Source organism: Parus major, chromosome 3 (assembly GCF_001522545.3).
Source record: "Parus major isolate Abel chromosome 3, Parus_major1.1, whole genome shotgun sequence".
NCBI lineage: Eukaryota > Metazoa > Chordata > Aves > Passeriformes > Paridae > Parus > Parus major.
The window spans coordinates 42,502,076-42,790,433 of record NC_031770.1 but is presented as its reverse complement, the minus strand read 5'-3'; the positions used below and the strand labels follow the sequence as shown (position 1 = coordinate 42,790,433).

At 40.4% G+C, this 288,358-nt stretch overlaps 1 protein-coding gene across 6 annotated transcripts; it reads right to left on the bottom strand.

Moving 5' to 3' along the window:
- Positions 1 to 79,716: 79,716 nt before the first annotated feature.
- On the bottom strand, positions 79,717 to 270,626 carry DISC1 (DISC1 scaffold protein). 6 transcript variants are annotated; one of them, XM_015622557.2, is made up of 15 exons: positions 270,583 to 270,598; positions 269,584 to 269,716; positions 250,901 to 251,886; positions 247,380 to 247,449; positions 214,592 to 214,742; positions 211,175 to 211,304; positions 206,616 to 206,851; positions 191,887 to 191,941; positions 187,302 to 187,404; positions 176,130 to 176,318; positions 123,411 to 123,471; positions 103,734 to 103,977; positions 98,445 to 98,489; positions 90,273 to 90,390; positions 79,717 to 82,419 (listed from the first exon to the last, which is right to left on the bottom strand). In XM_015622557.2, the coding sequence occupies exons 2-15, from the start codon at positions 269,597 to 269,599 to the stop codon at positions 82,271 to 82,273; spliced, it is 2,553 nt and encodes an 850-aa protein (XP_015478043.1). In that variant the 5' UTR covers positions 269,600 to 269,716; positions 270,583 to 270,598; the 3' UTR covers positions 79,717 to 82,270. The 6 variants fall into 6 exon arrangements, 5 of the variants coding, with proteins under 5 accessions (XP_015478043.1, XP_015478047.1, XP_015478044.1 ...); XM_015622561.3 differs by lacking the exon at positions 270,583 to 270,598 and having other exon boundaries at positions 250,901 to 251,049; positions 251,134 to 251,886; positions 269,584 to 270,168; XM_015622558.3 differs by lacking the exon at positions 270,583 to 270,598 and adding an exon at positions 267,475 to 267,714 and having other exon boundaries at positions 269,584 to 270,167.
- Positions 270,627 to 288,358: the final 17,732 nt, after the last annotated feature.

The following is a 288,358-nucleotide window of genomic DNA, read 5'->3' as shown; positions in this document are numbered from 1 at the left end:
TCCTCAAAGCAGCTATATCAGAAACAATGCCAGTGACCTCAAAAAATTACCTGAGAATGAATCTGATGTCAATATAGAAAGGGTCTTCTGTCTCTTTTTTGGAGATCCACTTTTGCTGCCAGATTAAGGCTTCATCCTTCCTTTTTGGGAACTTAAAGTTATAATTTATTTGGTGGCCTAAGCCCTTTAAATCCTGTCTAGTTAAATCTGAGATATTAAGATATTTTAAAGAATATGAGAAGTACTAGAAGGTGATTTAAAAGGTAAATAGTGCAACTTGTTTGAAAGGAGTAGAGCCAGGATGATCTCAGGGATGACACAGCTGGAAGTTCAGCTACAGCAACAACCAGTCAGCTACTAGTTCTCTATGCCCTTGTAAGAAAGAAAAGAAAAAAAGAAAAGCACAGCAACAACAACAAAAGCCTCACAACAAAAAAATCCCCTGGACAAAAAACTCCACAAAACAACACCAAACAACCAACAAAAAAAAAAACCCAACAAAACAAAACAAACCCCCACCAAAGAAAACAAATCAAAACTAAAAACTAAATCAAAAGATAAAAAGGGGGAAAAATAGGTGTGTAATGAGTGTAGATTTGTCCAGGGGAAATTGTGTTAAACTCATTTAATTTCCTGCTGAAACAGAGTTTCAGGCTTTGCAGATAAAAGCAAGGCATTGTTGACTTACATCTCAGCTTAGAAAGGCTTTTGCCATATCTTACACAGATTTCCATAAGCAAATTAGGGGTAAATCATCTTGGAGGGGTGAAAAATAAGATTGAGAAACCTTCCATTGAGCCAGAAATGAATGAACAAACCAAAGAAGGTAGGGAAAGTTTATCACCAAACAAACTTTATGGGGCTCCCTCCTCCACCTTTCATTTTCTCTTTTTGTTTTATTTTTCTTTCTATTTCCTCGGTCCCATCTTGCAGAAGTTGATGGCAGCTGCAGTTCTCTCCCAGCTCAGTGACAGTGTTCCAGCCCAGAGGTGCTGAAGATAACTATTACATTCAAGAGCTGAAGGACGTGAGACAGATTTCAGTGCAAGTTATGGCTACATCTGTCAGGTATTGTCACCCTGAGGGGATTAGCAAAAGACATTTAATTTTCACTTTCCAGCATCAGCCTTACCCTACAGGGAAACATGTGAGCCCACCTCTAAACCCACTGTTTAATTGCTGTGAGTTATCCATCCAGTGCTCCTTTCACCTCCAGTCTCTGAGGGTGTTCCTGCCTCATACATGCATGGTCCCAGATGTTATGTACAGCAGCAAAGTACAATGCCAGGGTGACCTGTCTTCTGGTCAGAAGCCTTGGGATGCTCTGGCTTCCTTTTTCCCAGCTGCAGTGATCTCTACTGCTCTTGGCTGTGCTCAAAACACCCAGGCAGAGACACCCACCCAGCACATGGACAAGTTTGGAGGAGCACATCATTGTCACCCCTCTTGTACATTGTGGGTCACCCAAGAACCCCTGGCCACCTCCCCTCCACCACAGCATGGGAGCACGGGACCTGAGGGCATGCACTGCTCTTCTGCACATCAGGATGGAGGGGAGGTTTGGCCCATCTGGAAGTATTTTCTTTTTTACAAATGCTCTGCTTTTGAAACGGACTTTTTCTCCTTAGGGACAGTGACCTGAACCATAGCAGAGCAGGAATAAGCAGAAAAGCAGAGCAGAAAAGACAAACACAGCCCCCATGTGTTTCCAGCAATGCCTGCTGTGACTTGTTTCTACAGTACCCTAAGAAGCTGCAGTACCACTCTGACAGGAGCTGCATACATGTTACTCCATAGGATCCTGTTTGCACTTTTTCTGACAAAATATTTAGTATTCCCATTCCCCCAAGTCTCAGCACAGGAAACTTGGCATAAATTTGCTTCTTATTCTCTGGAGAAGGCATGAGCCATGTAACTAAAATACACCTTACACCACAATATTAAAACAATAAAAGCAAAACGCCAAACCAAAACAAAAACATGACACAAAACTTGCCAAAGCATATTTAAACCTGGCTTTATTTTTCATCTCTGCTATTTCCTAGGGATAAAAGAATGTTTTTAATGCTCTGGTTGCAGATGATTCTGGAATGTGTGAGTCCCAGAGATGCTCAGGGAACAAACTTTGTTGTATGAACATGTCAAGTCCAAGAACCCTCTAGAATAAGTGAGCCCAAGGACCCTCTAAAGTAACTGGCCAGGCCACAGGTTTTATTCATTGATTTGTTACAGGTCAAAGAGAAGCTAATTGTGTGACACTGTGCAGGATGTATCATCATTACCATTATTCATGTTTAGTGTGCCAGTGTCCAAAGACCAGCCATGGATGAATCCTTGTACAAGATTATCTGACAGCCCCTGCATCATGAAAGTTATGGTTCAATAGCCAGAGAAAGGGCTGGAAAAAACATCTAACACACACAACATTCATGCAGAGTGATCTCAGAGCGTTTTATTTTTATTTTATTTCTTTCTTTCTGTGTGTTCTGTTAAATAAGCATGAGTGTGATAAATAGAAAAGTGAATGCAGAATAGAAGAGAAAGAGCATATGAGATAAGAACAAAAAGTACAAAATACACATTTTAAAGAACTGACTTTCTCTTTACCTCGAGACCCTATGTTTTCACCAGGCCTAGAATCCAATCAACATGTTCCCACACACATTCTCCAGTCACAGCCCAATCCACCTGGGCAGGGCTTGAGGAAGTTGCTGTATGAGAAATGCAGGTTGTCCGCCAGTTTGCAGGTTTATAAATTGTTCTGCCTGTTTAAATCTTTCATCCAGACATGGGAACACAACTCCCAGTTTGATTTCTATTATTGGCAAGTATCCATCCTCCAGTCCCATCTGTTGTGCTTAGCCTGCCTGACACACACAGCAGACTCAGTCCTGAGGGCAGGCTGACAAGGGGCTGGTGCACGCTTGGATTTCCTATCAGTGACTGAAATGTATATACCAGCATTTTCTGTGGATGGGAAATGTGAGAGTGCCCAAATGTCAGGAAGAGGTTTGACGTCAGTACTTCTAAACGTCAATACTCCACAGACAAGATAATTTGGACCTTTTTTTGTAATTCTACTCTTAATCCTGCCTCCAAAACAGGTCTCCTCTCCTCATGTTTAGGAACTGTTGGGGTAATTCCAAATTCTCTTTTCCGCCATCTGGGAATGTTCAGTGAGTTTCCTCCTTTCTACTTTTGGGTACAAATGGCATGACAGAAATACACAGGGGTATCCATCAACTTTGAGTTTCATCAGTTTTCAGCTTCCACCTTCTTGGACAATTGAGTTTCTTATAATCCTTCTTTTGCATCAAATACCAGTGCCATTCACATGATAATTAGTTCATGTTGAAGATTTATTTCTGATCCTCAGATTGTCTGTGAAGAGGTCTCATGCTGTCTTTAACCAGTGCACAAGCAACTGTGTCTTGAAGTGCTGAAAGTGGTCTGGAGAAGACACCCCAGCTGGTGCAAGCACTTCTACTGAGACCTGAGAAATGAGACATTTAACTCATACAGTAGAATAAGGTCAGTATTAGAAAGCCTGAAAAACAACTGATAATAGACCAACAAGCAGAAAAATTACATTTTTCTTCAGCTGACTTCTGAACAAGATACTGAAAGTATAGGGTGGAGGAAACTGAATGGATAAGGCACTATTCAAATACAATATCCAGTGATATGACACTAACTGAATAATGGTATTGTTAGTGATTGTAACACTTTTACATACCAAATGTATGGATATTTGTCCAATTAAAACAATGTAAAGTAGGTGTGTGATAGAAGATTGTGACGTAGGAAAACACATTACTCAATGCAGAGAAGATGAAACGTATATTTACACATACACATAAAGGAAAGGCTGCTTTGAATATATGTTACTGAACAGCCAGCCCCCACTTTGTGCTGCTTGATAACTGGCACAAAGTACACCTGTAGCTTTTCCCCATTGTGCGCTGGTATGGAGACCTACCCAATGAACATGGTGTGCAGCTCAACTGTGCAGCTTTTGGTGGCCAAGTCCTAGGTTAAGATTAGGGTCTGAAATAACTGACTATGACAAGGATGGAACGTTTCCAGCACAGAGTGCTGACCAAGGGGAGCCCTGTGCTGCCAAACATGCTCTCAACCCTCACACTCTGGAAAAGGCTGCCCAGATCCCAAAGTTGTCAGACCTGTGAGCCAAGGCCTTTCAAGAACCCCCATCTTTTGTTTCCACCCTCCTTACTGAGGAGGGTGACTGCATGGTCAGTTCTGTAGATCTGCTGTATTGCTCACCCTCACAAGGAGACTCTGACCATCTTTCATTAAACCAGCTGAGAACTGATTAGCACACTGCACCAGCAGAGCAGAGCAGCAGACCTGCAGGCAGTTTTGCAAGGCTGCAACTAAATGTCACCGTATAGCCACGTAGCAAGTTTTGCCTCCCATACTCACTGTAATGCTGTTTATTTTAAAATACTGAGCTACCAGAAAGATACCAGTCTAGTTAAAGTAACATATAAAAATGAAGCAGTTTTTCTAGTAGGATTTAGTATCAGATAGCTTCAATGAACAGCACAGTTCCCCTCTGTGGTTAACTATCAGGGCAGTATCCCTGGGTTCCACACAAAATTTGCACCACTCATTGTATTAATCAGTTTTCTGCAGGTCATGGCTCCTTCCACACCTTCTCGTTTGTCACACAGGAAGACATATGGCTCTTTCTCATTACTGCTTTGTGTCTTCCAAATTCATGCATGGATCCTGTTGCCACACCACTTGCAAGCTGTTGTTTATTAAAGCAGTGGGACACAGGTGTTTCTTCTCCCTTTGTGCCTGCACAGGCAAGGAAACCATGCAGAGATGGAGCCCATCTCATGCTCCACTGTGTTTTTTCTCATAAGCTCTTTGGGTTTTGTGTGGCCTCCATGGACCCTTGCAAACAAGCTTGCTGATTAGAGGAAAAAAAAAATGCCCTTTTTTCTGAGTGAGTTCTGCCAGGTAATCAGGGCAGGACAGAGGAGCATTAAAAACGTTCTGTGGTTCTGCCTTTCTATAGAGAGTGGCTGGTGGACAATCACAGAGGAAGGAGTCAATGATTCCATGTCTTCTGAAGGTACTGTGCCTCCAGAAAAGTCTGTGAAATGAGAAATAACCCAAAAAGAACAATATATCCACAGGAAAACCAGGCAGAAGCAACCATGTGACTCTGCCACCACCACCCTTTGCAGGTCACTGGATTCAGTAAGTTTTCAAGGTTAGAGCTCTTATTTTCTTTGCTAAGGGGAAATCTCCTCTTTGCTGAGGGAAATTTGTGGCAGTGGCTCAGGATGACGTCTGTGGGATTTAATGTGCTTTGTCTTTCTCATGGGCTCCCTAAAGCCCAAAACAGTGATTGTCTTGAGAAAACAATCAGAAACTGCAGTGCTGCATCAAAAATGCCAATTAAACAGGATAGTGGGAAGGAAGAGAGAACATGATGGGGAAAAGGAATATTGAGGACACAAGATAAAATTGATTACCTTGCTGATGGACTTCAGCAGTTCCAGACCAAATGTTACATTTTATCCACTCTCAACAGGATATGCTACAGGGGAGGAAATCCAGCTCTAATGGCTGATAGATATTTTCTATGGTTTCACAAGGTATTTTGACTCTGTTGGTCTGGATTTCATACAACAGCCTGCCTAATGAAGTAGTTCTGCAGTCCTTTCCAACAGTTTTGAAGTACAGCATGTGTTGATTATCTCAGTTGAATGGATCTGAGTTCATTTATAAGTTGCTTTGTTTTGCCATTTTTTTCACTTCTTTGTTCCTCTCTTCGCTGTCTAAAGCACACAAATTGTTTGTAGAGGGAAAAACATATAAACAGTGTGATTCATTACAATAAAGAACAGCTTGTTAAAAATGTGCTTTTGGTGTATGTGGAACACAAGTTTTCCTTTTCTATCACGCTGTGGTACAGAATGCATTAGCTGAGGTTGCTCTGGGTGTTCCATTTTTAAACCCCCTTTTTTTCCTCTTTCCTGTAAAAGCCTGAAAAATCTTCTTTTCTGTTGAAATTTTGTGTGTTTTCCTTTAAGCCAAAGACAATGTTTAACAAAAGTTTGAATCAAACTCATACACCTTTTAGTTTTATGGAGCTTATGAAACTTATCAGAAGAAAATCTTTCTGAAATGATTAGCCATGGCACAGAAAATCTCTATTCTATTTTTCATTTCTTCTTTTTATCCAGCTCAAAGGAAGACAATGAGAGCTTTCCTATCTTTCCGCTGAAACACAAAATCCCATCCCTTCAGCCGAAAAATTGCATGTGACTCACTCTTATGAGCCAGGCCAACCTGTGATTGCCATTAAAATGGACTTTAACTCACGAAGAGCTGAAGCAATTGAACACCTGTTTAGTACACACAGAGTCATAAGCATTCACTGAGCATCAACCTTTATATCTGGAGCTGCACACTGACATAAATACACCCAATGAATGTTAATTATGAGGCAGGGTTTCATTCTGGAGATCTATCACTGCATAAGCTTCCTTAAAAGAGTACAACTCTCTTAGCATCAAGACTGATGTGCTTCAGCCTGCTCCTACGGCCTCACTTGCCCAGGCAAGCTGCAGAGGCAAGAATGCTTTGAATAAAAAATTCAAAGCTAACATGCTTTGAATAACAAATAAATAATGGCATGCAGGTAGGGATGCAGATCTGACTAGGAATCACCCAGCCACCAGGAATGGTTTGCATGAGGGGGAGAGGCACAGCACTGAGGCCGAGGGCAGATCTTGGAGCTAGGGAGGGGCCATGGGCCCTGGAGCCCCCTCCAGCCCTTGCACCTCCCATCTCCCTGTGCCCCAGGTGTTCTTGCTTCCCAGACAGCGGGATTTGCCTCGAGTCACAGGAACAGGGTGTGGAGAGTGAGGGTGGATGGACAGAGGTGGTGCTGGATGGAGTGGCCATAGGCCAGAGGCTGTGCTGTGGTGCCGACACCAGCTGCATGTGTGGGTGTTCGCCATGCCCATCCCCTCTCCCCTGCAGGGGCTGAATCTGTCACACAGGCAGGGCTGGGGACACGGGCCATGGGGAACTGTGCCTCAGTGAAGACAGGCATTTCACCTGGACCCCTGATGGCAGGAGCCAGCAGAGCTGGGGCTGCAGCTGGAGAGAGTGGGGCTGCGGTCGGGGTCTTGCCAGGCAGTTTGGGTTGGAGAGAAAGATGAGGGGGGCAAGGCTGCCTGTGCTGCAGAGAGGGGATTATAGGTTGTTTTGGTTTCTTTGAGTGGGGATCATGGGTTTTCTTTGAGGGGAGTAAGACAGGTTACATGTCAGGTCTGGAGGAGGTGGCTAGAGGCTGGGATTCAGAGCATCAGGGTAGGCCAGAGCAGGCAGCAGATGCCAGGAGCAGAGTAAGGGCTGAATGCATACAGATAAGAAAGGGGAACAGGAACTAAAAATATTACAAACCACTGGTAGTGAGAAAGTATTTTAGGGTCTTCTGTGCTTTCTTTTTATAGCAAAAAGGAAAAGGGGACAGACTCTGGAAATAACAGCCCACGTATTTTCTGACAAAGGAACCCATTTCTGGCCACAGCTAATGAAACGTGGAGCTCCCAAATAGTCAAGGATACCACAGGATGTGAACATGAACTATATTTCTGCATTTCTTCTGTAGTCAAGGTTGTTCTTGGAAAACTTCTGGCCTGATAAGGAGCACACTTTTCAGAGATTTCAGAGAAAAGCTTACTCTCACGAGATTGTCATCTAAATTTGCAGATGTAAGAGGCTGAGGTGGTTTATAGGTACATTTTGAAAGAACTTCTGATGTTTGGATGCTTATGTATATGCAGAATCATCCAGCTGGGTCTTCGCTCTTCTCCAGCAGAATTACTGGGATGAGGAACAGCTTTTACTGCTGTGTAGACTCGAGGAAAGCAAACGCGATCAGATTCATCAAACTGTTCTCTTAGCATGGCATGAACTTTAGTTCTAGAGTTTCTGAGTAGAGAATTGATCAGCCAAGTCTCTTGAAGATAGAAACCCGTAGGTAATTAGGAAGATGGCATTGTTCAGAAGCCTTTGCTTTTAGTACCCTCTGCTGAACAGTTGGGTCTGGGTAATTATAATCCCTGGGGGATAGGTTGCAGTGACTGACAGTCTCCAGTGATGCTTTGGCCTTCATCCTTCCAGCTGCACAGAGAAGTGAAACTGCACACAGAAGCAGTTTTTGTTTGAATTTGCAGCAGCAGGCATTTGTGTGTGTGTGCGCACATGTGTATGCCTGTGGGTTTATTCAGGTTTATCAGTTTTAAATACGAGACATAGGTTGTGTGTACATCATTTCCCTTATGTCAGCACCCATGTCATTTTTAGAGTCTATGAGTAATTAATATACTGTGATTTTTTAACTCCTTTCTTACTGATCAGCTGCTCTGAAATCTCACCAAGTGGAGTGAAAAATCCACTAACCTATATGTACCATAAGTACAAAATACAAACTAAAGAGCAGACTTTTATTTACCCGTTTAATGGCAAGAAAAATGTTTGCCTAAATTAATAGACGTATGAAATTATGCAAGACTCCTGTATATGAGAAAATCTTTAACAATTTAGTAATTATGTCTTTCTTAGCACATCATGTATAGTTAGAAATAAGTAGTAGTTGATGCTGCTGCTCTGCAGTTTACTACAAAGAAATTTCATTTTGGGCAGAACCAGCCACACTTCTTGTTTTGACTAGTCCAAGGTATTTCTGTATTTCTGGAATTTTCACCATTCTTTTTCTGTAAAAGGCCTTTGAGTTTTCACATATTTTCTGTTATTTGGTGTTCTTTCTCTTTTTAATTCAAAGAGAATTTTGAATTTCCTGGGTTACAAATATCTTTTTGATGTAAGATATCACCTGCTAGGTATCAGGTTACTGATATGAATATCTAACCTCAACAGCAAATTAAATGAGAGGATTGTTTGGATTAGAAGATGTTCATTGGACTTTCTTCTCTCATGTTAAACTAACATATGTGTGTTTTTTATTTAAGATTTTATAATATCGTAAACAGTGCAGGGTAATTTCTTACCAAGAAGAAGTTTTAGATGGATAGATTGCAATTAAATGTGAGCTACCTAAGGAGCCATTTTAAGATTCTATTTTAGGCTAAACTTCTGATTAAACAGTCATCAAAATGAGAAACAAGGATTTGGACTCATAAAGCAGAAGCCAAAAGTGCATCAGAAATTAAGTCTGTGGAAATTCGCTTCTGTAGGTGCATTGCAGACTTTTGTTATGTGTGGACTTGGCATAGGGGTGCATCAGGCAGAGGTTGCTCTGATCAAAGAAAAAAAATCAGAAGAATCCAGCCACATGAATAAATTGCATTACCTTAGCAAAGCAACTGACTGTGAGGGCAGTATTGCACCCCAGAGATGCACCCCATAACAGCATGGGACAGGGAAGGTGAGGCTTGGCATTTTAAGGGAATGGAAAATTTGATCTGAAGATGAATAGGTGAGGTGAAATACTCCTTCCTCAATTAGAGTAAATGGCAGCAGCCACACATCCAGGTATTTCACAGGTATCAGCATTTCAGTCCATACACAGCAATGTATTTATATTTCTCTCTCTCTGTGATCTCTGTACTTCATGGGGGTGGCCTTCCCTTCTCTGCTCTGTGGAACACAAACTCCTCATACCCAAAACTATTTTGTGAGACTAGCAGCCATCAATACTGCCCAGTCAAATACCTCATGACCCCCTGCAGCACCTTCTGATCATGCAGCACAGGAATGATGTATTATCCCAGGGACTTGCATATGTTGAGTGCTCAGCTTCCCACAATACCATTTTCTCTGCATCCATTTATCCCTTAATTGGTGTGATGCCACATGAAAGCCCATGCTCTCCCACATTCTCTCTCCTCATTGAAGATGTTCCCAGTGTATTTATGTCCTTCTTACAAGTACAGCACAGAAATTATTTTTTGCATTTGCTCTGCTGGGCTTGTATAATCATGAACAAGGGGTGCTGGTTTGAAGCCAGGGCAAGAGAGGAGCAGGAATGCATGCTGTAGACTTTGGACTCATAAACATGTCCTCAGTAGCCTTTAGGCTCACAAACATGGCAGTTGTTTGAACCTGATGTTTTCTGACTTTCTGAGGCTGTCAGACTCTAGGCTCATATTATGATGTAGGTCTTGCTAAAGACATTTTGTATGCATAGGAAAATTCTTCATTGTTGTGTGTGGTGATGCATATTGTGGTGCTCAAGGGACATGACTGTGGTCATTAGAACCACCAAAAAAGACAAATGACATCAGGAAAGGGGCAAGACAAGTTAACAAAAGGAACATAGAGGATAGAAATATGGAATCACTGATGTTGGAAAAGAGCTTCAAGATCAAGTCCAGCTGTTATTCAAGCACTGCCAAGACAGCTACTAAATCATGTCCCTAAGCCCCACATCTACACATCTTTTAAATACCACCAGGAATGGTGACTCCATCACTTCCCTGGGCATTCTCTCCCAATGCTTGACAGTCCTTTCAGTGAACAAAGCGTTCCTAATATCCAACTTAAATATTGTCTGGTACAGTTTAAGCCATTTCCTCTCATCTTGTCACTTGTTACCTGGGAGAAGACACTGACCTCCACTTTGCTTCTCTGGACTTGCTCCAGCACCTTATTGTCTGTCTTGTAGTGAGGGACACAAAACTGAACACAGAATCTCAGATGTTACCTCACCAGTGCCAGGAGAATGCTCACTTTCCTGGTCCTGCTGGCCTCACAATTGCTTATACAAGTCAGGATGCCATTAGCAGGAAAGATCAGAACCACCTCCATGCCAGAACTCTGTAGGTCAGGAGAAAAGAGGGATTATTTCTTCAGCTGCCAGACCCTGCCTGCGTTTGTTGTTGCTCTGATTGATGTGAGGCACAAAGGCAAGTCCTCAAACCCTTTCCTGTTCCAAGGAATCTTCCACTGCTGAGAAGACTCACACCTACACAATGCATAAGCTTTGAGGTAGCCCAGTAGGTCTCCCTGATGAGTCATATGGTTCATTTGCTTGTACAGAGGTGTACAAGAGGTTGTGTTGCTAGCTAACACCTTAAAACCTCACTGGGGGATTTCTTGTTGGCTCACTGTCTGGTTTAAGAGGCTTCCCACTTGCACATAAATTTGATTGTTTGTTTTTGGTTTTCTGTAACCATCCTTTCAGCTCATTACACATCTACAACCAACAACCAGCACTAGACCAGTGAAAGTTAACCGCTTAACTATTTTGTGAATCTTGTTGGGAATGTAACTCCCTGAAGGAATTTTGCATTCCATTTTAGAGCACTGGTGCTGAAATGTAGGAATTCTCCTCTGAGCAGTTCCAAGTCTCACCTGACTCCTATTGACAGCATCTTTGATCTAACCCACCAAAAAAAAAAGTTATTTATCCCAGTAAATCAACATGGTTTCTGTTGCCTCTGTGAAAAGACTTAGCAGTGCTGGCCAAAAATGAAGCAGCTGCCTTAGTTTTTCCTTGTGGCCCAGTCACCAGAGGTGAAACAAGAACATTCAGGTGCACCCTCAGGAGAAACAGCCTCACTGCACAAAAAACAGAGGTCCTTCATTTATACTGACATCCAGCAGAACAAGCAGGACCAAACGCTCTCCAGCCAAAGTGGGCAATCTTGCTTTACTTGCCAAAAGATGGACCAAATATTTATCCAATGAGACTGATTTTACTGTTGAATTGTGGTGACTACATGCACTAGTGAGAAGTGGATTAAAATGTAGAAGATCAATAATCAAGTGACCTGAAAACCTGGATAGTGTTCAAAGGATTTTAAAGGACAAAAACCTAGATATTGAAACAAATATATGGAAAAGAAAAGCTGAGTGATTTAGTGCTACTAAGTATTATAATACTCTAGGTGTTGCTGCTATCTTTGCAGTAAATGACAAGAACTATGAAATTAATTTAAGAGACAATATTTTCCCTATATGGATTAAAGCTGAACTATGTCAACTTCCCTCATCATCTTTTTGAGAAGCAGGGACATCCTTGCTAATCGAACCCTCGAGGAGTAAGTTTCCCAGAACTACATACACAATTATTTTAAACATGTTGTACTTCACATCCTAGCCCCCAGCCAACTCATCTGCATATCTAAATGCCATTTCCTGTCCATCCTGAATAAAAACAGTCCTGGCCAGACAGACACAAGAGAGGAAAGGTGCTGTTAAAGTGACTTCTCTTAGCCAACCCATAGGAGAACAGCTGCTGGTGTAGGTGCTGGTGGAGGGGAGTAAGCAGTGAGGCTGGCCTTCAAGCCACAGAAGGAATTTTATTTTGCAGATGCTGCTCTGGGCCATTCTGCCACTCTCTGCTCATGGTCCTGGAGCTCTTTGAGGACACATGCAGAGGAGCTGGAACTCCACAGTTTGTCTGAGATATATGCAGGCACCAGTGCAAGCTGGGGGCATGGGGAAGGAACAGAACTGTGGTCCAGCACTAGCAAAGTCTGGTAGTACTTCAGGGTACAGCAAGGAAGCAGACAAAAGCCTCTGGAGAGTCCCTGCAGGACCCAGTGGTTTTGAAACCCACAGTTTGAAGCTGTGGGTGATCCCAGTGCTAGGACAATTGCATTGTCACGCATTGGAATCAATTCCAGCAGCCAGGAGCAGCACCACAGTTCAAGCTGAGCTGTCCTAACCCCTCTTTTCTATAAACTCAGTGCTACAGGTGCTGTCCCATCTTGCTCCCTCTCACCTGGATGTTGCTTGCAGAGAACCCTGCATTTTGCTGGAGCATCCTGTCAGCTTATGCCCCCACCCTCCCCAATTGTGCTGCTGGCTCCCCTACAGCCAGCCTTGCTTTCACCTCCTCAAACCCATCTCCTGCCATCACCAGCCCCCAGGGGAGTCTGTTATGTCTTTGGAGGGTCCTCCTGTCCCATAATGGTGGACTTACTTATGGGTCCAGTGGCTTCCTTGTGTGCCTCATGCCTTACAAATGCTGTTCTTTTTCTCCTAAAAAAATAAAAAAATAAAAAAATAAAAAAAAGGAGAATTTATTTTCTCCTTCTTCATTCTTTTTGCTACTATTTATTCATTTACTCTGTGTTTGGAGGGGAACACAGCAGAGGAATACAACTGCATTTAAAAGGTTGTGCAGTGTTATGAACTAGACCCAAAACATGTGAGAAAGGCCCTCTTTCTATAATTTCATGAAACCTCCACCAATTCTCATTTAGATATTTTATTAGGTTATTAAATACTTCTCAGTCTTTTAGCCAGGTACAAAGATCTCTAATACCACTTATCTAGAAAAAGGGTGAATCAGTCTCTGTGAGAGCCATCTTCCTCTGCCTAGTTTCTCCTATCTCTTGGAGTTTGTATATGATAAAATAGCTTCCCTTGCTATGATTAATATACCACACACCAAACTCTCTCCATCACATTCTAGACAGAGAAAAGGACTCTGAACTGCCAGGTTTAAACTTAAATACTCCATGAAGCACAGGTAAAGCTGTCACTGTTTTTTAATGTATGGAACTGTAATTAAATGTGCTTGTACGTATATATTTTCAGTGTTGTTGCTATGCAAAGCTTCAGCTGAAAAGTTTTGCTCTTCTTTTCATCAATTTTCAAGTCTATTCTAGCATCTAAACTGATGAAAACCCTAATTTGATTCAAATGAGATGGATTTGACTTGGAATCAAAATTATTAACACCGTATACAGTTTCACCACTTCAGGGACCAAGTTTTCATTTACATTTGCATCAGTCCAGTCTAAGGAAGAAAGACTTTTTAAAATTTTATCTTGCTGCTTCTCTCTGGGTCTTATTATCATTCGTGTGGCCGAAACTTCAGGGAAGCACAAAGTCCCTTCACCTTTTCCAGTGCTGTCAGTCAATATTACTTTTCTACACAGGCTGCTACAGATTCTGGATGTTGCTGTAAAGTTATCTTATTAGGTGTTGTGCACTTAAGGCACTGTACACATCAGCAGTGAGTCCATCAGCAGACATATCTGACCACTAACTTGATAAAACCCTCAAAAAGAACAGTGAATAATTTTAAAATGAAACTGTGTTGCAATAGAGTAGTTCCAACAAGAAATGGCTGTCATTTGGCCTTGTGTCTGTATGAGCCTGTGTACTCCACCAGCTCTGGCTGCTGAAGTGAGTAGTGATAAAAGATTTATTTTGAGACAGTACATTACCTTGAATAGCATCACAGTCCTGGGTACCAGTGACAAATGAATAATGGAAGTGCTTTTTCTGCCAACAGCCTGTATATTTGTCTATTGCATCTCCTGCCAACAAGTTTCTGAACTAGTGTTTGTGAATCTAGGGCGTGAATTTACATAGAGTATGAATAGATGTTATTTACTATGGCTTGTTTTGCAGATGCAATACATTTTTATACTTTTATTTCTTAAGCCGTATTTCTCAGAAACCAAAAAGCAAGCAAGCAGTCTTTCATTTGATTTTTAAACTAAGGAATGCAAAGTGACAAAGCTGATCAGTCTTAAATTCCACAGTAAATCTGCTTTTGACTTTAGAACTTAATATCCTTACACAAGTGGTTTGTCCCTTTTGTATGCAAACTGTCAGCTAACTTGCACACAGGAATTACTGCTTCACAAAGGTGACATTTTCTGGTTTGTGCCAGAAAACTTTTGTTTTGATCCTTTATCACCCATCCTATGCACTGAAGAAAGATCAAAAGGTAAGTGATGGTTTAAGTGAAGCCCAGACAAAGTTACTCTGGGCTGCTGTAGGAGTGGAACCCCCACCACTGCTGTTTGTGCAGTATCTGCACCATCTGCCACACAGCCAGGATATAGCTGCATGGTGGAAACTGGGGCTACATCTCTTCTTGAGATCTGGACCATGAGGTGGAGGCAGAAGGGAAAAGATTAAGACCAACTGAACCTTGGCTTGTTTCCCATCTCTTTCTGAAGAGACTTAAGCCTTGGGGGAAAGAAGGGAAAAGCAGTTCTTACTTGAGGAGACAGACCCTGGCAAGGCCAAAAAAACAGGTTTGGGAAGCCACTGTGTGCCCATGCCCCATCCTGTGCAGTCTGCACAAGAGCTGCCTGTGCTTCAGGCCTCAATAATTGAGACAGACAGAGACAGGATTTTTAGAAATGAGTCTGACATATCACATTCCCTTGGCAATGGCCAGTGCCAAGTCACACTGACTTCTGATGTTTCCCTCCCAGTCTGGACCTTATCCCAAGGTCATCTCAAGGGAAAGGGACTATGCTCCTACCCTGAAGAGCTGATCTCTGTTTATGCTTGTTTGTGAAATTACTTCTTCCCTAATTATTGCTGTCCTCTTGGAAGGATGGTATATTTATTTAAATTGAAAATTACTGTTGTTGAAATCCCCATATTGTCAGAGTTCCTGCAGATATTGCTGGCTATCAGTTTGCATTACACATTTCTTGATGACTTCAACTCTGACTTCCAAACCTGCAACACTGTATTTCTGTTCCTTTCCCTTGTCCATCAGCATCTAGTTTCTGGTCTACTTCACTCACCCTCGTGCCTTTCCCAAACTCCACTCTGAGGGCCCATCATTTTCACTCTTCCGACCTAATCCCCAAACAGGCCAGAGGCAGATCCACAGGAGAGAGGCCACAGGGATGGAGTGAGGAACTGGCTGTCACTGAGTAAAAATCTTATCCTGCATGGTCAGGCAGTGGTATTGTCTTGTCTGATGAGGAGAAGCTGCATGATTTTTTTGTTTGTTTGTTTTAATCTTGTCCTAACCAAGGCTGCTTACAGCACACAAGTCTTGTCTGCCCTCAAAAGCTTTTATCACACATGGAGAGCTGCTAGGTCAGGGATCCTGAGATGTCTGATTTATTTGACTAAATCTGCATAGCTTTCAAGGCTTCTGTGAAGCTGTATTATGTCACTCATGTCCCCTGGGTTTTTTTTTTTCTGTATGAATTTTGATTACACATAAATCAGCACAGTATTTGAAGGAAAAATTGTGATGAAAAAACCCAACAAAACAGAGCATCAGTGAAGCTGACTGTACTGCCATTGATTTCAAAATCAAATTTTACAGGAGAGCAGATTTGTGCAAGTCTCTTACTCCAATTAGACTTCCAGTTTCAGTGAGCACTGTCAGCTGAAAAGAAATGTGTTAACACTTCAGCAAATACTGAACCACAGTGGACACCTTATAACTAGCCTGTGTCGTTCCAATGTACAGAAATTGGCTGCTGCTATTTTCCCTGTAGTGATGGGTGACACAGTACAGTAACATCAAGACACAACTGTAACAAAGTCTGAGAAGAATACAGATTTTAGTGTTAGGTTTGAGGAGGGATTTATAAAAGTGCTGCAGCAAACTCATGCACAGTCTTCATTCAATCACTGTGCACAGAGAAGAGGATGTTGCTGGGTACAGCAATGCCTCAGACTCCACTGCCGTGCCTGATGGCAGGGAATGACCCAGTCTGCAGTCCAGTGCTATGGACCTGTCTCCAGGTGCCTTCATATTGGGCCTATATATCTATGCTCCATATTGAAGAGCAAATGAGAGGAATAGGTCCTGTTCAGACCATCTTGCTTAAGTCTCTGATCTAAACTAACCCCACTCACTGGCAACAGAAGAAAGTTAATGTTTGATGTCTCTATTTGCCCTGTTTAAAAGATGAGACAAAGTGCTTTTCCTCCTGTGAAGACACTGTTTCTGCCAGAGGACCCCTGTTATCCTGTGGCAGCAAAACCTGGCCTGTCCCTGCTCCTGGAGGAGAATGAGATGCCTGCACCATCTGCCCTGGAGAAGCTGGCTCTCTCAGGCACAGGGGACCAAGGACTGCTGCAGACCAGCTCAGCCCAGTCATACTCTAAACTACACTTCAAATCAGCTCATCCTTTGGTCTTCCTGTTTATGAGAGTCCACCACAGAATTTAACTGCTCTGATTCCATAAAAACTTTCTTGTCTCCCAAATAAATATGTTCCTGACTGGGAAATACTTGATGTGATCTGTAGATGATGGCCAAGTTCCTGTGGTTCCCCTTCCCCTCACCCTGCCAGAAGCAGAGTTCTGGACTACAGGCACCTTGTGCAAAATGCCAGGGATTGCTGGGAGAGAGCTGATAACAAAGCTATGATGTCCTACAACAGGACTTCACCCCCTTTGGAGAAGGGATTTTTTTTTGCTAGGACTCAGCTGGTGATGTGGGAGCTCCCTGGGTCTCCCTGCCCAGCCCAGCGATGACACCCTGCAGGGCAGCAGGGAGGTAGCAGGAACACCCTGTGGGTTGGGACAGCCTATGACACATTCTGGAGAGGACAAGGGAAAGCTCTTTGCACCCTTATCATCTTTGCACGTTTGTTCAGGGATCTGACTATAAAGACAGATCTGTGTTATCTGTTAACACATCTGGAGAGAAGAAAAAGATACAGTAAATTCCCATTAAACTGACAAAACAGAAGATAGCCTGCTTCTGTACAGAGGATAGAGTAGCTCCAGGTTTTGTTTCAGACTCAGCAAACTGTAAAACCATGGGCAGGAACCTGATCCCCCCTTCCTGTTTTACCCAGGGCTGCCACTGGGAAGCTCAGTTGTGTTGCTGCTGCCACTGGTTTACTTAAAGGCATGAGATCCAGAGTATTTCTAAAGGCTTAAAATAGGCCACAGCTTGGCCAGAAATCTAAATTTAAAATCTGTTTCCAAGGCTTTGGCCAGCAGCTCCAGCCATCACAGTGGTGGGCTGGAAAGCCGGGCACACAGCTGTGCACAGCTTCCCATGCCCAGGGCTGGAACACTTTAACTGGGGAAATGTGGAGGAAACTACAGGGCCAAGAACCCATTAAGAAAGAGGAAGGCTTGAGAATTCTGGGAGAGTTTGGGGGTTTGCTTTAACAAAAGCAAAGCAGTGGGCTGCAGAGGCATTCTGGCCCTGTTATTAATCAAGGGAAGCATCCCAAGAAAACAACACCACAGAAACAGAACTCTGTAGAACTATTTTGTTTGCCACAGGGATGTCCCCTTCAAAACATATAAATAGAGTGAATGATGTGCAACGCCTGCCTAAGTTATACACTTTGGTTTTTGCGTCTCCTTCCCAGTGTTGTGCCCATAACCAAGCTCACTGTTGGCAGCAATAAGTTTTGCCCGCTTCCCAGAGCAGTGACTTTGGTCTGTTTATTGCTCTTGTCCTCTCCCAGATGCCTCCCTTAAGGTGTCTCCTTCAGGCAAATGTTTCAGGCTTCAGTATCATACTGGCTGACTTCAGCTTGAGGGAATGACTGAAAGCAAGGTTGTGATAAGGGAGCTCTGTGTGTGGAGGGACCCAGCTCTGAGTATCTGGGTTTGGTGTGCTGTTAGCTCAGGTTAGCTGCTGTGTTGCTGACCTAGCAAAGATGGTATGTGCTAGAAACCCAGTATAATCCTTCCCAGCCATGCCATTTAGTCTAATAAAGGATACTCTCTGGGGCAAAGTCTCAGAATTACAGACAGTTGCAAACCACCAAATTCTCACCACTCCTAGTTGTGTCTTTGCTGACACAAAACAGAGGTGCTTATTTGTGAAGGCAGCTCTAGGCAAATGCCCTGTCTTACCCACATACTACCATGGTTATAGCAAGACTCTTGTTGCTGTATTTCAGGCACCTCATCCATTTTCCATTATTTGGGTATAAATGGAGAGCACTCACGTTCCCACTGCATGGTTGCACCATATGCAATTAGAAACAGGTGCATGCATATCTGTGGAAATTTCCAAGGGCAATACACAAGGTGTTTCCTCTTCTTTTTCATAACAAACATATCTCTGGCAGCTCCCAGCCACAAGGATCAGTGTGGCTGATCAAACCAGTCAATTTTTAACTATTATATGTGCTTTTTTAAAATATCCTCAAAAAAAGCAAAAAATTATCATAAAAAATCTTCAGCAGGATGTAAGCAATCCTTATAGCATATAAGAAGACACATTTGAAAGTGCAGAACTGTTACAATTTATCTGCTTGGACAGAAAGAATCCCTGAAAAGCAATAAAAGTCTGTAAAGTGAGCTCTAGTGTTGAAAAGTAGATCAGTTCAAAACCTATGATTTATTTCCTGGAGAATTTCATGCATGTCAATCCAAATATTCAGAGGCATGCACATGCATACACACTCAAATATCTAAATGCTTTTGTTAATATAATATTTGTTATGACTGAGTGTTTTTCAACAGAAAGATTCTGAACTGCTCCACCAAAAAGCTCTTTTCTAATCAAAGGGAATTGCGGAGATCCCCAACAGTATGAAATGTGTTTGCAACAATCCTTTATTATTAACTCCTGATGGTGCATCTGTTTCATCCTATTCAGTAAAGTCTTTTATAGATTTTGATTATTCTCTCTTGCAGCAGGCTAATGCTTCCTGCATCTGAAGAATTAAGCTTCTTGCATTTGGCTTTGTGTGTGCACCCTTTTGTTTCCGTGTCCTTCTATGTGCTGTTGCTGCTTCTATCTAGTGATTGCTCTTGTTCCTAGCACTTTGGTAAAGATCAAACAACCTATTAATTTTTTCTTAACTCTGCTCTTGACTTTTCTTGTGCCCTTAGAAGTATCTTTAGTAGTTCACTTTACACAGCAACCCTTTTCCATAAAACCTGTGAAGACCAGTGGGGTTTACAGCAGTCACACTCGCACCTCAGGCATATACCTTATTGCCTTCCATCTTTTCTTTAATAATGACACTTCTTCTCAACCTTCCACTGCTTCACACCACCTATTTCCCATTCTGTTCTCACATTATTACCTTATAATTAGCTTTTAGAACTTCTCAGGAACCATTTAAATAATTCTTACCAGCTATGTAACACCTTTCAAGGCCTCTGTGTTACCATGTTTGAAAAGAACTTCAGCCCCATCACCGAAAAATCTGGAACATCTAAGGGCTCTGCAGTTACCAGTGGGTCTTCCTTCAGGAGGGCAAACTCCCTGCAGAAAATCCCATGCTTTCTGCTTCACTGTTGAAGTTGTTAACTTGTTACTTTGGGAGAAAAATGTGGCCATGCTAAATGTGTAAGGGCAGATCTTGCTGATACGGAACAGTTCCCACTCAATCCATCCATTTTTAATATTGTGAGACAGTCTTATGAACTGGGCAGAAGTGGCTAAGCCTCACACATATCTAAACGGGAGTATTTGTCCTGAACTACCTTGTTGTGCCATCTGGTTTGACACTAATTCTGGGGTCCTGACTGGGTCTCTTAGCCAGACCAAACGTAGTTTTCCTTTCCTCACCTGGGCTATGTTCAGGCATCCTACACAGGTTTTTGGCATAGACACAAGCACGCTGAGCTATCAGCTTTCAGCACAGTCATGAATCATAACTGTAATTGAAGGGGCCATTCTTACCATGAACTGAAGGAAAGGCTGTGGCCAGCAGAAAGATGAGCTTGTGTTTACCCGGTCCACAGACAGCTACATCACTTCAACAATGCACAGTATCTCCGCTGAAGAAGGTTATGTGCAAATCAAAGAAGCCATTTACAAAGCATTTATAAAACTGTTCCAAGAGATTGTTATAAATCTTATGTCTCTTGCCTAGACAGAGCTGTGCTGGAGATGATTCAGGCCAATTTGACAATAATGTCTGTCAAGATCACAGCCAAAGTGGTTGTTAAAAACCACTTTTGGCGAACTCCATCCCCTGCTACTGAACTCCAGTATCCTAGAGGCAGTGCTGCTATCCTTTGCCAGGAAAACTGCTTCTTCCTAGGTCAGCAGTAAATCTCTGGTCTGGAAGTCTCTAGGTCAACAGCATCAAGGGAGTGGGAGACTGTTTTGTCAGGTTGCTGTGCTGTGGCCCCTCTCCTGCTCCCACCCTAGTCCTGCCAGGTACCCTTGGTCCCAGAAAGGGCTGTCCATCTTCTACGAGTACCTTTTGCATCCTGGTGAGCAGTGAAATCACTTCTTCCAGCAATATGGAAAAAGTAGCCATGCCTGCACCTTATTAAAAGAAAACAACCAAAAATATATTTTCCAGTGCTAACTGTGCTGACATCCAGTTTTGTGCCAGCTTATAAGCTACTCTCTTTGGTCTTCTTTTTTGCCTTTGGTGATATGTTTTATTCCCAGAATAAATTCCCAGACTGCCTCAAGAAACTTTTTCTCAGTAAATCTTTTGAGAGTCCTCAATGTCATTCACAAGTGACCTTCCAGATGTCAGAAACAATCCTCAAATACAGTCACTGACTGTCTCATCATGAGTCCAGTAAGTCATGGTCTTAATTCTTCCTAAACTCCCTTAATTCTTTCCTCAGTGCTCCAGAGCAATGTTAAAATCCAATTGTGTTGCATGTGCAGTGCACAGACATGTTGCCAAAAACCCTCGACTTGGACCCCAGGGAAGATGGTGACCACAGGCCCACAGGATGCACCATGACCAGGGAGGCTTTCTTGGGGGCCAAGAAGTTCTGACAATGTAAGAAATGTCTGAGACTTTGTCAAACAATGTAATTATCTGTGCTGGGGAGCTGTATAGACATGGATGAAAAATGAACTGCATTATTTGTCTTCTGTGTATCTCTGGGAGCACTCCTCCTGTCTTTCTGCAGCACCAGAAGCCAACCCTCCAAGTTCAAACAGAAAGAACCAAGGGCAGCATGTTTCTGGGGGTGTAATCTCAGACCCTCATGTAGCCCACATTTTATATCTGTTGTGACTGCTCTCAAAATACTTTTTTATTACAAGTACATTCCATTCAAGCAGCTTTCTGAGAACTAAAATGTATACACAGAGGTTTCAGCTTACCTTAGCAACCTCCCCTTGCACAGAAAGGTCACAGCTCCATGCCTGTGCATGTCCATCTGTGCCTCTCCTGTGTAAAAGTGTCACTCCAGCCCTGACCCCCAGCAGCAGCACCAAGCAATCTTTTCGGGGCAGTTTCACAAAGAATCAGTGCTTAAATGTATCTGTGAGCAGCTGGTGAATCTGGTGGTATTGCATGGTAAAGATGTTTGAGTTTTATGAGAGCACAAAGCAGCCTTAAGGAATATGCTTGCAGGAATTTTTGCTGATGTAGTTTGTTTTATTGCTTCCTAATTGGAAGGAGGCCTTGTTATCAGCATTTATGTCCAGTTGCACAGATTGCTCACCTACTGTGATGGAGCTACAGCTCTTTATATTCAAAGTCAGACCTGCCAATACCATTATTTTCTGAGGACAAGCCAACAAAAATACCAAAGCTGGCTGAGGTTAATAGGATGGTACCTACCCTCAGCTTTGGCTTCCAGCTATAAGAAGCTTTGTGGTTACTCAGGGAAAATCTCCCAGTTCTTGGGAATTTAAACTCTAACTTAAGTGGACGTGAAAGAGAACAGATTTATGCCACTAAGAGATATTTCAAGAGCAATGATGGTTTCAAGAGCAAAGTCCTGTTTTCACTACCCAAACCCTTCTGAGAATCTCTGCTTAAACCCCAGGTGACTATCTGAGATGCAGTTCTGAAGGACTTTGGAGACACTAGCCAATACACACCAATATTGATAACTGAGACTGAGAAAAGCATTATTCTGTTTCCAGACACACTTCCTGCCTTTTCAGCAGGATACAATGAGACCAGGATCCCTTCAACCTGAGGTTGGGTGGGACACAGTCAAATGAACAAGTCCCTGCCCTGGAGGACGGGTGTAGCTCTGATCACAAGGCAACAAGGAATGAGGATCAGTGATTCATCACATTTCTTTGGAACTACTCAGCTTTATTGGGAATGGCCAATTATAAGGAATGAGAGAAGAAGCTATTTTTTTTTTAATATGGAAAGGCTAAGAGCAACGAAGCTGATACTCCTAACACTTGAAACTAAGAGAAGCTGGAAACTATTGTTTAAATGGTATCTTCTGAGAAACCTTTGTTTAATATAACACTAATGCATTAATCAGCCTCTTTTTTTAATGGATTGTCCTCGGAAAATTTATCATCTTTCTCCTGAAGCATCCAGGAACATGCTGTATTTACATATTCAATGTTTATACGTAAAATTATGCAAAAATACGTAACTGTTACATTCCACTTGCAGGGGGAGGATAATTTTTTTCCTAGTTCTCAGGTTGATTGCAGATTTTTTTTGGCTTAATTGAGTGCATTTCTGCTGTCTATATGTGTGATGGCAGAGCCCGCAAATGGAATGTGAAATAGGGAAGTGGCTGGAATTCACCGAAGATCACCTCCTATTTGCATACTTCTGTCTGAAACAGGTGTATCTGGAGGGAAGTATTTCGAGCTCAGGTTAATGCTGACCTCAGCTGAAATAATTTTCCCACTTGCTCTTCCTCTGATGCAGAGTCAAGAGGGAGTTGTCTGACTGCTGAGTGTGATTGTACACATCTGTCAACAGAATTGGAGATATGAATGCAAAATGTAGCACTCGGGAGTGCCGTGTGGGTTTCCAACACTCCCTGAAGGACACAGGCACCATAAACCAGTGAATGGATTACAATAAGGCATAAATAGAGCATTTTTATCTGTGACAGATGTAATCCTGCTCCAGCAGTGCTTATGCTATTTAAAGGAACATGGTCTCTATTTCAGACCAGCTCTCTGGACTCTGAGTGAGGAAAGAAGTCATAAGCTTCCTTCCTAAGTGAATAATTGTGAGGCTGCTTTGGAAGTGGTTTGGCAGCTTTGTTTTGAAGGGGGCTGGCCATTGCCTCTTGCAGGGCATGCCCTGTCCACGAGCACAATGTCACAGAAGGGACCACAGGCTTTCATGTGTGTTGCCACTCCAAGCAGGGGAAGAAGCCCTGCTTCACTGCCCTGCTTCTCCACTTGAAACCTGCAGCACCACAAGCCAGCCAGGCAGTAAGAGAGTTACAAGAAATAATATCCCAAAGCCAAGAAGCAGGTGTGAGACACACTTCTCACTTGCACAGACATATGCTACAAAATGTTGCAACCTTTCCCACATAATATCTTAATGTATAGTCATTAGGCAGGACAGAATGGAGAGCACGCATATGGAAAATGTCTCTTTTTTGGAGACAGGAGCAAGTACTTTTCCTTTAATGCTGGCATGTATACTGGCAAATACTGATATGCCAACTCCAAACTGCCAATCACAACCTAATAAAGAGACAATCTTAAATTTTCTTAAAGCAGAAAATTTAGCAGGTTTTAGGTTGAAAATTATTTTTAATTAATTTTTTCCAAATAGTGACACGGTTGGATTCTGCACAACTGCATCTGGATTTCAATGCACTTTTGGCTTTTCAATAGATTTTCCACGCACTGGTAAGTCTTACAGGGGAAATAAACTGAAAGAGGAAGACTGGAAGTTAGGGCTGTGCAACAGGTAACAAAAGCATTTGACATTGGGGTAGCTCACTCTTTTGGACAGCCTCCAAGGTACCCACAGCTTTTGAGTCAGGAGGAAAATGTGCATGTCAAATATCTGGGCAAGAGTATGTAGCTGAGTGGAATATTCATATGACTAAATGGCCATATTCTAACATCTTTGTAATGCTGGATTATTTAAATTTTCACTAAAAGTAGATCCTGATTAATTACAGTGAAATGTATGGTCTTCAAGACTCCTTAGCCAGCCAAGAGGCAGTCAAGCACTGACTTGCCATGGCAAACAAAATCAAAGAGCACCTGATGGCTGGGGTTTAAGGAACCTTGCATTGTATTACCAGGAAAATCTGGTAGAATTCAGGCAGGACAAAATAATTCTGTCACTGAAAAGACTAATTGAAAGAACCATATTGATAAAGGTCTGGTTATCTGTAGATTTTTGAGAGATTCAGACATTAAGTGAGAAAGTCAGAAAGATGCACCTATTATTATTGATAATTATATCAATTATTAATTGACATGAAATTAGTAAGTTTAAAATTTTGATTGAATTTATTTTAGTAAACAAACACCATGAGCATTTTCAATGTGGTTTGCGAAGTAACTTTTCATGGGAAGTTTCCTTTCTTGGGACATTGAAAAACTAGCCAGAAACTGTTGCAGAAAATGGACATACATCTTCATAGAGATAAATTAGATGATGTGTGGCACAACAGGCATTTTTCCACCCCTGTCTCCATTCATCTTTAGCTACAGAGACATATCATACTGGTGTAACAATCCAGTGATTTTGCAGACTTGATCTTTTGACACAGGCACATAAATATACCTCCACAGATTCCTCTCTTTCCCTCGGCCATTCTAGCTCAGACTTTTATACAGGTCACAGCATGTGTTGCTGTTCTCTTCCCAGCTGGGGAGATGATCGGTGACTTCCAGGTCAAATAAATTCAGCGGGGTCCAGTAGCAAAAATAATGTACTGACGCAAGTCCCAGCACATTTATTCAGCTGCCACTGAGCCCATGCTCAGGCTCAGTCCTGTTGTTTGTTCCACCCTTTTCAGATATGTGCCTGCCAGGACAAGACATGGGCACTGGAGCAACACAGCCTCCAGATGTCACATTTCTCCCCCTTTTCTTGGCCTTTCACTTCCACTGCTCAGACCCCAGACGTGGAGTCTTGGGCTTTCACTCATTGGTAGCCAGAGAAGAAGAGAAGATATTACCAAGGAACTACATAGCCCTTTCACTCTCCAAGGGAGCCAAAGGAGCCAGAGCTATATGGTTTCTTCCCTTTGCATGTTACAAAGTAAGGACAATTTGCAGAAGAGGAGGTTTTCTTCATGTTTATTTATTAAAGATTAGGTTTGTGCAGCATGAGCTATAATTTATGCATTTTCATGGTGGCATTGCTTCCACTGACTGTGAAGCTCTGACACAATGAAATTAGGTAAACCTTTGCCATACTCATCAACTTCATGAGCTGCTTCCCAGTGTATCTTTAGCAAATGACACCTAGTAGGACAAGGAATTAATGGATGGCTGTTACTTCAAGGCCAGTTCCCAGGTAGGCAGTAAAGGAAGGCATGACACATACTGCTTGCAAAGAGCAGTCTCCCAGTCCCCCGCCACCATCCAGAGCAAAGCACACTCATGCATCTGCTCATACAAGCCAGCCCATACCTTGTTTTCTCTGCTGTGAGTGTCAATGCACTGAAGTCATCCCTTAACTTTCTGTTGTTTATAGCACTGGTGCATCTTTCCAGCCCCTGCCAGGGAAGGAAGGCTCACTGGACTTGCCACAGATTGTTAATGGCACAAAGCATTTGATTAGTTCCAAGCACAAGGGCATATTCAGTACAGCCAAGACAAGCTGCAAAATTCTTCTGGTTTTTTCCATGACCTGTCATCACCTGCCCTCTAGCCAAGACGTGGTTTGGAAGAAACAGTGGGTAAACAGCATGTGGAACAAATTATATTGGTAGAGAGCAGAAATCTGAAGCAGTGCTGCACGCCATGCTGGCTCTTGTGCAGGGATCTTCTTGCTGGCCTCTGTGGGCAGTTGGGGAACAAGCAATGTTTATTTTCTTAACATTAACTTGTGCTCTTCTGTTTTATCTCTAAACTGTACCTGCTAGTAAGGAGTGATGATTTTAACACATATGGCATGAAATCAGGTTTTACAGGGGGAATAAAAATTCACCTCTTAGAAGGAAAACTCCAAGTCCATATCCAGCCTCCTTTAGTTTGTTTTCTGTTTGTTGCCATGTGCTTATATGCAACCTGTGTATGTAACACAATTGCACATAACACAGTAGGGATCAAACTGTCTTAGACAAGCTTTTAAAATCAAATCTTTTTTCTTCTGGATGATTCAATTTCTTTATTTTATTTGATGAGTGTTGAGAGTGCTTTTTTTAGCTTGGACAGTTAAGACAGAGTTGTTTTCTTGCCTTCTTTTCTAGTTTCTTTATGCCAGAGAAAAGAGCTGAGTTTGCTTTCAAACAATGTAGAACACTTTGGTTCAGGACTAGAGCAACATAATTTAAATGAAAAGTTTCATTAAATGCTATACATTAAGATCATAACATAGTGTGTAAAATCCACTTCAAAACTCACTTAAGCTAGTTGAGCTGCTCATCAGTGTGAGTACAACAGGAAAGAGGAAAAGAATAAAATCACCTGTGCCTGATTTCCCTTGCCCTTGTGTAAAAAAGTGTGACCCAAAGCCATGAAGTTTCCCATCACTGCCTCACCTATCAGGTAGCATTTCCTTCTCCCTGCCAGACACTTCACAGCAGGGAAAGGGTCCCAGCACTCCCCCTGTGACCCACGCCACAGCAGGGAGGGAACACTGCTGAGGTAGGTTGTCAGGGATCAAGTTGATGCCAGGGTGAGTGGGAGAGATGGGATGGAGAGCTGGTGTAGGCCAGGATGGGGGTCTTGGAGAGAGGCACCCAGCTCCATGCAGCATGTGTCACTCAGGAGAGCAGGGCTGGTGGGCAGAAGGTGTAACCACACATCCAAAGGACTGCATGTGGGGATCAAGGGAGGAACACCTGGTGCAAAAGGAAGGAAAGGGAATGGAAAGCTCCTCCTCACCATTCCTGAGGTGCTGTGCTTTCTGATTCTTATTTTCTGCATGACTGTTGGGGCCAAATCCTGAATGTTTTTCTGCAGACAGCAGATGGGGGCTCCCTGCCCTTGGCTGTCATTTCCCTCCACCATGAGCTTGCACGGCCCTCAACAAGTGCTCATTTACACAGGAAGTCAATGAAGTTGCTCAGAAAGGGTGAATATGCCCAGCTAGGATGAAGTGTTGGTCTTTCTCGAGATTCAGCTTCTTCCTCACCTGGTTAGAATCACAGTGGGAGAGTGACTTTCTCAGCCTTGTTCGGTGGTATGTCTGCAATTGTTTCTTAACCTCTCTCTGCCTCCAGGACCATGAGACCAACTAATATTGGATCCCTGGGGAGGGCTTGCTCTGTGCAGCTGTCCTTTTAACCTTTTAATGCTCTTCCAGTTTAAGCAGTTTGTGGCAAGACCCAGACTTAAATTGCACAACGCAGATGTCACAAATTGCTTTTCAATATGCTCTGGTGATGCCTGGAGCTGCTGACAAGACCTGGAAGGGTGAGTTTTAAAAGAAGGTTTTAGTTTGGACAAGCTTTAAACTGCTTTCCCCTAGTTCAGCATCTGGTCTCACATGAGTGATGAACTGAGGAGTAGAAAGAAAAAAGGAAAGTGCATTCCCAAAGAATAGGTTCATGGCCTGTGAAACCCTTTGCCAAAAGATAAAAGTAAATGTTATAAAGACACAACAAATCTGAAGAAGACAGGAAGCCTCCTTCTTTGGCAATTTTCAAAGAGAAGTAAAGAGAATATGTGAAGCAGGGCAGTTGGCAGATGCAGATTAGTGTTGTATCCCTCCTAAGCAGTCCATGGAGGCGTCTGCCAGATATGGGTATCTGGGTAAGACAAATGTTCCCTCCAGTTGGTTGTGACAATTCCTGTCTCCTGAGGGACCTTTGATGGCTCAGCCAGGAGAGAAGGAGCCTTCAGAATGCCATCTGGAAAAGGCACTGCTCCTGCAGCACTACCACCACCAAAACCAACAAACCAAGAACACATTTACGAAGAAATGTGCCTTTGTGGTGCTCAAAAGAAAAGCAGCAGAGAATGCAATGGAAAAATCCTCCCTCCTGTACTATGACACATGCCTTGCAAGCATTGCCACAAAAATTCTCAATCAAATCCTTTGGGCTTTAATGCAAGGAAGAAATGTGCCAAAATTGCTTGGAGGCAATTACATCTTTTTTGCTTATTATTTTCTTTATAAATGTGTTCATCTCGGTGTTAATGTCTGTGATTTGTTATTCAGGTTGTATTCTTCTTTTAATTATGGGAATGCCTGTATTTTATTTTACAAAGAATTCTTTTCTTTCTTCCTCCCCCTATTCTCCTCTTTCCACCCAAATTTCGAGAGATGCATGGGGTTACTGGTCTGTAGTTAGTGGAAGGTTCTACTGTGCTTATTAAATTTGACATTTGATTTTTATATCAATATTGATATTTTATATAAATTTGGTAGGCATAATCCTAGGGTAGATGTCTAGTTATTTGCCTTTTTTTTTTCCTGAAATGCACAAATCTCATTGATTTCCACACCATCAGTTGCAGACCAGCCCAGACTAGAAACACCTTGCTACTAGATCTGTATGTGAAGGGGTAAGTTTTGCCCTGCCAGCTGCTGCTGGTTCACTGAACTTGTGCTTGTGCCACCAGACCCCAGTTTGTCTAAACACAATGGAAAAGTGAGGGTGGGGGACACTGCTACCAGCCTGCCCTGTCCTGCTGCTGGTAAGGCCTCTGCCACTTTGGGAGAAACAGCACCACAGCATGTGTGACTCAAGAATTTGGGGCCTGCTGAAGGGATTATACTTAACAATTTTGGATCATGCAGATCTAGGACTCAGAGAAGGACACAAAGTTATATGTCTGTCTATGACCAGCAGAAACAGGCAAACCCTCTCCACAGACACATTCCCCCAGTCTCCAGAGGGAAGACTTGGCTGCCTATCTTCTCATTTTTTGTAAGGGGCCCCAGCTCACATTGTACTTTCCCACATCAGCCCCTAAGGCAGGAGGAGGATGCCCCAACACCTGCACAGCAGCTCACAACTGTGCCCAGGCCACCACCTCGGCCCAGAAAGCACTGCAAACTTGAAAGCATACAGCTCAGACATGGGGTTAGGAGCAGAGGGAAAGATGGGGATTAAAGGAGATGAACTGGGAATACCTCCACATTTGGGTAGGCTACCAAGCAGGGGAAGGGAACTGCAGGCTAGCAAAGGGATATGGGTGACAAGGTGCATAAAAGTATCAGGAAAAGCAAGGCAGGTCTCCTTATCCCTGACAAAACCAGACCTCTATCCTGGTGGGACACAGCTCTGTACCTTCCTCCTGACTGATGCTCAGAGGCTGTGTGTTTATTTGTCTTTTAAATTCAAAATCTATAGGATAAGCACCAGGCAGCACACAACACTGTGTTTATCATCTGTGAGCAGATTTCTTAATTGTCTCGAGTGATGTCTGTATATTGAACGAACGCTCCTAGTCCCCACGAGACCTTACGCTTGCCTGGCTTTCCTGCAGGGGTTTGCTCAGAGCAGATGGTTTTGGTCCCAAAGGTGGCATGTTTTTCCAGCAGAGGGAATGGTTATGGCCCAGAAACTGAGCAGTCCCCAAGGCAGGTGTGGGACTGTCTCTGGAAGGAGCCTTCTGGCAGAAGTGGGAATGGAGCATAGCTGAGGCTGCTGCCTAGCAAGAGAGCAGAGACCCACAAGACAGGAACAAAGCACAGCAGGCTGAGTACAACCCATCCCCACAATAGCACATCTGAACCTTCAGCTTATTTTAAGTAATATTTTGCGATAACAAAAAAACCTTGATGAGTTCTCACTCCATCCAAGCACTTCACCTTCCCATCCTTCACAGCAGCACTAGCTAATCAGGCAATTTTTATGTATAACAATGAACAACCCTTTCCCAGAATGATTTTCTGTGCTTCTTGTGCACTTTGCTTTGTTATATTGGACAGCACTAGAGAGACAATTATACCCACTCTGCAAATGAGGAAGATGATACCAAAAAGTTATGTGACTAGGTTAAGACACAGTCACATCCACAGAAATATGTAAGAAAATCCTGACAGCTTGTTCTTTTTTCATGACACCAACAGTAGCTCATTCCCTAGCACACTGAACAAGTTAGGGGCATTTATTAGTGGTATAGTTTGTTTTCTGTACTTATTTCTTATGAAATGGGCACTAACAGAGATCCGCCAGTCCTGAGAAGGCACTGTGTAAATGATTATTTAGCCTGCTATCAATGGTTATGGTCATGTGGGCACATACATATTCATATATCTGCATATGGAAACCACTCTGTGAACACACAAAGCAGCTGCTTTTGAAGTGTCATATTTTAAGTCAATTTTTTTCCAAAAGCAAATGTCAAAGGAATGCCTCCTCAAGCCCCTAAAAAATTAAAGTGTATATATTTTGACTAATCTCTTGCCAAAGTTTTTTTTTTAATTGGCTTTTTTTACATTCAATTACCATATATAAGTACAGAAATACAAGTCAAACCACAAAAATCCCTCTATTTTACTTTACACTCATAATAAGTTACAATAAAATTGTCAAATGCGTAGATTTTTTTAACAAATTTGGAAGCTCTCTGTTTTGAGCAAGGATAGTTGTATTTTTGCATTGAGACCACTCTGCAATAAAGCTATTTCCCCCAAAACTTCCTATTCTTAGACTAGGGGAAAATCTTTGTGAGACTATCTTTCTTAAAAATAGTAACAATAAGCTCAGTAAAGCAGCAGGGGTTGAAACAATGGTTTCCAGCAAAAATATCTGAGTTGTATGTGGCAAAGCATTTCCACCAACATTTTGGAGACAATGTTTTGGGAATGAGTTTTCCCTCTGAATTACACAAACTCCAAGCCTGAAGTGTCTTTGGGTGCTTACCGTTGTGATGTTCCTGAGATTCATTTCAGGAACACCAAACACACCTCATCCTTGCTGGCACCCTGGGAATTAGGGATGCTTTCTGAAGGCTGGGCTAGGTTGGGCTGGCAACATCTCAGAAATCGGTTGCCTGCTAATGGTTTGCCACATCTGATCAATTGATCCTGAATTTTTAAGTCCTTTCAATAATGAAGCTGTTGCCCACCTGATCCTGCCTACAGCATGCCCTACCACTAACTATAATGGCCTTTGGAGTGACCCAGGGGAGGGGGTTCTGGACCTTAATACCAGTCTGTCCTCACAGATGGAAAGGATGGAAAGGCACAGCCTGTCTGTGAGCACATTAGATGTTTAACACTTTGAGGGCCTGAAGGCAAAACTTGCTGCGGAGAACTCCAACCCACGGCTCTGCTGTAAAGGATATATGGAGTGGAGGGCAGTAGGATGCCTAGGAGGGTTAAGCCAACATCCTGAGAAACAAAAAAGTATAAAATTGTGAGCAAGGGGCTTTAAAGAGGAATGATACATGGCAACCTAAATCTGCCCAAGTGAAGAGCCACCAAAGACGCTGTGAAGTGCCTCATCTCTCACCATAGCCCCGCATTCCCTCTGTTTCATGGTCACAGTGAAAGCCTCACACAAATGTGGGCTTTGAGCTGGTTGTGACGAGCAGCTCTCAGCAGCCACACAGAGTTGTCCTGGCAGGAAGAGGGAAGCCCCACAGTTCAGAGCAGTCAGCACCATGGCTGTAAGTGGGTGGAGTGTGCCACATGCAGATGGCAAGGGAGTGGCCTTGGTGGCATGCTTGCCTTGGAGTGGCAGCTTAGACCCCTGCCTGAGACATGGGTATAAAAATAGGCAGCCTTTCCTCAGGGCCTTGTTAGCAGTGGATTAAAACCTGCTCCAAGCACCAGTGCATTAATTTTTTTTCCCCAAGGCTTTAAAGGTTTGTTAGCTGTCATGTTATGCTGCATAAGAGTAGTCCTCTAGCAGCAGGACAAAAACATCCTGGGTGACAGATAAGCAAGCTTGCCTGCTGCATGCTCCCCATCCTTTCTGGATAGATGAGTTTGTCTCTTAACCTCTCTAACTCTTACCATGCATGCAGCAGTCCATGGGAAGAGAAAGTTTATCTTCTTGCTCTGCAGTGTCCTCGCTGAAATTAGTGGAAATTAGTTTGAGCCATGTGGTCTGACAAAGGTTGAAGCAGTTCCTTTCCATTACTTCTGAGGTGAAGACTCCCAGAGTGTAACACAGCTCTGTGAATAGTGAGCAGAACCTCCCTGGGGTGGGGGTCCTGGAGGAATTACTAGCAGCCATGCTGTCCAGCTGTTCTCTGCCAACTGTGAATTAATGTGACATCTCACCATTTGCAGCTCTTTCATCCACAGTCTTGTGATAGCTGATAATTTAATGAGAGAATAGCTGTGGAAACAAAAGGTTACCAGTTGAGGGCTACTTTCTAGTTGCTTCTCTTTTTTTTCCCCAACAAACACATTTCTGATTTTCACAAGAAAACAAACAAACAAACCCCAATCAAAAATGACATTTGAAAGGAATGCAACCTTTTGTGTGGTTTTCTGGATTTCGAAGCCTGTTTGATTGTTTGGGGGAGAGAATGGCAGTTGCAGGATCAGGAGGAATGCAGCTAGGCAGAAAAACAACTCAGACTTCCTGGGAGAACTTCAAGGATTTTGAGAAATGAGTACATTACACATTAACTGGTTTTGTTTAATGCTACAGCTATGTCTGTTGATTCAGGGCTATCTTGTCTGGCTAACTGCTTAATGTCAACCTAGCAAATGTGGGGTTTTGGAGTCTTAGCAGCCAATGGATACTGTTGTTTCCATAAATCTTTCTTATGGTGTTTGCTTATAGTGTGAAGCAAGGGATGCTGAAGGAATCCAGAAAACCAGAGATTTCAAGGACTTTACTCGTGGAATAGATACACCAGAAATATGACTGAAGCTGGTGGGTTACTCACCATAGCCACAGCAGTGGCCTGTCTGCAGAGGTGCCTCACAGGCAGATGTTTGTGCTGCTGGACATCTGTGTTGCATCAGGAGGCATGAAGAAGAAGCAGTGCAGAGCAGACAGGTTGCCCAAACTATCAGCCCTGTTTAATTGAGACCTTTGACATTAGATCAAAGCTCCGTTTAAACCATGTTTACTTGGATGTAATTTTTTCAATGAGAGTCTGGCTGGAGGTATTTCTTCATTGGCCTGCATCCACCATACATTTCTTCAAGAACTATGCAAAAAAAGAATCAGTGAATAGATAAAGATATATAGATAGACAATTGAGAACTGATTATAATTGCTTTTGTATACTTTTTCATTCTTCTGACTTTTTAAAAAAAAGGATTTTGAAAAAACAAGAGAAATAAATCAAGCTGTGAAAGGGGAATTGAAATCTCATAGTGGAAGCTAACATCATCAGCCTCAGTTCAAACAAAATGCACCATAACAGCAGCCAGAGAGTCAGAGAAGACAAGAGCTGGAATGCTTCCCCCTTTGCACCCAAGTTCATTCTGGATCCAAGACTCCAGCTCCTTGGTAACTGGTGCAGTACACCCTTAGGACCATCAGTAGAGGAGATGGCACCATTTCATACAAAAATAAAAGTCTTGTGGCTTGGAAACCTCAATTCCAGAAAGATAAGGACAATTTCTGGGTGGGGTTTGTATGATCCTAATTCCAATTAAGAGATGTATGGGATGTGAATTTTCACTTTCAACAGAAAAGCTGAAGTAATCATGGCTAAGGCTAAAGCACTGATTCCCTCACTACGAGGCAGTCATGGTCTACAGACACACTGGGGTATCTCCAGCTAAACCCATGTGGATTGGAACATCCACGAAGCAGACTGCTACAAGGTTGGATCCCAAAAGCAGGATAAGCTGTTGGAGCTCCCGTGGTCAACAGAGCCATGAGCACCTTTGTGGCACATGAGTCCCCACTCTGAGCGTGTGACAGTCCAGCATGTCCATCACAGGGAAAAGCAAAAAGCTCCCTGAGGCTGCACAGGTGGCACCTGCTATGTGTGATGGACTGGTGGAAGGTGATTTCAAAACAACAGAAGTTGTTCAGAGGCCAAACACTGCTCCTAAGTCAGTTTGCTGCTTATAAACAGGTCACACAGATTCTGCCTCAGCAGGCCCTCCCTCTAAGAACCTGGGAGGCTCATTTCAGAGAGACTGATGATGGCTCTTACAAGTGGCTGAACTTGCCTTACAATGTCCTCGAGCTGGTCACAACCCCTTGTTTTGTTGGAACTGAGAGAGGTTCCTTGCTCCACCGATCCTTGCTGAGGACAACCTCGAGGTGTCCAACAGTACCACAGTCGGGCTGTGTTTGTCATTCCCTAGTGCAGCTGACACTGTGATACATTTTCTGTCAGGTGAAATTTAGAGGCACATTAACCTGCTTGACAGGAACAGTGAGTCACAAACAGCTCCTGAGGAGAAATGTCCTCACTGCAGAAATTGTTTCAGGATTTTTTAGGCTGCAGTTTGATACACCTACTGATTATATGCACAGTCTCACAGATATTCCCACCTCACCCCCAAGAAAACCATAAAAATACAGAGCCTTCCTAGAAACACAAATGATTTTGTTGCCTGAATTTTCTAGACATTTCTGTCTTCTTCAAACAACCAAAAGCAAAACCAGCTTCGAGACACTTTCTTCATGCCCACTATTCAGCTAGTAATTTCAGAATTGTTTGGTCCACATCATGAGGACTGGTAGTGGCCAGTGCATCTGCTCTAGAGTCAAATCAAGGCTTAAGAAGAAATTGCTTTTATCTGGCTGTTCTTGCACATGCCTGTGTGTCCTGCAGAGTCTCCAGTGCTGCTGGCACAGGACTTGGATATGCTGCCACCTGTAGCTGTGGGAGGGCCTGGCTTGGCAGCTTTGGTCTTTGCAGCTTGGCAGGGTGAGGGGGCAGAGGACAGGGTGCCCTGGGGTCCTGGCTGTGGCACAGTGCAGGGACTCCTGACAAGGACTGGCTCTTTCCCAGCTGGTGCACCACTGAGACATCACCACTCAGCTGATTTCTGACAGGCTTCCCTGGAGACAGGACACTTCCATCAAGCCCTGAGTGGAGCCTGGGAGTGATTTGGGCATACTAAGCAACATGGGAGGAGAAATTGGTACTGGTGTATATGATGGGAAAGTTACATCAAACAACAGTTGAAGGTAAAGAGAATAGGGAAAAATCCTTGGACCTGGGTCTGGTCCTAGACACAGAACAGGAATGTGATCTCAGTTATGTTTGTGTAATCTTTAATTACACCACAAATTATGCTTAGGAAATAAATATTTACCTGCAGCAGAGCACCTATTTAATTCAAGTGCAGGATGTTTTGGAATGCATTAGTTAATTCTGTAGGCCACTATGAAGATGTAAAATGCTATGCCTTTGCTAAATAGTAGTAATAGTAGTGTAGTATTAAAGCTGAGTTGAATAATGTAGTAAAGATGCTGCAGAGCAATTAAAAATAAACAATTTATTCTAGTCGTTTAGGGGAACAAGCTTAGAATGATTAATGTCTCCTATAAAGAATTAGCAAACCGTTAGCTGCTGTAGGGAAATAAGTATTTATTTCTTGGCAAAAAAAACCCTTTTATAGATAGCCCCTTCCATTAGATACTTCCAATTAAATTGAACAACATGTTTCTTTTGACAGATTCTTTGCTGCCTGTTACTGATGCTAACAATTTCTATGAAAAGAATTGTCAGTCATAAGTACTTCAAAGTAGTGGCACTCTAAAGAAAGGTATTTGTCTATAAAGCCTGGTAAGATCTTGAACAGAAAGATCATGAGAGATTTGCAATTACATTTCCAATGTAAGGAAGTGCACTTTGATCAATTTATACCACCACTTTTCTATCTTTACAGGCAGTTCTGCCTTGTCACCCTGGCTTCTTGGGAAGTAATGCAGGACTTGGTGATGATCCTGTGTATGATCCCACGTATCCCAAATGAAAAGCTTCCATTGGCACCAGAAGCATTTACAGGGTGGGGATGGGGTGGAGGGGGTGAACACAAGACACAATGGAAGTTTAGTCTGGGTAGTCAGTTTGTGTAACTTTGTACTAGCAATGACACATTCTTCAGGGCAAGGTGCAAAGTACAGCGGGTGTTTAAAACAGAGTGGTTGAAGAGACAGGCCTCTAGCTTGGATTTTTAGATGATCCTACATGCATAACTCTAATGAAAACACAAGTGATGAGAACTTAACAGTTTTGATCACCCATGTATAAAAAGAACCAAAAAACCTTAGAGTACTTGTTTAGAGTAAAACATGGGTGGACACACTATTTTATCTATAATGGAAATCCTAGTTAGAAAAATGTGCTTTTGTGTATATGCCCATTTGCTAAGACAAAGAATACAGCATATGGAAGAAGAATTTTCCTTAGGTTTCTCTGATATGTAGATGCCTGCTTAGCAGCAACACACAGTGTTTCTAAGGTGGCTAAATCCCCAGGTGATTCAAATTTGAAGGACACAACTGAGCTGACTGATGTTTGTAAGAGTGCATCTGAAATTAAAGAGCTCATCTTGAAGAGCTTTGCCATGTATTCCTTTCAGGGAAGGCAGGGAGGAACCTGCATTATTCTCTGGGAGTGCACAGCAAGCTCACCAAAATTGAATTAAACCTCTGAAAGCAATCTTTAGCCTGTTATATCTAAGTGGCTGAACCCTGTGTGAGGTTACATTCAGAAAGAAGTTATTTTGCATTAGCAAAGCAGATCAGATTTTCATATTTTACTTTCTGTTGTGACCTCATCTATGCATAAAATCACAGCAGGTGACAACTCATTGGGGCTTGCTCCTTAGAGAGAAATGAATGGAAGTGTGTGATAAAACTCTTGATTCTGCCATTATCTGGGAGAATACCCTCACAACCTGCACTCCTCAATTCCTGCACGTTGTGGCTGTGGGCCAAAGCTCTTTTAACCCCTTCCCTTGCTTAGATCACTTTTAAAATCAAAATAGCACAAGATATTTTCAGAGTGAGCTTGAGCCTTAGTTAATGTTGGTTCGGGGTCCTTGATAAAATAAGGTTTTGTGATTTGCTACTGAACTGGCTTGATGCAATAAATAACAGGACTTTATCCTAGAATAAGGTATAGTCCTGAAACTAGGACTTGTCTGCATAAGAATGTTAGCATTTCAGCCCCAGGACATGGACCCACAGACATTCATGGAGCTGTTGATCTGAAGAAGTCAGGATAAAGCAGAGCAGGCCCAAAGTACAAGGACAACTAGAGTGGTATGCAATTATTAGTATCCCATGTATCTGATCCTGTACCAGCAATTAAGCCAAACTTGTCACTGAGAGCAGAAATAGTTGTGCTTCAGCATGAATACATTTAGTATTTCTATATATAAATATTCCTTAAGTGCATTCTTACTTGGCACCATACAATTAAGCTTGCTTGTTAATAAAAACTGACTCCCCAAACTTTATACTTCCTTAATTTAGGAATCGTTCAGTGTCTTTAAGCAATGGGGGGCTTGGCTGACATCCAGAATCTCTCCTTTGGGTGGACTCTTATAAAACACACCATATAAACTGAAGTTGACTGAATTGCAAAAGAAAAAAAAGAAGGGAAAAAAAAAAGACATCACAAAAAAGCCCCACTTTCTTTCCTCCAAATAAATAAATTCACACCAGGAATTATTCCAGCAAAACTAAATCAGTTTGAATTCATACCTTTGTTTATGCCACTGTAAGTTTTCCATGTAGACAACCCCATATAGGGAAGTTACATTTTACATTATAATGAGGTTGCAATGTGCTAATCCCCTTGGACTGAAGCAATTATCACCTGACTGCTAGGTGTTAAATGCTGCATTACAAGGGGATTATTTTCTCTTTTGTTCTGACTGAGGCCTGGTCTACCCACAAATTCACACTGGTTAAACTGATTCAGGAGGGAGTTTGCATTTTGCTGCCTCTGAATCAGTTATGTATTACATTAATAAAACTGGACTCAATGACAATTCCCTTGATATGCTGTAATTCAGTGTGGTAAAAGGATTATTTCTCTGTTACCTGGCCACTTACCATTATTCTCTAGTTTCTGTTATTTGATTTTATTCACAGCATCTTTCGTTTCATAGTTGGGCATTTACTCCTCCACAGCTTAGTTTTGAACCATGCGTTGTAACACAGCTAAATAGTATAACTAAGGCAAGTTTGGGAATTTTCAGTCCCTGAAATGACACACAGCAAGTGTTGGTGCCACAAAAAGTAGGTCAACAATTGGCCTTTTCTTTCCCTTTATCACTCAGTGCAATCAAATATTGCCAGGGGACAGCTGGCTGTCAAAGGTGCAGTCTTTTGAACAAGATACAAAAGTCTAGGTCCCATGTCAATCTTCACAGCAGTAATGAAAGGCTGTTACCTTGAGTGTCCTGGGTGAGTTCCAGTTATATTATTACAGTTTACATCTCCGAGATTCCTTGTAACTTGTAGGAAGCACTGATCACAATCTTTCTGTGCAGACATGCATCCAGTTTAGAGGCATCCCTCTACCACTTCAGAGCAGGTTGTGGTTTAGCGATGGTGAGTGCGCTGTACCTGTGCACACACCGCACACCAGCACCCATCCCTGCTCACCTGCAGTCTCACTGAGCACAGAGGAGGAGAGAAACACCCACTCCAGCCTGTGCTTCAGATCATGTGTCCTGAGCTGGCCCTTTGCTGCTCACTTCAAAGCTGAAAGATGTGTCTTGGCATGAGCCTTTGCTCCCCATTCTGCTGGGTGTGTTCACAGTGCTGCTGGGCCCAGCCCAGACCCACTGCTCTTGAATGCATCTCCTCCTACCTTTCTCTCCACACTTCCTCAAGGCTGCATGACACATTTCTTCTGTAGCCAGGTAATTCCTGACTGTACACATTTGTATTGGACTTGCCCAACATTTTGAGAACATAGTCTTATTTGGATGAAAGACACCATATACCACCAATGTTCCCATCATTTGTTAGTTGTAACATATCCAAAGACTCCTTGAAGGCCAATTATACTGTGCCTATTGTTCCAAGGACTTGGAAAAATTTTTGTGAAGTATCTCAAATAAAAATAGAATTTTTGTGGCTGTGCAAGTGCTCTTCATGTGTCTCAGTCCTACAGACACTGTCAAGAAGAAAGTTAATGCCAGAAATTGTGGTAAAACCATCTTGAAACCCACTTCTTTTTCTTACTGGTAAGCTTAGATGCACGCTTAGAGCAATCAGTGTAAGACCAGCACTTTTAAAAACAATGCATTACTCCAAACAAGTCAGTAATAATAAGTAATAAGTCAGTGTTTACCTCACAAATTCCTACTGGCTTCATGGTGTTTACAACCCATAGATGCCAGAAGTGCTGTTTTTTTCCTACTGGATAACCAAAATAGCACAATTCACCAAGATGTCCTCATAGTGCTGTTTGATGTGGTGACACAAATCAAAGCCCAGCCCAGTTCAGGCAGCAGAGTAAGATGCATTTGCAGTTGTTTAGTACCATAGGAGTACGGCAAGCTTCTGGTACATGGCACTGCAAAATCAATGTGATCCCTGAACAAGTCACAGTAAGGGTTTCTCTGAGGTAGGTGCAGCAGCAAGGTGGGGAGGGAGGGAGGGAGTTCTCCACTGAAAAGAGAAAGGTTGCTCAGTTATCTTCGTAAGCTCCCCCTTCAATTTTTGTGATGGAAGTCCTTCAGTCTCTCCCTCTTTGGAGGACACTAGTAGTCCATCCTCTGTCTCTAGGGAGAAATCTGAGCCACCTCTGGCACAGGGAGAAGAGCAAAGGGAAGCAGCCAATCTAAAATAGTTGAAGCCAGTGAAGGTTCATGGCAACATAAAACCAAAATACAGCAATCCATCTGGATATTTCCTTCACCTGCACATTTCACTACTACTATTATTTAATTAGAAGCTGACCCTCTGCAGGTTTCTCACTTACAAGATAAGAAGGAATGATTACTATTTTTTTCACAAATGTCTTGCTACTTGAGTCTCATCTGGTGTAAATCTAGCAGGAAACCAAAACTGGAAGTGTCAGCACTGCTGAAAGATTTTCTCTTATGCTGATTAATGAGGGTAAAGAAACCTTGGATGAGGTCCCTGTCTTTCATCTCACAATAAAGCCCAAAGTCCCCTATATCACGTGTAGATTACCTGAATTGCTACCCACTGTTCCACTTTAATGATTCCACTTTAATTTGTGGTGGTCATCTTTGGCAACCAAGCACTTACCAAAATTCTTAACTACAACAGATGGGAAAGAAGGAAGGTGACGGGTTAGGAAAGTCATTGAACCAGCTGTGATGGAGGCAGGAGGGAACAGCATCTCTAAGTGATTCAGACCCCACTAGTTCAGGTCTTTCCTGGCTTCCCTTCTGGCTGCTCTCTGCCTGTGGCACTAACACTGGGAGGCCAGGCTGCTGCTGGTGCTCCTGCCAGGCGGACAGAGTAAGAGTACATGAGGCAGTGACTATTGTTGGAGCAGGACTTTTAACAAGGGCAGTCACTGTCATCATCCTGCCTATTTCTCCAGAGGCAGAAGGAGTAATAAGACCGGTTTTGTACATCCCTACTTGCCTGGGAAACCTTTGGCCAGACTTTGCTCCCTCCCCATGTTCTGTACTTCCCTCATACCTTAAAGCTACTCCTCAGCTGACTGGTGAACATTTCCAGAACCATTTCTGCTGACTGTGGGCTATAACTAAGTGCTTTTTCCTCTGGTTAAGAGCCAGGCAGATCATTAGCAAACTCCTTTGCTAACAGTCCTTTCAGATGGCTGGAATTCCTGGTCAGACATTGATAAATTCATGGCAGTTTGTATGTGACATGATCTCCCCAAAAGTCATTCCTTTCAAAATGGTTTTGTATGTCTGGAATGTGGCACTCATACTCTGATTGGCAAGGGCAGTCTTTTAACTTCAGTCCTTGTAAACTTCATGCAGACTTGTGAGCCTCTGACACCACCCAGAGACAGGCCATCAGGCCTGAAACTGGGACTGAACAGCTGAAAACACACCAAAGGAAGGAGTAGGTATTCGTGGAAATGTGCCTGTAGGTGTGCAATGACCCTTGCCTCAGGCATGTGAGAGCATTGCTGCAGAAATCTTTGAATTCACAGGTTCTGTCTCTGCAATGGAGCCTCAGAAACTGAGGAGCAGGAGTAGGAGCCAATGATCAGCTCATACTGAAAAGTATTTGAACCCCCTGAGTTTATTTATTGCTCAGGGAAACCTTTCCCTTCAGAACTTGTAACTATTAAGTGTTCTGTGACTGTAAACATTTATGTTTTCAGGGTCATAAACTCCCTGTGCTGTTGCAACATTACTGAAAGAAGTAGTTTTCCTCGGTCATGTCACCTCTTTTGCACTTAGGTCTGGGTGAGGCGGCTTGTAGTTGGACAGCAAGGTAAATGATACAGCACTAAAACAAGATCACATTTAGCCATTGAGGTAGAAAGTGATCTGTTTTCAGACTGACAGTGCTTTTTTCTCTTCAGTATTGACAGTTACAAAACAAGACATGCTGTGGGAGATATCATAATTGCAATTCATATAAATGTCTCATCATAGTGATGACATTTCCTTCAGTTAGACAGCAAAGAAGGAAGAAATCCTTGGCTGCAGATGTCCAAAATATAAATTGAATGAACAACTGGTTTGCATTAAATTTCAAAGCCTATCCCACTGCAGGTGGCCTGAATTCAGATTTTTTTTCTCATTATTATTCCTCCTGAAGCATCACCCAGATGCCTACATCTAGAACCCCTTTGCGTAAGACAGCTGCCGGTCAGAAGGATGTAAGTATTCTCTAAGGATCCCATTTCTCAGGGATGTCAACTTTTCTACAGTTCTCACAGGAGCCAAAGACTTCCCAATTTTTTGCCAGAGGAACCAGGAGCTCTGTTGTGCTAACCAGTCCTTATCTCAGGCTCTGGTTCAACAGTGCCTGTTCTGCACCACTGGACAGGAGGATCTGCTCTAGGATTAAAAACAGAGAAGCCCAGAGAATGAATGGAAAAATGACAAGTGTTATGGCACTGTTATCACTCCTCTGGAACTCGCAGGGCTCATCTGTGCTCTCCTTCTCTTAACACCTGTAAATTTTCTTTTGTGCCTGTTCTCCATGAGGTCTTTCTTTCCTGGTAAGCCCTGAGAAAGCAGTTCCTGGAGGGGGTCAGTTTCTGTGATCCTGATCTGCCTTGTCTTCCAGAAAAGACTGTGTTGGGAAGCAGGATACCCATTCCAGGACCCTTGCTCTTTAGGTCATAAAACTTTGGTTGAGGAACATGTGTTGCATGTCACTTGATTCTGGATAAATTCAACTATCATATGAGAGTTAAGGGAAAAATATTTGCAACAATGCAATAGAAAACAAACAGAGAAAGTAATAAAAATCATGCTGTTTTAATAATATTTACGGCTAAAAATCCTTTGTGGATCTCAGCCGTTTTTCATTTTTATTTTTTATTACGTTTGGTGCCAGAATCAACTTTTACTGACATAAGGTGGAGTTTCTTTGTCAGACATAGCTGTCACCACCACTGTCTCCCCTGTCACTCCCTATTCACCCAAGGGATGGAAGGGAAGAGGGCAAAAGCTAAAACTGTTTTGCTATCCCACCCCAAGCTCAGATACCCCACTTATGAAAACTGTCTTCTAAACATCTGTGATTAGTTTCTGGATTCTACATGGAAGCCAATAGAATGAGTTATCTGACACCTGTCTTCCCTCTTTCTCAAGATACTTCCATTAATATTTTTGATCTACACCTTAACTCACAAAATCCTAGTTCTGGAATACTTATTTTTGTCACTGTCTTCTGCAGAGAAACAAACCACTCTGCCTGTGTAATTCTTCTCACTAGACTTATAACCCTTGTTTATTTTGGTGACTGTCTTATAAAAAAAAAATGCAGGTCATGTTGACCAACACCAAACACTATTCTCTACATTTTTCAGAGATACTTTTGATAGATGCTATCACAGATACTGTGTGAAAGCTGTCTCAACTTACACCACATGCTGGAAAAAAGCAGCCATCTCATTGTCCGCAAATGGATTTTTAAACAAGATGTTACATCTGACATCACATTAATGCAAGAACTGATTAGTATATGAATAAGAGCTACCAACAAAATGGCAGAAATTAAAATCTATTCATACTTTTGAAAGAGTGAGATACGTAGGCACTGCACTCCTCCATTCTATGCTCTGACACCTTCTCTCTTTCTCTTGAATAATCTAATAATAGCTGAAATTTCCACTCCAAAAAACCCTCTGCATTAATCATTTGGTCTGTCAAGATCTCAGCTCAATTATTGTCAGTCTGCATCTCTGCAACTAGGAAATTACATTAAAAGTTACTTTGAAGTGATGTCAGAGTGCAAGAGTGGAATGGAGAAGGGGAAGCTGGGCTTCAGTCTGTATCAGCAAAGCCTCCTCTCCAGGACAGTGCTGAGCTGGGATGCAGTACTGTTTCCAAGGGGGAAAAAAAAATAATGCAATCAATTTGCTTCACGTTTTGCCTTGTCTCAAAAATTATTGAGTCATTAATCTTAGCAATGTCATGGTGTTGTCATTCACTAAATTCAATTAACTAGGAGCACACCATTAGAAATCTGTGCATTCTTCACATGAAGTAATGGCCTTCTTGACCGTAATGAACGGAGCTCCCGGTGTTGAATTAGGGGGAATTTAAAGGAAAGGAGCTAATGAAGATGAATAGGGCAAACTGCTTCAGAATACTGCATCTTGTACACACCTAACTCTGACAGTACTGGGGAAAATTATTCTTATATAGGCAGAGGCATTAAATGGAAATGCAAGTTCCCAAGCTTCTTTTCAGGGCCCCTAGCTCTTGTGCTCTTCTGTTCCCTAATTCCTTTTTTCATTGAGCTAGTGCAGTTTCTGGACCAAGAGTTGAGGGGCTTTCATGCTCCAGGGTATCCTGCTCCCTTCCTCAGAAAGCTGTGCTGTGACACGACTTTGTGCCCTCGTGTCACAACAACCACTGCTGAAACAGCAAGAATTGCAATGCAGAGAAGTGTTCACCAAAGGAGCTGAGCACTGATGTTCTGAAGGAAAACTATCAAGTCTGAGGAGAAATTGGAAAAAGCAACATATGTCAAGAGGTTAATTGAGCTGAAGCTAATTTACACTGCATGAGCAAGCAGAAGTTTCTGTGATGCCAGACAAGAGTAGGATTAACATGGGAATATCAATGAAACTGCAGTACATTAGATCAATAGATCATCAGAGAAAAAATTCTGATCGTGTCTAAGGGAACTTCGAGAACACAAAGAAGGAATAGGAAACTTGGTTTTGTCCAGCATCTTGAAATTATGTCACTGGGAATACTACAAAAGGTGGCATGCAAACTCTGATGAAGGGAAAGCACTGTTGCTGACCATTAGGGAATGCTTGGGGGGATGTTGGTGTTACCTCTACTTCACACAAGAGCCTGGTGCCAGGAATCCCAGGCTACCATTGACAGATCCTGGGCCACCTTGTGACACGGGCTGCAGGTTATTAGCGATAACAAATGTTAGTTTGACTCCCTAAGGACAGGCAGGTGGAAGATAACAGGGTTGTATGTGAGGTAATTAGTCTTGCCTGTCAGCAGAACTAATCAGCTACAGCAATGGTGATAGCATAATGACAACAGGGCTTTGGTGCTGGCGGCGATAGGTGTCTGTGATTTCCCTGCCTCTCTGCAGCACTTGTGCTATCTCACACACCAAACTCGGCCTGAAATTCACCCCTTAGGCTTGGATGTGCTACATGCAAAATGTGTGCTGGCTACCACACCAGGCGCTTTCTCAGCTGTTTCCTGAAGTTACCAGCATGAATCAGGGTCAGCACATGTATTGGCTGTACTTCTGCAGGGTGATGGGGCTGTGTAGAGTCACTGGTAGGCAGTGCAGATGCACATCCTGAAAGAGGGTTCTGACACCCAAGACTTTCCTTCAAAAGAAACAGAAGTGGAGGAAGGGACAGAGCACATAGGTGCACACACAGAGCATACCACGAGCATGTATACATGGGACACAGTCGATTTACCTAGCCATTCAACTCAAGCTGTGATGTTAATGCACCCAAACTACAGGATACAGAGTGTGTTAAATCCTCAGGTAAGTAGATTCTTCCAGATGTGGGTTATGTTTTCAGTGCAGCATCCTATTTAGAGAACAGCTTTATTCCCAGAGGAGGGCATCTGCATAGGAGCTGAATGCACATGAACTTCTGTCTATTAACTTTGTACCATTAGCTGACTTCTTTTCACTCTCTGAATGCACCTGTGAAGGACTAAAGGTTGTATCACAGCACCTCTAATCTTCACAGATAGGACCCACCTGTCTTTGATGTTATGGTGATGCCTTAAGTTTTTGGCTTTTATATTTTTCAGATCCTGTGCTGCATTAATGTATAAGTCTGAACTCCATACAGAGTGTTAGTAAGGTCTCTTCACATTTTGATAGACGATACAATCCTTCCAGGCCTGAGAACCAAGGTCACCCTCACAGCCTCAGGGCCAAAAAGTATAAACAAAAGTGAATTGGGGAGGAGCAAACTGGGGAAATATGATTTAATTACCTGAAGCTGTAATTGGACAATTAACTCCTGATATGCAAGCAGATCAAACTTTGTCTGGGAAACTTGTGACTATCATCCATCTTGGGTGTAGCTTCTGCAAGGCTTTGCACTGCCCAAGGTGTGTCTGTTGAAAGCCTTTACTAAACACCTACTTTATTCTCTAACTCTGTCTAGCCTCTGTTCTAGGTAGCCAATCCAAGGCATTAATGGTCCAAAGAGATGAGGGCAAGTTACTGTTCACACTTGTGCTGCTGTGAGCAAGAGATACGACTGCAGAGTTGCAAAGGTGATGTTGTCACTGAAACTGCCCCGGTTCTGTGTTGGAAGAGGAATACTGAGACTTGTGGAGCTTGGCTGTATCCCTGATCAGGCGTAGTCACTGGAGGAGTACTCAGCAATCAAGGTAAACATCTTCTTCTCAGGTCATTTCCTGGTCTCCTAGACCAGACACAGCCTCTTTCAGAGAGCAGCTTAGGTTCTGGTCTAGCCCAGTACAGTAACTCAGTGCTTGCTTTACATATTCAAAGTGTTTTAACAGGGTTTTAGTGAATTTGGGCACTGATTATTGTTCATGCAGTAAACAGTTGAAGTGGGTTAACACCTTGAAATTTCCCATCATTTGAGTAATGACCCTTTTTTTAGAGATAATTCCTTCATCAGAAGATAATAACTGACAATAGAAGAGAATAATTCACAATACAGAATGTAGAGCTATTAAAAGAATAGGTGGTGACAATCTGGTGAGGATAAAAATGGTCTTAATTCACATAGTTTTGTCATAATTTTGAGTAGATTTTTCAAGTATTTAGAAATACTAAGTCCTGTGTATTGGTGGTTTTACCATCTTGCATAGTTTTTCTGCATTCTGTTCTTGTTCTATCATTGATAAAATGAGTCTGACCAGAACAACTAGAAGAAAAAAAGCAACAAATGGATATATCTTAAAAATGAACATTTTTAGTTTACATATTTACACCTTCCTTTGTGCTCTGATAGGTTCTCATTTTGCAGCATTTTTACTATTTTGTAAAATTTCTGAACAGTGTCTGCTATTATTGAAGTAGCCTTTGAGTTCTCACAGTGTAGAGCAGGAAACAGCTTTTATCTGTGTGTGTGCAACCATTTTGGTTTGTTAGCTAGTTTAATTTGACTATTCAGGTGTTTATTTTGACTATTAAGGTGTCAACAGCAGTGAGGAGCTGCTTCTGTACACCCTGGGCCCCCTCTGCTCTTTCAGATGATGAAGCCATCAGGCTGTGTTAAGCAGAGGGTGTGATCCCAGGCCAGTGTGCCACAACCAGGCTCATCCCACGCTGCCTTTGTCACAGGAGGTGGCTGGAGTGGCACCTGCTGCCACCATGTCCCTGCAGGGTCCCATCTGAGGCGAGGAGAAGGGCGATGGAGCAGACGAGCTGGGGTGGGGAGGAGGTGGGAGGGAAAGCTAGCACCAAGCAGAGAGGGGGCTGGCAAGGAGAACTGGAGCACAGCTGGAAAGGGGGGGCATGGTCCTGCAGATGAGGTGGGGGCACTGGGGAGGATGGAGATTTGTCAGGAGCTGGGGGGAGGCGGGACTGGGACTGTAGAAACGGAGCAGCCTGGGGAAAGGCACCAGCACAGGAGAAACCCAGGGAGAAGGAATTTGTATGAATGGGATGAGATAAGATGGAAGGGAAAGCAGATTTGGTAGAGGTGGCAAGACTGGGGAAGAGAAAGCAGCCCCATTTGCTGCAGGAATCTGATATTGCAGGATGAACTGGGTGTTGAACTACTAAATTAAAAGCTTATCACAAGGTTAAAGCAACTGATCATTGTTCTAAAAGATCAAATTCTGTCCTTACAATGATCAAGGAGATCCTGTGACACATTTGACATGCTACTTAAACCAAACCTCATATTAGTGATCACTGATCCTGTATTTCTTTTCCTACTTTTTGCTGCCTGACTTGAGATGCTGTAGCTTTCCCAGCCGCAGGAGCTGACAATGCACAATGCTAGTGGGTGTGTTTCATGCTCTGAATTGTCAAATATGCCCAAATCATCACACCCTTGTCGCTTCTGCGAGGTGCTGAAATCACTGCTACCTTTTGACCTTGTCCTTTCTATGCCTGAGCTGGGAAACAGGATCAGACAGCTTCCACCCCTGGTAGCAGTGCTGTGGTGCAGAGTCACGCACAAATTCAGGTGTGAATGAGCCTGCAGGGAGGCCAGAGGCCCGTGGGACACACCACAGGGCCGGCTGGAAGCAGAGTCAGAGGATGCTGCATTGTCTCAACCATGGAGCAAAGGAAGAGGGATGTTACAGAGCTCACCGGGAAGGCTGTAATGGGAAAAGCAGCTTGAGATTGTTGGACCAACATTCAAGAAGGGTTCAAAGACTGAAGTGCTTATCTGGCAGACAGTCAGACCAGAAAGACACAGCTCCCTGAGAAGGTTTTGTATCTTGAGCAGAAAAGTAGATTTCATTTGCAGAATGTGCACTGGAAACAGAAAGTATTGAATATCTGCCCATCAAGGGAGCACAATCCACCACGAGCAGCCACTGCAACAGGCTCTAAGATAAGAGATGTGGGCAAGGTGATCTTAGACATGATGCATTCCCAATTACTCAAATTTTAAGCATAAAATTTGGTAACCTTAATAACACTTTTCAGCACTGCTTTTCCCTGTAATAACTGGCATCCGGAAATTTTTAGCACCTGACTAAGACAAAAGCAGAGTATATTCAGCCTGACTCTTCAGGACTCTTGAAAATACAGAGACTTCAAACAAACAATGCCTGTATTGAACTCAATTAGTCATTTATCACCTTTGGGATGGAATGAGATTAAAACTACCACTATAGCTGAATTCCACGTTAAGTGATCTAATCTCCTAAAGAAATTCTTCTTATTAATGATGTTGGAGAAGGCTTTAAGGTGAGAAGAGTGCTGATGGAAAATGAAGTCTAAAGCTGACATCTTGGGGACAAAGTAACAACCAATCTGAAGTACTGTCTTACAGAAAAGCAGACATTTCTCTCCAGATCCTTTTCTCCTGTGGCCTTTGGTATCTGGTTTTAGAGATGAAATTTCTTCAGAAAATTGCAACTGTCTCACAGTAGAAAGGAAGGGATGGGTAGGTGGGAAACTGCTGTAACTATGCAACTAAGGTAACACTGTAAATCAGGATAATTTCAGAGAAAAAAAGAAAGTGATTAGGTCAAAGAATTTGGAATCTGTCTCTGTATGACAGGGTGGCCAGCTAACATGTCTTTGTAGCATCTGCATGTATGGTTCCTACTAAGTGCAGAAAAAGGACAACATATTTATTATTGGCAATAAAACCTGTAAACCCACCATAAAAAAAAAAAAGTCAAATTGAAGAAAAAATTGTCCTGTGTGCTCAGGCTGCATACTAAAGTGATGATATTACAATCAGAACAAAACAAAGCCCAGCAGTGAGGTAAAGAAGCCAGATGCCTCACCCTGGTACGTGGACAAGGAGAGAAAAACTGTACATCCTGCAACAGAGGTGCCACCCCTCTATCAAGCAGCTTCCCAGGAGCCAGGGGGGAACCTGGCAAGGGATGAATAAACCTCCCCCAGATTTGTGGGTACATGGAGTTATTTCTGATGGCCTTTCTGGAACACATGGCTGTTGTGGCTGGGCATTTGCCACCAAATTTCCCCCCCATTCTACAGGCTTCAGGTTCAGCTGAGATAATTTTCTTCCTAGCAGCTGGTACAGAGCTGTATTTTGTATTCAGTATGAGAATAAGGTTGATAACACACGGGTGATTTAGTTGTAGCTCAGCAGTGTTTGCCCTGAGTTAAGGAGTTTTCAGTTTCCCGTGCTCAGCCAGCCAGCAGGTGCACAAGGAGCTGAGAGGAAGCACAGCCAGGACAGCTGACCCAAACTGGCCTAAGGGATATTCCATAACCCATAGGGTGTCATGCCCAGTAAATGAACTGAGGGGAGCTGGCCAGGAGGAGCCCATCACTGCTTTGGGGTCAGGCAGGGCATCTGCCTGTGGGTAGTGAGCAATTGTATTGTACATCACTTTCCTGTTTTGGGTTTTAGTCCTCTCTTTTTCTTTTCTTTTCTTTTTTTTTTTTTTTTTAACCTATCTTTACATTTCAATTATTGTTATTAATCTAAATAAATTTCATTTGATTTCCATTGATTTAAATTATCAAACTGTTCTTATCTCATTGATCCTTTTCTTTCTGATTCTTCCTCTCATCCCAAGAGGGTGGGTGTAGGGGAGTGAGCAGATAGCTCACTCTTGGTACTTGGTTGCCAGCTGGGGTTAAACCACATAATCATTTATACCTATAGTTTGTGAATAACAGGGAACACCAGGGGTGCCACCATGTAAAACAAAGCAGTCAAAACACTCTGCTCATCCTTCCACCTTCAGAAAAAAGACAAATATCATGGCATTTAGTGAAGAGGCAACACAGTCATAAATAATGAGGTACTTCCTCTTAAGGTGGTCATTGAAAATAACCTGTTGACAAGTGAAATAGGTGGGACCAAACACATTAGGCACACAAAACTAGTAACACTAATTAAGCTTATGTTCCTAGGAGGACAAATGTGACTAGAATGTGACAAGAAATTTTTTTCAAACATTAGCAAATTGTTAAAAGACCTTTAAGTGGATTTGTAAAACATGAGTGATCCCCCATCTCTTACTTATTTCCTGGCAAACTAAGTTTAATAGAAACAAAAGGCTGCAAGCAGATACATGATCTTCCTGTTGTTATGTAAGCAGATTATGACTTTACAGTAACCTGTTCACTTCAGCAGGGAGTAAGCAAAACTCAGCTCTGATTCCAGTTGCAAAAAAAGGGGAAAAAAAATGCAAATTTGATGAGGAACTATAGAATGGTTTGGAAAAGACTTAAAGGTCTCTAGTTCCAACTCCCCTGCAATGGGCAAGGACACCTTCCACTAGACTGGAGAACTATCCAGCCTGGTCTTGAACATTCCAGGGATGGGGTATCCACAGCTTCTCTAGGAAAGCCAGTTCCTGTGCCTCATCAGCCTCACAGTAAAGGATTTCTTCCTAATATCCAGTCTAAACCTAGTGTCTTTCAGTTTAAAGCCATTTCTCTTGTCCTGTTACTACATGTCCTTGTAAAAAGTCGCTCTCCATCCTTCTTGTAAGCCCAGTTGAGGCACTGTGTGGCCACAAGAAGGTCACTCCAGACACTTCTCTTCTTCTGCTTGAATAGCCCCAAACCCACAACTGGAACAGAGGTGTTCCAGCCCTCTGATCCTCTTCCTGACCCTCCTCTGGAGTGACTCCAATGGGTCAACATCCTTCTTTTTGAGGGTATCAGAGCTGGACACAGTACTCCAAGTGGGGTCCCACAAGAGCAGAGTAAAGAGGGAGAATCCCTCCTTTGAGCTGTGATCATGCTGCTTTTGATGCAGCTCAGTCTTCCGGGCCACAAGTGTGATTTTGTTGTGTTGTGTTGAGCTTCTCATCTATCAGCATCCCCAAGCTGTTCTCACAAGAGCTGCTCTCAATCCATTCTCCATCCAGCCTGTATTTGTGCTTGGGTTTGCCCTGGCCCAGGCACAGAACCTTGTACTTGGCCTTGTTAAACTTCCATGAAGTTTTCACAGACCCACATCTCAAGCCTGTCGTGGTCCCTCTGGATGGATCCCTTCCCTCCACCATGTCAAGCCCAGCACACAGCCTGGTGTCACCAGCAAACTGCTGAGGGAGAACTCAATCCCATCTGCTCCATGATCTTGCCAGGCACCGAGGTTAGACTGACCTGCCTAGAGGTACCTGGTTCCTCCTTGTCTCCCTTTTTAAATGGGTTATCTTTCTCCTTTTCCAGGTGAAATGTTTTCCTTATTAACTCCCTCTGAAACACAGAAGCCTGGGGCCAGATTCTGCACTGTTACCAAAGATGGCTCCAGCTGAACTCTTGGTTTTCTAAAGGTTGCAGATCTAGCTGGGAGTTTTGCAGGCCATGTATTCCTTCCAAACTGTCCTTGAAGCTCCAAATAAAAGCAAAAGAATAAGCTATACATCTCTTCCCCTGCCTTTGTATGTGCAAAGTACAAATAGTGGAAATCAAAGAAATAATCATTGAGTTTTTCAAAAGTCGGTGGAAATCTGCTGGTGGCCCAAGTGAGGTCTCATGTCAGGAATTTTCACCATCTCCAAAGCTGTGGTGCAGGGGATTATTTTCTTTTTGAGAAGAATATTTTAGGGAGGCTAAATCAAAATGTGAGCTGTTCTAGAAAAAAAAAAAGAGAAGGGAAAACGGAACGATGCTCCTGTATTAGTTGCTAACACATTTGGTTCCCCTGTAAAAGACATATGACTGCCCAGACTGGCATATGAACAGTACCTGCAAGGTCCATCCTGGAGCAGAAGTTGGCCTTCTGGAGATCTGGTCATCATCAGTGCCCCAGTCTCTCACCACCTCTCAATAAACTGCCAGAAAAGCTCTGTGTGTCCTGAGGGTAAATTTTCCCTCTGCACCTTCTTCAGGAAAACTTCTCCTGTTTATGCTGTCATTCAAAAGCAACAAGCTAGAAAGACCGAGGCTTCCTCCATAAATCATCAACACAATTTAATTTTTTTTCTTAGGAAGACAAAAACAAGCGTCTATTTCAATCTTAAGTGCTTCTGACTCTCACATCTGTATTCAGTGCACTGGCTCTGAACTTGTAAACAGCTATTCCACAGTTGTATCAGAGAGATTTGAATGTTTCCTTTCTTTTTTTTTTTTTCTCTCAGCTAACTTCTAATAAAATGTCCTAAAGTCACGGGCCATAGAATTTCTAATTAATGTGTACAGAATAGGTTGCCTCAGTGCCATAAAGAAACCAAAATCAATTACTGAGCAACTAAATTAACACTTTAGCTCTTAGATAAATATGTAAATGCAACTCTTAATTAAAGCAGGAACTTCAGCATCTTTCCCCAATGGCCACTACAGCCCCCAACACCTGCAATGCTGCCGTGCCTCACTTCTGTAGTGACCATCTGTGAGCTGGCTGGGGCAAGATTCACAGCAGAAAAGAAGTCACAACTGGCAAATAAACAAAGGCTTTCTCCCTCCTTAACAGCCTTGGAGAGGAGAAGGGAAGCTGGTGATAGGCTTGCTGCTGTCATGAGTGAGCATAATGCAAATACCTTGACAGGCAGAATCTGAGATTTTGACAGATGTAATACAGCTGCAAAGCCAGTAATAACTGAGTGTTAAACCCCTGTAGAGAGGGCACAGCCCATCTCTGCTGGCGTTCTCCTTATCCTCTCTCCCCCACCCTGCCTTTGTAAGATCTTCTTTGTGGATTTTAGCTTTTTCTTCCACCTCCTTTCCCCTTTTTCCCCTTTTGTGCTTTCCCTCCATCCCCCTCCCCTCTTGGGAGCCGGCAGTTTGGGCCCTGTGATTCTTCACGGTTCATTGGGTTTGCTTTGCAAGGCTTCATTCCTCCACATCAAACAAAGATTGCGAGGAGGAGAGCAGAGGCGATAGAAAGGAGGTTACATCAGGCATGTTGTAGACAGCACCAAAATGTGTTTGTAACCTTGCCAGATGGATGGACAGCCCCTGCACAGCAGGGACTCTCAAAAGCAGATTCAAAGTCATACATACCAGAGGGTGGGGAGGGGGACAGAGAGGCAGGATGTCAAATTTCCATATATTTCCATGAGCTTGCTGTCATTTCTGCCTAGCGTGTCACTAGCAGCATGTTACAAGGCTTTCCTGCAATAGTCCTGCCTATTAAAAGAGTATCCTGACCTAGCTGATTCATTTCTCCCACCCCCCTCCAAATCAAACACAGTAGTAGTAGTAGTTTATCTTGCTGTAGGAAGATCGTAGATGCTTCCTGGAGCTGGTGAGAAGCATTCCCTGTCATGGTTTGCTTGTTTGTGCTTGTGGCAGTGGCTATTCTAAGCCATGCAAAACAATTGAACAACCACAGGCAGGGATATCCCCGTCACTCTTTGAGCTTATCGAGGGTTTGATTCAACACCATCCAGATATAAAAGGAATATATTGCAAACAGGCAGCTGCTCATCACACTGGCAAGACGTATGGGTACTCAAGTCCAGATAGCTCCAGTGCCTGTGGCCACAGCCCTGGCTGGATACCCACAGGGCCAAATGTCATTGAGAGGTCCGTGAGGAAGAGCATGGCCCAGGGAGCTTTTACCCTTTCTGTTCTCTCCCTTATCTCACTGGTGGAGGAGTGAACAAGAGGCTGTGTGGGGTTTGATGGAGTTAAACCACAACAAAAAGCTAACCTACTTTTGAGATAACTTCTCCTGCATTTCTTATGCCAGTGACAACTATGAGTGCATGCAAGTGTTTGAGCTTAGCCAAAGTCAGCCAATTCTTTAGCTGGAAAAAAAAATAATCGTATTTCTTCTTATTCCACTGTCTACCCTCCTGCTCCTACTGCCACTTCCTGCTCCAGCAGCTGAAGGCCATAAAATTCTCACAGAATTCACAGAATCCTCAAAAATTTACAAGATGGGCCTGAAGACAACAGGTCTTGTGGCTTGAGAGGGGTCAGCTGGGCCTCTGCCCATTTTTCCACACCACAGACTCCCACACGCTCCAGCACGTAGCAAGCTGCTTCAAGGAGCTGAAAATAGTACCTTCCCTCAGAAGCAAAGGCAGCGGCTGGGAATGAGCAAGAGCATCAGAATGAGCCTGGTTTTGTTTTTACACACAGTGGCTTTCCATTGCTTTTCTAAAGGCATTTCTTGTCTCCGTGGCACTCTTTAAAACAAGGACTATCGAGCCCCTCAAATGACTTCAGATGCTGCTGAAACATTTGTCACCGAATGTTAAAGCTGTTGTTTAATCACTTTACTCACAGCCAGATTCCTCCTTTTGCTTACAGAAATTTCTGCAGTCTGGTATGTGTTTTCAGGCAAGATCAAGCTGTTTTCCAGCAAAAAGGTCTTTTCAAATCTGCAGTCATGTCTTATTTGAACTCCAGCTGGGCTCTTTTCTGAGTGCAACTTGTCATGGTCTACAACACATCTCTTTCTGTAGCTGTTGTTTCACCATTCTCATTTGAAGCTGCCTCTGAACTCCTCCCATTCTGTGCCCACATCCCCTCCTGGCTGGAAGTGCTGGGAAATGGGGGCCACCACCATGCCATGCTTGGTTTTTCGCAATGCAAAGAATACATCAGGGTGCCATGTTACATTACATTGTGCTATGTTATGCTCTGCTATGCTGTGTTATGTTAGGTTGTGTTACAAGCAGAACGCTGCAGCCATCTGTGCAGAGCTACAGCCAGAAATTGTATGATGCCATGCACGATAGACAGCTGCTTTGCCCAAATATCTGGTGAATACTTGACAATCTGCTATGACTAGTTACTCTCTAACCACTGTTTCCTACCCTCGTTCACTGCTTAAATGCCAGTAATAAATCAAGTTAACATTTCTGGGAATTACAATTTTTGAGACTTTTTTACTTCACAGCTCCACATCATCTGATTTTGCAAATGACCAGTCCAGGATCTCTCTTAGCCCACTGTTATGCGTGTGACACACCTAGTATTTTTTTTCTGGATTGTATGTAGGTTTAATTTTTGTTGAAGTTTTGATGTTCCTTTTTTTTTTTTCTCTTGTCACTTAAAACAAGAAAATTCAATGAAAAAATCTGCCTAGTAAAGGTTAAGAATCTTACAGTGATAGTTTAAATTATCTTTTTTCTTCTTCCTAACTCCTAAATAATTTTAAAAACCCCTTCCCCTTATCCCAGTGGGTATGAAGTGTAGAAATAAATTTTTATCGATGCTTACAATAACTGCCCTCTAGGAAATGACAGTGCTTCCCAGGATGTCTTTAGAGTGTTCAGAGTAAGCAAAAGTAGGCAGGAAAGCCCAGGTACATCCCAAAATTTAATGCAGCAGTGCCAACAGACAATCTAGTGTATGGGGGCTGTGCACAGCCCATTTTCACTGCATGCAGACATAGTTTGCAGAAAGCTATTTGGTCATTTATCTACTATTGCCCTTTTTGGCTGTATTCAAAACGGGGAATAAAACAGAAAAAAATAAATCCACAGACAAACGAGTTAGACACTGGTGAAGTAAAAGGACGTGTAAAATGACTGCTAGCAGTAGGTAATGTCAGAGCTCACAGATAGAACAATCTGCTCATTTACTTATGGCTACTACCCAGCAGTAGTGGTGAGTTTGGATGGATAGAAAAAAAGTATGAAAGGAAAAAAAAATAAAAATCTTCCAAGCTGGCATTAAGTTTGGCTGTGTCAGCCGACCAAAGGGACTCAGCAGAGGAGGTCACAGTCAGGTCAGGCAGCAGAAAGGGCTTCCCAGCACCCAGCCACTGCTGTCCACCCCTGCCTGCCCTGGTCTCCTCAGCCAAGAGGTGACCAAGCAGGGAACAGCATTTCTTTCCATCCACTAGCAGATCCACACCTCATAGAAGAAGACTTTTCCCCCCAGTTTTCAGTTAATCCTGCTTGAAAAAATCATGGAGTCCTCCAGCTTATTCTGATTAGTTATGTATACAGACAAACCAGTTATGGGAGAGGGAAACTAGATGGGCTCCAAAGCCCTAGATTTGGAAGATCTCAGCTCCTACTGAAATCACTGGGGTTTAGGCACCTATTTCTTCTTGGAGGTGATGAATTAAAGTATGCCATGCATTTCCCACAGTTAAAAGAATTCCAAAACAGGAACAGGGCTGTAAAGCTTAATTTCTAAAAGCAGCAGTGTACCCTGACAAAAAGCTTGTCTTATATTTCATTTGGTGGCTGCTCCAGAAATACTCTCAGCAGCTGTTGCAGCATCTTGGTTGGGATTCCTCTCACCTAACTTTAGTCATCCCAAGTGAGGCCTCCAATCTGAATTTGATCCCTTGGCCTCCCCACAGCCAGGCAGCTCTTCCAGATGGTGATTCAGAACTCAAAAAATTTGGTAAAGGGAATTTCTGTGGCTTTGTAGTTGAATCTATTTCAAACAACTGGTTTATAAAATCCTGCTCTGAGAAAATACCCTTTACCCATTAAATATCCCTGCATTTTTTTTTTTACATGGAGCATGACACACACAGCAACCTTGATATAAAATAAAACAATTGTGTTTACTATTTGAGATTTCACCTGTTCAGGAGCTGTGAACCAGCAGGGAGCTGGCTTGGGATGACTCCTAAGAGCAGGGTGCTGAGCTCCTGGGGATTCCCAGGGACCCAAGAACAGAAAACAGCTAATGCTGCAGCCTCATTTCTGTCTCCAAGAATTAGGAGGAGCAGGGCAGGATGCTTTCATTTCAGCAGAATCACTATTTTTGAATTGAGGGTGACAAAACCTGTAGTATCACACGAGCTGGAGATGGAGTCTTTGGCATTACAGTAAAATGCCTTTCCTGGGCACAGGGGAGAAAAGGAGGAGGGAGGGAATTGCTGCCTGGAGCCCATGGCATTCCCCCAGCACTGCAGAAGGCCATCAAAGCTGAGACAGCTCCCAGGGAGACCAAAGAAATGCAGCCACTTCCTCAAGGAGCACTGGTGAAGTCCTCCATGCCACAGCTTTGTCATGTTAGCAAACGCTGCTTAAAAGCAGCTTATCCCTCCAGATAAAATATAGACCTCCCAAAAACTTGAGCTCCTTTGACTCTGGGTAAAAAGCAGTGTCTAGAATATTAAAAACTGAATTCTTTATCATGCAGAGGCGCTGAAAAAAAAAAAGAAAAAAGAGATTAGGACAAGCACCAAGGCTTTTAGTAGTGTGGTAGACTGAGCTATTAACCTGGGCTGCTACTGCTGTAACTGTGTATGAGCATGGGATATTTCTGCTCCTTCAGGCCACCTAAAGGAGGTAATTTAATTTACCACTGTGGTAGTCAAAGCTGTAATTAATCCTCTGACTTGCAACTGTGGTGAATGCTCGTCAGCTGTGTCTAGTGATAAGGTGCTTCTGCACAGCTAAGGAATAAGGTCAGTCCTGCTGGGAAGTGAGATGGGTCCTGATTGACTGTGGGTGCTTGCTGTAGATGCTGAGAGGTGCAAATGCAGTTTTCTGGATTGAGCTTCATAGACCTCTACAAAAAATTACCGGTGAGTGTTTATTTCTACCTTCTAAACTCTTGTGCAGGAGCTTGGCTACAACAGAGCATGGTAAAAGCTGGCTGCTGTAAGTGTTTTAGTCCTTTCTAATTGTATCTAAGCATTCCTTTAGCTGACTGATTGGTAAGGTCCTTTGAAAAGTGTTATTTTCAGATGGAACAGTTGTAATTTTGCATGTTGAAGCTCTGGTGCTCTGATATTTAATTTGCAGTAGAGTTAAATTTGAGAGTCAGACTTTTCTTGAATAGTGAGGTCTGGGCACCTATCCCTTTTGCTTGGAGGGACTGGTCCTAGCTATGCTGAAATAAGTCTGCTGGAAGAGCTGTTCTTGCTTTGGCCTGGGGTGACTTCTCATTTCCCCTCTGAAAAATGAATTGCTCCTTTTGAACTGTTTTTTAATTTCAGCTTTTAGATCTCTTTCATGTGAAGAGGCTGTGTCCTCCTGGGATGTGGTATTTCCCTTTCCTCAAACCCCAGCTCCTACAACCTCTCCAGCTTGTGCTGCTTCCAGAAACCAGCTTTTTCTCTGTGGGAAAAGAGGGGTCTCAATCTGTTTCTCAGTGAAAATGCCCCCTCATTCTTGGGGGTCCGACTGCGTAAATCGTGTGAGCCCCTGTGTATTGGCCCAGGGCAGAGGGGCACTTCCAAAGAACTTTAAACTGTGGGGAAGGGGAGGCAGAGAGCTGCTGGGGTGTGACCACTATCACAGCTGTGCTGTGCATATCTCAGCTTTGTGCTGTGGCTTCTACTCTGTTGGCAATTGAATTGAAATCCAAACATAACTGTGTTGCTCTGATGCTCTGGCTGCTAAATAGCAGCATTGTGAATAAATCAGTGTTACTTCACAGAATCGCTTTAATGTGGCAGAATTGCAGCAATCAGGGTTTAAAGTTAGATTTAAGAGTATCTGGTTAAGAACCTGATTGACATTCAAAGGAAAACTGCTTTTGTTCACCTCTTCTGCAAGTGGGGGTAAGCACCATCCAGAGGAATTAGCAGTGCTTGATGGCCAGGCTAACTCCTCATTCCTGCTCTGCCCCTGATTTTCACCCTATACTCTTTATCTGAACAATTTTGCTTCATGCTTTTTTTTTTTTTTTTCTAGTTTTAAGAACACTTATTTCTTTGGTTCTCTAGTTGTGAGTCTGCTCATTTCACTGCATAAAATAGAGCTACGTGGGCAGTAACATCCCTTGCCCTGCTCAGTGCCAGGCTAGCCGTGTTGAAGGACAGGAAGTGGAATTGCTCCGTAGCCAAAACTGCAGGGTGATACTTGGAAGGGCACAGTGGGATTTTAACAGTCCCTCAAGATAACCATGTCTTGTCTTCTAAAATGAGAAATGGTGTCCCATTGAGTATTGATGTCTGCTCTGTGTTGATCTTGGGTGCATCCCCCATGCATACCCTTCCCATAAAGCATCCTCACCACCTGCTGTAGCCATTAACCACACCATGCTCTACAAGCCTTGAACAAAGAATTAGCACAGCCAGGGCCTACACCCCTTTACCAGAGAGGGGGTAAGGAGAGACAGAGACCAATCTTAAAAATAAAAAACCCTCAAGAGGTTTGCTGGCTGGTTTGTGAGGGAAATGTGTGCTCTAGGTGTGTCAGGCTGGGGTGGGCAGGGAGGGATGCTGGCTCTCCTGGCTCATAGAAGTGGTGATGAGCAACAGGGTGAGCATTTGGTGATGAAGCCTGATCCCCAAGCAGCTGCATATCAAAATTTCTGCCTTCAAACTACCCCAGCAATGCAAATGGTGACCAGGAAGGTTGATCAGAGGGCTACCTGAATTTGGTTTTAAATACCAGATTATCTTCCAGTTATTCTATTTACAACATTAGTTTTTCAGGCAGATTGAGTGTCTGTGATGTTGAGTGTCTGTGATATTGTTGCAAGTGAATTTGTCAGGTTTTGGAACCTCTGGAAACTTTCACCATAATGCCATGGATCCAGGACCTTTTTTTTCTCCTCCCTTTGTTAAACCCATAATTTTTTAATTTTTTTTTTCTCTCTGCAGTTTGAAAAGGGCACAGAGACTTTCCATGTAGGAGGAACTCGCAGAGTGAAAGAAGCCAAGGCTCAGTCATGATATTGTGGGCATTCACATTTTAATCAACTCTAGTAAATGTCCCTGTGAGCAAATAACAAAAATACAATTTGTTTTTTCAACCTCTTTAAAGATGGTAGAAAAAACAAACCTCAACTTACCCATCAGAAAATGTTTTTTCTCTTCTGGGCGTATGCTAATTAGGACTTTGCAGATTCTATCAAGAGTTATTCTAGTTTTATGCAGAACTGCCTTTATCTTCTCAAAAGTCACATTAGTATTGCCAGTCAAAAATAAGGTCTGTGGCTAGATATGTCCCCCTCAAAAATCATACAGTGTCACATTTTTATTGTTTTAAGGTACAGATAATAGATATGAGACAGCTTGATTTATATGTTCATTAACAAACATGGATGAACTGACGCTTGGTTTAAATTTTGAGGTTTCTTAGTTGCATCTGTGAAAGTTGTATGAAAGAACCTTCCTGTGTCAGCATGTGCAAATTTATTTTGGCTTTGAAAACCAAAAAAAAATGGAAAAGGTAGCCTGTAGTTTGAGGTCTTGCTGTGGTATCTTGGCACTAACCTGCTTCAATCTAGATCAAGCAAAATGAATCTATTGTTTCTGATCCTTAGGACAAAGCTGTTGCCACTTATAACTAACTGCCTGTATGACAACTTCAGTGTAAAAGGCCTCTGTGCTTCACAGCCTGATTAAAGACACTGAGAATAAGTTTCCTGGGTTATTTTTTTTCCATTCTTGAACTAAGGAATTAAGTCTGCTCTTGGGATCTGGCTAGCCATAACAGTAAGGTATTTCTTCCTCTGCCCAAAGTTACCCTGTTTGTACTGGAGAATCGCATGCTTTGAAATATGGACTGCTATCTTCAGTGATATTCCCAAGAAAAAACGACAGTGTAAGGCAAAAGTGGCAATTACTGGAGCGCTGTGTTGGACCATGTACAGAATTGCTTGCACCAGGATATTCCTGACATTCCCCTCATGTGAGTATAGAAGGGGGATAGAGAGAACACACAGGGAAGTAAAGTTCTGCTTTATCAGACTTCCTGTACAACTTCAAAGCAGCATGACAAATAGTTTCCAGAGATCATCTAGGTCAGCAGTTTTGGAAGTCTTTCCAAAACACCTTGGCTATAATAGCTGTACAACTTGGGTGTCTGCCTTTGCTGGTTCAAAAGCCCCTGCCTATCAGTACAAGCATTTCCCTATGCAAAGCTGCCAAACTGGTTTTGTCCTGCCTCAGGAGTTCACCTATCCCTGCTTACAAGGCCAGGCATGAGCTGGAACAATCCCTGAATTTGTGTGGTGTGAAACTCCCTCTCAAGTTTCATAAGCAAGATGAATACATTTGACTGAAATACAGTGGGAATAACAGGCCAGGGCACTTTTCTTACCTGTCTCAGCTAAGTTTTTTCCTCAGAAGTTACAAGGTATTTTGCATATGCCTGGTGATGATCTCTCGCACTTTGCTGGTAAATGGTGTCCTGGATAACAATCTGGAGTTGTCTGTCAACACCATCAAAAGCTCTTTGGGTTTTGTTTTGGCAGTTTCCATGGCTCTGAGTTACTTGCAAGAAGTACTTTGTGAACTTCCCTATCCCAGCTCCATAACAGAGGTCAGGCTCCAGGCAGGTTTGCCATCCTGAAAAGAATTTCATGTCCAAAACTGCTGAAAATATCGTTAGTGTGGTTTGAGCAGCCTGGAGACCCATGAGGTTATTAGGGATATAAAACAAGGCTTAAAGCCTCTCTGATTTGGGGAGATGAAGAACTTGATCTCCAAGCAAGGTGTGACACTTGGGATGGTCCTGTGGAGGATGAGGAGTTGAACTCGGTGATCTTTGTGGGTCCCTTCCAACTCTGCACGTATTCTGTGTAATTGCTTGCCCACTAGCTATGGTGAAAAACACACGTGGTTTCTTAATTGATGGGGGGTTTTGTTACTTTGTTTTGCTTTCCTTTCCTTGTGTAAGAAGACTAACAAAGCACAATTTCCTCACTGGGGTACAGAAGGAAGGTTTCTTTCAATAGGATAGGAAAAATATTTCCTGTAGTGCTCTAATGACAATATTCTCTAAGTTCTGACAGTATTTCAGGTAAGGAGTGTCTCTGGGAAGATGGGAAACTTCCAGGAAAAAAATAACCCCCTAAAAACATCTGTTTCCAGTATTTCTGGCTCCTGTTCAAGCACAGAATAAGTCAAAGATGGCCCCATATTTACATCCACCCTCTTCTTTTGCATGAAGGCAGAAGGTGCACAGGAAGGGAAGGCTTTGTCGTTCATACTTGTGGTTAGTCAGGCTTGAAAGGCGGCTCAGTCTCAATCCAAGCTGAACTTTGTTTTGGCTGATGGCTCTTATTCTGTCAGCACCAATTCCCCCATCCAAGTTCATCAAAGCAATTTGTAGGAGCCTGCACCTAGATGCTCCTGCCAGCGGGGAAGGGGAAAGCCATCAGCTCCCTCAAACATAAGAATTTTGCTCTCTCTGCTGGGTGAGAGCAGAAAATACCAGCAGGGCAGAAAGCTTTATAGAAGGGCAATGAGTAACAGGGAGCAGCAGGGCAGACTTGGCACTTTGAGGATGTCCCTGCCACTGTCCCAGCCTCTCATGTAGCTTCTGAACATGCTGTTGTGCTGCTTGCTGCTCCTGTGCTTCCCAGGGGCAGCACAGGCTGGGTGTGATCTGGCTCCTGCAGAATTGCTGCAGTCAGGAAGGGAACAGCCCTGGAGAAGTGTGTGCATACAGGATGGTCCCAGCAGGCACTGGCATTCAATAAACCTGCAAACAAATCCTGTGCCTCAGTGCTTAGCTGCTGGGGATCCTACTTCATGGAAAGCCCTGCTGCTTACAGTATTACTCCAAGGAAATGGTGGGTTTGGCTTTCCCCCCTCTCTTGGAGCTTAGCCTTGCTGGCTAACCCCTACATAGCAATTCCTAGTGCATAGCAAAGATGGGTACAGAACACAGCATTTGTCAATAAAAATAGAAGCTGTAGCCCTTGCTGGACCTAGCTGAAGCATTAGATAACAGATAAAGCTAGGCCAATTCATATCTGTATTACCAGTGAAATTCAAAATTTTGTCTGCTGCTTCTTTGTACAAATGGTCAGATGCACACACCTTGCAAATGGCAGTACTACTGGTGATATACCTTTTAGTCTTGATTCCTGATTGTTATTTATAGTTATTCTTGTTCACCATGAGCTGTTCTGCAGTCATAAGAGCACAAACATCTGCACAGGATCACCTCCTGGTCTGCTAGTTTTGTCAGAGGAGCATGGAGCCTCTCTCCTCCTTACACCTCAGTTTTCTGCTTTTTTTCTTCTGTGAGGTACAGGGTGACAATGAAACCCCAAGCTGTGTTAGGTTGTGCTGGAGAAACAGCCAGGAAAAGCAAGTGTCTGGAGGAAGCATTTAGAGAGCAGAGAGGTTTTTAACTGTGGGATCTGAGACCCTTCACATGCTAAATGGGTAGTACAATTCTCTACATATAATAGAGGAATTCTATGTATATAATGGAGGAAAACCCATGAGAGCTATCCCAGACCTTTTGCTCAATGTTTGAGATTTCCTGTCCAGGATTGTTCATTTATTTCAGGCTTAAGTAAATGAAAAAAACATAAGCTCTACTGGGGTCCTGTAACCACAGCCTTGAGCAAATTGTGGTTCTCCAGAGCAGCAATTCCTGTTGGTGAAAACTGAACTTCGGACAAAAGCAGAGGGAAGGGCTTGTCCTGCCTTAGCAGCCAGGGAGAGACATGCTGAGCTCTGGGCACAAAGCCAGCTGAGAATGGGACCACAACAAAGGGCTCCTAGCAGGTGGGTTGTCAAGGTGGGTGAGTATGATTCCCCAGAGCATCAGCTGGTTTGGTGAGAGGGCAGGTTTTGGAGGCAGCTCTTCCTGCACATGGGTTTGGTCTCATAGTCCTGGTCTCCAGAGGGCTGCTGAATGCCACCACCTTTTGGCAAGTGAGTGCTCCAGTTTTAGTTTTTTGCTCCTTTTCCCTTGCCCTTCACTAGTTACTTTCCTGCCCTCAAGGTTCCACAGCAACCTCCCAGTGATGATAGCACATTGATGTGCAGAACAGTGTCCCCCATCCTGGAAAGGGAAATCTCATCTCTCTGGCACACAGTACTGGATGAGTTAATTCCCAGCTGAAGTCTGTTTGCAGAGTGTGCTTGGGTGTTCCTCTGAGCCGGTGGCAAAGGAAACTGAACAGGAGGTGCTAACAAAGGAGGAAGGGCCTGTCTACAGCAGGAAGCTTTGAGAAGTGGGAATAAATGGATGAAAAGTTGTTGACTTGCTGTAGCTCACGTCAGTCTCTGGCAGTTCTGTGTTTATAGATTTTTCATCCTCTTCCTGTTTACATCACATTCTTCTGAGCTTTGCACCTTGCATGAGAAAAGATCTTCAAAAATTGACACCCTTTCTGAAAGAGATGCTTTAAGCTATAATTTCTTTTAAGAGAACAAAAAAGGTCTTTACACAATACTGCTCTTGATGGGTTTCTGGTGAGCAATTTCAAAACAATTGTTCCTTCATAACTTATAGCTGCTGCTCTGTGGCAGTAGAAATGTGTAGTACAATGAAAATTTTTACATGCTACTTTGGGTTTGAAATGGTGAGGAAAAGTTTAAATCCTGAAAATAACAGCATTCCAAAGTAAGGACTTGCCTATCCAATCTCCTTTGGAAGATGCAAAGCCATGGCTTTTGAAGGGACACGAGTCCTTTGAAGTTCTGTACCTAGCTTTCCTTGTAGGAAGAGCCAAGTTCAATTTCTCATCTGGACAGTGTATGGAATTTAACATTGAGGCCTTGTGTCAGCTTTAGGATTGAAGATCCATCTTGTACACAGTTGTGAAAGACTTTGAAAGCCCGCAGTCATGAGTGCTGTGACAACTGGCTGAAAGCACACCATCGACTTGTGAGGAAAGGCAGCAGATGCTGAGCACAAGGTCTGCGTGCAGCGAGGGGGCTGCAGTGCACCGAGGGAAATTAATTTGTTGCAGATGCTCTGTGACTGAGCCAATGAAGGAGGGCCAAGAGGACCATATTGCCTCTGACCTGTATGCTACAAATGCTCTTTTTCTTCCCCCCCACCACCAGCTGCATTTTTGGTGTATGTTTGGGACAGATGAGAGCTCTCACTTGAAACCTACTGTTGTTCTGTATGGTAAAGAATTTGGTATCCCCTGCATCCTTTCTGCTCTCACTTCTCTATCTGCCCCTGATGTCTGTAAGAGTGAGACAGAGTGTGCAGCGTTTGAGAGCTGAATATAGCAGTTAAATAAGGGAGAAGCTTGCTGGAGTCCTTAAAGTTGTATAGCAAGCATTTACTAATCTTAGATGGGCTTTTATGTCAGCATTTCAAAAAGAACTCTGAAAGATCCCTTTTCACCATAACTACAATAAAAGAGAAAATACAGGAGACGACTCTTGAGCTGACTTTTGAGATGGAACAAAAGTCTGCTCTTCTCCTGCTCTTCTTCACCTTGAGGAAGTGCAACAATACCTGGGAAATCAAACTGAAAGGGCTCAAAGTCAGATTAAAAGGTTGAGGGCACTTGCAGGATTTTGCCACCACTAATTCAATGAGTATTTTCTATGAAATAGTTGTTAAAAATGAAGCTGTTTCCAGTGTTACCCTGGATGCTAAAAAGCAGGACCTTGCACTCCTCTTGACACTGCTTGTTCCCAGGCCTTCCAGGGCATGGCTCTTCCTGGGACTGCCAGGCCTTTTTCTGCACTGCAGTCATTTTGTTCAACCCTCCAGGGCTGACCACCTGAGCCTCAATCCAAGCTGTTGCTAAATGGAACAAACTTGACCCAAATTATGCGTGTAAGCACCTTACCTGAAAGGGCCTCATCCCAGGTAATAGCACCTGCAGCTTCCTGAGAAGCCTGAGCACTCGTCTCCCTGGAAAACTAGCAGAGCCTCTTTGACTCCTGTAAGACAAACAGAAGGAGATAATATAGGAGAAACACAGCTATTGTATTTCTTTTGGGATAAAATCTCAAATGCTAGTGAGATGTACCTCTTCAGAGAAGTCTAATCACAGGGTTTTACTGCTGTTTGGGAAGGGGGTATGTATTTTTTAATATTCTGTTCTATCTGTGGAGTCACACAAATGAAAGTAACATTGTCCATGCACAATTTGGGAGGTGATGGCAGCCTGGAGTGTCAGTGAACACTCGGGTCTTCTGGGTCTGTGAAGGCTACCTGCTTCACTGGGCTGTCAGGCAGAAATGTTTCTCATTACCATGGGAAACTACACTCTTTTGGCTTAAACTGAGCTGTGTGGTAGTCCTAACCTAGCTACCCAGAGAAAGCCAATATTTTTCAGGTGTTGGAAGGCAGCAAATGGAGGAGAGCCTTGAATTTGGAAAGGAGCAGCTCTTCAGAGACCATGAGCATTTTCTGCTCATTTTGCTCTAAATGGCCAGAGGACAGATAACTAATGAGCCAGCACTCAGATGTGGCCCGTGCTGATAATGCAGCATCAGCTGTTTGGGACCTGGCTGTTCAGTGAAGTCAGGCAGGCTGTTTGGTTTCTGTCCCTAATGCACATGTTCTCATCAGGAAGGAAAATCAGAGCTGATACTAATTGGCATGGCAGAGGCCACCTGCATGTGAGGGGAGGGTGAGCAGGCCCTGAGCACATGGGCTGGGAGAGGACTGGCCCCGAGCAGGGAATGCTGTCTCTGCTGCTGACTGGGCTGAAAGCAGAGGACAAGTCAGGCTGTCACTGATTGTGCTTTAATGGCCATTGAGGCTCGCTGGGAGATATGATTCATCATGTGAGAGGTGAAGCTCTGACTCCAGACTGGGGATGCCTGTAGAGACTGGAAGGGATAAACTCTAACCAGCTGGGAGCGTGTCACAGAATCATGAAGTGCCCTGAATTGGAAGGGACATGCAAATACAGCTCTTAGCCCTGCACAGGACAGCCATGACATGGTTGTTGAAGTTAACATTTTCTGCAGGCAGAAAGATCCTATCTGTTCAGAAAACTTTTATTCTTGTTCAGCATGCCTTCTGAGCTGAGGTTTTAGGGCTACTGGCATCTGTGTCACAGAGCTGCTGCTCTGGTTCAGGTGCCAGCACAGCTCCCCCATATCTGAGGGAGTGAGTCTGTGCTAAAGGAACACACTGCATCTGGGACCCTGGTAGAAAATAAGGCCATTTGTTAGTGGCTCCCTACTTGTTTTTCAAGTGAAGTGCACTGGAAGCGAGGCCTCCATTACCTGGAGAGGAAAGTGGGAATGATACCTGTGTTTACATCTACTGGAGTATGAGAAGAGCTTTACAGATGAGCAGTTTACCTGTTACTAGTGAATGACATGGCATTTCTTCCACATGGGCAAGTGTGCCTCTTAAAATACACTTGGGAAAATAAGTGAATCATTTCTCATCACGCTACAGGAATTTCGAAACTCCTCTCCAGGGCTCCTTCTACACTCTTCTGTGTGCATCTTAATTTCCTGTAACAGGCCTAATCTGCTTCCCATAGGTACCCATGGGAGCCTTGTTATTGACCTCAACTGGAAAAAGGATTGTTTTTCTCCCTCATTACGACTGCTATTAACTGGCACAGCTCTTGTCTGTCTCCATCGCAGGGGCCATTAATGTCACAGGTCAGGGAAAGCGAGCTGTGCCTCTGCCCCTCTAAGGTGTCCCAGCAGTGTGGGGATGGAGCATCTCTGTGTGAGAGGGAGCTCCTCCAGCTCCCCATCAGCTGTGGAGTGCTGAGACCTGGGGCTGTCAGAAAGGGCATCCTTTGCCGGCATCAACACCCCCACATGACGTCTGGGAGAGTGATGCGGGTGACAGGCTGCCCTGACGGCGCTTTTTAATTGCCTGTTCCTGGAGCAGCCTCTGGGCTGAATTGGCACTCGATAGTTTGCTACCTGTGTGGCCTCCATGGGCTTCCTGTAGAGCTGCTGGGTAAGAGAGATGCTGAATTGGCCTTGGAGCTTGCCCTCCTCCTCTGCATTCCCAGAGTAACTAGGCACCAGAGCTGGGGTGAGCTGCCAATTTAATCAGTGCTCTTCCTCCTGCAGTAGCATCACAGAGCACTGTGATCTTCCTCTTCAGCACTTGGAATATCCAAATACAGGGCCAGACCTCAAATGGAGGAACTGGAAGCAAATTTGGTGGAGAAAATACAAGGATGGTGGAGTCCCAGGAGTGTTCCTGGGGCAAGTCACAGGAGAGGAGGGTGAAGCTCATTCCGCTGTGTTTGTGCTCTCATGTTTGCAGTGCCTTGGGCCAGCCCTTGCAGAAGGCATTTGAGATGGGAGGGCAGGGCAAAGAGCTGGTCCTTCTGCCCTGTGCAGCCTGCTGGCATGGGCCAGCTACAAACACTGGTGTTATGGTGGCAGTCACAATGTCCAGGTCTTGCCAGGTATGTCCACACATGCCTGGGACCAGCACAGTGTCTGTGCTAAGTCTGGGACAGGCCTGCAGTTAAAATCTGACTGAAGTCACAGGTCTCATTGCCTGATGTCTGTCCTGAATGTTTTCTTGTGCTCATACAGACTAAAAGGGATGTGGAGGAAGAGATAAGAAAAATAAGCTTCTGTGGTAGGCAACATAGTTTTCAATCCTGAGAGATCAAAAGCATCAAACTTCAGTCTGGAAAAAGGAAGACTTGGTGATGTGCTTTTGGGGAGAAAAGAAAATCAGAAAATGAGATTAGAGAAGTACTCATAGTTCTGCACACGGCCAGTATGCAGAGCTTGCTAAGAGCCATAGAGATCTGTAATTACATTTGTATGGATTATACTAATCCATGAATTTGTAGCCCATGGGACCTGGCCATTTTGAGCTAGAGAAGTAGAGAATTATCAGGAAGTGCTTCATGATGTGCTGGTACATGTCTTGTGGCTTTTTTTCTTAACCCCAGGAGGACCTTTCTAGTGAGGTGCTGCTGCCCTCCCACAGTCTGGGTTCTGGCTGACAGTGATAATTTGTCTGTTTGGGAGTATAGTTTCAATTGTACATTTAGGAGGCAGGAAAACTTCACCACCCTTTGAACTTGCTTTAAGGCAGAGCATAATCAGGGATTTATTTAAACATAGTCCAGGATTTTACTTGCATGTTCTTGTTTTCTTGCTGTGGTGTGGTCATGCAAATGCAAGCAATCTTAAAAAAAATCACAGATCACACTTTACATTGCCCACCTTTGAGATTAAGCTCACCCCAGCTTCATCTGTTTGACTTGACATTCCTGATTCTGTCTTAACACTGGGATTTCAGGGTCCAAGTCCCCACAGGGGATGGCTCAGCTCAGGCTGCTCGCTGGCATTTCACTTCTTGAATCCCAGTTCTCCCTCTTGGCTTTGGTAATTGCTCAGATATCTCTGACAGTAGCAATTTATCTTAGAAATTTATTTTTTTTTTAACTTGCTAATGTCTCTGCTGGGACAGAGGGAGCACCTTCATAAGCTCATGGAAGAGTAATATTCTCTAAAGAGGCTGTTGATGAGTGTGACTACTTCCAAATCCACCCTCAGCAAGAGATTGTGGCTAAGTGGTAACACCTTGCACGTTATTAAATGGACTGAAAGATAAATTTTAAAATTATCAACATCAAGGGAGCATGGCATGGGTTAAAGTAACTGACCCTTTCACTAAGATATTGAGCACCCTTCCTGCTTCCTGAAACTGAGGATGCTGAAGGGGTTTGTGAAGTGACCATCTAACATATCTGGTACTGAACACTTCAGGATTAATGGAGAGCAGCAATGGGACAACTTCAGCTGATAACACCAGCTCAATATTTGACTGGACTCTGTTTTGTGTTACAGAGTTTGCATTGTTAATGTCAGCAGCCCACTAGTGAAGGTCATGTTTCTGTGGGCTCTGCAACCATTATGGGTTGTTGGACAGTCAAACTGTTTTCTCTAAAGACGTACAAAACCAGCCAAGGCAGATGAGTTGGGCCAGGGAGTAAAGAGTCTTCAGCAGGGAGTGAAGAGTGCTTGTGAACAATCATGTGTTTCCAGGAATTCACACTGGGGGAAAAACCACATAAAATGCATCCTCCATCTACTGGGGGCAGGGAAATAGCAATGTAGTAATGGAGGGGCAGCAGGGCTCACAAGTGCCATTTGGGAAGTGTTAAAACAGCAGTAAATGAATTTCTGAACTTCAGTGTGCTTGTGAACTGCTAACCTGATGTGACTGCTTCCTGGCACATAAAGCACTTTAAAAAATGCTTCAGCATGTGATGCTGCCATCTGCTATGAGATGGTGGCATCTTCACAGTGGCCTATAACAACAGAGTTTCTCTCAGCAGACTTCATGTGTTCCTCTGTAAAGCATGGATGATTTCAGTACCCCTCTCGGTACCTTGCCCAGACTCTTATTTCAGACCAAAATCCAGGAGCTGAACCAGCACGTGGCCAGCCTTTGTCCCAGACACGAGTGGCTGTAAATTGCCATTAATTTTGGTTAATTTGGTGTGGGAGGAGGGAAGAGACAGATGTACCTAGACTGGTTCACCTGTCAGACAGCCCCGTCCTCCTTGACTTAACACAACCACGGCTGGACCTAGCTCAGAGTGTGTCGACTGACGGGTGTTAGAGAGGGACTGCTGTCTTTAGTTTCCTCCAAGAAAGTCAGTATTCCTTATCCTGGCAAAGTTTAGAAATAAAAATAAAATAAACAAAAATATATAGAACATTCTCTTTGTTGCAGTCACACAGTGCATCTGCTCTGGGCAGGAGATACTGTTCTGTTTCTCAATATTATTTACCTGCTGCTCATGAGAGAGTCAAGAGAGTTACTAAAGCTTCATTAGAAGTCTCCAAGCTGGAAATAGAGAGGAGGGAAATATGGCCCTGAGGGTGGGGAGTGAGGGAGGATGGAAGGTGAGGAGGAATATAGTGTTGTGTAGAGCATTTGAGATTTAAAACTCAGACACATTTGCAGAGTAAGGTGATATCTGTGGTTCAAAAAGGCAGGTGAAATGCAGCTTTGCCAGCACTCCTGGGGATGTTCATCCTGTTCCCTGATTCAGGGGGGCTCAGTAATAGAGCTGTTATTCCTTCTCTGCAGACTATTTGGCACCACCTGCTGTGATATGGCTGTGGTCAAAACAGGCTTCTAGAATCACAGAGCTACTTTACAACTGGCTAAGCATCATCTGACACAGATATGGATGTGCCAGAGCTTTCATACAAAACATGTCTGATGTGTTGAAGTAGGACTTGGCTCAACAGGATATTAGAAATTCGCTGGTGGAGTGAGTTCTGAGGCAGATGTGGACTTTTCCCTGGTCCTACAGTGTCCCTTTGCATCTGCTGATGCAGAGCATCCTGTCACTGTGCTCAGCCTTTGGCACCATGGAGTGGTGCAGTGCAGCCCAGCCACACTCAGCTGCCCTGGCATGAGAACTACAGCATCTATGCTAAGTAAGAAAATGTAGACCTACTTTTACCAGCTAATTGCTGTGTCAGAATCACTTAATTAGCCCATGTCATGATGAAAACAGGGTCTTTTATATGCAGATCAAAATTAGTAGTATCAAAGGGCTGTGAGGTAGGGAAGGAGGAAATGGGCCTGTAGATTGGATGTGCCCTACAAAGAGGGAATTGCAGTCTGCCATCCAGTCCTCATTATCTTGTCCTTATCCAGACAATCTCTTCCGTGACTGCTGCATGAAATGTGGTATATCTCCAATGAACTGAGGTTATGAACCACTTCATTCACTTCTCTTGATTTTGGTGGGTCATTGGTGAGACAGTTCTTCCCTCTCCCTCTCGGTGTGGAGAGACACACTGGTGGGAAAGGCAAACTCCTTACTCCTGCCCCTGAGTAGGTGGCATAGGGGGTTTCTCTGCTGCCTTGGGCTGGACTGCTTCTTGGCAAGTGTATTTTATCTCATTTTATCAAATAGGAAAGAGGATAAGAAGGTAGTGAAAAAGTGCCTCACATGCAGGGTGCAAAATAGAAGTGAGCAGTAGGTGGAGGAAGCCCTTTGAGCAGGAGGTGCCTGTGCAAAGCAGGCAAATGCTGGGGAGCCATTGTTTTTTTGATTCTCTCCACACTTGGACACAGGTTTTTATCATGGTCAATGAACCTGTGAGAAGGTTTCACCTGGGGGAAAATGTTTACACCATTGTTTTGGATTAAATATTAAATAAAAAAAATTAAAAACTAAGGTAGAATTTTTTATTAGTGAATCCAATCGTGACATTGCTGCTGCCTTGAAATGCTGAAGTGCCTGAGCAGAAGGATTCAGGCTTTTACTTTACTGCTGCAATGCCTACCTTCTGGTGTAGAGTTTCTGTGTAAAATGTCATCATTCCTGTTATTTTATGAGCACAAAAGAGACGAACTTAGAGAGGACCATCTTGTACCGGTTTCAAAGGATAAAGGCACATGAGGATCCTAAGTGGAGTTCAGGTGCTGTAGGGATGTGGTTGCAGACACTGGAACTCTATCTTCTTTTTGCCTTAGGTCAAGCTTCCCTTAAGCAGCTCAGCTGTTACTCCAAAAGTAAATTGTAAATTGTTACTTGGGCTTAAACCTCATGTTTGGGTCGGTGCCACTCATAAAGATGTAATTCGGAAGTGAAATGCACTTACTAGTTGCTATTACAAGAAACCTGTGACAGTAGCTATATAATCTCAGGTTTCTCTAGCTTTTTAATAGCAGAACATTGAAACTATGTCAGTGGTGTGCCTCTTGCCTGCATTTATTTTCTGGTATCACTTTGTGACTCTCCTTGGAGAACTCCACATGATCCTGCACACTTTAATGCTCCCTCCAGCAAAACCTCTTAAAGGATTACTTTGACTTGTGATTAGAAGTGGCAGAGAACACTTGGCAGATCTGAAACTCAACGAAGTAGTTTAGTTTGCTTTCTGGGATTTTTTTTTTTCCCCCCTCTTATTACAGAACAGTTGCAGTTGGCAGGGACCTCTGGAGATCTTCTAGTCATCTCCCTCTCCCCACTTCCTCAGATTCAGCTATTGCTTATGTTTCAAAGTTGTTAGGTTGTAAATGATGCCTGGAAGGGCAGGTGGAGTTTGGTTCAAGACCCAGTGTTTAGCCTAGGAGATGGAGGGAATGCTTATTTTTAAGTGTAGCAGAAGCTCTCCTTTTGAAAACTGTTCATATAAGTTCTTATACTTTGTCCTTTGCTAGAGAAGATACGTATCTACAAGGGGAAAACTGAAGAAGGAGGCAAGGTCTTCAGAAGGAGGAAAGAGCAGCTGAAAATCAGTATCAGGCCCTTGAGGGAGCAGCTGAAGCCAGGGGAAGGGGATGCTTGCTGGATGCATCCATGTTAGGGGCTCCTGCTGAAACTCATTCCCTCCCAGATGCAGAACAATGCTTTTCTTCTGTGTGGGCCATAGTAAAAGTTGTAAATTCCTACTTTTACCCCAAATTACATGGGAGAAGTTGTTCCATCTCTTGGTGACTCTTGATGTAACTTCTTGGCCACTAGCTGGGAGATGCTGGGGCAACTTATTCAATCTGGGAGAGTATTAAGCATCACTCAGTGGCCCACTGATATTCACGGGACCGTGTGGTTGAGATCCTGTCACCAAGTCACAAGGGAAGGCTTTTCTAGTGGATGCTGACTTTTGTGGTCTGTGTAGTCACACAGATTCTGCCTTTTCCTATGCCAAATGCTTCATGGAGGATGTCTCACAAGTTTTATTTCCTCTATGTCAGCGCAGGGTTATGCAAAGCCCTGCCTAATTACAGGGGACCATGATTCCTTTTTAATTACCTCCAGCCTCGCTGAAGTACCGTAGGTGTTTTCAAAACCAACCTGATGTCCCAAAGCAAGAGACATACGTGAAAGAAAGGGTGTGAACATCCTGTGCCTGATGTGCAGTGCAACCTTGCCTAGAGGGTCCCCACAGACTGGCATGGGGACCTGACACGAGACTGGTGAGTTCACAAAAACCAGAGATGCATGTGGGTTTCATCTTATTGAAACAAGAATCACCAGAAAGCACATCTTGGACAGCCTTGACAGCATACAGTGTTTTTATTTTAAGGGCATTGGTAAAATTTACCGGAGACTCACGTTTATATTCTCAAAATTACTGATGTGCTCAAAAGCCCTGAGGGACCAGGACCTTTACCCTTTCATCTACCTTCAGCACTGGGCTGCACTTCTAATTGCTAATTTGGGGATAGTTTGGAGTCACCTATCAGGCATGAGAGGTTCATCTCTCCTCTTTCTCTAAAGCCTTTAATGATCACTACTGAGCTGCACAGTAATCACCCAGGACTGATGTGCCAGCTCCAGCTCAGGCTGGTACAGTGCAGAAAGCCCGTGCTCACACAGGTCAGCTTTGGTAGGGTCAGATGGAGATCCAGACTATCCTTGACTTTTGAATTTGCTTTTGTTGTATCTCCAGGTAGATGAGTTTGCTTTGCCTCTGCAAAGATGGGAAGGAAGGTGTGTGACTGTACCACTATAGCTGATAATCCCCTGTGAGATCCTGGGATTCCTAGTTCAGCTTGTGGGGTGCTGACAGGGTCCTGTAGCTCTTCTTGTGATTCTGTGATGAGATTAACTCCTCTGGGGGAGCTGCTGGGGCAAGCCCCTGCCTACCCAAAATGTACCTTTTGCCTCCTACTTCTACCAGTGGAACTAAACTTTCTTGCCTGTCTGGTGATGTTCTGCCAGAGCTTTTTGCATTGATAGGGAGAAGATTAGTAGACACTTTTGGTGTGGGGGTTAGAGACAAATGGCTCTGCTCTCTGCCTGGCTGGCCTCAACCTCTGGAGAAGCAGATGTACCTCACGTGAGGCTTGGATGAAAACAGCTCTCTCTGACCTGAGCCCTGGGGATCCTCAATCCCTGATGAGCATGCGTGCCTCCCCTGAGCACCAGGCTTTTGGCAGGCTTTGACCCAAAGGCACGAGGGAAAAGCATCTGGGCTCTGTTTACTCTCTGGGATGGAGGGATGCGTGCGAGGAGGGGGAGTGCCCGTGCACATGTGCCGAGTGCAGGGGTGAGCACTGCCACCACCACCCGTGCCCCAGAGCTGATGTGCCAGCCCATGGCAGAGGCAGGATGCTGTGCAGGGAGATCAAAGAGGAAAGCTGAAATGAAAAGATGACTACCAGCAGTGGGGAAAAAGCCTTGAATTCCAGCATGAAGTTTGCTCCTTTGTTCAAAGCCGTGCACCACTTAGGACATGCATAAACCATATGTTAAAGGTGTTAGAGGGATGAATGTGGAGCACATGTGTTTGCCTGAGCCTTTACCTCGGGGCGGACTGACTGGACAAAAGGATAAGCACTCTGGGAGCTCCCATAAGACATCAGACACTTTGCTTAGTTTGGTCAGTTTAGACTGTCTGTGCACAGGAAATAGGAAAATTTTCTTCTACTGATTCCACCCCTAGAGCTAAATAACACCTCCCATAACCCAGTGACCATTAATTGTTTGAGGTAAAACTTAAAATGTACTAATATCTCTTGTAAAAGATAAGCAGGCTCTGTTACCAATTTATGGGGGAAGTGATTAAAGAAATCCCTAAATTATTGTTCTGCTGACCTCAATATATCTTGTGGGAAGAACTTCCTAAAGCCCAAGAACTAAGGCTGCAGAACAGGAGACATTAACCAGGCGATTTATTTCGCTTTCAGAACACAACATTGCTCATTGGGGTTTTGTTTGTTGGTCTTTCCTTTTTTTCCCCTACTGTAGTAAACTAAATCAATATTATCTTTCTAATTCAGGACAATAGAAAACCCCCCCACACAGAAGGAAATAAAGCTGGTGATGCCTTATTGTTGCAATGTCAGAACCAGGGAGCATTACTGTTGCTGGAAGAGCTATTCTGGGTTGCTGCCTTCAGTTCACAAGACTAGATAGAAGTTCCAAGGACAATTGGCTGCTTGGTACAGCTATAGCATATATTCATTCAAAGAATTTGGGGCACTTGATGAGAAGACAAGAGAAGGAACACTTCCCATCAGGATTAATGGAGAAGACTGGTTTCACTTGCTACATTCATTATAGAAAATTAGCAATGACAAATCACGTGTGGCTGTGAGAGGCAGGGTGTTCTCTTCACCTTTTCTCTCTCATTTAACAAAACCAAGCAGCACTACAGTGATCAGCACTACCATCCATGACAAGCAGTGCCTGATGGCTTGGTGCTGGCTGGATTTCTTTGGGCTCTCCTCTGCTGCAGCGGATGCTGAGCAGAGGTGCCAGTGGTTGTGCTGCCTCCCTGGCTGGAGCACTGCCCATGTGCTGCGGCACTGCCTCCGCTCCTCGGCCACCGAGTCTGGTGGCCTGTCCTCCCTGGTACTGCACCACAGCATCTGTCCCTAGCTCCTGAGCCCATTTAACCTGAGGGAAGGAATTTGGCTCATAACCCTGGGCTTCTCCCTATTCAGGCTGTGAAGCACTTTGAGCTTCAGTCTTTGCTTCCTGGGAAAGATTTACAAGAAGGCCTTCCCTAGCATTTGGTTTCACTTGCCCTTTCGAGCTAAGGTCAAGATCAGAGAGTGGGTAAATAGGCTTTCCCAACTTGCTGACATCCAGCTGTTCTGTCCTCCAACTCCTCCTCTGACCTAAACAACATTTTATTAAGTATTTCTTCTTTCTGTGCCTCTATTTTTATTTTTTTTTAAGCTATTACAGAAAACTCATACATTTAAGGTAAAACACTGTGACTGTTCCTCAGCTCTACAGGTATCATGCAGGCTGTATAAAATTAAATTGTGTTTTCTGAGTCAAGTGCATTGCATCTGGGTTGCAGAAGGGTTTTATTCACAATTTCTGGGAAAAAACTCTCAATGGATAATTACTCTCCCTGCTAATAAATATATATGTTTTTTCGGGTTTTTTTTGTGTGATTCCTGCTAGATGAAACAACCAGTAGGCACTGCAAATCTTTCTCTGTGTAAATACTACAGGGCATGAGTGGGTCACATTTTGGGCTTTAGTTGGCAAGCTCTATGTGCTGAATTTTTCTGGTCTTTCCTCCAACTTGAATTAGTTTGCCGTAATCTCCAAAGAGGTTCTTGTATGTCTTTTTCTGAAACCTGACTTGCTTTTACTTTGTGGAGGCACAGCAGAGTGGTCAGTACCCATAAAGTCTTGTCTGTATTGTGTATAGATGCAATGCCATGTTCTTGCTCTTTGGCATTGCCCATTAAGTGAGGAAAATAGCCAGGTCAACCAGTCAGCTGCTGCTCCAGGAGCTCATGTTATTGAAATTAAAGGTGTAAACTGTGATGCAGCTCTGAAGTAGAGCTGTGCCTGGCTCCCTGCTGCTGCTCCTGAGCCTTGCCCTGGAGCTGCTACTATAGGGAAACATGACAGTGGGCACAAAACTCTAGGTTTTGGGATGGAGCTGATAGACAAAATCTTAAGCCTACTTTGACAAGAAAACAAAGAAGTCTTTCCTTTGGTGTTTCAAAGTCTCATTGTCAGAGAAGTAATAAATTCAAAGTCATTTTCGTCTTGTAAATTGGATTGTCACTGTGGAAAAGTCTCTTAATTTTCCATTTCTCCAGTGAGATCTATCATGTGTCTCCTACCTGTGCCTGCCTGACTAGTTTAATATCCTCTCTCTCTTGCCACTTAGTATTCCTGTATGGCTGTTTATTATTATCAACTATTTATTCAGCTTTACAGGTGATTACAAGGACAAATGGTCTAATGTTGTATTGACATTATGTGTCCTTAACAATGCCCCAACAACCCCTTCCCAAAGATGCTGCTCTTCCAGATAAGGAAACAGGGAAAGTGTGACTGAACACCATGCATGTGCAGAACTCAAACATTTCCTTACTCACTCAACCCTAGATGTTCTTTTCCCAAGCCTCATATCCAAATCTTCATTAGAAATCTGAGAGAAATGCTTTACTGTGGCTGCTGGCTTGGCTGCTTTTCAGATTCAGGCAGAATCTCCTTTATTCATTCACAGGCCCTTTTTTCTTCTTATTTTTCAATACTTCTCCAGAAGCTTGTATTATCATCTTTAGCAGTGCAGAAAAGTATCCAATATTTTAGAGCTTCTTTGTAGCATGTTAATCTCTGAGACTAAAAAAAAAAGAAAAAAACTATCTCTTGGTCCCAGCCTCATTTTTAATAGGATAGTAAACTAAGAGGATACATGAGGATTATTCTAATCTCACCCTGGAGCTCTCTGCAGCACTACTGCCTATCTGGGACCCATTATTGGACTGCCTTCTCCAGTGCTCTAGAAAACAGGCACTTATCTTGATTTAACAAGTAATGATAGCAAAAGCCCGAGCTGTCATGCTTTGGAAATAATGGATTAGCTAATTGATTGTGAAAAGAAATATTAGGCTGGAGCTGAACATCCTTTGGAGTGCTCTCTTCTCCTTGCTTCAGTCTTTAGTGCCTTGAGAGCATGTTTGTACACTGAGGGGGGGTGTACTCAACACAATCAACTACTTCTCCTACAAAGCACATGCAAGGGACTGCTGGAGGTGAGCTACTTTTCCTTGTCTTGTGGCTGTCCTGGAGCAGTCTGTGGTGTCTGCTCTGGAAGAACAAGGGAGCTGGTGAAGGGTCTGGAGCACAAGTCCTGTGAGGAGCAGCTGAGGGAGCTGGGAGTGTTCAGTGTGGAGAAAAGGAGGCTCAGAGGGGACCTTATCACTCTACAACTCCCTGAAAGCAGGGTGTAGCCAGGTGGGGGTTGTTCTCTTCTCCCAGGTAACAAGGATCAAGAGGAAATGCCCTCAAGATGTGCTCTGAGTGCTGGGAGAGGTCAATGTTGGATGTCAGGAAGAAATTCTTCACTGAAAGGGCTGTCAAGCATTGGATCAGGCTGCTCAGGGAGGTGGTGGTTTCAGGAGTGCTGGAGGTATTTAAAAGATGTGTAGATGTGGCACTTAGGGATGTGCTAGTGGTGGACTTGCTTGGCAGTATTGGGTGAATGGTTGTGCTCAGTCTTAAGGTCATAATCTAAATTATTTTATTATTCTATTGCTGTGACAGAAGATAAACACACAAAACCTTATTTGCCTATGTAGTCTTTAAACCTTTTGGATCTGGGCTTTAAACTCTTGGGTCTAGAGACAGCATATGACCTGGGCAGGAAAGGAACTTCTTTCTGGAGATGTTCATTGTTTGCAGGTGGTGGGAGACCAGTCTGCCCAGAAGTGAGAGTTCAAGCAAGGATGTGTGAAACTGGTCCTTGGGGCACCATACACACTCCTACCTCTCATCATGGCAATGAATGTGTGTAAGAGCATAACTTTGACCTCAGATATTGCTGTAGCCAATGCACAGTCCCACTGCTCCTCCTTCAGCCCTTATCCATGGGTAAGGAACTGAGGGAGGGCAGGCGGGATTCAGCTGCACAGCAAGACTGAGTCAAGCTGGGACCCAAGTGCAGGTTTTACCTGTTTGTACAGTTCACTTATTTTTCCCATTCATACTGAAAAGAGCTATATGTTGCTGTCAGGCTTTAGACTTGAATACATCTTTAGACTGTTTTCAAAAGGCATAACAAACTACCCCAAGCAGACAAATTACTGCTGTCAGCAGCACAATAATAGTCACACACATGGTTTCTTTCTCCTTTCTTCTCCTCCACTCCCCATGATGAAATTTCTAAAATGTTGTGCACTGCACAGAATGCAAACAGACACTGGGTTAGTTAAAAACATACTTCTCTTTATTTGAAAGTTTTCTATTCACAGATAACAGGCAGTTGGATACATTGCATAGTATACCTTTTTTTTAAAGTATGCTTATTATCAAATATGTCAGAAAAAGGATGGTTACTGGCTCTAACTTCCCACAAGAAACAGTGAAGTTAATGGAACAATAAATTAAAGAAGTAGTAGTAGTCCACATTACATATAAAATAGATGTTAAAAGATACAAACATAACATGAATGATGACAGATTCAGTTTCCCTTCTCCTTAGAAATTCAGTGTCTTATTAGAGTGGTTTCCTAAGCTGAGTTTTTATTAAAATGCAGTAGTGGTCTGAAACACAAAAGTCACACAATTTTTTAAGTTGAATGGGAATGCCTTCAAGAATCCTTGCTAGTGGGAATGGGGGTGCTGTTCCCCTGCCCCTGTGATGCTTGGGTCCTATTCCTGATGTTGAGCCCTTGCTGCTGCAAGGAGGCAGACTTGGTGCTTCAGCTGTAGCTGATCCTGGCTCTAAGGCACTTCTAGGGCCTATCAACTCTTTACATTGCAGGCACTAAGTATTCAAAGGAAAAATTCCACAGGGTGGGAGACTGGGGTGTTATGCAACCTTAGTTTAGCGTACTGGCCATCATCTCTGGGACCGTCCTCATAGTCCCATATAAATGCTCCTTGCTGGAAATGCAGTATCTGGACCCTCTGTGGGATTGAACCCCCAGGGAGCTTCTGTGGGTGCTAAAGAAAAACAGTTTTAAGAGATGTATCTTGTCAGGGTGCTCTCTTTCCTGTTTACCTGAACTCTTGTGGGTTTCCAGGAGTGCTTTCTGGCCAGCAGGTTTTGCTGTGGAGCTGGTCCTGTGCGTGGGCTGAATGTCAGGGTGCCACCTGCACTTGTCTCCTGCCTTGAGCTGGAGGCAAACACCTTGTTCATCTGTTCAGGGGAGCTTCAGAAAGTGCCAGAGCTATGGTGGGGAGGTAGGGATTGAACAGGGACATGAAGAAATAAGCTTTTCAAGCAGAACAGCAAGAGATCTCCATTAGGGAACCGAGTAGCTGAGTCCATGCAAGCTGGAGCTCCAAGTGTCTTTACCACAACATGGATGCTGGCTCATATATTACCCAATGAGAAAAGTCAACCATGTTCTGAATTACAGGGTTGTAATTCAACCCTGAGGATCTGGTGACTATAGAAACCACCTGAGCTCTGCTGCCCTGGTTTGACAACCATATGCTCCCAGAGGCAATTATAATCCTGTTGTATGTCTCAGCTGCCTGGCACTTTTTTCCTCCCTCCTTCCATACTTAACACTGAGGTAGAAGTTTCAACTAGCATTAAAACACACAAGAAATTAACAGGATCTTAGTGGGAAAGTAGTCCAATGACCTTCAAAATCTGCAAAAATATAACGTGGCTATTAAATGAGTAACAGAAGTAGAAGAGTAATTCTAAAAATGTCAGAAAAACAGTATCAAAAAAGTACAGTACAGAGTTGCAAGACATTTTGTATTGTATTTTTAAAAATTAAGAGGTTTGGTTTTTTTTTTAAATTCTCCCTCTGCAACAGAATTTTTTATACTGGTATCAAAATAGAAGTACACATGAATTTTTGAATACATCAACTCTTTTGAACAATTATCCCATTGGCTTCACTTGAGTATTGCTTTTATTTTCTATAAAAATACATGTTTAACTATGTGTGCGTATATACTGACATACGTGTCTTGCAATAAGACCTGCATTTCTTCTGAAGCTCACAAGGAAGATCAAAGTAATGGCAGTAATTTTTACAACAAGACTTAAATGTCTTATTGTTCATAAAATATTTAAACTTAAACAACACAAATCACCAACATAGGATTTTTTTAATTTTTTTTTCTTTATTACCCCTGTAATACTAAAGAAAGTTTATATTAATAGCTAAATAAATTGAGTTAAACTACTCCTGTAGGGGCTGCTTTTAGTTACATCCACTGTACTTAATACCACAGAGCAAATGAGGTCCAAATTTCAGTTGAAAGAACATGGTTAGCTTGAATTTCACCCTATTGATTTAATTATTGGCAGGAATGTGAAAATACATTCAGTGTAAGAAAGCTGTTAAAGCCAAAGGAGGAAAAAAGAAGTTATTATTCTTAGAGCTATTTTCCAAGAAATACTAGATGTTCCAGCTTTAAAGCTGCATTTTTAAATCGGGGGGAAAAAAAAAATCCATGAGTAGAGGAAGACAGTGTTTATGAGCCTTCAAGGAGAACACTTCAGTGACATTAAAGGCAACTTTGCAGACTCACTTGAAATGTATCAATTTGTAATCTACACATTTACAGGAGCTGCTCTGCTCTGAAAGCTGTTTCCCAATCTGTGCCAAAACATGTGAGGCTGCGTAGCATACTTCTGATGATAGACCTCCAGGCTCTGTTTCTCCATAATTGATTTAGTTATTAGTTATGCAGGGGAGAGAAGAGATCCCTGAGGCTTAGTAAAACAGTATTCAGTTACTAAAAGCAGCCCTTTGTGAATTAATGTCATCCTACCAGCTCTTTCTGCTCATTATTCCTTCAAGTCTTGTTTTCCTGGACACCAGCTGTCACAGAGGAAGTCTCCAGCCTTTTCTTCTCCTGCCTCCTTGGCTGACTGCAGTTGCACCAGCACGGTCTGGAGTGTCTCCTTCACCACCTGGATCTCCCTCTGCAGAGACTGTGCAAGCTTTATTAAGGAATAATCTATAGGTGATTGGCAGTCGCTTTTCTCTTTCCAAGTTATTAAGTACATTCTTGTTCTGCTGTTCACAACAGATGGCCATGGCTATCTAATTGTAGCTTCAAATTCTTCCAAATTGTTTGGATTAAATATTAATACATTTCTCACACTTGCTAGTAAAAGAAAGATGCAGGCAAACTCAAGTTCTCGAGTAGCATTATTTAGCAGTTTAAAAAAGGGAGGGGATGGGGGATACTGCTTGGACATCGTTCTCATGGGAAGGAAGGAGACAAAAAAGTATTGTGTACTATGGAGGCAGCAGCATTAGGTGTGAGTTTCCTGATGCATGGAGGGTGGACTTTAATACCAGAGACACAGAGCTGGGTGGATCAGATCCCAGGTGAAGGCAGCAGGGGCAGCCTGAAACAAATGCCAAGTGACCACAGCTTGTGTGACATTAGTGAGCTCAACAACGCGTGCTGTGCAAGGTGGGGTGGGAATCTAGGTAAGGAGCAAAATTAGCTTACAGCAGAGAAAGTTTTTCTGCTACACTTACCTCCAGAAAGCTTTCATGTTAGCTGAATTATCATTATAATTATAGTGCAGAACACACAAATATAAACTATACAAGACTCCACAGGGAATGCTTTGAACAAACTGAAAAGCAAGAGGGCAGTAACAAGGTTGTACTGTTGTGCATTAAAAGGAAGAAGGCCACCAGAGAAGTGTACAATAAATAGTGTAAAATGCTTCATTTGGTTAAGAAAGAGATTTCTGCACTTTATTTTCCTCCATCTAGTTTAGGGTTCCTGCAATGAATTCAGGGAGAAACTGATGGTTAATGGCTCAGCCTCTGAAAGAGACCTTCCACTTCCCTCTTTCCCCAGCTCCACAATGACGAGAGGGAGGATGCCATGTGGTGACAACAAGGGGTGCAGCAGGACTGGCAGATGAAGGCAGGACATTCAGAGACAGCAGCAACTCCTCCTGACACATGCACAAGCCTTTAAGTGGCTAGGTTTCCTTGGCAGAACAGCTTTTTGTGCTATGACTGGTAATAGGTTCGTATTATCAATATACTGGCCTTTCTGCTGATAATCATAAATCAGCAACACTATCCATTGCTGGAAGAAGTGCAAGGACTGGGTGTAGCTCAATGAGACAACCAATTTTATCCTCTCTTCTACAGCTTATTCTATGAGAAGAAGAAAGCAAGCAGAGGTGAACTAGAGCCTGCTGAAATGGTAAATCAATGGCCAAGTCTATGAACAAACCCTAGGGCCCATCCCATCCCCACTGAGGCCTCCTGGACAGGTATGGGTGAAGGGCAAAGACCCCAAAAGACAGAAATTGGTTCACCTCACTTCAAGGGAAGTGAAACAGGATAACACTGAAACAACTCAGTTTCAAAAGTACAACACACAGAAAGGACAATGCACAAGGAAAGGCTTTGTCCTTTGCAGAGCTCATACATTAGGAAATGTTGTTTTACTTGACCCCAATGTCAATGCAATGTCAAGAAAAAAATACGGCCTCAGGTTATGTGACTGTAAAAACTAAGCTGCTACTTTTGAAAAATTATGACTTTATATAAAGCTATACCAAGCATGGCTCTCTCAGGCAGCCATTATTATGTCTTTGAAAAGTCTTGGCTGCTTTTGATTCTGTTACCAATTCCCCAAAATTTCATCTTTGTGTATTTACATGCATTTGCTATGATGTTTTGCTCTTAATATGTTCATGCATATTTCTAATTTCTGGACAGCTATGTTAATCTAAAGGCCTTCTGTCTCTGATTACAAGTAGAAGCAGTACACACAAAGCTGCTCCTATCCCAGGATCACAAAGCACCCTACAAGGACAAATTAATTATGCTTTGCATCTTCTCTGAAGTAAGAAATATTATTATTCTCTTCTAAGTCCTGGATTCTCCACCCCTCTGCAACTTAATCATGAGGCTCTGCTGAAAACCTAACTGGTAAACATAAATTCTGTAGTCCATGAACACCATAAACCTTCTGAAGTTTAATTAATTCTGATGTGTAGTCTCTGACTACATGCTGTTACTTGTAATATTCCAGGCAACTACAAAATACCTTTCAGGTAGAGAGAAAAAGCAAAATTGAAATGTTTCAGTGACAGTGGATGAGAAATCTTAAAGGATAGAAGATAATGAGGAAGACAGGAAAAAAAAACAACTGTTAACCAACAGAAAGATGGAGCAACAAAAAAAAAGATGACTGCATAGTCTAAGTATAGCAAGTTCCAATAACCTCATAAATAACACCACAATCGTATGTAGACAAGTAAATGAGCCTTTATGGCTAAGACAAATATATTGGTATATGGCTGAGTATGGAATTTCTATCATCTCTAACACACAGGTTCTATCTGGATAAACAGCTTCACCCATTTTAAAAATACAAATAAACAGTTTTGCATGGGTCCACATGCAAATGTGTCCTTCATGTTTAAATTGTCTACCCAGTGCTGCAGATATTGAGCCATTATCCAAGGAAGGAGTTAAAACAAGTTCCAACTAGGAATATTTTCTGGTTCTGCTGTCTACCTCTGAAAACTGAAAAAAATCTCCACAATGTCAAATAAGCAGTAAATTAAAGTACTTGGGAACAAGTATAACACATATTCACAAAATGCTGCAAAAATGCAACCCATATTCAACAATGCTGCAGGTTGAACATCGTCTTGCTGGAAGATTTTCACCTATTTGACTTTGTCTCTTTGAAAAATTGAGCATCGTCTCAGAGCCCACAATTTGCAAGCAGATAAAAAGCAGATCAAATTACTGTAGAGACACTTAAGTTTTGGAAAAAATGGGATCATTTTGTTCAAATGCAGCTTCTGATCTCTCAGCCCAGATGTTTAGGGAAAAGAGACAAAAAGTAGATACTATCAATCAGTTGCCTTCCTATAGGAAAGGTTAGAAACGAAGAGTACATATTATAAAATAAAAGACATATGAAGGACAATTGCTCTAAGGGCCAATGGGATTTTGGAAAGTAACAGCATTGTTTGATGCAATTACATGTATCTAAGTAATGCAATGAAGAAGAAATTAGCTTTTGAAGAACAGAAATAATCAGAAAGAAGTTTTTGGTTGGGTCTTTTCTTGTTTTTAACCTGGTTAACTATTCTGCTTGCTTCCAAAAGCCAAACAGTGGCTGCAGACAGAAGCTCAGCTCAATGTCCCACCACCTAACTGCAAGTGTCACTCCCAAGCCCAGGCACCAGCACCCATGGAGGGGCTAAGCCAGCTGCAAAGAAGTTCTGCAGAAAAGGACCTTGAGGTCATGGTGGACAGTAAACTGCACATGCACCAGCAATGTGTCTTGGGGCAAAGGTGCCCCACAGCCTCCCAGGCTGGATTAACAAAAACATGGCCAGCTGGCAGAGGGAGATGATCCTTCCCCCTAACCAGCACTGCTAAGGTCCCATCTGGATGTTGTGGGTTCCACAATAAAAGAGAATGATTTATTGGAATGACTCCAGCACAAGTCTGGTTTAATGGACTTGAGTATCCATCACATGAGGAGATGCTGAAAGAGCTGGGACTCCTCAACTTGAAGAAAAGAAGGCTTGCAGGATACTACCACTGGTATAAACAGCTGAAAGTCAGGAATGAAGAAGAGGGAGCCAGACTCTTCTTTTTTCTTGTTCACTGACAGAACAAGAAGTAACAGGGAGAAATTCCAAACTAGGAAATTGAATCAGAATTCACTAAAACATTCTGTTTGTTTAAAGGTGGTCAAACACTGGACTACATTGCACTATCAGGTTGTGGAGTGCCCATCCTTGGGGATATTCAAAATTGGATTGGACAAAACATCCTGGACAACTTTCTCTAGGTGACCCTGCTTGAGCAGGGAGTTGGACCAGATGATTTTCAAAAGGTCACTTCCAATTAAACAGTTCTTTGACTGCGTGTGCTAAATGCCAAAGGACCAGTGAAGAGCCAAGACAATTCAGTAAGTCTTTTGAATGACTAGGGTTTTGGCCTTTTTGAAGAGCACTCTTGGGAGTAAGGGAAAGACACTAAGCAAGTCCCTGCTGTTTCTGTGAGACCTGTGGGGTGTCACAGTAAGAGAGAAAAATGGCTTTTGGAAATCCATCACTTCTCCTCACAAAATACAGGCGTATTTGCAGTAGTGCAACCAATTAAAATTTTCTCAATCACCCCCTTGATTACTGTTTCCCTCCTTCACATTCATGAATGTTATTTCTAAAAAATAAGATAGTACCCCTGCCATGCAAAACCCAGAATACTTGCCCAAAAAACTACTGAACAAAAAAAACTGCAACAGAATGACTGCTCCATATTGAAAAATGGAACCCTTCAGTGGTCTGAATATCAGCTACTTTCAAATTGCTTGTTCCAGCAGAAAATAGAAGGCAAAGAAGTTGCAGCACCTGAGTGGAAATACACTGACTCTATCACAGCATAAACTATAAAAGTAGAACTGTGTTCTCTGTGTGACACACAGAGGGAAGGGCTCACCCTCCTGTCATCTAAAATAAAATCGAAGAGAGTGCCATTGCCACCTCTAACACTTGGAGGATCCCAAAATCTCTTACAGGTTCACCCAGAGTGAGACTCCTCACTGAGCTACAGCCAGGGCTCAGTTTTACATGAATCTCTTGAAAACCTGCTCTGGTGTAAAGCAAGACTTGTATGGGAGCCTGCTGCAGGATAAAGGTGAAGGGTTAGCAAAGTGACCTGCAACATTTAATGGATGTTTAGGCACAAAATCCCGCTTTCAAAATAACTGATTAAAATGCCCATTTTAGGGCAAGGAAAGAAGATTGTTTTTGTAATAATACCACATGTTTTCTTCCAACAAAGCATTTCCACCAAGAGGAACTATTACATGCATTCAAATTGTCTATCAAAATGTAACTACTAATTAAGAACAAAAAATGACTGTGAAATTGCAATATAGACTCCATTTAATTTTAGTGGTAATTCCAGGCCTTGACTGTCAGGAAAGTAACACCTCTCATCAGCTCTGCAGACACCAGAACGAGTCACCTCTCATCTTTTGGTTTTCCCAATTAATGATGTGGACTGTTTTCATACACTCATTAATGATCAACCATAATTGACTATTTTGTAGGTTTATTTGGTTATACTACATAGAATTTAGCAAATATGTCATAGTGCTACAGAGAACTCTAACATCCAGTCTCAGGCCCCTATTGTTTGATGCTTTTTATATAGAAGGGCAGTTTAGTGGTTTTTGTGAAAAATTTCAACAATAAATTAGAATTGCAAGTGGGTCTGTGCCTATACTCAGGGCCAAGACATATCGCTGGATTTCTCCTTTGTTCAGGTTGTGCTGGCACTTACAATGAGCAGCGTGGTTGATTTAAGTGTGCTATGCCATCAAAACATAGAATGAAAAACAATGACATCTGGGTTTTTTCTTCTAATACGAACTTAATTATTAATCAAAGCTATGACACACACTAAACATTGGCAAATGGCTCAAGAGCAGCAGGAATTTATTTTTCTCAGTGGAGTCTTTGGAAGTCTTTTAATAATCAGACCACAGGACTAATTTATATCTGTGCAGCCCCCAGTTAGATATTTGACCTAATATATTTTGTAACATTTATGTGTAAAGCAGTTTTTTGGGAGGAATATGGGAAGGATGAAAATAACCAGTGAATGGACTTGGAAAAATTTATCCTGCTTCCATTACTATTTCAGGTCTTTAAGCTCCTGCTCTCAGGAGTTCTACAGATTTTTAATGTAAGACTGCATGATTGCCCAGTATCTGTGTTAGGAAATTGTTTTATCTAAGATCAAATAAATTACAACAACAGATTCATCTATTAAATAAATTCTTCTGCCGAGGCTAATTGTTGTCTCTTATCTTAGTGCTAGTTCCTGCAATACAGGCAAGTTACCAATGAGTGAAAGCTAATTTTATAGGCACTGCACAGTCTTTATATAAAAAAAACCAAAACAATCTACAGGTCTGTGGCACTCTGGTAGCTATTTTCCTAATTCCTTTTTGAAGTACAGCACAGTGATTACATGTACCAGATGGTAACATTTTATGCACATTGACCTGGACTACCTCTGAAATAGCAACTGAATGTTAATGAGGGGTAGCTGAATTGCTGAACTGCTTCTTTGTACATCCCTATGTTTTAAACATGGTTTCTTATTTTGTGACTGATGGTCTTGCTAAGACCAGGATATCACACACTGTGCATTTCTGTATTTAGATAACATGTGTTGAATTTCACTGATAGAGGAAGTCAGATCTCTATCAGAAAACTGTGGCTTAAAATGAGACTAATCTACAACTCTCCTGAAATTTCCAATTACTAATTTTATTTTTTTACTAACTCTTGCAGTCTCAACAGCTGTGAAGAAATAGGCACGCTCCATAGAATGTAAGAAACACTACTATTTCGCACATATGTAGTGTATTATCTTCTGGAACCAAAAATGCAGTTTTCCAGCTTATTTCACCTTACCTAGTAAAGTATAACTATGATCAGATGTGACTGTTCAGTTTGAATATTAACTTAAGTCCCCTGCAAAGAACATGTAACTACAACCCTCAGTGTTCATCTATAAAGGCCACTGAGAAAGCTTGTTTGAGAGTAAATATATGTAAGGGAGAAAGGAATTGGATGCTGTGCACACACACACACACATCCATACAGCTCTGAAAAGAATGCATTGGGGAAACACAACTGCAACCAAGCACGAACACTGCAAATATAATAAAAAGAATGTTGCATAATCTTTCTGTATTTTGCAATGACTTGCCATAGATGCCTAATTACTTAAAACACAGTGCTATTTCCACACACTATTTATTCTCTTTTCTCTAAACTATCCTCTACAGGACTGTCCACCTTCTCTTAGCAGGAAGTGAATCCTTTCTACACCATTGTCACCCCTAGTCACCTTCAGATGTCTCCAAGGGTTCCTCTGCTAATCTCTGCACCTTGAATATATTTATTTTTCTTCATGATCCTCTCGACTGCCATCTCTTCTCTACTAAAACTTAACAAGCTCAGTACTCTCATCTTCCTCAGCTTCACTGGTCCTTACTTTCTTTACTCTTTTTTAGAAGAACAAAATTTCTTTTATTATAACTATATTCCTATAACTTTCTTATGGGAAAGTTTTTCCTATGAAAGTTACAAATGAAATAAAACTTTGTGTTCCTAAATTTTGAGAAATAGCCAAGGAATTCCTCATAAAGGTTAAGCAATCTTCAGAAAAACTGACAAATAAAGCACAGAAAGCGGTAAGTATGCATAAGACAATATCTCAACTGGTTACTTCTATTGGAGTGTTAGAGGCAGATTAAAATGTGTAGGATGCCACACGATGCATCTGTTGCCCATTATTTTTTAAAAGAAAAATCCCCAAACTACAGGTGACAATACACAAAGTCTGAGTCATACATAAAGTAGCATCTAATTCAGTTAAATCGTGTTGGGAAATGCAGGTGCACAGACACTCGTACCCATGCAGCTTTTGGTGCACTACATATTTAATTATATGAACATTACAAGCAAAAGGATTTTAACAGCAAAATAAAGGCTTTGCAGTGCCCAATCTTAATTTACAAAGAACTAACTTCTATTTAAATCAATCAAAGCTGGATCAGACCACAGTTAAAATGCACTATAGGAAAACTTACTACACAAAAACGCCCATGTCAGCAAGACAATGATTTCTCCCATTCTTAATGCAGCTAACCTACACTAAGAACCAGCATTCCATGTGAGCCTGAAAGGCAAGTATCTGATGTGCATACTCACCCAGATTGATATGTATCTATAGCTATAGCGAAAAGGATATGAATAACTCCTTCATCAACTCTGCAGGCGGAACTTTGCAATTGATCTTCCAGATGCACCAATTTCTCACTTATTGCTTCACATTTTTCTCCCAACTCTGCAGAAAATATGAAGAACTCCTACAGAAAGTTGAAAAATAAAAGAGAGCATGTTTGCTGCTGAATGCACTTTTCTACATCAAATTTGCATCAAATTAAAGGGAAAATAAAATATTAGTAAGGGGATATGATACTTTGCAGTGCAAAGACATTGCCTAAAAGCAAATTCCCATTAGAGAGACAAAAAGCTCTATATAATAAATTGATGATTAATATGAAATGGAATGAGCTTGTGGTCTCAGTCTTCCCAGCAGAAGAGTCACAATCTCACTTTCAGCAGATGATTAAAGGGGTGTGAAGACAACTACCCTGTACTGCTCTCCTTCTCCCCTGTTGTCTCATCACAGCAGGGGAGGGAAGTCTCATGCTAACCACCCATTAAGGTACCCAAATTATGAATTGTTCATGTAAATATGATTTACACTTTTAGGTCATGTAAATATTTCAAGCAGCAACATTTTGGTAACTCTTATACACATAAAATGTACTTATATTTTTGAAGAAAAATCTGGCTAGAGTACTTAGGAACTTTGCTCAAGCAATCAAAGAAAATGCATCAAAGTCTTTGAGATTACAAGATGAAACTACTTTTTTTACTGAGTTATCATTAAACAAGACTAAATTTTCAAAAATAATACTTCTCTACTTAGAACTTACACAGGAAAATACTTTTTCTATTTTAAATTGAGTATTTTAAACCAGTTTCAAAGTCCTTTTCATAAGTTTTTCCAGATACATTGCACAAGGATAACTGCTATTTTTTATATTTTGCATTGAGTAGTACTTTGAGAAATGACCCAAATAAGCAGCAAATATGAGAATAGAGGGGAAAAAAAATCAATCAATTTGTGCAGCTCTGAGACAAGCCTTTCCTCTCCCTCCCATGGCACCATAGTGTTGTCTACAGTAATGACAGGGGTTATTTGTAAAAAAAAGATTATGGTGCCAGGATGAACTTCTGCTGGAATCATGTGAAAAAAAAAAAAAAAAAAGAGTAATTTATCAGCTGGAATCCAGAAAACTTGATTGTTGCTAGACAATCACTAGACCTAGTCTGTGCCACTCATTAATAAAGCCAGCTTCTAATGTGGCCATATACTAGCTGCAGAAAATTTTTCTCCTCAAAGAAAAAAGTACTTGGGGTCCTCTGTTGCTATAAGACATCAGCGGTTGCTTAAGAGAAATCAAACCTTCAGTCAAAGGCCTTCCAAAGAAATCACACTAGTGCTTTTTGGAACGCTGCTCGTTGTGAGACAATTTGAGTTTTGGAGAACATGTTTACCAGATCCCAGTTGTGTGCTGTCCTTTCACTTTGCATCACACAGTACATTGCATACATGGAGTGGAATGCCAGAAGAGCTCTGCTTGCTGCCACATCCTCTGTTATGGCACAGAGCTTCACCTTTCTGCTTTCCACGGGCCGTTCCCGGACTTGGCTATCCAGCAGCTCCCACTGGGACCAGCTGCAGCTCAGCCCCTGGATGAGGTTGGTTAAGAGGTTGTGTTGCAAACCCCTGCAGCTCAGACACAGAGGAGCACAATGGCTGAGTCCTTGGCTCTGTGCACAGACCAGAGATACCACTTCCAGGCACAACCAAGCCTGAGAACCTACAGCAGCACTCCACAGAATGTACGGATATGAAAAAACCCCATTGTTTTTAAAGAACATGGGAGGAGAAAAGAAACATTCTCCTTGCAGCAACTAGGAATGCCTTTTTCTGAAGACAAGTGACAGAAGATGAGGAAAAAGTCTTCCATCCAGCTACTAAATTATTATTCAGCACACCAGCAGGACTCCATGTGCTGTAATGGAGTGGGACAACCCAGGGCATTTGTATCAGCAGAAAGCTCTTAGGTAATCATTCTGTGACATGCATGCAAGAACAGATGACAATTGTCCAAGAGAATTTAGGGCTCAGGCTAGAAAAAAATCAGTAAATTGAAAAAATCCAAACAAGTACTCTGAAAGCACATCTAGAATTATGACCACATAGAGAAAGCTCCACATATGAAAAAACGTGAGGTATTCTTCCTGAATGATCATATTTTGGGTACATAATGCACTGTCTAAAAATATAATAAAATCCTGTTTACTTTGGAAATTAAGGTAAAGTAACAATAAATATTAGACAGATGTAACCAATTGTAACAACAATATGGGAAGGCGGGGAAATCAGAGAGTGTAAAGGTCAAATCAAACTTGTTTAGGTCTTTAAACACTTCTAAACCAATTAAATCTAAACGGCTATGGTTGCACTTCAGAATAACCAAAATAGCTCTGTAAGACTGAGGTTATATTTAATTAGTCTTTTAATCCTAATAATGCAGCTTAATTTCTCTTTATTACAGCCATGATAGTGTATGAATGAACTATTTCTGCACCTACATAACCCAGCTGCCTTTTTAGTTGAAATGAGAAGTTCCTCCTACACCTTAGACAAGCATTAACTCCCAGGAATTTACTTGCAGGTGTCATGTGAAAAATGTAAGAGAACCATCATATAAATTGTAATGTCACAGAAATTATATAAATAAATAAATATGGAAACGGAAGAAACATACAGTGCTCTCAAAAATATACAACAATAATTCTAAATATTCAACCAATTCCACAGCTTCTGCCTCCAGGCCCTCATTTAAAAAAGGTTTGGTAGCCCAGAGAAGTAGATAGAAAAGATTTCTCTTAGTGCTTTTCATGCCTGGTAACATCATTGGTAGCATTTCTATTTGACATTTGTCTATGTAGGCAGGAAAACCCCTGTCAGTGATACACAAACTATTCAGAACAGCTCACGGTTGGAAAGTGGCACTTTACACTGATCAGCAATATCTCTGAGAGGAAAGTGGACTCTGCCTCAAGCTCAACTTATTCATAAAATACAACTAATCCAAGCTTGTAGGTTATGTCAATGCTACAAGATACTGTAAGCCTGAAGACTTTGGTTATTTTTGCTCTAGTGGCATTTTTAGGAAGCAGCTGGGAGAGATTGCAGGATTCAGGAGAGAGCTGAAATGCAATATTGCTTTATGGATTTTTCTGTGAACAGGGAATGTAGCTGGCTGGGATTTTTTCCCCCTCTAAATCCTTAAGCAGGTGAAAACAGCACAAATATGGCTGTGATTTAAGGCACAATTCTTCTGGCTTCTCAAACAAAGCAGAAATTCTCATTCTTTCCCAAAGATATGAAAGTCTGATGCAAGAAATGGCAAAAACAGACAACGTTCCAGCCAATGCACTGCTGTAACATCCACATATTGCATCAAGAGTGGAGGGAATGGCTTTCACTTTCATCTTCTGCATTTTGTTTTACCCTTTTACAGGTAATTATAGCCACCTATGAGCAATAATCCTTAACAGCATTACTTGAAGAAAATGTTTGATCGGCTTTTCCAGTGCAAACACCTCCTATGCTCTTCCATGTAGCTTAGTAATTTTATATAGAAGAATTGGTATTGTAGTAGCTAGATTAATTTAATTCTACTTTGGATTAGAGTCTATATTAGAGTCTTTGGTGGTTGTGCTGAGAAGGAGAATTCCCAGATATATCCTTAAAATTCATTCTTCCTACAGAGGAATACCCTTTGTAAAAGGGTATTGCCTTACTTCCAAGCAACAATATCATAATCCAAATAAAATAGAAACTTTAGAACACCTTCTGCAAAGCCAGATTTCTTTCACCTGCACTAAACAATCTCTCATAATAATAAAAAGAATTCAAAGTAACATAAATAACAACTACAAAAACTTGTCTTTGCTGGCAGATACTTCACATTATGGCACAAGGTTTAGAACAGTGATCTACACATGGCAGAAGTACTGCATGTTTACCCTCGACCCTTGCAGTAGTTAAAGGCAATTGGCACTTGAAACTCCAGAATGCTAGGCCATGACATATCTCAGACAATTACTAGAAACAAGATGCAACCATCCATATTTGTCCTGCTTGAGCAGATGCTTCAGTCACATGCAGTGACTGAAGTGCACATACCCTGAGATAAATGAGCTGCATGGCCGTGAGGTGACCACAGAGCAGGGAAGGAAGAAACAGAAGAATTTGTTCCTGCTCTGCATCCCAGATTTCCTGCCCCGTGTGCACTGTCCTGGGCATTGTCCTGTTGTAGATGAGGAAGGCCACTGAGGACAATGCATGTTACTCATGACCAACACCACCATGTCAAGGCTGTCCAGGAAGCATCCAGGGACCACCAGAGCCTGCTCAGCGACTTGCAGTGTGACCAAGCTGTGACTGTCCTCGTGGCTCTTAGCAGCTGACATGGGATCTGGTGGTTCTGACTGCAGGGTACAGACTGCTCCAGGGCTAAAGGACCCTTGCAGTGAGCAGGTTTTCTTCTGGCTACAAACCAAGATGGTTACATTCTGTTTTACCCTTACGTGCCACATAACAATAACTAATAGTTCTCCTATATATCACTATGTTTTATGCGGTTGAAGACTTTGACTTTCAACCAGACTAGGATCTTGAAACCTTTTATTTCCATTCCTTTCCTTCTTTGCTTCATCATGTTCCTGTCTTCTATAGAGGAAGGTGTCCAGACTAGAGCCACAGTCCTCTGGAGGCTTTGGCATTCTCAGCTAAGCACCATAATTATTTCTGTCCTACAAGTGACATTCCCAGTAATGAGGCTGCAAACGACATTTGCCCTTTCTTCCAATACAATGAAGGTAATGAGTCCCACTATATTTGTAGCCCACTAGAAACCTAGATTCTTTTTCTGCAGTATTGTCAACTTAGCTGCTATTTATCATTTGTATACATAAATCCTACTCTCCCTCAAATGTAATTTGCACCTGTCTTTCAACATATCCCTTCTTATTGATTTCTGACTATTCTTTCAATCTATCAAGACCATTTGGAACTCTAATCCTAATTGAAATTCTGTTGACTGGCACATAAACTCCTGGCCTACCTCCTTTTTAAAGGCAAACATAAAGTCTGCCTTTACTGATTTGCTGGGACTTCAAGCTTCCGCTAGGAGTTTTCAAAGGAGCTTGTTAATGGTTTGGAGATTGTTTTTCTTGGCTCCAATGTGCTCAGGAGAAATTACGTCAGTCTAGCCTGACTTGAGTACATCTCATTTGCCTTTGGATCTTTTACTGCATTTGCCTCTTACTAGCTTGTAGTGCATCCTAGGAGCACTACATAAGTGGACATAGCTTATAATCTTTAAAAAGACCAAAAGCAGAGAGAATAAAGAAGGAAAAAAATTCTGATCTCATTTGTTTTCTCATTCAATTTTCTTGTTAGAAGACACACGTTTTCTTTTACCTTGCATCCAGCTTATCCCTGAACTCTCTTGCCATTTCACATCTTCTGTTTCATGTAGCTTAGTGTGCTCAGGAGTCTTGCTGCTTCACACTTAGACAGTGACGTACCCTTCTAGGCTCATTCTTACTAACACTTTTTTCCTTTCCTTGTCAAAATTTTTGAGCCACTAGGAAACTGCTGACACAGACACGTAGTCTGTGATTGTGTTTGCACTTTTCTGCACCAAAAGAAGATGCAGCTGTACTATAAACCTGGTGTCTTCTGGACACTACCAAAGAATATTTGCTGATTCCTTCTACAGTTTGTCCCACAGAAAATGTCCTGTTGCTTCCCTGATTTTGCTTAGCTGAGCCTTTCTTTCGTGGAGCTAGCTATCTAACTTTTCTCAGAAGAGGGATCAAAGTTGTTTCCCAATTGCTTTTGCTCTTATCACCTTCCACTTACAGACTGTTTGCTCGTTCCATCAGCCTGGTTATATATATTTAGGAGACTCCAGCACGACAACACATTCCCCACTTTCTCATATGCAACAATTTAGGCATAAAGCCTTCCAGCCAGCTGTGACCGATCTCATTCCCACTATCACACGCTTTTCCCACACTCCCTTTGTTTGCACTGATCCCCCTCCCTTCTCCACATGGGAGTGTTAAATGACTCATCAGAATTACAGTCTGACGTTGGCAAGTCCTCCCTTTGTGTATCTTCCATTACAGCTACAGAGGAGTGGCCCTGGAAAAGCATCTCTGCAGGAATAGAGTTTTTCACTGCCTTCCAGCACCCTGCTGTGGCCTGACAGCAGTCTTCCTATTCTCATCCCTAGTAGACTGAAGATCTTCCCTAATTGCAGACTTTCTAAAATGAGAGCACACTACTGCACTGGCTCATTTAATTACACTGGGACAATTCCAGCTCCTGCTGCGGGAGGATGAGGCTATTTACTGACTAACCAATAAAAATTCACAGTGGGTCAGGACTTGGAAAAAGAAACAAAGTACCAAACTGTTTTCCTGTGTCCACACCCTGCTGTGCAAGGCGTCAGTATAGCTGGGTTTCATTTACAGGTGGTTCCTAGGATTCTTCATTCCCATCTCTGCTCCCAAGTCAGTAAGATGCAACAATCAGGAATGACTAACTGGGTGTTCTCCTGCAGGCAATGGGGGAGACTGACCAGCACAAATCAGGGGACCAGAGCACCAAAGATACATTTAGGCAAAACCTTGACATGGTACAGGCTGCTGACACTTTCACAGAGCTTTATGGACTCTACAAATCTTCATCAGTCCAGCTGTGGCAGTGTGGTAGAGCCTGGCTTTCTAGCATGCTTCCTTTCCTTTTATTTCTATCATTGCTTTATATTCTCTTTACACACTTTTGTCCCTCTCCATCAAAACTTCAAAAGTCTCTCCACTTCTGAGGACTCTTAAGATATTAAGCTCTTGGTGTACTCTTCTATAGTGGCAGCCCTGTTATCCTATGAGCTCAGTATTTTGCCCTGATGGCAGTAGGGCTTTCTGCTGCCTTTATCCCATGGGTTTTCCTGTCCCTATTTCATGTCATGCATGGACACAAGCAGCCACACAGTTTATCTATAATTCACGGCAAAGTTCACTGATCAGAAAGGCTATTTGCATTTTCTGCACAGTTCACCTTCACTCTCAAGGCTTCCTGTTTTTATTTATGCTGAATTCACACACAGCCAAGCAGTCAATCCTAGGTGTGCCCTCATGTCCCAGACTCCTTGAACACAAAGTCAACAATCTGAGCTTGGTGCTGCAATTAGATTATCTTTCTTGGATCATTCCAGCTGCTCCAGAGTCTTTAGTTCACTGGTGGGAATCTAAAGAAATGTCTCATGTGAATAGTTACCCTAAATTTTAATATTTATTTATTGAATATTTGCCTGGTTTGGAGCACTTGTCAGTTGTACTTGACAGGAAGCAGGTATGTTGTTATGGAAGGGGAACTGGGTGATACTTCTCCATGCAATTTATTTGCTGGCTGGACACAATGCTTGGATACTGAATTTCCTTACAATGTAAGTTGCAGCCCAAGGCATACTGATACAAAAATGGACCAGACTGAAACAGCACAGCTCTTAGAACCAGGGCAGCTCTCCTTACACATATATTACCTAAACTTTTAGTTTGTAGGCAGACAGATTTTTGTATATAAGCAGGTTTTTCTCATAGGCCATATATCTCATGTTACTCAATCATCCCAGCTTTCTTGAATACATGGACTAGGTTCTGAGACTTTTTTTAATGAAAATGGTGTAAAATTACAAACATCCAATGATTTAATTTAGATGAAATTCCTGTTACCATGTATTCTGCTGCAGTATGCTTGTATGCTTTTAAACTTCAAAAATAAATTCAAAGGTATTTTTAGTGGCACACAAGAAAACAGGCTAAGCATCACAATTTTTTTCCATTCCTAAGCATCATGACAGTGCTACAGTGGGGCTGGCTAATTATTACTTCTTTTCCCCAGCGTGTTCATCCTGTTGTTGGCATGTGTCAAAAAATACTAGCATAAGTTTTAACTATAAACTCCCTGAAATACTCAGCAATTACACCATTACCTTCAATAAAAAAAAAACAAAAAAAAAAAAACAAAAACGAATGGGCCTACTCTAGTTGTGATTGTGTTGCTTTTCCAAGTGCTCACACACTGTCTAGCAATTTTTAAGCAAAGGTAGCACTATAAAAACAAGTGTCATTTGTTCTAATTGAGACAAAGAAAAGTCTGTACAATATCACCACTTTATGCTGCCTAGGAAACACTTACCTCAGATAAATGACCCTCTGTTCCAAATGAAATATCTTCCATAACCTGTTAGAGATAAATTATTAAGTATATAGTAGATACATGCTATATAAACAGTATGATTTTAATGGAACTTATAAAAACCATATAGCACAATAAAAAGTTATGTCAGTTGAACAACTGTATCAATTTTCTTCACATGCATGAAAGACTTCAATTGAATTTGTAATGGGGCAGTGGCAGCCACCCAATGCTTAAACCTATATTTGAATATATTTTATTAAAGCCTGCTTTGGCTTCTCACTTAAAACCCACAAGGAATACTGCCTTTAAAACTGAAGGACTAACTATAGATTGAAACAAACTTTTCTATCAAGCTCTTGCAGATCTGTATGCCATTCAAGAGTCTACACACTTTTTTTTTTTTTTTGTAAGAACCCTGTAAATGATTTTGGGCAGGGGAAATAAGAGACCAAATCAATGCTCCTATTGCTAACAAATGCTAACTATAGTCAATTCTTCCTTCAAAATTTCCTTCATCTACGAAGTCTATATGAAATTAGCCAAAGTTTCATTGACTGGCTGAGGAGCAAAGAAATTTGATGTTAGCATCACTGGGAAATCATTAATAGTGGTCATGCCTAACAGTGTTGTTGATAATAAGCTGAGATAGGGACACTGCTTTGGTATGCAGACACACACACATAAATACACAGATACCCATCTTTAATTCTTCAGAGGCTTAGAAGAAAATCAAGCCCAGTCACAAAAACTCAAACTACAACTGAAATGACAGGACACCCTAATTTCATCAACACAGCTATCAGCTGGAAAATACACACTTATATGAGAATTCACATATAGATACACATAATAAATGAGCAAAATCATTAATCTGCCATACAATCACAATTGCTACTGGATACTATTTTCAGCAATCTGAAAAAAAGTTTAAATTTTTCTTGCCTGTAATATAAATTTTCTGATGGTATTTTTACTGCCAAATTACACGTAAACATTAAGCTTACTGAGGTGCTACAATCCCTACCTAAGGAGCTAGCATTTTTACCAGCAGAACTCCACCCCACCTCAGATGCAGCTGAGGGCCACTGTGCTGCACAGCTCCATGTGTGGCTGTTCAGTCAGAGGATCTGACCATTGTGTACAAGCCAGCTGCCTCTTGCCACTGACATCCTTTTTTTAGCTTGGATCAATACAAGGAACACACAAATGCTGACTTTCACTAATGCTTAATGCTGACATTTAAAACTAAGATTAAATTCAAAATTTCCAAATTATTTTCTAAGCTCCACAAATACAGCGTTTAATTAAAGCTCAAATGAATGCACAGTTTGTTTAGCTTTCAAAAGGCTTTGTCCTTTACACATTACATGTTTGCCTCCTGGACCACAGGCTATCCCAGTGCACAGTAATCAGTTACAGTCTGCTCACAAAGGCTTTCTTGGTGCTTGCTATCACTAAATTCTGAAAAATGTTGCGTCTTGTTCTGCAATAACTTCTTCTTAATAGCAGACACTGCATTAAATATTATTTTTGTGATGGCCCATTTGGTATCATTTAGACCTCAGTAACTTTTAACAATTTAATCACATGAATGCTTTACAGTTATAGAACATTTTCCAAACACCAGAGTGATCTTCAACCAACCCCAGAACATCATCCCAGCTGGCCAAATTGAAATATGTAAAGAAGAGGAAAAGACAGCAGGCCTTATCCTTATCCCTGTTCTCTACTTGTTTTGTGATGAAAGAGTGAGAATTTAACTACAAACAATTCTGATGGGACAACTACCAAAAATGCTGACTAACAGAAGTTAAAACTACTGAATTTTGGATTTTACCTTGTAACTTTAATCACCTCAATTTTCTTGAAATCTAGTAGGTGTTTCTTTCCTTCATAGTGATTAAGAGGGAGCACTGCACAGCAAGCCAGAGAGCAGAAGAAGAAAAAAGGATAGGTCAGGAACTCAAGCCTGCAGGGGCACACATACCCATGTTCATCAGGTTACTTGCTGTTAGGGAGGTCCCAGCACACACAAATCTCCCAGTTTAGTTATTTATTTAGTTATTTAACTAAATTAATAACTTTATTAGTTATCACTGGTGGTTTTGCTGTTTTTAAAAGCTTTTATAAAAGCGTTTGCTTACACATACATTATTGAGAAGCAAAAAAACAAAGCAAGATATTATAAGGAGTGGAAGAAGCAGGCATTAATGTCTAAAGAGAAATGAAATGTTACTGTATATTTTAGAAATCACCCAGATATGCACATATGCAACCATGTAGTAATGATCACTGCAATTTCCACCTCACTCAGTTTAAAAGCATGGAACATTTGTGGGATGAAAACTAAAACCCATCTTTAATTCTTCGGAGACTTAGAAGAAAATCAAGCCCAAATTGTCACAAAAAGTCAAACTACAACTGAAATGATGGGACACCCTGATTTCATCAACACAGCTACCAGCTGGAAAATACACACTTATATGAGAATTCAAGAATCTCTATCAAATACTTTAGGCAAGCTGACTTCCACATGACTGAGGGTAGCAATATTGTCTGCAACTTTGCTCCCGTGTGTTTTTAATGCTATAGCCTAATGAGCTATTTCAATTGAGAGAAGCACATTTTATTTAAGTAAGTCAGAGTAATTCACAGGATGATTTTTGCTGGCCCCACTTTATTTAGTTTTCACCAAAACATCATTAATGATGTTTCAACAAGCTGAGCTGCCAATGCATCTGATTTTCATCCCTAGTTAACAGTCAGTTTTATAGAGGAAGCCTGATTTACTGAATTATTTTGGGATGTCAGTCTACCACATAAAAACTGGGGGAAAAAAATCAGTAGCATCTCAGAAAACACAGTTATGAAAACTATAAAATAACTCTTGACAGTTAATAAACCTGTGCGCACATGAGAGTAAAATAACAAACTTTCAAAGAATTTATACCTTATATATTTTTGTACCAGAACATATCATATTTTATGATTTAGTGAGGATATTTAATTAAAAATGATAAATGGCCCCTCTGCAAAGGAGGATCTGAGGATCTATGAGAAGGGCTTTTTCATCTATTTTGCTTTCTTATTATTGTTATGTTTCTTACTTATTTTTGTTTGGTTTTTTTTTTTTGCTTTCTAAGGAAACCTATAGAGTAAGATACAGTTATATGCAAGAAAACTATTCATAGTACACATCAAGAAAACCAATATTCACCTGGCACTAGTGCTTAGCTCTATATGACACAATAAATAACTGAAGAGCTTCATTTATAGAATTCCACTGTAAAATAAATCAATCACCTGGGGATGAAATATTCCCAAGGCATATATGCACATATGTTATTATCAGCCTTTCATATATTGTCTTGAAGTAATTAATTCAGTAATCTCTAAGTACAAAGAACATGACTCTCTCCTTCTGCTTCAGTGGCCAGTGGTGTTCTCTAGAAATTCTCTGATGGTGAAGAGAGGTTGTGACACAGTTGAACAGAAAAATCATTCCAGAAACATGGCAACCACAGCAAGCTACCCCTCTCACAGGGGCACCACAGCCTTGTTAAATGAAATTTATCACTTGCTGATAAATGGCTATGAAAAGATTCCCTGTTAACGGCAAAGGATAAGATTTTCCATGGAAGTCTTATAAACGGCTAAATTGAGAGACTAAGCACCACATCACTATTTTTCTATATTGAATTATTTTCAAATAAAAAATACACTGCCATATAACAGGGCATTTAAATGCTTCTGAAGCGGTTTGTTTTTCCAGTCCATGCACAAATCAAGATGGATTTTTTCTTGCACTTCAACATGTTCAAAACCAGAAGTTAGCATGATTTGTGTCAGGTTTTTTCATTTGTGTCAGGTTTTTTAGTTTGCTTTTATATTCTGCCTTGTGATGAACTAATAAGAGACATTAGGGAATAATCTGTTATGGCTCTTCTCCTAAAAGATTAGATACTACCTTTCACTGCAAATACAGTTTCCTCCTCCATTCAAGATGTGGAGAACCATCCCTCAAGCCCCACATATCTCTCCACAGCCAGAAGTCACCTCACTTCAGCTGCCCATCTGTCACTCTTGGATAGTGAGGTTGATTTCCAGTGAAACAATCTGGGCTTGCAGGGGTGAAACAGGTGGTAAACTATAGCACAAATATCAGGAGTGCTACAGAAACAGTAGCAAAACAAAGTCCCAAACTCTCCAGAGCCTCTAAGCACTTTTGACACTGGAGCAAAGCTTTCTATAACCAACATATTATGTTATTTCATAACCAACCAATATTATTTCAGCAGACTCATAAAAAAATACAGTAAGGCAGTGATGGGGTGGAATCAAAGCCAAGCTGACCATTTCTAATAAAAATGTTCTCTATGTGAAGCCAGTATTTTACCCTGGGAAAAGACTGCAAGGACTACTGAAGCCCAACATAAAACCAGAATTTTACTAACAAGAGATTTTACAGTCAGGTCTGATTTCCACTAAGACTCAGCCAGTATAAATGCAAAATTAGGCATCAGATTTCAGAGCAATGCACAGTTCAATGGCTCTTAACATCAAATGCAATTAAGCATAATTTAAATTTTTCTCAACTTAATTCTATGGTAATAAAGCTAACAACTACTGTTGGAGGGTCTTTTTGTCACAGTGGTGCTGTTGGGTGATGAAGCTTTTTTAACAGCTTGTTTACCTAGACAGTACAGTTAAAAGACTATCAGATACTGCTTAATTTTTCAAGCAGGGATAACATTTCAGATCAAAACACGAAAACTTGAAATAAATTTGTCAAGCTTTCTAAGCTACATGATTTTTTCCTCCTTTCAATAATTGTTGGATGCTGTAAGCCTATTAGCATCTTTTAGCTCAGAAGGCTTTGACCATTGCACTAAGGGAGGAAAACTAACTCACTCTTCATGTCAGCTAAGAATGGTCCAGGCTAACAAGTCAGCAGAACCAACTCAGAATGAAACTTGTCAGTGAGATGAGGAACAACTGATAATTTTTGTTAAATACTTAATAGTTCTTCCTTTAAATCCTGATGTATACTCTGCATTTATTGCCTGAATAATTTCTGTATTTTAAAAATACTGATGGTAAAAGGAAAAAGGGTTGAGGGACTTCTTAGAAGCCAATAAGCTATTTTACTCATGTCCCAGATTAGAAGCTAGATGTTAAGTTCATACTTAACCTGCCCTGCTGACCCATCATAAAGATTCAACTCCTCCTCTCAAAAGGAAAACCAGCAATACTACTTGAAATGCAGCTTCAGACTATTTCAGATACCTCTTTCAGCTCCCTGTGTTTGGGGCAGGAAACAGCACCCCACTCTGTGCCCTTCAGAAAGTGACCTTCTTTTCTTTTTTCAGAATCAGGTGGGGCATCAGCAGTCATCTCCATCTCATCCATTTGGTTCTCTTCTTCCTCAAAAACACAGCAACTGGCTTCTTTCAGATGAAACCCTCGGATCAACAGCTGACAGGCCTCCAAGTCAGCTTCCCACACTCTTTGGAGCAGCTGGCTCCCGCAGCTGAAATAAAAGCCAAAAGAAAATAAAACTGCAGTTCAGGGAGAATAGTTGCTATTTCAAGTAACACTTGGAGTAACTGCTTATTATAGACAGAAAAATAAAAACAACCAAAAAACCCACCAGTACCTCAAATACTCCCACAGAGATAACACTGTTATATCAAACTGAAAAGCAGTAAAATTATTGCCCTATTACAAAGTGGATGATAGAAAAACCTCCTTGGGTTAAGATGTTGCTTCCAACTGTAGAGCAAACACTGGCTACAGGAGACTTCCCTCTGTTCAGACACAGGTTCAGGGGTCTTGCCAGCATAACCAGAGTTTCCTTCACAATATCAGATACACAGGCCTGGCATCCTGCAGCTGTGTGGCTTTCCTGAATTTGACGTAGAAGATCATGTGCGAACAATCACACTACTAACTGCATTTAAATCAGGTCTAGGTTTTGAAAAACAGGTACACTAAATTTCTTACTAGACTAAAATGTGCTTACTTCAGCACTGCTGAATCAGATTAGACTAAACCACAATAGTCTTCCTCTTTTCAGTCTCATATTTTGAGTGTTGTCATTATCTCTTACTAATGTGCTTTAATTTCCTTCTACTTTGTTAGGCCACCAAAACAAAAACAGAATTCAAAATACAAAATTTCTATAAACTTTACATCCATTAATCATCTCTCAAACATGTACATTACAAGTAGTGCTCCTGAGATCATCCAAAAGTTATTCCACCTGAAATAAATGGGAATTCTAAGTGCAGATAGATTTTGAGAACTGAATACTAACACCACACTGTTTGTAAGTGATGTGGTCACATCTCCATTTAATATGTGTTGTCTCTAAGGAACCAAATGAGCAGATTGCTTGCTAAAATATAGTAGATCAGTGGCAGAGCCTGGGATAGGACTGAGAAGCAATTATTTCCCATGGCAATACACACTTCCAGACAGATTTCAATGCTAATAACCACAGTATTTTTTTCACTGTTCTTTTTCAAATTATATCATTTACTATGTAATTGTGAGAAATTATAAGTGACTTAAAAGAAGAAAAATAACCATTTGAATTTAACTTTTCTGACAAAATTAAATACCAGCTTATCTTTTATCCCAAATTAAGGAATAAGGAGCTGCACTTCTCACAATGAGTTCATTAATCTAACACAAGTATGTTTTTAACTCCACAAGATGCCAAGCTGTAAAAAATCACACAGCAATATACTGAGACTAAGAGCAAAATCAGGCTTCAGAAGCTGAGCTGTTTGATCTGTGCTTAAGAGTCAGTATATATGTTTATTGAAGGTATAATGCAGCATGGGGTCCACAAATTGGTCTCCCCCAAGGAGTTCAAAGTATCACTAATTAGAAAGGGAAAAATGCTTCACTGGATTACATGTCTGTGTTCCATCCAGGTAGCATTTCACTTACCAAGCCAGAAAAATAAAATAACCCCCACTGTTTCTCTACTTGTCAATCACATTATCATAGTTACACAGTCAAAACATTTTCCTGCAGACATACATAAGCCCATTTATTTGCTTTTTGAAAATGTTTGTTTGCATCTATATATGGCTTATTATTAAAAGCTAAAAAAAAAAAAAAACAAAAAACACTCTAGAGAGCTAAATCAGAATTTCCAAAGGATAACTTGTTTTGGCTATTTAATTTAATGAAGAGCTTTATTGACAAAATTAGGGCAGAGATGGTGATGTATGCAGCATTTCTCAGTGGGGAAGATGAACAGCATGTATAACAGTACAGCTTAATGGTGCCTGGGCTGCTGTTATTTGGCCATGACTCAGTGCATTGGTCAATGTGGTTTTGTCTGTGTCTAGGTTTTAAACGCATTTTAGTAATAGCATTTACTGAATTTACTGCTAACAGACAGCTTTTATTTGAAGGCCATCATTGTTTTATCACGGTATCTGTAAAACTCTGATACATCTTGAACTAAGATGCTAAGATGTTATGCTGAACTTTTCAACCAAAATCAGTGAATGCACATACACTGGGATACTCTGAACAGATTTAAGTCCAACATATCAACCTTTTAGTCTGTATTTTGGAATTCAGTGTGTTGAAGCATTTTTCAAACATGCTTATGGAACGAAAATTACTTTGAAGCTGCAAGTAGCTAACACAGAGACACATTCCAAATAATTATTAAAAATTATGTTGTCCCCAGCACGCAAAAAACTTTAGCTTTTATGTCTTTTGTTAAAATTAAATAGAATTTCAGTGCTTGGTGTATTCACGTTCAACTAAAAGTTCATTGCAGTCTCCGTGAAGCCTCCATAGATGGCTGTATTGAACACAGGGAGATTTTTCAGGTATGAAATGTTTCAAAATGATGGATCGAGTCTGGATGAGGTTTTACATTATTCCCATACTTATAAATATTTCATGATGTATCAACACCTCTAGGTGCTATATGCCTGCCTGTATATTACTATCAAAGTGGCATATGTGGCAAGTTCAATGAAGGTGTCTGGAACAATCTGCTGAAATCCACAACAAATCACAATCCATCAGCCATTTACATAGACCCAGCGACACAAAACATACCTTAATCACCTACTGATTCTGAACTGCCAAGAGTCAGAGTGCCAGGCTTTGTACAAACACCAAACACATTACAGTGATGGCCTTTTCTCAAAGCAACTTTTATCTTTCAAACAATCAGCAAGAGCTAGGATACAGATGGGGATGTTCAAAGAAACACAGTGGACTGGACATGGCATGTTAGTTACAGTACAACAGTTTAATTAGTTACACAAGTGATTAATCAAAGTGGTGCCAAGAACACAGAGGCATCACAGTGAATGAGCATTTTAAGGGTTTGTGGGAGGACAATGAAACATGTCCTTAGATATCCAAGATCTCCATCCCTTCCCAAAGGAATCATGTAAGAAAGGTAAGAGATGCTAATATAACAATACAGTGGGCAAGTGATTGATACTGATGTGGCTTAACATCTACAGAGGAGAGTCAGTCTTTTCTTATTCAAAAAAAAAAAAAGTACTGAGTAGGGAGTTAAAGACTGTGAGCAGCCCTGGCACTGGAAGATAGTAGTTAGTTTTGATTAGACAGAACAGAAGGAGTCAATGGAGAAAACCAATGTGAAATAGAAAAAAAGACAGAAGTGCTCATTTTGAATGAATGAGAGTAGTGAAAGGCTACTTTTGTCAAGTAAGGGCCAGGGAAATTGATGGTGAAGTAAGTGAGATGCAAGACTCTACATGAGTAATTTTTCAGCTGCATGGATAGCTGGGACAGGTTTTACCTCAAGGATACTGTGCAGAAAGAATCTACAAGAGCAGGCCTAAGCTGAATTGAAGAATGGCTGAGACATCCACAGCAACACGAAAGGACACAGCAGACAGAATCCTGCATTAGGTCAAGTTGATGATGATGAAAGGGCTGTCAGAGAAACAGGGCTGTTTATGGACAGGAGGAAATGGATGTGGAACAGAGAGGCTTATCCTTGAGTTCTCATGATAAAGTGGCAATTGACACTGTAATTGCAGTTGCCTTTACTGAGGCTCAAGCAGTTGTATGGGAAACATGACCAGAGTAAAAGGAAACTAGAGGATATTTCCCCTCTACTTGTGATGTTGGGTGAAATTCATGTCAAGAGACATAACCAGCAAGGATTCTCTCTCTTTTGAGCTCCAAAAAACATTGCTCCTCTGCCTTTTGGCAAGATTCTGGGAGGTATCTATGGGGGCTCTCTGTGGCTTTCAGCACTACATTATTCTAAGGCTATTTTAGTGCTAACTGGAACTATGAGAACATGACTTTTCTTTATTGAGGGCTCTGCATACATACAAAAGGCACATTCAGTTCCTGAACATTGTAGTCTAAATGAAAACATGCCTGTGTAAAAATAGTCAAAAGATTTTATTTTAAACTCTCTAAAAAAAAAACAACCCCCAAAACAAAACCAAACCTCAAAAAAACCCACAAACAAACAAACAAACAAACAAACAAAACAACAAAAAGACAAACAAAAAAAAAAGCCAAACCCACATCATCAAAACCAAACCAAACCAAAGTTCTGCAAAATCTCCTCAAAAGCATAGTGGAATCAAGACAGGAAGATGCCACTGCTTCTAAATCTCATAATTTACAGTTTTCAGGAATACCCCTCAGTAAGTGAGTTGTTACAAGTGGTTTTTAACACACTGAGGTCAATACTATGTCTTGATGAGATGCTGTTGCTTATTTCAAGGGAAATCCTGTAAGAACCCTCACACTGAAAGCCAAGAGAATGAGACTGAAGCTAAAACTATTCAGAAATGGCATAATCAAAAGGTAACTTAGGAGGGGAGATCAACCATCACTAAGAAGAGATATTCTAGATTACTTCCTTTTAATAGGTGAGCCACATTAAGATACAGATTCAGGAAACCATGTGCTTATCTTCTCCCAGTACTGGAACATATTTTAACTCTGCATTCACTGACCCTAAAAGTAGTTTTCTCTGATAAAAAAAAAAAAAAAAGCAAACAAAATGCAACAAAAGTAGTCTGGCAGAAACAACAGGGATTTTCATTATGACAATTAAAATGATTGGAAACTTTTGAGGCTTGCATAAAATGGCAATGTGAATCAAAAGACTTTGTTCAATATCCCCATTCTTTATTGAACTATTGTACAAACTAGGGAAAGTTTTTCTATATTTTGGTCATTTGCTTCTATTTATATTTTGCACCACAGGGGAGGAATGAGCTCTTCTCACTCAACATTTAACTATGACTTTGTTTCTTTTTCTGAAGGCAATAGCTGTGCAGTGAACAAAGGAGGCAAGCAAAAGAAAGTATCTTCTAATGATACTTAGAGGATAAAAGGCAATGGTTGCTCCACTCTTAGCAGAGCCTCATCTTTTTATTTGATTAATCATATTAATTCACAGTCATGCATTAATAACTCTCCTTATATTTAACAAGTATTTGCTACTTTAGAAATATGCTTTACTTATCTTTTTCATTAGAAAAAAAAAAAAAAAAAAAAGAAAGAAGTTTCCAGCCTGATCAGTTCTTGTCCTTATATTTTAAGATGCTGAAAGCCAACCTGTGGAAAAACCAAGAACTACAATGTGCCAATCAGTGACTCACATGAGGCTCCAGGGGGAAAGAGGCACATAATCCAGTTTTCCCCACCTGACTGGTGTGCAACAGCAGGCTGATAAGGGAGAAAGTACAAAGAACATGTGGACTCTGCCCAAATCGCAAAACTTTTGTTTCCCTTTGGCCTGCACACTAGAAAGTCACCTTCCTTAAATATCTGGAGCTAAAATCAAAACCCTTCCCCGCCCCCCCCCCCCCCACTTCTTGCAAGTCTCCCTAATCCTATAAATGCTTTCAATATAACCTCAATTTCACAATTCAATTCCTTGCATTGTGTCTCTCTTCTCCATTCTCCACAGGAGCCAAAAATCTTATTAATTGACTTCATATGGTTCCAATCGTATGGTGTCTCCTAGTGTGGGAGACATCCTTTCTACTCCCTTATTTTAAAGCTCACTGATAATACTTGTTTGCTACTCAGCACTATTGTCACATTTCTCCATGTGAAAAACAAGAGTCACTCCCAGAAGGAGACTCCACATATTCCCTTGTCAGATAACAACCTTCTCTACCTTGGACACTAGCTAAAACTCCCAGGCAAAGTCTGAAGCTGGTAGTACTTTTCCCTGGCACAAGCAACAGCAACTTGTTCCTCCAACCTTGGCCTCTCTTTTATAAAAAATACAGTAATATCTACAAAACAGCAATTAGCTTTCCCTCTTTAAATATGATGTTTCACCCCTTGAGAATATTCTGGACCAGAACCACAGAAGCCAAGAAAGCAATCCTCACAATCCCCATCTAACTTTCAGACTTTTACTTATTCAACACCTAAAAAATTTGCTCTGAGCTGACTTTTCTAATATCTACACTTTGTAGCCACAGCCCAGTTCTCTGCACATCAGTCCTATTCAAAAGACATCCAGTGCAGCCAGACAGGATGTGACAGTGCAGCACAGAGGTGTGGACATCACTTTCATGCAGCTGGAAGAATGGGTGTTGGCAGTGGCTCTGCTTTCTACTGCATCCCAGGAGCCAGGCAAGTATGCAGAAAGGGGCAGGTTTGAGGAAAAAGGTGAGCAGAGCCTCCAAAGCAGTCCTTAATGAGGTGGCTATGGCACCCACATCTCTTCAGGACAGAGTAAATCGGGAAGTGCAGTAGACAGAGTACCTGGAGCCAGATAGCCTGTGTCCTTGTTGAGTGATCTAACCTCTACTGTTATGGAACACCCACCACAATCTCAAATTATGAGTTGGCATTAGGAGCTCTCACTTCTTGGCTTGGTGAGCAAAAAGAAGAGCAACAGCTCAATTCCCTCCTTGTTCACAAATTTCAGATGAGTCCTAGTGGAGAACCCCAAATACCTTCAGACACCTTCTCATCTGAGATATTTAACACTGTAGAGGCCCCATGCTGAGTATAAAAAACAGGGAGTAGAGAGTAGACCTGAAATGTAACACTATTTTGGAAGGAAAAATGCCACACTGGAAGGCAACCACTCAAACACTGCACAGCCTACTTCAGACAGCTGCTACCTGTTGCATGCTCCTTGCTTCTTTCACATTTCTGCTTGCCCATATCTGAACTTCACTCCAGGAACAGTGCATTTCTGCAGATAAATTCTGCATTTCTGCAGGTCTGGGAGCAGAGACAACCCTTATACTCCTTTCAGTTAAAAACTTAACCCTGTTCTTCACTGCCTCTGTTATCTCCCTCTTCTGTTCTGTTTCCTAAATGGTAACACTGCCATTTTATAACTTGGGGTAGCTCCAGGTAGTGTCCTTAGACAAAGACATTTTGTATGTATTCATAATGAGGCTATACCACCAATTCTATAAATTGCATTATTAAGGAAAAAGGGTAAATATTCTATTCTGATGGATTCTAAGATTTCTAAGGAATTTTCTCAGGCCTTGCAAAATCTATAAACTTGAACTGCCTTCATATTTCTTAAAAAACTCATTTCCACACAGAATTTTCCATAGAAAGAAGCTAATAATTACAAATAAAAAATAATATTCATGTAAAAATACATGACCCCTCACAGTAATATCAGTAAACAAAAAAAATACATAAATATCTGCCAATGTTTTCTGCCAAATGTGTTTTAAAAAATTAAGCTTATCAACTACACTCATTACCCACAATTTTTTCCACTCAATAAAACTACTGCACCCAGGATATTGAAAGATTAACACTGAAATCTGAACAGTCTGCTAAGAATTGACATATTTTTTTAAAAAACTCCACCTTGATACGGCAATTGAAGGACAGAACTACCACCTTGTATTTTATGTCAAATGTACATATTATATGTCTGGTTTTTCTTTCCTGAAAGGCTTGTTAAAAACAATATATCTAGTGCTTAAAACCAACAATAGACATTTGATTAGTGTTATTAAAAAACAAGATACCAGACAATATCAAACAATACTTTTGTCATTTTGTCTTCAATCCTCCAGCCATTTATTTTACCTGGTGCAGAACTTTAATCATGGGCTGTCATCTTTTTACCAATATTCAATGTCACTGCGTTATACTTAAATTATCTCCACTGGAAACACAAAATGATAGGCTGCTGCAGCTGATAGTTTTCACTTTGATTCTTAACACAGGGTGGATGCAGGAATGGGACCCACACACTGAATGCAGGAAATGTAGTAATTTACAAGGGAAGAAGGAAGGCATTTTGTTGAGGGCATTTATAATTCAATTTTGTCCCTATATTTACTTTGCAGTTTATTCTTACTATATTACCCAATCTATAATGTAAAAATTTGCTACCTGCTTTCAGGCCTATTTATTTCTCTTTAAAAAAAAAATTATCCTCTGCCCTTACCTCCACTAAAACATCTATTACAAATAATCTATTCTAAGACTAAAAAACTTAACTTTGATAGATGAGGAGAAAGCTACCAGGAAATTCTTCTTATTCAGCAGTTCACATAAGCCAGCTTCTCAACCCTAGTTTATCATTCACCTTGTTCATAATCTGATAAAACACCTTTGAATTTGGCACTAACTCTGATAATTCAGTCTGTATCCTGCTTGCCTTTGGCTCGTGCAATAACAGCAAAGCCCCACAATGTCATTAATTTTGGCTGGATAGGAATTGCTGGAATGAGATCTTTCTTCTGCACTATTTAATATTTGATCCCAAATTGGATTTAAAGGAGAGGCAAGAATTAGGCCCCAATTTTGAAAAAAACAACATGCATCTCAGTATCTATGTATCCATCTAAACTTTGTTCAGCTCAGCTACTACACAGGCCTCAGTACTTTCTTGAGCTTGAACCCCACAAAGCATCCAACTTCTAGTGACCTCCTCTAAAACAGAAATCATTCAGTGTCTTTCAAAGTCACAACCAGTTCTAATCCAAGAGAATACATTTGTTGCTATAAGTATGCCACAGGAAGAAAGCACAGCATTTGCATTAAGGCCACATTCTCAGCTGCCACAAACCCACACTGCTGCAATAGCAGCAGTGGGTATTTATACCAAGAGAACGTGTTCTTATTTCAAAGCAATTAGAATAATGACCCTGGTCTTTTATTGCTTATTACATTCTCTGACCACAGTGCAAAGAAAAGCACATAGAAGGAATTCACAATTCTATCATTTTCATTCACCTCTGTTCTCTGATATATAACAGTTTAAAATGTACTTCTCTCTCTGAAAGCATGAGAGATTTAGACTTTCAGTGTCAAGAGAATTCGAGGATGTGAATCACCCTGTGTACCACCGACCAAACAGGAATTAGGCATACATAAAAAACAGGGCAAAGAAATAACCTTTTAGAAGAGGAAGAATTGGGAGATATGATATATTGTCATCATGCAGGAATGTACCTTGAAATTCAGCTTTTGTAACTAGGAAGACACACCTGGAAAAACAAGAGTGTTGGCCAAATACCGATGTCAAGAGCCACGTGCTTATGGAGTTCCTCTGAAACATCCAAGGGCTCCATATGACCTGCTGTAGTTGCAGAGTCATATAGGTTCAGGAGCCAAATCCTCTTCTGGATCAAAAACACCAAGAGAGAAAGGGCAAGGTCTACAGATTCTTCCTGCTGGACCCCACTAGCTACAAAAACCCTGCACTACTGCTGACAGAACACTTAAAATTGCTGGGCTATGCGTTGTCTCCCCCAGACTAGCAGAATACACTCCCAGTAGCAAGTACATTAATCAATGAAAATGCCAATTCCAAATGCTAGTAGGAAAGACTGTCCCAGTTGGATGTAAAATAAAGTTATCCCTTATCTTCATACTTGTGCTTTGCAGATGGCAATACCTTATTTTCTGCTTGTTTAATTATCATGGTTTCTATCTAACTGGTCAGTGAGAGCTTTGTGCAAAGTATCACCCAAAGACAGAACAGGAGGATTTAGCAGCACTGCTGGACAGCAGGCAGATGATGTCAGCCATCCATCCTCATCCTCCTTGACTGCTCTATACCCAGTACTACTGATGATGACAATCCCACTCAAGACAGACGACAGAGCCTTTGTAATTGCACAAACTGGTTTCAAATCTTGTCTTCAGGGATGCATTGGAAAACAGTAGCAGTAGGAAAATACACATCCACATCCCAACACTTTTCTTGTCAAGTTCAGAAGGGAGCACAGCACCTGTTTTTCACTACTCATATTCACTTACATGCAGCCACCAAGAGCATCACCTGGTAAGAAAGCAAAAGCTTAATGCCATGGACCCAGAGGTGACAAACAGCTTTGCTATCCCTCCCTCCCCTCACAGTCATATCTTCACAGCTAAGATGGGTTGAGCTTTGCATGAAATCAGCTCACAGAGAAGTTGACAGCAGGGCAGAGCTGGGCAAGGCACAGGTGATGCTGAAGGGCAAAGAGAAGCACTTTGAAGAGTTTACAGTTATTTTTCTCAGCAAGACTGAGGAAAGTCCCATAAAATTACTGGAAACAGTCCTCTGTGTAAAGGGATATTTTTTATCAATTTCTCAAACTCAGTCCCTAGTTTTCAGACTGCCTCTCACCTAACACTACTGCAAAACATTCTGCTGCATATTTTCCTTGTTATTTGAAGGGAATGATGAAACCACTGTCCTTTACGTTGACAGTGTCCAAATTTAACTCCTCAGCAGCCATAGCACACAGCAAATACTTCCTCATATTGTTGATCTTGGATCTTATTTTCAAACTCCCTCTAAAAATTCTAGGATGAGGTCAGTTGCTGAACAGTCTTTATGAAGCACAGTGGAGCTGTTATAAAAAATATTATGTCATAGGCAGAGCATTTTTGCATAGGAAATAGAAAACTACTAAAAACAAAACACCAAAGCTCATTGTATCAATCTTCCCTTCATTAATGCAAACATACATTAGATCCAATATCTTCAAGAGAAATTGTATAGGATTCCAGATCAAAAAACCTAGAACCTACTCTTGGGGAAGAGGAAGGATGTATGACTGCTGTCAGTCATGCTTGACATTCACCACTTGTAAAATGGAATCCCCTCCACACTGACAAGTATCACTAATTAACAAACAAAAAAATTATTAATATGAATTTTAAGCTCTTAATAAGATTCATACAATTCATGCAAGAAAAGCACAAGAGATTGTGAAAAAAGATAAGAAAATATTTACTTTTGCTCCAAAACAGTGAAATCTCAGCACACCAAAGCAGCAAAGTGATATAGAATTACTTACTGTGAACGAGGCAAGAGTTTGCAGCAGAGAGGACTACTGTGTGTACTGATTTTAGCTGAGGTAATTTTCCTCACAGTGGCTGCTATGGGGCTGTGTTTTGGATTTGTGCTGAGCACAGGGTTGATAATATCGAGATGTTTTTGTTATTGCTGAGCAGGGCTTGCACAGAGCCAAGGCCTTTTTTGCTTTTGGTACTGCCACACTGGTGAGGAAGTTAGGGGTGCAAGGAAGGTGGGAGAAGACACAGCTGGGACAAGTGAGCCAGGCTGACAAAAGGGATATTCCTGACCGTATAACATCATGCTGCATATAAATGGGGGAAGAAGGAAGAAGTGGGGCATGTTTGGATTGATGGCATTTCTCTTCCCAAGTAGCTGCTCTGTGTGAGGGACCCAGCTCTTTTGGGAATGGCTGAACACCTGCCTGCCCATGGGAAGTGGTGAATTAATTCCCTGTTTTGCTTTGCTTGTGGGTGTGGTTTTTACTTTCCTCATCAAACTGTTTTTATCTCAACCCATGAGTTTTCTCACTTTTACGTTTCCCGTTCTCTCCCTGACCCCGCTGCGGGGGCAGCGAGCGAGGGGCCGTGGGGCTGCTGGCTGGGGTTGTACTACGAGAATGTGACACTAATGAATTTCAGCAAAGTGTTGAACTACAGCTCTGCAGGCATCACTGACCAGCACCAGAACAATGCAGCATAAGAAAAGGGCATACAGAATAAAACAAAATCCTAACAAAATACACAATTAGTAACCAGCTAGAGAGGCTGTGAACTCTCATCGCATTTCCTTTTCAAGCAAGGGCAATACTTTCTGTTTTTAGGAGGGGAGAGGCCTTGCCCTCTGACAATTTTTGCTATGCTAAGAATAAAATGAATGGAAGACAAAGAGCCTAGAGGAAAGAAGGGCAAGATTTTCCATGAATAAGCAGCAAAATCCCCTGTCACCTTGTCTTTGACAATGCTACATACTAACTACTGATGTTAATTCAGTAACTTGGAAAAAGCCCTGGATGAAACCTGAATTAATATGGACAGGGAGTTAGTTCTAGTTAGAACATCAAGGCTGTTCAACCATGTGCTTTGCTTTTTCTAAAGATCTGAGGCACTGGAAACTGGCCTCAAATCTGACCTTTTCTCTTTTTTTATATTTTTTTTCCCCTAAAACAAATCTAGTTTCAATGCTGAGAATAGCTAAAAAGAACAGAGCTTTCTGCTACTTCTTATCAAACAGTATGGGCATGTGCCACAGTTCCCTCACCTCCCAATTAAAAATCTGTATTTGTGACCCAGCATCCCTGAACAGGCAAAATACAAAAGAAAAAAAAAAAAAAAAAGGAAAAAAAAGAAAAAAAAGACAATAACAATTTCTGAGTTCTTAATTCTTGTGCCCTTCTGTACTTCTTATCATCGAGTCATTAAAAATTGTTTTATGTAACACATATACATCAGTGCAATACTAATTGTCTACTGGGCCTTAATGTGAAAAAATAAATTTTGTGTTATGTCCCCTTCCCCAGAGCACTGTGTGCCCAAAAGCCTACCTATCTCATCCCTCCTTTTCTGCAAAAATCTCCCTCCACACCTTTAGCCAGCAGATGGTTCCTTAGGATATAAAACAACATTCTCCTCCCCTTGTAGCAAAAAATTATTTTATCACTGCAAAATCAAAAAATTCCTGCTACTGCCACAAAAGGCATGGCGGGTTCCATCAATGAGATTATCTCTTATCTTGTGGATGCCACAGACACAAGTGGTGCTGGGGATGTTTTTTGGTTTGTTTTTTTTTTTGTTGTTATTGTTGTTTGGGTTTTTTTTAAATGTCTTTTCTCCCTTGGTGCAGGAAGCAGATTGCATTCTTTGCCCTCCATTTTTACTGCTTCTGCAACGTGCATTTTCATCTGTAGATAGATCTTAGTTCTACCAAGGCTGAAAGTCAGGTTCAAGGCTGGGAACTGAGAGTTCCATTCCTGGCACAGACAAGTTTATCAAAGGATCTCCACTAGCACATGGCACCAGATAACACTTGACGATAAAACGCACATTATGCTGCAGAAACATGATTAGAAACTCTAATCTGCTGCACTTCTATAGCAACAATTTCCTTTTCCACACCCTGTGGGCATCAGCTACACTTTCCACAACCAGAAATTAAAGGCATAGTGAAGATTCTCCCCTTTCCTCCAGACACAGTTAATCTAGGCTAATCCACTTCTGTGAAGCAATAGCATCAAATTTCTTCTGACATTATTTAAATTTACTAAGAGCTTCCAAGATACTATACTTTGTCAGGAAACTGCAAACATTTTCAATTTCATATTGCAAGTGATTGTGAAGACGATAAGGATGTTTGGTGAGAATCTGCACTGTGGTCATACAGAATAAAACAGCTTGAAAAGTAATCTAGTGTGTTTTAAAGGTGAGAACAGGGCTTCTGTGAAGAAAGTGCCTTATTATATTCCTACTCTCCAACTTCCCCCTGCTCCATGTCACACAAAAGAGATGGGCAAAAATAGGTGTCCTAAGGGACAAAGTTAGAAATAAAACAAAGGTAAGAATAACACACACAAAGTGGAAATGAGACAAGTCCAAGGAAGGAAGACAGAGGACACACAATAATGGAAAGAGCAGGAGAAGAATCAGAAAAGTCCCTTTCTAAGATTGCTAACATCAAGACAAAGCAATTAAACAACAGCAAAAAAGAAAGCACACAACATTTAAAGCAGAGGGTAAAACAGAACAAGAAAGAATACTTACATTTTTCTTCTTTGTTAATTGGATTCACCACTGTGAATTCTTCCTGAACTATTACAAAAAGGACATATCTCCCAAATAAGACTGGGCCAATATAGCAACAAAAAAAATCACCTGTAAACTATTAACTAACACACTTAGCAATTTGCTTTTCATCATTCACAGCTCCTTTTATTCGTGAATATTTTGGGCAAATAAACTTCCCTCACTACAATAGTACCAAGAAACCAGTGGGATCTTGCCAAATCCTCCCCTACAGAAACACCTTTAAAATGCTGCTTTTATTCACAAGTTCCTATGTTCTTGTTACCAGTTTAATGGCTGAAAGTAATAATCCTTCAATTTGTGGTATCATAACATTCCACAGCAAAGTAAGTAGTATGACAAGAGCTGCCATTTTCAGGCTGGAAAAGAATATCAGGAAAACATGAGCCTTTAAGAAACAATAGACCTGGTTTTGTGACAGCCTCTCTCATGTAGACAGAGAAATAAGGTAACTGAAACAAAGCAGCTGTATTGTTCAGAACAAGAAGGGATTGTCCAAAGGAAAGTGTTTAATTGTTCCCATGAGGTTTAGGTGACAATGCAATGTGTTCTTCACATTACTGAAACGTGAGAATTTATTTGGTGGTGTATGAAAGCTTTTGGGTATCCACCACCATGATAAAACTACACAGTATGGTCGAGAGAGACTATTTTATTCTAAAGAACAGAAAACCATGATTAGGCAGAATGCCTTCAAATGTCGCTGGAGAGTGCAAAGATTTCTTCCAAATTTATGAAACCGGCAAGTTATGTTCCATATTCACTTCATGCAGAATCAATTTCTAAACATGTTCCAAATTTTCAGTACTTAAGTTAATCACACCAAGCCTAGTCCTGCAGTCCTTTGGTGCAACAGAAGGCATCACAAGTGATTCCACTGCCATCCAAGGGCATTTTTTCAGGAAGAAAAGGACCTCTTATAAACAACATGCTGAAGTCATAAGCAAACAACAGAGTTGGGAAAACTACCGCTATATAATCAAGGTTAAATTAAAATATTCCATCCAGACATGAACAACAAAGAAAAAGAGCTACAAATCTGTAAGGATGTACAGTCCTTTTGATGTGCTCTGAGACCACCTTTAAGACCACCAGCAGTATGAAACTCTGCCCTGTATGTGTGCTGTGCTATTCAGAGCATTCATACCCAGCTCTGCTCCCAAAACAATTTCCAAAACATAGTATTTTATAAAGGAGACTTAAGGTATGTGGTATGTAAACTAACAGTGAATATTAAGGAAAGACTGTAACTTCTAAGACTGTTCATTTTCATGTAAACTGGAATATGATGTGGTGGCATTTAATCCTGACCTGTCATCTTATGGTATGGGCCCCTGAGAACATCGTATGTCTGCCTGAAGGGACAGGATCTCACTGAAGATGACATACTGAAATGCATTAAAAACACTGCCTGCATGAGAAACCCTTATTTCTGACACAGAATACTTGCATGCCCTAGCAGTCTGAGCAATCAGGCTGCAGCCACATTGGTTCTGAACTAGGCCAGTGATATTTGATTGAAACTCTTAAAAAAAAAAATCAAAAAAGCCCCACACATGAGATCAGGTAAAACAGACCTTAGGCTCGATTTTTGCTGCTTCAATAAATGCAAGTTGCCTTTATCACACCAAGCATCTTAACACCTCAGTGAACGAGGAGCCATGCAGATGAGCACAACTCACATCAGAGTAAGATTCCAGGACATCTTCTGTACCATGTATCCATGAGTAAAAATAAAGGCACCATTAATATGAAAACAAACATTGCTGAACATAAAATGAACCCAAGACAAACAGCAAAAGAGAGTCAATTAAAGAAGAAAGGTTTTGTACACATTTGCAAAGTTTCCTGGTGCTATATCATTCAACAGCGGCAAAGTACAGTCACTGCAGTATTGCATCTTGTTCTAGTTGTGCATTTCACCTTTCTTGCAGGATAGCACAGAAAATAGCTCACTAAAATCACCTTTGAGTAATTGTCACTGGTTATTCTTGAACAACATTATTCCCCCAAAATAATTTCACGATTCCTATCTGGGAATTAGGAAAAGCTATTTAAAAGCCCTGTTTTTGTGATGAATGGAAGTCACAGCATAATCTTCTGAGGTCTGGAGAACAGTACAATCACATTAAATTCCCTCAGCTCAAGAAATGTCATCTTTACATCAGCTGCTACAAAAAAATTGTTTCCAGCCTGAGGCAGCTATGATAAGGGATTTAGAAGTCATCACCATGTGGGCCAAGAGATATAAAGGAATGCATCACCACATACAAAGTGTCTGCTTCTCAGAATTTTGGAGCTCATGGTCTCACAGCTGTGTATGACTTAGACCAGCTGGGAAGAAGAAAGGGACTAAATGAGTCACTAGAAGGATCTAGTATTTTGTCTAACCTGCATTTTAACACTCCAGCAGCACAACTGTTGGTAAGCAAAATAAGATCAGATCATTATCCAGCAAGGGGTGGAGCTGTAAAGTCTCTTGGAAGCACAGTAGAAAACACAGTCCTGGGGGCAGGCAGGCAAAGATGACATTTCAGCCCTATCTGTGCACTGCTGAGATACTACCAGCAGCTGGAAAAGCCCTCAGCACAACTGAGGAGGGTCATGGGTTACACAAAATTACCACAGACCATCTGGCACTCACAAGCATGCCTGTGCTGCTCCGTAGACAAGAGGGAGGGAAAACCTTTTGGAAAGCCTTACTCAGCAGCCTTAGCACAGCAGTTTCCATGCAGCAGAGAGACAACAGTTTCTATAACATGACACACAGGCACTAACAGCTCGATATGAAATCTTTTATGGCTTTACAGCACTCTCTCCTAGGATCAGTTTGTGACCCTCACCCATTTACATGACTAAAGCTCACTTATGGCAGAACTCGGTGGTTTTTGAAAGAGTTGGATGGTTGAAGTCTACTTTATTCATGGTAATGATATAAAGTGCAAGCAGAGCCTTCACTTGTAGAAACAAGTGAAATGAAAAAAAGGAAACCACTTTCTGTGGAAGAACAAGTCTCCCTTGAGAAGATGCTCACCTGAATTTCAATGAGCTAGAGAAATTACTGTAAACTTCTCCTATACAATCCCTCCTAATTGGTTCAAGGGATGAGCTGGAGTAACCCACACAAAACTTCTTGTACTTCACATATTCACACAGACAGAGGTCTCTGCTGAACTCACTTTTATTATCCTAACTCTGACCACTTTTGCACATCTCCTGTTTACTAAGATAAGGCAAGCAATGGTATTTACACTCTCAAGAGAGCAGACAATGATTTGATGTATAAACTTGAAGAATGGCTTGATGTATGCTGGTGACTAGGAGAGAGCCAGCCAGCAGCATTATTAAACATGCTATTGGTTCATTCTTTTATTGGAGAATACTGTCCTCAACAACTGCCAGTCCACTGCCAGAATATAACCTATATTTTAAATCAGGAAAAAACAATGTCAAGTAATCTGTATACTTAGAGGGTTCTTCTCCTTCCTTGGGGTGAAACTATCAGACATTGAACACATTCCCATTTTTTTAAATGCATATTTTCCCATTTTTTCTTTAGGTACAAGGCTATCAAAAGAGTAGCATTCCTAATGAAATGTATTCTGTTAAGCTACCTGACAATGGATACATTTTTTAGGCCCCAGTGAAAAGTATTGCATTTGTTTTTAAAACCAACCAACCAACAAACAAAAAAAACCCCATGTCTCCAAAAGGTATTCCAGCAAATAAGCTAGATTCCCCTTCCCTCTCTCCAACCATTAAAAAAAAAAAAAAGTACAATAGGAATAAGAGGAATATATTCCAAACTTTTCTTATGAAAACAAAAAAGAAAAGGAAAGGGGAGGAGGGAAATTAACTGTCAAAATTGATTTTTTGAAACTTGAATCTTCATTAAAGCTGTTTTGTTATGAGATTTCTTCATTAACTTCCTTTTCCTTCTGTTACAAAGTGGTCAAAAATGACATTTCTAAGAGTTCTGCTTTACTTTGAAGCTGTATCTTAAATTGAAAGGTTCTGAATCTAGGCTGTTTTTATTTGAAAAATTACCTGGCAAAGTTATACGTTTCATCTGGAGAAAAGCTTTAGAGGCTTATTTGAATTCATGCTACCCAGATTTGATCCTCTTTTGGTTTCAAGAGCATCCCCAAATGCATCCATGAGCCAGATGCAAATTCCATCCCTGTCTAAAATGTAATCTTAAAACTTACTCTTTAAACTTTCCTTAGAGACTCTTTCTTTAGCTTATGATATATATATAAATGAGTAATATGAGCATCTATATGAAGACCAAAAAAGAGAAACTCTCTCAAGTTACTGCTCTAAGCAGGGGCAGGGTTCGAGGAAGCCTCTTGGGCTCTTGCTTGCTTTTTTTTTTTTGATTGCTCAAGCTGTAGAGCAGGTGTAGCTAACTACTTAAAGACCTAAGAACCTATAATAAACAAAAAATATCTATAACCACCTTATTTGCATGAAAATAAAATATTTTTCAGGACATACTATCTTGGAAATGTCTCTCTAATAAAAACAGTAAAGATTTTATCTTTCCACAAAAATTCAAGCAAATTTTTAGCTCTTAATTACTTGAACTATTTTTAGACTAATACCATTTGCACATCTTGGAAAACAAGTTTAGGACTGCATCTTCACCATCTGGGACCTGCAAATTCTATCTGATAAACCCCTGGAAGGAGAAACAAACATACAGCTTCTCCAAGTATTTAACACTTAAAGAGAAATTTACATCCGTCTGAGAACCTGGCGTGTCAATTAAATCCATACACTCTAGAAGCATCAAAAGATGCAGCTATACTTTGTTTTATAACAAAGAGTATCTTTTTGTCTTTCAAAAAGACAGCACACAAAGGCCTTAAGACTTGTCTTAAACTTATGGACTGAAGTATATGGAGTAAAAATATTATTAAGAGAGTGTTAAGTAGCACACAGAAACAAAGCTTGATCTTCACGTCTGTTTCCATCATTTTTCATTCAGATCTGAATATCTTTTAAATTTAAGAGTTGAGTAAAATAAATATTTCTATATTCAAAAGTATGAGTGAGCAAAACTAAATATATAGAACCCTCTCGTTATCAATACAACAAAAAAATTAAGAAGGGCAACAATTTATTAATTATACCTGTTCAGTAATGGAAATGGTGCTTATTTGGTGGACTACATTTTATTAATACAAAAACTCCAATTACAACCCATGAAAGCCTTTTTCAATACAAATATACTCATTCAGGGCAAAGATCACTCAGTAGAAGATTCCATTACAACAGCACTGTAATATGTGCTAACAATATTTCAAGGAGAAGCCTAAAGTCAGAGAGGTCGCCTAGAATCCTCTTCACACACCAAGATAAGGAAATAGAAATGTTAGCATTTGTCTCAAAAAGCAAAGGCATAAAAATCTGTAAATTCTGCATTAGGATTTAATTCTTTAAATATCTTTTGTCTCGGTTTGTACTTGCACTCTGCCATGCCCCAAATTGGCATTTTTTCAAAACTGTTATATAGACTATCATTACTTGCTAAAGATGTCCAGCATTCTGGTAAGGGATTCTTTGGCCCTGCTCAGTGCTGTGTTTTGCATGGGAGCAGAAGGGTGATTTTTCACCCAGCTGTCATATCCCCAATATTTCAGGGTTTCTGGCTGGACCACTGCTCCAGAGCAGCCCTGCGCACTGAAGAACACAGTGATTCTTTTACCTGTACCCATTGCCAGGCTGCTGAATGCAGCCATGAAAAAAGGGTATTTCCTACTTTGAACTATTTTTGATATTATTCTAATGCAAGTTCCTTAACACTTTTATGCATATCAATGCTGCATATACAAGGGTTTTTAAGATTTCAAAGGTTTTCAGGATACCATTTCTTACCTATGTAGTTTATCCTCCAGAACCTCCATGTACTTCTCAGCATTTTCTTTTACACTGGTCACTGCAAAATAAAGGCCAAATTTAGGTAATGATATAACTGTACAGTTCAATGGGGGTTTTCCTTTTTTAAACCAATTCATCTCTTACCCACATATTTTACACATATCAGTTAGGAATAAGAATTTCATTAATCTTTTTCACTTTCAAATTACAGTGTGGGTGTCTTCTCCCTTTTTTCTTGAAAGTCTATTGTATCTATATTATAATAATAGATCACTAAAGAATGCATTAATCTCTTGGTTGGGCCAGAAAAATGGTGAGACTAACAAAGGCACAGTTTGTAGAAGTTTCCTCTTGACAAAATAAAAAACAAAGACAACAATGACAGCCAAAAAAAAAAATCACCTCCCCAAAAAAAGAAGTATTACCCACGCAGCTAGGTCCTCCTCTTTACCTTTAGGAGAAGCAAGCCAGACTAACAAATGTATCAGTCTATGCACAACAGTCCTTTAAATTGTTATTAATCTTGTATCAAACTTCTTCTGATAAAACCAAAACACTATAGAATTAAAAGAAATACCGCTCAAGATTGTTATGAAATTTGGGTTGTGGTTTTTTTGTGGTTTAGTGTCTGGGAGGACGGTTGTGTGTGTGTGTGTTTGGTTGTTTTTAAAATTCAGACCTAGACATTCTCTGTCCCTACAACTTCTTCACCCAGAAGACACCTCCAAAAGATTACTTACCATAACACACAAAAGAACAAAGCTGTTCTTTTGAATCACCATTGGCACTGCATCAATGGTAGAAAGTAAACTTCTTTCAGGAAAATGAAGGTTTTTAGGTAATAACCATTTTAATAATTAATAACCATTTTCTTCCCTCCTGCCTAACAGCTGCTTGTGAAATCCAAGTCTAAGTGGGACTGTGAATCATTTGGTCTCTTTTAAATTCTTAATTCATTGTACATCAAATATTTCTTTTATATGAAGAGGCATCCTACAGAGCATCACTGTTTTTACAGGCAAAACATACTACACAGATGAGGTACCCTGTGAATTTATCCACCCATCTCCCCCACTTTCCGTACAATATGACAGCTCCAAGCACAGCTTACACACATCAAGTGCTTTCCCCTTCTGTGTTTGCTGGGCTTTTTTTCCTTCACAACGTAGACGGTTCACCCACTAAAGCCTAACCTGAAAACTTGGTATTAGCCAAATTAAAGTTTAGACACAGAGGAGTTGACTGAGGTAGCACCATTAGCAGCAAGCATCAGGGTCAGTGTAACACTGACTGTCTGCAGAAGGTGCTGGTCACCAGGTCACGCAGCAGTCACACATCACTGAAGCTGTCTGCAATACAATGGCAAGCACAGAACACATTTTGCAAGGTTGATTTACTTTTTGGTTGCTTGTTTTGTTTCGTTTTGCTTGTTATATGGGTTTATTAGGTTAGCAAACAAACAAACAAACCAAACAACAAAAAAGCCTGAAACAAACAAAGAACCCAAACCCACCACACCCCCAGTATCTGGAAGCAGGATTCTGCAGTATTATATTGTACACAGACAACTGCATTAGTTTATACATTCACAGGCTCAATTACTCATTAGAAGAGTGCTGATGGATGTTATGCAAAAGGGTTTATAAAGGTAATGGCACTGGAGACTAAATAACTTTTCCTAGCTTGTAGCAGTTCTGTAACAACTACAGGGCTCAGTAGAAGCTCACAGTTTCCTTACTGTGCTTTTATTCCTACACTTCCTGTGGAACTGCGGAGCGCCTGCAAGACGGCAAGTCTTTCTTTAATGACACACTACAGCTTTATAAAAACGGCCACCACTTCTTGCAAACTCCCTATCCATCAACCCCCAAATGTGCTGACCTGAGGCCCAGTGCATGCTTTGATAGCAAACAGCTTCAAGGTGTTCGGGTGCTGTACTTCCCCTTCTCTTGCCATTGTCACAGTGTCCTTCAACATGAGCTGTTACAACTCAGGGGCTTATTCTTTTGGATAATAAAGTCAGCAGATATTATTAATTTTTTGAGAGGGATGAGAAGAGGTGGAGAATCTGTTTCACACTCACTTTGTTTCTAACCGATATAGTGACTTCTTACGTTACATGAAAGATAAACCTTGCTTTCAATTTCTCCTGCTGTGCTTGTCACTTTTTAATTGGGTTTGATCTGATAGAGTAATTCGCACTTTCACAGTTCAGTCCTGCCCCTACATGCAATTTTACAATGCCCTTGAAGCACACAGCTTAATATACCAGTATTATTCAATGACAAAAAGTAATGGACAAGAATACACCACTAGTCAAAAGTAGGTCAGCAAAAAGCTAACACTCATTTGGAAATCACCTCACATCACTAAACCCTACTCTCTCCTGTCAAACGTTTTAACTACATTAAAAGAAATGCAAACTTTGCTGCTGAAAAAGAAAGCTCCCCAGACTAGCTTTGTCTCCTTGCCTTCTTCCCCGTGTAATTGGAAAAGCTGTGACCTGGAGATTTTGCTGGAAGGAAAACACATCTTAAAAATCTGATTAAGGTTACTTCCCTTGCAACTAACTGTAGACAGCACTGCGACAAATACAGAAATACTTTCAGACTTTTAGATCACCCATTGAAATAGAAGACAAGCAACAGATTAGCAGATTTTTTTTGTTCTAATTTAATAAATTTATTCACCATCACTTCAAAGCAAAGAAATGCAAACAGGAAATCGTGTGTGCTTTCAATCTGGCCAAGAAAGTACTAGATGACAGAGAAAGAAAAGAAATAATAATTTATGAGATTCTTCTCTGCATGCCAAATGGTTTATTTTTACATTTAAGTGAATGGGGTTGCCTTTTTCCATCAGTTCTCTGGAGATTTACATGCTTAGCTTATACTGGCCTTGAGGGGAGTTATTAAAATAAAGAAGTATAAATTCTCTATTAAAATAAAGAAGTATAAATACTCACAGAAGATTAGAACACCAGGTTATTTGCTAAGACTAAAAATAAACTTCTCTTGTGAAGTCTTAATTGGAGAAAAGTGAGTCAGCATTTCTTTCCCTTATTTTATCTTAAATTTTTCATCCTCCTTACAGCAGCAAAATCCAGTCTTGGAGTCACTTATGGTCAGACAGAACTGAGGAGCAGCAGTGAGCAGTGGTCTTTTAATTGCTGCTGAATGTAAATCTGCTGTTTCAGAAGCTGCATAAATACCATTCAATAATTAACCTATGTAGCATCCCTTTAAAACATCATCACATGTAATTTCTCATCTGAAAGCAGCCTCACTGGGGTAATACTATTTTCTATTATTTACAAAGATTATTTAAGCCCACACATGAAAGTGTATCATTACGTTTATTCTTCAGTCTCCTATTCTTTGGTCCTAAAAATTGAACTTAAAAACAACTATGGACTATGAGATATGCTTTGGATTCTACAATTAATATTCTCTAAAACTTTATAAAACCTGAGTATCTGACTGGAGACACCTCAAACCCAGTGTTCACATGGATGTTCCAGATGTAGATGCTTGGCAACTCAGAAGAATAAATTTTTAAAACTGAATTAGGGGCTTAAAAAATGGTAGTCAATATCACAGTATTTTTCACAGGTCAGTAGTTCTTTACCTGGTAAAGTCATCCACTGAGTCCAAGAGATACAAAGTCTAAAGTAATTATTCTTGCCTTCCATCCTAAAAGGTATTATTTCTTTGTTTTTGTTTTTGTTTTTTTTAATGGATAGACAGTGTGGAAGAATAATGACACATAGTTTTACACAAAATTAAAGGTTGGAAAAGCTGCAATAGCTCCTACATCAACACCCTGCATAAAAAGAACTGCCAGACATTATCTTGTCTGCATGACAAGCCTGAAACCTACAAAATTAGCCTTTCTGATCCACAAGCATTATGTTCCTTCTCAAATATTTTATTAGGAAGAGTAAAACTCCCACTGGCTTCAATGGCATTTTTTTCTGACTTAAGCATGTAGGAATAAAAATAAAAATAAGTGCATAGACATGCATTCATTTACTCTGAGGGCAGAATTAGGTGTGAACAAAGCTGACATGTTGCTTCACTATTATTTTTTTAAATGTAAAAATTATTATTAATAGTAAGAGAAAATGAAATCAGAAAATAATTCTATGAAAATGATTCTGATATTTTCTGTCATGAAATATGTACTACATTAATGTGTGAAGTTTGGGTGGGAAAAACTGAATGGCTTTGATATATTTAAAGGTTCACTTGAAAAGACAGTCAAACTTCAGAGATGATATCTCAGCTGCCCAACTACATGTCAAGATCCAGTAACAAGGTTTTGGATTACAGAATGGTAAGGAATTTTGCATCCTGCAGACAGGAGAAAACCCCAAAGAACAAGCTCTGTGTGAAGAAGAATGACCATTCTCCAATGCATTGTTCCCAAGAAACTCAAGTAGAAAAAACAGAAAAGGTCAGGATTAAAGGCACAAAAAATTAGTGCCTTATTAGAAATGTGTAAATGCTTTAAAAAGCCAAATGAAATTCTATGCTGGTTCCCTGTCATCAAGTAACAAAGTAAATACTGAGATATGTAGTTATTATCACTCTTCCAGTAACTATGATTTGTTCTAAGAAATGTGCTAATCCTCTAAATAACACACTGCAGAACAGAAACTAAGAAATTACTGTGAGCAGAGATGAGGTAGCCAAAATTTAGAAGTCCAAATGGACTGGCTATTCTGCAATTAGAAACACTACATAAAGGTAAATCAGACACACAAACATCTGTTTTAGAAAATTAGAAATTAGAGCCAGACTTATAAAGACACAACTCAATCTTACTTGATGAAGTTGAAAATATTCTCTGCCTAATTGGAGATTGGATTCCATAACTCAGTCACAAGGTTTTTCCCTCCTCCTGTAAGCAGCTGGCCTGGAGAAAAGGATACTGTCCTGCCACAGCAATGGAAAGCTGTGCTTTGCAGTGCCATACCACAGGCAGGCAGCTCAGGAGTAGCAGATGTGCTGGGACTGAGATCTGTGAATGCTGAAGGGCTGTACTATGCAGGGCTAGTAGATAGTCTCAGTCCCTCTGGATGGAAAAGAGTCTGCAATAACAGCTGGGTGCTTCACTAATGCTGATCTAATCATAATCCCATCCCACAGGAGAAGAGCAGGCTTTCAGGGATGCATTGTCAAATGATGGTCTCTGCTTTCAGAGTTCTCAGAGGGATGGAGTATGTAGTACCTTGTCCATGTGAACATTTCCATCAGCATCACTTTCCTCTCCAGCACCAGACAGTCAACTGCTCTGTTGTTGAGGGCAACACTTCTGATATATGGGAGCAAACAACTAAAGGCTCCATCTGGAGCATCATGGTCTTAAAATACTTTGCTCACTCTCACATTTAAAATCTTTTAGTATATTTCCACTTTATACCCTCTAACTCTGGAAATATATGGGAAGTAATAAAAATCTATGAAGAGTAATAGAGAAATACAAAATTGGCAGAACACAGGACAGCACAGCATTTTGCCCCTAATACTGCACTGAAACAGGAAAAAGACTGAAACAGTATGAACAACTCCACTTCCTCGGGAAGTTCCCTTTGGAGCTGTGGACACAGAGTGTCTACTGTTCAATTTCTCCCTAAACACCTTGGTACATCCTGAACAGGAGGAAGCCTAGTGCTACCTCCAGACATGCTGGGAATGGGTGGGCACTGCAAGCACAGGAGAACCAGCTTCCTCTCTTTAGGAGATCACATAAAGGACAAGTTGGGCCAAGTTTTTCCATCTCATTTGGAAAGATGGCAGTATTTTACACATAGCAGAAATAGGCAAAGAAAATGCTCCTTCTGCTTGTGTCAAAGTTCTCAACATATTTACAGATGGCTTAATTTGTAGACCTTGGTGCAACAATGATTTTGAGCATGCAATAAGACAAGTGGCACCTTGCCTTTGATGTAAAAAATTACAGCTAAACATAGAGAGCGTATAGAAGATACTGATTTTAACAGAGAAGCCACATTCTGCTCTCAAGTTAGATGTCAGGGCAGATATAAGTTATGGAAAATCTCAGAATGAACAGAAGTTCGACAAAGAAATAAAAAACAGAAAATAGATCTTACAAAGAGAAATGACAGGAGGTGCCAGCAGCTCTGCCTATAACAACTGACAATTCTGTCTTTGAGCAAGGCATAAAAGGTTTGCAGAGGTGACAAGGAACAGGGAAAAACCACCCTGCATAAAAAGGCACATTTGAGAAACAGACATTCCCAGAATCTGCCTCCTGAACCTTCTTTGTTGTATGCAGTACTTTTCATCCAAAGAGACAGGTGACCCTTCAAGTTCTGTGATGATTAAATTGCCTAAATTCAAGAGAATTACCATACTTTCACATAGCTTCTGAGTTTCTTTCAAATTTCTGCAAAATCTGTCAAACCTGACACAGGGATTCCTTCCATGCTACATGTGGGAGACAGCAGGCAGAAGGAAGCAAATTACTTTCAGTAAATAATTTACCTTAAAAAAAAAAATCAGCTGAAATTTTATGCATTGTTTTATTACACAGTACCAAAGGAAGCATACTGATTCTAAACTGAATGGGCAATAGGCCCAGCAGTCACCAGAATACATAATAACATGAAAAAAGTTCTGCCTTGATACTTTAAGAGACTATAAAAAATGGAGGGAGGGTGACAAATCAAATAAGCACCAGACAACCCACCTGTGCAGCCCCAGGTCTTGAAGCAGCTTCCTGGCCTTCCAACTTCTCCCCTACATGTACCACCTCTGCAGTAACCACAGCCTAGGTGCAGATCCCCTATCACAGGTCTGGTTACTTTCCCACAAATTATTTAAAAGCTGCAAGTGATAGGAGTGCACTAAATGGAATTTTAAATTGGTTGCAGAAAACCAGGGAGAAAACTATTCCCACTTCATGTGTTTGGTACTGGATGACAACATGTTCACTTCAGGGAAATCTGAGCTCAAACCAAACTCTCTCTCTGTTTGACACTGCTGACATAAATAAGCCAACTTGCCCCAGAAAGGTTTTCTTCATTACAGACAGGTTTAACTTCATTTAAAATTAGATATGGATTCATACACACTTTCTAGCTCCAGAGTGACTGTATAGTACCACTTTGGGAAGAGTGCTGGAGATCTTCACCAATAACATCCTTGGGGGGTGGAGGCTCCTGAATTCTCCAATGGGAAAGTGAAGGCTTTTTGAAAGTGAGTTTTCCTCCCCCATTCCATCACATGGGTAAGACCATCCTGTTTTCCTTGCTTCTCTGCAGCCACCAGAATAATTGTTTACACTTTGTTACACAACAACTTATTAACCTATTTTAGAATTAAAAGTATCATCTCTTTTCCAAAACCCATGAGAAAAGTTTCCTTTCACTTTCTATTCTCATTTCACTGGCATTCTTTACTAAGCAGCTGGGAAGAAGCGAAGGGGAAGGCAGAGGTACCAGAGAGCAGTCTGCTTACATTTTCTCCTACCTGGTTCTCCTCTCTGCCTGCTTGCCACCTATTACTTCAATCCTCTGCTGACCATCTGTTCAGCCTCCCTGCTCCAACAACAACAACAAAAATTCCTTTTCTCCTCACAAAGCAAAGCCTGAACATCAAGGAGAGCCATGTGTCCAGCTTGCCCTCTGTAGATTGTCAGCAGTCACAAGACATCATCTGGAAATCATTACACACCCCAACAAGGCAACCAGACTCAACATGTGCAAAGGCACCAGAAGAGTTCAAACTCGTTGCTTGAATTGCCACAAGTTTTTCCTGGAAGTAAGATTTATTTTAACGCTGTTAGATAAGATAAAAAGACCAAGAATGAGCCTTTCATATAGCTATCCAAGACAAAAAACAGAGAACAATTAAGGCTTTATGCATGGGCCAAGCTCCATGACAATGACTGACAGCACCTAATGCCTATGTTACGAAGATCAGGAACAGGTCAAACATTTTGTCTGACGAGACAAACTATAAAACAAGTGAAATCACAATTAAATTTCTGACTTAAGAGGATACTTTACAGCTAATATGGATCCATAGACCACTGGACACGTCATAGCCATTCAACAACATCAAGGCTTCTAAAAGACACAGTAGCTGGTTTCAGGTGAAACTCTGCTGAACTTCCACATATGAAGTCTTACACCTAATGCTTTAGTTGCAACTAATTGCAACTAAAAATTATATTAAATTACTAACCTACTTTGGCTGTTTAATTTAAGGTCACAAAAAGATTTTTCAAAATCACTCCAACCCCTCCAGAAATTTTTTTCTAAAAGGACTATGCAAAATTTCATGCCAGTCTTAATACTGCTGATTATTCTTTTCCTATCTCAACATGCTTGCTAGTCAGGCCATACAAATTAGCAAGAACCCAGACACCTGCAAAGAGACAGCCCTAAGTCAGAGGATAAAATATATTTTTACTTCAAGAAATAAAACTAATTACTGCATAAATTGTGTCAAAACTTCTTTATAGAACAAAACAACATCACTGCAACACAGAAAAAAAAAATTACAAAAAAATGGAATTTGCCCCTAAATGCTGCTGTATAATCTGGCTACTAGAAGAGATTAAAGGGAGAGCAGCATACAAGCATAAGAGCTTTGAAAAGAAAAAAGAAAAAAAAAAGAAAAAAAAAAGGCAAAAAAAGTGTTTAAAAAGCCAATGCTATCACTGACAAAGGAAAAACATAAACACCTTCACAGTAGAACAAATTGCTACTAAGACATCAGTCCTTCAGATAATTTTAAAGGAAGCAAAGTGGAGCTTTAAGGTATATACTGAAGGTTAGAAGTAATACAAATTGCAATAGTGATGAGAAAGAATATTCAGCATTGCAAGCTATTTTTTAACAACCTTGAAATGACATCAAATAAAGCAGGGACTTCCTGCACCAAGGCTTACAAAGGATACCTGCAAATAGCACTAGCTTACATTTTTGTACTGCTGTTCTCTCCAAGGATCTAGAACAGGTCTTGAAACTTCAGAGAAGCAGCAACTTCTGTTCTGAAAAATAGCTGACAATGAGACCATGATAAAGAGAAGCAGCGTCCCACATACACCAAAGTTTTCAGAAACCCTTTGTAAACTATTTGACCACTGTTGGCTATACAAGTCATCCTTTCTGCAATGCAATTACACGGCTTCCAAACAAGAAAAATATGTGAAGCTGCTCAGCAGAGGTTGAGCAGAGCCTGTTCTGCAGCCATTTTAGGGACAAGGGAGCTTTAATGTATCACTTTCCTTAATCCCTAATAATCTTTGCCCTAGCTGCTTCTTCCTGGCACTATGCAACCTGCACATTACAGCACATGAGTTTCATTAAACTCACAAGAAATATTTGGCTATGCCTGACATATCAATGTAAACATGATGCTTTTGACCATGAACATGCAGTGATGCCTTAAAAGCCTCTCTGCTCCTTACACACAAAGCTGGAGCAGAGATTTACACAATGTAAGTGGGAGAATTACTGCAGCTCAGCAAAACAGATGTACCTACAAGAATGTATGTGTACTAAGAGCTTCTACTAATCCTGAGCACCCAAAAGGGCAGAGCCACAGACAGAAGGGCAGATGATTTTTTAACTTGATTTTTGAGTGGACAGATGTTTTTTAAACTACTTTCAAGACAGGATCATTAATTTAATTGGCCGACTTAAAAATGTTTACACTACAAATTCTTTGTTAGTTTTCTTATGAACTTCCTAGTGCAAAACTCTACTGCAGTAGAGTTCTTGAAAACAACAGTATTAATATCTCTAAGCTAAGGTGGTCATAACAAAGGCATAAGATTTCACATAGGGTGATAAAGTGCACTTTATAAATTGGTTGTACACACCACTTTACACTGCACAATAAAGAACGGATTCCAATGGAAGAAAAATTCCAGCACATTGCAGATTACCATGTAATCTTCACTGATGCTACTCTCTCTTTCATGTATTTTTTTCCTTGATACCTTCTTTTGTCACCAGAGCCAGGCATAAATCGACATCTTCCCCTTACCTGAATAAACTATAAAATATTTGATCTTCCTGTAGCCTTTTGTTTTTGTTTTTTAAGAGAGAATTCATATTTAGCTTAGAAAGATGACGAAAAAAGCATCCTTATTACTATTCAAAATCTTTTTCTAGATTGAAGCAGACAGTGTCAGCATCAATAGAAAATCTTTTGTTTGAATTAAACCATAAGACCTCTGTTTATATAATGTCCATAAAGGAAAGAATTTAAAGGCCTTGCCCCTCATATTGAGTCTCTGCATTGCTATATTGTAAATAGGATGAGTGAACTCATTCTTCAAAGCAGCAGAATAATTTAATACAGTGGGCTTTTAAAAAAAAAAATCCCTGAAAGTAGCAATTTCTGTTGAAACTGACACTCTTCCTTGACTTTTGACTATGATGTTCTTTTTCATGCATTTTATTTGCCATATGACCCAAGCTGTCTCCCTCCCTGACTCCTAAGTCTATGCTGTTTGTGTCATTTTCTCCTCTGTTCTTTTTAGTTTCTACTCTGCCTTTCAAATTCCTCTTTTTCATATTTGGTCAGCTTTGCCCTTTCACTTAAGCTGTAAATCATTCAGTACCAGAGGGAATTTTACTTCTGGTTTTGCTCTCCATCCCAAACTGGCAGTGTTTAAGCCACTTCTAGAAAATACAACTTTCAAGTACAAGCTAGTCATTCTGATGATGTTGAAACAACTTGCCAATAGCTGATGTGAACTCCTCTACAATAGCTTAATTGAACATTTTCTAATACTAAATGTTCTTTAGGTATGATTTCACATGCTTAGTTGATGGAATCTTCATAACCCAAATTATTTTTCAAGTGTCACCTTGAAAAGGAAAGTTTTAATTTCTTAAGTTTTGAAGACATGGAGCAGAAATCCAACTCTGGCAAAAATCAAGCTCCAGATTTTCAGAACATCCCAACACCTGCAGCAAGAACAGCATTATGAGGCTATTCCAAAATGTCCAATGTTTAGGATTAGAATTATGCCTCCTCTCTTAACCTTCTCACTAACATGCAAGAGCAGCAGTAACTTCTTCTGGACACTCTCAGGACAAACTAATCAGCTCTACAGACAACATCCAACCATTTCTTATCACTCCTTCATGGAAAAGGTGGACAAGAGATGGAATTGTCCACCAGCTGGAACACAACAAACCTGGGCTGTGACACCTAAGGAATGAAATTTTCTGAGTCTCACAGCCTGAAAATAGAGAATATGACTCAAGTTTCCTGCTCAAGTACCCAGCCTAATTATTGGACAATTAACAGGGTAAGAGAGACAGTCTGCCCAGAAAACATGGGAGAAAAGAGAAGTGGAGGGAGTCACACAGGAAAAAAAAAGTCATGATGAGGAGCAGGTTGAAAGGTGCTGCTGAAGAACTGAGCCTGGGGGAAATTCAACTGGTCTGCAGCAGATGAGCAGATTACAGCCGGCTTTCTAGGGCACTCTGTTCAAGTGTGAGTAGAGCCAAGTGGTACAGTTCACCACACTGGAGAATAATTTTTCAATTGAGCTGCTGCCTCTTTGCCTGGCTGACTGACTAATATGTCAGTTGAGCAATTAGAGTGTTTTTTCTGTCATCTTCCCTGGTAATTCAGTTTTAAACATTGGGACAAATTGCCCACCGCCTAATAGAAGTGGACTTGGCCTGCATGTTTATGCAAAGTTGAGGAACATTCAACATTTTCCCAACTTCAAGGTCCCCCATAGATTTTGCTGCTATCGCCAGGTCAAGCTGTAGAAATGAGAAATGCTCACACAGCAAATGCTTCCACAGCGTTGGATTGCAAGAGGCTTTTTCAAAGCGCTGTTTGTGCATTTTAGCTGTGAAACTTCCAGGGATATCAGTAGGAGTCAAACAGCTAAATCCCCAAGCAACACTTTTGGAAGATGACTTATATTTAAAGGAGGATTAGAAGAAAATACTTCTTAAGCCATTTTCCATGTAACATTATCAGCCTAAAATTTGGAGAAATACGGAATCATTTGGGGGAAATACATGATTCACTGGGTATCAATTTTTCCATCCAATTAGGCTGGGCAGCTACGCTGAGTATTTAACACACACACTAGCTTCCCCCTCCCTTTCCACAGAGCATATATATTAAACACAAGTTAAGACTTCTGGGTTTTCAACTTTGTTGATTTTACATTCCTTCTGGGATTTAAAGTACTACTTTGTTTAATTATTTTTCCTCTACTCATCCACAGTATTGAATGACAGTAATAATGAACTCAGAATCATTGTACAAATCCCAGTAGGAACCATTCACAATTTGCTAATAGGACATTATATTTGCATTACCAAGTTCAGTTCAAAGCACGTTGCGTAAATTAGCTCTGAGGGTTACTACCATGAATCTACAACCAGAACATCAGGTCAATTAGCACAGCTCAAAAGTACAGTATTTTGGGTGAAAACATAAGGGGTATGATTAAAATTCTAGGAAATCCTCTTTTTTGGCTAAGTGCCTCTGAAAAGATGTCTGGTTTCACTTCTGGGAGAAACGAGAATGCCTGAGCTCACAGCAGTGTAGCCTGATGCCAGTGACCCTGATGCCTGATAAGCACTATTGACCTGTCCTAAAGAGGGGGAAAAATTAACTCCCAGGAGGTGTGGAAATCCTCAGAACCCCACAGAGACAATTCCCATCCAAATTAAAAGAAAAGGTGAGTATGAGGAAGAGGGGGAGGGTTTGTGAATTTAACATAGAACGTATTGCTTACATAAAAATGCAACTAATGCACAAAAGATACTCAGTTTCTTCCACAGAGACAAACCCAGCAGGCACCAACCCGCAGCCAGAGACTAAAAAATCACAGTTCAATAATTCTGAAAGGAAGCCCACAACAAATTAAGGCAAGGAGCTCCCAGAAACAAATAGTGTAGGACTATTTACTTTTGGGGCAGACAAACATACATGTACACACACACAAATATGGAAGCAGTTAATGAACTTATTGAACTTCAGAGCCCACACAGCATCTTTGGACAACCTGCTGGAACAGCGGCATGCAGAGATGACAGGAAAAGAAGTATCCTAATGAAGTTCTACCTCAGAACTACAACTCTGATGAAGCCAGAAGGTGTCACCTAAAAAAGAAAAGGAAGGGCCAATGGGTATTATTCTGGTCAAGTCTGTTAATTGGTCCAGATCCTACAGTCAGTCCAGGTGAGTCTCATCAAGCCATCAAATCAGCACAGTACATGGGTTATACCTCTGCCTGGCCAAAGATGATCTTATGATTCATTCCGTGGAACACTTGGTGATTAAGCTTCTGAAATTTTAGTGTAGCTGCCTTAAAAGGCTGCTTATTCTCAAAATGCTAACAAATTTACATTGCTACTCTCTGCAGAAATATACTTGAAATAACAGTTAGGCAATTTCAAAATTATTTAACCTGAAAACAAATGATGGGATTTCTGAAATTGCACAACAGAAGTCATTCAGTGGACAAGCTTTATAGTCAACTGTATAAAAATGGCCATTACTCACACAACAAGATGGCTAGAGCTGGGACACAGAGGGATATTTCATCATTAATATTTATAATTCTTTAATTCGTTAGGCTGCTGCCTAATGGAACTATAGGGGCTGAACCAAGCATAGCTCACAAGGCCTGAAAGAAATTACTATGATATATACAGGACCAGGTAGAAAGGTATAAAAAAAGAAATACTGGGAAACGAATTTGGATGTTTTGAGTCGAGTACCTCCGCAAAATACTTTCAGATCCATGTGCATGACCAGCTAAATAGCTGTAACCTCCTGGTGGAAGTGGTGAGAATGAAAGGATTTGCCTGTGTGAGAAAACAGCACAAAAATACATAACAGATTCCACCCTAGCTGATGTGTGAAACAGAAAATGGGGTTTTAGTGAAATATAAATAGCAGGCAAGGACTGAATACTCAGCTGGGCGAAAAATGCTTTTTATGGAAGACAGTAACACATGAAAGATCAGAAAGCATACGTAAATTGAAATAAAAAAGAATATGCTGTCAGAATACAAACAAACAAAAGTTGTATTTTGGAAAGTAAGCACTAGAAGATGCTTACTATTGCATGACAACTCAGCAACAAAGAGAGATGAGCTAGAGTGCCCAGAAAAGTAAAATATATTTGGTATAATAAGTGCTTCTGAAACTAGGTAGAGTAACACAAATCAATTGACTGCTTATTGTGTACCTACTCAGTAGCACAGGAAAGCTTAGATCAGCCTTAGGAGTCTTAGAAGCACAAATTAATTTGCAGAGGCAGCGAAGCAAGATGTTACTGCAAGATTCAGTACGATCTACTATGAAAAAATCTTCTCTCTTTAAAGGACTATTCACCTAAATTTTAATTCCCTAATTTTTTTCAAACCACCTTATGAGCTGTTTTATTTCAATTACAACTGTTCTTTTCAATTTACTGTTCTTTTCCTTTGGGTTATTCTAATGTTTCTTGCAACACTTTTTAGAGCCATTAAAGAGGCATAGATTTGTCCTGAGGAAAATATTTTGTCCTGAAGAAAATAATAAAAAAAAAACAACGCAAGATTTTTCTGCCATTCTGCCTTTCTGCATCCACACTGATATATCAATTATAAGTTTCCTTTTAGCATACACAGATGCAGAAATGTACCTGAATTTGTGTCAGACTTCTAGCTGCATCCACACAGGGTCAGGGCAAACAAGAGTGGGAAAATAAAGCTTGTATCTGCTTCCTCTGTGTTTAACATAATTCTGTCAGTCTATCACCTCCCTAATGAGTGGTACAACTCCAATTCTTAATTGTGCATTATTCCCATTTTCAGCATTTTTAAAACTAAATTATCTAAAGAGAAAAGATGTCCAAAGGGGAATCATACCCTAAGAAAACACATTTGAGTAGCAGCAATTAAATACTCACTTTCTAAAAAGTTGTGAGGCAGAATTGCTTAATAATGATTCATTTCAAATGAACCCAGAGAAACTCAGATTTTTAATAACTTCATTCTCCTTGGTCTTCCCCAGAAGATATTTAAGCAGGGCACATGACTGCAATCAGCAGCAGGAAGAGAGTATTGCTTCACTAAAGCAAAATGAAGCACGTTAGCATAGGAAAATACAGCTGCCTACTTTGATTTCTGGCACAGCATCTTTGGTCAAAATATATATTTTTGTGGGAATTTGGATATCTACAATTCTTTGAAAAACATTAACATATTTATGTTTTCATAATTATTTTTTAACAGAGTTTTGAGCGCTTGTTATCACACCAAATCAGATGATCTGTAAGAGGCATTGGCCATCTGAACTGCTCAAATTGACAATTGGGGCCCAGGTATGGTCATTCCACAGAACTCTGACACACAACTCCTGCCACATGAGGTTGTCACCTCTTCCTGCTGGGCTTCTTCACAATTTACTGAAATCCATTCCCTGTGCTTAAAGGAGCTCTCCTCAACTTTTCCTGTCATGCCTTCCTTGAAAAACAGGAATCTCTGGTTCATGGAGGTCCTGGACCAGAAGCACACTTGAGGCCAGCAGAGAGTGAACAGTGCCACCTCCTGCCCCACTGCCCTGAGCTCTTGGGCCATGCCAGCCCTCTACTGCAGCCAGCCAGGCGTGTAATGACTTACCAGGTTCAGGTGGCACAGCTTGCACAGCGCAAGGAGGACTGGGGAGACACACAAAATGAAAGGGAATGAAAAGAAACCCTCGTGTCACAGCTTCTGTCCCCCTGCCATAAAAATCACCATGTAGTCTAGTAAGAGTCACCTTTGATTAACCTTTTATCTTCCACCCTCCTTAGTTAAGGCTTTAGCAACAAAAGCATTAAACGACACTGGATTTCCTCTATTTGATTTGCACTGTCAGTTCTGAAAGGTGTTAATGTTATCTGCTTTCTATTGGGCATGGGGAAGGCCACATAGATATACTGCATCCCACTTGTAACAAAAATAATTATCCTATTTTGCCAATTATTTGAAGAATATTTGTTCTTTTGCCCTAAACTGCCCAAGAAACAGACCCTGCAGCTTCACTATTTACCTATAGTGCTTCTTGCACTTACAGCGATTTCTAGGAAAACAATGCTACTCCCAAGTACATTTTTGTGATGGATTTTAATTTTCCCTGAGGGCAATTTCATTCTTAAAAACGACACAATAATGCAAACATTCTTTAGACAGAGGGAAATATACAGGCACCCTAATAAGCTATAAATCCATTCCACAAGCTTCTGCTGTCTTTTTAAGACTTAAATTATCTTTGTTGCTGTGGATTGGGTAATCATAGCATTCCAGATGTCGATGAAGGAGCCAGATGGACAACAGAGAAAATAAAATCCTTCACTGTCCAAAAAAGTCTATTTCAGGAAAAAGCTTCTTACAAAAAGCACAGAGGCAACAACGTACTTGGGGTACCCTGATGGGAATTCTAGCTGATGGGAATCACAACTGTTTCAGATCAAACAGCTTCAGAGCAAAGTGACAGCTTGTATGACTGGACTGTATTTAAGGACAAATTTCAGCCTCTTGTAAGTGTACTTCGTTCACTGCAATGGCTGAAATGAAATGAGCATTCTCATTTTTTCCTAAAACAATGACCAGATTAAATGTTCTCTGGACTTGCCAGGATAGTTAATAGAAGATCCCTTTGGGAATTATCCTTTGGCAAAAAGAGAGCAGCTCTCAGGCTACTCTGGCTTCTGCCCAAGATCGGACATTCTGTACCCAGAAGGCTGCAGATGACAGCTGCATGCAACCTCCCCCATGAGGAAGCAGTGTGGGTCCCTCAGGGTCACTCCTGGGGCTGACACTGTTCAGCATTTGTGATGGTGGGATCGAGTGCTCCCTCACTGAGTTCACTGGAGACACCAAGCCTTGTGGTGCAGTCAGCGCACTGGAGGGGAGGGATGGCATCCAGAGGGACCTGGACAGGCTGGAGAGGTGGGCCCATGCTAACCTATGAAGTTCAGCCAAGCATAGTGCAAGGTCCCACATGTGGGTTGGGGCAGTCCCAGGCACATCTACAGGCTGGGCAGAGAAGGGACTGAGGGCAGCCCTTCCAGCAAAGATTTGGGGTGATGGTTGATGAACAATGTGAGCTGGCAATGTGCACTCACAGCCCAGAAAACGGAGGAAATCCTGGGCTGCATCCAAAGGAACGTGGCCAGCAGGTCAAGGGAGGTGATCCTGCCACTCTTCTCTGCACTTGTGAGACCGCCACCTGGAGTGCTGCATCCAGCTCTTGTGTCCCCAACACAAGAAGGACATGGAACTCTTGGAGCAAGTCCAGAGATGGCCACAATATTGCTAAGAGGACTGAAGCACCTCCCCTACAAACACAGGCTGACAGAGTTGTGTCTCTTCAGCCTGGAGAAGAGAAAGTTGTACAGAGACCTCACTGCAACCTTACAGTATCCAAAGGGAAGCTGGAGAGGGACTCCTTGTCACAAATGCAGTGGTGGAACAAGGGTGTATGGGTACAAACTGAAAGAGGGTAGGTTTAGATTAGATATTAGGAAGAAATTCTTTACTGTGAGGGTGGTAAGACATTGGAACAGGTTGCTCAGAGACGTTGTGGATGCCCCAGCTCTGGCAGTGTTTAAGGCCAAGCTGGGTAAGGCCTTGACCAGCCTGGTCTAGTGGGAGGTGTCCCTGCCCATGGCAGGGGAGGTTGGGACTGTATGATCTTTGAAGTCCCTCCCAACCCTTAACATTCTACAGTTCTATAAACCACTCATCACCCTGCCTTTAAATGAGTGCCATTTGCTGCTGGATCCCAAAAACTGAGTGATGCTCTTCACAGAGGGAGGAACTGTTTCACCATTTGAGTTACATGAACAGAGACCAGAAAGACATGGGTAATGTGTCTACATCAGCTGACAGTACAGGGATCAGAGACAGGAGCTGAATCCAAGCTCAGTTTGTTGCTCCAAACTGCACACTGCTTCAACAGACCCACAGCCTATGATTATTAAACATAACCGTAGTTAAAGATATTTCTAAAAGAATTATCGAGGTGAAAGCAAGTCCCATCCTCAGCCGGGAAAGAAGACACACTGCCAATATATGTTTCACCCCAGGTGATGGAGTGGATCATTGTGTCACCTGAATGCTTCACAAGTTCTCTGGGGATATCCCTGCTGTCAGAAATACCCACTGTTCAGGGAGATTGCTTTCCAGCCTCCAGCACAGGGATGCCCCACCCCTCACACCAAAGGACAGCTGGGACATGCCAACAGTTTGTGGAGGGCAAGGCACCCCAGGAGAGCAGTTTTACAACTTACTGTGATTGACAGTGGCTATCAAGGGGGCCCTCAAACTCTCCTAAAAGGGAGACCGTAACTTGCAAAACTCAAAGCACAAAGTTAATCAACTGGTACATTCCACAGAAACAAACTCTTAACTCCTTTCATCCTCTCAGCAAGGCTCTGCTTTTGACCTGCTTTTTTCCTCATTTTTTTTTCTACTTCCATTTACCCCTCTTCAAAAAGACTATCAACAAAGGTATTTCATCTGTCTGCAGGCACAGCTTCAGTGTCTGCACCAACTGTCTCTGTTGCTATAGAGTGTCAGCATGCAGCTTAACCCCGAAACCACATGCAGAACATTTGCAGCTCAGGTGGGCTGGTGGGGAAGGCAGCCTTTGGGAAAGTGGACATGTTGAGGTCTATCTTAAGCACAGGAACTGCTGCAGGGAGAAGGGTTAGAGGGTACCACAGTACTTCACTGTGAATCCAATAGATTCAAAGGATGGGAAGAGTGTGGGGAAGACAGTAAAACACAAATGGGAAGACCCCATGTCACAAAACTATTTCCCTCTGTTCTTCATGGACATTTAGGTCTCTGCATCTTTGAAAGACTGGCTGATAAAAGTGATGTCAGCAAAATCCCATTTTAGCTGCATTCCTTAATATGCTTCCAGCTCAGCACTACCATCACAGACTGAAATGGCCAACACACACAAAGATCGACCTTTGTGTGAACAGCTGTCTCTAGTGCTGCATCAGCACAACCCATCACAGGCAAGTTACTTGCCACAGAGCATAACAGGGAACACCCAATCCAAGCACAAGTCAAATGGTATTTCAATTCAATGCTTTTGATTAGCTTGCTTTCTATTGTTACCATTTTTTACATTTCCCTTTATAGTTTTGATAAAATTTCTTCTGCCTACGAGCCCAATACTTTCAGACTTTCTAGTAAAAACACAAAAAATATTAGGAGATCCCTCAAAAAGCCCCTTGAAAAACTTACCTCTGCTCTGAGCAGCTTCAGCAAAATTGAAATATTTATAAGAATGAAAATAAACCCAGAACATTCTCGAGAATCATCACAACGCAACACAAAACACAAGGAGCAGGAAGGACCCACATTAACAGAAACATCTTCACAACTGACATCTTCAAACTACCAAAAACTTTTCAAAAAACTCACAAACCAAGCTTGATATACAAGCTTCAAGCATTTCTGTGTCATCTAAGTGGGATATTCCTCATAAGAGACAGAAAGTGTCCTCATGACAGAGAAAACACATGAACAGTGGGAGAAATATTAAAAAAAATATAATAATTTATACTATTACTCACCCTGATGTTCATTTCTAGTAAGTTCAGTTACTAATTCTCTCACTGACATCTTTGTATCCTTCTTCCAGGTCATCTCCCGAGATCAGCACCTCTCAGTAGTTCCAGCTCTTGGGGAACAAAACTACAACTCTGAGACCTTCCTCTAATTGCTCTTCCTGAGTAAGTAAACTTTTTATCTAATAATATTGGATTTTGAGTTCAACCTCCCACAGCATTCAGTGATGCTACTAAAGCTCTGCTTTAAAACAGTCCCAAACCATCGGCATATTGCATAAAAAATGATAATTGTAGACAGCATCATTTTAAACTGGTCACGAACAAGGAGCAAAACTCTGAATTTATAAAGAAAGAAAAAAAATCTCCAGGATTTATAAGGATTCTTTTATCTTTTCCATGAAGACTGTATCAGATTTGACAGAGAATGACAGAACAAATTATTGATGGGGTGGGGCATTGCAGATTGAATCAAAGAGTTCAAATAGACAGTGCTCACAGTACTGCCACTGGAAAAAAGGAAGTGAAAATCTCTTTGCCTCAATCACAGCTCCTTTGTCCACCTGCATAAAACTCCCAGACAGAGTCTGGAAGCCTACAGCTTCAAGTCCTGATGAGCATTCACGGTTCACAGTAGGTAACTGGCACAAGGAGATGTAACAAGGACAGAGCAAGGGGTCATAGGACTGAGCTCCTCTAATGACAGCCTGTGTGGAAGGGGAAGTCAAACACTAAATGTGGTTGTTCTGGGGCTCAGCTGGGAGACCCAGAATTGGCTCAAATGAGATAGCAAAGCCATGGCAAGACGTTTTTTCTGTAACATCCTCGATGCTATTTGAATACAAGTAGTCACAGATGGATTTATGTTTTTAATAACTTTAGAAAATAGCAAGTCATCATTTTCTTTACTGAATAACTCATTTCTGATGATACTTAAAGATGTATGAGTCTCAGTAGCATTAAACTTCTTTTGAAAAAAACATTACTATTTTATTAATAGGTCCTTTACTTCTTACAGATTTGTTTTAAATTAAACAATAAAACACAAAACAGGAAGATAAAATTGTGCCAGTGTGGTTCAAATATAAATTACTTTTTCATTTAAATGTTTTAGAAGTATCCAGAAAATACACAAAGCAAAAAAAAAAAAAATTACAGGTCAAGTGAGGATAACTTTATTCTTCTTGCTGATAAACAAGCCTTTGCACATATTGCCTCAGAATGTATTTTATCTTGTTAACACAAACAGCTTTGATATGAGAATTAAGGACAAAAATCATTGCTTGCTAATCTCTTGATTGTTTTTAACCGAGATAAACTAAAAACTGTGACGGGCATTTTCAAAACACTACCATTTCCTTGTAGAAAATGTATCAATTTCAAATCTCAAAATGTTCCTGAACTTGCACTGAAGCAAGGAATATTTGATAAAGCTTGTTAGAGACCACATTCTGAAGAAAAATTGTTTTGGAGTACAGTTGCACGCACAAATAATGTCACGGTAATGACTCAAAAGCAGGGCTACTTCAAAGAAGCCAAATTATTCTTCAAGAAAATAAGAAGTTTATCAATCAGATTTTCTCTTCCTAATCAAGTCATTTGCTGTTCTCAATGCCATTAACAGATCAATTTAGTTCAGCAGTGGTGCTAAATAAACCTGAATTAAATATTTTTGCGAGTTCAAATCACCTCGTATGCTTGTCCTACTCCAGACTTGGAACACAGCAAAGAGCTTAAAGAAAAGAAACTTCATTGATGCCAAGAAAGCATGACAAGATTTCAGTTTTTAAGGAAATGACAGCTCCCTCTGTTATAGTCCAAGAGCCATAAGACTGGTTTAAGTATGATGCTAACCACATACTTTCTGATCCCACATATAATGTTGACCTCCTGTACCCTCAAGGCTTCAGGCTGGAGATGGGGGTCATGAAATGAGAATTGCTTTGTAAGACTGCCCATGATAGCAAGACAGTGTCCATGTCTCATTGAGACGAACCAGTTCATCAATCAGTCTCCTGCAGCTGGAGACTGAGGTGAGCTGGTTGCTTTTGTTGACTTCAGACGTAAAAACTGCTCTGAGCATCAGCAGCAGCTGCTGTGCTCAACCCTTCATCAGTGGGGCCCCCATTCACACCCAGGGCACAGGAAAAAGAAAAGGAGAGGCCTGACTTGTAACCTCTGGAAGGCAAAGACTGGGAATGAAATGTGATGATACCTGGTAAGGAGCCACTTGACTTCACACAAGCTTTTAAAATATGTTCTGTCCCTGCACTCTTGGACCATCTCCACCAGCCAAAGAGCTGAATCTCTCTGGATTTTTTTCCTCCATTGTCTGTTTCCAGAAGTTGGCCATACTGTCAGAGCACCTCACATCCAACAACATCAGACAGGGTCAGACCATAAAAATGCAGACAAGTGGTGCAACATCAGGAGGCAGAGAACAGCTGAAATTGCTCTAGGGAGCACTTTCTGGAGAAATACAATCTGATCAGTGAAACCATAGAAAACAAAAGCAGAAAGGATCCTGAGAGAAAGAGAACCAGCCTGGCTCTGAGAAGAGGCCAAGCAGCATGAACTGACCACCTGATGGAGCAGAAAGAAACCCAAAGAGAGGAATAACAAGAGCTTTATTTTTGCAGTCACGGTGGTGACTGTGGCCAGCACAGTGCCTCGAATCACAAGCACAGCATTGTGTACCGCTCTCCTCACATCACACCATGTGGACATGAGATGGGGTTTGTTTTAACACTGCCCTTTGATACTGGTAAGAAAATTCAACACTTCTACAAAGTGAAAAATGGTTCCTGGCAGAAAAAACGATTGAATAAACTGAGACAGGCAGCATATAGATGAAGTAATTTTATTGTAGAACATTGTCTGCCTGGAAAACTGTGCAACTGGAATTTTTAATTAGAAATTCAATGTCAATATAGAAACTAATCAAAATCAGAATTTCCAGTTCACTGTTTTAGAGCCCTCAGAATCCTCTAGTTTTAATAAACACAGAAAATGTTCTTTCTTGCTGTGTTACAGGAAATCAATGAATGCAGTTTTGAACCCTTTACTTTATACTGTAAGAACCTAAGTAGATAGTAAAACTAGACAGAAAAGCCCAATAAGTAACCACACCAATAGTACCCTGCAACAATATTGGGCTAAGCAAAGATCTTCTTCCTGCAACGGAAATGAAATAATATTTTTCTTTTATTAGTAGTCCTCTTATTAAAAAATAATTGTCTCAGTGTATTAGTGAGTAAGGATGCTGGGTAAGCTTTTACCTATTTTACCTACACTTTTACACTTCTCAGTAATTCACTTCTGAGTCCTAATGTTGGCTGAAGAAGACACAATTAGTAAAAAATTCAAATTTAATTCTTTGTAATTACACAGGCTAAAAAATCCATTGCTTCCAGGCACACTTTTTACAAATGTAAAAATGAAGTGCCATCACTGCATTTTCCTTACAGCTTTTTTTTTTCCTTAGTTACAGTTGTGGTATGCTGGAGAAGCTACAAAAGCTGAGTTTTTCACTAAATTGTGCAACAATTCTCATTTCTTCTTGGAAAAAACTCTATAGTTTTAGTACAGCTATAACAATTATTATGCAAATCCCTCAACTCTGCATGGTTACCCAGCCCTAGAACTCATTACAGATTCATTAGAGCACAGTTGCTCCATCTTCTCTTTAGAAACTTTGAAATTTAATCATTACCATGAACTGGGGGATAATGCTCCAATATGAAGATTACATTCACACAAAGCATTTGCACTGGTGCATATGATTCCTTCATGCTTAATTTTTTATTAATCATTGTTTAGATGATAGTCATTGTTGTGGGCAGTTTTTACAACTACCAAAAAAAAAAAAAAAAAAAAAAATCCTCATTTGAAAAAACAGCCCGCCTTGTCTTGATACTAATTCCCACTCTCCTCATAGATTTTACTGAAAATATTAAGAGACACAAGCAGAAGTTAACTATTCTTCACAGAGACTGGAGTGACTATTATAGTCAGACTATTTTTTAGTGGGATATGGAAAAGTTCAGAAGAGAGTAAGGCAACTGAGGGTAAGGACAAGAGGGCAGGGAACTTGAAAGAGAAAAAGTGAAGCAGCTGCAGTAGTTGCTTCTCTCAGGGGCACAGATGTTGAAGGGAGGGAAGTAACCAGGATGCAGGACTGACAGCATGAAATGCAATACTAGAATATCATGCCTTGATTAAAGAGGAAAGACATACATACTAGTCTGAACAAAAAATAAGTACCTCTGAGATATTTAAGCATAAAAGTGAACTGCAAAGAAATATAAAAGGTATAAAAAATTATAATTTGGGTGCCTTGATGCTGTTTACACCTGGAGAAGTTTCAGGTTTCATTTTTTTTTAGGTTATTACTGACTATTAGATTATTGCACACAGCAATAGTTAAAGGTAAATAAGGAGTGGGTGATACAAACAAAATGTTCACAGTAAAATTGGTGACTTGAGAGAGTCTTTATAAATGGAGGGGACTTTAACTAGGCTGAAATTGCAGTGATGAACAAAAAATGTGAACAACAGGTTATTGCTGTGAACATTAATTCTGCTGAACAAATCAATATAATGAAATGCATATAAAGTCTTCACATTGTAGCTGCACACAGACATTTCCCAGATTCCCTGGACATGAGCAGGGAATATTTCCCTTAAAAGTAAGGGAAACATGAAAAAGGTTTTTTTTAAAAGAAAGAAAAATAAAAAAGGCACATTACTATTCTTCTCTTCACTTTTACCCAAACAGATAAACACAATGATGGACCTCACCTACTACACAGTTGAAATCTTCATAACATCATCTTCATCAGTTACTGCCCCTTTTGTTGTTCCAGGTAAATGCAGATGATATCACAAAAGGTACCAGAAACCATTATCACAAAAAACTGAGGAAGAATAAAGCAATCAATGCATGTTCACTGCAGAACACTGGTAGCAGCCCAGGCTTGGGGTTTACATAATGAACTTCAGCAAAACTTCACAGCAAGGCTGGTTTTCAAGTAATGCAAATATGCTTAAGTCTGGGGGGAAAAGGAAGAGAGAGGAAGGAAGGATAATTCATTCAGTGGTTTTTGGGAGAAAGAAGTAGTCTGTAGTACTACTGTAGTAGTAGCCTGTACTTGCTCACTGGAGGAAAACTCAAAACATCCACACTAAGCTGTGCAATGAGGGGAGGTGAATGCAAAAGAAAACATCTACCACTTCAAGGCTGAAAATAAAGTATTCAAGAAGGCAGATTTATAGATACACAAAAATAGACAATACTCTTCTTCCTTTAGCAGAAAAAATGTGGGTGGTCTGCAATAAATGGCTTGATACATGATCAATACATTCATATCCATACATGCTGCAGCAAGAAGCATCTCAAAAGTAGTTCCCTCAGCAACTCAGTGAAGCATGTTTTTGTATTAACAATTCCAATCTAATACCCTCCTCTAATTTTGCCTAAGAGATTCAATAAAGCAACTTCATTGGAAATACACCATCCAGAACAACGACTAAAAAGGGTACAGTAAAAACAAACTAAAATTGCAGTGCAGGGGATGATCTGACCATTAAATGTACAGCATGAGAAGATAATTGACACATCCATTTTGAAGTGATAGCAAAGCAGTTACCAGCATATTAGAAGCCACTTGATTGCCTGCCTGCTGTAAGAGTTAAAGACCTATCAGATGTGAAACAAACATGTCATTGAGCTTTCCATGATATTCTCTTCAGAAGTGATTGATCTGAACAGAGTTCCCTAAACCATATACTGAGTAGCTGAAACCAGTGGCACAAGCCTATAAGTTATAGTTAAGGAGTAAAACCATGGCTGGAAAAAAAATCAAGTGTGAATTCCTCTTCCATTAACACTGAAGTCTAATGTTAGAGGTTAAAAGATGTTAAATCTTGATCTGTCTGCAAACGAACTCCTGTACATCATGACAGCAACTTTATAGATGTGACTTTGCAAGTCCTGGTTTTAATTTCTTACAGAATTAACTGACTGCAATTGGTCATTTGCTTTCTAAAGTCACCATTCTTCACTTATAATGCTATTGATATTTCCATCACAGCACCCTTCACTATCACAGACTGGAATTCACCAAGGGAATAAGCCATAGGAATCTGTAAATTTCAACAGAATCATAAAATCCAGTTTGCCACAAACCTCATTTAAGTCCTCAAAAATAAAATAATTGAACACTTTGGCTGTTCTGGAACACCACAAAATCATTATGTGACAATTAGAATGGTACAATTATAAAGAAGGGTAAAAAAAACAATTAGATGCTGATTTCTAATACAATGCAAATAAACTTTCCAACTTGGAAAGCTACTGAAGTATCAGTTCCCATTATCCAGAAAAGTGATGCTGTAATTATTATGGTAATTTGTTGGTTGTGTCAACCACTCAGTATGCCTCTGAGTTCACTAATCTTCAAGTTCCACCACCAGGAAAAACCTCATGAGTTTCGTATCCCTGCTTTGGCAAGAACACGATGCTCAACACATCTGTCTCAGGTATCAGTGTAGTTAAAATATTCCATTGCTCATTAGGGAGGAAGATGAGATCACCAGGAAATACTATTATGTATCCTCTTGGTTAGAGACAAAGAGGACTGGCAGTAAAACTAGCCTCTCTTTCTTTCCCTGGCAGCCTGGATATTCTCCAACAAAGTGAAATTTGTCAGTCTCTACCCCTCCAGGTGATAAATTAAACACTGCTTATACTCTGTCTTGTCTTCAGGAGAGGGCAACAATCCGTGAACTCAAATGGAAAGAAGCACTTCCCTGAAAGTCTGAGCAAAATACTCTGTAGTATTTTAGCTCTGTAGAAACTCAAGGCTAAGGACTCCTCTCTCCTTGGCCTTTCTGATGGCTCTAAGCAGTGGCTGCAGACCCCACCCAAGGCCCTAATTCCCACAAAGCACTGTACAGGACTCCCTGTACACATGACACTGGCTTGTACCACGCACAGCAAGGTTTAGCTGAACTGCAGCACGCAGTTCTTTCAGTTCAAGACCTCAAAAACTTACTAAAGACCAGTAGGAAAAGTCCCATTAGGTTGTCTGTGAGAGACATTAAGAAAGCATTTGCCTGGCACACACAAAGGGCAAAGTCAGACTAAATAATATAACAGTCTCTCCTGGCCTCAACTCTGTGTAAAAAGAGCTTTATCTCAGAGAGGCTAGGAGACTAATTAATTTGTACTTTAAAAAGCCCTTCAGAAACTTGGAAGAATAATGCTGTCTGCTTGTAAAGTATTCATTCTTCTTCAGTTAATTTAATTCAGATTCCTTTTCCCTTAGCATGTATCAGTGCATCCCCCAGTAAGACACACTGAACAATGTCCACAAGGTGCTTTGCAGTTCAAGGCCTGGTGTTTGTATCCGTTGCCTCAACATATTGCTTTCATATTCTGTATGTGTATGGTTGACTGAAAAATTAAGGAATAAATTAAAAAAACTAGACTGTAATGAGGCAAGTCAGTTTGTCCTTTGTTTCCCTCTGCTGTCCTCAGCATGCCAGGAGGCTGGGAACAACACACGCCTGCTCACTGGTGATCACCTACAAGAAAAAGGAGAACTACGTACATCTGGGAGGCTTAATTCCCTTTCCTATTATCAGGATATCAGGCTTGCTTTAAATTATGGTAAAATAAAACAATGGGAGCATCGCACCATGCCTCCTGCACAAATCCAGGGTCTGCCTCCAACTAGGTACTTGAGGGAGAAGAATAAACACTGAAGAAAACCATCCCAGACACTGGGAATAAATTTCCCAAAGCAGTGCTAAGAAGAACCACAGCTTGCCAGTTCAGGGAAGATGCAGATACTCTCCACCAACACTGATTTGCTGAAGTGAATGGTACAAGAAAAATTTATCCTGAAAGAACCACAAGTCCTGCAGAGGAATGCAGGAGCCAAAGATACAAAAGCAGGGAGCAAGCAAAATTGCCATTTTGTTCTCTGGAACAGAACTGTATTTTAAACACAGCCTGAGCTTAAACCAGTCTTAATCCACATTTCTACTTTTCAACTAATCTTCAAAAGTCATGGTTCTCTTTGCACAGCAATCATCAAATCATCAGGTTCATCCACAACCAAATCATGCTGTATGTCAGAATACATACTCTATGTTCTAAGAGTACAACACAGAAATGCTATTTAAACACAACCTACCAGAGTTGTACCTTTGTATTACCTTCATGTTTGCTTTATTAAAAAGTAGTAAGCTGTGTTTCTATTGTGATGCTAATATATTTACACCAAGCTCAGCTTGAATAACAGTGGGAACTTCTTAAAAGGCACACAAAGAATGCTAAAAAATGATATCAAATTCACTAACTGAATTATTTTTTCATGACTTGTGTATATATGAAGGAAGTTAAGTTTATCTGAATTTGTATTCTAAATTGATCAAAAGGAAACATTGCCTCAAATAAGGAAGTGGACACAATCAGTTCTGGGTCCAAAATTACTCCAAGATTATAATCATGACAGATGTATTTGCTGAAACATAGTTTTTATTTGCAGATTGGAAGAGGAGAAACAGGTCTCTCTCAGTATTTTAACTCAGTTATTCGGTGCTCAATAAATCAGTCACTAAACTGACTCAGAAACTGAAACAGAAAATTACCTCACAGCTCCTGCAGTAGAGAAAAGAACAACACTGTGATGTCAAAACCTCATTTTCAAACTGGGATCGCACTTGCTTGGAGTCCAAGCAACTGGGATCCCTTCAGATCAGTGGCTGCAATTTCCTGTGAAAATTTTAACTGCACATAGCTCCATTCCATACAGAAGCAGCTAAAGATGAAAAATGTATTTAACGCATCACAGCAAGCTTAGTTCTTTCTTTTTGTTTCATAATAGTATCAAACCCAGTTCCAGACCATTTGTTTTCACCTTTAGTTCTAAACCCATGCCAGTGTATTTGCTGGGGGTCTGTATCCAGATGCTGGGATCTGCAGATGGATGTGGTGCTGTGCTGCATGGGGCACTGACCCTGAGCACACCACCAGGACAGGCTGCACTTGTCTGCCTTCTCCCTGGCCCCATCACTCTTCAGTCTTGTATCTTCTGCTACACTAAGGATATGAATCACAGCTGAAATTCCCTCAGTGCACCTTGAAATAATGAGGGTTTACTGCAGGAGCACTCTTCCTTTATCATTCACACCCTGATTCCAGCCCCCTACCCTTCCCAGTGTGAGGATTTATTTTTGAATCACGGGCAAATAAAGCACATATACAGAGTGCTGGTTCTTCTAGCTGCTCCCCAGTGACACCTACACTGCCAATATATTCAATTTGGTGTTAATAAACCATAATGAGTCAGCAGAAATCACTCCTATCCCAACCATATTCCCCTGAGGGTGCCAGCAGATGTTCAAAGGAGAGATCAGCAGCAGGGCACTGCCAATTGCCTCCATGTTATTTTAACCTCACTTGTCTGTTCTGCTTTTAATTGCCTACGTTATAAAGAGGGGATAAAAGAAACAAATATTTTTGATGAATATAGTTCACTCCTGCAGAGATAAAAATCTAGAAATTCCCATTCACACTTGCATGGAAGGACACATAATATTGCTTTATCACCTGGAATGATACAAAGCCATTGTCATCGGAATCAATCGGTCTCCTGTTTGCTACATGACATAGCACAATAAAGCCCAAGGGGTTTTGTCCACATCTCTAGGTGCACATGGTTTAGTGGTGGACTTACCAGTGCTAAGCTAGTGGCTGAATCCTAAAGTCTTTTCTAACCTAAACAGCTCTGTGATATCCTGCAGTAGAGAGCTGCGAGTCCCCCACAGCAGAACTCTTGCAGAAGCACATACGGAATATTACATTCAGCTCCGGACACCTCATTACCAGAAAGATAACACATTAGACAGAGCTATTAGAGAAGTAGCAAAAATGATAAGTGAAGATTGAGGAGCGTTATTACATCAAGACATTAAAAGTTAACTGCATAAAGGTTGACTAGGTAACAACTTTCTGGGGGACACAGTTACAACCTGTAAATATCTGAAAGAAGGATATGTGTGGGAATAAGGAAAATTCATTACTTAGGACTGAAACAATAGATACAATTATGAATAAGAAGATAAAATTAAGAAACATCTGACTCTCAAGGAAAAAAAGAAGGGTAATAGAAGGCATGCTTTGAGAAGCCTATTGCTTGGATGACTTAATAGATCTTTTGTATCTCTACCTCCTGTAACTCCATGATAATAATGATGGAGCAAAAGAAAGGACTCAAAGTATGAAATCCAATTAATTCTTTGCCAGTAGGCAAACCATCTTTATCAGATATGTTGGCTTAGCAATAAGCTTAAGCTTGGCATGATAGATCCTACCTGTCAGTTATTCAGATGTAGCTTTTTGTAAAGTCTTCAGGGAAGACAAGAGTATTTCTATACTTTCATTAAAACACAGACTACATCCATCAAAGGAGGAAGTTATATTAAAGAGATCTGTGGCATTTTCAGACTAATCTGTGCATCTGACCAGTGCCATATTTAGCTTTATCTAATCTGTTTTGTGCATCTAATAGACTGCGAACCCTTTGGGGCAGAAATCCCATCCTCCTCTTTCTTTTTATCACACAGTGTCGAGTGTGTTGACAGTGCTCAATGAATAATAGCCAGTTCCAAGGGAGGGAAGAAGTCAGAGCTAGCACACAGTGTGTAGTATTATTTTCAAAGGATGAACCCTTACATTAGTAACAGGAGTCTTCATGTACATTCCACCAGAATAACTCCTACTTCTCTCAGGAAAAAGAGCTTTACAAACACAGAAAATGCCTCAGAACACTCAAAAAATAGATCATTTGAACAAGTACAGAAAATGGCAGGAAGAAGTGACAAAGAAGAAACAAATTATTAAGAAATAGAAGAAAATAAATGCTGAGACTAAAATTTAGTCTAAAGTTTAGACTAAAACGAGGAGCATTTTAAAGGCATACACAATTTGTATGCGTGATACCATCTTTAAAAGGAGTCAGGCATCACTTCTCAAATAACAATTCATCACTAGGGTTATATTTAAAAGAACCCATATCAGTCTACTTCTCTGTTTCCATGCAAATGTTTCATCCACAGCTCATACTATTTATTGACACTATTTTGGCTCATACAAAACTCTTGTAGAAGCCCATGTGAGGAGCCAACAAGTCTGCTCACCATTTTAGTATCTGTCAAAGTTAATTTCTGAAAGAGCATACAGGGACATTATATACATGGTTATATAATGATGTGCTGCCCTTTAAGGTGATCTGAATTAAAACATAACAAGCCATAGATTATTTATAAGATCAGTGGGAGCAAGTTATTGCTGGCAGCTTGCATGGCACACCTGGACACTCCTCTGACAAACTCATCCTTTTAATATCTGATATTTCACACACATACTAAGATAAATAGACTCATGGTGACAAACTCCGGCTTGGAATCACGTACCCCTAACAACTTTACCTCCACCATCTTGAATGTTTGCTTTTATGCAGAGATGCTGCCTGCATTGCTCTTAGATGAACTTTCTTCTAAGAAGTAATGCCAGCACTGAATGAAATACTGATATCCAAAGATGAGACAGGTTTTACAGAGACGCTTTGTTTTACAAATGCTCTCAGTTAAGCGTATGAAGCATCTGTTGTGTACTGCTCCCTGTACACAAAATGGATATTCAGGAAAGTAATTTACATTAAGTAGTACAGTGAGGGAGATGAACACTCCCACCTCATTTGCCACAGCCTTCAAATGGTGTGTGCATTTACAGAGCTGTTAGTTTCAGAAACAGTTGCAATGTAGCTTCTCTTTCCAAGGATAAATTAGCTAGAATAATTTAAAATACATATTCAGGAAACTAATTTCTCTGGCTCAGTTTTCCAATCTTTAATAATCAAATCAAATTACTCACAGGTTTAGATAAATAACTTAGGATAAATAACTTTTTCTATTCATAGAAATTTATTTTTCCTGGAAAATTTTCATGTAGTATGACAAGTATGCTTTTTAAAAAAAAAAAAAAAAAAATTGCAAGACTTTACTGAGACCCAAAAATACTATTTTACTGATTTTTCATTAAACAGTTCATGATCCAATATTTTTTAAAAACTGTCCAGAAAGATATAGTTATTATGTCATTAAACAGCCTAAATTCCAGTCAAAGTTAATAGGACTTGACCACTTAGGATATCTTACTCCACTGAAAAAGCTAAGTGAAGAGAGACTCTCAAGACACACAGCTGTACCCCAAGTTAGGTGTCTTCCAGCTTCACCCCCTCAGATGTCAAGTTGCAATCAACAACACAATGACAGATTTTTGTAAGAGTGGTGAGCAACAAGCTCTAAATAAAGAAGACGACTTTTTATCATCTCAAGTGATTTTGTAGTTGTCCACACCACTTCCAGCATACTGCTACTACACAGACAAGTAAGGGCATAGCTCCACAAATCTCAAACAAATCCAAAATTTAGATTACATTGGAAGGCCTATCCTTTTAAAGTCCCATATTATTTTTTGTTTCTTTCTTTAGAAATCAGTTAAATATCCACAGAGGAGCATCAGTGTCTGAATAAGTTCATTGTCAAGGAAAAGGAAAAGAAGGGACAAGAAACACACAGACAGGGAAGATGGGTGAAGGAAAGGGAAGTCACAGCAACTGTGCAAGGTCTTACACACCAGAGTCAATATACAATTGAAAAGCTATTCCTAAGAAGGGCAATATTATCCTGCTGCTTTCAATTCCTGAATTGAACTCTTTAAAATTAAACAAAGAAATTGAACATTGCTCAGGGCTCTCTGGTTTGGAGGTCAAAGGACAGCCCTGAGCCCACCACACCAGAATTGTCTGAAAACCAACATGCCAGAGCTGCATTCCAAGTGAACTTGTGGCAGAAGGATGTGGTGACCAGCAACAGGGAAAAAAAGATCTCTTCTGCTGTCAGTATGTACATGTTCTCACAAAAACTAGAAGACAGTTCATAGACAAAGAGAAATCCCACCAAGCCTCACAAAATGCCTATCACACCCCTACTAACACTTCTACTTTGACAATCCTAGAGATCCTCTGCTCACAATTTAGCCCTCCCAAGTTCTGAGCATCATATCACAACATCTTTGTTATGAAAGCTTACTTAAAAATCTATGGGAACGACCTTCATAAACCTTTACACCAACCTATCCCCTTGGACAGACTATGAAAGATGCCGTCTTCACAAGTGAACTTTGCTTTCCACCATGGTGCTGGGCAATCACCCCAGCTGAAAACAGAGACTGTAACACATAAGACTACTAACCTCTTTGCATACCACTGTCTAACACCTCCCTCCCATTCTTACCCCTCATTTCACCCTGACTCTAGAAGCTCCCATAACATCCATACAAATCTACGGCTAAGTGTTTTAGGGAGTCATACTGCAACTGAGGGCTGTTTTTTCCCCTGAACAGATTTTTCACAAATTGTTTCAACTGTGCTCACAGCACAATCCTCAAAACTGAGATACAAAAGCAGAAATCCTGGTTTCTATGACCCTGGTAGAAACCTTGCTGTATGCCAGAAATCCATAGGCAGATCTACAGAAGCCTCTGCTGAAGTGCCCGTCTCCCTTGGGAAAGACAAAGTGGAAACAGTCAAAACTGTAAAATTATGTTCTGTTAAAAAACCTGACCCCAAATAGTTTTGCATGGTATTGCTGCATTAATAATTGCACTCTGAACAGACAAAACTACTTACATTTACACAGGCAGGCATGTGGATGTGTTCTGTGATAATCCCATGACAATGTAACCTTTTCAGCAGCCACACATGATAACCCAAATTTGGCTTCACGCTTCTACCCTTGTCCAGTCTCAGTGTAAGCTGGGGGCACTGAAGCAAAGCAGGGTAGGCCTTTTGGACATGCTAGGTTAACTGTGTGTCTGCATGCACAAACAAGCACACTTAGAGTGGCTATTTAAGGAAAAGTGCTTCAATTAATTTCTTCCCACCTAAGGAACTTTCCTAGATGGAGGACAAAAATGTGTCTGAGCATATATAAACTAGATAAAGTGTACTGAGCAAAACAGAGCTGTACTCAAAACTCAACAGGAAAAATGCTTTATGAATCCTTTCATTAAGGACTTAACTCATGTCACACAGGAAGAGAAACTGCTGACTGCAAAGCTTTGGGATCTAGAGCACACAGGGTCTAGATCCTGCCCTTCATTTTAAAATTCTCTTACACAATAAGTTGGGTGATGATGACCTGACTTTTGTGAATTATTCTCATTCTTTCCTTAGTTGTCACTTTAATTGTGCATAAAAGGGTTTCAGAAACCTGTGTTTATTAAAATTTCCCACTTTTAATCTTATACCAGCTATTCTCCAAAGAAAAACAAGAGAGAAATCCAGAGAGCAATGTAATCCAACTGCAAGTCCAACAGCAGGTTTTCCCATCTTCCGTACAATAGAACTAGCAAGGTGAACACATAAAAATATAAAATAAAAGCAAAAAGAACATTTCAGTATGGTTCATTATGAAAAAAAAATGGCTCAACACTAGCACTGAAAGGAAAACGGCTGCATACTTCAATATAACAAATCATATTCTGAAACAATAATTCACCTCTAACACTTGTATTGATTTTTACAGATAATAATATCTCCCCCTAAAACATATTTCACATTGTCTTCACTCCATAGATCAGGGGCTTTATATAAATGTTTCGATCAATCTGATAAAACTTTTATCTATACATGCATATCCTGCAACTTTGCTGAGCACTAGGTAAAAAGAATGTGGATTTTTGTTATGGGCTGTTTCCTTCTATATATGCACTACCTTTCTAAGATCACACTACACTGCATTTACCAGCAACCATCAGCTGTTTGTATTTTCTACAAGAAAGTAATTGCATCGAAAAGGAAGGTTTTATCCAAGATATTTTAGGTGTTTGGCAATTAGTCATATTCTTAGGTTCCCTGTTGATACAGATCCAGATATTTTTTCATCCTAGCACACTGCCACTGAGTTCTAGTTCAAACTCGTGAACAATACATTAACTCTTACTAACACAGGAAGTCTGACACTATATCACCATGGTATGTTGATGTAGTATCAGATACAGGTGAGCAACAACATTCATGAAAACTGAAAGTGCATTTATAATACAGATGCTAAAATCAAAAATTTGTATTAAGATAAGTAGTCAAGAGACAGACATTTGAGGGCTATTAAAATCATTAACAACATACATCACATTAAAGGATTATAAAAATGTTATACATGATTGTAAAGTAAGTGCACATACACATTACAGCAAACCCCCAATTCCATTTCACTATTCCAATGAACTTAAATCCTGGATTTCATGGAACAAGCCTAAGAGAGGATTCAAGCAACATGGTTATAATGCGGTGCTAATTCTCACATGTAATTCCCATCAATGTATAAAATACCTCAGCAGGTTGAGCTGTAGGAAAGAAGAGTAACTAACATTCATTTTATCTGGACTACTAGTAACTCAGAAATCTGACATAAGCAAATCCATCCTGAATATGGAAATCAAGACACAGAAGAGCCTGCCTTTCATTAGCGATTACTTGAAGCATTTGACTGTCATTCTGAAACTAAGCACGGTCTTCATGAACCAAATAAAGGCTCTTAGCTCAAATCCAACAAGCAACAAAGGAAAATGGTATTTCCACCTCTGTCAGTAAAAATTATCACGACAGAAGACTAATTCTATGCACCCAGCGGCTACACCAAAACAAATCTACAGCAGTGTCAATGCACCCGCTTTTATTCCCACAGTACCAACATTTGAGGAAATGTGTTCTCTATTTTATGCAGCTAAATCACTCATTACTCTGCAGGCATTTAGAGATTTGGCTTCATTACATATTGCAGCATCACCAGCAGTGATCCAGGATAATAATTCAGTGTCAAAGCAGCATTCTGATATTTTGAATTTAAGTCAGTCTGGTCAGTAGCCCAAGAAACAATAGCTCTCTCAAAGTGTCTGTTTACCAGTGAGAAGGTGGATTCACCCACCCCAGGAAACCTGGTGCTAGTGCATGGAGTACTAGAGGCCCAGTGTGACCTCTCTACTTCTCTACCACTTCATTCTGAAGAAACCAATATCCAGTATCACTCTCAATCAAGACATGCATGGACTTTCACATGGATACCCAGTTTCCCAGACCACTGCATTTACTAGCTATTTTGCCTCTGCTTGAGGAAGTTTTAGTCAGAAGTCTCAGAAAAACACTCTGTGATGCTCTAACAAATTTAAAGACCTAGCAAAAACTCTTAAAAAAGTCTTCTCACCAGTTCTACTCAGTGAACAGCCTGCCTGTTTGCGACACTTCCCCACCCCATTATATAAGTTAGTCTTCTTTGGGAATGAACTCTTAGCCTGTAAGTGCAACTCAAACAAAATTTTGTGTTTGTGAAGCTTCCTCTTCCTCCTCCATGTAAAACAGCTCCAGCTCTTCCATACTGCACTACTGCTTGAAAAAATTACCATCAGTAAAGGTGTCAACATAATATCCTAATTTAAATGGTTATTTTTCCCCTTGTTAAATCCTCAAGTGTTTTGAATACAGCACCAGGGTATAATAGAATGTGAATAAGTAATGAAAGATAAAGATGTGGATTTAAATAAAATATCCCCTATTACCATCCTTAATTCTTATCTATTGTTAAGACGACAGCCATCTGGAACATTACAGTAAGGTGCGCATTCAAGAAGAACCCAGACAGAACAAAGTGCAATTCAAACCCCTCAATAACAGCCCTAAATCAAGTTTTAAGGGGACACCTGGCTACCAAGAAATACCGCAACCGTGCCGATTTATCTTATCCCAAGGGTGCATTTTGCCGGCGGACGCGAGGCCGGCGATCCGAAGGCACTTCGGGGGTGTCCGGGAAGAGGGGGCTCCTTCCTTCCTTCCTTCCCTCCCTTCCCATCCCTTCCCTTCCCGCATCCCAGCGCCGGGCGCGCCTCTCCCGCGGCAATGCCGCCCCCTCGCGCTGCCTCCCTAAGGCCGCCGCCGCCTTAATTGCTGATTAATTACAGCCTTTCACCAAGGTCAAAAGGAACATTCCGAGGCAGAATAAACGGTATCATGTGGAAAATACGTAACATTAAAAAACCATTTATTTTATTTTATTTTTTTAAGTAACATCTGATATTTGCTGCCCTGATGCGTACAGAGCTTGCCCCTCACAGCGCAAACCCTGCAGTAAGGCACCTCCCTTGTGTATGAAAATAGCGACACAAGCCACACACCAAACAAAATTTAGCAAACGTGAAGCTTTTCTCCAAATTAAATCATTGTAGAATATACCTTCTCTTGAAATTAATTCTTTCCCAAACAAGACTGGCCAATAATGTTACAGTACCTGTAATTATATTGATGTGATATTTGTAAGAACATCAAACTTTTAAATTGATCCAATTCAGAAATAATGGAAACAGCAGCGAAGAGTGGCTGTTGAGTGCAAGCAATAAATCATACAAATTGCATAATTATAACTTCCATGACTCCAGAGACAGTTTGCACTAGGAAAGGCAATGCATGATAAAACGGGATGAGTTTTATAGCCCCTAAAAGGAGAATGCTCCAGCATAGTGGCCAGGACACAGAGGCAATAGCACAGTGTCTCCTCAAGAGCACGTTTGACTACTGGGGACCTATCACCCCCTTCAAGATGTGCTGGAGAGATGGTTTCAAATCCTAGACATAGAAGAAAGTGAATCCTCATATTGCACACTGATACAGTGCTGGGCCACTGATCTCCCATTTGTTCTTTAAGGGGAGAGGCAGGCAAAGAGGAAATTTAATTCACCTGATTGCAGAGGTTTGCAAGGGGAGGAGACTTAAGAACTGCTTTTGGCTGACAGAAATATTTCATACATGATCAAATCAAAAGCTTCTTTCAATCTTCAACACTCTTTCTTCAAATGTGTCCTTGGGTTTTCTGCCTCCTTCCCGCCACCACTTAAATTCTTCCATTTAAGTTTTGCTTTTTTGGGTTTTTTCACCCTTTCTCCCAATTGTCCAGTTAATTAGATGAAATTAAAATAAATTATTTTCAGTATCCAAATCACAGGTACCCCCTCAGGACAAGGTAGGAACAGCCCTTTCCTTTTTTCTTCATTGCAACTGATTTAGTACCAGTCACAAGTGGGCAGAGCCAGTGCCACACCCTGCCAGGCCGGGTGTTCTCCAATAATGACAGCACAAAGTAAGTAGCAAAGAATGACCTGGCATAAGGCTTCTCATAGTACTTAGTTAAGCTGTTGGAGCTGATGGTACAAGACTTCAGTGAATGTTTCAACAGTTTAACTTAATCTTACTTTCTCACTCCTAGCAAATTGCTCCCATTTTCCAACCAATTTACAGCCCACACTCCTACTCTGCTGTTATAAATGTTTACAGTAAATCAGATTTGCCTGTGATTGTTGAAGCAATAACTCTCAACAAAGAGGGCAGCAGGAACATATTTCAGTCTAATAAAATAAATGATGGCAGATTAAGTTCTCTTTTAAAGAATGTCTTATCAAAACCTACAGACTTTAATTTCACAGAGGCAAGGGGACAGTTGCCAAAGCTAGGAAGAGTTAAAGATCCTGCTGTCACTCACACATAGTGTGCCAAAATAACAAAAATAACATGTGAAGAAAGCAATCACCTACAGTAGGAAAGGGGAACAAAAGCTAAATGAGTTTTTCCTGTGCTCATGACCTTTGACTTCAAGACAGTCAGGTAACTTTTCCTACCTAACCTCTTATTACAGTTATTCTTGGACAGCAACTCTTCTGTTACTATGCCTTTTACCTGTTTTATAAATCTGAAGGCTCACAGTTCTCAGTCTCAAATTATTCACTGAAGTGTACCCTTTGTACTGAAGGAGAATTCTTCATTAAACAATCATTTTAGGTAGGCTATTTCCAGAAATCCATCATTTTTTGCCTTTTTAAACTTCATAGCTCATGTAATTTCCAGACACATCTTAGATATACAAGTTTATCACCACTCCTACTGTTCAGCAGTGAAACACCATGGAAGAAACAAAGATAGACAGGCAGAGATAATAATTCCAATGCCAAGTCATCTTGGGCTCTCTGCTGCTTTATAGAGGAAAAATATTCCTCTGTGGGATCATCATGGTCTGCCTTGAGAGCTTAGTAATTCAACACAGCTCAACATGGACCTTTTTCCTAACAGGGAACCGAAAGAACAGATGGGAACCTGGAAAACACTGCTGAAGGAAACACACATTTGTAATGTGTGATGGCACAACAAAGCCAGGATTACCCCACCACAAACCCTTTAAACACCACATTGAACAGGCATAATAGGCAGGGTAAGAAAAATATTTGGCTTGTGATAAGGAGACTGTCCCACAGTGCAGGTCCACCAGAGAGTGCTAGGAGTGTTTTTTCCAGCCTCATTACTATTAACGAGAGCACACCACCTTCTAGCAAGGGGGAGCAGGATTTTGACTGAAGGCACTTCTCACAGCATCTGCATATTCTGGGACAGGAAAAGGACCTGGCACTGTAGAGCACTACACAGAGGTGGGTGTCCTACCTGAGAATTTCAGATACATTGCCTCTGGGAGTGAAGTGAAACAGCCGCTGTTTACACTGCCCAAATACAGCCTAAACAAATGTCTTGGGACAGTGAGAAGGTATATACACACAAGAAAGAAGCAGAAATGGCTGCCCATTTGGGTTATTCTCTTGCACTAAACATGTAGGCTGGGAAAAAAACTACTTGTCAGCAAGTACTGGCAATTTTCAGAGCAATCACCTAACTACCAAGTCACAAATCATGGAAGTGGAAAGAAAAATCCGTAACTCAGGTTTGCTACATGTGGGTTGAAACAAGGAAGAGGGTCCATATTTTTTAAAAAGAAGTAACATTAAGCATCGAATTTGGAAATAAAAAAACCTGGGAAACAACAAATGTAATAAAAATAACCTAGAGAACAGAAAATTGAATTAACAGTGAAGTGGGCCCATGCAAGTTAGTTGAGGAACCTTTTGGATTAGAAAAGCTATCAGAAATATGAGAACAGCATAATAAACTAGATGAAATTATTTTACACGTACACAGATACAAATAAAAATACAAAAAATTCAAAAGGTTTGAACAGAGATAAAGATAGAAGAGAAATAAAGGAAAACATATCAATGGGACTTGAAGGTTTACAAGGTTTACTTGAAAGTGAACATATAACAAGAGTGAAAAGAGGGGAAAGAAACTGAAATGCTGTTAACCAATTAATGCTCAGAATTTAGAGGTTAATTTTTTATATTTTTTTATTTATTTCTTTTACTGCAGAAGTGCGTGGCATCTATCAGATATGGAGAAATATTAAAATACAAGCTTTCCAGAATACCTAGTGGGAGAAAAAGGGTATAAAATAAACCTAAACATAGAGAATGATGAAGATGACGGACTCTGAGCATTCAGAATTTTTAAAACAACTCCCAAAACCCCAGAGAATTTTAGAAAACAGAGGTTTTCTTACTTCTTTATATTTCTTTGAAAGGCATAAGAGGATGCTGGTACACTAGAGTGATGCTACAGAAGCAGAACTAAATTAATAAATGTATACCCTGATGGCTCTCAGCTGCAGCTCAGCATTTCAGCACTGTGACGAAGTATTCTAACACACGAAAAGATCCTGCTGCCCTCGTACTTTATCCTGCAAAATTGTGAATATGTCTTCCACTTAGACCAGTGCATATTGGTTTTCAAGGTCAGGCAGACAGCTTGTAAAATGCTCTGTGCTTTTAGAGTTCTGTGTTTTCCCTTGGTCTCCATTTCCCCAATCAATCCACTCTTACACCACATAAGTAACCTCCGCAGGGGTCACCACGAGAGGCAAAATGCAAGCAGCATAAGAATGAGGAAACACCTACATACCAGGCCTTTGAGGAATTGAGTCAGAGAAGGCTTCTGTATGCCATCTTCTTTTAAGAATAAATAAATCAGGTAGAGAGTGTGGCCTCAGTGAACTGAACATTGTCCTGGAAAAGGTGTGAAATTGTGCTCCATATGATTAGGAGTCAGACAAGCAGGACTTCAATTAATTATTGGATTGTAAGAAAACTTCATACAGCATGAGATGGAGACAAATAAACCATGAAGAGACTGAAAAGTATCGTGAGCTAGTAAATTAAAAATTATAGAAAAGGAGTGGGAAGGAAGAGAACCAGGTATTACTGCACAACCCAATTCATTTTAACACTAATAGAAAATGTTGCCATTCTGCATTGGGCTTTATTTATCTAAAAAAATACCAAAACAGGGATTGCTTCTCTAGTTATTATTCTTTTTATAAAACAACAGTACCAGAACACAAGTCTAACAGAAGTTATTGCTTTTAATGATCCTGGTCATCTGCAAAACACAGTAAGATCTCTCTGAACTGATTCCAGCTGCAACTACAAAAATGACATATAAAAAACCCTAGTCACTGAGCATTTACAATAAAATCTTTGCTGAACTCTGGCAAAAGACAATTGTCCTGTCAGTTAAAAGGCTTTTTTTTTTTCTTTTTTTTTTTTTTAAATCTAAGGTTGTCAGCTTCAATTACTAGCCATTAGAAATGATCTATTCTGCTTTTCTCTCTATAAATATGTTTCCACTATCAAGTTCTGGTCTCTGAGCAGGTAGTTGCAGGCTATAACCAAAGGATTTTAGACTTCTAAAATCTTTAGATTTTCTTTAAACTGAACAAAGATGGCTCATATCTACAACTGGTTTTAACCAGACTCATTGGCAAAAACTTTTAGGACACATGGGCTTTACTTATCATTTTCCTCTGGTCTATAATCCATACTGGAGACAGGTTGCAGGCAAAATCTTTTTGAGTATTGGCCAATTTGATCTTGAAGCATCCTTGGACTACAATACTGATATACCATCCATGTTTTTTTGGGCTGGCAAAAGACTAAGCCAAGTACTTGCCAAAAACTGTCAAAAGCTCTGTTCAGCACTACAAAGCTGCAGGAATTGTTGTGTCCCTGTCTAGAATTTTGTTATTTTCAAGTATTCCCCAGATTGTCATTACTTATCACATAAGCAGAAAAGATATGGAGAAAAAAATAGCTAATCTAATAAATATCCAGATCTATGTTTTTAGATTGCAATCTAAAGTACTAAAAAGGACAACACCATTTTTGATGCTTCAGCCACTGTCTACAGCTTATTCAGAGGGCATCTCTCCCACTGGAATTATATCCTTCCACCTAAGGATGTGGATGACCACTTCATGAGCTAATGAACAATGATATGTTACACCAGTACTCACACAGTTTTTTTTCACAGGTACTGAATAGAAGTGAATAAATGTCACAATTCTAACATTTTTCTGCTGGCACAGGAAAATTTTTATTTTTATCACTAGATCAATCTATTTAAATAGATTAAGAACTAGATCAAGAACATATATATATATATATACACCCAGAAGACTGCACACTGGAAACCTGAAAATACAAGAGCAATAAATTTCATGCAGATTATTTTTTTACTGCAGTAACAACAACAAATGCAGATGATTCTGTTGAAAATTCAACATTTCATATGCTCTCAACTTGTAAAAAATATTTTTCTCCTAACTAAGAGAAACAGTATCCTAAAATAATAATTGCATTGTAAAAGTCAAAGGGCTGTTAAGTTCATTGAACTAAAATCAACAGCAAATAACTTTCAGCTTAAACATTCAAAATAAAACACCTGATTCTTCTGTAGTAGAAGAGGACTACCAACTTCAAAATTTACCATTTTGTCATAAAGCTGGAGGATTTCCTAGGTAACAGAATTTCTTACCAAGTCCTGCATTTTCTTATGTGGACTGCACTTTCATCAAGGTAAGATGACTTACATCCTAAGCAGCTCAGCTCAGAAACAGATGCTGCAGCTTCAGTGTGGGGAGTGTCACAGGGGAAATCCTGAACTCTGCTGTGACTGGAGGCAAAACTCATACCGGTATCAATGGATCAGAATTCCTGCCTCCACGTATTTTCAAAATTCTCTAATAAAACATTCAAAATGCAGATTATGAAAAATCTAACATAACTACTGTTTTCTGCAGGATTTAACATTTTCCAAAGGTTCTTAAAGTCAAGCCTACAGGGAGACAAGGCTGGTGCCTATTTGCTCTTCTCTGACACAGAGCACAGATTATTTTTCTCTACAATTTTTCAGAACACAGGAACTGGGAAAAAAAATTAGTAGATAAAATGCTTCTATGACTTCTGATCCAGATACAGGATTGTTTATCTGCACAAAAATACACATAGTTTCAGCCTGTCATTTCCAGCTCACATTGTTAATTATATTTCAATGCACCTCACTAGATAAGAGGTATAATCCAGCCAAAAGCATATAAAGGTTGTAGTCCAAATTATGCAAGGTGTCTTGCAGCTGATAATTCCAACAGGTAATGAACTGTTTAATCTTATGCAGCTTGGCAAACATGCCTGTTTATCTTTACCCAAGCCTTCAACATGCACATCAAACCAAAGATATCATCCACAAATATGAGTGAGTCTTCTTTTCAGTTAGCATCAAATTTTTAATTATATTCTACTACAATATTTTTTTTTTTTGCATAAAGAAAGAAACCAGGTTCAAACACAACAACAAAAAAAACCAGCGTTTCAAATATCCAGTTCTGTGAATTTTTATTTTTCTTACATGGTCTCAGCCTATCAGTTGAAATCTGGCAGGCCACCAGGAATAATGATCACAAGCACCTGTTGCACATGGGCCACAGATTCTTTGCAATTACAGATGACAAAATCCCTGGGCCTTATACTATCACCTGCTACTATTGTCTCCCATGCCTAAATATGGAGTCTGTGGAGCAGACACCTGACAACAGGATTGTAACAGAAGCAGTGGTTACCTCCACACCTCATACAAGAAAACTGGCCCAAATCAACTGGAACATCAGCAAACTGCTTCTGTTCCTGCTGAAGTAAGAACAGAAATCAAACTGAAGGATATGGAGTTCCAGCTCCTAACTCCAGGCATTAGCAATCCTTTGGTTTTCTGCCTTTTGTTCCAGTTTATGTCTCTAAGGACAGAGAAAGAAAATTCTTGAGTGAAAACTTTCAGTTCCTGAACTGGAGATGGAAGGTACTTAACTCTGCTCTAAATAATAAGATTTCCACTGCCTCAGAGTAATCAGTTAGGATTTAATGGAAGTACAGAAAAAGACTAAAAGCTTAGAGAAGATGTAAATACATTTTCTTGGGGGAATCAAAGTCAGAACAAATAATCTTTCTTCCATTTAAATTCTCTACTTCTACTTGTCTATCTTGGTAAGAGGTATAAATTGGAAGAGGTTTTCTATTGTAAAGCCGTCTTTACAATAATACATGTAGCATTTAAATAATTTTAGAGACAAAACCCAGCTCTTCTAGAAAGGATTAGAATTTCAGTAGGTTTATTCTGGATTTATCATCAGGTATTATACCTCCTCCACTTTTCAATAAATATTTTCCATTACTCCAGATTTGGTTATACTTCTGCATCCCTGCGGGTATAAAGCCTGCAGCATGCATGGAACCCTGTGGTGACTGAAGAAACAAACTATACAGTAGTTTGTAGCAGACAGTAATTTCATTCACTGCAAATATTTAGTTGAGAAAACTCAGTCAAGGCTGGTAACATCCCTACTTTACAAAATCCTTTATAGAAACTTTCATTTAGCTTGTATCTTTACTACTGCATTTGCAATTCCAAATGTAAATTTGCAAAGGAAACCTTAAACAAAACAAAACAAAAAAAAAAAAGCAAGAAAGAATGAGGCAGAAATTACTCCACATCTGACAGTCAAAAGGAAAAAAATCTGGAGAATATACCCCTGTGTTTCATGAGGGACACCTTGTATTCCAAATGGAATGGTATCCCAGGGGTTTCTTTTGCTTAGACGTACATACTTTTAGATGCTGTTTCTGAATATTGCCAGTCATAGCAAAGCAAAGATGAAAGGCAATATCTGAGAAAAATAAATATTTGACTTCAGTCAGCGAGGTGAATTTACTGCCAATGTAAGGAGATGTAATTCTTTACAAATTGCATGTATTTATGCAAGCATAGAATTAGCTTTGTACACTGTAACTCGACAACACTGTCAAAACTCTTGAATGAAAACTTTCATATGGAAATGTACTAAAGTGCTAAAATTTTGAATCAAAATACATACATCTGAAAAATATCTGCAATTAAAAGGTTAAACAATATCTTCAATTTGTGCTTCTGTGGCAGTATAGTCTTCTTCTAGCACATCAGTTTTTTGTCAGTGATCCCAGATGACCCAAACCAACATTTTCTTGCTGACATCTAAAAAAAATAAATAAAATCTAAAACATTAACTGAATGCAAAATGCTGTACTATTTTTATCTTCAATTTGCAGAAAGTCTGAATATTCGAAAGTATAACTGCCTAAGATTAGTTTCACTGAAGTACTACTTGAAAGCAAATTAACACTATTTCTTAAATATTCTATCCATTTCTATACTCATCTTCAAGAGAAACTAAATGAGGCAAAGTATTCTAAAGAGCCCTTTGCACACTTCTGGGACCTGAAAATCTCATGCCATGTTAATATAACTTGAACAACATTTAAAAAAAAAAAAAAAAGAAAAAGAAAAAAAGAAAAAGCAAAACCATGCCGTATGACACTGAGAATAAAAACCAAAATGAACATAACTTAAAGAAACCCGTAAATGGTAGACCAACTGTTCATTGACTTTTTCAATAAAACTTGAGGTTTTAAGAGACCAAACACTGATTTTGTACTTCAAACCTACTAATGTTTTTGCATCAAGTTGTCAAACACATGCTGTAATCCCATCCTAAAGGCCAAATACGTACAGGCAGTACCCATATGTAATGGCAAAATTAACAGAAACAGAAAATCAATTCTCTGAGTGCCTCCATTACCTCATCTGGGAGACAAGGAAAGCAATATTTGAAAATCAATTTGATCCTATCTTCTAAGTGTCACTCCATATCACTACTTTCCTAGGTCCTCTTCTGAGCACCCCACCAGCAGCCCCACAGACCTTCCTGTCTGCCTCTGAGCAGCTCCTCAGACACATCTTTCTGACAAAACTGGAATTCTCTAAATATAACATGTAGGAACAGCAGCTATATGCTATCAGGAAAATAGTTACAGATTTCCTACCATGATATATTCAAACTCTAGAAGTGGCAAAATAAAGAATGTTTGTTGGTTGTAACCAGGGCTAGAGTTTGAATTACATAGGGGAACCTGCTCTATCTGGGCAATGAACATAATATACTATTTTTTCTCTCTTCTTTAATCCTAGCATTTTGGCATCTTAGCATCTCATTCTTTTTCAAACCAGCTACAGTCATTAAGAAAAAACACAAAAAAACATGAATTTTCAATCTGAGCCCAGTACCTCAGAAGATGCAGCTGCAGAAACAGAATCGAATGAAGAATGATTAAAATTGGTGGTATGAATTTCCACATTTATTCCAAATTTAACTCATCTGTGTTGCTTCTTCCTACTTACTCTGTTGCATCGCTGTCAGCTGAAGAAGCTGAACTAAAAAGCAGAGCAGTGCAGAAACCTGGAGCAGAGACGGCAAACCAGAATAATTTGATATGACGCCCACTCCAAAAGTTTAATGCACCATGTATATAGCTGGCAACAGCATTTCAGATGTAAAGGAATAAGTTGCCTGGAATAATCTCAGAACTTTCTGTTTGCTTGTTTGCCTGCACACCAGCACAATAAAGTGTCCACACTGCATTACAGGGGGGAGGTTGCCCACCTCCCATCGCAATAGGAAGCTGTTCAGTGACACTATTCACCACTAGATTGCACTTGCATGAACAGAACCACTCCACATTTCTGTGGCCTTAAACTTACAAAACCTTGATGTCTTTATGCCCATCCTAGTCAAAGATGACATCATATTCCCTGAAGACACCCAGTATAAAACTTCATACCAAGCTTTGTTCCTTGCAGCAAGGTAGATAACCACCTCTATGACTGCAGCATCCATGTCAGGTCATTTCAAGAGTTACTATTCTGTGTGTAATTACCTCATACTGCTGCCCAAAAAGTATTATACAGGTACATAAAACATTTCAATAAAGTTACTGCCATCACATCTTGGAAGAGATAGAAGCTCACCTTTGAGCATCAACACAAAAACACCCTGATCAAAAGATCTCTACAGATATTGGCAGGCTTTGAACCAAGCTGCTTTCTCAGTTCAAGCTGCCTGAATATTTCATATTTTCTGCATTACACATATTTGCATCTAATTATACAGAAAGGCCAGATTAAATTTAATACCTCCATTGCATTTATACAGACTAAACCTCTATGCCCCAAGTGAAAACCAAAGTATTTTACATATTTAAATGAACAGCACCAGACAAGATGACCTTTAAAATCACCATTGTAAGGAACACAATTGCAAGTGACTCAAGATATATGGCAAACTTAATTATGCTTAAACATACTGGTTTCCAATCTTTTCAATCATGAGAAAAATTGATGTCTAAAATTAAAATATATTTGAGATTTTAGTTACAGGAAATGCCTGGCAGAATTTACTCTTTTTATGTTACTAAATTCTACTGATAGTATTGATCAAGAAAGGCAATTCTAGAACACAAAAAAAAACCCTTTAACTACTTATGGTTAAATATTACTTAACAAAGATGATGTGGATGATATTGTGAAAGAACGAATGGAATGAAAATCATTAGTCTGAATTTGATCCTCAAAGCTTGGTAACAATTTGATATGCAGTTACTAACATTATAGAATTATAAAACCAAAAGATGTCTATGTGTATACTAAACTTGTAAGATCTCAAGTGCTTTAAAATGAGCCAAGAAAATGAGACCCATGCTCACAATCAGTGAAACAGAAATAAACACAGAATAAGCATAAGTGTGAAGTCCACGCAAATGCAGGAACACCAATTTTTTTAATTAAACAGCAGAAAGAATACTAATGAGCAGAGGGAATTACTCATGCTGTACTTGCCCAAGACAACACAAAAGGAGCTCTGCAAGACTGGGCTTCTTGAGGGTTTTGTTGTTGTTGCTGTTTTATCCTGTTGGGTTTTTATGTGGACATGACTTTTCCATGCTGCTCAACAGAAGGCTGCCAAGTGCTTCTTTGGAGCGTCAACTGAACGTCAGCTCAGAGTAAAGGATAATATCAGGTGCACTGCCAGTCCCATCCCTGCATCATCACCGAGGGTTTTACACCTTCTGGGAAAGCTAAACAGAGGGACCATTGGCTAAATCCTTCAGGATCACAATTTATGTAGAGATGGCCATAGACATAAGCAATAAGCCATTCAATTTCACCACTCACTTTAATGACAACAAACATTTCATAAAGGTGTGACATGCAGAACTTAATGATCTCACCCAAATTAGAAGTGGACACAACAGAGCAGCTTCTTCTCCCTCACAGAAGCCCATCTGTTACACACTATGAGGGTTCTTCTTTAATGATTTATTTAAACAGAGGTAACCAAAAGGTTCAGCTCTTCAGTTTAGAATCAGATAATTGCTCAGACAGACAATGAACTACAGAAACAATTATGGAAAGCCTATTTGGTAAAGAAAAACTAGCATTGAGGAAGAACATTAAAACCATCACCTGAAAAATCAGTAAACAAAACATGGAATCATTCTGGTTATGTCATAGGCACATGGGTTTATGTCATACTTACTTCTTTTTTTAACAATTAAAAATGGTGTAAAATTGTTGATGATCTTTAGACATCTTCAAACAGTATTGCAAAGACCATTTACAAGAAAAAAGAGAGAAGCTTTTGTATTACAGCTATCATTTAAAATAAATATTTAAATAAACAAAAAAGGTAGCTTTCCCAGTACAAAATACATGGCATGTGTTTCTAGTGTAAGACTTTCTGTGTTGTACTCATCAGAATAAAAATGTCTTTGAAATAGAATAAAATTGCTCTGTATAAAACGGTCATTAACACTTTGATAAATCACATTCTATACAATTGTATATGAAGCATGGAACCTTCTTTTCATAAATATTTCAGTATGCAATAGTGAGCATTACATTAAGCAGTACCACTAGTGGTTTCTGCTGTCCAGACAATACTAAGTCTTAGACTAATTGCATCCTTCACAATAGTCATATTTGCAGCTTTTGGAACAATGACTAGAAAAAGAGTAGCAGAATTTTTGATAGTCTTCAAAGTACATTCTGAATACATTTTATTCCCAAGTAGTATTCTAAAGTCAAAACATTGGGATTTTTTTATTTAAAAAAAAAAAAAACCAACAGATTAAAAAAATCAACTCTGATAGGTTTTTCTTCTGTTAAAAGGACAAAACATTGTGAGACATTCTATGCAAGCATGCAGAGTGTATGTATTCAACAAAATAAACTGAGTGTGACAGAAATTTCCAGCTTCCCAAGAAACACCTCTGCTACATCTAGTTTATTGTTTAATAAATGTATCTGTTCAATTCCAGAAGCTTTACTGCAAAAGCAGGCTGGTAGGAGCTTTAGGACTTACACAAGCAATTTCTAAGACAATAAAAGTCAAGGATGGCAACAAGAGTTGAGCAGAGAGACTGAAATATCAGCCTTCAAACAGTAGTTTGGGTTTTGGTGTTTTTTAAAAGGGTAAAAAAGCTATTTTCATATGCATGAAAGCCCTTATTTTATACTTCCTCTAGAAATTAATGCAGTACAGAAATTCTACTTAACATGACTTGGCAAGCACAACCTAGCAATTAGATTGGGAAGCACGGTCCCCCCCTCAAGTTGTGTGTGTACATACATTACTTATGGGAGGTGCTTTCCCAAAAGTGTAATAGGGGCAGAAAAAAGCTGAGAGCAGACAGGAAAAAAATTCAGCATACGAGGAAGGAAAACATGCTCAGCAGTACTGATGATGAGGAAGCCACAAGAAGAGGGTAGGATTAATTTCCAGCCCTGGGTTACAAATGTCAGTCAACCCAAGCCAGGATTTATAAGTACAATCCAACAGTTTGGCAGACAGGCAAGTAATTAAGCTTCACTTGTCTGGAACACAAGTTTGGTTTTTTTGGGCTGTAAAACAGTTCTCTTCTTTGCCATAACAGAACCTTCTGACTTTATAAGACAGGTCTGCTCAATGATCAAGCACAAGACCTTCAGCGATTTTCCCAGAACCATTGCATCTTCAACAGCAGTCCAGAAGAATATAAAGCTCACAAAGAAACACAGCACCACTTTGGTTTCACATGTTTATTGCAAGAGATTAATTCAATCAGGATTGATGCTAGACTATCAGCTGGGCAACTGCTTCACCACCATTTCAGGTAAAATTACATGACCTCTAAGTCCCAGGCTTTCCTATCTGTAAAATGGAAATAACAGTTGATCACTTTTATAGCAGCGTTTTGACGGCCTCAGAAGAAAGTCAATGTCTAAAGGGCAAGTTAGTACTATTCATCCTAAAATGCTAATACATAGCATTACTTGTCAATGCTTCTATTATCCAACATGAAAAGCATATTTTTTAGCATCTCTAAAAATATGAAAGGATTTTTTGTCAAATTTCCTTCATAGAGAGCACTGACAGCTCTCAGTGCAGTAAGCCAAGCCTGATTTTTGCACTACATCTGCAATATCTTTTATACTTGGGCAGCTGGCACAGAGTGAGAAAATTCATTAACATGCTAATGATGTGTCCTATTTAAAATTCCAGCTCTGATTATTGTGTGATTAAGTCTCTTCCCTTGACGTCTGCTTCCTTATATCTGCATTACTATGAGAAATCAACAATTATTAATGAAGCAAAAAATAGGTGACCAATTTATACACAAGACAAACACACACACACATATTTTAGCATTTAAATTTTTTGTCCAATATTTTCCATACAAAGCAGTATTATGTTCAGTAAAAAAAAAATAAATCAAAGTTTTCAAGAAGCTTGCAGGCACAAAGCAACAATTCAAGTGCCAGATGACATAGAAATAGACACGTATAGGACCGTACACCTATAGTGTGCGGGATGGGGCAGGCACACAGAAAAGGAAGAACTGCCTTTCTCTGCAGCAAGGCAGATTTTATTGGCATAAATGAAACACCAGGCCTAAGGCTGTGAAGTAAGTCAGGTCAGTTATCCCAACTCAAATCACACCTTTCACAGTGCAGACAAAGCCAACACAACTATCTCCAGTTCTTTTGAACAGCAGGGAAAAAAAAAAAAGGCAAAAAAATTGTATTCCAATTCTTTATGCTTTATTCTCTAAATATAAAAATGCTGTGCAAAATAACACTGTTCCATAAAAGTGGCCTCTTTTCCTCAGGACACTATCTGCATACTGTTTTCCAGAGTACATCTGAAGGCTTACATTTAGTTAAATATGTTGGTATCGAATCCATGCCAGTGTTCTCAAATATTTCCATTTTGTAAAGGAGAAAATAGGGTAGATCATATGTAAAGGGGGCAGGGATGATGAAAAGGGAAGATGCCAGGTTTCAATTTATGTATGTCAGACTAGTATCTGCTTGACAGCATTTTATTTTAACAGAAGGATAAATTTCTCCTTATATGCCTACAGAATCGCAGTAAATTAAAATAAAATCTATAGAGTAAACACCCTGTATTTTGAAATTTATTGTCACAAATTGTGGGACAGTGGAGGTAAGGTAAAGAAGGTATCTCCTCTTAGCTGTATAAATACAAAAGGGGAAAAAAAGACTGTAAACAGATACCATTTGTGGTATCAGCAAGTGTCTTGTACAGGCTTGATTTAAAACCCTGCTAAACTAAACACAAATGAAAACATACATGTGTATTACAGGAAGTTTAATTGTCCTAAAATAAAAGAGAAAAAAAAATGGGCTGATTAGAAGGTCAAAATCCTTTTCAACTCTTTTGAAAATCCAAGAAGCAGCATTGTCTGATGTGCATTTATGGGTTTGCATCACAGTGCACTAAATTTGAGGAACCATTTTTTGAAATTTTATCTAGATTTTAAAAAAGCAAGTTCTTACCTTGAAGTGTGTGTGTATATGCATTATTCTATGCATTTTTAAAACACAGTATTAGATGTATCCTGATGCCTACAAAAATGTTTTAAAACATTGTCTTAGATGTATTCAGATGCCTTTTTTTGTTTTAAAATAGCTCTGCTTATCCACTTGCCTATGAAGAAACTTCATATGATTCTAAAACAGAGGCACCTTTCTCTCTTCACCCAACCTACTCCTCATAGATCCTGAAAAAGGAAAGTAATTTCCAAATTCTAAAGCTTTAAAGTAGCTCTCAGGATTGTATTTAGTTTAGAGATAATTTTAGTAACTGTATATTTGTAGTCAATCAAAAATTACTGAGCCTTTCTGTTTAAGCAAGTAGCAAGGCCATTTTATCTACTTCAACTTCAGGAGTGAATAGAGCAGACAAGAGAGTAAGTCAAGTCTAGGAATGACTTTGCTATTTGATAATTTGTCAGTAGCTCTCCCAGTAATCACAGACAACCTCCCCAGTTCCACCATGACACTACAACCCAAGCCCACTGCCCATAGATGTGTGAGAGCAGCACTTGGCAAGTTATTTAAACTCCCCCTCAAACACAAATTTACTATGAGAACTCTTGCTTTCAGAACCGGGAATCTCTTGCACCTCATACCCACCACCAAACGTACGTACCAAACATTTAGTTTTATATACCAAACATGTTCCTATTGTCACAGCCAGACACATCTATTGCTTCTGCATAAAGACTACATGTTCCTCTGTATGTGAACACATCACTGTGATTAAAATGGGCTTAGAAAAGAAAGGTTTTGAGAACTGGCTAAGACAGATTTCAAAAAGTGGTATATTGCTGGGGTATCCCTTGCTCTCCACAGCCTCCTCCAACTCCAGGGGAAACAGCTGAGAGGATATTGAACATACTGTTTCTCTAGGTCACTGCCAGACTTTCCTCAGAACAATCAGTATGTTTTGGGAAATGCAGAACGATTCATCAAACCCAGCAGACCTCCAGGAGATCAGGTCTGAGCAAAAAGCTGTAGCAATCTGTAAACTACTCACCAAAGGCAGTCTCTCCTTGCTCAAGTTCTTGTTTCAGCCTGGTGTAATCATCTTTAATTCTCTCTAATTTTCGCGTATTTCTGGCACTCAGAACCAACAGTTCACTGAGAAGTCCTTCCAGTCCCTCTTTCTCAGATGTTAATGATCTTATTTCTTCTGCAAGATCCTTCGCAGTGCCAAAATTACTTCCTGCATGTTTTGTGGGGGCAGGGGAAGAAAGAGGAAAAAGACAATGAGGCAGACACTTGCAACATCAGTAGCTTACATAGCAATCCTGGGAAATTAGGCAATTATACTTCCTAACAGCACTGAAAGGGGGGAGAAAAACTGCTTTGCAAGCATCCATTTAATTAATATTACAAAAATAATAATTGTAGCTGATTTAACCTTACACGCACAGAATTATTTATATAATTCACATTTTTTCAGGAAACCTGTTCCTAAGGGTTCACAGTTCAAATAACATCATATTTTATTTCATTGATCACTGCAGTGTGATTTTCTTCTTTTAGAAGACCCCCTCAAATAACAGCATATTTGAAACAGAGGCCTTCAACCTGCTGGACACTGAAGTATTTCCTCCCTGAACAAAGCAACCTTGTGCTGGTTTTTGTAACAAGCACCAGAAGGTTCTTTATGAATGACACATTGCATTTCTTAAATGGCTGCACCTCAAGCAAAGACCATGGAGAGATGTTTTTCTCAGAGAATACATTCAGAAGTCACAACCCTCCGCTTCTGCCTCTCCTTGAAGCATGAAACATCACTGGCAGAAGGCCTTGGCAGCACCAGCTCACGCTGCTCTGGAGTATTTAAAAATGTCTGGTTCCTTTGGACAGGCATCCAGAGTAAAAAGTTCAACTCCCAAGTGGTTTAGAGTGTAGCCCAGTAATATTTATCCACTAAACTACTCTGAAAACCAGTTTTGTAAGTAGCAGGAGAGGAATGTTTTCTTACTTTGCAAAGAAGTCTTCTGTAATAAACAGAAAATGACAGTAAGATCCTCAGCCATTAAATTACTTTTAAACAGCAATAGAGTAACAATGCTACATTTACATAACTGTACCAGAATCATTTTAATGATTGAGATACTTGGCTGGGGGAAAAAAAAAACACTAAAATACACACACACAAAAAAAAAAAACAACTAAACCCCACCACAACACTTTAATCAAAAGAATTCTTGAAAAATATAATTTCCATACAGAATTGCCCAACAAAAGAAAGAAGATCTTTAACATAAGATTTAAGCTCTGATATCATCCTAAATTAGCAAAAATTTAGTAGTATGATTTAATAAGAAAAGGTACTTAGTAAGTAAAGGCACTTAGAAGATTTAGCCTTGAAGCAAATATTAACATAAAACAAATCCAGTCACAAAAATGTCTCATCAGCTTCTGAAATTACTTTAGCCTCCTGAAATCACTTTACAGTACCACTAGCATTATTCAGATGTAAGGGCTCCTTTTTGGTTTTGTTTACACAGTAAATTTTTTGTTTACACTGTTGCTTAGACACAACAGATCAATCGAAAAGTTTATTTTCAAATATTAAAATATAATCCAAACAATCAAATCCACATCAGAATACCTTAAATTATGGCATTACGTCTTTTCGACCTGCAGTCTTCAAAGTGTTGGTCACAAAATCTTAAAAGGGAACGCTTTGGCTGCTGTTCAGTTTCTTCAAGACAAGGAAGTAAGAATGGGATGCAAGTATTTACAGTGGTCAGAAGATGGCAAACCACCACCAGCAGCTGCCAGGAGAGGCTCCATTCCTCCAGAAAGCCAGAGTGAACAGGAGCACTTCCACCAAACACCTACAGCCTGGAGCAAAGAGGCTGTTGCAAACTCAAGTGGCTGTATGAAGGCAGGTGTGCCAGAGGGAGGCTGTGCTTATCAAAATTTTGGAAAAATACTGTATCAAATAAGTCAAAATTGAAAGTTAAAGATCAGTTAAAGACTGAACATTGCTAAGCGTGGTAGTCCTGCTTTGCATTTGGTTTTTTGGTGTTTTTTTTAGTCCCAAGGCTATGATAGTTTCATTCAACCTCTTCCTCCTTTCCAACATTCCTCAAAGTTGACAATTTCTTGTTTCTTTTTAACAGGTCAAAAGTCCTTCATTTCTAATTCCCAGTTAAAACCCTATTTGCCACTTCTGTCTTGCAATTACAAATAAATAAATATAAACATACTTTACAAATAGCACATGTAGGATCTTACAAATAGTAGGATCTTATGCTTACCAGTGTTTTACTGGGAAACAACAGCACAGATTTTATTACCTTAATTTGTCATGTTTCCAAATGGGCAAAACAAAGCAACAAAATAACCAAGACAAAATCATTGGGAAAATGGCAAATATTCAGATGCTTCTAAGGCAACAAGACTTGAGTCCACATTTATTCACCTGAACTCATCCCAAGCATCAAAGCACAGGAGGCTTAATAAAACATGAAGGTGAGAAAATCTTCATTAGAATCTGAAGCCTGCTATTACATTTCAGAGGACAGCAAGGAAAAAGGTATGATATTGCATATGAAAGTTTTATATATACTGAATGGATCTGAATTCCCAGAGGAGAAGCTTATATCTAAATTCAGGCTATAAGGAAATGGCACCAGATACAAACTCAAAGGCAAAAGACACCTGATGCAGCTTCCCATGACAGCAAAAATATCTGAAAGTGTGCAGTGAAAATTCAGAAGAGCATACAAAAACTCAGGTATCGCAAGTACCATTACCAGTGAGCCCTGACCTCAATCCCAGCAACCAAAGTAACTGCTTTCTAAATGCCAGAAGAAGGTTGATTAAAAAATTAATATATAATCCATAGCTGCCAGCATTGAAAAACTTGCCCTCCTGGGTTGTTTTTTGTTGTTGTTGTTTTGTTGTGGGCTTTTTGTTGGTGTTTTTATTTTTGTTGGTTTTTGGTTGAGATGTCACATTGGATGCTGTACAAACATTCTGAAGACATATGTCAACTTTATTCTGCTAATGCTCTCAAAATGTTAACATTTCTCTCTTTGATAATTTAATAATTAGTTTGCCTAAGTGAGCACAATAACTTTGTCAACCACTCAGAGCTGTGTTTTACACAGCCATATCAATGAGAGAGTTCTAGTTGGTTGATATTGGTTAAGTCAGTAGAGTACTGTATATAAATTATATATATATATTATCTATATAGATAAATATAAAATATAAAAGTATTCAATACTCTTCCTAGGAAACTCAAAAATCCTGCAGCCAATAGAACTGCTTGCTCAGAAAATCTGTACAGAGAAAACAAAGCTAAGGAATTAATAGTATTAAGACCAAGGCTGAGATTCTGGTCGAAACCAGGGCTTGGGACAGAGATTCTGTGAAGGCTACTGGAGAGCAAGATGCCATTTTTCCCATCTTTCCTCCTTCCTCACAGTGATGCTTGCTAGAGATGTGCAATTTTAGCCACTGCATCCACATTCATATAAACACACTGGGTGCAAAGTGGGGCAGCAGACTTGCAGTTCCCAGTGCCCTGGGAGGGTGAGGTGCTTGCAGTGCACTGTCATAAGGAACTGATCATGTACACTTCACTTTGAAGGACTGAACATTACCACTACCTTGAAAGACAGCAACAAAAAAAGTTAAATCTTCCTCCTTAATCTTGCCCTCTGGGGCTCTCTCCTCCCATGCATCCTTCATCCTCTACAGAAAGTGACATCAGGTAAGCTCCAGCAGCTTGATGTGAATGCCAAAAATACCAGCCAAATCAAGCACAACAACCCACACAAGAAAAACAGTAAAAATATAAAAAATCTCCAGGCAGAAAGTAGTCATATAATTGCTTTTACTTAGTGTAAACATTACTATATTTCCCTTATTTTCTCTACTCCTAAAGTTTTACTTGTATGGCTACAGCTAAATAGTACTCTATCCATCAAATACATTTTCTGTAGATATAGTTACATGCCACGAACTCATGCCCATTATAACACCTCGTTGTCAGATTTTACTGTATTGAGTAGATAGTTGCCTATTTAGTAGTCTTGAAGTAAAATAACATTATTTTGATACAATTTAGCAGCAACAAATTGGTTAAAAATACGGTTTGAAATCTGTTCAATTTTACCAAATAACAAGACATTTGTTATTATTTAAACTTTATTAAATATTTCCCCCTTCAAAACATAGGGCAAAGTTACAGGTCCACAGATTTTTTACTCACACTTTTTCTCAAATTTATGGCAGAAGTTACATACATTCATAGTTACCATTATTTATACATGAAGCAAAGAGAGAGTCTCTGCCCCACTGAAAATATGTTCGTTGTAGTACAAAGGAGTAAATTTGTCATTAATAATAAAGCCTATCTATTGGACACTAGCTTAAATGTAACAAAGAATAGACTGGTCATTCTTCATCATTATCTATAAATTAATTCTTCATATACTTACAGCACTACCTTTAATAATTCATAAGAAAGTGAAAATTTACATTTTAGCTCAGGGCATTTGCCACCATAGTATTTATCAATGGTACCAGAATACAAGGTTGAAAATCTTTCACCCTGTGATTAATGAGGATACAAAGTGATTTCAACACCACAAAAGAAACTGAAGAAAATAAATACCATTCACCTACTCACAAAGGAAAGGGAAAAAGCTAAAGACATGACAAATGTAAGATTCTGGAAGGACTGCCAGTGTGTTTGCACCTCTGAGAAAATAAACTGCAAATGAAGGACAGTCTACCATCTCCTGAAACATTTTACAGAAATCCAGCACATTTGAATTGCAATTATTGTTTTTAAGCAATAACATATGTCAATGCTTTTATGAAGCATAACTCAACTACGTGATTGATGTGATCCTGACAGGTAATTGCCAGCTAGAAGAAGGCGAGAGACCCCACAGACATACATTTGGAGGAGCAATTCTCAGACACAGAGAGCCTCTAGTACCTGGACACAATCAGGCACCAAGGAACAACTCAGGAATATATATACCTATATTAAAACAAAAAAACAAAAAAACCCCAAAAAACAAAAAAAAAACCCCAAAGGGGCAGTGGGGAGCACAAATAAATAAACCCCAAAGCAATAACATTTCAAATCAGTAGTAACAATGGAAAAAGAGACATATCTGTCTCCTTCCACAAGTGTTTTCTCTCATGCCCTCCAGACCACAGCACAGCCCCTTTCTACAGAGAGATAGCACCTTCCCTTCACAGCTCTTCTATTTAATGTCTCCTTTGAGCACAAAACCAAAAGAAAAAGAGCTGCCAAAGAGATAAATTGACCTTCTCTCCTGCTCCAGGGATAGCTGCTTAGGTAAGAGGAGTGAAAGAGAGTAAGTTGTTTCATGACTGACTTCTCCAACAGAAGAAAAGCTTTTCTGCTGTCTGGTTACATATCGTGCTGGAATTTCAGCTACAATGAATTACCCTTGAAGTTCATTGAAAGCCAGTAATATCTTGCAGTCTGACTTGAAAACAAGATGAAAAAGACAAACAGTACAATGTCTTGGTTTTGGCTGAGATAGAGTTAATTTTCTTCTTAGTGGCTGGTACAGTGCTGTTTTGAATTTAGGCAGAGAATAATGTTGATAACACACTGATGTTTTTTAGCTGTTGCTGAGCAGCTCTTAGTCTAAAATCAGGGACATCTCAGTTTCCCATGCTCTGCAAGCAAGTACACCAGAAGCTGGGAGGGAGCATGGCCAGGACAGCTGATCCAAACTGGACAAAGGGATATTCCATACCACAGCATATGCAGCAAATAAACTGGGGGGAGCTGGTTGGGAAGGACCAATAGCTGCCTGGAAATGGGCTGGGCACTGGTCTGTGGGTGGTAAGCATCACTTTTTTGGTATTGTGCATCACTTGCTTGTCTTGGGCTCTATGCCTCTTCTCACTCTCCTTTTCCTTACCATTATTATTGCTGTTACTTTTAACATTAGTACTATTCTATTTTATTTTGCTTCAGCTATTAAACTGTTCTTATCTCAACACAGAAGTTTTACTTTCCTCCCCAAGTGTGAGCAGAGAGAATGTCCACAAAGTACTTGACTGCTGGCTGGGGACAAACCACAACACAGAGCTGTCTGAAGTCTGAGGGACCATTAGAGAGTTGGTTTGGGGGACTCACTAGCATTATTTTTCAAATAGGTGTGACAAAAAGTACACTGCTTGACCAATACATGGTGGCAAATTTTATTTCATTATATATATATATATATATACACACACATATATATACACACACACACATATATATATATATATGTATAAAGTGAGTGTTGTGGAAGACATGACCATACACAGAATTGTATGCTGGAACCAGACACTGCATTCATGAAGTAGAATTAATCTTAGTACACCTCTGATCCATCTACCCAGGCTGCTGCTGGAATCAGGAATAGGCAAGTGTGGAACCAGCTATGTCATCTGACAAGATGCAGCCCTCTATTGGACTCCAATTCATAAAAAAACTGAGCCTTTGTGAGAAGGCACAAAGGAGCATTGTTGGTTTTGTCTCGAAGATCAGGCAAGTTCTGCAACCATCACCAAACAACATTTCTCAGAAACAGAAAAGAAACCAGGAACATCACTACCTTCCAGCAAAAGACAAATTAGGAGCAGCATGTCTGGGGAAGAACTTGACATACCAAGAACTATGTGTCCATTCATATTTCTGATTGAAATGACAGACTACAGCACAAGCATGAAAACAAGGCATCCACATTAACATAAACCACAGATGGATGGCTGAAAATGTCCTTCTGCCTGCACTGGCATCTTCCAGTCTGATGGCTCTGTCCCCCCTCCCCTAACCTACTCATTCCCAACAGGAATACTTAGCACCAAATCTGGAAAGCTGGGGGGCACTTTTTGTTACAGTTGGATCCATGCAAAATTTGCCCTAAATGAGCATTAAAGGGCAGCCAGAGAGGCAACAGCCCTAACATTAGGCTTTGTGAAATATGCTATCTCGTATTTATGTCCTGTTATTTATAAAACTATGCTTTTGCATTGACATAAGGAAAAAAACCTTATTGTACTGCTGGAAATCATCCCACAACATCATTTCCAAGCAGCTCCCACTTGCCAATACTTAATTAAATATAGGTAATGATATTTATAGGACCATGACACATGATCTCTAAATGGTATAGACAATTTCAAGATTTTCAAACTACAAGTCATCTCACTCTAAGTTCTGTGTTTGGATCTAATTTGTGTTTTCAAAAACAGAAGGGAAGTTAATGATATGCATCTCATGGATAACTACATAATAAACAGAATTTCATTCATGCCTGCTTAGCTTCTCATTAAGCCACTTTCTGGCTACCTAGTCCCATGCTAATATGCATTCTCAAGAGGAAAAAAAGTTCTCAAAGAGTCTATGGAAACATTGTAAAATGTCCCTCCATAAACCTCTTTTATTCAAATATAGTTAAGAGATGAAACAGGACTAAAAATTCATTTTAGTTTGCATCTTCAGTCCTATTCCCAAATTATTTTCTCACTAAGAAAACAACAGAAACACACCATCTCTTATTATTTCCTCTCGTGTAAAACAGCTCAAAGTATGAAAATAAGTTCCAATAATTTTCTACAGTTATGTTCACACTTGCTTAAACATCATCCTACTTGAATTTTCTTACAAGCTTCAAATTGTTTCATCTGAAATTTATTCCCTAGAAAAATCTCATGCTAAATAGTAACATGATACTAAAAGAAAGAACAGAGTATCACATACTGTCATGTTCTTCCTATAACTGATAACAAAATTTTATGAGCATGTTCAGAGCCACTGTAAGAAGCAGCTGTTAGAAAAATCACATGCAGGTTTCTAAGCACTGACATTAAAGTGTTTTTATACAATTAAAAAAAGACCAACTAAGATGCTAAACTATAATAGCTCATCGATGAGAATTTACAGATGTGCATATAAGCAGTAACATCTCATGACATCAGGACAACTTGTTAGCTATAATTACCTAAAGCTACTGATATAATAACTGGAATAACATAGGATCCTTCTAATTCTCTCTGGAGGAAAATTTTGGACTAGCATCTCTGGAGTATTAACTATTAGTTATTCGTCCCAACAGGCCAATCAGATGTAACTGAGGTGTTGATAGAAAGGTGCTGATTTGCACTTGTTGATAAAAATGCCTCTTGAACATGTAAGTATGGGCTTCTTTCCTTTTTCCCATTAGAAAGCTCAGTGGAACTTAATTCAATTTCTTTTATGGCCTTCAATAATCCAAATATTCAAAAACTTTCTTTTCTTCTAAATTTAATTTTGTACTTCTTCCCAGGATGAAATAATAGGAAGGAGAGGCATTTATACTCATAGTATTGTCTCTCACATCTTTACAGTATCATTTATCATACAGCCTTAAATTCCATGGCATGGCATTGATAAGACTAACAGAACTTATGCTCACATTGCATTTATCAGAGCATTTTCCTCCAAAAATTATATCAAACTATATTCTTACTTTTTTTTTGGTGCAAATACATCAGTATTTTAAATCGATGTATTTGTATTAGAAAGTACAGTCCATGCTCCAAATGAATGTTGTCTGAATCTGTCGAGATAGCCATTAAAGGCTGAGGTATATATCATGCTTTCCAAGTCATCACATCATTAAGTCACCACCATATAAGCTCTGAAAGCTAATTTTCACTTCATAATTTTCACTTCTTAGCTCATCTAATCTAACGTTTGGGATTACAGTCACCTTTTTCGCTTTGACACTGTTCCAAAGTCTCTTAACTCTTACTGCTTCCTCAAGAAAAATGCTACTTTTATCAAAAATTATGTGACATCTGTATAGAGCAAAACAGTTGTTCTCAGTATCCATTAATAGTGTTCTTGAAGAAACTGTCTGAATGAATTATCCAACTGCTACATAAGAAGAAGTAACAGACATTTAACCCTGCCTGATGTTTCCAGACTACATGAAAACCTCTAACTATGACCACTAAACTTTCTTACAGCATATTTTCATATGCATGCTGTAATTTCTTCTGAACATCAGGCTGTTCCAAGACCGTCCTTAAGTAAGTGCATATTACCCAACTGAAAGCTCTTCCAACTTCTAACAATTGAGTATGGACAAGATGTTCATTAACACTGGTGGCTGTGAGACCAGGCAATATGTACTTGCTTAATCTTAGCTAGTATTTAGAAGGTTAAAACCTGCTTCATAACTATGCCTTCCTCAAGAGGTGTCATTTATTTAATCCTAACACAGGAATACACAGAAACTAAAGTAATTTATCCTTCTCCATTATCCACTATTCATTGGTTTTGCCTTATTAAGTTAAAAAAACCCAACAACACAACCCCCATATTTCTGTATCTTACTTTCTCTTTCCTCTTCTGCATTTATCAAATCTTTTCTTCCTGATTTGCTTCTGTATCTTGGCTTTTCTGATTTTATTCACCTTGTGCTCTAAGACTATTTCTGGTGTTTTCAGATTTATTTTTTTTTTTTCACTTTTTTACTTTCAGGCCTTCAAAGAAATAATTTTCTTTTTATTCTTGTCTCTTCCCTGTGTTCTCTGTATATACCTCTGCATTTTACATAAACAAGTGCCACCACATTGACTAAATGTATCTGTATCTTAAAATGAGGTAAAGAAATTACAGTATCCACTCTCACCAAATTACCTTTCATCCTTGATTTTTAATTCTGCCATGCAGAATTTTGCCTTAGTAAAAAATTAGGATTGTACCATTCACAGTCATTAGAATTCCCTGAAGTAAAAGAAAAGAAAATGCACTGATGTTTCTCAAAAAACATAGAAAGGCAGTCAAACAATTGTAAAAACAGTTTATATTAAGAGCAGCATTAAACTGGAATTCATTCCTGAAACAAACAACCTCTTTTAAGAGCTAACAAGTATAAAATGCTGTTATGAATGTTTTGGAAATGATCCTCAAGCTGTCATTCACTCTCTCCAAGTGTCAGACTGAGATACAGCTTTTCTGGCCAACTGCTTCCTGCATGTAGTTGCATGACCAGTTTATGGGCTGTTTTGTCCCTAAGCCCTTTCGTGAAAGTGATAAAATTACCTACATTTACACAGTCTAAGGGTAGAGAAGGACCATTGCCTGGTTTACCTCTTACAGGTGGAGTGAAATAAAAAATACTTACATTTTGAAAAAGGTTTTATGAGAAATATGGGAATTGAGCATTCTCAGCATCAACACAAAATCTGGGCTTTAATTTCCTTTAGGACTTTGCTCAAGCCCACATTATCCACTCCTGGCAAACAAAACACGTGACGCTGTACAAGGTTTCATTTTAAAATAATTTGTGTGTGCAATATAGATTCTTACATATAACTTAATATATAAATCACATATGGAGAGCTACATCTCAACACGTATCAAAAACCCTTTAGCCTTTCTTTACTTGGTGTAACTCCTTGCACTCTAGTCCACATTCCCTTCTACTCAGCTTCCTCTCTGAGGCAGGTGTTTAGCAGAGACACCTACTGAAACATTTGCAAACCATTTGCTGAACCAGAAAACCCACCTCTTTCAACTTAAAAGAAAGGATTGTGATTTGCCTTTTTTCACGCTGAACAGTGCAGCAATCCCAAGCAAGTGACATGTAAGGCTGTTATGTATCACACTCTGTAATCACATTTCAGTGTTTTACTGGTTGTAAATAACATGCACGAGTGCTCCAAGGATGAAAGTGCTCTTTTGCTGCCAACATTAGTTGTTTAATGATCTGAACAGCAGAAGCTGCCAATTATTGTATTCCATTTTAAAGTGTCATTTAAAGCCAGACTTGTACTTATGATTCCTTAGCTATACATTTACAACTTAGCTAGAGAACTCTAAGAATGTAACTTGAGGAGTCCTGGAACAGCAATTGATGATTACACATCAATTTCACCTACGGAAAAATACCATGTGTTTTGCACGTTAATTGTCTACCACACAGCATCAGCTTTGCCAGCAGTTCCAAACTGTGGAGAGTGACCTGAAGTACCTTACACAAGGCATGGCATAGCCCTGTTCTGACAAGCTGGTCACATCTTCAAGGGATCTACACAAGCACATGAAAAGCTTTCCCTAACAAGTTTGTTATGAAGAGGTCAATAACTGCTCTAATAGACTCCTTAACACTGTTAATCCTTCTCATCGCTTAAAACTTACCTGAAACAGCCAGCATTTTGGCTTCAAGTAGAGCTGGTAGTTGAGTCTCAATATCACTCACTTTCCTCCTCAAAGTACTGCAGAGTTTCTGACTCGTGCAAACCTAAATTGAGGCAGACAGCCATGATACAGAATTCATTCATGTAAAAGTATAAGGCAGTTGAAATGGGGCTTCAAACGTTCTTGGTTAACACACATGACATAACATCCTGCAGCAAGGTAAAAAAGCTTAATAAAAAGTGATGTCTTTACAGAAACACCCAACATTGAATCAAAATTTCCAGGCTGTGCTGCACATTCTATTGTTAAAACAGAGAACGGTATTAGCATTAACTACCTGCATGAGAGAGGACATGTTTCACTACTACACACTCAGGCTGCACACAGAAGAAAGGCCATCTTACAAATTCTGCACAATTTCAGTATTAATGATTGTGCTTGAAGTGGAGCATAAGTAAGCCAGTATTTGGAGATTAAAATTCCATGACATACAATGTGCACTGATTTTTATACAAAATATACCGTGCTCTGCATTTTAAATGAAAAAAGGCAAAGCAGCCTTATTTTTCACACAGGCAACAAATAAGGCTATATCAGCTTGACACTGTACTTTGTTTCACAGTCAGGACACACAGATCACTAGGGTTCAGGTTTCTGACTTTCCCTTGCTCTCATTTTTATCTTTTTAACTGGAGGTCCTTCAATATGGTTTGGTATTGAAAAGATGGAGAGAGAAAATAGAGAAAAAAAATAAAGCAAATTCATGCGCTTCTGTACTTTACATTTCAGTGTACATTGCCACCTCAGAAGGAGCTTATACAGAATGCAAAATTTATACAAGTCCCACATATTAAAAAATGTTGGGATTACTCCATATTGCATCATTTGGGAAGGAAAGGAAAATGAACAAAGACCCTTCACTGAACTAAGGCAAATCCCTTATTCTGAAGGCAGACGCCAAACACTTTCTTACAATATTAGCTGACACTTAAGAAAACAATGTATTCATTGGAACCAAAACTAAAGCAAGAGCCAAGACAGGCACAGGCCAGTTCTGAAATGATGTCATGTGAAAGGAAATCTCCAGAGAGAAGTTTCCCTGTCTTTCTTCACTTTTATTTTTCCTTCCTCAAAAACAAGCGCTATGCATATTAACAGAGTCACAGGTATAACTTCATTTTTTAAAGAGCAAAACTTTATAGTTCTAATGGTTATCTGTTCAAACAATTAAATTACAATAATTCATATATAAAATAATCTTTAAATTCTTTTAAGTTAATAAGACCCTCTTCCTTTGCTGAGACTATTTATTAACTATAAATGGGTAAATTTTTTTGAATCAACAGAACTACCTTCTAAGCAGTAACTGTTACTCTGAAGTAAAGACTTCAGAGTCATCTTATTAATTTAAAAACACATATGGCTTCTGCATCTACTATAATTTTTAAATTCCCATATATTTCAATTTGTTCCAGTACCCCCTTCTAAGTGACTCACTGGCTAATTCAGTTAAAATGTTTTTAAAACCCCAAACCTGTCAGAGGTGAATAAACGTGCCTAAAAAACCCAAAGGCCATTTCTGTCTCCCATCTCCAAAATAAATCTGAAAGTTTTTAATGACTTCTTTCCAAACAGTATTCTCTCTTTAGGGGCATTGAATGGCTCAGTGAATTGCAATTAGATGGGGAATCTTTCAGCTCCAGGAAAACTGCATGAATATATCCCATGCTGGTAGTAAGTTAAAGTCATTATCACTAGACAGCTGTTTGGCAATTATGCAAAATAAGCTGGGATGTTTAATCAGTTTCTAGTGAGCACTGTCCACTATGTAAGCCCCACTGTCAGAACAAAGCTCACTGGCACTCTTTATTAATGGACCAAATGCAGGGACCAGAGGCAGAAAGGCAGTCCCTCCAACTCGGAGATGATTCTTCTGGAACATGAGATAAGTAGGCTGCCGGGCCTCTGCTTGTATCTATGTCACATGTATTCTGCAGATAAATGAACAACATTAATCTTCAGACCTATCATATGGCATAGTTCAACAAAATTAAATGAGCAAGTAGGAAAGACAAAGTAATATCCCCTAAAATAATGGCACTGCTTCTACGTCACATCAGGTCTACTCCACAAGCTCCAATTCTTTTTACTTTTTGTAATTATTGTATCTTCATAACAGATACCATTATTCATTGCAGTAGCTTATTCAGCTGCTAAGGAAAGGTTATTTGTTAGCTAACAAAGGTGGTGAACATTCACAGAGCCAGTGTCCTGGGCTTCCAGTGAACACCATCCTTCTGTAACCAGCCTGACTGCGGGGGCCTGTGGCCCCAACAATGCCCTCTCTCCCTGTTCTCAGAGACCAGCTCTGCTGTAACCCACAGACCAACAGGCTCAAAGTCTAAAAAAAGCCTCAGTTTCAGCAAAGTGTTTTTGCAGCCAAGTGTTACTGTATTTATTACAAAATCCTCTTCAGTGGTTTCTGAGATTTTTTTTAAAGCAGATTTTTTTTTTTAAAAAAAAGGGCTCTTGTTTAGGAATATACCTTATAAATCTGCATTCAGACTGAAATGTTATTCAAAAAAGCAGTCTATCTGAAACTAGTGGGAAGCTGGTTAGCAAAGATATGTGGAATCAAGATGAAAAACAGCAAAATATCAAAGGCAAGTTTGTCCATTGTCATCCTCTTCCATCTTTCCAGTATATGATGTTAATCTAAAGTGACAAAAACAGGGACAAGGACAGCAAGTAAAGCACTGGAATTGACTCTCTAATCATCTCAAGAGAAAATAAGTTTTGAGTAACCTTCATATTTCTTTAGAACAGCACCTTGGAAAATATAAAGAAATTCAGCTAACACTGCCTAAAGGAACAGTCTACCTGCTCTCCCAGACAGCACAATCTTGCCATTACTGAAAGCAGATATTAATTTCTGAAGCAAAGTGGTGAATAAGGGACAGCCCTCCCTTCATTAGCAGGCAGAAGTTCGCTTTTGCAGCCACAGCTGAAAACAAGAGAGGAGGCAGAAAAGGCCATAGAAATGCCAGTGGCACTGGGGAAAAGGAAGGACCTTTGACAAAGGAATGTTTTCCCCATACAATAAAAAGGTTTAAAAGACCAGCTCTATTTATTTTGAGATGAAAATAATAGGATGAGATTATATGAATAAACTAAATAGGAAATTATTTGGAGAAATGTCACTACATGCTTCCTATTTATCTCCTATAACAAATAAAAGTCATCACATAGGAATAGAATAAAATTAAAATAGTATTTTGTCTAATGAAAATTTAAAGGGGAAAAAAAATAAATCTGTGAAATTCTACCCCACAGACTTCTCTACTGTTACCCAATGCTTCAGCTGTTATTGAAAAAGTCTCTAGGTACTATGGTGATAAAATAATACCTCATGAGACATTTTCTGGGGAAAAGGCAAATTCTGTACCTTATGTTTTAGCTTGCAAATAGCTTGAAACAACACTTGAAAGATCACGTTGAGCTATTGAATGTCTCATTCATTTTAGTGGATGAGGTGTAGATCAGCTAAAATATTTTTCTTGATACTTTACTCATAGTAATTTAAAAAATACAGGGGGAATCACTGTTATAGTCTATATTAATTTTTGCAAGATGTGGGTATACGCAAGGAATAGAGAAAATGAGCTCAAAATAAAGTGGAAGAGAAGGAAGAAGTTGGCAATGAGATGCAGTCTTCAAATTATCTTTGTAACAGTGCACAGTGAAAGTATTGGTCAAGATGATTAGGAAGATCAGATTATGAAGGATACATCTTTTACTGATTTAGGTGACTGCCATTAGAGAAAATGTGAAAAGTAAGTTTATTTCAGAATATAAATTCATTATTAATCAAAACCCAGAAATATTTTTTTCATTTCCTGTTTCATATAGATCTATGTGAACTGGCTAGAGTAAATGGATCTTCTTTTTTCTAGAGTATTCATGGAGCAACTCTCCATGAGTTGCTCAAAGTGGGCAATTCTGAAATAAAACTCTAGTGTTCTACTTCTGGAAAGAAGCCTATGAAATAAGAAATATAAAGGAAAAATATTAATATTTCTAGTTAGAAACAAAAATTATGCTAAATATGCTGTATCACTTTTCTTTGTATTTTTAAAGGGTATGAAAATGAGATTGCTAGCTAGATTATTAGTGAAATGGTGGGGTAAAAAGGTACTTCATTTATGCTCTTCTCTTCATACCAACAAAACCAGTTAGAGAGGAAAGTAAGACATTCTGCATTAAGAGCTAAAACATTCAGCCATGACCATGATTTCATGACACTGAGTAGTCTGTTCCTGAATAGAGACCTGAACAAGAGGACTGATCACCAGTAAAAAAGCTGAGAAAGAAGAGATGACTCCATCTGCTTCCTGAAGTATTATAATCCCTGCGGCCTGTTCAAAAAAAAGTTGGGGAGGGCTTTTCAGTGTATGCTTAAAAATATTTATGTGCAAAATCTTCTTAGAAGGAACACCATAAAGCTAACTTCATAAAATAAAGACAATATAATAAGATGGGTGATATCATCTCTAAATATGCCGAAGAACTGAAAACATGTACTTACTTTGGCAGTAGTTTCTTTAATGGACGTGCTGAACAGTTGTTCTTTCTCCTGAAGGCTAGAAGGAATTAAAGTAAAATTAATAAAATAAAAATAAATTAGGTTAACCTCTGCTCAAAATGGCCTGCTACACAAGACACATTTTCATATGGAAATAAAGTGTTAAACTGACTCATACAAACACAACAGAGTCAATATTAAGACAAAAATTATGCTTAGTTTCAGGGTTGCTAGTGACTAACCAACATCACCTTTGCAGCTCTTTATTAATGAGTATACAGATTTTACTTACCATTTGAAACACAATTATGATTATTTGTGTGATCATAATACCTAAAGCAAATTTAGAAGTTCCTGGCAATGTCCAGGAGTGGTGCTTTCCTAGAGTATCATCCAAAACCTTAACACAAAGGCATTTCAGCTCACAAAGAACTGACAGTTTACTATCCTCTGACAACCCAGCTTTCAACTCTGCCAGAAAAAGTCCAACTACAGTCACTTCTTCTCACAGTAATTTTATGTTACCAGCACTCAGTTTCTTTAGATCTATAAAAACTTACCAAATATTTCTACCAAACTGATGGAACAGTGGGCTGAAATTGAGGCATCATCTATGCTTCTATGAACAAAATTCAAGGTTTTCTTCCACATAATATAAGCATGTAAGTTTCCCACTCTTATATTACCAAATCTAAAGTAAACTTTTGCCTTTGGTTCTCATAAATAAATCCACCATTTACATTTTTAACATGAAGTTGAAAAATCCAAGTAAAAGCAAACATCAGGAGTTAGGAGAGAGGTTATTTTTGCAACTTTAATACTCCCCTCCCTCCGGCTTAGTAGGCGTACACTTTTTATACAGTGTGCAATTATTTTATCACACACTATTTTCTTTTCTGTCAAACACCTCAGTTCTGTGTACATGACAGTCAGCACTTCCCATTAGCAGCATCTCAATTTTTCCTCATGCCTGTGTTATAAAAACTCTGTTTCTTTCATGCCCTACCATTACTATTTTTCCCAAATAAGAACTAACGATTTATTTCTGAGTTTTCCTCTAGTGTTTGGCATTGAAATACCCAAACATATCAGAGACATCACTGGATTTATTTCAGTGATACTCTTGCACGACAAGGCAGTGATGTATTCATTTTACAGGTGTAAGAAACACAAGCCACTGTTATTCAGAAAGCACACTATGACTGAGTGCCTCTTTTGACATGCACACAGCTCCTGCTGCCTAGGCATTTCTATTTTACATGCATTTCAGTTTTCTTTCGAGAACCTGTCCTTATTTTCCAAGCACAGCACTTACTGAGCCTTATTTCAAGAGTCAGCATTTTCATGAGCATGAATCCCAAAGCAGTGAAGTTGGAGCTGCACTCAGCTACTGATCATCTACAGAAAGGCTGCTTGGACCATCTTGCCCAGCTGCACATGGGAGTGAAATAGCCTCAGAGGCAGAATTCAGAGTATCATTTAATCACATTAACGAGGCAATCTATTTGCATTGCTGTCCCTAATACCCTGCTTCAAGGAGCACACACCTTTCCTATCTACAGCCCAGCAAGGCCTGACACCTCATTACCACCCCAGCGCCTGTGCAATGAAACAAACAGAAATGCAGCTGCCTACCTATGTTAAAGTGTTTAATGACATTTCTCACAGAGTCTCAAATTTCTCCCCTTTCTACAGCAATATATGTGCAAAACACAAAGTATTGCTGGTGTAATGATGCCATTATCAGGTCCCTGCTTGCCTCTGGGCATGCCAGAGGGAATGAACTATTTAGCCACTTCTTTTCTTATGCTTTGGAGCTCCCAGTGACTTTCAGCATCTCCCACAACTGGCATCTGAGCTGATCAGGTTATGTAAAAAAAAAGATGGGCTTTGTGTACAGATGTCAAGGGGCAGCAGCAAGGCTGCAGTGTGTAATTGAATGAATACTGGGTGACTGACCCAATTGTACTGAAACTGCCTCATAAAATTCAACTCTAAAGACCCAGGCCATAAGAAAATATAAAGTGCAGTTATAGCCAGAAGAACAACAACATATAGAGGGCAATTCTAACAAATATCTTCCATGTGCTCTTCCTCTTATCTGCTTACTTTCCTCACAGAAAGCTCCCCCCCAGGTTCATACATTTAACTGCTCTGCACAACTCACACAGCTAACGGGAAGAGAGATAATTTTTAACCTCTTTTGAAGCAATGCATCCAAAATAGCACTGCAAACTAGGACTGAGTTGCCAAATCTGCATTGCTAACAAGGATGCACAAGTCCATGCAGACTTTCAGGACCAGGTGCGAAGTGGGAAAAAACATTCTCTCTCTACTCAGATTTCTTTTTTATGAGTCTCTAACAAGTCACTGAAAAATAAATAAGGAATCAAATGCTGCCACTTCAATGACAGTAAAACAACAGTTTTAAGATTATTTTGCGGAACTATAGTTTTAATGGAATTTTATATTAATTTGACCTAAATCAATAAAGGATGTAATTAGTAAGCCATTAATTTGACCCAAGCTGGTCAAATTTGACCCAAGTGGTAGCTGGATTAACCAGACTCAAATCTAAAGATCCTTTTGTTACAGATACAGCATTGACTCTTACAAGTGTATTTGTTTTATTTATGGTATGAATTTCACGGTAGTATTCAGTTTCCACTCCTTGTTAGCCTTCAGAGTGATACCACAGGAATCCCTTACCCCTCACAGAGATTAGCCCAGTGTACAATGCACACACAGCAATCAAAACCATGTACGAACCAGCCATCGTTACCAACTACAAACTGCTTTTAACTACATTTATTCCCAGGTTGTTTTCTTCTACCGCAAAACACTGTCACAGAGAAGCCCCTCACAAGCTTTCCAATTAACTGACAAGGTAATGACCCACAAGAGTAACCAGGCAGTCAATACCGATTCATTCTACCAACAAAGAGCTTTAACAGCCACGATCTGTTACATGTGACTTGAACCAGAAACAGCATTTTCTTTTACAACCACCCTGGAGCATCATATTTCATTTTAAGAGGGGTATTCTGTCTGCTTAAAAGCTGCTTTAGGTATTACTACAAGGGTAAATGGCTTTAGAAAGAGGTCTTTGAAACAACATTAAAATCTTGCCTGGGAAGGCATCCATAGTTTTGACTCGTTGTTATTCTTCTCTGACAGAACAGCTAATCAAGAATTTGACAGCTCCTCCTCACAGTCTTAGCAATCCATTACGAGGACCATTTAGAACTTACTTGTCAAATGCAATATAAGCTAACACCATCACAGAGAAAGCAAAGTTCTTGACCCAGCTGGTGAAAGGACTAGATTAAGACAGGAATTCAATTTACCAAATTTAACTGACTAAATATAAAGGAAAAGAAAGGTTTTTAACACTTGCAGAACCCACAGCAATCTATACATCGGTGTGCAGTATCTTCATTCATGCAGATGGCCACACAGGCCTTTCATTTAAATGACATGCCATGGACTTACAGACATTGGGATCCATTAGGAGGAAAGAAGAGAACGAATTTACATGTGCTACATCCCAGAATATCACTGTATGCAGGCTAGACTAGAACAGGAAAGCAGGAGCTGAGGAATGATGCAATTCCTGGATGACACATGAAGGAATACCTTGGCAAAAGACTGACTTTGGCTGAAGAGCTGCAGGAGGATGTGGGAATGCTGCATGTTCAGGAACTGAAGTTGATCTGGCATGGAACAACAGACCATGGGAAAAATTTTAAGAGCCAAACACTTCAGGCAGTACCCTTTAAGTACCTAATTTTACTGATATTAAAGAATAGCTACTAAGTGTATTTAATTGTAATAACACAGTTAGAACCTGCTGAGATGATGATGTTCATAATTGGGAATGGTGTGCAGGCAAAATAAAGGAACATATTCAATATAATAGGGGGCAGAGTGAAGAATCAAGTGGTCTGGTTCACACATCCCTCACTCTATGACAGCTTCCTACATAACCACAGAGGAGATTAAGTGTGACAGTATAACAGATAAAATTTAAAATGCCTTTTAAAGAATCTTCTGAGAAGTTTTAATTTGCATGCAGGAATTACAGATACTGTGGAAGTGACTTTGTTCAAAGGAAGGCTAACTAGCACAATACTGGGAAAAATGTCTTTCTCCGAAAGGAAGGCATGTTTCTGAATGTCTTTCCTTCCACTATGCTAGAATACTTCCCTTTGCATACCAAGCTATTATGTATTTATGTTTTGCTTCCTAAGAAAAAATTCAAAGAATGCAAATGGGCAAAAGGCAATTCATGCTGTTCCCCACATTCAATATATTTAAATATACACACTGCTTAAACAGAAATTGTTCCTGTATTAATAATAAAATCGTTATACAGCAATAAAAAGTGTAGTCAGAATTTAGTTTCTATATCCACACAACAGAACATACCACACACAGGGATCCAGTATAAAACAAATAAATCCTGTACTAAAAATTCTTATTTTTCATAGAGAAACTAAGCTGTTATTGTTGATCCCTGCCTGAAGACACTGAAAGATAAGTAAAATGTCCTTTGATAGCAAGTATTCTTTACATTACTGTCACCTAAAAAATTATTACAGATCTTGTCATTACACTCCCAATCTCCACACAACAATACAGTGCTTAAGCAAAAAGCACTTTAATTTCTTTAAAATTAAGCACAAGTTGGAACAATTTAAAATTACCCATATTTGAATTTCTAATTCAAGAACAACAGCCTAGAAGTCTACACTAAGTGTGTATGCAGAAAGCATGGTGGGCTGAACTCTCAATTCATACAAATACTATGTACTCCTTCCTAGATAAAATCAGCAAATTTAGACAGTTTACAGTTTGAATTTGGCCCAGAGTAATGAGAATGCCTGCAAAGAATAATCTCATTCTCATGATCACAACCTGCAGAGAACATGGCTTTTACAGCTTTACGTCTTCTAACATGATTCTTCCTCTGATTCTTAATTCACAAGAAGCTATACTCTCTTAGAAGATGAAAATATATAAACCAAGCCCTACAGCTGTAATCTTTATTTTAACAACAAACAGAAGCTGATCTTAAAAAAAAGTTTTTGTCCAGTCCCTTGCAAAAAAAAAAAAAAAAAAAAAATCAAAAGTTCTGCTCGGGGAACATTTGGTGTAGATATTTGCTACAGTCTACATCAAAATCCACCAAAAATCTTCAGTGTATGGACTTCACTGTCCCTTTAGGGAAGAAATCCACAATATAAAATCAAATCCATCAATAACTTCCTTGTATTTTTATAGTTTCCTTATTGGGTATATATCAGAAAGTTTTGAAAACAAATCATAAAAAAAAGCTTTGAACAAAACTGTATTTAACAAGAGGCATCTTTAAGCTAGACATGTACAACTAGGACTAAAGAAAGAAACAAAAAGAGAAAACATACTTGTTAGCAAAGTTTTCTTGAGGAAAACCAACAGATTATTATTTACAGACACCATGGGCAGATTTTTACCAGGACAAGACCTACAGCGTCTTGCTGGCCCTACACTTCTTCTCAGTTAAGGACATTCAGGGCTAGAATGCATTAAATGCATTAATGTAAACCACCACTTTTTGTTTTCTTTTGAAACGCTCTACCACAAAGTTTGATTCTATCTAATCAAGAAATTTATGGGATAACAAGATTTCATTCTGTGTGATGGCTTCATGAGCCTGTCTGGGCTACACCCCTGAGTATCACCATACCGAGAAAGTGATTTTTTCAGCCAAGCACGTAAGTTCCTTTTCATCTCTGTGCAATGATCCATGGGACTTAAAACAATGATATTTTCACAGCAGCATACCTTTATAATGGGAAGGAAAATCACCCTTTAAACCTAAGTCAGGATTTTCCAAATAAACTCTGATTTTTTCTTCAATAATGCAGCCCACAGAAAACTCCTATATGATGAGAGAGCTAGGTTAAAAATTATAAAAATACAAAATTTCTGCTCAGCTGATGGGGTGAAAATCCACTTTATCTAAACTTGAGAATGCTCTTGAGGTAAGGACTTGGACATTAAATACAAGGAGAGAAAAGTTGTGTTTTACTCATAGTGAAAATGAAATCTCTGGCAGCTGCAAGGACTAGTCACCTGAATTAGAAGTAAAATGCAAAGTCTAACCTTGGAAAACTTCCAGCCTCAAAAATTAATCTGATCTGAGACAACAACTATCAAGAGATGGACTTGAAGGCACAGGAGTATCATACTTTCATGCACATTTCAATCTACAAAGTTCTCAAAGGAATATGAATGAGAACCTGAAATTATGCACTTACCTCTGAGCGATCAGAGAGATGTTTCTTCTCCAGCAATTTGCTCTTCTTCAAGCTATCATTTGCAGAGCAGTATTTCTTCTTGATGTTGCTATACATTAAGGATTGCTTAAATACATCTGCTTCCCCACTCAGGGTTTTTCAAGAGTCAGAACTGGAAATACACTTTCCCAATGTTTGTATAACCTCAGCTTACCAGTAGGGTTTCTCACTGACTCACGGGTTGCTCAGTGACTGTACTTGCCTTTGTCAACTCTCAAAGACTGACACCCGTAGGAAGTGTACTTTAAAAACTCATCATCCTGCCCAGCTCTTGCATACACAAAAACTCTAAACTGAGTCAACTCTTATTTGCTGAGTGCTGCCAGACACTAGCCCCAGTTAGGAGACTTGAAGAAAAATCAAGGCATTGGATAACACTTCACAATTTTTTATAAGAATGATTAAAAAATTGGTTTTTTTTAAATGCCAGCAATACATGGACAGAGGCAGAATTTCAGTATGGTTTTGGGGTTTTTACATAACATCACTCTAACAGAAACAATCAGTTCACAGACACCTGAAGATGCTGCTGGCATCTTTAATCATCACAACAAGCTCCATTTTTATTGCCACATATTGAGAAATCTTCTAGTCCTATAAATCACCATTCAGACAGCTGGCTGTTTCAACCAACCAAACCATTCACATGGTGCTGGATTTCCCACCACTCTTCTGCCAGCTGATGCTGCAGGGCGGTTGAAGCAGTTGTTGCTTCAGCTGCTATCGGGAACAGGAGCATCAGACTGAGAACAAGGGGACAATCAAAGAGCTATCTGCAGGAGCAGTCCATCACATCCTAACTAATACTTTCCCCAGATTTTCTGACATATCAATAGATCTCCATTCTTCTGCTACATCTGTCTGGAGTGCACAAAAACTAGAGCTTGCCCACAGCAGCTGCGATTATTCTCCTAAGAATAACATCCATTTCACTTCTCTGACTGAAAGGGTCTGTCCCTGGATATTGTTGCTAGCTGTTTCTCTTCATTATATACAAACTAATTTCAGTATCACACACTGATTGAGACAGCTGGTCATTTTTCCCTACGGAAAAGTAAATCTCATTGTGCACATACCCAGAGGAATCAGCACATATGTGGCCTGGGCTTTATAGGCTGCTACGTCCCACTGGATGCTGCTCAAGCAAGCAGGGGGAACCAGATGCTCAGAAGGGAAAACCAGATTCCTCGTTACACCATACATGTGGGTACTCAAGCAAGTGCTACTTATCCTTCTGCTGCGACTTTTTCCTTCTACAACACTGCTTGGAAGGACAAAAAATTGCCTTTAGGATTGCTCCAAAATAATTCAGGTTGCCAGCAATGGCTCTGTCCTCAAAGTTGGAAGACTGTCTCCTTCCTTTCCCTGCTCTATTTTTAATGCCCCCTGTTGTTCCCAAGGGAGGTCAGTGCCTACAGTGTGGGAGATTTTAAAAGCTGAAGCCCTTTTTCCTCCCTCCAATGAGGGTCCCCACTCATCTGCCAGTGGGACCAGAGTCATTATGAACTTATGAACTTCTGAGCCACGTTTGCACCTTCACAGAAGGGAAATTCACTTCATGTGCCAAAGCACAGACATTTTATGGCACGCCAGGCTTTCAATACGTAGTTCCTCCTAGAGTTGCTGCGACAAGAAAGGAAACAAAGCCACTTGCCAATTAACTCTACCCTTCTATCCTATGCAAAGAACAAAGGAATGAAACTAATCCTAGACAAAATGGAGAGGAAAACACCTATCTATCCACAAGAAAGATGAGCCTCCTAATCAGCTCACAAAAAAGAGGCAGACCTCTTCTTTCACCTGTGACTTGTCTTAGCCTCTTACAAAAGACTATAGCCAAATACTTAGAGAAAGCCGAGATGATGGCCTTGTCCAAGACAAACACAGCTATGGGACTAGCTGAAAATGAGACAATCTTACTATCAAGGCTCAAGTTGGATTATGACATTTGTTAAGAAATTGGGAGTTTCCCTTCAAAATCCCCTTGTGGCAGAGGAAGTTGGCTGTGAGGACAGTCCCTCTGAGGGCTCTTTGCAGGGCAGAGTCCTCCTCACATGCCAGGGAACATCCCCTCTGGTTCTGCTCCTAGCCACAAGCCCACTGCTGCAGGTTTTGTGAAGCTGTAGTGCACAGGATAAAATGGATCATTAAACAAGATAAATACATTTTTTTAAAAAATAGGCACCATACCATCTTCCTGATATCTATCTATAATAGCAGCAGTTACATCAGCTGTACTTTAAGAACCCTGAAAAAATATTTTTGTTCATCTCATGTAGTATAGTCAAAGACATGAATCCTACCACATGGAACAGTTTCAAAATTCTGTGTTAAGCTGTAAAAAAACCCCACAAAGTCGGAGCAGCATGAAAGGGCCCTTTTTGAATCAAGGCAGTAAGGCAAATACACAAAGTGATTTGTGCATCATCCTCAAATTGTAGAACATTATTTATCATTGACTGAAATTAAGTCAACCAAACAGGCCTTGGGGAGCAACTATAGCTGTCAGAAGGTTCTCATGCCCAGAGCTTATGACTGAAACAGAAGAGGGCAACAGCGAGAGCAGTTTCTGGGGCTGTGCAGCACTTCCTCATCCTGTGCAAAGACTGTCAATTCCAAAGCTAAAGTGCCCAAACCAGACTGAGATCTCTCTCTTCTTCATTCCTGTTACTTGGTGAAGAAGCTCTGGCTGTGTTCAATGCTGCACAGAAGTCACCGTTTTGTCTGCACATCTAGCAGCTCAAGATTGTCATTTCATCATGCATCTCTAGAAAAAGGGAAACAAATGAGGGAAAAGCTCTCCTCTTTCATTTATCTATTCTGTTGACTTACATTCCTTTTTAATATTCTCTCCCTGGAGTTCTGGTATCTTATAGGAATGAGGACAGATAATGTGGTATAGGTGTGACAGAGAGGGGAAAAAAGAAGAAAAGTCACCATGCAAAGCAGGGAACAATGCAGAGGAAGGAGCCCAGAAGCTTTGTCCTCTCATACAGCACAGAAGCAAGAATCTTACAGAGATGAGACAAATGTGCACACAGAGATGCTCACCCCAACATGGATGGAATATAACAGCACCTGGGAAGGCAAGGGGCCATTGGGTAGGGACAAGTGACAGCAGAAGGAGGAAGGTCTGGTCAGAAGGCCTTTCTGCCAAGGGAGGACTGCAGGATTGCTGACATCCTCCCAGGGTAGAGATTTAACAACGCAGCACAGGAAAATCACCCACACAGTTAAAGACCCCAAGGTAAATAACATTTCAGGCAAAGAAAATAAGAAGGAAAATGCAATAGTGACTTGCTGAAATTGGCTCTATGTATAGCCAGTCCCAGGAGCACCTCAAACCTCCCCAGCACCAAATGAGACCAGAAGAAATTAGACAATGATGCAATGTTCATAGATATCTACCAAACCATCAGGATCTTCACAGACCGATTCATAACACAGCATAAGAGTGTCTCCTGAAAAAATTCAGGAATATCTTTAGAAGCCAAAAAAGTTGCAATCATTTTTGCTTCTAGCCTACCTACCAACATCCCCTTCTATTTGTAATAAGGATTGTGTAACAGATTGTGGTACCAGGAAAAAGTGGAGTCAACAAAAAACTTCAAACACCTCAAGTAGCAAATCCAGAATCAAAGACTCCAAGAGTATCTGGCATTAGAACAATTCAGTTCTCAGCTGCCCCACACACAGGCCCTTCAAAGAGTCAGGAACGTTAGCAACTTGTGCACTGTAGTAGAAATTTCTTGATGCTACAGAGCCATTTCATCACTCTGCTCTTTGTATTTGAGCTACTGTCCTGTTCCCAAAGGGAATTTTTGAGACAAAGGCACTGTGACAAGACTAGTCAAAAAAACCAAACCAAAAACAAAAGCAACAGATATCCTTTTGAAAGGATAGATTGCAATTTGGTTTGCTACACTTTAAAGATAATATTTAAAAGAATATTTAAAAATAAATATTTTTGCTGAAAGGCTGACTTAAATAAGCATGGCTACATTCAGACTTATTCAGCAATTTCACATAACTTGCTAACATCTAATTTGAAAATGTCTCTAAAAAAACCCACCTCTTTTGCCTTTATCAGGCTTTGCCTTCAACTGAAGTTGCTGAATATTCTGAGTATATTCCAACAAATAAGATTTACACCCCCCTGAGTATTTGTATTTCATTTCAAATTGATCTTTCTCAAATGAACTCCAGGCATCACAAAAGCAGAGTGAACTGGCTGCATAAATATTCAAGTCCAGTTCCTTGCACCACTGGCCACCCCCTAATAACTAACACATGTAACAGAGAATTTCCTTATTTTCAGATGATCCCACAAACCCACCACAGAACAAACTCCTACTAATCAAAAATTGTTCCATGTGAGGAAGAGGCAGAGCATTCAAAACTTTTGAAAGGTATGTAAGTGACTTTCTTTCAACCAGCAGTCAGTGTCCAGACAATATTCCAGATGGAACTGTGTAAATTCTTTTAAGAATGACATGATGTAAGGACACATGCATCTGCAGATATGGATAAAACAAAGAAACTGCTAAATAAAACTAAATATGAACTGAAGTATAACAGATTTCCCCAGTTTTTATTGTGAAATGGAAAGAAACAAAGGAATTAACAAAGTCAATAGGTCAAATAATTAATATGGTCTTATTTTATAATTAGAAAACTCAAGTTACACCAGTTAAAAACATGTATTTCTGAAATGGTGTGCAGTGGCAAATATGGAAATTATATATTTGGGTACCTTTTGCAATCTCCAGAAGAAAGTACTTCACGCTGAAACATCCAGACCCACTTTCTTCTGATTTCAGGGTGTTGCCCTCAGTTAAAACACTGGCATGTGTCACAGTGTACACAACACCAGCTGCTTCCACCTTTCAAATGCATCTCCACGCAACCCCACATACAAGTGAACTGGGCTTTTGTCCTGCAATTTCTCCATTTTAAAATAATGATTATACCCTTTAGCTTACCAACAGCAATTAAGCCTGTCTGGATGAGCAAAACTACCACATTCTGCAGTCTCAACCTCAGTGAGAATTCCCTGTCAAAACATATTTCTTTGCCCATTAACCAGCAGGTTTTAACCATGTCTTCCAACAGCCCTCAAGTAAGGTCATAGGGTAAAGTCCCTAACGTTTCTTAATTTTTCAAACTCAAAGCATGCTTTAGGTATTGGCAAAGGCTCTTCATATTTAAAAAGTTGACCACACACCAAAGATAAACAAGATAAAACAAAGAACACTCCTGAAAAAATAACAACACTAAACAAGAAAAATAAGCTTAGATGCAATGCTCATCCCAGCGTTTTATATGACTTGCTCTTTTCTTCCTTCACACAGAAGGGCAAGTACTTGAGCAAACATTTTTTGTTTAGTATGTCCTCTCAAGTTCCTGGAAGTTTGCTTCAATATATTGAATAATGTTCTATCTTTTAGTGACCTGCAAGCCACCAAATACAATTCATTACAGCACAGATTGTCTTAAGAGATGATTCACACTAGCCCTGCCCGTGTTACTCCAGTGCTGAATGCAATTCATGTAGTCAACAAATAATTATGCAAAAGCACATTATAGCACTACTTTACTGACACACACAGTGTTACTAGAATAAATACAGAGTATCTTGCAGCCCAACAGTGAGGAGCTTGTAATATACTGCCCATCGATATCCACCTTCCTACATAATCACTGACCTCTAGTACATGTGCATGAGTAATAGCTTCATTTCTCACACAGATAGGTGTAAATTTGGAAAACTTTTTTTCTCCCTCTGCAACTATTCATAAAATAAAATTCACATGTCCAGAAAAATCTCTTTCAGATTAACTATATCAAGACTTGGGAATTTAAAACTAAGTGTTTAAGCCTTTTACCTAATAAACAATACTTCTTCCACAAGATGTACTGATTTAGAATAAGCCAATGCAAGTTGCAAGCATGGAAATTCTGGCAAGACAAAGGAAAAATAATTTACAGAAAGGGTGGTGAAATGCAGGATGCCTATCAAAGCTGCAAAATCTCCATCTTTGAAGAAATACAAAACTCACAGATAGGGCCCTGAGCAACCTGATATCACTTGGAAATTGTAGCCTCACTTTGAGCAGAAGTTTAAACAAGGTAATCTCCTAAATTATTGTTTAACTGTATGACAATCTAGGGGATGCCCATAGGCACACAGGAATTATACCCACACCAAACGTCTTACTATGTGCACGATGCTTTTTCATCTTACAGGAGAACAAGCCTGGATTCAGACATAAAATCTGTACCTGAGGTATGATAGACTGCACAGCTTGAAAAGGAAGACACCCATTAGTTAAGTTCACTGTCAATCTGAATAAACTCTCACTGTTAAATAACTGCATTTTTGTGTCCTGTATTTGGTTTAGCTGAGGTGGAGTTAACTTTCCCCACAGGAGCCTCCACAGTGCTGTGCTTTGCACTGCTGGCTGCAAAGGCATTGTTGATAACCCACCAATGTGCACTGGCACAGCATCAGCACCCTCTCTCCAACATCCTGCCCTCCCACACCAGCAGTAGGCTGAGGGAAGGCAAAATCTTGGAAGGGACATAGCCAGGACATCTGATGCCCACTGACCAAAGGAATATTCCAAACTACAGAATGTTCGGGATGTCTGCTGACATAAAAGCTAAAAAAGGAGGAGGAAGCGGAGGCATTCATTATTTACAGTGTTTGCCTTCCAGAGCAACCACTACATGTGCTGAAGCCCTGATTCTTGGGAAGTGTCTAGACATCACCTGATGGTAGAAAGTAGAGAATAAAACCTTTGTGCACAAGCATGAAACATTTCACTTTTGCTTTAGTACACTGCTTTATCTCAACCTATGGATTGTTTTCCATCTTATTTTCTCTCCTCAGGCCAGCTGAGAAGAGGAAGTGATGGAGTGGTTGGTGAGCACATGGTGTGTAGCCAAGGTCAATCCACCAGAGCCCCAACAGCAGAACTCCAGCTATGGGAATAAGAGCAGAAGCACCTGACCACTGGTGGCAACAAAGTCAATCAACAAAAAAAAAAAAAAAAAAAAGTTTCATTCATTGCTTCACTTAAAAATTAACAGAAAGGAAAAAAATATTTCTAAATTTTCATTCCAGTTATGAACTCACTTTCAATAATGAATGCCTGTTTTCTCTCAAGTGATTGTGCTATTCATGGTGCTAGTAAGCAAACAACTCAGAGAAAATTCGTCCTGAACCCATACTATTTAACTCACTTTTAAATAATTTCCCAGTGAGGTAAGTGCAACCCAAATATTACAGCAGCAATGACAGAAAAAAAATAATCTGAATGTTCTTTCATAAGCAAATCCAAAACTCTGAGAACTCAAATCAGTTTCTCAGACAGTCTGCTTAAGATCTTTTATTTCTCCATCTCAGAAAAAGAGGTAAAAAATATTATTAAAGCTAGCTAAACTTAATGCAAGAAACTATTTCCCATAACCTAATTTAAAATTTTAAACACATGTCAAAAGAGAAGAATATGTCCTCTATAAAACTTCTGCTGACTTTTAAAAAAAAAAAAAATCATCTGTATAAATTAGCACACATGAGCAGCAATTTCTCATGAATGTTAATGCAACCAAACTAAATCCAATAAACATGATGGGAGAAAAAAAATGGCAAGCAACATAGTTACTGCTTATCTGGAAGAAAAGTACATTAGGATAAATAGGAATTTTATTTTCTCTTGGTGACACAGCAGCAGTACCACTTTCAAAGTCCCATCACCAGTGTCCAGTACAGTTTTAGTACTTCAATTGCTTTTTTAAATAAATATGAGGTTATTTCCAAAATACTAGCTACTTTTCCGTTTAAAGGATCCATCTACTGTTCATTTAACTGTAGGTGTCCCAAAATTATTCATGCTGCATCTTCTTCCCCACTGCTTCAAGTCCACTGTCTGAGCCTAGCAGTCCTCATGACGTTGAACTTCATTATCATTACAAGTTCATGGAAGCAAGATGCATCTCTAATACTGATTTGTATGGTGCCTAGTACACACTTACAGGCTGGGAGAAATATGTTTTAATTACTGCATTACCAAACTGGGGAAAAGATTCCACCAGTTAACAAGAAATGGCATAAGCTGCTGATAGGAACTAAGAGTTGATGGACAGACATGCCTTATGTAGGTGGGTGTTCACCATAAGAAAACATTAAGTGCAGGACAATCAAATAGCTACAAACTCTTCTGAGGTAGTACATCAATATTAGAACTCCAACATCTCTTCTTAGAAAGTTTTAAAGTGTCTAAATCTAGATAATTAGCTGGCACAATGATGAAGAAAACAACTGACAGCCAATTCAGCTGAACATACAGGAAGATACAAGACTCTACATCTAAATTGAAATTTAAATACCTCTTTATTGCTTCTGGAAGATCTAAACTGAATGGAATTCGATAGGAGGATGTTAAAGTGTCATCCACAGCCTTGCTTATTTCCTGCAGCTCTCTTAAAGAAATGCAGCCAAGTAAAGCAGCCAATTCACAGTCCTGCGACTGAATAAGCCTGTCTTGTTCTTCAATTTCTCTTCTCAGCTGTTGATCTTTTCCTTCTAATATTTTCAGTCTTGTTTGGAGATCTTCAATTTCTTTCTGCATAGAACAGAAACCAAAATTTACATATGAGCCCATAAAAGAAACCCATTTTCCCCTAAGAAAAAACAGTACAAGTGTCATAAATAGCATTCATTATATTTGTCCAGTTTAGCAAACATTAAATGAGACATCCTCTTGCTGACACACAAAAATTCTTATGTCAGTTATAATCAGAAACTCTAGTGCTTCCAGCAGTCTGAATTCACCTCCATTTCAACACCACGCTTCACATTCCTCTTCCAACACCTACTGTCAGCCCTCTTCCACTTTCAAAATAACTAGGTATTTCCCAAGTTCACAAGCTAAAAACTTCCACCAAAAGCACAATTATCACATCACCCATGGCAACAGAATCTTGTTCTACAGACAGGCAGCTAAACCAAACATCTATCCTGCAGACTATCCCTGCAATGGTTGGTATAATGGTTCCAATCCCACAATGAAGCACAGGATACAAGCAGAGAATCACTGACTATCTACCCAGCCCCTCTGATAATTAACATTTCATTTTAACTAAAAGTACAAAATCCTTTCCTTGACTTAAAATGCACAGAACTTCAACCTCAGTTGCACTCATTTCCCTAGAAGTTCAAATTGTGTCCATTAAGATATTGATGTTTCTTGAAAGAGAAAAATACAATTTTTAGAATCACAGAACTGTAGAATCATTAATGCTGGAAAAGTGCTCCAAGATCATTGTGTCCAAATTTTGACTGGAACAGAACTTTGTCAACTAAACCACAGCACTAAGTGCTATGCCAAGCCATTTCTTGACCATTTCCAGGGATGGTGACTCTACCACCTCCCTAGGCAGCCTGCTCCAAAGCTGGACACCCTTTCAGTGAAGAAATTCTTCCTCACGTTCAATCTTAGTCTCCCCTGGTACAGCTTGAGGCTGTTTCCTCTTGTCCTGTCACTTGTTACCTGGGAGAAGAGATCAACCTGGCTACAACCTCCTTTCAGGTAGAACATGATGAGGTCCCCCCCGAGTCTCCTTTTCCCCAGACTAGACACTCGCAGCTCCCTCAGCTGCTCCTCATCAGACCTGTGCTCCAGACCCTTCACCAGCCTCATTGCCCTTCTCTGGATATGCTCAAGCACCTCTATGTCCTTCCTGAAGTGATGAGGCCAAAAATAAAAAAAAAGCTTCATGAATTTGTACATCATCCTTGCACAGGTTTTTCCTTGAAAACCCAACAGATAGCTTGAATCCAAGGAAACAGCATTTCTTGAAGGAATCTAGGTTGCCGAGTTAAAGTTGTCATCAAACTAGCCGAATGCCATACTGGAGAATTTGGTTTTATTCCTACATTTCTTACTGTCTCTGTGAAACTCTGCAAGCCATTTAAACTATATCTCCACACATGGCCACAGACTGTATGTGCATCATTTTCTATACAACCTTCAAGAGATCTCTGACATGCTATCTATAGGCTCTCAACAGAAATGAAAGCTCATTTTCAAACTCTGATCACATTCAGTCCAACTAAAAATTAAAAAAAAAAAATCCAGAAACCCAAAACCAAATCTTTAATGAGTAAATAACTAAGCATTACAAAACTGACGTTAGAAGCAACCATCTGGCTTTATATGGCAATTCACTTCTCCATTCTGCATCTGAGCAAATGGCAGTAGCACCCAAAATGGTGTTACAGAGATAAAATTAAGTGGGTTTGAATCACTAAGATGCCATGTTGATTAATACGGTAAAAAGAGCCCACTCACAAATTAATCAATTTGTATTTAAAAGAAGGTTTGAGTGGCACACAGTAAAAGGGTTCCGGGGTCAAATACTGAGTAATGAAGATAAAATAGTATTCTGAATAACTAAGCAGACACTTCAGCTATGTAGGTAGGGATCTAGGGGGATAAAAAAGGCATACTTCAATATTACAGACTTATAAAACATATGTACTATGCACAGACAACAGACTTCAGCATTTTTTTGCTTTTTTCAAGCTTCACTTCATAACCTTAACATTATGATAATGTTTTCAATGCAATTTACATGAAGTTTAGTTCACTGATTATGCTAAAAATCATACTTTCAGGTTTGCTGCACTGTAACCAGCTTCTCAAATATCACTTAGAGCAAGAAGAAATGGTCCTTGCATATTCAAAGGTTGACTAGCTCCAAATTTTCAACTTATAGTAGTCCTGCACACTAGGTTCATCAGTTATTTTGGTCCTTCTTTGGTTTCAGATACAGCAAGAAGAGAATGATGTGGCCCATGTTTCAACCCACAGGCATTTGTCAAGAACAGAAAGATCAGCAGACCAAAAACATCAGTTTTGTTTATTTCAGTCTCAAATTAGGCTTTTAGTGTGCACAAAGGACAATTCTGTCTCTGTATTACTGGCTTGGGAATACTGCCAAAATCTTAATAGGCCCTACTTAGTACAGAGACCTCCATATTCTGTGAACACGTAGTAATTGCAATCACTGCAATAAGCAACCTACATGGGAACAGCAAGGAGGATGAACGGAATCTGGTTTTACAATTACACTTTTAGTACTGAAATGTACAACATAAATAGATACCAGAAGCACACAATCTGCATTCACAGAAAGAAAGCTGCTCTGTTCAGCAATAGTTCACAGGCATTCTTGGGAACATGGAAATTTTAAGCAGTAAACTGGAATTCTCCCACATTCTTTTCCAGAAATGTAAAGAAGCCTTTAGCACGCTCTTGGTCAGCCTCCAGGGACAGATAAAAAGGACCTAATGTCTCAGCACGGAGCAGCAGATGATATTCATCTCACTAAACATAAGCTGGAGTTTTACTTTGCAGATTCGAGTTTAAACTGGGATTTCCAAAACAACAGCTACTCAGTACGGATTGTGTATCTCCAGCTTCGCTTACGGACTGATGTCTCCATGACACAGAGACTGCAGTAGAAACGTTAATACATAAATTACAGGTACTGCCACAGGTTTTCAAATCCCTGAAGACAAAGCCATAACCAACAAGAGAGAGGGCAGAAGAAAAAGTAAAGTAAAATGGGGCTGAAGAGATTTTTTAAAAAAAAAAAAAGAAAAAAAAATTATTTCTGATCGTGCAAGATTTTGGGCAGGAGCAATCTTTAGGGATTCCTGGGTGCAAACAATCACCACAGATCAGCCTTCCCCAGAACCCTAAATTCTTGGTAATTTTGACAAAATGCTAACAAATTGCATGCCTGTATAAGGGTGCAGTTAATTTTTTCTGGTATAACTACAGAAAAATAAAGATTCATCTTGAGCAAGTGTAAAAAATAGCTGTAGTGGAGTCTTAACTACAGCAGTTTTCAGCTCAATATCTTGAGGTGGCTCTTGGATGTCTAGATTAAAAAAAAATTTCTGCATGCTGATAATGCTGACACTATGTCTCCTCTTAACTGATGATGAAATAAACCTAAAAAATACAAAGGTGATGAGTAGGATAAAAAAGACATTTCTTCACCTAAGTACAATTTTGCAATGACCACATAAGATGTTTTTCTCTATTTCTTTGTGGGTTTTTTATATATATAACCAATTTATGTGTGTACACAAAGATTACTATACTATTGGATCCAACAAAGGAATGAAAATATCAAAAAAAAAAAAAAAAGAATTCAAGACAAGATCACAGAAAAAAAGGAAAAGTAGGTCTACTTGCTCTCTAAGGTGCCACATTGCTGAGTGTGATCACCGGGGTTTAAAAGACACATAACTAGACATCAACGTACATTGAGATTTTTGATGGATGGTGAAAAGAAAGAGCTGAATTTTGCTTAAAAGGCTTACAGACTTAAAATTGGACTAATGCCATCCTGAAACATTCCATTTGCCAAACTATCACGTTGTGACATCATGTGTCATTGTAAAGCTATTGTTAGCAAATGCTGACTGCTCCGTGATGATTCCTTCATCCTTATGAAAAGCATCAATCATCTTTCAGGAATAAAAGCTGGTAAATCATGTATTTATAGTAAATTCTAACCAGAAACGGATGAAAACTTTTTGTCTTCAAATAAAAACTTCTGAAGATCAGTGTAATATTAAAACGTCAAATTATAACAAAGAGCACTCTTAAAAAGATAATGAGGAAAGTTTAAGCATGCACACAAGCCACCAAACCTTCCAGCTCTGCGTTTCTGTAATGAGATTAACACAACTCCTGTGGCTGCCATCTCCAATCATCACTTAGATTATCGACTGGACTCCAGCCAAGGCTCTAATTACTACACAGAAGCAAAGTCGCTATTACAATAAATTTATTTAATTCTGTGTGACAGCTTACAAGGTTTTCCCCACACAGCACTGGTTCTTATACACAACTCTGCAGTCCTGTTACCTGTAACCGCTTCTTTTCTTGAAAAAGCTGGTTTCGTTTTGTGGCCGAAACCTGCGTCCTCTCCTGGGAAGTTGATCTCAAAAGTCTGTGCTCTTTTTCATGACAGAGACCATTTTCTTCATGTCTAACCCTTTGAAAAAAAACACGACAAAAGCTGAAAATTAGTGGTTTTCATGAGTTTCACTGCCTCAAGGATTAAACAGATCAGAATGCTACATGTTACCTTTAGAGTCATAACACTCCACCACCACCAGAATGAATAAATTTCAAACAGATACAGTTAGAGAACAAGAGATTTTTTTTCTCCTTGGCATATCTTCCTTTATTATCTCAAACATTTACACTGTTTTTACAACACGATGAAGAAAGAAAATGGAAAGTTTGTAAAGCTTCAGGCTTCCCCCAGCTTTATCATATTTCAGAAATTTATCCATCACTGCCTTGAAAGAGACAAAACTAAGGCATGTAGTTTCTATCAATACAGAGAAAAATGTCTTAGACAGAAGTTTAGAAACTTGCCAAAGCCATTTTTGCAGCTTCTGTCAGCTTTTGGAGACTACATTAGAGATCATCTGGTGTGTTTGCTCCACAATGCCAAATTTTACTTCTCTCTTGCACAGAGAGTTCTTTCAAAATCACAATCAGCGGGCTTCCTCCCAGTCATCTGTACAGCCCTCAGTTGTAAATCTTTGCATGACTGGACTCCAGCACATTATGTTAAATAACAATTCCATAATCAGCCTCTCAAAATGCACCTGCAAACAATGCAAATCCATTTTGCTTTCCATGTTCCCTCGCAAAGGGCATGTGCACTTGAGAAGGACAATTGTGTTCTGTGTCCATCTCTGTAGACAAGTGCATGCATCTCCACATCAAGAGTACAGATGCATTTCAGTATCTTCTTTTAAAAATACTGTGTCTCAAACGAAGTGTTTTGAGGCATGATTTCCCACTGTCACCTCGCAAAGCAAATACATCAATGTCACATATAAAACATGCATCATGAGTCTGGTCTAAGCACAATTAATCACGCAATTATGATCTCCATGCACAGGTGTTTAACAAGTGCGTAGAACAAGAGGTTTTCATCTATTCTGCAGGACTATCAAAAGACACATGCTTTACTGCCTCCTGTGGGCTGCAGAATATGCTGAAAAGGCAAAATAAAGCCTCAGCAATAACACAGGTATCATGAAGCAAGACAGACGTAACGACAGTGTAACTGCATTTCTGTATTAACAGCGTGCACCAAAGAGACATCCCCTATTATGAGATGCTAGACCATCACTGTGCCTTACAATCGTTACAGGTTCCTGTGGCTCTGACCAACCACACTTCCCAGCAGGTCTGAAGCCACCTTCTTCAAGCCAGAGCTGCATCATTTCTAGAGAGATATGTAATAAATTTCCAAGTGGCTGATCAAAATCTAGAAATAATTCCACTATAAACATAGTTTATTTTCAGAACCTTCTTGGAAATTCCATGTGTATCTGTCTACTTGGTACTGCCGGAAGACAAACAAGATCTCTCTGATCTCACCAAATCTGAATGATTGCACAACCACAGCATTTCTTGTTCCTAAGCTAAAAATCACAAAATCTAGCTCCCCCCACATGCCCCCAATATCCTGTGTCAACATCAAATGCATTCACTTAAAAACTTATCTCATCATTTAATCAAGTAAAACAAAACTGGAGCATGAATTTCAGCTTCATATCTTAAATAAGCTGCCAAACACACTTTTTTTGCAAAAAGATGAGATTGACTAAACTACGGTAAAATTGCAGTAATCTGGTCACCATCTTCTGATGATAGTCTGATCATCTTTTTAATTTTCCAGGTGAAACAAAACCAAAAGTTTTCTTGGATATTCTGGTTTTGTTCCAATTCAAAATGAAAACAAAACCAAAAAAAATTCTTGAGGAAGCAGTTAGGTATTCCACTGTACCATCTGAAAACACTGATGGAACAGAAAGGACTTAAACCCCGGTACAGAAGACAAAGGGTACACTTGCTGCATTAATGAGTCAGACCACAGACAAAGCAGTGTAAAAGGCTACAAGAACCAAGCAAGCAAATAAAAGGATGTCACAACAATAGCAATCGAACTTAGGCACAAAGAAAGGAGTATGCACAAGACAGAAAAGGGAAGACAATATACAGCTGACCCTGAAGAATGGCACTGCTCAGACCTGTGCTAAGAGAAGAGTTACAGATCTAATCATCCAAAGAACACTTTCATAAATGTGTTATAACATCTATTTTATATATAAAAGCATTATATATACATTATACAGGATAAAAATAAGCAAACTGTATCTGAGGAATGCTTTAGTGACCCGATTTCCATGACAAAGAAGACGTTACCTCTAATGCCAAAATCATTATTACAAATTAATGCATAGACGAAAGACATCTTTACAGCAAAATAGAGAATGGTGTATCTTAATCTTTAAGGCCTCTTAGAGCCTCAGAAGGTAGAAGGAAACAGCTCTGAAAGGAGCGCAGCTTCTTTTAAACCCCCCCTTTTACTAGGTGCTATAAACAGAGGCTAAAATTACCTACAAATTCTCCAATTTCACCAAAAAAAAGTATTATCTAATTTTATCTGATTTTATCTAATTTTCATGTCTATCAAAAATTATACACAAAGGTATTGACTAGCACACTGCAGCCTTTATATTAACAAGCTGCCAGAAAACAAAAGGCTTCTCTTCTTTCATTTGTGCTATTGCATTTGAGAATAGCTTTCAATACCTATAAAGTATCCTCTTCTAACAACAGTAACCAGGAGCACAGATGAAGACAGACCAAGAAATAGAGACTATTTTTTTTTTTCCTAAGCTCTCCCTCTCGGGCCATCCAACACATCTCGCATTCCTCCCATCTTTGAAGTTATCCCTTCAAGACAAGGTTTAGAATTTATTTTTGTGACTTTGTACAATGCTGAGCTCAATATTGCTGTCTAAGAAGTGGCACACAAAAGGAAGCTCCCAAAGATCTATTCCTATCAGATCTGGTTTTTACTTTATATTTAAATATCCTTTCATTGCCTGAAAGGGAGCATCAGAATTAACTCCACAGGGAAGCATTGCTCAAGCTGCGTTGCTGTTGTATGCTCAAGCTGCTGTGTCAAGGATTCAATCCCATTCCCACTCAACATCAACGAGAAATGTTCCATTTAATTTGCCAGTTCACCATGATCAATGTTTTTCAGGGGAATTCTGAAAGAATTGTAGAAAGAAAAAAAAAAATGGGGGGGGGGGGGGGTGAAGGGTGGAATTTTCATAAGCAAGGTTCATATGGATACATTAGACGGTCATTAAAATTCTTTATTATAATTATTCATAAGTTGTATTCTGCATTTTGAGAAAAAGAGAAGCATCATTTCACACAATAATGAATCAACAAACTTACCAGTGATCAGCAGCCCAGTGCAAAGTTGCCTGAACTTGGGTGATGAACCTATCCAAAAAACTGCTAACTGAGGGATGCCTTGAAGGAAGCTGAAATTTCAAAGAATTTTTCTCCTTCTCCAGTTCTTCCAGTTTCCGTCTAAATTTATCAGCTAGAAATTAAATTAACAAAAAAAAGTTAAACAGTGACAAAAGGGTCCTGTTTTACCTGGGGGTAAAAACACAGTCTCTCAACAAAAAGTAAAATCCACCTCTCTGATGGTTCTTCTTCCTCTTTTCATAAAATATATCGGTCTGCTCTGCTTAAGGAGAAATTAACAAGACTACAATGAAAAATATCAAATAACCATGATGCCAAGCTACTTTTTTCTATGACAAGAACAAAACAGCAGGCTTCCTCGCACTTTTTTAATTTCATAGAGCTCCAAAGAATTATCTCAAAGTTATCATCTATGCTCTTTCTAGAGTAACAGCTGAGAATTAAATTATAGGAAAAGTGCTACTCTTTGCCGCTTCAGTTTTTCTTAAAACTTAGGTAGCAGTTACTCATTTAAATTTTGACCTTATAAAAAATTTGTACTGCTATTAGGTCAAGAACTGAAGAATCACACATGATACAGCAGTATACTTCAGCAGAAAATGCACATGCAATTATAGCAATTAAACAATTATCACATACCTGGCTCTCCTGAATTACGCTCAGTTTATCATTCAAAACAAAAAAGATTTACTTACAACTTTAAATTAAAATAACAGTAGTCCCCAAGACACTGCTTTGATTCTACCATAACCCTATACATTTCTTAGAGTAACCACTTCCCTATGAAAGTTACTTGTTTTCTGTCCCTGTGTAGAAAACAAAGGAATATCATTCTAACTGCTAATTATTAATGCAGTACATGTATCTTCTATTGTGCCACTATACCCACAAAATCACCTACATGACAGAAAACAAGCCTGCCATCCAAGACAGAACACCTTTGATGATACATTAGTCAAATTAGAGAGTTTTGAGCTACTCCTCAAATGGAAAACCTTTACAGTTCAGTACTCTGCTCGTGGCCTCACTGCATAAAATTTTGTGCAATTAGCAATCCTTTTAACATTTTCAATACAATATATTACTATCAGAATAGCATCCATCTGTGCATGCTTTTTATTGCTTATTTTCTTTCTCTATCCTCTGAGGGGATTTTACATTAGAAGCTGCTTATATCTGCTGCATTAGCAAAATGATGCATTTCTACAATAATCTGTCATTAGTATTGATCTCCAGTCTGTTTCTGTGCCAACAGGGTAGAATACAGAGACCTTACTAATAAGACTAGATCTTTTCCCTGTCCCAGCAAACTGTTCCAGGGTGAACTTTTGTGTTGTCATTGGCATGCAAAATGTCAGAAAGCCCTTGCTGAAATGAGCACCCTATCCCACTTGTATCCACATGCATACTATTCCTGCAAAGTAATGGAGGTGAATCACACTTGTGATGCATTTCTCAGGGGCCACAGCTAAGTAGATTCACCCTATCCCTATCACCACACTGAAACTGGAATTTGAGCTGAGATGAGACTCCCAACCCTGTATTTTGACCAGAAAAACATATCAGCACTTGCATGCTAATACACCACTTGGCATTTCAGTCATCGAAAATACCAGTTACAAACAGAATAGTAAGGGCTGAAAGGGTTGGCTAGTGTCCTATGACCACTGAATGCCAAACCACATGGAAACACTTCCTTTTACTCACACCATTCGCCACTAGGCTTCCTGGGAGTTGTGGCAACCCTTTATAGCCATTTAACAACGCCGTCATTGTTCTTCAGCGTAATTATGCTTAACTGTATTTGTGTGTCCAGTTGTTCCATCGTTCTACTCCTACCCCTCCTGGCCCTAGAAACACACTATTTTGGGAAGGAAAACAGATGAGGGGATCCACATGCCAACTCCTTCTCTCTCTCTCTCATTAAGTCTTGGCTGCATCCTGCTTTATATATTCCAATCTACACAGTATTCAATTAGTTTCTACTAGCAGACGTTTCTAAATAATTTGCTCTCCTGGCATCTTATAAGTAATATGGCTGCTCATATCTACTTATCTCTCTGCACTAAATGATTTTTTACCCTTTTATCTTTTCAGCATCACACTTTAGGGTTATATCTTAAGAGACTCCAGCACCAGTGAGCTGAACACTGCAGCACCCAGCTTTTAGAATCCTCTTCTGGAAAGGAGATCCCTGCCATTTGACCTGGCTGATATCTTCAGTGAACGGAGAGACCCAAGAGCCTCAGTGCCAGCTGCAGAGCAGGGAACCATACAAATAAGGCTCATCTCAATCCAGCTTTTAGTGCTGTGGCTCAAGAGAAATCTGGATCAAGCATAAGTAATGAAAATGACCAGAAGTCTAGCCAACAGGATGTGAAAGAGGGACATAAGCCGAGTTCCTCAGACTGGCAGAGATAAAGACTGAGGTAACTTCCAGTACTACTACAAAGCTGCAAGCTGCAAAGAAAGCAGTAATACAATGTTCCCTTACAATTTGAGTCCCCAGTAACAAACCTGAGTTGCAGTAAATGATATGCCAAAAAAACATTAGATATAGTGAAGCACTAAATCTAACTGCCAGGGTTAGACAGGAAATCTCCAGTGTTGGTTTTCAGGTCAGACATACATTTCTCAGGAATAGTTCTGGCAGAGTTTTAAGGTTGAAGCCAGAAAACCCAAATGCATCCTCTTGTTTGAACAAGGAGAAAGTGCTGGATTCTGCACCTAGGATGGGGTAACCCTGGATGTATGGACAGTCTGGGGAATGAGAGAGCAGTGCCAGGGTCTGGTGGGTCCTGGTCACTGGCAAGTTGAACATGAGTCAGCAGTGCCCTGGCAGCCAGGAGGAGCAACCCTGTCCTGGGGGGCATCAGGCACGGCACAGCCAGCTGGGCAAGGGAGGGATTGTCCCGCTCTGCTCTGAGCTGGGGCAGCCTCACCTGTGCTGGGGGCAGTTTTTGGGTGCCACAATATAAGAAAGACATTGAACTGTTCAAGAGTGTCCAGAGGAGGGCAATGAAGATGGTGAAGGGCCTTGAGGGGAAGCCCTGTGAGGAGCTGCTGAGGTCACTTGGTCTGTCCAGCCTGGAGGAGACCAAGGGGAGACCTCAGTGCAGTTACAGCTTCCTCCTGAGGGGAAGTGGAGGGGCAAACACTGATCTCTGCTCTGTGGTGACCAGGTGCAGAACCAGAGGGAATGGCCTGAAGTTGTGTCAGGGGAGGTTTTGGCTGGACATTAGGAAAACATTCTTCATCCAGAGGGTGACTGGGCACTGGAACAGGCTCCCCAGGGAAGCTGTCATTGCATCAAGTCTGACATAGTTCAAGAAGTGTTCAGACAATGCTCTCAGGCACATTGTGTGATTCTTTGGGCTGTCCTGGGCAGGGCCAGGAGTTGGACTTTGATGATCCTTATTCCAGCTCAGAATATTCTGAGTGATCTCTTCCACCGTATTTTCTAGGATTTTTCAACAAGAAGCAGACACAGAAGGCCTTTGTCATTGCTAAGTCATCAGATTCACAGACACAACTTTCTTTTACTTTCATTTAGGTGTTTTAACAAGTTATTCCAACAGAGAAGAGACCTTCACAGAATCCAAGAACTTGCTGATAGACTGAGACACCAAAAGAAACCACGTGCACTCAGGTATCTCCATCACAAAGAAAGGCTTAATATTTTATCCCATTCCTCACTTCAAAATCAGTTACCTAATACACAGCTTACGTGCCAAAAGCAATCCCCCCCATTTGATGAAGTTCTTAAATGACCAAACCTTCAGGTAATCAATACATACTGTTTTACAGAAGCATTTAAAATGAGACCTAAATTCTCTTTATCAGCCTTTAATTTTACTACATGCGGGTACCAGCTTTCTGCCTTGAAGAGTCCTACAGATACCCTAGACAAAGCTCCTACTTCAGACCAAACAGTAAAAGTTAACTCTTAAATTACCCTGCACTGCAATCCATTACTGTGCAAACCACCATTGCCAATGTACCTCAGACATCCCACTCACTTTAAAGCAAACCCACAGAAGGCCTGGAAGATGCTGACTAACTGCTGTTCTCAATTAAACAAGCAGCAGTCAGAAAACAGTAGTGTCTCCAGAGATCATGCTTTGTAGTAGCTTTGAGTAAAGGAAGCAATTTCCATAGCTTCTAACTGACCATGTGAGAACTTCTGGCTACCTCTCTATTTTTTGCATACTCTACGTCAGTTTTATTCCTCCAAAGAAAAGGTTCACTTTACCAGAACTATTTATCATCATTTAAAAAACATTTAAGAAAATCATCTCAGTAAGGACAGAACTGCATTTACTACGTACTTCTTATACTTACATTTATTTATGTCTGTGCTAATAAATGCGAAGATAATCAATCCTGCTATTCTACAAATTGCTTCGTATTAAGAAAGTGTTTCTTCAGCTAGTTCAACTAGAGAATGTCATTTGATCTTGCACCACAATTCAGCGAACAACATCTTCCCTTTTACTCTTGCATTCCCCCAAAATCTGAAGGCCCTAGAACAGGATTTGTGTAGGATTTATAACCATAACTTACACACTGAAGCTCAAAAATATTTTTCTTGCCTGCTTCTGCAAACACAATCTCCCCACCATTCCTTTTCTCAAAAATTCTAGGGGCCCAAAATGACTGAAGTGTCTTGTATGCTCAGCACCAAAGACAGTCATGTATTTTCTAAGAACCAAAGAAACCCCAGGTCCAGAACCAAAGACCCCTCTAGCAGCCTGTATCCAAAATCACACACAACATCAGGACTTTAGAGAGGAGACTAAGAACCAGGGTGAAAAGTGCCCCCTTTCTGCTCCTGAATCCCTAATGTCTGTCACCTAAAAGACTTCCGCTCTATCCACCAGAAACTTCTCTCTTCTCAGGCTTTCTATGCTTTTGGTCTCCAAAATACATTATAACAGAGAATACAAAAATTGAACCATGAATTATTCAAACACATACCCTGTCTGGTAACCTGAGGAGTCAAATGTGGAGCTTGAATGTGTGACTGAAACACAGCTGGAGAGCAAGTAAGCAAGGTGTATAACAGCCCAGTTACCAGCATTGGCCTCCTGCAAAACAACTTGCAGGAGAAAATGCAGATCAATTAATATCCAAATATGACACAAAGACATATACTTTAATAAGAAATGAGGGCATTACAAGCACCTGGAATTCCTATCTGCTCTTAACTTAAGGATAAAATAATTCACCATCTAACAGTACCAAACATATACACAGTCAAAAAGAAAGACACTTGATATATATAAAATAGGGCTTCAGATTACTCTTGGACAGTTGAACAGCTAGCCCCTAGCACATGCTGTCTGGTCATCGGTATAGAGCAAACCTTTTTTATATTCCATTCAACCCTGCATGTGGAAAACGGCAAAATAAAGCCAATACAAAGTCAAACTGCACATCTGGGCAAGGCTGACTCCAAGAAGTCATGGATCTGGGGACAAACACCACTGAAGCAACAGGAGAGTAGAGTTATGCCTACCCTGCTGACTGAGTGGATTAAAAGAAAAACATCTGCAGAGCAAAACAGTTCAGTATTGAGGCCCCAACATCTGCATCTTGGAAGGTTCTACTTCAAACTAGGTTTAGTGCAATGCTATGAATCAAAGGACAGACAGCTGAACCCCTCTGGTAACTCTACAGCTCTTCAGACTTTGTCTCACCTGAAAGCAAACCAACCCATTGTACTACAAGACTGCGCTACACTGCATAGCAATATGTAATAACATTGTAATATAAAAGACATATCTACAAAGCATAGTAAATGGGACAATTGGGAGATTCCTTCTGAAGGCTCACACACCTAATCCAAATTAAAATTATATTTGGCAGAGGGTCCATTAAATACATCCAGCAGTCAGTGGAAAAAGCAGTTCCTGGGAAGGCCAGTAAGCAGGGGCTAAAGCTTTCCAGAAAAGGCTATAACCCCCTAGGTACCACAGCCAGTAAAAAGGCAGAGCAAAACACAAATGTAATTATCCCACTTACCTGGCACTCAACTTTTTCCATTCCAGTCAAAAAAGGCACCTTTGTGCAACTGCACACTCCAGCTCTTCTACTGAACTGTCACGACTTCCTTGAGGAACAAACCAAACTCCTGGCTGCTGAACACCCTTTAGAGTCAGAAGCTACTGTCACAAATTCACCCTAAAGCAGGAGGGCCAAAATCTGCAAGAGCTACAACTCCATAATTCCTTGGTGTGTATTCCTCAGTTATTTCTCACTTAGTACAGATGACAAACCATTCTAACTCCTGCTGAGATGCTTGACTGATGGTACCTCCAATTCTGGTGCTGTTTAAAGTTAAAAGACTAGCAACCAGAAGAGTACAAGAGAATAAGTCTCCTGCATTCCCTGACACACTCAAGGTACCAGAGTAACCAAAATACCCAGCAATGACCTGATATAGAATTTGATGCCACAAGCTCCCCCCTCCTGCAGTCAGCATCAGCTGCCCATCCTCAGATTCCTTCTCTTTTCCTAGCAATGAGATACCACTACATGTAAATCGGGGAGAGTGGGAGGAAAGGGAAGGAAACCTGGTACTCAAAATAGTTCCTTCAAGAGAAGCAATGGAGAGCACTGTTTACAAGATTTCTTAAAAGGGAGGACAGCTCAAGCATGCTGCATCCCTGCAAGCTCTACATTTTCCACCCATCAGTTCATACCAATTACAACCCAGGAAATTGCTGCTGCCCTAAAATATGTAACATTTCAGAATTTAGTGTACTGAACATCTGTGTAGCAGCAGAGTTGGGAAGTCTGAAAGCTTTAAAATATACAAGAACAGACAATTTTAGCTGTTATTACAAAAGGAAACTTGACACAATGGCAGATATTTAATTTCCCTCCTCTAATTTATATTGAATTCAAGAGCATTCATTTAGCATTGAACAAAAAGCTACATTCTTAGACATTTTAACAGATGCTTCCTCCAAAGCACACCACCAAGATTTCCACCTACAGTTTACATCTCCAGTTAACACTGGAAAATCCATCTCCCCAGAAAGAAACTTCTCCCCATAAAGTCACTAGTGCAAAGCTTGGGACAGACTTTTTATCATAAATTTTGACCAGTGCTCCTACTTCACAGAACATTCACAGCAGCAGCGTGACTGACAGACTGTCACTCAGATCTGTAATGTGTTCTCTGGCTCTCAATAATCACAGGTAACAGGATTTATGGGCACAAGCCATACAACTCCATGGGTTTTGTGAGGGTGCAGGTACAGTTACTTTCAACATCAGCAGGAACATAAGCAAGAAGCCACAAAGCCAGAAGGGCTTTGTCCAGCACACCTCTGGGAAATATGGGGGTTGAGAGCCTAGCAGGAAAATATCCGAGTCCTGACTTGGACAATTAATCTCTCTGTAGTTACTCAGCCAATGCTAGAAAAATTTGGCTTTCTCATGTTACTTTCTCCTCACCTGGCAATGATGTAGGGTGAACTATCCTCACAGCTGTTATTTCTGGGCTGAGTTTAAGGACATCAGGACTATTTGGATAAACTGACAATTTCCTGTAACATGACTATCCATAAAGGAAAGTCATTATTTGCCATTAGCATCTCACAGAGGAGCCTCCAGTGGAGGTTCCAATTGTACCAGGCTCAGCCAACGGAGGGAAAGGGGAAAGAGAGCGGGGAAAGAAACTCTACTCCAATAAATTTACAATCCACAAAATAAATGACAGCCAAAGGGACAAACTGAGAGAAAAGTGCATCAGACCCACACTCTAGGTGAAAATTAGAGGCAATAATTTCAGCATATTAGAAGCAGCTTAATCTCCATTGTTCCTATCTGACATTGCTGAAGAACATTGAGGTTTTATAGTATCTTTAATAGCAACATTTTTAATATTAGGACCTTCATAAATACTTCACATTAGAGCATAAACTAACTACTTCCATAATTTTCTAAACACAGGAGTAATTACATTTGTTAATGGGCCTGACATGCATAACAGTTAGTGAAATAGTGGGCAGTTTTCTGTATGTGACAACCTTTGCAATTCATCTTTCTAACTGGATGAAAAATACAATTCCATACAGTTTCTATCCCCTACAGTCCTTCTCTTCAGATTTGCTGCATTTGTAAATTCCTTCAAACACTACAAGAGTTCACGGACAGGCATTTGAACATTGGAGACATCATTTCTCCTTTAGCCAGTTCACAACTTAAACAGTGACTGTTTGCTCTTCACAGTCTTTCACAAAGCTTCCAATGAAACCACCAAGATCTCTACATTTCCAATATGACTTTACAATAAAAATAATTTACAGTAACATCAGTAAAGATACATTAAAAGGGGAAAAAAAACCCGATTGCTTGTGCACTTTATTTGATAGCAACATTATTCTGCCAGCAGTGCTGACAATACTGTCACTACATATGAGATTCTGGAGAAACAAAGAAAAACACATATTGCTGACTCCAGGTCAATTCTGTATCTTTAAAAACGTCAGGCTATGCAGGACAACAGAACAGACAAATATTGTGAATAAAATTCTACTCTGAATCAAATCTCACAAGACAAGGAAGCTCAAAGAAATCAATGCAAAGCTCTTTGGCTTGCAATACAGCTCCTTCTTTCACTGGAGATGGTAGAAGAAAAGGTTTGGTGGAAGTTTCCAATCGCTGCAGTTCATATACAAGCACTGTCAGCTGTATATTGATGTCAACTGCAAGCAATTCAATCCCAGTTCACCATGTCCCTTTCATTGCTCCAAGAATCTCTAAGCCAACATCCATCTATCTTCACTGTCTCTGAATAAATGCCATGGATTGATTAGAAAACACGTGAGTCAATTAACAGCAAACCATGAAGTGCTCTACAACTAATTGCATTATATTGTGAGGTACCTGTCATTTTTATAAAGTTCTGAATATTCCAGGAAGAAATTTTAAAATTGGATGGTCTGTATCTGGGCTTTTATATCACGGATTTTGTAATTAGAGACAATCAGATTATGTTGGGACTTTTTTGTACCAGGCTCTGTTTAAGCATGTATTGTGAATCTAAAGTTCTTTGTTCCAGCTGTCAGACAAAGAAAAGGATCCTTTATTATTGCCTAACCTGAACATATTGAGAACACCATCATAAAGAATACTGTTTGAAAGATTTTATTTTTTTTGTGAGAAGCCACAAAGTAGTATAGACGATACAAGCAGTGTTCCACAAAGGTGTATCTTCATACTTTTAAAAGCCATGTTGCAAAAGTGCAGAACAAAGCAGCACAAAGTCTAGGCTAAGAAACACCAATGAGTAGATGTAGAGTTGCTTTAAGTTGAAGTTTGAAAGAAAACAGCAGACATTTTGAAGTGTGGTGTATATTAAATTGTTCTATGTTTCCCAAGGACTACAATAGGGGAAGAAATTAGCTTGCAGTCTGCTTAAGCTACCAGCTACAGATCAACACCATCAAAACAAAATGCAATTAGGCAACATTATCCCCCTTCTGTGGCAAGGCATGCTGATGAAAAGGTATAAAATACTATTTCTTATTGATTGAATATTACACACAGAGAGCTATAAAGAGAATATAAATGTGTGCATGCAGCCCCAAAGCAATTGCTCCGAAAACTGCAGTGGGGAACTCTACAAGGAAAATTGAAGCTTCTAGAAACAAAAGGGAGAGAGAAGATGAAGTAAGCCTTTGTGGTAACAGAGCTGAAAACAGTACATTCATTCATTATGGATGAGTACCTGGATGCCAGAATTTTACTTTAGGTTAAAGCAATCTTTTTTCTGCCTCTCTTGTTCCCTGCATTCTCCTTCTTGAGCTTCCACAATACCGCTCCATGTTTGCTACTATTCCAGGTGCCCACTCTCGCATTTAATTCTACATAATCTCAAATATATAAATCTAATTTTATTGTTTCTTCCTTATTCCCAGTGTTCTTTCAAGAAGTAAAACTTTACCATCAAATTAAGCTGATAGCCTTCCCCAAGCACTCTGCACCAGTAGATGCAAAATCAAAAAACATTTTAAAACTATTTTTAAAAAAAGGCAAATTAAAAAATAGCAAATAAAAGATGCTAACTTTAGTTCAGCCTAACCACTTTTCTAATTTCTACCATCCATCACTGCTCCAGCACACAGAAGACACACCACTGCTCTGCTTTATATAGTAAAGGCCATATCCTAAGAAATCAAGCAATATGAGAGAATGGTCATTTGTTCTCAGTCAGTTTATTCTGACTGTCAAAGCAAAAAATGGATACACAAACGTTAAAATTTCATAGAATCATGCAATGGTTTGAGTTGGAAGAGACTTTAAAGTCATCTAGTCCAACCCAACTGCAATACTCAGGGATATCTTCTACTAGATCAGGTTGCTGAGAGCCCCATCCATCCTGGCCTTCAATATTGCCAGAGATGGGGCATGCATGCATCCATCCCTCCATCCCCCCACTCTCTGCACAAACTCTTCCAGCGTTTCAAGCACACTCATTGTAAAATAATTCTGCCACTGTAAAAAATTTCTGCCTTCTATCTAGTCAGATACTTTCCACCAGGAAATTATTACTCCAGGAATCAGAATTCAATGGCAAAGACAATCACAGAACACAGAATAGCTGCTGACTGTTAATATTTGGTGACTGGTTTCCTGCCCTTAACTTGGCCTTATTAATCAATTTCATCTCAGCAATTCATGGGTACCCTTACACCCCAATTTCTCCCTTCATTGTTTCTGCACCTTGACTGTCTTCCCATCCTACATCTTCCAGCTAGCATCTGCTTCTCTACTCTTCTTTCTTTCCAAAAAGAGAAAAAAACCGAATTTTTAGCTATCTGACTTGAACCTACAGTTTATTTAGCTTACATATACAAGCACTAAGCTCTTGTCTATTTCCTATTTACCATCTTCACCACTGCTTTCCCAAGTCTGTTTTTGGTACCAAAGCATAAACACAAAACAATTAAAATAATTTTGGGCAGTGGAACTGAAATTGGATCCTACAACTTCCTTTGGAAGGCCAAAAAAATATAAAATACCAAATGTAAAAAGCTGCATACCCTTTTCTATTTTTTTCCCTCTGGAAATTAATCTCAAGCACACTTTGTCCTATTGATTCTGAATTTCAAAACATCCTGCATTCCTGACATTCCCAAAATGTCACCAAACTCTCTAAAAAACCAGAAAGTTTGCGGGGCTCAGAACACTACAGGAAGTGAACTTCCCTGAAGAAACAGTCTTAGGCTGAACTGGATCAAAGTCACATCTCACTGCAATAACCTCAGAGGAGGCTTTTCCTCTGCTCTCAGGCTGTACTTCATGTTGGCAGCTTCCTAATAGCTTAAGCAGGTTCTTATTGTAAAAATTACTTGTGTTTTGTTGAGCTGATGACTCTGAGACATGAGCTCCTTGAAACAGATCTCTACCAACACATTATGGCATTGGGACACTCGATGCCACCACCACGTTCAACCTGTTATGGAGGCTTCCAGAAACAACAAAGGTAGCAATTTCGTCAAGCTTAGTCTTGGAGCTGCCCAAATTCCACCACCAGGGAAAAAGAATAGGATAACTACACAACAGAACAATACAAGGCAGGCAAGCATCCAACACTATGTGAGGTAGGGTCAGAAGAGGATGAAAGGCTTAGATTACTTGCTTAAGAAATCCAACATTCTACAAAGCAGGGTAAGAATGTCTCAAAATTCTCTGTTTACTCATCTTCATCCATCCACCAGTACTTCTCCAGAATTCTTTTGTGGAATTATCAACAGCTCAGGAGTACTACAGGAAGCAAAACAACAACTGAGAGATGTTTGATTTCCCTATGGGAAGCTGATGAAATAATGTGTCTGCTCTGCATTGAAAAGATTTACATGAACACAATGAAAAGAATTAGCATACAAAACCTCAGCAACGTAGATATATTTTCCTTATTGCTGGCTCCCATAAGCCTCACAAAACACTGGAAACTGGATGAAAACACTAACCAAAATATCACAGGAAACTGAAAATCACAAGCATACCATACAAAAAAACCCAAAAACCCCAGGAGTAGTTATAGGCATAATGAAGATAGTTCATCTAGAAATAGTAATTTTTCTTAGTCCACAGTTTCTTTTTATGCATCTACACATACCTACATTTTAAAGCAGAGAGAAAACATTTGGGATATACCATTGGCATGGTTTCATGGAATGGGTTGGTTGTGCCATGCCTGTGCCAGGTGGCTTCAAGTCACACTGCGTATTCCCCCATGAACACCAGTTCTATAGTGCTTCATTGTCAATAACCTCATTTCTTTCAGTTTCTAGGTCCTCCATCTGTAAAAACACAGATAGCAACAATTGCTCCATAGGGGCCTCGTTAGGCTTAATTAATACCTGTGTGAGATCTTCAGATAAAAGGATAGGTGTAATTACACACGTGCATATGAAACCTTGTATTAACCCTTTCATAATTTGAACTTTGGAGACTGCTCCATGTAAAAGACTCTCACCCACTGGAGTCAGCTCTTAATCATCTTATTTCAAAATCAAATTAAGCCCATCATCTCTCCTGTTTTAACAAATGGGATTCTGGAGTCTTTTTTTTTTTTTTTTTAATCATTATTCCCCACCTTCCTTCCTCATATGCACTTTAAGTTTTTACACTTACAATATTCCTTTCCTCCTGGTTCTGAGCTCCTGCAAGTATTTCAGGTGTAAGAACTACTCCTCAAGCACGCTGGACAGCAGGTAGAGCTGCACAGGAAGAGGTCAGCAGAGGTCAGTAGGGGGAAGAACAAAGGCTCTCTATGGAAGTTCCACAGCTCTTTAACTCTATTTTGGTGCCCTTCAGCAAAGCAGTTATGAATGAGACAAGACTCCATCAACCATGAAATGCAATCGGAGGCCTTGCTGGATTGAGTTCAGAGGAATAGCAGCAACCACCCAATGATAGCCACTGCAAGAAGTCCAACCTCCTCCAGCATGCAGATCCACAGAAGAGCCTCTCAAATGCCCAACCTCAGTGGAATGCAGCAGTGCCAAGGCACCTTCACTGGTCCTCACACTTCAAGCTACAAGACTTGAAAATTTTACATACAGGCTCACTGCTTTATACAGCCTGAGCCCATGAAGTGTCACTGCCTCCAGCAGCATCTCCCCCTGCTCAGCAGAGCCTCCAGGGGCTGGAAATGAAAGCTGCCAGACCAGTGTCTGTTGACAGAGCCAGAAAAGAGGAGCCAAGTGGGACTCTGATAGCTGCACCGTTAGAAACAGAGCTTGGGGAGAGGGATTTGGATATTGCCATGCTCTCCACAAGGGGTTCAGAAAAGCAGGTGCTCCAGAAAATATGAGATATCTGCCATTTTTATAAGAGTCCACATACAAAAGATAGAACATATTTCAAGTGTGATCCTGTTGTAGACCCCAGAACTACAGGTTCTGCTTCCAGCCCCTGCAGGACATCTCCTGCGAGCACGTAAAGTAAATGCATTAAAGCCTATTATTATAGCCTCTTAATGCTATCTTTTGTGGCATGCATTAGCTACAAACAAAAACTTCACAAGAAAATAACTTTTATTATCATACAGCTTCACATTAACTAATCTCTACTTTCCTTGTGAGTTACAATCAAGTAGCATTGCCACACCAGTGCATCTTGCTATGAATTTCACTCCATGCCAGTACACCCACACAACCTGTTTTACCACAGCAAAATAAACATTTCTATCCAGACTTTCACCTTGACTCTGTCCAGCAACATCCCCTGCTATTGAAATTGTTTGAACAGATTGTCTTTGAAGTAACAAATAATATGTTAATGTGACTGTTGTTAACAGAAACCTCTGTAAACATCAATTTTTTTTTTCCCCTTCCAAATATCTCCTGCAAATCCAAGAGAAGAGAGCTGAGCTGCTTTCCCCTCCCACACCCATTCGGCTCCTTTTTACTTCACCTCAACGGACAGCTTACGAAGAACTGTGGTAAAATATGTAGATCAGACAGATGGCATTTGCTGCTCTTTTCTCAGTCCTGCTGCTCAATGGTTTTAAAAAGCCACATAATTCATTACTAAGGTAGTCTCAGCTACATCCTGAGCTCCATTACAACCTTTTCTTATCCATTTTGGAGGTGGAGGTGGTAAATTTTATTTACAGGAAGTATCAGAGCCTTCCATCAGAGCAGAAAGAGATAGTGGATCAGAACAAGACACCTGAAATAACTGACTTTCGGTCTTTGCTTTTAAGTTTCTCCTCAACAAGTACAATCCTCTCCCTCCTTTATTTTACCAGATGTGAGGAGCAGCTGACATCTCCACTTCCTAGCTGGAGCAGTGGGGCAAGATGGCTTGGTTCTCCTTTTATGGTTCTCTTTATGCTATCCCCTAACCTCACTCTAGATTGTGCTTATAGTTCCCCGCTCCTCCCCACGCACAGAACTTCTCTCTTCCCAAATAATATCTGGCTATTATTTCTCTAATATATCAATTAATAACCAAGAAAGCGATTATACACAATATACAGACACACGTGTGGCCATCCTCTTGAGAGACACAGCCTCCTTGTCATACACTGAAAATTGCTTATCTTTTATTCCTCTTTTGTTTTTATAAAACAAGTAGCAAGATTAAAATACAGAAAACCATTCTTATTTGGTAACAAAGCAATGCAGAAATAAAAAGATATGCCAATAGATTTTACTCTGAAACACCATTGTGGGGTAAGGTTTACTGAAATCTCAGCTAACCAGCATTTAAATTGCAATTTAGGCAGCGGTCATTTCCAAGCAACTTGTTCCTTAATGATAAAAGACATGCAAATAACTTATCACATCATTTACTAGAGGCTCCACATTTCCACACATAACTGCTTCCAAACAATAAGCTCCCGTCAAGTTAGTGTTCCATCAAATCTGTCAATTGCAACTCATTTGGCACTACAGGACAAGCCGACACATTGCATAAAGGTCAAGTGGAAAAATGTCCCTTCCACTACATCAGTGTCTAGATTGGTAAAGGTCAATCCATCCAATAATTGCTACTACAGAAAATAATGTTGTTGCAATCTATATCATAGGGGAAAAAAAAAAATAAATAAAGAGTTCAAGTACTTCATTTTTTCCCAAGACATGACAAACCAACATTACTGTCATTTCATGACTGAAGTCCGGTGTGCTCTGGAGTATTTAATTAGAACTCAAAGGACTGTAGTGTGGCAAGTGATGATACACCCATTTTATGGACAGCTCACCTGAAGCAGGCTGAAATAGCTTGCCTAAAGTTAAAATAACAAAAAGCAAATATGACTGAGTAGACTACAACAAAACAAAACTAAACAGGAAATCTGTTGTGGGTTTGGGTTTGATTTTTTTTTTTCCCCTTTCTTTTAGCTCCCTATTCCTATTGTATCAAAAACTTCTTCTTCAAAAAGTAGCACTTAATCATTTGTAACATCACAGTAAAATATAAAATTGACATAAACAAATACAGAAATTAGCATCAAGCCATTTTAATGCTGGAGCTGAAATCCTAAGACTAAGTGATCAAAAATGCATCCTACAGAGACACATGACCCTTGTCACCCAGGGAGGCCTGGAGTTGTGCAATGATGGAAGAGAAGGGAAAGGAAGATGTTCAGGTGCTCCTCACTACATCCCTCCACCACTCAATTCCTACACAACTCAGTTTATTCTCAGCTTCCATTACTAACAAAAGATTAAAAATTCAACACTATTGCTTAAGATTCAGATCCTGTATCATCAAGGCAAGCTTGGAAGAAGTTTGGCAGTTACTGGGAAGAGTGGTAGAAATATCTTAGAGTCAACTCTAAAACAAGCAAAAATAGAATAATCATGCAATCAATGTCCTGATTGTAAGCACTGGGTTCCCAGATTTACTGCAAAGCAGGTTAGGTCTTATTAGACTTTCCAGATACTAGCTGACTAGAACTAAAACTTGCCTGCATCCTAAGCAAGCTTTGGATTAAAAATCAAAAGAAACAACATTCTGTTAAAGAAACAAAATTTACCAGAGACAGCTGCAACTCTGTCCCTAAGAGACAGAATAAATACAGATACCTGAATGTTTCCAGAATGAGACTAAAGGAAATTAAATCACCAGTAAGAATGGAATCAGGCCATCCCATCAGTAAGTGCTCCAAGGGATACAGTAACAGGTATCTGAAGCCACATACCCCTTGTTCAAAGCATTATCTCTCCATTAAAAAGAAAACATCTGGTGTAGAGGAGTAACATGTATCTCCTTTCATAGGTTTTCACTTCCACAGGGAAGAGAAGGCTGGAAGCTGGCAAAGGGACAGAGTGGCATTCTTCAGACCTCTTCACTGCCACTTCAGCTGCCACACGCAAGAATGGGAGTGATGTTTGTTTTACCCTCTGGCAGGTTTCCTAACTGTGTCAAATTCAAGTAGTTATTCAAATATACTCAATAACAACACTATCAAGACCTTAGAAAGCCACAATGGTTTCTTCAGTGACTAGAACAATGAATGATGGCAGCATCAGAATGTTAGGCTGCAAGCAGCTGCAGTAAAGAAAACCCAAAAGAAAACAGATTCTCAGTAAGAGACAGAAAATATAATTTTAAAGTTTTTTAGGCCAATGAAGCACTGTTTGATGAATGCCTCTCAATGTGCATATGCTTTACTTGTAACTGCATTGAGACCAAACAATATTCTGGAGAATATCACCCACCACCCCCATTCTGAAATAAGTTATTTGTTTACTTGGAAGATTCGTCAAGTAGATGCATACTGTGTAAATAAAATTTGCCCTTGGCCAGCTGTTTCCCATCTGAAGAGGTGAAAGCTTGTGGATCCAGAATCTAAATAAAAAGAATCTGATACCCACTGAAGTGGGATTCTCAGATGCACTCTGAGAACCACCCTCAGATTCTCTAGTGGTTACATGAGCCTAAGATGCGGGAAAAAAAAATACTTCACTTTATAAAGGGCTAAAAAGAAAAGTTTTGTTATGCTACCTCATACCTTTGCCAGCACAACAAGTACATACAACAAAACATGGGCATATTACACCAGAAGAAGAAGAAACCAAAACAGTCTGGAAATGACCAGAATTGCCAGACTAGATCAGACCAGGGTCCATCCAGTGCAGGGTCCTGCCTGCAGCAGTGACAAATGGATGTTTCAACACTTCAAAGGATGGAGAGAAAAGCCTACAGGGCAGCCTGCCAGCCTCTGCCAGCCTCAGCACCATCTCTGGTGCTGGGAAATCCTACAGACCTCCTTCAGCAAGCTCCAGGAATTACCAGGCTGCTATGTCTTATATTTAATGCAATTATGCTAAGATGAACATTTAGAAATAAAACCTCAGACAAAATCTCTTCATGACAACTTTCAAAAAAAAACTTTCCAGAAATAACTTTTTAAAACTCACTTAGACAGAAGGTAAAATCAGGTTCAATAGGCAATGTGTCAAATACTTGAAAGAGTATAATAAAAAATGCAACAAAGTATTTGCATAAAGTTGCATAAACTTTCAAAGAAACTAAAACTCTAATGTTATGCTTCAAAAAAAAAAACTCCTATTGAATACTTCCCTCTGTACAACTGCCTTATTTCCTACACTATATCCCAGTTACTGAGCTTCAAAAGCCTTTGTTTCTAAAAAAAAAAAAATTCTACAGAAGTTCTCCCTGATGCCACATCATTTGCACTGTCATCACATTCACCTTCTTCCTCCACTGTTATTAAATAAGATAATTAGCATAGAAGTAAAAAAAGAGTGAGAAATAAATTCTGTTGTAGGCAGCAAAAATATCTCTTGTTCAGTTCAGGCATTCCTGGTCACTCCATCCAGTTTCACAAATTGTCCTTTGGAAGATAAACTATTGTTTGTTCTTGCACTTAACGTAACTCTTTAAATTGCTTATTGTCTGAACAAAGGGTTAAGATACTTAGATATCCTCTAGCACTGTGGCTTCCTCTCCTTTGCTAGTTTGGCTTTATTTCTGAAAGAGCATCTGCTGGGGCTGAATTAGCACAGTAGGAGCCCTGGCAACTCCTCACGGCCAAGGTTAAGGCAGTAAGCAAATAGCTGTTGGACAGCCCTTTTGCCAGGAAGGGACCCCAAGCAGAGTACTTCTGAATGAACAAGTACAAAACACCAGAGGACAAAATCCACCCACAGCCAGCAGTTCTGACAGATTCGTATTTCCCACTGGTGTCACCCTGGTAATTAGCACTTCCTTGTCCACTATGGTCATCCCCACAGATTTCAGTAACAAGAAGCTGCTTATGCTTGGAAGCAGCTGAGCAATAAAGGAAGAGGCCATTTAAATTGTGATCAAAAAACAGGCATGGCAAGAGCACCACCTGCACAAACTCTGTGCACAGGCAGTTCAGTACGGAACACATCATAATATTTCTAAACATACCCCAAATCTACAGGGTGTTTCTCAGACAGGTATTTGTGGCCAAATTAGGCTCCTCGCTGATAGAAGGAAGCAGAATCAATGATAGAATACCAGGCTGGAAGGCACCTCAGGGATCACCTGATGCAACCTCTCTTAGAGATGCAGTCTAGACAAGACAGCCCTGCCCAGCTGAAGCTTAAAGGTATCCAACATTGGGAAATGCACCACTTCCCTACAGAGATTATTCCAATGACTGATTAGCCTCATTGGGAAAAATTTTCCTTATGCCCAACTGGTATCTCTCTAGGAGTAATTAGTGCCCATTACTCCTTGTCTTTTCACTTGATTCCTTGCAAAAAGCGGGTCTCCATCTTTGTAGCCACCTTTTAAATATGGGAACATGCTGACAAGGTATCCCTCTAAGCCTTTTTTTCTACAGGCTGGGAAAACCCAGTTCAACAAACCAAGTTCAGCCTTTCCTCACACTGAAGGCTTTCATCTTTGTGTTCCTTCTTTATGTTTCATCTTTATGTTCCTTCTCTGGACCCTCTCCAACCTGTCCACATCTTTTTTTTGTGTAGCAGGGACCAAAACTGAACTCAGTATTCCAGGTGTGTCCTGACAAGTCCTGAGTAAAATGGGAAAAAGTTGTAAAGCAAGACAGCCATGAACTTCATAAGACTTGGCAATGATGAAATATTCATTCCAATTTTGACCTTACCCCAAGCTCCCAAGAACATTGTTTGATTAGAAATAAGCATAGCACCAGCTTCATCCTAACCTTCAAAAGAAGTCTGCAGCGGTTAGTTAATCTTGGCTGAGCAGAATATTAACATCAAGGAAGTCTCTCTATCTCTCTATTGCAAGTTGGTTTGGGTTGTTACTTTAAACCCCTTTGCATAGAGGGGATGACTGGTATTTTATGTGACTTTTAACTGACCCCAGTATCATTCATCTACTTGCTTGGAAGCCAAGATGGTAGGTTTGTGTGCTACACATCACTTCAAAAAAGACCTTCAGCTGTCAAGAGTCAATTGGCCTGCAGATGAGAACTATGAAAAAAAAAAATAAATCTAGTATTTCACACTCTTTTTTGTTGGTTTTTTTCCCCAAAGGTTATCCAGTCTACTTTGGTAAAGGGAGCCTTTCTGGTTGCCTAACAGGGCTGTAAAAATACTTTCTTTGCTTTCCCAAGGGTGCTTAAAAAGTTCTGCACCCCAGGTAACATTCAGCAATATTTCTTTTAGGTAGGCATTGGAGATATAAGGAACACTGTGTGCTGTTGCATTACAAGGCAGATAAATCTCAGATATTAAAAATGGACTTCAGTAATTCCAGGCAGATATGAAGTGCAATTTTATAATGGATAGGGCAAAAGAAACTAAGATTTTGTAAAAGAAGTATGAGAAAGAAGACACTAGTTAGGTCTAATAGGCATCAACTATACATATCTGAACAACTAACCATCCAAACAACTCTTTAGATCTTCCTACAGACAAAGAAATGTGAGCCCTAAAGGCACCTGCCTTACATGAAAGAAATTCAAAAATCCCTCATCGCTCTTGGCTAAGAGCATAACAGCCTCTAGGACCCTGCTCCAGCAGTGGGGAAGGCACACAAGCCATGGACCTGCCCACTTCTATTACAGAAAGAATGGGTTTAGGGAAGCGTAGAGAAGGCTAGGCAGCACACTGGACTCCAGAGCAGTGAAGTGGGAGCAGAGAAACTCACTTTTCTAATGGAAATAGAAGAAAGGTTGTCTCTTAGGAAAGGGAGAACCAGGAGTGTGTTTAGAACCAAGGAGGGCACCCTTTCCTGAAGAACTAATTTTCCATCCCTTCTAACTTCATAAATCAAAACTGACTTTTGTAAGCAAACACTCAGTACACTATTAGTTGCCTCTTATCAGCATTCACTCTGAACAATTATTAGCAAACATTGGCAAAGAGGTTTATGCTAAGGAATTGTACATTATGAAATAAAAGCAGGGGAAAAAGGGCTTCCAGACAAATTAAAAACTGGCACAGCATTCAAGGCAAATTTGGTCCTGACTTCAAAGAGACAAGAGAAATGATGCTGTTTGCTTGAACCCAAGGGAGGCCAGGAAATGTGGCAAACATCACCAATGATGTCACAGTCCCTACACAAGCATGCATGGAGGTACAGGAAAGTTCTCAGAACAGGCCTGTTAAAGTCAAACTTCAAGTTTGTTTCCTTCAAGCTACAGCCTAGAAGATGCTTGTCCAGCAGAAGCAGCTACATTATCCCCCTGAAGCATTCCAGCCCTCACATGACCTACACCTCTAGCAGTCAGCACAGAGCTGAGCCCTGGCTTAAACAGGAACCAAATGCATTGGTTTTTCCTCATCTGAGCAAAAGCAACATTTGTCAGGACACTTTACCAACCCAAAAAAGCTTCATTTCACTACTTTTGACATAATGAATATTTTTTTTCCCTACATTCAACAAACAAGTGTGTCACAAGTAAAGAAAATAAGTCAACTACAGCTCAGCTGTTTTGCTGCCCACACTGTTCCCAAGTAACCCCCATCTGTTTGCACTGGTGAGACATTAGCCATTCACACACAGGCAGGCAGGCAGCCTTGCCTTCTCCTTTCTTGACTGAAAAGGAAAGGACTTCTTTTTTTTTTCCCCTTTGAGAGAAGCAATAACAATGGAATAATTTTAGCATGTAAGGCTGCTCCTACATATTCAGCCTGAGTGGGTCAGTCAGTACAACACCTACACGTAGGAAGAGCCTAAATATTTTGAAAGCAGGAGCAGGGCAGAGAGAAACACCTCTTGGATAAAGCAAAGGGCAAGTTCACTCAGCAAGCAAAGTGGCAACAGTGCATGACATTGGGAGTAAAGATGATTTGTTTCTCTGCCAGATTTCTTTGCTCCTTCTTACTTGGAATTTCACGATTGTTTTCAAAAATTTAAAAAAAAAAAAAAAAAAAAGGAAGGAAGGGCCATTTAAATTAAATAATAACATCCTATGTATGCCTCATAGTAAGTCCTGGGAGTTACAGATGGGGAAATAAGCACCTGAGACAGGAAATAAAAAACTGCACAAAACTCAGACTTCTCTACACGCAAACATGAACAGATTTGTGATGGTAGAATAATTATATCAGAAAATCAATGTAGTAGCAGTGCTTCTGAAGGCACATTGCTCTGAAATAGAATTAGATTTTAATTCTGAAGTAATTTTACTTTGGATTATTTTTTCCTCCCAAATAATTCTTGTTCTTCTCCTCCTCAGTGTCGTCAGCATTTCTTTCCCTGGAGAACTTTGTCATTTTACACAACATTATGAAATGTTTTGGGGTTTTTACATATACATGTTGAGTCTTCTTACCCTAGGTTCTTCAAGGGAAGTGACATAGTCTGACCAGAACCTCTTTGTTCAGAACTCCTCACCATTTTCATTATTATTAGACAGCACCAGAAAAACCAGGTGCTAAAGCCTACCTGTGAATGGGGCTATTTCAGCTCTTGCTCAAAAGTGTTTTCTCCACCACATAAAGGTAGTAATTAAAATACTTCAAACCAACACCCCTGCACTTCAATATGAATTTGAGTTTGATTTTAATTACAGCTGTGCACTTAAAAGAGCTGAGCTTTTTGTTTTCACTTAGAAAGACCAGGACAGCAGATTCTCTATGAACATGGGCAACAAAGCATGGCATTTGGCCTGTGAATACAGAGCAGCAGATATTGCTTGCACACATTTGAAGGAGGTCAGTCAGTGTAGCTTCCTTAAGTCAACAGAGTTACTTTCTCAAACCTGAAAACACAAGACCTCAGCAGAACTACTAATGGGCTATTGAGCTTTCTGCTTCCAGTTCACCAGTTTGATTCTTGCTCAGATTAAGAATTGAGAAATCAGTTCCCCTTGAGTGGTATTTGACAGATGAGGACTTTTCAGCAATAACCCTACTAGTAGGCTTTGCACTGTGTTATGGGGTACAGCAGCAACCTTTTCTCTCTGCATTCTTACATGTTCATAATTAAATGAGAGCAATTTAATTTCAAATTACTCCCATTGAGAAAGTTCTTGCTGTCACTCAGGATTCAGACTGAAAAGAGCCCAGCTTCAGCCCAGTGCAGAGGTGCAGCTAAAAGTCATCCCATTACATCATATGCTTTATTTACAAAAAATTAAAAATACATGAGGGCATTTCGTACTCATTTGATAACACAAGAAAAATTCACTTACAGGTTGTATAGCTTGAGGCAATTTTAAAGATACACTTCACTTTAAAACTATAAAAATCTTAGGACTAAAAATAATTTGAATCAAAAACAGATAAAGTAGAATTAGGTTCCAGAATTCAGCTGATACTCACAACCCTAGTCATATGCCCTTTTTTTGATGCCATTATTCATTTCAAATTATGCACATATTTAGAAACAACAGATCACTGCTGTGACTGCATGGCTGATCTTCCCCTCTATAAGGAAAACTGAAGATGAAAAAGAAAAAAAAAATAAAAATCACACAATTTAGTGACACCATCTTTTCCACCTGTGCTTTCAGAAGAACTTTTATTAGCAAAGATCATCCAGAAGTCTCTAAAAATACTTTCTATTCCAGTAGCATTTGTTTTACTGCTATTGGCATGCATAATGAGAAATTCCAAACTACTTTCTTTTGAATTTCCAGTTTTCTAACAAGTGATCAGTATTACTTTTTCATAAAAAGAAATCCTTCCTAGATAGTGATTTTAGTTATTTATATGTTCTCTTGGGTATTCAGATTTAATGACGCACGTAAAACTGGTACTGGACATTATCAATTACCAGCTACTACAAAATACCAAATTGACAGTTTTAGAGAAGCAAATACCATATTCTCACTGCGAAGTTTCAAATGCAAGCATGGAGTCTACTATTTTGTAAAGCAAAGTCAGAACTGTCTTTTCCCCTCATACACATCACAGGATCACACTATTGCCTATAATACATTTATCACAGGCAGCACAAGGCTTGTCCTGCTAACTTATCAGCCAGGGCAACTAGTTTAGTTATAACAGTAATACGAACTTTCAGGCATGAAAAATCTTACACACCTGTGTGTCTAAAAGCTTATCTGATTGTGGTCAGACTCCTCAAGATATTTCCCTGTGGCAAACCTTGTCTGGAATTCATGGTCCTGAAAAATCCCACACTGAGAATGAGTGTATTTAAGTCCAGAAGGTCAACAGCTGTACTCATAGTTAATGGCTAATCTCATTTGCCTCACAACACAAAAGAAAATTTTCTAGAATTGAAATCCTAGAGTTAGACAAAAATCTTACAAAACAGATTTGTTCAAGAACGCTTCTTAAGTATTGGAGTGATATTGTTACTCCTGTCAAATTTGAAATGTCTCTTGTGTGCTCTCACTCAATATACCTCAAGTACACCAGGTTTTCAAAACACATCAGTTAGCACCTCTTTGCCCTATGCCCCTTGAAAGCTTCTTCAGGCAAGAGGCAGAAACTGAAATGTCTGAAATTTAGATATTGTAATTCCTGATCTTAGAACAACCTATTCCAATTTTAGAGTTAGATATTAGGACAGCATAGAAACATTTAGGTACAGTATGTCATGAAAAAAATCAATCAGATAAAAACCCACTCACTTCTAAGCAGGCCTTATTCTGGAGACCATGACTCCAAAGGCTTCAATATACAACACACTCCCTGACACTGGTGCAAGGCAACAGATTCTCTGTATGGTGCCACAGCACATATAAACCCAAATGGGTTTTGTTCTTTACTTCCCCTGAGTTTCTCAAGAAGCTGAATGATTTCTGGAGAGCTTCTAGCAACTCCAGGGTTAAAGCCTTTTCTCCAAGATGTTATTTTTCCATGGAATCATCAGCAGGGAGGCATACAGGGGCACTTGGCAGTGCCAGAGGCACACACAGATGAACACCCACAAATAAATCAGATCAATAGTACATTCTGCCATGACCTAAACAAAAATGGCTGTACATCCTTATCTAGTTCCATCACCATGTTGGAATTATGCCTCCAAATCACAGCACCTCACCTTGCTTTGTTCCCAACTTTGCCAAACATCAAACCAATTCAACTTACTAATTTCATTTACTTTTTTTCCCATTTAAAAAAATAATAAATAAATCTCAAGTCCAGCACTTTCCACACTTCAAATCAAAACCCACCAGGAATCTTGACTGGTATTTATACAGTATATATACAGTTTAATAACTGGTAAGCAAGTTTGAAACTCACATTACCTGACATCAGTTTTGAGGCTCCCACAGTCAGCATTTCCTATGGACTCACTGACTCTTTGTCCAACACATGCTATTGTATATATGAATGCTAGGAATCTGACATCTCCCCACTTGGCTGTTTTCATTAATGCTTACTGCCACAAATGTATCGCTGTCCTAAGAGCACTAAAGAGCTCCACAGAACACCACATTTTCTGCTTTCACCTTCCAGGGGCTAATGATAAAGTAACACACAGAAGTCTGCATATGGCAAAGGCAGGGCAGTGAAGCATCAGAGAGAACAGACACATCTGCAGAACTATGAACACACCCTAGCATGGGCAGTTTGGCATGGACAGGTGGACACAGAGGAGAGGAGGGATATCTGAAGAGAAAACAGAAGTTAACTGACTTGAGGCAATCACACTTTGCAGGGGAGTTTGGAAAGCAATGGAAGGGTTGAAGAGATCTCCAATATCCAAAATCCTGTTAAGGATTTTGACCAGACACCATTCAAGAAGCAGCAAAGAGCATTATTGTTTCACCACAGAAGATTTATACTGAAAGATTTTCATGTTTGCTTTCAAATGGTAGTCACATTCACTCAGCATCTTTTTAATCCAAATTCACACAGAAATTGCATTATCGTGGCATCTAGAGGTTTCTGCCCATGTCCAGTCATTTATTTAGCAGATAATAATTGAAAGGAGCAGGTGTCCCACTTCCCTTAGAATTTTTATATCCTAAGTGTAAGACAAGGGCAGCAAAATCAGTTTCTGGTTGTTGGTTGAATTAATAGCCATGCTGTCTCCAGTGGTCGTCTTGCAAATGAAACACAGTTTTCTTATCTGGAGCTAATATTTTAAAGAGCTAGGGAAAGATAAGTCTGTTCTGAATATAAAATTTGTTTTCAAGTGCAAACTAAGCAGATGGGCTGGCTGGGTATCAGGAGAGCCATGTCATTCACTCAGTGGGTACCGTCCAGATAGCACATCAACACTTCTCCCAAGTTATACCCATTAGAACCCAGTGCTTCAAACAGCAATTCAGCAAGTAAGATCTTAAATTACCCATAATTGCTTATTTTGTTCGTATTTTTGTCATTGCTTGTTTGTTTGTAAAAGACTAGCCAGGCTGTCTGGGAACAGCTTGGCTGCATCATGGACTGAGAAACAGAGCCCGGCAACCCTAGGAGGGTGGCCGGCAGTGTCAGTTTTAGACAGCAGATGGCCAGGAGCAGAGAAAGCTTCCAAGCACTCTGTATGCCAAAACTTCAGCAATTTTCCTCTTGTCAAGCAGCTTCCAGAAACACAAGATGTAGCTGAACCTCTTCACTCTGGCCAAGATTAAAATACAAGAGCATGGCAGAATCCCATAAATTACTACCACTTCCTAAAAATATTTAGGCTGCACAGTTCAAGCAAGATACTGCATGACTACGGCAGTTTCTGCTAGAATATTGACTAAGGAACTAGAGATACAGAAAACACAAGTGTATTTTCAACGTGGAGCATAACTAGACCTGTTGGTCAGCAAGATCTGGTTCTACCTCAAAGATGTTCATTGATGTGGAACAGAACTGGTCTAAAATAAGGATTTCAAAAGTGTTTCAAGAACCTGCTGGAGGTGCACATGTTTCTCATGTAATGAAACAAAAAGTCAAAGTACCCAGAAATGCATACTAGATTTCTCTCTCACAAGCAATTAATACTATTATTTTAGTATTAAAAGAAGTTTTTCCAGTTGTCTACCTGCAGCAAGATAAGGAAATTCATACCTTTAAATTGTGACCCCTGCTCAGTTTTGCAATTTAATAAGACCAAACCCAACACAATACTGGATAGGCAGCTGGATAAATCTAACACAGATTGCATAAAAATAAACAGTAATCTTGTTACTGCTGGTTGTGGACAGAAGCCAAGATGAGGCATTTGAACAACAGCATTTCAGTCCACAGCTTCAACGAGCACCAAACAAAGAATGGATATGTGCAAAAAGACTGCTGTTTTTCATTTCAGTCCGCTATCTTAGAGGAACATGGACAAGATGGTAGAGGGACAAGGCTTGTGCTGCTTCTGTTTTGTTGCAAGGTAAGTTAAGTCTAATGTGTACTTCACAGAAGCCTTTACTATCCTCAACCTTCTAAACTCTTTTGGAGACATTATTCGAATTTATCAGAGTAAGACAAGATAAACAAGATCCATGTAACAAAGATTAGGGTTTGAGAATTTATACAAGCCCTTTTTCCCCCTATTTTCTTAATAGCCTTTCAGGAAACTTATAAAAATGAAAAATGAAACCCAGAAGACTTCCACACAGATTTCAGGAAGCTTCTAGAAGCTTGTGGTGAAACAAAGCTCTAACAGCATGGCACAACAGAAGGCTCTATTTGTTCCATCCACCCCAAACCCCTTGACAAGTCAGTGGCCTACGACTGCAAATTACAAGCTTGCAGTAGGTATCCTGTGTCACAGCAGCTCTGCTCCTCCAGCATTCACCACTTTTTATTTAGTCAGCAGCATCAGCTAGAGTGATTCACTAAACATACAGCTGGGTTGAAGATTTAACTTCCAAAGGATACGTGCCACACTGAAACAAGTCCAATCCAAAGTAACGTGTTCTTCGAGAGTTATTTCCAGATATAGCTTCTCTCAAATTCCCTGTCCTTCCTCAGAAAGAAGCCAAGTTGCCTTCGTTTCTCTGTCCTGTTATAGCAGCCATCTGTCAAGCAAGCAGTTTAGTTCAAAATAATAGAAGCACAGTAAAGCAGGGATTCTATCCAACCCTCATCTACAAACAGCTCTTCCAAGAGAAAAGAAATCAAAAAACAAACAAACAAAAAGACAACAAAAAGAACAACACACCACCCACCTGCTTGAATATCAAATTAGTGCAAATGTTTAAGAGCTATGACTGGAAATAGTACTTCAAATTGGGAAAAATACTGCTCCAGTTTGAACTGCAAAAAGAAACTTGTAAAGACCAAACAGATGCACATCTGGCTAGGTATTCAGAGTTTTTGCAAAATTCAGTATTTGCAAGTAGCACTGTAAGAAATGACAAAGGCCTTCCTCTGAGTGCCACTTAACATTTTCAACCCAAGCATTACTGAACATGATTCTCCCTCATTTACTCTCTTCTGCAGTTGCCTTAAAACAAAGAGCTCGTTCAATTGACCAACAGCACCTCTGGTAGCGTAAAGCTACAGGAGAACAACAGCTACAAAGTCTTTCCTTTCCCTTCCTATTCTTGTGACTAAGGGAAAATGTGCAAAACGAGACTCAAGCTCCTACAAGCACCATAGGGTTCTGCCCTTGATGCCCTGCAAATCCTGAGATATGGAAAAGACAATTGGTATTAAGATGTCTTCAAGAAGACAAGAAAAGAGAAAAATATAAAGAGAAAACATGCAAACACTTTTTTCTGCAGAGCACAGGGTGCACAATTCCATGGCAGTTCACCAATTCACATAGCTCATCCTTTGAGAACTCACCTAAAATAACTTAGGCTTACATGACGTTAAATGTACCTACAGCACGAATCCTTATTGCTGAGATAGGATAGATTTTGCCACCACAGGCATAAACATTTCTGTATTCTTTCTGTCATGTTGGACTGATGAGGAGTTTTCTCTGATCTGCTCAATGACCTTCACTGAAGAAAGCTAACTCTGAATTGCATGGGGGAATTAGCATTCCCTACCAGTTGCAAGCAGTGTATGTGCAAAGAAAAAAAAATATTTAAAAAATTATTATCATAATTTAAAAGAATCAGTAGCTCTGCAGCAACTTTTTGCTCAGTAACAAGATGACATGTGAGCCAGAAGTGGAGTTCAGCAGCAAGACTTGGTCATGACAGTTACCGATCCACTTGCCTCTTGTACCAGGCAAGGCTGAGGAGCTCAAGCAGCAAAGAACAGGAAAAATGTTTTCAAATGTTTGGGCAATAGATTGTTCAAAGTGCATTTGAACAAAATGCACTTGCTCCCACTGCAAGCACAACTCCCACAGACACAAATACACAGTCTTTTTTTTTTTTTTCCTCCTGTATTCAGCAGTGTATTTAACCTTGGAGCTGTCAAGCTCCATCATGAATAATGAGCCATGACAACACTCCAAGTGATCCTTGGAGAACACACCAATTTTTCCTATATGCTATGCAAGGCAAAATGCTTATATTCCCATGGTACAGTACCTGCTTTGAAAATATACAGTAATGTGGCCATCAAGAGGAGACCACAAGTAAATACACAAAAAAAAAAAAAAAAGACATTTATTTCCTGATATTTTAGCACCTAGAAACAGCAAGAACAATAAAACACATAACATCCCAAGGGTTCCTCTTTAAAATTATACTGGGATTGAGGATATTTGAATATGCATTTCACATAACCATTTCACAACCAAGGAGCATCTGCATTTGAAACAACCCATGACAGCTACAGCATGAAGAGAGAACACCCTGCAGGTTTCACAGCACTGTGACCTCTAGAAAAAGAGCACCAATGAGGGACATGGGGGTGGCCTCCACCCCGAGCAACCCCCAACGCTGTCAGAACACATTCCCCACCCCACACACGCAGCACTGCCAGAAAGTGTAGAAAAAAATGTAGTTATCTGAATGCCTGACTGAAGCTCCTCTACAACAACACCCTAAGGTGCTGACCCCAAGGCAGGTCTTTCAGAAGGCACAGCACAAATAACCAAGCAATAGCAAGTCATTTCTGCTGTTCGTCACTCAACGGGAGGAGGAGGAAGAAAAAGATTCACCTAAAGAAAGGAAAAACTAGGAAGAAACAAGCTGAAGACTTAAATAGGCATTCCCTTGTCTCTTAAACAACAATGGAGGGTTATGGTTGCCCTGACAAAACCTCATTCAATAAATGCCAATGCATTAACCTGGAAGACACCATGTTCTCTAGCAGCTCAAGCAGCATGCATTTGTCCTGTGTTTCTGCAAGGTGGAAAAACAATTATATCCTTGTTTCTGAGCTGTTTGCAACAAGGTATTTGTCCATGGCTTTGTAGGGGTGACAAGCTTTCCTTTATTTCTGCGTCATTTCCTAGTCTTGTTGCCACAACTAAAAACCCGGTGCGCCCTTTTTCCCTCTCTGTAGGGGCACTACTTTACTTATAATTCAGTTTCAGTGACTTTCTTATACTACAGGAGCTTTCAAAAAGCTCTGTAGAGCCGGAAAGAAACAATGTCAAACTTGTGGTACTTGTCTTTCCTTAAAGTGTGAAGTTTCCAGTGTCAGACAGCAGAAAGCAGTTCTGAGCACTTAGAGGAGTTTTAAATGCTAACACCTCTCCCTCCCACCAAAAGGCCTTTGCTCAAGACTAGATAATTCTTGAAGCGCTGGAGTCAGGAAATCTCTTTTTCTTTCCTGACTATGGTTGAAGCTGGAGAGGAGACTCTAACACCAAAGCAGCAGCTACACATGACAACGTATTTATTGGCAAGTTAATTTTCCCTTGGGAATTTAGCCACACATACCCCTCCCTCCACCTTCTCTCCCTCCCCTCTACTCACCTCTTCCACGTCCAGGGCATTTCACAGCTATTCTCATCACATTAGGTCTATCCTTGCTCTGCAGTGCTACCAAATGAGCAAGAGCTGTGTTGTCACCACACACAGCACTACCATCATCTCCGATTCAAAACAGTTCTGCTCTTAACAGAGGACTCACTCTATACTCAGATTCATTCCCCAAATTACAGGATCAGTAATTTTGTCTCTAGCATTACAGTTAAAATGCCCTCAGCCCTCCCCATGCACCATGTTCATTGCTCCCACTCCCTGATAATACATGGCCATTTACGTCCCACATCACGGCACATTTAGCAATTCCATTCCCTGCTAGCAATATTTGGCAATGAGACCCCTTCAAAGAAGGCTAATTACAGATTTCATTCTAACAGAAATTGCTACTGGGCCTATTTGCAAGCTCTTTAACAAGCTCTCAAACTTCACGCCAGGGAAGACTTTGTTCTCCACCAGGAGCAGCAACATAGCTCTAAAGGCAAAGGTGGAAAGCTTTGCCACTGCAAGATGAAGAAGGAAGGTCACAGTTCTGATTCTCCTTGAAGCTCTGCACCTTCTCCATGCAAGTCTTGTCTTGAAGATACACTCCCTGTGTTTCACCAAAGGAAAACTTAGGGAGCCAGTTTAGCTGCCATGAAAATAATGAAAAGCGGTCACAAAAAAAAACCAACCCAGTTGATAGTTGTATCAGAAGTGGAACAAAGACCAGCATGACAAGAAACAGGTAAAGGACTCAAAAGCTAGGAATTTATAAAATTCAGGCCTGGTTGCATGCATGCATGAAGCATGTCATTTTCTGAGAACAGTGTCAAGGCAGACTTCTAGTTTTCAAAGGGATGGAAGAACTCAAGTCAGTCTCTCAAGCACCTTGGCATCCAGTCCCATACCAGGACCAACGTTTTCTGCCTGTTTATGTCAGGCTTAGCACAGAAAACAACAATCCCACCTGTGAATTCTCTTTATCACTTTCTCTCTCTGCCCATAACATCTGGAGAAATAATGTTTCAGCCAGACCACTCACCTGAGGGGAATTAATGCAAGATTCTGCAAACCACCCTCTGTGCTAACCCCTGCTTGATAACTAGGGTGGAACTGAAAAGGGTGAAAGAAGGAAGTGATCATCAAGAGACAACTGGTCCCATTTTAAGGATTCAAGACTAGTGCCCGGGAAAACCACACAAAGCTTTCTGTGTGAGATTCAGCACAACTCATGGCTTTTCCCTGTGGTCAACGACTATATGGCATCACATGGAGATGTCACACCTGATACACTGCAATACTGCTGTCAGACTGGCTGACTGCCTAGAGGATCCCAGTGGGAATCTGTGGTAACCATGCACACTGAGTACACAGCTGTTGGGAAGTCTCCAACTGAGAGCTCAACCCACAGGCACTTAAAAAAGAAGAGTTATGAGTGTTACACATGTAAAGCACACACATTAATAATGTCTATTTGACAGAGAATAAACCCATAAATATCTACTACAGCCTCAGATTTTAACACACCTAAAGGTTTACCCTGTCAGGAGATGACACACTAAAAGTATGACTTGTGACAGCAGCAGACTCTTCTCCTATACACAGGCAGGCTTTTAAGAGGCCAACAGAATCACTCTTGCAGAAGTGCTACACCCTACCCCCTAGACATTATATTTTCATCTTGGGGACATGTTTGGGAGCAGGAAAACAGAGTCATAATACAACTGCAAAGCATTAGTTTGGAGGGGCAAACCACAAGTCTGACCACTGCCCAATTCCTAAAAGCCAAGAGTATAAAAGCGAGAGGAAAGGAGCTGTCTTCTTCCACACTTATTCTCTGAAGTAACCATATAGATTTCAGTGAAATATTTGCAGACCCTTCCAACTGAAGATAGACCTAGTGGGACGAATTTACCTTAGAACCTCAAGATTATCAAAATATGAGTACCTGAACACAGACCACCACAAAAGAAAACAATAAGAAACCCAACATGCATTAATAGATGCTCTAATTATTAATGTGCACACATACAAAATTTATCAGAAGTGTCAAGGCATTTGAAAGAAAGAGCATAATTGAAAGATAGATATTTGCCAGCAGCTGAATCACCACCTTCTCTAGCTGATTTTGATTGAACTCAGTGGACATCAACTTAATCAATCCCACAGGACAGTATCATTCACTTCTGTAATAGCTGCTGACCTTATTTCTGTGAGCCCTCTTGTAGTGTCATGACTAAATGCGGCAAGCAGCAAATCTCACTCTGTCAGTAGCCAGTGCCTGTCCTTTCTCCTTTTGAGGATTCCACTCATTTCTGCATTTTTTTTCAGTCATGCTGCTTCAAAACAGCTGATCCAGATGGTGGGTATTTGGATTTCAACCTTCCCACATGGTGATGTGGCTCAAGAAAACAAAAACTGTTGCTACCTGCTGCTGACCTACTTTAATTTGTTTCCTGCCACATGACAGAATAAACAATATAGCTCATTGAACTAGTTGTCCACACCTACTCACTGCTATGGAGGGGACATAAAACTAATAGAGGAAGAAGGAAATTAAAAAAAAAAAAAAAAAAAAAAGGCAGCATGATCCAGTGGGGAGCAGGGAGGAGCAATTCTCACCTCTATCATAGTCATCTTCCTCTATTGCTTTTTCCTGAAGCCTCTGAAGCCGTAAGATCAAGGATTTTAACTATGTAAAGAAAAAAAAGTTAGTTATGAAGAAGCTGCATTTAAAAATAAATAGACTATTAACTTCTAGGCAGTATAAATTTAATGGATTACTACATCACTACAGTGGTCAAATTTTGATAGTTAAGCCTGGTATTTGTTAAGTAGACAGACCTATTTGGAAGTCAGCTGAACTGCAGCTACCTGAGCCAAGCATGGCTTTAGTCCAAACACACACACAGAATAACAAATGATATTTCTTGAAAAGCAAAGGAGATTGCGCGATTGCAGGATATTTTTCACCCTTTGAATAAATGAAAGTACAATTACTAGAGGATTCTGTCAGCATGAAATCTACTTCTGATCACACTGTACTCAACAGCATGTTCCCAAGCTCATTCTGACAATTTTCTACCTGAGTTTTGCAGAGAACAAATACAAAATTTCCATATGCAAACCACATTTTATTCTGTAAACAGAAATGCGGTATGAGTATTTTGGAACATATTTACTCATGTTATGGGTCAGAAAAAAGTGCTCATATGCAACCAAAAAAGTTTCAGGCTTATCTACATAATGTTGATATTTGCATTTTCACAATGCAAATGCTAGATGAGGAAAAAAAGCAGAACACCAAGAATACCCCAACCACATACAGAGCACTCTCACATTTCAAAAGAAACTTACCATCATAAAGTTTTATTTCAAAAGTTAACACTTCTCTTTGCTAACATCAAGAGTCTGGACCAAAGTTTTAAATTTACTAAAAATTTCTAAGGCCATTGCAAGTTTTTGCTGTTAAAAGAAATTGGTTAGAAGGTAGGTTTAGTCCTCTCCTCACTGCCATGACAGCCACAGCCTAATATGGCTGCAGATACAAGACTGAAATGTATTTCTTATTAAATTTATGCATGACCTGTACCAAATAAGCCACTATCAGACCCGAAAAAGGTGAGCCTGAAGAAAGCAGCACTGTATATTCTCAAAGCCCAAAGCCTGAAAGTGCTTGGGAGAGGACTAAAATCCACACTTTAGAAATCCTGCACTTAAAAAGATTTCCCTTCTCCCCGAAGCTCTTTCATATTTAATGCTCATATGTAAACTCTAAGTTGCATGCAGAAAAATAGGTACAGCCAGTCAACAGCTTAATAGAAGCACTCAGTTATCAAGACTACACATCAACACACAAACCTTTAAATTCAGGATTTCCCTCTGAATATGGTATGTGAAAGTGGACTAGTAAGAAAAGAACTGTAAAAATAAAGCCAGGAAAGCATCCAAAAATGTTTGATTAATAATAGGCTACAGGATGCTCCAGAAGAAAAACAAATAAAAAACATTGCATACATTCCCATTTCTTCTGTGTTTTACTTTATTTTTACTTCCTGGAACTCCAATCTTTTTTTCTCTGAGGCTAGTGAGGAATATGAATGGTACTGAAGGGAGGAGCTCTGAATCGTCACCTTAAATTATTTTCTGTGTTTTATGCCTGACTTTTTAGTGTTTTAAAAAAGCCTGCAATAGGAATGATTCCAGTGACACTTTTTTCATATACATGATGTACAACAACCATCTATACTGAGAGTACAGCTTTGCTGCTGCTGGCAGTGTTTATTCCATCATGCACTACAGTGGCAGGTCATTTAAAGTCTGCTTGGGTACCACAGCCCAGGCACGCCCACGGCAAACTGACTGATGCTGCCACTGTAAAGTGCTTTCTGTTCACAGGCTGGGGAGACATTCAGAGCTCAACTAATCAAAGACCTGCTTCTGCTACAGCATGGCATGTCCTAGATGTGTAGCAGAGGAAGATCACTTTTTATGTACAGAGAAAGCATAATTTTAACAACTTTGGTATTGTCTCCTTTTCTTGACTACCGTTGCCTTTGTTCCTTTTTGAAAACTTTGGGACTTGCTCATTATCATTACAATAGGAAGGTGTTTCAAATTAAACATACACAACTGGCTAACCAAGGGCAAAGACATCTGAGGGCACAAATCCCCAGTTCTCCATTCAATGAATTAATGAATACAGAAATTAAAGATAGCAATGTTTCTTTCGTGCTTTCAAATAAGCAATACTGAAAAGAAAGAAAAATAATTTCCTATTTTGATTGCATTACATATTCCCAAATTTGCAGCAAATTAATTTCCCAAACCATCTCAGACTATAGGCAAATGGCAATTCCAGGCATGAAACCACAGAAACTGCTCCATGTCAATGTGTGTGATAAGAGAACCTAGTTTGAGTTCTACACACATTATCTATGAAGAGAAAGTACTACGGAGCACTGTAAGCCCAGGTCAGATGTCATGGAAAGCAAAGAAAGAATAAATGTTTCTCAGCCTTCTGTCTTACCCAGACAGAAGGTTTGTGCAAAGTCTCCCCAGAGCAGATTGTTTCATTAGGCCTAAAGACAATACAGCACATCTCACCAGGTACGTGTCTCAGCTGAGAAGTTACAAAGATCTGAGTTTCCAAAAGGCAACCAAGAAACTTGAGCACAAGTGAGACAATTAAAATAAAATTAAACAAACAAAAAAATCCAACACACACACAAAAAACCCCAAACAAACAAACAAAAACAACACTCAAAAATAAACCCGAATAAAACACTCACTACCCACTCAGTGGGCCTTAGACAAGTTATTGCAATCCATTGTGTCCATATTATTCTCTGGATTACTGTTTCCTGTGCACAATAAAGCCAATACTTGGCTCCTTTGATCAGGTAAGCTCAGAATGCCCAACCTACCATCATAAAAATATAACACAGCTGATCCTTCTTGAAGTTTCCCCACCCATCTCCTACAAAGACCACAGTGAATGACGCTGTATACATTGTAAGTATAAATGTGGAAATATACATATATGCAAAAAGACTCCTGACCCACCAGCCCACTGCTTCTCTGGGGTGGAAGGGGAAAAGAAAAAAGGTTCAGTTCTCAGCTGGAGATAGAGAGGGACTTGACCCACATTTTTCTTCATGTGGGGAGAGCACCTATTAGATTGCACACTACTTCCACAAAGTTGTCTAATTCTTAGAAACCTTTGGCTCAACTTAAACATTACCAATTTAAAAGTTTAGTGTTGTTAAATCATGATACTTCAAGAAAAGAGTTCTTATCACCCCCTAATTTTATACTACATATAACCCAAACTGCAGACGAAACAGCCACCTGTGAAAAGAAATGGTACTTACGGAAGTCAGAAACTGATGTGTGATGTTTGAAATGAGAGGATTAAAGCTTCAGTAGAATATAGAATAGGGTTCTACAACAATATCACCTATTTTTGAAGAACCAAACAAAACCTGTTATCTCATTTTTATCGTGCAGAGCTCTACTGCAGAACTCTGAACAAAGGCCACAAAAGCCAGGAGCATCTGAACTCCTACATAAACTTTGATTTTGGCACTATAAATAAAAATGTTTTGAGGAAGAGGTATCAGAAACAAAGTGAGATTACTGACCTTTAACGTACTGCGGTTGCTAAGCAAGCAATCCTGTAGCACTGGTTCATATTTTCTCATCAAAGTATCCCAGTTATGGTCACTGACAGTAAAGCTACTTTCATAGCCTGAGGTGACAGAAGAACCAGCAGATGCTGCATCTGAGGAATCTGTAGAATATGAAAATGTTGCATCTATATCCGAGAGAGAGACAGTTTCACAGTCCTGTAATTTATCATTTACTGGGCTCTCACATTCATTCTGCAGATCTTCACTGGACCTGGAGAAGCAACACAAATCTCCCAAGTGCTCATGAGTTTGTGCCATCTCTTCTGGCTTCTGCAGACTGCCTGGGGTTTTGGGTTGCAGAATGATCTCAGCTTCTTCAACAGATTTGCCTTCAACATCAATTACTCCAGAAGCCAAGTTCAGGGAGAGCTGTATGAAGCTGAAACTTGAACTAAAGCTATCATGTGCACCAGCAGAAGGAGAAATACCATCTCTGTTTTGATAGTCACGGTTGTTACTCACTTCTGTCTGATCCAAAGCACACATGTTTGGGGGCTTGCTCACTTTGGTGCTGCAGCTTTTCTGCCACGTACAGCACACAGCAGAAGCATCTCCTTTGCTTGCTGTTGCAGCAGAGCAAACCCCTATCCCTGTGCTCTCTGGGCATGGACTATTGCAGCGTGAAAGATTTTCACAGCATTCTGGACTATTTCCAGCAGCGGCCAAGGTTGTTACCCCACTAGCAGGAACTACAGCACTACTCACTGCATTACAGCACAGGAATTCCAAGTCATTTTGGCACTGTCTGTGCCGAGCACAGTTCTCAGAGCCTCCACAGTGCTGCCTGCCATGCTGGAGCTCTGCTGGGCTGGTCCCTGTGCAGACACCCAGGGACTGAAACTCGATCTGTCGCTGAGCTTCTGGCCTCATGTATCCAGGTCTTTTTGCCAGCTTCTTTTTTCGCAGCGAGCCCGCCGGCATTAATTGCTGGTGATCATCTGGAAGGGGAGAAAAAGTCGGTAAGTGTTTCTGCAGTTTTCCAGGCTTAACATACTGTAGCATCTGAAAATAGTTGTTTCTGAAATTTCAAGCAGCATATCACTTTCCATCTCAACAAAACACAGACACTGACCATACTGCAGATAGAGAACACAGTGTGTATTCATTCACCTTATAAAGAGTTTGCACCTGTTTTTAAGTGAACTCACTAACAAGTTCCTCCATCAGGACATAAACCTGGGTATCACATCATCTTCCCTATTCACAGAATCACCCTGCTTTTCCATTCTCAACTTGCTTAACAGCATGCTGAAGCAGAAACTTGGTTTAAGTTTCTCTGATCCAAAATGATTTCAGACTTACAAGCACATCTAAGATAGGAGTGAATCTGCATCCAAAATGTGAGAGCCATGATCACAAAGCAATTTTGTTCATAACCTGCTGTTGCTGAGTGTTCAGTTTCTTGCGTTCATATCTATGTTTCAACACTATGAGTAGCAAGTGGTTCAGACTCTGCTGCCATAACAGATGCAACTGTAACACCCTGTGGTTGCAGATGTGGATCTAATGAGATATTGTACACGTTGTCACTTAGATTTATGATACTACCTATTGTCCCAAATGTCAAGTTAAAGGAAAAGCTCTGCATGAAGAACCACCAATCCTAGAAAACTATTAATTCGTAGAATTATTGAAGTATTAATGTCATTAAGAAGCAGCCTCTGCTCAGTAACTTGGTTTCCTCACACAGATGAAAATATAAATTTGCTGTTTGCAGAAAACAGGAAAACAAAAAACACCACAGAAACAAGATAAAAATACCACAGTAAACATTAAAAGTGGGAGATCAGAATTTAATGTCTGTGTTTTCTGTATATTTTTACATATGCATTATTGGCAAAAGATTACATGATGACTACTTTCATTCTCTCATGGATTTACTGCAAGTTAAAAGGTATTCCATTTGTCTGTCCTGCACAATGGGAATCAATGTGAATACAAGCTCTGCACTGTCATCCATTTCGTAACACAAAAAGATATTGACTGGACCTATTTGCCAGAATGAGCCTTCAAGTGGATCTGATGCCTAGCTGAATTATGCCCTCTATTAGCTGCCCTCTACTCACAGAAACAGAATCAATTGGATGTTAGAAATATTCATATCACCCAAACAGAGCTCTTACAAAAACACAAGTTTCAGAGTTTTTTCTTTACATTTAACATTCCTCACTAGTCTCAACCCTCTGTCAGTTTTTACACTGATATGCACATAATCTAAACTCCTCAGCAGCTCCTAACACAGGCCTCATACACACCTCACTATGACAACATCCTATACAAGAATTTAAGCATTAGAACTGAAACTTCCCAGGAGAATTTTCCCAACATTCATTATATTCTCTCCAAATAACCTTCAACAAAAGCAATTTATACATTTTCCATTTACTAGAATAGTGGCACATCTCACCACGGGACTGCAGTTAGGTTTCTGTATTCTGCTTCCTATCACCATAAATTAGAATATCCCAGAAGTCTCTCACATTTTCTTTTGTTTGAGGAAAAAAAAGCATCACAGAAATCAGAAGTAAAAAAGGTCACGGAGTCCATCAGCCTGTCTACTATAAGAAGACAGTGAAATGCTGTACTGGGAGTAATTTAACAGAAGTCTTAACAAACAGGAATCACTCTCAGAGCAAGAAAACAAGAACTGAACGTCCTTTAAAATTAATTCTTTTTGTTTATATAGTAAAAAAAAAATAGCCTACATTTTACTTCAGCAGAAGAAATCAGACATGCATAAAGAGTCATTCTAAGGATGCATATACTCCATGGCCCTTTAAAAAGGCCTGTCACAGGGCTCATCTGTTAAAACACAAAAGGTTCTCTGGTTTAATTAAAATCAGTTTAAAATTGATCTCACTAAATCACTATGAATTTCTAAAGTAGACAGATAATTACAGCTCTTTAAACACCAAATTTAAACTAAGCTAATGTAAATAAGGTTTAAATTGGCCAAAGCATTTGATATTCATACCAAGTGAACTGGATGCAATCCTAAAAATTATTGAAGCCAAAGGGGCTCTGTACAATTCCAGTGTCCTGAAGGAGCCCGTGCATCTCCGCGCTCCTCACAAGGTTCACAGGTAGCCCTCTAGACAAGTCTGGCATTCAGTTCCTCTCTAGACTCCAGGTCTACCTCCTGGTGAGCCCATCCAGCAGCACACACCGCTCACCTGGCTACCAGAACAGAGCACTGCCCAAGTTATACTCTATATAACTCAACTATAGAGTTGGGCCAAGCCACGAGCCATCCAGAGGGGAGACACCTGCAGGTCCTTTGTCCCAATGTGCCTGCCCCTGAGAGAAAGGCAGGGTGGACAGAGCTGGGACCAACATGAACACAGACACACCTTCCCTAAAGGATAAGGGGAAGCCTGGTCTCCAGGTCCAGACAGAGAGCATTCACAGTGCCTTCAGCCATCACAAAACCCAGCCAGGAAGTTACTATTGCCTTGGGTGTACTGTTTGGGCACTGTTTACCTTTGTGCCACATCCCCGTTATCAACATTAGAATAATTTCAGTTGTTTATTATCACATATCTGAAATACAGCTACATAAACCTTCTCTGCACAGCCTTCCAACCATAGCTTGCCTTGTCTGCATGTCAGAGAAATTACACTGAACCGATTCAGCTGGCTTGTTAAAAAAAAACAAAAAACCAGGCCTTAATTTTTTCTCATCTTACCTCAGTTTGAAGAACATCAAATAATTGCTGGCAATTAACTACAAAATTATCAGAATAAAAACAACCTAAGGCAATTTTAAGACCCTACGCTACAGTGTGTCATGCATTGTATGAGACACATTTAGAAAGAGAGAAAAGCCACAAATGGAAGAGCTTTTCAATTGTAATATTAAAAATCAAAATTTTAAAATATATATTTTACAATCTTAGAAGATAATGTAGCATATTTAATGGCAAATACATACAAATTACTTAAAATTTAATTATGAAAGCTCAGAAATATTCTTAACAGCTCTTTCAACATAGTAATCTTTCCTGATGATCAACATTTCATGTAAAATGTCAGCTGAGATCCAAAGCAGAGGGAAAAATAAAATAGTCTATTGCTGTAAAACAATGCTGTTCACATCTTAGCTGCACCAGTGAGATGAAAGAGGGAGAGGTGAAGCCTAAGAGCATTTCACACTGATGGAAAAAGCACATTCTCTCGTACCCAGCCTGACACTAAAGGACAGCAAAACAGACATCTAATTTATTTTAGATCATCAGTCTTTGTTTTCAGCCACAAAAGTGGCAGTTCAGGTTTTCTGACCAAATGTTCTAATAGCATCTGTGGATGAAAAGGTGCAAATACATTGTATGTTTGCTATTCCAATAGAATTTTATAGATCAGTACAGAAACTCTGAAGTGATCACCTCCTCACTCCTGCTTTAAGCATGTGATGCAGAATGCTTGTGAGTTCATTTAAGTTCTCCCTGAAAGTGAGAAATTATAGATGAAGTTTTAAAGGTAGCTCAACTATCTGAATACACCTACACTCTACCAGTTTGTTTTTATTAGAATAACAAATTCATCTTCAGAGCATTTGCGGGTGGTAACTGTGATGTGGAAGAAAAGGTATTCAGTCATATTCAAAGCCAACTATCAAAGCACTGCTCCAAGCCATTTCTGTAGTGTTGCTTCTCTTAAGGAAGCCCTAAACACCTGCATCAAACCATATACAAACAAAGTAAGGGAGTTTCAAATATTTATTATTAACAAACATACATAAATGTTTAAGCTATCAGAAACAAAAATGAACCATTCTTGGAGATCAATTTGACATGACAATAACCATTACTGTTCAGTTCCCACATCACAGAAATATGCAAAATATTTGCAAGTTGTGAAGTTCCTAATCAGTTATAGTTTGACTCATTCACTGAATTTCAAAGGCACCACTAAATAAGCAAAGAAAGATGGCACTGATCTCAACACAGCCCATATTGAAACAAACAAGTACCACCTCTTTGCACAAATAAGCTCCCCCTGAAAGTCACTTTCAAATAAAGGTTTTGCGAACTCCTAAAATGAAAAGGTCTCCCTCAGCTCTTTCATCTCACCTACTGTTAAGTGTAACTGTGGTTTATCTAAAGTTCCATAAAGTGTATCTATAGAGAGAAGCAGGGCTGAGTTACATTGTATTGGGTATAATGACACACATTATTTCCTCACTAAGGCTTTCTGTGATTTTTAATGTCACAGACTGGGTTCAGTTACTCAACTGTTAAATTCCCAAAATGTCGCAAATAAGATATTCTTGGAGGTCATTAAATGCATGTCAGTTTCCATTCTTCATTAAAAGGCACTTCAAAGAGTAGTGCATTGTAAAAGTCAGAATGCTCTTCTTTAGCCAGGGTTTAAATAATTGTGTTTTTATTGACACACTCCTGTAATGCACATCACTGAGTTGTTACAATCAAGCCACTTACCTTCATAATGCAACAACTCATTTTAAGCCATTTGATGAAATTATAGCACCTCTCTCTAGAATTAGAATACAATCAGCTGATATTACCATAAATTTTTCACACCTCAGGAAATTAAGAAAAAAAAAAAAAAGTTTAAACCTGGTCTAGCCTTAACACTAAGAAAGAAAAAAAAAGTCTACCAAAAAGTAAGTTGGTGAATAACAAACACCTCCCATGTCAGTAACAATCATCTATTCAGTCAGGGGAATAAGAGAAATAACCCTTTCCTTAATTACATATTTGTTACGACACTTCACCTTCCAAATTCATCTCTGGCTGATCAGCCTCAACCCAATCACTCTCCAAACCTCCTTACACAACTCACCGATGTATTTCACCCAACACACCGATACCTGCCATGGCCAGCTAGAACTGCCAAACTCACATCACCAGTTGCCTAAGAGAACAGTTCCCAGGCTCCCCAGTCATCACCAGCTCAGTGATCAATCCTGTCTGATGAACAACAAAACATACCAACGATGAACACAAGCAGGCCTGGAAAAACAAACCAGTACCAGCACTGGCTGCCCTCAGCACAGTGAATAACAGAAGACACTTCCCCAAAAATATCCAGCCCAATTTTTTCCAAACCTGTGGGTAAATTTCCTTTTAACTTATAGTAAAGTTATTGAGAATAATTTACCCGCTTTCCAAAGAGGCAGATGGACACACAAGTTGCAAGCCTACAGAGAATATTCACAACAGAGAACCAATGCTTATTTCAGGAGGTGGGGTGTGGGTGTGTGTAAGTTTTGTTGTTCTCCTTCCTGAGGAAAAACTCTTTTGTTCCCAATTCCAATACAAAAATCTGTAGAGGCAGTCCATGCAAATGTCTTAAGTGGAGAGAAACTGATTCTTTCAGTCAAGATCTGACAACAGTTTTAAATATGACACAGAAATAGGGGAGCAAGGATGTTGCATAGAAACCATGAAGTTTTCTTAGGTCCTAAATTAATTTGCAAACTACACTTAATGAGTTTGCAGTCATAGCCCATAAAGTGATTTTGCCAAACACTCATGGAACTATGGAATTAGCACACAATAGTCCTTTTCAAAAGTGGTCTATTTAACACACCACACTTCTCTTTCATCACTCTGTCTACAGAGTGACAGTGTGGATTCCCACTACTTCTGCTCAGTCAGATCATCTACACCAAGACTCTAATATAAAACTCATCAGGGGGGAGGGGAGGGGGGGAATTAAAAAAAAAAAAAAAAGTGAAGTGTGAGAGCACATTGACAGCAGTCAATTTCTAATTCAAGCACAGTTTGAATGCTCCAGCTTGGAGATTTGAATTTTTAATTTCACCAAGAGAGTGGGTTCCAAATTAAGCATCTGATGCACAGTCAGTCTGAAACCAGAATTGAGTTTACTGAAATAGAAAGTAATTTTCTCTTAACAGCTCAGTAGTGATCACATATAATGAAAATAAAACAACGTGGCAGCTCCTATATTGCCAAGGGTGAGGAGTCAGAAGGCTTTTAGCTTTACAATTTAATATCAAAGTCCCAGGACAAATGTTCCTCCTTTGCTTGCTGAAGGAAGTTCACCTTGTAGCCCCAGTCAGGCTGTCAGATGCAATGTCCATGCTGTCTAGGCAAGAACAGAGATGGAATGGAGCTCCAGACATCAGAAAAGCTGAACACTAAATTCCCACAGAAAGCACAGCACCTCAGGATGGAGATTAAATACAAGACACTGCAAAAGTCAGGCACAGGCACAAACTGCAGTTACAGCAATTCCCAGGACATGAGGCCAACCTGTAGCTAGGAGAAAGGCAAAGAAGTGGTGCTGCTCCCTCACCCTGCTCCCCTGAAAACAAAGTCTCTGGGCTTTACATGAAGCCCTGCAGCTCTTTATGTTCTGACACAATTTCTGCCCTTGGGTATTCTTTGCTATTTGCAGCAGCGGTTGTGTGAGCTGTATTTTTGCCAGCTGACAACAAACTGCCGCTCCGAGTGGCAGAATGACGATTCTCCGGTGAACCCACAAGGCACAACCTGCAGCACTTTTGAGGACTTTCCTGTCCTCAATGCCTGCAAAAGCAGCTTCAGTTAATGCAAGCCCTTGCCAAACACCAGCAGATTGCTCTGCACCATCAGTCTGCAGATGTTACAGCCTGTGAGGGGTGAAACTGCACTGCAGCAAGCAGAGCACAGCTCCCTCAGAGACCTTCACTGGCAAGTGGGAAAGACACACATGATAGCCCTTTTGAGATCTTCACTGGGAATACGGCTCGGCCTTTACAACCCTTACCCAAGGCTGTAGGCAGACAAAACAGAAGCTGGAAGTTTATTTTACTGGGCCCCAGAACACAAAAGTGAAGACGTCAGCTATATCCTTCTCCTCTAGCACAGAGGAGAAAAGTAGGTTGTTCAGATGAAATTCTGAGATTATCTATGAATAGGCTATGGAAGAAATACTATAGCAGAGATTGCTGAAACAGCAGCAGAGTACTAACCACAGGCAGGAACACTTCTGGCAGAAATAACAGTTTCTTCTAAATACAGTGGGTCAGAAGACACTCTGCCTAGATCAAGCCAGATATCCTTTAAGAAAAGTTTTTAAAAATTAACATTCCAGGAAAGAACAGAGGTTCTCTCTAGAAGGTAATTGCACTGGACAACAGAATTTAGCAGATGTGGCAGCACAGAGGGACAACAGCTGTCAATACAGAGGTTGAGAAAACCTCAATAAACAGCTGGAAAAGTACTCAAGGGAAGAAACCACCATCATTAGACAGCTACTTCTTCATACCTTGCCATGTAGGAGCCCTGGCATTAGAGGCTAAACCTGCTATTTCCAACCTACCTCACCAGGTTGTGGCAGAAACACAGAGATCTGAGCAACTGCCTGCTCAGCTTCAGGCAGGAGCTGAGAGTAACCCCATGCACCTCACACCAGGACTGGAGACTAAAGACTCAACAGGACCAAAGCCTGCTCACATGCCTTCAAAAGCCATGGCCACCAAAAGCAGACAAGGATCAAGGAATACAGTCAAGCAGCAGCCAGTCAGACCCCAGAGAGGACATCACCAAACACCAACAGTCTACTTTGACTGTCATTCACTCATTTTTGTCCCCATCCTAACTGCTAATACCAACACTGCACATGCTTTCCACCACTCCCATCAAACCCGGCCTTCTTTTACACTGACTTTCACTGCATTTCAATCATTGCTCCCCAGTTACTGCTTCCAAACCAAGGGCTCATTTCTCTTCAAGTGAAAAAGAGAGTTGATCCAGAATCTTTCCAATTGCTGCTCTGGAACTTTGATAAAAACCCTGGACAGGTCACACTTCACAGTCTACAATGATAAGCACGCACAAAGTTTCTGAGCAGTGTTCCAAGCCAAAAAGAGATACTCTCTTTCTCAACACAAATTTCCTCAATACTGCCTCTCTGGTCCTTTCCAATCTTTTTGTCACCAACAAGCACAAGCCTCTCTCCAGCCCCATTAACAGCATTTCTCTCACAACAGCAAACAAGCATGTCTCAACTTACCCCCAAAAATCCTCCTCATATGAGCTTCCAGGCCCTCCACCTCCTCAGCCCACCCCATCCCTTCCTAGGTGGAGAGCCTTCCTGCTTCACACGGTCCATCAGCAGAGCTCAGAATTTTCTAGGCTTCCCCAAGTGCATTTAGAAGAAGCCCAGCCCCACTTCAGCTGCGTTCATTGACCTCATCACTTCCCTCCAGTTGCTCAGCTTTTTGGCTACAAGAACTTCAGACAATTCTCAGGGTTTCTTTTACATCTTTCACAGCACACAGAGTTTGTATGACAATCTAAACCAAACCTCACTCCAAAGGCACACTGACTCCATTCATCCCCTTAAACATTATCTCAATGAAAACACTCTTGTAAGAGCTTCTTTCCCATGACTGTAAATCACTTCTATTCATATCTAGGAAATCAAGACAATTACCTGACACAATTTACTCTGACATTCTCCCTGGGCTAACATACATTAGCTAATAATACAGGCTACTTTTATTAACACGTCTGTGCTGCTCAACAAAAGCACAGACTTCTGCCAGTTTTGGTTGTTTTTTTTTTTAACATATTTCTGTCACAGACTATTTGTGATTCACTAAGTACTACTACCTAAGTACAAACTCATAGTATCTGCCACCTTTCATTGAACCTTACCCATCTGCTTTTATTATCAAAGTAAATGAAAGCACAGTAATAATCTTCAAAGAAATTGTACCCCTATATGACATAGCTTGTTTCTTGAGTGCCAGGGACTCTGCAGGATACTGCACTGAAACAAAGTCTTCAGCAAAATACTTCAAGTTAAAAATAAAAAAAGAAGTCAACACAGAAATCAGACCTCTCAAAAATATTCTCTGTATTAAAAGCCAGTGAACAGTTTTTCAGGTCAACATATTCCAGATCCATCTTAGCATTTTAAGTGGATAAAGAAGGTGCAGAATGTACCATATGGTGTTAAACAGACACACCTGAACAGATCTGCTTCAGTAACAAAAAGCTTGGCAGAGGAAAACTTTGAGTGTCATTCAGATAATTTTCCAGAATAAATTCAGATTGTTAACTCATTACTTCCAATACTGGGGTTTTCTAATATATTATTTGCTTTAGAAAGCCTGAATTCATAATCCAGGATCAGCAGGGTCCTGTGCAAGGTAGCTCATATCCCTTTCAGGTATCTGGGATAGGTCCCTGTGTAATTACGGATTTCTTCTGCTTCTTTCAGGTTTACACACAATACTCCTGAAAAGTATTATTGTTAAGAAGTAGCAGCAGAACTGCTGTAGCTTCCTTTCGAGGAAAGCAATGCAATTTCAGAGACATTTGATCTCATGAATTCTGAGGTACAGCAGTAATCTGATGCATTTGCTTTGTGGTTGAAGCAGACCATGAAGCAGAACCAGAAACTACACAACTTATCCCAGTCACAAAGCATGCCCAAGACAGAAGAACAAAGGACTAACACAGGACTCCTGAAAGACAGCTAAGTATTTTCACTATCAGAGTACACTTAAAGCTTTGTACCCTTAGAACTCCTGTCTTCATGGAAAAGGTTGGAGATCTAAAAACAGCACTCAGATAGAATTTTATCTTTCTATTATCTAAGCTATTAAATCTTAGAGTCGCAGGTCCCCTTGAGGCAGACCTTGCAATAATGCTATTCTGTCTGGTGAATTTTTACTGGAAACTTCAGGTTTAACTTACGGTTTTCACCAGAAACATGAAGCAAATACAAACATCATATATAGAGGATTCAGTCTGTAATGACTTGCACCCATCTATGTTTTTGTACTCAAAATCTAAACAAGTCTGAGATCTGAGACTGGAAAATAGATGTATAAAATACCTGTGTCAAGTAAATACACTAAGATAGTTTATTAACCTAAGTAGTTAATTGACACTTTAACTACTGAATTAAACAGTGCTACCTTTCTGCTGGAAACCTTTTAAATTTTCTCCTGACTAGGCAGAAAGGAAAACTCACAGTATTTTGAATGTACTTGCCATAGTTGCTCAACCTAGAAAGCATCCTCTCTCTCCAGCCCTCTGTGAGCAGGAACACCTTCCATGACTAGCCTTACAAAAGCAAAGAGGCGACAACAAAACCTTAAGAGATACAGAGAAGACTGAGATTTTCATTTCTGAACAATAAAAGTGTCACAATGATTCACTGAGCAAAAATATATGAAATGTCTTAAATTACCTAAAGTCTGAGTCATAAGGACTCTGTACCAGAGAAAGCCAGGAAGGCAGAACTAAGAACATCCTTAAGGTTAGAATGCCCTCTTTGGGTATAAAGATATATTTGCAGCAACAGTAAATATCATTAAGTGCAGTGCTATTTTATGCTATAGGAAGGAAAGTAAATCAAAAAACGCAAGTGTGCTACTCCAAGACTTCTAAAGATGTCAGAAATTACTCTAATTATCCTCCACTAGTAGCAATGTTCTGAAGATGCCACACAACAATAGTGAGGATGACAGCAATCCACACACAGCAGTGCAGAGGGGCAAAACAAGAGAGATGGACACAACTGAAAACAGGAAAGCTTCCAACTGCATACAAAGAAAAACTTTTTCACCCTGAGGGCAGCCAAGAAGTGAAGTAGGCTACCCGAAGAGGCTGCAATATCCTTGGAGGTTTTCAAGGCCCAAAATATATAAAATAGATAAAAGCTCTGAGCAACCTGACACAACCCCAGAGTCAGTCTGCTTTGAGCAGAGAATTGGACCAGAGATCATCTAAGGTTCCCTTGAACCCACACTATCCTAACACACCTCTAAGGTTTAAAAACATGCTTCAAAATTTTCATTATTCCACTAGTTAACTATACCCACAACAAAAGTTCGAGTTTGATCTGTGGAGATGCATCCAACCTTGCGAAAAAGCAACTTCTCTAATTTATAACTCCACAAAGGAGTCACTAGAAGCTAGCAAACAATAGTTCCATCACATTCCAGAAGCTGAAAACAGGTCACTTTCTATAAATAAAATTCAGAATAAAGTACAATACTAGAAATAAGTAAGTACTCAAACAGCATTTAAGCATCCATTGTTCTCACGGAGAGAGAGAAATTACAAGCTTTAGTGATGGTCAGGACCTTAAGCAAGACAGATACAGCAAAGCAAACACAGAAGCTCCAATTGTTCCACAGCAGCAGGCCTTTAGTAGATAGCTGGCAATTAAATTATGCTCATGAGCATCACCTAAATGTCACTTTGATCTATTGCAGTTATTTCACAAAATCTTTATTACTGAGGCTTTTTATTGCCAATGTACAAACATTGGCAAGCATTTCTCTTTGCTATATTAAAAATTATTTTGATACCTGTTCCTAGGCTGCTTGCCAACTGGAAGACAAGATGGAGCCATCTGTGAGACTACAACTCTCTGAAGACACTTCCCTTTCAAAAACATAATCCCTTAAATGGTGCTAAGGGCATTACACACTAAAAACCTAACATCACATCTGAACAGCTGCAGCAAAACCTGCCTCACAAATTTCCCAGCAAAGGAAGGAGGGAGACCACTTCTGCCCAGGGAATACTGCCTCTATGCTATCCAGTCTATGAAGCCTGATTATAGCTGTTATTGGGCATGTAAAAAGTCACACCTGAATACTCTGCAACACAGATGTATTGGACAGCCAAAACTGTGCCAGAGATCTATACCTTAACTGAATTAAGTAGCAAACACAGCTATATCTATATCTTCTTTTTCTTGATTTGGTAGAAATTCGAGGGATTTTTAAGGCTGGTCTCTCTTCTTCCACTACTTAGCAATGCTGGCACTCAAAATATGTACACAGGCTGCTACCCAGAAATCCTTATATCCTCTGCACTGTCTTCACCGGATTGATTTTGATTATTATTACTCCTGGTATTATTCCCAACTTACCCCCTGCCTTGTAATCCTTCTTTTAAAAACTCCTCTCATATTTTATATCATGATTTCCAAGCCATTAGATATCACTTTTAGCCAACTAACATCTAGAACAATTACTCCAAAGAGACCTGCAGGAAAGACAGCAATCTCATGTACTTCTCATGGCTTGCACTGAGGAGTCATACTCGCCTCTCAGCATTAAAACCACAGCCAATCTAAACCTGCAAGGGTCACACTTCCAACTTTATGCCTAAACAAAGCACACAGTTTCACTAGGCCATGGCAGCACATGAAGCAGGAACACAAGAAGTGCATGTGCATCAAGATCAAGGAGAAAAGTCCGGACTCTCATCAAGAAATTCAGTGCCACACCAAACTCACCAGAAACACAGCAAATCAGTTGCAACACACCATGCTCCCTACTTGCAACAAAGGTAAAGTATTTTAAAATAATATGAAATTAATTCAGAAAGTGAATGATATGAATATACACTACTAACCCAAGATGGTTAGTTGTTAGCCTGCTTAACCCAAAGATGGAAAACCTTACTAACTACTCTGAAAGATAAACACAAGGCCTTTAAGTACAACAGGGCAAGCCAGTATGTTTCACAAAGGCCAATCAGAAGTCTTATGCATTATTGTTCCCAAAACAGCAGTGCTGGTTTTTACCTGCCACAGTCCTTCCTCACACAGGAAAAGACGATTACAAATCTACTCCTGAAAAATCTACATCATAACTCAAGGTGGGCAGAAAGCATCTCCTTGGCTAACATGAAATGGATCCTAACTTGACCCTGGAACAGATGATCCCATGGAAAATTTTGTCATTGGCAAAAGCTATCACCATAGTAGGAAAATCTGCAACCACCTAAAAGAACACATTTTGCTAGTATGTTGTATGCTCAGTGCATACAAAAAAAAGAAGTGGAAGCTGATCTTTTCTTACCTTACAGCAACTTGAGACCCCCTGACAAAACTGGATTTTCCACTAATCTTCATTCCATAGGAAGCACACATCCAGTTCTGAGGGACTGCTCAGAGGAAACCATTAACTGGAGCAGCTCTTCTCTCACAGCCAAGTCTGTACAAGTCCCCAGCAGACCACAAGTGTGGGAACACTACAGCAGCTCTCTCACCATGACCATGTGCAGGCTCCCCAGGGGAAAAGGAAACATAACACCTGTTGATTATTAACTACTTTGGGAGCAAAACCACACAGAGGATCAGCTGCTCTGGTCCTGCACCCCAGGCAACAGTAATCAGATCCTTCTTACACAATTTCAGTGAGGGTCTCCTCTTGCTCTGAGCAGATTAAAATGTCCTGCTCTCCTAAGCAAGGGTTCTGGCAGGACACAAGCAAAGTTTCAGACCTGCTAAAACAGTGCTGTCCCACTGCAGTGGCAGCACAGCCTGGGACCATCCAAGGTGTGCAAGAGCACCTCATGCCCCTGAGACCCCACATCACTGCTGAAGCACAGATATCACCACCCTATCCACATCACTCCCACTGGAGACACAGCAACCAGAGAGATGTTCACAGCAAGGAAATCTTACTACAGCAATGTAAAATATCACCAAACTCAGCAGCTGTGTATCACACCCTCCTGAGACTGGTGTGCCTATGGCTCTTCAGGAGCAGAGCTGGAAATGCCACCCAGCCACAGCTCAACCTGAGCTGCTAGTGCAAACACCGATGGGATAATGCACTGCACATTAAATGGGAAAAGCCAAGCCCCAGCAAGCAGCTGTGCTGCCCATTTCCCTCCATCACGCGATCTCCACGGGCCATTAGCAACAGGAAGCACCTGAAACCTACACCAGCACAAGGAAATTCAATCTCATTCCCGCCTCAGTAACTATCTTTGTCCAAAATCCTAACAGAGAATGGAAAGCTCTTGTCCCCAAAGCCATGCTCTCTAACAACAGGGGGAAATTAAGTTTAAATGATCAGCCTAGCTCTTGCTACAAAAAGTCAGATATTTTATGGAGCTGAGGCTACCTCAATTTACCACCCTGAACAGGCTCAGGGATGTTCCTTCTCTGAACCTTGTGGTGTTTCCCTGAAGTAGAACATTTACGTGTGGAGGAAAGGGAACAACCAACCACAAGAATTAGACAGCCGTAACATAAAGGAAAAGCCTGTGGCTATAAGCATTTGGCCTTGCAAGTAGCCTCCCCCAGCACCATTCCAAGTGCCTGCATATCTGCAGTAATGATAACCCATAAGACTAAGCTGGATTGTCAGTGGGAAGAATTCTTACCACCGTAACAAAAACAAAATACTTTAAGTATCCCACTAAAACAGCAAGAAAGCAGTTTACTATCATGAAAAAAAACTATTCTCCCCATTCCCATGCTCTCTGGAGAGTTGTTGGCTTCCCAAAAACAAAACAAAAGGACATTAAAAATGGTTTCCTTTATTGCTTAAAGCATATTTTTCAGACCAGTCCAATGATTTTCACCATCAACAGACTGGTGATTTAAACTCAAATTGCTGTCAGGTAGGTGAGCTGAGCTAGGGATTGTAGTGTTCACCCTTAGCTTAATCAGTAAAGTAGTGAAGCCATTGACAGATTTTGTTATCTACAGACATATTCAAAACATCACCATTATCTGATTCTAATATTCCATTACTATTCTTATTCACCATCAAGCAAGGTCTTGAAAAGCTACACCAACGACACATGACTCAGCTTACACAGATCTGGAGACTTTCAAAACCATTCAGAAAAATCTAATGGTATCAACTCCCCGTTCCTGTCTCTCTCCCAGATACTAACCCTTTCATTTTATTTAGTTTTACAATACTCACTATCAACCTCTTGACTTTTCACTCCACAGGTTGCCTCAAAGTCTCCCTACTAAGATATTTCCTTCTGTAATGGTTTCCTGTCCCACTGACCTCTCAGCCCAGCAAAGGAAAACTTTCAACAAGAGCACATTACATCCCTCCAAACAACCAACTCTTCAGCCATTACAGAGAACAGAGAAAGATCACATCCATTCTGCTCTTAATTTCAAGGAGCCACTTTTCCCACACAGCTCTTTCCCAAGGAGATTTTATAATCTAAGTATACGTACAGTGTGTTTAACAAATTTCTATTCAGTTGTAGTCCTGGCTTGGTTGCTCTTTCATTCAGTCCATAAACACAGGTAGGGCACACAACTTTAAAGGAGCTAGCTAAAGCAGTACTAAGAAAACATTTTCCATTCTGAGTACACAGCTGTTTATGTTATAAATATTTACTATTCAAGGTAAAATCTAATTTATTTGGGGTTTTTTACACTTGTCAGTGTTTTGAATAAACAGAGTGACAGAGGGCAAAAAGAGCAGAGTAACAGGACAATTTACCCTGACACCAGGGTGACACAACTAAGACACCTATTTGCAAGGCAGCAAGAGAGGCAGGGAGGAGGGGGTGAGGAAAATCAGCAAGTGCCATTGATCATACTCATTAGACAGCTGGGTCCCAATTAGAAATATATCACACAGAGATAATAGGTGTTCTGGAAGGAAGCTTGGCTGTGAGATGAAGGAGGGCCTGAAACACAGTGAGCAGCATTTTACAGTACATACAAAGGGGAGGCAGAATCCAAATTCTACGAGTCCCAAAGGAATCACACCAAACAAAGAAACCCTACTTGAGGCAAGCACATGATCTCACCCCTCTGCCTGCAGACTTCAGATTACTCATTAAGCCACTTCACATTCTCAGCATCAATAAATAGGGAAGTAACTCCATGTCAATAGCTAATTCAATTTCCATACAGAAGACTCATGTTTAGCAAACAAAGTACGTCCATAGTGGATCTGAGCTTCCACAGCATCAGTAGCTTGCAGGCTTGATAAAGAAATATTTCTCCCTGAAAGCATTTTTCATGTGAGCTCTTAATGGAATCCACACCTATATGTTAAAAGACAAGAAAAAAGAAAATTACATGGTGTATTAGTTAACACTACACAAAATTAAGGAGACACCTTCAAATAAGGATACTACCATGCTTAAAATAGGAACAGCAGCCTTTGTTCAGTGCCAGAGGGCCAAGTTTTTCCTCGTGTGACTGCTGGTTTACAAAGGGCGCATTCATTCCGAATACATAAGGGTTTTGCAGCAGTTTTCCTTCAAGAATATTGAATAGTATTACAACATACCCTGGGTTCAATCCTAATCTAAGTGACGCAGCATGAAAGGGCTGCTTTCTAGAAAAAGACACAAAATGCTAAGGATGAACTTGGAAATCACTATGGCAACTCCACAGGTCCCTTCCCGTTCACCTTGGAGGCCGATACTCCAAAGGAGGTAAGAAATCTCCTTTCCACAGGAATCATTAATATGCAATATGGCCAAAGCCAGAAAAGGTCACAGCCTGTCTGAGCTCAATTAGAAAGAGGGGGTCGCTCAAAGAAACACAACGCTAAAATGGGAAAAGAAAAAAATCATAACTCCTATAACTCCTAAGGAACACTCGTGAGGCGTCACACACTCGAGCAAATCGCACTTGAAAGGTCAGCTGGTTCAGTAGCTGTCAAAGGCCCAAGCCACAGCGAGCAAAAAAAGCCTAACCAAGTGTGCCTAATTTGTGAACAAAGTCAGAATTAACCTTTAGGGTTTTTGCTTTTGTCAGTACAAAACATTGTTTGCAGTGCTTTCTGTCCTCCTGTTCATCACAATTAATTTATCCTGGTGCTAATAAATCCTCTTTTCTTACATGGACCCACTACATTTCCACCAGAAGCAGCTTAGGCCCAAAGTTTTGACTTCACTTCACTGAAGAGAACAAACGATGATTTATCTAAATTTAAAGAGGGAGGAAGCCAGTGGCAATACAATACTTGCCTCTGACTGTTTTTCTAGAGTGCTGCTGCGCTGTAATCATTAGTGACGAGTATGAGAACGTGCCATTTTCAGTGCCCAATCTCAAAGACAGCTATAAAGAAAATTGGTAACTCTGATAGTATCAAGCACTGGGAATAAAAAAAGACATGTCGGATATGGTCCTAATCTCAAGTATATAAAACACTGCACATAAGCATTTGGTGGTTCTCGTACATTCCTTCAACTTGCCACAATCCAAATATTTTCAGTAACACCAAATCTCTAAACTCAGCCTTTTGTTTTCTTTTAAATCAAATATTTATTTTAAACACCCCTAGTTTGCAGTTTCATAAGGGCCTAGAAGCCCTACAAATAATGAAAAATACACTGTAGCTTCAACTGGAAAACCACTGTCAATGCCTTTCCCAGAATGAACCGCAACAGTTTCAACTTCAGCAATGAGAGAGGGGAACACTCTACAACATCATTAAAGGGACTTCAGTATTTAAACACCAAGGAAAGTTTTAATAAGTAGAATTTCTCCCATTTTCAGGAGTTACTGTAAGGCCAATAGCAAATTAACAAGTAAATGAACCAACAGGAAAGGACAAAACAAGATAATTCATCCCAGGGAACTTCACTCATTTCTTTGAAAACAGTCATTACTTTGAACTAGCAGCAGCACTTGCTGATATACCTTCTGCAGCATATTTTATGAAAGCCTTTATTTTTATTAGTATAAAAAGCACTTCACTGCAGAACTCTTAAATTGCTGCTCAAAAGCATAGGAAGAAGTTACTCAAGCACTTGTACACCAAAATTAATGTGGATTACCAAAACAGGAATGAGCTGTTTTCTATTAAACTGTTGGCAAGGACGACTGAAGCATTTGCAGAAAGCCTTGGTGGACTCATGGAGCTGGGAGAACACCAATCTTAAACAATCCAAAAAACATACCTAGTGAGAAATACATGTTTCCCAGTTCTCCTGGAAAAGGTGTTTTTCCCCAGAATCTCAGCTCCAGCCTTTTGCCAGCACCACTGCTGATACGGAGGGCAGCCCTAGCTCAGACCAGCTGATTGCTGCTGCTCTGAGAGAAAATGAGAGCAGTTCATCCACATTACAGGTCACAGTCTTATAAAATTCATTTATTTATAAAAGCATATACACACAGAGTGTCCACTGAGAAGGCAGCTTTCTTTTTCTTCCTTAAGACAGGACTAGAGACATAATGCAGGTGACTTTTCTAAGAGCACCATTACTTCCCTCTTTGTAGCTGGCTATTAAAAAAAGTAAACAAATAAAGGATACCAAATAAACCATTGATACCCCCCATATCACTAAAACTGTGCTCACACGGGATGAAGCGAAACCAAAGCATCTTATTTTCTGAGTTAACAAAACGATAGCAAAGTTATCTCAAAGTTGCAAGACCCTTTCTTAGACTGTGAAATATTATTGACTGCGAAATAAATGCCAGCATCACCAGGGGCTCAAAAATATAAAAAATAATATCAGAAATATATTTTACATAAATAATAATATCAAGTATTTAAAAATATAAATAAATAAATAAATTTTTAAATAAATAAATAAATAAATAAATAAATGAAATAGAAAGCTAAAACAAATCCTAAAACTTGCGGACTTTAAAATGAAAGATCCACGGGGTTTTGGAGATATAAATAAATAAATAAATAAATAAAAAGAAAAAGAAAAAAAAAAATAACCACAACTACATTCGCCCCACACTCAACGCGACTCCCAAGAGCTGCCGCCGCTCCCAGCCCGAGGGCAATATCCAGCCGAGCCGCCCGGCCCCTCCAGCGGGGAGCAGCGCTGCCAGCCCCGGCCCCGAGAGGGGTGCCCCACTCCCCCGGCGCCTTCAGGGGGCTCCTGCGGAGCTCTCGGCCGGACCCCCCCGCCTCCTCCCTCGCTGCCCCGGCCCCCGCTCACCCGGGCCCGCCGCGTCCCCGCCGCCGCGGCGCCGCCTGTCGGTACCGCCCGGCCGGGGCTGCGGCCGCCACATCCCGGCCCCGGCCGCAGCGGGCGGAAAGCGGCCCTGGCCCGGCCACTCCCCGCCGGGGGCGGGCCCCAGGCAGCTCCACCGCCCTGGGGAAGGAGCGGGCGGCGGGCGGGACCGGCTCCGGAGGGTGGGTGGTGCGGTGCGGCCCCAGGGAAGCCGGGCCTTTCGGGCTCCGCCCGGGCAGGGCTGTCGGGCTGTGTGGGCTCGGTTCCCTCAGGGCTGCAGCCCTAAGTTAGGCGGGAAAGGAATCGAGGGATCACAGAGTCGGTCAGATTGGAAGGGACCACAGCGGTCCAAGCTCACTGCTCAGGCAGGGTCATTCATGGCACAGGATTGTGTCCAGATGGTTCTGGAGTATCCCCAGTGAGGGAGACGCCACGTGTTCGCACAATCTGTTCCCCTGGCCACGGAGTAAGGAAGTTCTTCCTCATATGCAGGTGGAATTTCCTGCGCATTGGAAAATGCCTGTTGCCTCAGGTCCTATTGCTCAGCACCACTGAGAAGAGCCTGGCTCCATCCTCTTGGCACCGTCCCTTCAGATACTTAAAAGCATGGATAATTTCCCCTTCTCAGTTGTCTCTCTTGAGGCTGAACAGGCCCTGCTCCCTCAGCCTTTCCTCACAGGGGAGATGTTCCAGTCCCTTAATCATCTCTGTATCCCTCCACTGGCCTGCTCCAGGAGCTCCATGTCTCTCTTGTATTGAGAAGCCCAGAACTGGACACAGCGCTCCAGATGTGCCTTACCAGGGCTCATTGGAGGGGCAGGATACCCTCCCTTGACCTGTTGGCACTGCTCTTCCTAATCGATCCCAGGATTCCATCAGTCTTCTTGTCCACGTGGGTGTGGGCATGGCTCACGCACAGCTTGCTGTCCACCTGGGCCTTCAGGTCCTTCTCCGCAGAGAAGTCAGGTCAGCCCCTAACCCATACCAGTGCTGGGGTTATTCACCCCAGGTGTAGGACACGACCATACATGTCGACCATACATGGACTTCATCTCACACATCCCAAACATAGATACCAAACATACTCCTGGAAAACCATTTGTTTTCAGGTTTATCCGTACTGGGCATTGCTTGGTCTTAGAGCCATCGTGTGACTGTGAGCCCTATTCTGGCACTGCTTTGCATGTCAGATGCTCACTGAATTTAGCAAGATGTGTGTACAGTTATTATGGTATTCATTGGTTTCAAGTAGCCATAAACATCTTCGAAGCAGGACTTAAAGGGATACTAAGAAAGTTCACAAACAATACCAGGCTGGGAGGAGCAGCTGACTCCCTTGAAGGCCAGCAGGCCCTGCAGAGAGACCTTGACAAATCAGGGGGCTGGGCAATCACCAACCATATGAGGTTCAACCAGAGAAAGTGCTGGATTCTGGGATGGGGCAACCCTGGATGTATGGACAGACTGGGGAATGAGAGGCTGGAGAGCAGCTCCATGGAAAGGGACCTGGGGATCCTGTTTGGGTCTAATTAAACATGAGCCAGCAGTGCCCTGGCAGTCAGGAGGAGCAACCCTGTCCTGGGGGGCATTAGGCACGGCACAGCCAGCTGGGCAAGGGAGGGATTGTCCTGCTCTGCTCTGAGCTGGGGCAGCCTCACCTCGAGTGCTGGGGGCAGTTTTGGGTGCCACAATATAAGAAAGACATTGAACTGTTCAAGAGTGTCCAAAGGAGGGCAATGAAGATGGTGAAGGGCCTTGAGGGGAAGCCCTGTGAGGAGCTGCTGAGGTGACTTGGTCTGTCCAGCCTGGAGGAGACCGAGGGGAGACCTCAGTGCAGTTACAGCTTCCTCCTGAGGGGAAGTGGAAGGGCAAGCACTGATCTCTGCTCTGTGGTGACCAGGCGCAGAACCAGAGGGAATGGCCTGCAGTTGTGCCAGGGGAGGTTTAGGTTATACATGAGGAAAAGGTTCTTATCCCAGAGGGTGGTTGGGCACTGGAACAGGCTCCCCAGGGAAGTGGTCACAGCACAGCCTGACAGAATTCAAGAAGCATTTGGACAACACTCTTGGGCACATGGTGTGATTCTCAGTCTTGTAGAGGGCCAAGAGTTGGACTTGATAGTCCTTGTGGGTCCCTTCCAACTCAGAATATTCTGTGATACTGTGAATTCTATGTATGTACTTTCATTGCTTTTGTATGACTCCACATATCTTTGTGTCACAGAGCTTTTTCATTTTGTTGAAAGGCGCTACCATTTATATATATGTATGGGGTTTTGTTGGTATAGAGGCAATTTTCTTCATGGTAGCTTATTTAAGACTCTGTTTTGGGTTTGTGACCACAGTCAGGGATGTTTTAGCTCGGCACTGCTTACACTGCTTCTTGAACTGCCCTGCCAGTGAGCAGGCTGGGGTACAGAAGAGGCTGGGAAAGGATACAGCTGGGACAGCCTGACCTAAACAACCCAAGGGATATTCCAAACCGTAACTCCACACGATGTCATGCCAAACAGTAACGGTTGGGGGAAGCAGGAGGAAGAGAGGACGATCCAATTTATTGCATTTTTCTTCCAAATTCACTGTTATGCATGATGGAGCCCTGCTTTCCTGTGGATGACTGAATGCCTGCCTGCCCATGGGAACTGGTGAACAAGTTCCTTGTCTGTTTTGCTTTGCTTGTGTGTGTGGCTTTCGCTTTACCTTTTGAACTGTCTGTGCCTCAGCCCATGAGTTTTCTGACTTTTACCCTTCTGATTCTCCCTCCCATCCTATTGGTGCAGGAAGTGAGCCAGCAAATGGCTGCATGGGGATTAGCTGCTTGCCATAGTTAACCCTTAATATACAGCAAATCATTTCAAGTCCTTTTCCTAAGATCACCGTACCTTTCTTGAGTCTGTCCTCTTGAACTTATTGGAACAACATGAATTTCTGCTAAAATCCCCTTTCCTGTTCTGTGTTTTAGGTAAATTTAGTCCTCCACCATTTCCAGTGTATCTTCTCCTCCCTAGGTATCACATACATCATCTTTTGCTATCCCTCATATTTCTCTAGTGACAGTTTTACCTCTATTGTTATTTATAATTTTGAGCTTTATATAAGCTTATGAGTGCCCACTGACTACAGCTTTTATTAACTTTGCTAAAGTGGTACCTGCTTCACTCATAAATCATCATATCCACTATATTAATCATGTACATGAAATCAGTGTTTTCCAGATGGCCTCCATCCATCCTAGTCTTCAAGAATGCTCTTTCTCAAGGTACAGGAAATGCAATTGTAAGTTAAATACACTATCCTGTGCACAAGAAAGTTTTTCACAACATTCAGAAAAGTTGCTAAAAAAAGCCCAGGTTTATCTAACAACTGTCATCTTGCTGATTTTCTCTGGTTTCAGTCCATTTACTAAGAAATACAGGACATGCTAAGAGAGTTTTGACCTCCTGTTCCAGTCTGTGCCCTTCCTGACTTGTGAGAGAAGACAGCAAGCAGCTGTGCCTCACATGCCCAAAATAGCCACACATCCTTCTCCTTCTTCCTTCAGCCTTGCTGCAGTGCATCTGATTCAAGTGATGTCAGTGCTGGCTCCCATCATTCAGAAGGAGATTGGTTGTAAAAGGGCAGCTCTATGGGTGCAGACAAAGGGCCCATCAAGCACAGCCTTGCTTCCAGCTCAAAGCCAGGGCAGTTGTCTCAGCAAGGAGCAGGAACCAGGCAGCACCCACAACACTTCCCCTTTGGACTGTCCCACCCACCCTCTGACCAATGTGTGCTCAAGGGGCTCCTCAGCTCAGCGTGGTTTGTTGAGCCAGTAGCCTGCAGTGGCTCTCAAACTCTCCAAGGGCTTTCCCAGCCCCACCTTGAGCCTGCTTCAGCTTTTGGCCCACACAGCATCCAGGGGTGAGGGGCTGCCCAGATCTCACAAGGCACCAGCTCGTGCTCTGAGCCTGGCTATGACTCCCTGCCTTTGGAAGCTCCTGGATTTTTGTGCTTGAAAAAACCATATTTTTCCCAATGTGTCTGTGCCTCTAATGATGTCCTGTATTAACACAAAATGTAGTTCCTTTTCCAAACTCTGCAATGCCAAACTAATCAGACTGACCTTATACACATCCCCTCTCTCATTTTTTTCTGTTCTGCTTTCTGGGATGAGGGGACTAAGTAAATGTTCAGGTTGGCTATGGATTCCTACAGTGGCATCTTCATGTTTCCTGTTCTGTTCTGTTTTCCTTTGCAAATGGTCTGTAACATTTGACTGAATCCAGCCATACACTTACCTGATGTTTTCTGATATGTAACTTGTGCCATGGTTTCCTTCTCAGTGGCTGTGATCATTTCAGAGCTTTTAATTTTATATGAGAGGATAGGATTTTTTTTTTTTCTTGGTAGGTGTGAATTCAATCTACACACAGTGAATTTCATCTGTGGTTTGATTTCCCAGTTACTCAATCTCACGAGGTCTTTCTGCAGTTCTCTGCAGCCAGATCTTGTTCATGCTACCTCAACTCAGCATCAGCAGCAGACTTATTTCAGATGCTTATATGGTGAGCAGGAAGGGTTCAAGAGACACTAGTCAATACAAGCTACCAAATACGAAGCTACCAAAAAGATGCATAGTCTTGAAACAAATATTTAAAGGAAGCAGGGCATGAGATGTACTCGGGGGAAAAAACCCCTGCTAGTAAGTTCTTTGTATTTGTTCTGAATCTACTGGGAGAGTTGAAGTTTATCCCAAACCTCATCGCTCCTGCTTCAGGTGAGCTTGCCTTACCTTATGTGTACTCACAGTGTGTATATTTAACAAAAAAGTCCCACCACAAGAGAATACTCAGCAGGCTGTAATTCATTACGTCAGACGATAATCAGGAATATGTGTGAATATGTGTGAGTGCGTACACAGAACACGATATTCTGTTCCTTTATCCAGAAAGGAACAGCTTTTGACAAGCCTGATCAATCAATTGCCAGACCATTGGAAAGGAGTTGGAGGGGGATGGCAGATAGTTTTTACTGAAGACTTTAAGCAGAACTGGAGAAAAAGTTGCAGATACCCTTCCAAAGCAAAATCTAGTAGGCGAGAATAGTATCCTTAGGTTTTAATTCTGTTTTAATTGTGCCCTAACCTAATTATAACCATAACCCTAAGTCGGGTTCAAATGACATAGGGAGACATCCAGGGATGTAGAGAAATCTACTCCACTCCAGTTTGCCCTAATGCAAAGTAGTTAAAATTTGGGCAGTAGCTGAGTGTTTAGATTAAGATGGATGGTGTAAGAAATGACACAAAAAGCATACCTAACAGTGGATACTATAATGCTGTCTACTAGTTTAGGTTAGTCAGGAGGGAGCTGGAGAATTTTGCTGTTTCTTAATTTCCATTTTTCATTGTACTGGCATATACAGGCACTGCCACTGAAAGAAATTGTCCTGCCTGCTCCCTCCACTACTTCTCCAGCTGTGTCTGCCTTCCCTTTCCCCATGCTACTGCCTGCCTTGTGCTGCCGGGAGAGTTTCCTTTGCTCTACAATGAACTAGGAACTTCTTTTTCCCCACTAAAAACTTTTCTCCACTTAAAAGCAACTGTGAAGCTACAGCATTACATGCTGCATCAGAAATCACACCAAATTTTAACAAACCCCCCCTGTACTGAAGGCAGTGCTGCTGCCTCTTTCCTTCTCAGCCAACTTCCTGAGCCCTCATGCAAGCTCCAAATTGACCCGTTTTCCACTGCTCGTCTTGGCCTCTCAGCTTCTCATTATCCACACATAGCTGCTGCTTTGTGTGGTACCTTCGCTTCCAATTGACATCAGTGTATGGGAGCTCCCCCCTGCACCTGCTGCCTTAAAGAGCAGATTTCCTGTAGCTCTGTCCCTTGCGACCTCTGGTTCGTCTCACAGCTCAGCTGCAAACTCTGCCTTTCTTCTTCTTGCATTCATCTTTGTTTTTCCTTCTCTGCCCCATCACTGCTTCACCAGAGACCTTTTCTGTTTCAGTAGTAAATAACGTATTCATCAAAACATGCCGCTGAGGGGAAGCCAGCTCTACTTGCAAATTCTAATCAAATAAAAAAAAAAAAAAAAAGGTTTTTCCTGGCATAAAAATGAGGAAATCCCAGACATGTTAGACTTATTTATTTTTATCTCTTTAGGATCAAGACATCTTGATCTTTTTAAGCTATGCTCACATGTGGCACTGTGGCATCTATCACAGATCAGAAGAGTAAAAAACATCATGCTCATATTCTAATACAGATTTTTTTCCAGCTATTCTTCTCATTCTCTCTCCCTCCTTTTAAGAACCATTTGCATGGCACCTTTTGAAGGATGGCTGCAGCATGGAGTGGGCCAGCTGCAGTGAGTTGGGAGGATGGGAAGGAGTGGCCAGTGTGGAACAGCAGCACAGGCTGGCAGAGCACAGTGAGATGGAGAACCCAATAGTCCAAAACCAGAAGAACTTATTTCACTTTCAGCGAATAATTTTATCACCTAATGATTCTTTTCCATCAAAATCCAGCAAAAGCCAGGGTATTTTGGGTTAATGTGGAAAAAACTTTTAAATATGTATATTTTTAAGTCACCCACAGAACTGAAGCAAAATTTTATTACATGGCTTTAATCAGTGCTTTGGTTAGATACACCATCACACCCTAACCAAAATGAAATATTCTAAATTTGTGCTCTAGTTAATTTTGTGGGTACTTATAACACCTCTAGAATACGCTTTGTGATATGATTAGCATAAAGGTAATCTTTCTAATAGATAGAGAAATAAAATAAATCAAGGTGTCTAATGTGAAAGGTACAAGTCCCAGACTCAAACCACAGAGCTCCTAGAAATTTTGGCTAATCCAGGATTTTGTTAAATAAATAAATAAAATTAAGCAGCTTTTTAAAACAAACTCCTCTTAATCTGAAAGAAAAATGAGACTTTATTGTGATTGTTGTTACAGGTGAATACATTTCACTCTCCAGAATCACCTGTTCCATTATTCATCCACAACTGCAACAGAGCAGCGCTTTGGCTTTACTGGCATAATTTTCTTATCCTGTTCCAAAGACAGTGACTCAGTTGGTCTCAGGGTAGGCTTCAAAACAAGAGTAAAACTGGTAGCTCATTATTACTCAATTCAAAATATTTATGGGATTAATAATCACATATTGTGGATGACTCAAAATGTTTGGAGTCCTAATGCAGTGATATACAATTCAAAAGAGTTAAGCTTTTCAGTGTTTCTTTTGACTGAATGACTTCCCATAAATTTAAATTAGTCAAAGAAAAGAACTAAGTTTCCCTAGAGATACCTGATCACTAGCAAACAAGATGAGGATTCATACTGCTGTTCTGCAGGCTTTAAAAATGGATTTTACTCATAATAGTGTGAGCCAGCTGTAATTATATGTCAGTAGATCAACTAAGAACAAAACTGTGAGAAACAAAAACAGGAACAGTGGTGTTTTAAAAAGCAGAATAAACATATTTTTCTCATCATCAGTCCTTTTTAATGAACTAATCACCCCAAATCCCAAATTTCCTCAAATTAATTTCTCACACTGCTCAGTGTCTACTGCTTGTTACAAACTGGGCTTTAAACACTACACTACAGCCACTAAGTAAACAAATATTCCTGCATAATTTTTTTTTTTTTTTACATCTGGATAAGGAATTACTTTCTATTGAGCTGTCATAATTCATTGTTACAGCGGGAGTTTTTTCACAGCACATGTGTATTTGGATTTGAAGTTGTCAGTATTTGGATGTAGCATTCATTTAAATAAACCTTACTTCTTTAATGGCCATCTTAGAATGGCCATTGTATATACATTTGTTCTCATGTGTGAATTGAGTGGGTCCCATTGATGAGAAGGCCATTTTCTCCCATTTTCCTACCAACATACCTTGTAAGTGAGGAATTGCTTAAATAATGTATTCAACAGAAATTCACAGCATTGAAAGTTCTCATAGGTAAAACATGTTCCCTTGCATGCCAGAAATCCAAGGGGTACTGAAGCAGGGTTGCCATCTGGGGATTGAAAGCCCACATCCTCGCTTCTGTAGGGTTTGCCTGAGAATGTGCAGATGAGTGATAGAGCAGGCATCCAGGAATTTCTGAGGAAACAGGAAAAAACCTTCTCTTCCCTGACTTGCCTTGCCTGTTCACAGGTATTTTCCTGACTGCTAAGCCAGGAGCCAGTCCTGCTGGTGGTACTGTTGTCTCTGCCTGATCAGACTTGTAAAAGGGAATATTTCTCTCGTTGGTGATTCAAACCATATGTGACAATTCTAGGAAATTCTGGCTGTCAAAAATAGATTTTCTTTTTAAGAACTAAACTGTACAAATTAAAAAGTCATCTTAATTTCATTCTCCAGTTCAGGAAATGCCATGAAGTGACACAAATTTTTCAATTATTAATGCCTGGAAAGAGGAAAGCTGATTCCATTCCAGACACCATCAGATAATACTTTTGCCAGAGGATGTTATTACAGTTTTAGGCTAAATAGATAATATAAATAACCTGTTTTCTGCTATACAAAAAATCTCTACTGGCTGGAAACAATTATTGTGAGATAATACAGGGAAGTTTGCCAGCTGGGCTTGTTACATTTTCTAGCTCTACATTTATAATTTACATTAGTGCACAGCACTATCTCGGAGCACAGCCAAGGCTCTGCCGCTTTATTTAATGAACCCACTTTAGGTATCACTGGCAAAATTACAAGGCTGAAATGAACCATGCAGTGAAGTAATCTAAACCAAATCCTTAGAAGATATTAATTTTCATTCAGAAAATAAGCACCACTTTTAAGTGGACCACATTCAATATGAGTGAATTATTATTACAATTATTTGGCCAGCTTTACAACTTGCCCTTGGCTCAACACCAGCATTTTGCTTAGCAGACTAATGAAAATTTGATTATCAAAGGCACCAGGTCAGCTGCACACACAGTGGCACTCAGGGGGCAGAGAGCAAGCTGTAGAAGCCACCTTGGTCAGACACAAGGCCAAGGAATTGTCCATTACCTCACTTCATTTTGTCAGTAATAAAAATTAACAAAGAATGCTCCAAACAGCTATCTGGGCCTAAGGATAAGTGGATGTGGACCCAGTTTTCCCTGCCCCAGTGATCTGCAGAGAAGGGTAAAATGTGGGAAAGAGTGTCCTGCTGGGCCTTCCCTGGGACAAAGGATGTTCACGAAGGAAGCAGGCATCCCTCCTGTGCCCTCAAGTATTCATAAGGGAAGGCAGGGCAGAGATGCACAGGGAAGGGGAGGGAGAAAAACACTTCAACAATTTTCTTTCCATTCTTGGGTCAGCAAGTTGCAATTGCACTGGAGGTGAAGTCCTAGGGAAGCCGGTGACAAAATCTCACAGGCAGATCATAGGATGAGATTTCTACAGAGAAAACCGATCCTTACCACGTAACAGCTCGTCAGCAGCCTCAGAATAAAACAGAGCATGCTCTGGGAGGGCTGTTATAAAGTCACCAGTATTTCCTTGGTCTGATCACAGAAAACTGGAAAAATCTCTTTGGGAACAAATATGTGGATGGAGATAAGGCTGCATTTGCAGTTCATGGTGCTCCTGTGTGACTTGCTGTGGAAAAGGCTAAATGTGGCTCCATTTAAAATCTTGCATTTTGCCCCTGGGAAACGTTCTCCCGGTGAAATGAAAGTCATGGAAACTGTGAGGATGCCTGCTTTTAAATGGCTGTGTGAGAATGAAAGTTTTGTTTCCCCTTTCACTTTTATTTCCTTATTCCTTACACAATACTTATTTTAGAGCCAAAAAAAGGAACAGGAGCAAAAATGCTCACTTGGCTTTTTGAGGTTGGACCAAATGCTTTGTCTACAGCAGAAGTGGGATTCTGGCGTGGGGAAAGATTGTTGCAAGGCTCTGTCAGCCTTGTGACATTATCTCAGTGGCATCTGTGCTGCAGATGCCACTTCTCCTGACTGCCAGGCTGTGGGCAGGATTCTGGCAACTGGGAGTGCAATGTCAGTGAGAGGGAAGATCCCCTGATTTGTGCTTCTCATCCACCTGACGTGCCAAAACTCTGCAAAAGCAGGATTTGTACTAAATAAAGTTGGGACCCCAATTCAAAGCCTGTAAATTAGGATATTAGTCTGTCTTACTGGCAGCTCATGGGAGGACATGCCTTCACAAGGTCTTTTGACAGCCTCAAAACCTGAGTCACTTTCTGGAGGCTCCCATCTCTTCCAGCTGATTGCAGAGGGAACCAAGGAAGGTCACTTTCCTCAGCTTAGCACCCCAAACTGTGCTGGTGACAAACAGGAGATGACTCTGGGCTATACAAATGGCCACACAAACAGAACTGCTGTGATTCAGCCCTTGGCAAAAAAAAAAAAACAGAAAAGGAGAAAGTGGTGCATATGGTTTGTCAGAAAGCAAGAGGGAAAAGCAAGAGAAATAGGGAAGGCAAAAGAGAAAAAGGGGAAGAAATAGTAAGGAATAAATGTGAGCTGTAAGATGGAAAGCAACTGCCAAAGGGAAATAACAAAGAGACCACAGGGCTAAAAGTGTCTGAGAGATCAAGCAAAGGAAAGTCAAAAGCAGATGACTGACAAGCCTGAGCATCCCATGGAGAAGCTCATCCCTGTGCTTTGGCAGAGGAGCAGCAGCTGCCCAAGGCCACCAGGGTTCCTGGCTCAGCCACCCCCAGGGCATGGAGGAAGCCCTGCATGAAGGACACTGCAGTTTGCTCTGTCTCGGTCGCTCTCTCAGAGCCCCTTCTGCCATTGCTGGTAACAGCAGAAATTTAGCACTTGGTAGTCAGCAGCCAGAGAACAGAATTATCTTTTCCTCATGACAAACATACAGAGCTGTTCAGCAGACACAGGGCAAGGTCTCTGATGTGTGGTACCAGCAGGAGGAATTTTTCAGCTTTCCGTTTTCAATTCTCTTTTAAACGTGAAATAGTTGGTAAATTATCCCGTGCTTTTTTCCTTGTTCTGCTGCCCAAATTATCTCAGCACGACCAAGGTAACATAAGCACAGAGAAGCCTTCAAATATATCCAGTGGGTACTGGAAATCTCTGGAAACACTTTTGGCTTAATTGTTACATGTCTTTCATACTTAGGATGTACTCGGAAAGTTACACAAATCTGCATGTTATACAAATCCAGTGATTAAAAGTCACTTGCTGGTTCATAACAGTAAATATACTGCTGAATGGCAAAGTTAAGTATGGTTAATAGAAAAGAATGTGGGAGACATTAGCCAGTGTAATTGCTTTGATAGAGCCCATTATCTATAAAGGAGTTTTTACAATTGTGCACACATGTGTACCCGCTGTGAAGACACCAAACTACAAACAAAACTCTGGTAGAGCCAAGCCACAACTTTACTATTTAGACCATTGATGGTAGGACCACCCTTGCAACTGGATTAAGTACTGCAAAACACAGTGAGATGCATTTTCTCTTTGAGAAACCCTCCTGATCACCACTTGGTGCCGTAAGGAAGCGTGCCAGAGGGGGAACTTGCACATCTGGGAAGCAAACTGTGGTACAGTGTGCCCAGAGCTGCACTGAGAGGCCGAGGGAGGCACAGAGGAAATTCTCACAATTGCCTGTTTCCCTGCAATGCATTAAGTGACTGAGTGATCACAGGCCACAACTGAATTACAGGAGTGAGTCACAGAGTTCAAAACAAGAGCATCCACTAATTGTTTCATGGAAGAGACTCGGGGAAGTCTGAAGAAGGATTTTGTAGGATATTCTTTTACTCATTGTGAGCTTTGTAGCCTTTTGTAGCAAAGCCAGCTGTTCTGATCTGAGAGTTTATTTTACAATTCATTGCCCAGGGAGGGCTTCATTCCAGGGCTGGGTATCCATCCCTCACAGGCAGCTTTTTCTGCTGTGGAACAGCTTTGGAGCTGTCTTCTGGAGCATTCAGACACCACCAGATGGCAAATGGGAGGAGGGCATAAATGGTCTTGTTCCCAGCCTAGCTACCCTATCCGCTCTGTGCCAAAGTTTTGGTCAGTTTGATTCACCTACATTTCAGATGTTCAAGGCAGGAGGAAGTTCTGTAATTTTTATTTCACAAATATCTCTACCCCCAAGCCTCTATACTAGGACAAGATATCTCAATGATCATCCCCTGAGCCTTGCTCAGTGGGGCTGTAGAGCCATGTACGAAGGACATTCATCCCCTGGCAGATTGCTCTGGTGAGGTGGTCACTGAGGATGAGGATGGCTTCCACAGTGCTCATTACCACAGGGTTACAAGCACACTGCAAGTTTATGGCTTGGGCCTGCCTCGTGGCTGTGCTTTGGCCCTTCCCTGCCCCTTCCTGAGCACCACCCCCAGCAAGATTCTGCAATCGAGACACACACGACCCACTCACTTTTACAGTGCTGATTCCCTTGGTCTCTTTGGCCTATGTCTTGGAAGAAAAATCTGTTAGCTCCTTTTAGGTAACTCAGCTCCTCCATAAATGCCCTTGCCCCTGATTTTCCTGATTTGTGTCATATCCCTCTCACACAGCTTCATCTCTATTATGCTCCAGGTTACTGGGATACAATTTTCAGAATCCAGGAATGCAGAAGACAGTCCAGGATCCAAAGTGCACTAGTGGTATAGAAACATCTGCCAAAAATGTCTTAGTGCATGCTGGGTTTCAATGTACCCATTTCTCTAGATAATTCAGAGAATTATCTGAATAATAGATATTCAGATAAAATCTATTTTATAGATATTATCTAGCTGCTGTCTCCAGCTGCTGTCCAGTTGGTAACCCTCAGCTTTTCCTTTCTACTGCTCTCTCTGTCCTTTGGGACACAAAGTCTTCTCTCATTCTTGCCATCAACTTTCTGCTTCCACATACCTGCTTAAGACAGGAAAGGATCACAGTCTATCTCTGTTGGACTGGTGTTTCTCGAACTAAGGCTTATTCAGTATCTCAGAACTCTTTACAGTACTTCCTTACAGATCAGAGCTCAGTGGCTCATTTGTCTGGAGTCATGTTCTTTTCTAATTTCAGTCCCAACCTGAAGATAAAAAAAATCAACAAAGGAAACAGATGAATCAAAACTGGATTTGCAGTTTGGTGGAGAAAAGACCTGTGAAGGCAGATTCATTTGGCAGAAGCTCAGTTGGGGTGTTCAGAGGCAGGCAGGAAAGACTTTATGCAGACAGAGTGATTTCTTCCCATTGAGGTTATATGGACACAAAATATGTAATGCTCAAGAGCTAAGGTCCCTTCCAACCCAAACCCCTGCATGGTTTTATTATGATCTCACCCTAGTATTTTTCTGAGTGAAGAAATTGAACAGTGTCTGCTTCTGGACCTGTCCTCCACTAAGGGCTGTCTTGTGAAGAATGGTCCCTGCTGTTGGTAGGAGCTAGGCTCCTTTGCATTTTTCTTCTACCTAATTTTTTTATTAAAAAAATAGGACAAACTTTTTTTACATTGACAAAATTTCCATTTTCCTCCATGGAAAAATTAGTAGGCTGGGAAAGTGAACAGAAATCAGAAACTTTTGCCAAAAATTGAAAATCTTCCATGTTCTGCACTTGGATTTAATGCAAAGTCCATTTGGAATAAAGGTACTTGCCAAATTATTATCAGGAAAGTGAGAGTTAGCAAAGAGATCAGCCAGGATTCAGAAGGAGCCCAAGTTAGTAGAAAACTATCATGTTTGGGGACCGTTTTCTAGAACAGTAACACTTATGGTCTTGTATTTAAAACAACAGCTTGGTCTCTGCTGTCCAAAAAACCCATTGCATTACTGCCAAGTCATTAGCTTACAAAGCTCCAGGCCCTGTCTACACACAAGCCTGACATCAGTTTAACTAAAATCACTATTTAATCCATTTAGAGCAATCAGCACAACCCTTTTTTTGGGTAACCAAATTAACCTAAATCAATACAAGCCTGTTGCAGAGACAAACAATTTAAGGACATTGACATCAAAACCTGCATTAGCTCAGGCAGTACAAGTTTTGTGGCGAGGCAGGAGCTCAGGTCAAGCCAGGGAGATGCTGCCATGGTTCTCTTTGCACCACACAGCCATTCCTGAAGCACATCCAGCAGCAGCTTGGAGTTGAGGTGCCCAAGTGGTCTCTCCTGTTATGTGCACGGTCTGAATCCCCACCACTTCTCCGGGCCATGCCCTGCTGTGTTCAGGAGCTGTGGGCTTCCTCACCCTGCCCTCAGCCCTGCATGACAAACCCAACCAGTTTCCTGGGGGAGCTTGAGGGAAAAGGTTTAAGACACTGCTTATTCCTGTAGAAATCATTCAGCTACAATGGCCCAGGAAATCTTGTTTAAACTCTATTCTCCAGTGCTGAAAAACATGGGAGTGTAAGTATGGACACAGCCCTCTTTGACAACATCCTCCTTCCCAGTGTTTGCAGCTGCCTGGGCAGGAGACCAGGTTTCCTTTCCAGAGACCTCCTGCACCCTTGTGCTGGGGGACAAGGAGGAAAACAGCAGGAGCAGCAGCAGCAGCAGCTGGCCAGGGCACAGGCTGTTCCCCAGGCTGTGCAGGTCTTGGTTGCAGTGCTCAGCCCCTGCAGGAGCTGTCCAGTGCTCACCTATGCTGAGGGAGGGGGCAAAGCTCTCAGCAGGGCCACCCTCCAGCCAAACACAGCACTCACCCAAAAGGAGTCTGGGCCCTAAGGGCTCTCAGGGGATTCCTTAGCTCAGTTTGCTTTGTTGAGCCAGTAGCCTGCAGTGGCTCTCAAGCTTTCCAAGGGCTTGCCCAGCCCCACCTTGAGCCCGCTTCAGCTTTTGACCCACACAGCATCCACAAGTGAGGGGATCCCCAGGTCTCCATCCAGTGTTCAAGGCACAGCTCCTGGTGCTTGCTCTGAGTTAGGCTATGGCCAGATCCAGGTGATGGTATCTAATTCTTCTTTTGGCAGAGACAGTGAGTTGTTGCTCCATATCCATCTTTATGGCACACTCAATTCTGTAGGCCTCTATTAAACCCTCCCTATCCAGCCCACTGGACTTGCAGAGTTTCCTTCCAGAGAGAAACTATTCCCTACCTTTAGTCATCCTTTCTGCCTTTCTTTGGACTTTTTCCAGTTCTGCTATATCCTTTTTGAAATAAAGGGTCAGAGTCAAACCCAAAAGGACATGAGCAAGGGATTCATAGAGTTACATTTATACAGTAAATGTAACTCTATGAATTTTTATTCATAGAGCTTTTATTCCTATTCTTCAAAATCGCTAACATAAGACTGGTTGTGGGTTTTTTGCTTATTGGCAGTCATTGAATTGATATTTTCTTGGAAAAAATCCCAGTGTTTTGAAGGGAGTACATGGGGATTATTTCTCCCTGTGTATTGTTTCACATCTACCTGCACTCAGTCTGTTTCCCCATCCTGTCGCTGTGCAGGTCCACACTGCTCTCTGCAGATTTTTTAGTCACCTGTTGTCTTTACTACAGTGGATGTCTCACCATCAGCAAACTTTTTCACCTCACAGCTCACCTTCTTTTCCATGTCTTTATGTGTATGCACCCTATGTGTGCACAGGGCAGCAGGAGGGAAGCGCATAGGAGATAAGGCAAAAATCCAAGTATGTATCAGTCATCCCATTTTCAGGTGTTTCATCAGCAAATGTCCATGGTAACACCCTACAGGAAAATGTGACTCCCAAAAGCAAAAGAGAACAGAATCAGAAAAGCAGGGCCACAGGCAGGCCAGGGGAGGGCTGCCAAGTTTCAGAGACACCTTCATAGCTGCCTGTCTCCGAGTTCTGCTGCTGCCCAGAGGGAGCTCAAGCTCAGCTCTGAGACCTCCTGATGACCTCAGGGAGAGCTTTGAGCTTTGACCTGAGGTGAAGCTGCAGGATGTAGCTGCTGAGTTTCGGCAGCTTTAAGCATACCACTAACTTCCCTGCTGAAGCTGGGGATTTCAAACTCTTTTTACTGAAGACAGCAGCTGGAATCTCACTGGAGTTTATCATAAGGATTGAGCCTGTCTCTGACCTTTATACATGTGTATGTTGGGTCCCAAGCATTCGGAGGTTCACAAATGAAATATGTCTTTGTTAAGCTGTGGCAGAAAAAGACGGAAATCCCTCTGAAACCTGTGATCTTCCAGAGGCAAAGGAACTGCTCTAAAACAAACCAGCATCTCCTTCCTCCCATGGCTGTAATCCAGAAAGCAGTTTACATTAATGAGGTATCTGGCCCCCAGCTAAGCTACAAAAAGTCAAAGATGCTCAGATATGACTGTGACAATATGACATAAAACAGGGCTAATTTTGTACTGCAGAATGCCTGGGTAGCAACAGATGTCTACAGCCATGGGTCCAGACACACCAGCCCCACCTGATCTTTTCTAGCATGCCAGCCCTCCACCCTGGAGCTGGGTACAGGACAGGCATGAACTGTGGGTGTAAGAACAGGAGATCTATGCTGTTCTCTGTCTTTCAGTCCCAGAGTGGGTACCCTGTAAAAGGATCTAAAATTACCCTTGAACGACCTTTAGAAGAAGAATCTCCAGGGTGACAGTGCCACCATTTCTATTGATGCAATTTTATAAGTGATTGCTATCAATGCCTTTCCACAAGGGCAATCCAAGTGACAACTGTGCCTGGGTTATCCCCTTTAAAAGCCTAATGTTTCATCATCCCTCTGCTGTGGTGCATGCCAGGTCTCTCCTGGCCTTGGACACCCCTGAGCAGCACAGAGCAAGGGAGAGATGAAGGCCCAGGACAACACAAGGGACCAAATCACGTTTAGCATTAACTGGGAAATGTCCCAGGGCTTAACCACCAAGCCCAGCCCCATTCTGTTCAGGGAGCACAGCACAGCCACTTCTTTTCTCCTGCAGACACACAGTGGGTTTGGAGCCTCCCGTGTTTCTACCTGAGGGGTTTCTGTAACAACAACAGTCCGGGCAGGGAAGCACGCAGGCACATTCAAACATGCAGAAGCATTTTATTTTATACCAGGAGTTCAACAGCTAAAAAAGGCTTGAGTTTTCTTGTATAGGTAGTGTGGAATTTAGGACTCTGATCTAGAAATCCTTATAGCACTGGTACTCCTTCAAAAAGTATTAGCTCAAATAATAACATTTGTATAATTCACAGATCTGCAAGAACACACCTGGTCAGTTTCTCATGGCTTTTATTTATCTGTCTTCAAAACACCATACACACATATGATGAGATATAAAATAAAAATATGCTCTTCTCTGGTATTCCCCAGATTTCCAAATAGCAGAGTATGCGGAGAATAAAAATTATTATTACTATCAGAGACCTACTTCAGTCTAAAAATTAAATTTACACCACATTACTAGTGGTGTTTATAAGCACTTAAATAGAAAACAATAAATAACCTGTAAGTCACAGCCAAAAGCTTCAGCACTCCAAAGGCTGGACACTAGGTGGCAGAAAAATTATACATTCTCCAGTGACTGACAAATACTCATCCTTCTAGTAAGAAAGCAGGCCCAGGGAAGTTATAGTATCTCAAATAAATTGAAGGTTTATAGCTGCCCTGCTTTTCCTGATCAGTTCAAATGACCACAGCCCCTGTTAAGGTTGTTTTTTTTTGCTTCTGCAAAGCAACATTTCTCTATGCAACAGCCCATCAACCATGCAGAGGCTATGCCAAAAAAGCTGGGAAAAAGGCTTGGGAAGGAGGCAGAGGAAACAGGTGTTAGCACACATCCTGCCTGCACCCTGCCCTCCTCTTCATGCCCTCCAGCAAAGATACATAAACCATAAATAAAGTAATTAATAAATATAAAATAACAGCCATCAGGACTTTATGAA

Excerpts from the sequence above, each read along its gene's own strand:
- DISC1 (XM_015622557.2), bottom strand. Across the intron at positions 214,743-247,379 it reads GGAAGATGACTATGATAGAG|CTGATAAATTTAGACGGAAA; the intron begins GTGAGAATTGCT and ends TTTAATTTCTAG. Across the intron at positions 98,490-103,733 it reads AACACAGGGAGCTGAAAGAG|GTTATGGAAGATATTTCATT; the intron begins GTATCTGAAATA and ends TATCTCTAACAG.